Source organism: Callionymus lyra, chromosome 10, assembly GCF_982586985.1.
Source record: "Callionymus lyra chromosome 10, fCalLyr1.hap1.1, whole genome shotgun sequence".
NCBI classification, from domain to species: domain Eukaryota; kingdom Metazoa; phylum Chordata; class Actinopteri; order Syngnathiformes; family Callionymidae; genus Callionymus; species Callionymus lyra.
The window spans coordinates 16,464,974-16,753,331 of NC_141827.1; the positions used below are offsets into that span (position 1 = coordinate 16,464,974).

A 288,358-nucleotide genomic window follows, 5' to 3' on the forward strand; every position below is an offset into this window, starting at 1 on the left:
GAACCACTATATTCAAGTTATATAAAGCATATACAGAGTGATACCCTTCTAGCTTGTTTACAGACAGATGGTAGGTCTCAAAGTTAGTTGTTAACCACTGTTCTCGACACGATCTTGTCCGTAGAAGATATGATTTTGCATGAAATTCTAAAACCTTATAAAACTTATATTTAATTGTATTATGTTTTTAAGCAAGAATCGAAAGACAAACAATATCTTTAACAGTAGAGATTTCTTTTATCGAGTCATTTCTCTTCCATGAGGTTTCTCAGAAGAAGAAAAGAAACTCCAAGCGTCAATTTGGGTGGTTAATAAAGTATATGAAAAGGTGATTCTATCACCTCAACCATCCATCAGGGGTCGCGCTTAACTTCCTCCCCTAGATAATGGATTCTTTATATTTGCTTTTGGTGGCGGACAAGGCGGACTTCTTTGCTCCGGTCGTCTTGTTAACATCTCTGTGCAGGGAGGCCTTCAAAGCTCAGGGAGTACAGTTCCCAGGAGGTTGAGGAGCAAGAGTTGTGTACAGACGGCCGAGGCAGCTGTCAACAGAGACGAGCCGCTTGCCCTGACATATGACCGGTTTACTTCCGGGTCGCGCCACGAAAGGGTTACTGAGAGTGCCAGTGGTGTTTCACATGACCTCTAACACGTCACATTCCGGGACAACTAATATCATGAACCGACGTCCTGCGTTACTCACACACACACACACACACACACACACACACACACACACACACACACACACACACACACACACACACACACACACACACACACTCACACACGACGGCCACAGCGGACACGTCCGACCACAGTCCTGCATGGGTGTTTGATGTGGGCGGGTGAGAAAGAGCTAGTGTGAACGTCTGAGTCAGCAGAGGTTAATGAGGATGAGAGGGAGAGCCGGGGGTCTTGATGCTGCACACCCCGACCACGCATGGCTGAGGATCATAACCGTTAGGGTCCAAAAATTCACTTATGAGCTCATGATGATGGAAGCCTGTGCTTTCATACGAGCTGCTCAGACATATTAAAAGTCAATGTCTGGCAGGGACATGCTATTTCTCGTAAATGTCTTCCTAATTTTCAAGCATTTTAACCGATATTAGGGATATTTATTTTACTGAAATTGCATTGAGACAATTTCAAATTGACTAGAGCTGATTGTATAAATGACAATTGCACACGATATAAGAAGACTTTTAAAACGTTTAAAAAACACCATTAGTCTAGTATGCCTGGGAACCCCCTTTGGAAGACACACTCAATTCTAAATCTATAAAGAAAACATCAATTGTTGGAGTATTTTTCTTCCCTTTTATTCACGTTTAAATATATAGTATTTGTTAAGCATAGGAAATTAATAACAGCTTTGTTTTCAGTACTGTATATTCCCATTGTAAAACTTTTCAACTGTCAATAAATATAATTGATCCTGGCCTCAGATAGGAACTAGAACAGAGGTGGATCTTTAACAAAACATTTATATGAATATTATCTTAATTGCATTACAATAATAATTTAAATGTTTAGGATGTTTTTTAAATAGTTTTTTCTAATGCAATGACACCTGATGAATGTTCAGTTGTGCTGTAAATATTTGTTTTCTATTCCTAAAATATGGGTTATCACTAATCTGGACTGCAAATTAAGTGAAACTATCAGTTTCACAGTAATATCTCATTTATGAAGGAATGTATGAGCAGAACCCTGTTGTGAGTCACATAACTGATGTATCTAGTTGTATTTAATAAGTCAAATCTCATTCTTAGACTGTAAACCCTGATATTTGTATACTCTTGACAGCAAATCCCAACATTCATTTAACAGCCAGGATGTTCTCTGTCACCTTCTTTTCTCATATATTTAAGTTCAAAAGTTAATTTTAGACCAAAAATGTAAAAATAAAATACTTGACGGAGAAAAGCTAAACAGTACACTTTGTCGAAGCATAGTAAACAACCACGATTCATCTTCCTCTCTCTCTGTGTTTGATGATCTACTGACTCCTTCAAGAAACATCTTTAAGACATTTTTATTTGTTCAGGCTTTTCCTTGATTTTCTGGAACACCTGTGTTTGTCTTATGTGTCTTGATCTTTTAAAGCATGTCTTTTAACTGTGTATTGTTTTTGATTGTTAAAGCGCTTTGTGACCCTGGTCTAGAAAGTAGCTTTACAAATAACCTTTACTTTCTTCCTTACATAACCCTTTTTTAAAAACCATGTCAATTGGTCCTGACAGTACTTTCACTTATCAAAGGTGCCAGATTAATTTATATTCTGGCAATTTCAATTCCATTAGTGATCTTGGCATTCGTAGCAAAGACAGAGAATGGAACAAAAAACTCAATGTGGAAAAAAAAAGTTTGCACGTTGGCGATGCTGTCTGGTGTCGACATGAAGCAGGAGGTTGTGTTGCTTCCAGCTCTTCAACAGAGACGTACGTTATCTTTCTGGAGAGTTTATGGGATTGGTCCACTGGCCTCTGGTATAATGAAATTCCTTTGACTGATGGAGTAAGTGTGTCTGTGAAGTTTTGAGGAAAAGTGACTGAAAGGAGGAAGTTCATATTCAATAGAAAGTTATTTTGGCCATTTTTGCCTCATGTCTGACAGCTCTCTGTTGTCCTGTCCTGCAGGTACAAAAGCCCGCGAGAAGAGGACACAAGCAATCAGGCACAATTGTTCAAGTGTGCTTGAGAGACAGCCAAAAGAGACACCGGCACTGAAACTGGGCCAGAACCGAGCCGGGCTGACTGGCGTTTGCATGAGGCGGATGTATGGGAAGATGTCAACATTATTCTTGGAACCGTCTGCTTCTGCGTGATTCCCATTCCTGGTGAGCGACACAGAAAGGAAAGATGCTCGTACAAAAAGGGGGGATGACGAGAGAACAAAGCTGGTCTGAAGGGTCACTTAGCTACACTTTCTTAAATCATGAGTTTTTGGAAACATCATGTTAGAGCTCTGCTTTGTTTGACGTGACAGAGGACTATATAGTTCTGACTCCTGTCCTCACAGAAGTTTGACTGGAGTTAGTGGAAATATGTCCCGGAATAAAGCGGCTCATTCCGACATCTGGTTCTCCCGACCGGCCCATTAAAAGTGTCTTGAAACAGCCCTGATTTGATTGCACGGATGGTGGACGATGAAAGAGGGCTGCGATATCCGAGAACTTGTTTTCAGTTGGATGGATAGGAGGTTAGAAGCAAACCCATAAGAAAATATACAATAAATAAAACCATGAAGAATTAGATTTGTTCAAAAACGTAATTTTCACACATTTTTTTTTCAGCAGGAAAATATGCATGTGTTGGAGATTTAAAATAAAAATAAAAACTTGAATAAAAAGACACTTAACATTTAAAAAAAAAAAAGCCCTTTAAAGTATATACTTTATTGAATATTGTTTTGATTGTTTAAGCGCTTTGTGATCCTAGTCTGGAAAAGCGCTATAAAAATAAAAATTACTTACTTACTTACTTCACCTTAACCCTTGTACCTGTTGTTAACTCTGTGTCAAGATGACCCCGAAGGGCCGAAAACAAATGTGTTTGTAGTATTCCTTGTCGTGCGTCCTTGACCCAGAAGCAACACAAGGGATACTACAAACATATTTGTTTTCAGGTCATCCGGTCACCTTGACCATAAAAAAACAAACAGACAAAATACACCTTTTCGGTTGCCATAATATTGTTAAATTACTTAATATACACCTGAAATGACTGATTAGCCAAAAGAATAAATACAAATTACTACTATATTACTATCACTTGTAATAAGTGTCCTAAAAAAAAGATGGGAAACAAGTTATTGTCAATAAAAAACATCACAAAACCTATATCCAAAAATGATAATGATGCAAAAAAAGCTGAGAACGCGAATGAAAAAAACCCAAACATTGATTTATAGACGTTGAAAACGTTGAGCTAAACTTAATTTAAAGAATGTTCACCAAGTGTCAGAACCAGAAATATCCCTATCTATCTGCGGCGGGATCAGCGCCGACACGAGTACAATGCCTCCCAAACAAAGGTCCGACTGTGCGTCGATGCGACTTGTCGTGACGACAAGATGTCGCACAACAAGCGCACTGTTCTGGTCGCTAATCAGTCAGACGCTAACTAGCCGAACGCCAGATTAGCGAGGGCAACACGCAGCTGGCAGAGGTGCAGGTGGAAAGGAGTGATCCTGAGAGCGAGGAAGCGTGCGAGCGGGAAGATGGATGATGGATGGTGTTGATACAGGAGGCAGCAGCTCCGTGTTATCTGAGCAGCACAAGCCAGAGCTGCCAGGGTGATGGGTGAGCTGTCAGACCTTTGTTTATAGACCACCACACATCTCCCATCTCCAATATGCTCCCCGACGCTTCTATCATTCAAAACGCCTTCAGAGTTGTTGTCTCTTCATCGCCGACTCCTCTTTATTTTCAGACTTATATTCTCGCAAGTTTGCGTCAAGGCATACAGTGAAGGACTCTGGGAGGTTTGTTCGAACACAGACGGGTTGTGAAACGAGCAGAACGGGGAGCAGAGTCGGAGGGAACCTAATCCAAACATATCCCCATGAGTTGCACACTTCCAATTAATGACGGCCGGGTTTATCAGTCTCCGGCGGGTGATTGCTGTTTTTAATCATTTTCTTTCTCTACATGGATTCTTCCCTCTATCAGTTTGTGCCGCTCTTATCATCTAACCCCCTCCTCTCTTCCCGCCCGACGCTTCCCATGTTTCATCACGGCGCCTCAATCCACGGCGTCCTCGACGTGTGCGGAGAACACTCGCTGATGTCTGGTGTAAAAGCCGACTTGACGGTTTCTCTTTCATCTCGGTTTTATTATTTAAATCACAGGTTTGATTTACACAACATGTTTAAGGCGTCGATTCTATTTTTGATTCTTCATCAAGTCACCACAGCAAGTCCCCTCCGTCCACCTTAAAACTAAACGAAAGTTTATCAAAGTGACAAGCAGGTCAGCCTTTTATTCTGAAATGTTTTATTAACATTTACCATCCAAGGCTTCATAAACTTCTCATTCTTAAGTATGTTTATTATTTACATGTTAATTAATTCAATTTTTATGCCAATAATCTTTCAAAACATTCTATAAATATGGATCCTGATCTACTTTTAGGTTTTTAACTAAATGCAACGTTAAATTCTAAGTCCAAAGATACATATATACATTTCATGCACTAGTGAGCCACATTATATTTACCCTCCTGACCTTGAGTTCATCTCACCCCCCCCCCCCCCCCCCCATGCCCTGATTCCTTTGTGAAACTAATTATCGTCCTCATTTTCATCATCTCTAACATTGTTAGTCTTTATCTCTTCTCTAGTCCAAATCCTCCGTTCACCAGGATCTTTTCTCCAAACTTCTCCACTGAGCAGTTCCTGAACTCATTTCTGGTGTCGTCACTCTTGTGACCAGCTACCAATATTAAAAACACATGCACAGAATGGTTAAAAAAAGAGTTAAGGTTTTATATTTTCCTTTTGATTAAGTTCCGTAAATTGCATCATAAGGGGCGAGGTTGGTTTGACTGACAAGAGAGTGTATATGAGCTGCTGTAGCATCAACTAAATGGTTATGGTTTCATCGTCCAATAATAATTTAATAAAGTTAATGTATTAAAGTCAATATTGAATTTCCAACATGGCCTTCACCGCACATTGGCTTTCAAACCGTGATTCATTAACAGACGGGTCACATATACTTTGTCGGTTCATACTGTTGAAATCACAAAGAATTCCAATATCTTCAGAGATAGATACTTTATTGATCCCCGGAGGAGAAATTCTGTACACATATTCAATCTTTTTTATTTACAAAGTACTCTGCAAAGATGGAGTTGTTTCACATCACACTACTAACAAAGTGTTGCTAGATTTTATGTGGTGAAGTAATGTACTTACTGACCAAATAAGAAGAAAAGTAGAGAAGAAGATCTATGTAAGCGCCTACTATCATAAAGCCAATTATGCAAAAAACAAATAAAATAAAATAAAATAAATAAAGTTGTAGTGTGGCAAAGACATTATATAGCTGGGTTGAGGCCTGGTACAGATCTGTGAGACAGTTGTTATCTGGCTGCACAGAAATTAAAAATATATATATTATTATAAATATTTATGTTGGTTTAATTTCTGAGGTCTGCAGCCTGTTTTATTTAACTTTCTTTACAGGTTTCCTTCACATAATCTCCATTTTAAAAAATGTTAATATCCAGAGATGAAAACAATTAATTTGTATTATAACATTAGCCTGTGACTCCTGCGACATCAATATAATTGTTCCAGTCAAGTTTACTAAAACAATCCAGCTGTAATCGAGTGAAAAGACTAAGTTAAAAACTCTATATTCCAGGGCTCCCTCTGATTCTGCATTACAGCGAGAAGTATTTGTGCAAATACTTTCTGTCGCTGTTTGATTTTGGCTGTTTTCGTCTGAAGGCCGGCACATTAAGTACGGCAACACTAGATCAGTGCTAAACTAAAGGTGTGGAACCCTTGATTTAAAGTGTCTTATGCGGCCTGTGTTTGTTGAGCTGTGTAAGGTTAGGAAAGTTGTAAGTATCATTTAGTAAAACTTGTAATGGAGAAACTAAAGAAAAGCAAGAAGTCAGTTTGAGTTTCAGACAAGTATGTGAAACCGGAATCTATCCATTATGGGATGGGTTTCCAAAAAATGACTCTAGTGATGTTGTTAACACATAACTATGAAGGTATGTAACGAGCAAAACAGATTTGATGTCACAGAGTAAGATGTCCGTGTATTTGAGTATCTGTAACTATGAATTTAAAGTCACGATAAAGCGAGTATGTTTGTTAATCGCCAATCGGAAGCGGGCAATGCATCTTGACCACGCCCCCTTCTTCGCTTCCTAACAATGGCTTCCTGCACGTTCTGAGTGAGAGACAGAAGAAACTAAGAGTCTGATGCACAAAAGAACAACAAAGAAATCATATCTACCACAGGGTCATAAGACTTGCTAATAACCAAGTTTTGAGTAAGCTCCCAGTTTGAATTTTTTTGTGATTCGTTCCAGTAAAAGACGCCCTTAATTATAATTCTTGGCTACTAACGCTATGTTAACAGCGAATACTATGCATTTTTATTATGTGAACGGAAGTACAGTAGTTTAAAAAAGAATACTAATTTGATGCTGGCAGTGCTCTTCTCTAGAGCGCTGTGAGGCTGACGTAGGGCGAGGACTCTGATTGGTTTAAGTGGCTCTCAATTTCCAACAGGCCCTCGCAAAATATATCTTTGAGAACCTGTGCCTTTTATTTTTTAATTTTCAGGGAAAGAAATCGCAGTTTTCGAGTATGTAAAGTAAAATTCTTCAAGTACTCAAATCTTTAAAACATTTTTTTTATCATGACTTCAAATTCATAGTTACACATACTCAAATACATGGACATCTTCCTCTGTGACATCAGATCTGTTTTGCGCCTCATATACCTTCATACACGACAGAGTTAATCTGAGGCCAAACATTTGATATGATGGCAGGTGCATTTAACACATACATGTCATAGTGCGACTTTTCTCTATGCTACTTGAATTTGGGAGTAACTGTTTTGGGGGATTTATTAAAAATTAAATTATTAATAAGATACTGATTTGATGTGATGGACGATTTACACACTTTGTTTACATTAATATCCATCAACTTTTATTCATGTTATTTCTTTACTCTTGAGACATAGAATTAAAGCAGAATTCCTATCGGTCGACTTTTCTAAAGTAACAAACAAAACTCCGGCTAGAAAATAATTGATCATCGTCGCAGAAATTCCCAATGATCTCATCACAGTGTCCTTCACCCTCACAGAGTACAGAATGAATAGAAAATAAATAGAAGAAAAAACAATAGTTATCAAACAGTAACCATCTCCTCTTAACCTGCGTTCGTTCGAGTGATGGATCCCGCGCCGCTGAAATGTACTCGTCACCGTGATGGATCCCGGAGTTTGTCCTTCCACCTGCCACGGCGCCAACAAATGAGCGGCAAGACGACGCGGCGCTCGTGGCGTATTTCATTTACTTGATGTCTCATCGTGACAAAGACTCATAACAGGATGACGTGCCGCTTTAACGGCGGCGCTCACTCACTCTTATCTTGAGGCAGATTTTTTGTTGGGAAACAGCTGATTAGATCCTGGCTTTCCTCTCACTGGTCAAGGTGTCATTGTGTGTGTTGACCTTTATCTGTGAGGTCAACACGGGCTTCTAAAGGGGGAGAAAACTTGTGCACGTTGGTTTGTAAGCCACCTTCGCCTTTGGTGGGCTATAACTCATCTACAGATGGGTGTAGGGTCTTATCTTTGTCCCCTTCCCACAGGCCTGATCCCTTGCCGCTCGTCTATGAGGGGAAAAAAAATCTAGTGCCACGGCGTGTGAATTATCGCGGGGGTTAAGGTGACTGAATGAGCCTGTCGGGTCGGTTCCTCTGAGTGGATTAATGTCGGCGTGGCCCAGAGGAATGTGGAAAAGCTTGTCTGCGCTTTCCAACAACCAAACAAATCTCTCGCGCCGAGATCTCATTTAGCAAAGTCAAGCGGCGCACAGGTGAGAGACGCTCGGTATGTTATTCCATCAGGCGAAGGCGTCGCAACAACAACAACAGGATTTCCACGATGACTTATTGAGCTTTGATTCAACAACCGGCCGATTGTTACCCTAAATGAATCAGGGGCTCATGCACATCCATACACAGGCTCGTCTAGAAAAGTATCCCCTCCACACCGCCTCTCTCTGTCATCCCGGCCCATCAATCAAAAATGTATTAAGTCCAGAGTCGGGGCCGATCAAAGGCAGAATTCCTGTGAGGAGTGCAGATAAGGACTATCTCATTAATAAGTGCTTTACCATGGTCGGGGCATGCGTGCATTCGCCACACCCTGCCTGCCTCTCTTTGATATCTAATTAGCCATCCATTTTTTCTGTCACCGAGCGAGTGCAGGGACGACACACACGCCGTCATGGCTCGCACATTCTTGCTCGTATTTCAGGTTCGCAGGGAAAAGCTGCGGGAAAAGCTTCAGGTGAATTAAAAAGGTTCTGGCTTCAGCAACAGAAGGAGGCTCGTCATGACTCACACTATTTTACTAACTGCTCATTTCTTCACATCGTCACAATGTCAACGTATTTTCACAAAGACAATCAAAATAAATATAAAATGTAAATGATCTATTATGATTTTAAACATAAGGCCATGGGACACATTTCATGAAACTAATGTGTTGATTTAAGTTTGTCCTGTACTGTTGTGTTGTCAAATGTTTCTTTAATTAATAAAACCTTTAAAAAAAATACCTTAAAAAAGTACAGTATTTAGGCCTTGACACAAGGATTTGTGGGCGCTTGAAACCACACATGGAACAATTACTTTAACAAAAAGTTGTTGTTTTTTCACCTTACATTAGTATCAACTACTCAATAAAAAAAATGCACCACATGTTTTCATTAATATAGAACATTTTAATTTAATTTAAATCAGTGATTAGATGAAACATAGTCCGGAGTGATCGTTCCATCGTACGAATATAGAGAATGTTGATAGTTTTAAAGACTTGAAACCGCACTAGTAACTAGTCGTGATGATTATCTATCTTTCGAACCGTCATTCAACTGAAATGACCGTGGTCACGTAAATACACAAAGCATCTTAAGACTAGGAAGTGAAAGAACGTATCAGATCTTGTTAAGTTGTAGAATTTGTCCTCAAATCCTTCGCCTTAAGGTTACATGAACTTTTAAAACTTCAATCTTAGCTTCATGTCAGTAGACTTTAACCTACAGTATATCTATATTTGTCAACTTGTCCTTTACATTGTTTTTGTTCAGCTTTTTTCGTATTTTTGGTCTTTCGGACTGTTGTTGTTTTCCTCTTTACTTTCTCTGCTTTGCACCCCTTTTGTGAGAGTTCAGCTACAGCACATCCTGTACAGACTGTTTTATTTGTTCTTTGTTTTGACATCTTTCTTTTCAGGACGGTTTAGTGACTTGACTCTATGGGCGGAACAATGCAAGTCACCCAGGATTCAATACTGTGACGTTACTAGGCCCACAGTATGATCAATATTTGCGATATTCCATATACTGCAAGACATTTCTTTACGATATACAGTGCAGAAAAAAACATTTGACACACCTTCTCATTTCTCTTTACTTAGCTGATTGGTTCTTTCCATAAAATGACTCACACAGTTGTCTAATAGAGCTGTTTCGACCTGAATTCTGTACATCTAATGGTCTCAAACCCATTAATAAATCTTTTTACATTAATTCCCAAACTTTGTTCAATGTACACATAAATAAACACTGTACAAGAAGGCAAATTATAGTGCATGAACCAGGACAGTTATTTATGTTGCTGAAAATTGTCACATAAAAGTGCCTGACATTATTTAAATGTATGTAAAACAGCAACACTAGTAATAACATTTTGTGTAAACCAAGGTCCATTTCTCTTATTTCTAAAAAATAGGAAAAAGAAAATGTAAACCGAGCACATTTCAGACAGTGTGCATTCATAAATGCTTTCTGTCTGAATGGGTTAGGGTAAAAATTATTTAATCTGTTTTTCTCCTATTCTTCTTCGTCTGTTGTAAAATTGGGATTAGCGCCCCCACAAACAGGACAGGAGGGATTAAGTACTGACGGTGACAACGGGGTAAATCCATGACGTGTGTTGAAATAAAATATGGATATTTGTTGTTGTCAGTGTATTGATTATATATTGAGAGAGAGATTAATTTCCCTGACCACTACTGCATGGATCTGTATTATGAATTCTTGGAACTTAATATTTCCGCATTTCAATTTTAATGCTAGCATTTATGTTTACAATCATGACAACAATCATTATTCATAAAATGAATGTGTCATTGACATTGGTATGATGAGCTGGAAAATCAGGAGTACACGGCATATTCCGTGTCACTGTACTCCGAGTCTGGGAAGAGAGCAGAATCACTTATGCGCTCGCTAACAGCCGACTGCTGGCGAGCGCCTTACAAATCTACCTTTTAACAGTCAATTGGTGCGATGAGTCCTTATAGCAATCCGAGCGAGTGACGGCCGATAAGATAGCGGCGGGCGCGGGAGGGAACAAGATATTAAAACATCAGGATAAGTTACTGAGGAAGAAGGACAATGAAAGAGGTGTAGGGGTTAAGAGGATTTATAAGAAATGCTGGCTGGAGATGGATGGACAAAGGCACCGGGGAAAAAAGAAGGAAAGGAGGGCAGACAGGAGAAATGAGAGAATGGGAAATGGAAGGGCGAGAAAGAGTGGGGCATTCTTCCTCCTTCTCTCCTTGGTTTTCTGTAAGAGTAGCTCGGTAAGATAAGGCTAAAAGGTCCGTCAGTCTGTTGCGGAACAATCCGTTCTGTGTCTCTCCCCTTCTTCCCTCTCTCTCTCTTAAGATACAGCCTTTCTCCTCGTCTAATGGCACAACTCGGATTTCTAGCGATGCCTCGCGTGATACTGCTCATCTCTGGTGGCGTGGTTTCCTGACATCACATGTCCCGGTCTAATGTCAGCGCCAGAAAAAAAACAACAACTTTGTAACACCTTCTTAAAAAAAAGAAAGACAATTAAGAAAAGTGTCATCGACTCACAGGCGCTCCGGCAGTCAAAGAGGAACGTCTTCATTTGAGCTGGAAAACCAGGCCCTTTAATCGCTCAAAGCAAAGCAGAGACAAACGCGAACGGAGGATTTAGAAGAACAAAACCAACACAAAACAACCGGGAACAAAAGACTCCAAAGTCCACCGGGTTCCGGGTCTGAAGGAAAACCTTCATCTCTCAGCGTTATGAGCCTTTCTTCAATGCAGAGAAGGCTGCGAGTCAAAGATGTGGGTCACAGTGTTTACAAGGACAGCTTTTTTAATCCAATCACAGCGTCCCTTTTTGCTTTTATTCCCTGTTTCATGGGATTAAAATTAAATCATCACAGAAAAAATGAAATTAATTAGTCAAAAATATTTTCTGTTTGGAATGGACTGTTAAAAGAGAATCAAAGGAAATAATTACAGCGTAAGAGCAAATTAGTTTTCTTAATTTTGGGGGTTTCATGTCGCAAATCGTTTCAGAACCCCGAGTCTTTAACCGAAAGTTTCCGTCTCATTTAAACCGCGGTGCGCCGACTCTGCGCTCAAAACAAGTCTCCTTACGAGGAATGAAGGTGCCTCGGGTCGCTGAGGGAATGTCTGGTGCCAGGAAACTCTCCCCGAGGCTGAGAGGTCAGAAGAAGACTAGGCCCGAGCGTGTTTGAGTGAAGAACAGAGGTGATGATGCGGAGCAGAGGAGGTGGGTTACGAATCACACAACCTCTATTGTACTCACCAGTGTGTGTCTGTTAGAACAAAACTCACCTCACCTGAGACTCTTTTCAATGAGCGAATGTCCCGCCAAGAGGAACAGGCACTCACTGTCATACCAGGCCATGGACACTGGAAAAAACAAACAGAAATAAACTCTCTTATTTAATGATAAGTTAATAAGTTATTTTGTTTTTCTCTCTTGACAAGAGATTTGGCATTTCACCAGCTTGGTTAACACCTTGGTAATTTACCGTGGTTGTGGACGACTCCGGAATTGGCAACAAAAATTAAAATAGGGATAAACAATATGTACAAAATGTACAATAGAGTTGTGGTCAAGTGTCTCTGAAACTACATGGTGTTGAGGATGTTTAGTGTTTGTCATTTCTACATAACTGTCTGTGGTTATAAGCTGCATCTACTGATAAGTTCATGTTTTATTTTATTTTATTTCATTTTATTTTTATGTTATTCTATTTTATTTAGTTAATAGTGTTAAATGTCTAATATTGTAAATAATCTGTATATTTTTAAGATCGCTTTATTTTTATTTTTTTTTATTATCTCTTTTATTATTTCTTTATTCCTTGCACTTTATTTTTTTCAACTGTGCTGTTGTAAAAGTGTGTTTCCCCTCTGGGGATGAATAAACATTTTCTATTCTATTCTATTCTATATTTGTAATCTGGTTTCAAAATGCTGAGTGTGTTTGAATAGTGATTTTAAGTTAGCAAAAAAGGCAGTTGAGCAATTTTAAGTTTGAATATCACTCAATATGACGCAACCTTAGTCTCAGTTTTAGTTTAGGAACAAGTCCTACCACACCTGCTAAAAAAAACACCTGGACATTGACATGTCTACTATCAAAATAATGAATACATTTGTTAATTTTTTATAGAAAAATTTAAGTTGAGTTATTACCATTATATGTATCATGATACAGGTGATTTTATATATAATGACACTGTAGGAACAATGATAAATATGTAGTATTGTCCAGTACTTGACTCTGGTGTTGCAATATTTACAGACCACATGACTCTCGACCAAGTTGTAGCTGCTTTTTGTTTTGAAACCAAAATATGTTTAAACATCATCTTTAAAACATGCTGCACTGTATCAGTCATCGGCAGGATTTCGCTGGATTTGATTCTTGAGGACGTAATGACTGCGAAATCAAATTGCAACACAAAAATGACCCTGATTAATATTTGCACGTGAATTGTAAATTTAAAAAAGTCTAATACACTTATTTTTATACACTTGATTGAAATATAAACCATAAAAAAAACTTTGATCATAATAAAAATGTGATTTGAAGGCAATTTGTATGTACAGTATGTTAAAATCGATACAAACTTGAATATCCAAAGAGTATTGTCGATCATTTTTTACACCCATACTTAAAATAAACACGATAAAAAACATCACACTTATGTTGAATAACAGCCAGATATTTAAATTGTCCTTTTTCGTTAAAGCCACAAAGGAAAAGCAAATCCAGACTTGCATAGAAGCTTTTTATTTATAGTCTAAAATCAAATTATTCAGACAATTAGACAGCATGCATCCTCATGACTGGTCCTGCACACACATCAAGAGTTCAGTCCTCTGAGCAAGAGAAGAAGATCGGGTCGACCTGGGTGGCACCACAGACGAGCTGGTCTGGTTGTGATTTGCCTCAAAATGCTAAGACACAGCAGACTCTTCCCAGAATGCATTGTCTTACGTGGCCTAGGAGGGTCACCCGTGGGTCAGAGGGGCTCCAGTCGACTTTGCCCCGAAGGGGATTTCTGGGGAGGGAGCTGGGAGAGGAGGTGGGGGTGTCCCTGAAGACTGTGTCCCCTCCCCAAACAAAAACAAACAAACAGAGCAGTCCTCTGATCTAATCTGGCTCAACTAAGGCCCTTAAACAATGCGCCCCGAGCACCTTGTTGTTGGACAGCAGATCGTCTTTAGCCTCAATATGGAAGTTTCCACTGCTGAGCCGGACTTTAACTAGTCATCATCGACCAGCCTGGAACAAGATTGTGTTAATAACGTGAAGCAGAAGAGTAACTTGCATTTATGTTAGTTAAGGTATGTTGTTCATGGTGACCAGAGGTGGGCAATTATGGAGCCACATGGAATGCTGTGAGTCTCTGCGGTGATATACTTAAATAACAAGGAAAACTTAAAAAAATATTTTTTTTAAAAATGTTGTGAGGGTATATTGTAAACAAAAAAAAAGGAAAAAAGGCGATTAAAAAGGTAGTTTTCATATGATTTAGTAGATAGTTTCCTTTCATATACTTTTTTAAATTTCATTATATATATAAAACATTTTTTTTAAAGGGCAACTAATCTGTTGATTTAAGTGTGTCTTAAGTAGATCTTGGACATCTATTGTACTCATCAGTATGTGTTTGTACAAAACTCTCTTTTCATGTGTCTCTTTCAAATGTGCTTAAGCCTCGTCCACTCAAAACACTTGTTTCTGGATCTAGGATCTTGTTTACCATAACCACACCCACTCTGCTGTGATTGGTCAAACATCAAGGTTTGTCACCGCGCGCCACCAATCCCGGTGTTCTCCCCCTCCAAGGGTCTTGTTGTATAAACAGAGCGGGGCATGATTACAGCTAGCTTGAGGAGTGAAGCAATTATTACGTCATAATGGACTCCGCTCTTGTAACCTCTCGTTCGCTGAGATTTCAGATTGGGAGAACTTTATAAAGTAATCATTTCAAAACATCATCATGATGAGGGACTTACTGCATCTTGGAGAGACAGACTTCAACATTAACAACATGTGAGGAGAGTTGGGTTTACAAGTTAGATGCTCTTTAACTGTAACTAAATCTGATCGTAACCAGTTCCGATGACAATTTAAATTAGAACGGTTATCTAGGAACAGGACAGGAACATTTTAACAAGATTGGTTTTGACTCCTGACCTACTATTTTCATGTCTTAACAAGAAGGAGCTGTCTCGCCTGCAGTTCATACAAAACTTTGAGCCACTCTAGTAGAAGAACTCACATCTCTCAATCCTTAAAACTCTTCTTCTTCTTTCAGGATCCATTTTAAAATTCTGGTTGTTACTTTCATGGTCAGACTCCTCCTTACATCAGTGATCTGATCCAGCCTTACACCACAGCTCGGGCTCTTAGGTCTGTGGATCAGAATCTACTGATGGTTCCTGAACACGCTTCTGGACCAGAGGAGAGAAATCCTTCCAGACTATTGCTCCTAAGCTTTGGAACGATCTTCCTCTCTCTCTGTGTTTGATGATCTACTGACTCCTTCAAGAAACTCTTAAGACATTTTTATTTGTGCAGGTTTTCCCCTGATTTTCTGGGACTCCTGTGTTTGTCTTATGTTGTCTTGGCCTTTTAAAGTAAGTAAATAAGTCTAGATTATATTTTCTTGTTTGTAGCAGAAGTTCCCAGTGTCTCAGGGTAAATGTTTGAATTATTGTTGAACTATCCCTTGAGGGAGTGAAGAGGTGGTATGTTGAGGACATACTGGCGAGAGGATGTCTCTCAGATCACCTGAGTGAGAAGTTGGAGAAGGTTTCTGGAGGGAATTATGGGCCTCATTCTTTCAACTGCTGCCACTGCATGCAGACTGTTGATCAGTGGCTGAAAATTGAAATACTGACTACATTCATACTAGGAAATAAGTCACTCAGTCTCAAATTAAAATTCATCGAAACAAGTGATGTAAACTGTAAAAACCCCTCCACTGTTCTATTGGCCGACTAGAGTTTCAGTCGCCAGGCTGTGATTGGCTGCTGCCTTAACGAGCCAAAATGTTAGCTTTGTAAATCCTGCGCCGAAACATTCCTTCTGTTTGTAACGGTGTTGAGCAGCTCAGTCCGCCTCAGACATCAGACCGAACCCCTCACTGGCCGAACATCACCTCAACACTACCCCAAAACACATTCCTTCTCCTGGGCAGAGCCGCGGCCAATCGCCGAGCGGCATTCCGTCACTCGACCAGTGAGAAGATGAGGATGAGATTAGAGCGAGCGAAGGTCAGACGGAGGTTATCATAACTGCTCCAAAACCGAAACAGATGGAGAAAGTATTGCACAGCTCTTGCCGTCAATATGAGGCTCGTACTCCAGTTTTTCTCCCGCTTCAGTGGACTGGAAGAAAAGTTGAGATTTTGCACTCGTGTTGTTGCCTGAACAAGTCGGTCCATTACAAACAAACAAATCAAGATGTTGTGTTTAGAGCGAGATAAAGAGAAGCACTTTGTAAATGATCTCATGAAATAAAACTGCTGTATTTAGTTCTCAATCTATTAATACATGGAGTAATCTTGCATATAAGCATGAGTGAAGACCATAGCCAAATAATTGGGGTTCAAATATGCACTGTTTTTCTAGGGGGGAATTAAAACAACAACTTTCCTTTACAGGTCATTTAAAATTCAAACATTACTGCATTACTTTTAATCGAAAATATTAAATTAAATACAAAATACCTCAATTTCAGATACAATTTTTAAGCCAATGAATAATACAAATAAATCACTTCAGCAGCAACAGTTTCGCAATACTTGCGATATTATTTGCAAACATTAAAATTGGATTAGATTAGACTTTATTAATCCCTCTGAAGATCTCCTTCCGGAAATTGGGTAAAGATTTAGCGCCCAACGTAGGAAGATATATGGGTGAAAATTGTCACAAAAAAGTGGGTTACTGTATCTCTCAACTGTGATTGTTGCTATTATGTTTATTATTAAGACAATTTATACCATGATGAGGCAGTATTTTCCGTTTGTATGTGACCATAAACTATTTTTATAAAATATTTTATCCATATTTCCAGGCTAAAAACATGTATATATAATGAGAGAAGATGCTAACCATTAGCATCAATGGTCGCGCGAAACACTATCAGTAAAAATGAAGATGACTGTTAGCATTCCTATGATTTAAATGTCTTAAATATCCTGATAAATAAACTAAGAATTAAGTCAGAAACACTGATACAAGGACAAACAGACAAAACATAAGGATCTCAGATCTTCTCATATTTGTAGAAGACACTTAAAACCAACAAGGCAGCTCTTAACTTTACACAAAAAAAATGACTTTCTAATTTTTGATCCTGGGTTTTGTTAATTGTTTGCTTCTGTTCTTGTCTCTCCATCTGGACTCGTGACGTGATCAACGCTCTCTCACTAGACGAGATGCAATCGTGATCTCCAGCACCCTGACGAGAACACACTGGAGCCTCCATCATGACGGAAAAACAAACAAACTACGCGAGATAAAATGATGGAAATATGTTCTGCGTCTTATCAGAGATGCAAATTGTTTCCGCGTGTGTGCGTTTTGTGTGTGTGCGTGTGTGTGTGTGTGTGTGTGTGTTCAGGGCGGATGGCGGCACATGTGAGGCAGAGAGAACGAGAGGAACTTGAGAATATCCTTCGTGTGCCGTTGGCCTGCATCTGACTTCGCAGCTAAGCCCTGTCTCAAGAGAGGGTCGACACCAGGTTCAACTTTTCACCTCTGCTGTCTGAGGATTACACACCTGGCGGCACATTTTCACGATGACTTGAATACGATCTCCTCGACAAAACACACAACTTCGCAACTCCTTCCTCCGATGACCCCGCCATGACCCCTGACCCAATTTCTCCAAAATGACCAACCTATTAAAAATCGACTGCATGACCTCCATCATCTCATCGTGGATTTACACTAGAAAGGTGCTAAACTGAGACTCGCTCGCACAACACGCACAGTGGGATTAACAAAGAAACAGTCCGGCAAATGCTTCAGCTCACTACGACTTATCCTTCAAACGATAATGGACCCAGATGGTTATTTCGCAAAATATATGTTCATTATTCGAATTTTAGCATTTGAAAAACATCGGATTTATTGTGAAAATCACCTACATTTTTCGTAGCAAGGACTCAAAACATGAGTGTGTCTGGTGTGTAGACGCGGGAGGTGAAAGCGAGAATGTGTGTGTTCATGTCGGCGGCGGTCAGGTGTGACGGAACAGATAATCAGCGGGCTGGCTGGCGTCGGCGGCCACACGCCTGTCACGACAACCACACACGGAGAACGTAGCATACCGCTGCGCCCACATGCTGCACACAACAATGGGCGCTCAGTGTCCTGCGTCACGCACCGCTGCCGGCAGAAATGCCAAGCATGCGCTTCGGGGACAGAAGGTAGCGGCGGCGGCGGCGTGAGCAAGGAGGGCGGAAGGACCTTGGAAATCATCTTGGATGATAAGGAGAGCTCCACAAAACCGTGGACCAGTCTGTAGACTGAAGCTTCCCAAAACTGGAGCCACTCATATATCTGGGCCTCTTTACTTTTACTGCTGACCTCCGCAACCTCATCACATGCCCGTTGAAAATACCATAACTCTGTGTTCAATAGTTACTCGTTTCTCCGAGGAAAACTGGCCCCATGAAGTATTTATATAATATTAATACACTGGGCTGCAACTCTTATCCATCTCATGGCAGGTCACACAACTGTGGAGTCAGACACAGGCCAGATTTATGCTCTGTAGTGTTTGGTTTGGTTGCTGTGAATTGTTAGAGATTTATAAATAAAGCACATAATTAGAAGACTTGACCTTTTGGGGTTTTTTTTTGTTGTTTTTTATTCGTTAAATCCACTTTTTTTTACCTTGTAAATTGGGTAAATAAATATGTATGTCGACAGTTATATACTAAGTTATATAAGAAAGTAAGTAAGCCATTTTTATTTGTATAACGCTTTTCCAGACCAGGGTCACAAAGCGCTTAAACAATCAAAACAATATTCAATAAAGTATATACTTTAAAGATCAAGATAATACTGATAACACAACAGGAGTTCCAGAAAATCAAGGAAAAGCCTATGTCATATATTATATATGAAACAGTATATTATATAGTACAGTACATTATATATAAAAGTAAATAATATAGTAAAAAGTGTATTATTATTTTTGTATTATTATTATTTTATATAACTATTTTACTTTTTTTAATTATGTCATTATATTATTATTATAACAGGGTTCATACATCTTAAGGGCAGATGAATTCAAGAGTTTTTAAAATAACATTTAAAATGAAATTCAAGACCAACTCAGAAATCCACCAAATTGAAAAAAAATAAAAAACATAAATTACTTTGAGTTAATTTTGGTTAAACTTTTGGTTTAATTGGGATTATGTTTAGCAATATAATTATATTAACATTAAATAAACATGACTTTTAAGTTTACTGTATAATTTCCCGTGCTAATTTTAAAAAGGAAAAAAACTCATGTGCCGTGTTATAATAACAAGACATTTGGTTTTTATTCCACTTTTCGTCATATGTGACCTCAAAGTGCTACTTAAGTTACACATTGGCTACTTTCAGCGATGAACAAAATGTTGATTTTACAACCAGTTCTCAGTTTACACTTTGTTTCTAAATATAATCAAATTTTAAACCAACAAGAAAATATTCCTTCTGACAATTTGATTTATTTTAACACAATAAATGAAAAATAATAATAATTATTATTAATAATAAAATAAATAAATGCTTTTAAGACTGTTTAATCCTGTAGTAAAATGATGATCAATAAAAAAAGTTTAATCTTTTCTATATTTCAGTTTATACCGTAAACTTGCCATGGGACGAATAAAGGAGTATCTTATGTTATATAAATGTAAATTTAACAAAGTTATATGTTGGAGACACTTGAGTGTTGCCCCTTGAATCTCATCTGAAAATCATTGCAATTTAATTTTTACTGTGTTTTTATTGACTGTCTGACTAGACTATGTTGTGTAGGTCCAGCTTATACTGAACTTGGACATAGAACATTATTCTGGCCAAGGGTCAGAGTTCAAGAGCCCTGCATGAAAATTAACTTCATTTCATTCAACGTTCCACAGGCAGTTTTTTTGGTCCATCTTAGGGTCGAAATAAATTTGTTCTGAAGCAACACAACTGTTTGTGTCACGATACTGCGGCTCTCTAGCGCTCTCTGCAGGACCTACCCCAGACCTGCACCCTTCACCTGACCTCTCCTCACAGGAACATCCTTCTGCCCGGACTGACCTGATGTTCCTAAACCTGCGGGGATCTGAGGGATGAACAGCCACGCCGTTAATGCCGGCCATGTGTGAAGAAGTCGCTCCGGCGTTCGTGGCGACCAGGGGTTTGGACGAAACACAGTGAGGCCCTCTGAAGCCCGTCGCCGACACCCTGAGCCCACACATCTGGTGCTGATCAGCCGGGCTTACACAAACACACACTCGCAGGAGACAGACACACACAGGCAAACACTCCAAAGATCCCCTTAAGAAAATCCCTCTCAACTTCTGAACTTCCGACATGACTGGGGTCAACGCACTTGCCCCGACTCGATTAGTACACACACAGACACACACACACACACACATATATATATACACACACCCCATAGTGGTTTACCATGTTGTTACAGTAGAAGTGAGTCTCGAGCTAAAACTAATATGCAGGAGCAACTGCGACACACATTCCAAAAAACATGTCTCTGATTTTATTCATGTAAAACTAAACCAACAAACATTATGAAAATATATTAAACTATAAGTTTTTTCGATGCTTTGAAAAACATATTAGATTAGATACAGAAGATGCATTCAAGTTTCAAGACTAGAACTATACAGGAAGTGATTCATGCAGTAAAGTGAAGTTTACTGTCAACATCATATATATATGGCCCTCGTGAGGTCAAAGGTCGTTGTAGAAACTGCTTTTTTACGCGTTTATTTTGATGATTTATTACTACCGGTAGTCTAACTCTAAATATGATTATAGGGTTTTTGTCATTTTCTTGAGTTTGTATTTCCTCCCAAAAAGATTAATAAATCATTGGAAGAAAATGAAAAAAATACAAATAAAGATTATTATTGTTATTATTATAGTATTGCCGTTATAAACAGTATCAAATAATGAAGTTACATTTCAAATTGTAAAATAAATAAAAAATACGTCTTTAAGAAACGTTGTCATGAGTCAAATAAAAGGCCACAAAAAGAAAGTGTCATTAATAAATCCCTAAATAGTGAATACATTTTGGTTCAAATGGCCGTAGATACGGTTCCTTTTGTTTTGATAATCTGTTGATATGTCATAGTTCACTTTTAGGACCTGTTTTTTTAACTTAATCAAATGTGGCCCTCTTTGAAAAACGTTTGGACCCTTCATTTACGTCCTGCAACAGGTGCGACGCACTGCTGCCCCCGTGTGTTCATCCTATATTACTACATCCATTCAACTCCATAAAGCAAAAAAACGTGTCGTAGAAAAATGGTCAATTATTACTAAACATGGCGCTTTACCTAATATTGAAACCCTCCAGAACAAAATTATAAAGTGTGAGGTCTTCACGGACACATTCTCTGGTCGTTGCTACCATAGACGCCGCATCGACTGCTGCCGCCCACTCGAGCGGTGTGTATACAGGGCGGCCATCTTGGTACAGTGTCACTCGCTTCTACAGTGCATTACTTCTAGAGGAATGATGTGTTTACACTATAAAAGTGATCATGATAATCGCTCATTTGTCAAGCTTTTCACGGGGTTTGTTTTTTAAAACCTCAGACCAGATAGACAGACATAAGGAATATTTTTCTAGAAAATCTCTATATAATAAAACATTTTGAAAAAGGTCGATTTGATAGATGAAACAAATACGGACCAAACCGTTTGAAAATCGGTCCAGAATTCAGCGAATAATTGTAGTTTAAGATTGAGAAGTACCTCCTTCCCTGTAGTTGTTAACGCGCCACTGCCTCTGATGACACTGTACCAAGATGGAGGCGCTTTATACACATCCGTCTACAATCAATGCGGTGTCTATGTATATAGGTCTATGGTTGCTACACCCCGTTTTCATGGGTGACGAAGTCTCACCTCGACAGCTGTTGCTAAGCCATTCAACGAAGTGCATTTGTCTGAATCACTTAAAACAGTTTAATAAATTTGACCAAACCTGAAGTGAAATATGTGTTGCTTTTCTGGAGTACTATTACGTCAGAGCTCTTGTGATAAATTACATTTTTTTATTTTTTTATTTTACCCAATACCTGTGTTAACTAACTTAATGCAGCAATGTTGAGCTTTTAAGAAAATACTAGACACGGCAGAGACAATAGCAGAAACTTTATGTTGGAGTAAAGAACATTTTTAATCGATTTGAGAAACAAATTTATTTAGCAGCATCACTGGATGAGCTTGAGGTATTTCTAAATTCTTCTGCCACACCAAAAGTCATTAATCCAGACATCGGACCTGCACCAGCGCAATGATCTCCAGCACCGACAAATACTGTTCTGCTGTCAGTCCCAGCACGAGACCACATGGCTCCCTCTGTTGACGAAGGCACACTTAATGGTGCAATTTTGGCTGCAGGAAAAGAAAGAAAAGATATTTTAGGCGACCTTTAACCTACTACATTCATATATCCAGGGGATTTTGTAAGTCTTCAGGTCACGGTGCGACACAAATAGAATCACAGAATAAAGTCAGCGAGTCAGTTGGACAAATAAAGCGGAACAATAGCATATTCATCAAGTGCACTTATAAAATGTATCTTACTTTATCCAGATATACATTTAATCTCTAAAACATGAGAATACATTCTAGATCACTGATGTAAGGAGGAGTCTGACCATGAATAGATCTGAAAGTAAGAACCAGAATTTTTTTTAAATGGTCCTGAAAGAAACTGTTAGCCAGTGAAGAGTTTTAAGGATCAGGGAAATGTGAGTTCTTCTACTAGAGCACAGAACTTTCGCTGCAGGGTTCTGTATTAACTGCAGGCGAGACAGATCCTTCTTGTTTAGACACAAAAATAAACTGTTACAAATTACAATAGTCGAGAAGACACAAGCGCATGGATTACAAGCTCCAGATCGTCAAGGGATTTTTTTCAGTTGAAGGAAAAAGTTTCTGGTCAGCTTTTTTCAGTGTTGTACTAGAGACATGTCTTTGTCAAATGCAACACCCAGGTTTCTCAGGCTCAGTGGATTACGGGTCTCTGATTCCAAAAATGACAATCTCATTTTGAAGTTGTATTGTATACATTTAAAAACAGTTGTTTTGATTAAACAATGAAAATTGAATGAACTAGACATTTATTCGATGCTTTTTTTTCATCTTGAGCCTCCTTAAAACATATTATTGTACGAACACTTGTCGAGGAGTGGCAGCAGACATCATGTAGAAGTCGAAATAAGACTACTTAACAGGTACAATTACTCACCAGTACAGGTAAATGTATAACGTTATTGCCTAAAAGGCATTACAATTACATCTTTGAAATGATAGAAAAGACAGAGAGCAAATCTATCTTTTTTAGTGACATACGCTTAAGGCATATCTGTTTTATGGATCCATCTTCTGTGTTGCTGTGTGTGGAAAAATATTTTTTTTAATAAAGTTCATCCATCTATAAACTATCCAACTATCTGATAAAGGATCGCTTTAGTTCATCTTTAGGTTTCTTCTTGCCAAAAATTATAATCAATTAAAGAAAAAAACAAACATGTTAAAAGTGGACTTTGTTCCTAGAATTATTATACACACTTTTCCCTGATGTTACAACAATCCTGCCTTGATGGGGAAAAACAATTTGAAATAATTCATTCGAGTACCAGAGGTGTGAGATAATAAATGTTCATTGTGTCAAGATAATTCAAATGGAGTTTGAAAAACAAATCCCAAGCCTTCAGTAATTTAAACAACCACTCAACTCACCTTTTGGGTACTCATTTTCTTCTCTGCACCCCCAGCCAGCCCCGCGTTCTTACTCTCCTTCCAGGGGTAGAAGTTGGGGCGAGGAGAGGATGAAGCCAACATGGAGGAGGAAGGTGGCCGTTGAGTGGGAGGTTTATGGGAGGGGGAATGCTCCTCCACGCCGGCCCCTTTGCGCTTTTTTACCAAACCCTGATGCTCCGAGGTCCTTCCAGTGCACTGTCCGTGTACCCCAGAATCCCCCCCCACCACCCCTCGACTGTGGGAGTTGTTCGTGGAGGAGTCCTGGGAAGAAGAATGAGTTCGTTTGTAGGTCCAGAGTCCCTTAGCAGCGGGTGAGTGGGGTTCTGAGGGAGCCGGCTGGGGACGGGGTTTGCCGCTGGGGGAATGTGTGCCATTGGTCTGTCCGTGTGGGAGGAGAGAATGGATGGGGGAGGACGACTGGACGGAGTGGGGACGACCTCGGTCTTGAAGGAGAATGCAGTTCCTCTCCGGGCCGGAATGTTCGGCTTCCTGCGATGGAGCTTTGCGTTTACGGAAAGCGGCGGCGCCGACGGCCTCCTCCCGCCTTCCCGGCTGCTTCTTGTGTCGCGGACCCCCCGGGCAGTTGACATCGGGCTTGCCTTGTGAATTTTGATGTATTGCTCCTAAAGACGCGCCGCTCCCCCAAAAGTTCTCAGATTGGTTGGCCGTCATGGGTCTGCCGGGTCCACGGCTTGACGGAGAACCGTCCTGTGAGCTTTTTAGAGAGGAGCCCGATAGACTTCCTGTATGGACTTTGGAGTACAAAGGGGTCATGGCAGCCATCGAGGAAGAGGATAAGGGAGTCCTGACTGGAGGATGGGACTTGAGATCTGTTGCCTGAGGTATTTTCCTGAAGGGTAGAAAAGGAAAAAAAAAACATTAAGATTACAGAGCCTTAATGTGAAGTGACAGTCACTAAAGATGTTATGGCAATATTTAAAAAAAAAGGAGAAGATTAGTTGTTTTTTTGTATCATATTGGTATTCCTGCACCTTGATGACAACCCCAAGAGTATACGAAGGAGCTTTTGAAACAAGATCTGGGTCTTACTTCCAGAGGTGGGAGCTGATGTGTTGCTCCAACATGCTGCTGAGAGCCGACCTCAGGTGGTGCAGCCTTCTGTCGAACGTGTAGATGCCCTGCCCTAGTGTGTGACTGCCAAACGAACACACCTGAGGAAGATACAAAGAGGAGGAACATGACTCATCTTACATTGCTGTGAACATGACACCACAGACACGGTCTACTTCGTTGTGCATCTAAATGAACCATCCTTTAGGACTATCCAAATGAGAGTACAGAGTAAACTAAAAAACGGGTGTAAGAAAATATCCATACATTTAAATATAACCAACAATCTACTCACTTCAAGTGGTCTTGGATGTGTTGAAGTAGAAAAGAACTCGGCGTGCTCCTCCGGCGCTTCTGTGCCACTTTCGTCGCTGGAAATGTGTCCGAGGACGATCGGCGAGGAGGCCCTGGTTTGTCTATCGTCCTGCTGGATCTGCGGTGGCTTCTCCTCCTCTTCCTCTGCTGGACGTTCTGATGTTCCTGAAGAACGACTTCAGAAGGACACTTCACAGTTACCTTCTCTATTCACATCAACACCACAAAGAGTTTATTCCAAAACTATTAAAAGGAAAAAGTACTTTACAGCACCAATATATTTCTACTCCTTATTGGACCCTGCTTTAGTTCTATAATACAAGACAACTAAACAACAAAGACAGTTTACAAAAGTATTTCAAAGTCAATTCTATACAAAAAGGATGTTGATACGAGGTAAGAGCCGAACGGATATACATGAGGTTACAGTATACACTCGACACGTGCAGTTATACGCGTGTACATGAACTAGAAGCTCACCAGAAAGCCGGAAGGCTGGCCAAAGGTTTCCTGCATAGCGGCGCCTCAGCCTCTCTGTGAGCCTCTGGACAAGGGAATTGTCCAGGACCAGAAGCGTAGACGGACTGGGCCCCTTTCTCCCGAACCTTTGTCTTGAGTTCGACCACCAGTTGGTCAAAATTCTTGCTGCGGCCGACCACCTTCCGCCGCTGGTGGATAGAGTGAATCTGTACGTGCATGAACATCCACAATCAGTTCTAGTTATTCATTCATTCGCTCAATTACTTTTGCCAATTAATTTATCTACATTTAGTTTAAAGTTCTCTTTGTACTTGTTGTATGTGAAATTGTTGAATCACGAAAAGAGTCAATAAGAATTGGAATAATGCCCAAACACAGTTTGCATCAAGCCTTTTCTAAGCTCAATGTGCATTCATATGAGCATTCTTTGACTTACATTGCACGTGAGGAGGCGAGTGCAGACCTTCTTCTTCTCTGGGTCAAGAACTCCACAGTGTTTATCCAAGTCACATTCCCTTTCTGAGAACAAACATGAACTTCATTACTCACAGTCTGTGTACTTGCATTTTAAATGCCAAAAAGATCCATTTTCCATTGGTTGAATAGTTCATATTTTAAAATGAACTCCCATTCACCCTCAGACTCCATTGAGATTGGATCGATCAATACATACAGAGATTAACCAGTTCTTACTAGAACTACAATGTTAAAAACCCCATGAACTAAGCATGATAGGACCCATTTGAAATACCATCTATTTCTTAAAAACAGGTTAAAATAGTTACTTTCTCAGGTAAGAAACCAGATTAGAGTGACAGCATATGCCCTCTCACTCACTTGGTGCCACTTTGTTGGAGTGTCGTGGGATACGCTGACTGCAAACAGGCGACGTCAGGGGCGAGTCCTTCCTCTGCGAGGGGGAATGCTCCGTCAGCGACGGCCTTCCAGGTGGGGTGCCTTCATGAGGCCACGGGGGATCTCTGAGCGACGGGGGTGGAGAGCTAATGGGAGGCTCCTGAGGTGGTGGTTGTTTGAAGACCAGCGACTCCGTGTGGCTGCTGTGAGAACTCTTGTCCAAAGGCGAGTGTCTAGGGAGAGATTTAGGTAGTGGAGAATTCAAAGTTAAAATGTATCTTTCAGAAATGACATTTAGAGAGACGTTCATTTAAAGTAGAGTAGGGTGCGGAAGTATATCGGTGTATATAAAAAGAATATTGAATGGTTAAATATAACATTTAAATGTTGATCTTTGACATTTTTCTAAAATAGTTAACAATATTTTTTTTAATGATTTAATTCAATAATTTCTCTATTGAAATGTTGAATTTGTTTTTATTGAAAAATAAAACATGTATATTAAAAGGTTGAATTTGTTTTGTTCTTTTTTTATAATTGAATAAGAAAATAATAAATCCAATAACTCAAAATACATATATACATACTTCTTTTTTTTAAACTCAAAGCCTCTTAATTTTAATAAAATAATGTTGGTATAATAGTGTCACCAGTCAATACAAAAATACTACTGAGCTAGCTCCTGGATTAAACTTTCACTAAATGATGCAACATACATAAGATCTTGACGACGTAAGCTCTGGTACATCAATTCATCATGGAGAATTTCAAAGCAACAACATTGTTAAGTGGCGCCATTATCTTTATATTGAATTTATAAGCCTATGAACTTAAAAATGTTGAATTTTGAAAATATCATTTGAATCATTACAATCAACTGCTATGTTCTTCCATAGAGGGTTTTTTACGAAAGCGCGAAATATGAATAACATGGTTCAAGTTTATGTGATTTCTAATCCTAGCTAAACAAAAAAAAAAAAAAAAATCAGCCGAGAAAAAATCTTCAGAGAAAGAACCATTTTCAAAAAAAGCAATGGAGCACTTCAAGAAACCCTACACATCCTCCCTTTCCCCATCACTCCTCTTCATATAATCCATATCAACAAACAAACTTCACTGGCTGTCCCCCAGTTTCTCCTTCTTCTTTTTACCTTAGCTCGAAGACACCTAGTTACTACTGGTCAGGTAACCCAACACTACCAAAGCCAGGTTATGGTTAAGGACCATTATTTCTATCGAAATTTCCAACATTATTAATTCCAAAATTCAGTTTTATTGTTCAAATCTCACCTTATTCCATCCTTGGGGTTCTTGGCGTGCCTGTTCTGAGGTGGAGTGGTGGGAGAAGACGGGGCCAACCACGGGGTCCGAACGCCTTGTCCCCGACCTTCCCATGCGGGTGCAGAGGCAGTGTTGGAGGGAGAATGATTGTGATGAGACCGAGGCTGAGGTTGGGCGGCCTGGGCGGGAGAGCGGATGCGTGGGTAAAGCTTGGCCAAAGGGCCATGTCTGCGCTCACAGTGCTTTTCAAACGCCTGTGGCTTTACAACTTGGCCACAATGGCAACACACAACAAGGTAGAAGTCATCGTGACCAGGATAGAGGCCGAAAATGGACATATCTGTGAAGGAAGCAGAGAGGAAGTGAGCATCAGCTTCAGTTAGATGGTCCTTAAAACTTGATCAACAGTTACGCTTGCATGCAGTTTCTCATGCACATCTGACTGCATACATTTTGTTGGTACAAACATTCCAAGATATTACACCAATTTTCCATTCATATTTATAAACGTAACTTTTAAATATTTCCTGATAATCCTCACATTTCCAGTACAAAACATACCATCTTTGCTGAGCGACATAGCCTCTGCCGTCTTTTTGCCATTCTTGCTACAGTCATCGATATCTGGACCTGAAACACAACATTATTCATTGATTGATACTTTATTGGCAGATGGAGAGAAACTCCTTGTATGTCTCTGGACCTTAAGATACATTTGGAAAAACATTGCATACCTCCATCATCACATTTAATACATGTAACCTAATGTCAGAGTCCAGAGTGCTTCACTTTACCTACATTTTGGATTGAGCTGCAAGTTAATTTTTAATAATGCTTGTTGCACAGAGGAGTGTATGTTAAGTTTAAAGATTTATAGAATCAGTGCAATACCATTTATAATATTCTAAATGGCATCACAAACTCAAATGACACTATCTTTTATCTTTCCAAAGTTGCATTTTTTCATAGAACTCCTGTTCGCCGTTAATAATAATAATAATAATAATGAATAGGAATTTTATGTAAGAGTGCCTCTCACAAGGAAGATTTACACATAATAAAATTAGACCAGGGCTGTTTATCAGGGGCCACAGTATATACTGGCTGGTTTGGGGGGGGGGGGGGGGGGGCATCAAGCCAAAGGAGGGGAGCAAATATATATAAAATAAACTTCACTAACATATTTATAATGCAATCATTAAAAATAAAAAAAGACTAAATATGATCTTTATGTACTCCAATTATGAAGGGCAAGAGATATTCAACAAAAGGACAAACTAAAAAGGGGAACACAGTCCTAAAGAAAGAAATAACAGTTCACCCAAAATTCAAATTTCACTTATTTTCTTAGGTCGCAATAGGGGGTCACTTTTCTCCGTCCAAAAAGACACACCAAGAAACATTCAAATACCTCCATACTTCTACATATATAGGTTGTTTGTAGCAGACGCTTGTTCGTATGGACATGGATTCCTGCCCGTAAATAGAAAAAAATACATTGATTAAAAAGAGTAGAAAATTATTGAAATTCAAATTGTGGGTGAACAATCCGTTTAAGGAAGTTGTATTCAGAGTTACAACTATAATAAATACATGACATAAAACACTAGTCCTAGTTGATGAATAATATTGCAATTTTTGGACCAAGTAAACGCACATCTTAGGCAAGTAAAATGTCCATTGGAATCCCTATAATAAGATTAGTTATACATTTATCTGCAAGTATGCCAAATATATTTTTTAATTTATCAATTCACATCTTAAGAAATTTTTATTTGTTCAGGCTTTTCCTTGATTTTCTGGAACTCCTGTTGTGTTTTATCTTGCCCTTGAAAGTATATACTTTATTGAATATTGTTTTGATTGTTCAAGCGCTTTGTGACCCTGGTCTGGAAAAGCGCTATACAAATAAAAAATAAAATAAAAAAAATCTTTTTTTTTTGGACCTGCCGTTTGCCTGGTCAAGCCTCGTTTCCCCATCATTTGATTTTAATCAATTAAAGTGTGCAATAGGTTTCCATTTCTTTTATATCTAAACAATGTATGGTGTCTTCTTTTTTTTTTAAACCCTGGCTATGAATTTGCTTTATCCATTAATATTTTGAGAAAAAGAAAATTCCAATTGATTCATTAATTGATAATAAAAAAAATACATCATTATTAAATATTACAACCTCTATTTATTTATCTTCCCAGTGCTGCCAACCTTTTTTTTTGGATACATTTTAAGGAGGTTATGAGATATAGATAGATATATATTCTGACTTTTAAAACCTCACAACCTCCTTAACATTTACCTGATGTAAAAAAAAAAAGAGGTATATAGTTTCATATAATATAGTATACAGCGTGACAGCAGGACAACAAATGTCTCTCCTCTCAGACTCAACTACTGGTGGTTGTTGGCATTTTTGAGGTACGAGTTGTAACCCCAAAATCTGACGTCACCGAGGGCCGAGCTCTTAATACATCATAAGTTCCAGCATGTAGAGAAGTGCGGCAGATAGAAGGGGGTCTGTCACGGTGGAGCAGCATCACCCTCAGTACCAGGAGGATGGAAGGATGGACTTCCATTGCTAGCTAAACTAGGTTAGCTTGTGAGGTAAAGAAGTTGCTGCTCAGACCATCCACACTATTAGCCTCCTTCCGCGCTCCTGCCACAACCTCTCGTCTCCTGCCCTCCCGTGGGTGTCAAACAAGCACCGAATAATAATAATAACACAAGTAAAAATGTAGGTATCGAGGGGTTTCATTTGAATGACATTAAGGGGAAATAAATAGGTGAACGAGGAGGAGCAACTCCTGAACCTCCCAGCACTAGGACCCGGCAGGGTCTTTGTTTGGATGCCACGGTTAGCCGAGTCTGGCGTTTTTACGGAAATAAAGCCGAGTGTTGGACTAAAACGCTTCCATGGCGGCGGGTGGACATGGAGGCGGTTGTCCTTACCGTCCGTTGCGGTTACATCGGCCCACTCGACCCAGGCGGTCCAGCTTTGACCCACAAACTCGTCGAGGCTAGGTACCCGCCGATCCAGTGCAGCCATTACTTTCACTGCGCGTTCACGCACCGCCATCATCACCGCGCGGCAAGTCGCTTACGTCGTCTCCCGCGTTCACGGCAGATTTGGAGGCCGTTACGTGCGCGCACCCCCGAACCACAGAGTGCGCTCGAGATCCTAGAAATAAGCAGGGGCTGCGCCGATCTGCACGCAATGCATTGTGGTTAGCCGGGCTGTTTGCAACTATTATTATTATTTTTTTTATTATTGTCATTATTATTATTATTATTATTATTATTATTATTATTGTTATTATTATTATTATTATTATTATTATTATTATTATTATTATTATTAATATAGACATTTATTATTAATATATATATATATATATTAGTATTATTATTATTATTAGTAGTAGTAGTAGTAGTAGTAGTGGTAGTAGTAGTAGTAGTTGTAGTATTAGTATTATTAATATATATTTATTTATATATATATATAATTATTGTTATTATTATTATTGTTATTATTATTATTATCATTGTTATTATTATTAGTAGTAGTGGTAGTAGTGGTAGTAGTAGTAGTAGTGGTAGTAAGTAAGTAAGTAAGTAATTTTTATTTATATAGTGCTTTTCCAGACCAGGGTCACAAAGCGATTAAACAATCAAAACAATATTCAATAAAGTATATACTTTAAAGATAAAGATAAAACTGATAACACAACAGGAGTTCCAGAAAATCAAGGAAAAGCCTGAACAAATAAAAACGTCTTAAGATGTGCAATCATTGTTATTATTATAGTAGTAGTAGTTTATTTTTCAATTAAGAGTAAAAAGATGAATTTGTTCTACGTCTTTATTAGGGATCTGAAAATAAAAAGGTAAAATATGAAACAAGTCAAATTTAGACTTGACCACTCTTGCACTTGTGAACAAAACATGTACAGAGGATGCGAATAACCATGAAATCTTACTATGTGTTCTCTCAAATGTTGATGCATTTCGGAAAAAAAGGTTAAAAGTCATGTCCACCATAGTGCTGCAGAAACACTACAACGAAAAAAATAAATGAGCATCATTCTCACATTCCTCACAAAACACAGAATTCCTCACATTTGTAACAATCCCAATAGGTTGAAAAATAAATTTATTTGAAGGATAAATAACACTTTAAATATTCGAATACACCTCTTCCTCTTTTCGAGTTATGGATTACTTTTTTCCTGACCTTTATGCAGTTACGGAAAGACATCAGAGGGTGCGAGATCACACTAAACATTTATTTTTTTTAATTACTCCCTCATCTTGTACAGTTGGTGTTTGACCCGAGTCAGAGCATGATATAATAAAGCTGCACAATCAATTCTGCGCAAGTGAGTCAGATACTCTGTTACGTCACTACAGTAAGTAAGTAAGTAAGTAATATTTATTTATATAGCGCTTTTCGAGACCAGGGTCACAAAGCGCTTTAACAATCAAAACAATACTCAAAACAGTACATACTTCAAAGTGAATGGTTACAGTGAAGCCACAAGGACAAAACACAGGCTCTGCTACACTGACTGAGTTCTAGCAATATTTGCAATCATATTTAAAAGAAAGGTAGGAATTTGAATTGATTTTAATCAACATACATGTAAAAGAAATGGTCCTTTTGGATATGAATTTAAATTATGTGCAGAGATAATGAAGACTGTGTGTTTACAAGAATGAAAATTGGTAGTAAAAAAAGCCTGAAACTCTAGAACTGGAACAAGTGGAACCGTATACACTTCTAGGATTATCATTACTATTATTTATGATGGCTGTATGAGTAGATATTTACATAGGTGGTTCATAGTTTAAGAAACATCTTAAGACGTGTTTATTTGTTCAGGCTTTTCCTTGATTTTCTGGAACTCCTGTTGTGTTATCAGTTTTATCTTGATCTTTAAAGTATATACTTTATTGAATATTGTTTTGATTGTTTAAGCGCTTTGTGACCATGGTCTGGAAAAGCGCTATATAAATAAAAATTACTTCCTTATAGTTATTAATGAAGCAACTAGAACTATGGATTTCACAGCTAGCTCTGCTGAGCTGATTTCAAACGACACAACAAAGACCATCCAACACGATGAAAGAGACAAAAGCAAGAATATTGGACAAAGCAAATAATCTATCTTACAAAAAGATATAACTTGACTGTAGTTAAATATATACAGATTCACAAAAATAACAACTGAAATAAGTAAGTACGCATTTAATTTCTAATTTAGAATGCAAAGAATTAGCGATAAACCTTCTGTATGTCTATGTCAAATAATGGCGATAGCAGTCCAGTCAGGAAGTCAATCATACTATATGATCAGACTCTAGCTCATCACTGTTTAGTTTAATATTCATATTTTTATTTAAGATAATGCAGCATCTTCATGAACTACTGGTTAACTGCAAGTTATTATAGACCATTTTGATCCTGATATTATATGTTACAATAAAATTAAGGGTCAGCTGACCTTGTCAAAATAAAAAGACAGTTTGGACTTAAGATCTACACCTGAAATCTCAACTTAACTTGGAAGACTGAATCTCAAAGACACGCAGGGCAACATAGCAACTAAATACTAAATCAAATAAACAATAACATGTTTGTTGTCGTGTTGTATTTCTGTGGTTCCGAAACTAATTTCTCACCATCCCTTATGAATAGAAGGATGATAACAATCCTTGAATCCTTGTTTATGGACGGTCAGCAGAAAGACATTACACAGTATCTTGCTTCTGGATCAGAATCAGAAATTTGTATTACCTGTGTTGTAAACATGCCATATGATCTCTTTTGTGGTGTCAGTACAGAATAAAAGAATAAAATAAGAAAAACACAGAAAATGAGCAACGGACAAAAAAAAAACAGAGCCATTCTGCTGTGCCTTTAATCCTCAAATTAATCATTCTTCAAAAGTTACTAAAGGGGCAATAAGAAAGAAACACAAAATCAAACATAAGATGGTTATTATATGAAAAAAATAAAGTCCAATGGGCTTTTTATTTAGTATCTCTCAACTACTGGGGCATGTTTTTAATTTAAATTACCAATTTGAGCATTACAATTTTAAATTTTCTTTTTTTTTTTGAAACCTGGCTAGTAAATAAGTAAGTAAGTAAGTCATTTTTATTTATATAGCGCTTTTCCAGACCAGGGTCACAGAGCGCTTAAATAACCAAAACAATATTCAATAAAGTATATACTTTAAAGATCAAGATAAAACTGATAACACAACAGGAGTTCCAGAAAATCAAGGAAAAGCCTGAACAAATAAAAACGTCTTAAGATTGACCTTAGAGGAATTAACCGGCTGACATATTTGCCAAGTAGGGAACATGGAGAAATCTTATCGATATTCAAAATGTATTTATTAAGATACAAATGAGACTTAAACTAACAGAAGAAGACATTTGATACAAAGAAAGAAAAGGCAGATGGCGCTACAGAAATAATTTATTAAAGAGACCAGAAAAAATAGAATGTGAAGACAAGAAGCTATTATTATAATCAGAGAAGGAAATAGTTTTATTGCGATTGTTGCTGGGGTTTTTTGTGGTGGAAACATAAAATGACATATACATAACGAATCAAAAATGAATAAAAACAAATTGCATTCATGTTTAAATTCTGGGAATGGTATGCGATAATAATGGATTCAAATTTTTTTTTAACCAGAAGTTCAAGTAAAAAATCAACAAAATATATTAAAAAAAAGGAACGATACAAGAGAATATACTCCACACCAGCCGGTGGCGCTAATGTACCGTAACGTTGTTGGCCACCTGCCATAAATTCGACGAGGAATATATTTGACATACATACGTTGGTGTGAGTAAAAGTTGTCGTAAGGTCTGACCGCGGCGAAAGTTAACCACCTCGTTGCTGCCTTAGCTATTTTTTTATTTTTACTGACAATTTAGTAAAAGCCGTGAAACTGTTCGGTCCACGCCCGAGCAAGGAACCAATTAAACAAAGACGTCGTTAACGTGGGGAGTGACACCATGGACTTTGTTCGGGTAGGCGTGTTAGCTTGTTTGACAGCAGTTAGCAAGAGGCTAGTTTGAACTCGGATCACAGGTTGCGTGTGAAGTCAACACTTTGGTCACACGTATTACAACGAGATCTTTATCCACTTAAAGTTTCCCCTCTTGTTCCGTTTGACATTTTTTCAGAACATGGTTGCGGGGTGTGCGTTGGACCTGGGACCTCTGAAAGAACCACTGGGGTTCATTCGCATCTTAGAATGGGTGAGTAGAAAGTTTTATGTTCCGCCTGTCGTGCTGTTGTCTCCCCTCACATCCGGATCCTTGTCACCTTAACGGATTCCACATTTCCATACTCGGCCTTGTACAAACATTGAACGATAAAAAAAACAGAATATCTGGTTTTGTTCTCGCGCTTTTCTCCTTTAGCTTGTATTTTAAGGAATGTTTAAAAACAAATCCAAAATATTAGGATGATTGGCTGTGTTAAAATGGTTATAAAGTTGTTCCTTGTGGTAACTAACACCTGTCAAAAGGCCTGACTGCTTTTATAGATGCTAAGCAAATCTATAGCCAAATGGAATTGAATGAAAGCCCTGTTGTTGAATGACGGAGTATTTAACATGGCAGTACAAGACCAGATAAATATAGAAGAGGATCAGATTTGTAAGCACCTCCATGATGTTGTTGTTAGTCCCAGCAGCTGTTTGACAGTCACATATCATGCATCTACAGTTTGTTCCACTTGTTTCCTCAAATTTCTCAAATTGATCTTTAGATATAATGGTATGCATTCTGAATATTGAATATTATATCATCTTATAGGTAAATTGTTGTCCAGTTATGGCCTTTATTTCATCACATTGTGTCAAGATAGGGTCAACCTTGTGGCCAAGAAGTGTGTCACGATAACTTCCAATGGGCAACTGCTAAGTCCATTCCCACTTTCCTTGCTTCAATAATGACATGTGTCAAGCTGCTGAAATGTTTCTTTTGTGTATGTAATCCGCGTGACTGACTATCTGCAAATATATTTATTCATAGAATTAATGTTTAATAAAATGCATATACCTGTGATGTGGTGTGAATCAGCTGGAATCCATAATGCCTATAAATATGTTTCTACCAACCGCTCTGTCTTTACTAGAGGTGTCCAAACTTTTGAAAAGGGTGTGGACAACTGCTTTACCTGACATTGTTTAAAGATAACTGATGAGAGTTTAAGTAAACGCATGAACAGGAAAGACAGTCCAACATGTATGGCAGATTGAAAGTGATGACAATAATAAATCATAATAGTAATAAATAATAATAATAAGTGTTAAAATGCAAATGTTTAGAAAATTAAAATAAGTAATATTTAAAAAGAAATGGTATAAGTAATAAAGGGAACGCATTTCTTAATAATAACAATCAAACGCATTGTATAATATAAAGTTATAGAAAATGATTATGGATCATTAGCTACACAGACAAAAAACTAAATCAAACACTGCAATCCAGAGCCATAAAATTAACCAATAGGGTGTGTAAAGTACATGTTATTAATGTGGTTTGTAAGCATACTGGAAAATGTAGATATAAATATTAATAATAAAAATATAATTTATAGCTTTATTGATTTTGTTTTATTTTTTCATTATTCCCATTCAATTCCTGACCAAGAGACATTTGGAGGTTGAGACCAGGAAAGGGAACAGAATAAGGCACCGTTCTTTTCATTTGATGCAAGCTCTCGTGTTAGATTGTTAGTTTTGCTTTTGGCGTTTTATAACGTTAGGCGAATATGAACTCTGAGACAGAGCACTTCTCGTGTCCGAGCTCTCGTGAGATAAGTTTGTCTTGCTAATCAAGTTGTATATGGATTATACATTCTCTAGTAGTTGGCTAAACTAAGACGGGAGTAAGTATAGAGAATAACTGTCTCCAATTCCAACATATCTTAACCCTAGCATGCAATCGGGTCATAACTGGTTCACTCTCCCTGCTGTATTGAGGAGTGATGTAAACCATTTCAGCAGACACCATTATTCACCTAATTTACTGTAATTTTGTGGAACTTGTAAATATTTTTTTTTAAGTTTAATGAAGTAAATAAATTAAAGATGTGCATATTTCAAAGGAACCATTTAATGTCAAAGGCAATGGGATACATAATCATGACTGCTCCCATTTAGCATCTATTTGTAAGCAGCTATACATTTGCTAGATTATAGAAAACAGAATTTTGCTAAAAGCAAGGTTTTTGTTTTGGATGTGAGATAAGGCATCACTTTTTAATTTCTCTACCTCTACATGTGTATATATAAATAGCCAGGGACAGTTTCATTTCTCATACCCCTCTACTGTGGCGGAAATTTCTTGAACACAAAATTGGATTAAACATTAACTTGTGGTTTATTGTTTCAAGGAAATGGCCTCTTTTGTGAGTGCCACTGTTTTTTCTAGACAAGGTTGGAAGAGAAAAGGTCAATGTAAATGTCAAATGTTGCTGACAGTTAATGACCGAATAATGTCAAAATGTAACATGACTTTTTTTTCTCTGCAATGATTGGCGAGTTAAAAACATTACTCGTGTAATAGAACTCTCCAGTTATCTTTACAATGCTCTTCACTACGGAAATGTGTCTGGACGACCCATCCGGAGAATCTCACATGGGTTGTCAGTGTCACATGACCACCTAAGAGCTTTTAGAGCCAGTGCTTTCATATGAAGTACTGACAGACTTTTTGAAATGACGAGGAAGATAAACATGAACAACACTGAAAGCCATCTTGGAGCATATTCAGGAAAAATCAATGTTAACTACTTTTGCTTATTTTCTTCAGATTTTTACCATCTTTGCATTTGCTACCACTGGAGGTTACTCTGGAGTTAGCGAGCTTCTAGTCGAATGTGACCCGGCCGAAAAGTCTCTTACAGTGAACCCCAAATTTGGATACCCCTTCAGGTAAAACCTTTATATAAATACAAATGTTCATCTTTTATAGTTTTCCACACTCGAGTATGAGGAAGGAATTATTAGTACTGAATTTGTAGATAGAATGTCTTGCTTTTGAGATGTCCTTAATAAATGAATACTGTATGGTGGTATAACAAAAATACATTTTATTCTATTATTTCTCCTCATTTGTACATTGTAGTTTACCGGGAAAAATGCATTCATATTGCAGGGAAATGTAGGTTTTGAAGACTGTCCAGTAAAGGTCATATCTGCTTGAAAACTATTATAACCCTGACTATTAGTCATGAGTTTCGATTGCAGCAGCGTTTGTCGTTATTCCTCTTTACCCAATCAACACTCCTATATGTATATATTAAATATAGATGCTCCTGTACCAAAAAGTATAGGTACTCACTTTCTATCACTTAGGTTAACAGTCAAATCAACAGCAACAACCTTTTTTTTCAACACTTATTTGATTGCATTATTTTAAAATCAAGTTTACTGTTTGTTTTTTTTGCAAGTTCTCGACAGAGATGACTTAAAAGTTCTTTCCTCAAAAATTCTGTTTAAAGACGAAGGAAGAGTGAATAATGGAAATGACCCCTCTGTTAAAGCTTCCTTTTTTAGAGTCGAATACTTCCTGTTCGTTAATATTGTAACATAAATAATTCCTTACTTGCTGCATGTCAAGTGTCAAGTATAAAATAATGAATCTATAGGGAATAATGGTGAAAAGAAATCTTGACTATTAAATTAAAGTTTAGGGGATTTTGCAAAGTCTTCATGTTTTCAAAGATGTTTGTTCTTTGCTCTTGCGTCACAGAATATGAGGAAGCAAGGTGAGGACTTCCTTTCTCGTACCTCCTCAAGCAGCATAACTTTCAAAAGTTTAACTGCTTCTTTCCTCCTTTCAGGATGCCGGCATACGGCCCGTATCAGATTACTTACTGTAATGGCACCACGTCCAACAATACGTACCTGCAGGGAGACTACTCCTCTTCTGCTGAATTCTTTGTGTCTGTGGGTGTGTTTGGGTTTCTTTATTGCACCGCCACTCTGGTTCTCTATCTGGGCTACCAGCATGTCTACAGGCAGAACACCCGTGGCCCACTAGTGGTGAGTGCTTGACTCAACGTATGTACATCAGGTCTACATGTCCAAGCTCTTTAAGCACCTTCCTCTCCGCCTCTTCTAGGACCTCGCAATCACAGCGACCTTCACCTTCCTGTGGCTCGTCTCTTCCTCGGCCTGGGCCAAAGGTCTGACTGATGTGAAATGGGCCACCAACCCAGCCCACCTGGTAAAGTCAACATGTCCAGGATGTAAAGCAGGAGCGTTTCCTTCATTTGGTCGCCTCAACGCCTCGGTGGTGAGTCTGGTCTTGAAGACGTGTGGTCATCCTTGTCTAGATGTGCTTTTCTTCAAAGCTTCAGATGAGATGTTTAGAAAATCTGTACTGACTTGATATTGATGAAAAGATGCTGATCAAAGAAAAAGTGTATTTTAGGCTGCGGAAATACGCACAGACACACGCACACGCACACACACAAAGAGAGAGGCGTGCACACACACACGCACACACACAGAGAGAGAGGCGTGCATGATTGATGTATGACCTTGACTAACCACGACTGTGTAAGCTGACCAGCCCTGATACTGCAGACAAAACAACAGCAAGGCCAATAATAGCTGCATGTTTTCTCCAGATTTTCGGGTACTTGAACCTTATCCTGTGGGGTGGCAACTGCTGGTTCATCTACAAGGAGACTTCGTTTCACAAAGATCCAAGCCCACCTGGTGAGATCGACGATGGAGGTGTCCAAGGACCCTAATCGCATTGTCAAGGCTTCTACAAAGATCAGTCAATCTGCAGATGCACTGCAATAAATGACCCTCGTGCCTGACGTGAGAGTTCTGCTTGTGGCCTTCCACCTCTAACTTAATGTTTATTTCTTAATGCAAGACACAAGGGCGGTGATCTGAAGTTGTTGCCCCTGAACCAAAACATGAATCGATTATCACTGCCTTATGGTTTCACTTAAGAAACCACTATCTACGAGATAAAGAACCAAAGACTACATTATTAGAAAATATCTTGAGGGACTGAAATTAGTTACAGCAATTTACCATGAAGAACAGAAGCCACTATTTGAATTCACACTCCAACCAAATCTAATGCTTTTATACAATTGTTTATCCACAATTTACTGATATTTCTATAAAAGATGAAGCAACACAACACTAATATTGTTTTGAAGTTACTTGATTTTTGTCTGTTGATTCAAATATGTCACTCAAATACGGCCCAGATTATAGAACAAGACACAAGAATATTCTAAAAGTAATCTGCTGGTTTTGCGTCTAAAACATTTCTATCAATCATTCATTAAAGAAATGGTCAGCATACCTCCTTGACAGGAATATTATATTGATAACCGCTTCTTTTATTAATTTTAAATCACAATTCAAAAAGGTTTTGTTTTAAGTTAACCTGTTTTGTGTGTGTGTGCTGGGAAAAAATGTTTTCTTAAACTCTTTATGGTGGAGTTTACTACAAGTGGTAAGTTAGCATTTTTACTTCCACACCGTGGCTTTAACGTGTCATTGTCTACCATAGCGCACACACGCACACTTACACACACACTGTGCTTGTATACACTCAGGTGCTGATATTTGCATGAAAGTAAAACTGCTGTATGACTGACGTCGAAGCCACTGCTGAGGCTCGCAATTCTTTTTCAACTTACTTTGATCGCAATGGAGGCAATATTGTGGTATAGTTTAAGTTGGAGCTTAAAAAATATGTTCCATTTCTGCTGAAGGCATTTTGTATCAATGGACGAATGCTGCATCTGCTGTTTGATTTTGAATTTAACTGCTGAATCTATTTGCTAATGAAGTTGCATATGCAGAAATATAAATCTGATTTAAAAAAAAATTGAATGTGTGTCTTCATTTATTTATTGGCCCTGCTGTGATTGTGATGTATCAAGAGGGTTGATGCTGAACTACATATTTTTCTGGAACAGGCCTCACTTTTATATATACGATATGATAGAATGCAAACACTATTTGCGACTGACGCTTTTTCTGTGTCTCATGAAGGAAATCCAAGCGTACAAGCGGAAGCGCTTCAAATATTCTGTTAATTCTATACATATACAGTAGATGTTGGTTGGTTTATCACACTGAGACCATTCTAAAACACAACCTTTGATAAATTTCTCTAATTAAACTTTCTCAAAGACAGCCAGGGGTTCCACGGTATTTGGTGCTCAGAAGTTCATAGAGGGTATAATTTTCAGTCCCCGTTTAAAGTAAGTAAAGGTTATCTGTAAAGCGCCTCTCTAGACCAAGGTCACAAACGCTTTAACGATCAAAAACGATACACAGTTAAAATGTATAGTTTAAAAGGCAAAATCGGGGAGAAGCCTGCACAAATAAAAGTGTTAAGATGTTTCTTGAAGGAGTCAGTAGATCCATTAAACGCAGAGGGAGAAGAAAATATCCAAAGCTTAGGAGCAACATCCTGGAAGGATTTCTCTCCTCTGGTCCAGAAGTGTGTTCAGGAACCATCAGTAGATTCTGATCCACAGACCTCAGAGCCCGAGCTGGGGTGTAAGGCTGGATCAGATCAGTGATGTAAGGAGGAGCCTGACCATGAATAAAGGTAAAGGTAAAACTTTATTGATCCCTCTGAAAGTAAGAAACTGGCAGCCAGTGAAGAGTTTTAAGGATCTGGGAAATGCGAGTTCTTCTACTAGAGCAGGTTAGAATTCTTGCTGCTTTGATAAAGACTAAAAGTTGGTCATTATTACAGTATAATAGTACCTGTAATTCAAATTGGACCTGGGTGGTTTGACTTCAATTATCACAATTGGATAAAAACATACCTTAACTTCTTTACTGTGTCTTCGAGATGCCAAAAGAAATGACTGAACCAACCAAACAGCCAAACAGCCATGTACCAAATTTCAAAATCTATGTACAATATTTCAAATGGGCCAACAAATTTATGACTGGAGTAGACATGTTAAGGATTGCTAGTCTTAACAGTTTGCTAGGAACATGCTGGAACAACACCTTTTTTATATGAAAAAGCTGTATTTACTGTGGCTAATTGGAAAAAAACAATTTCAATCAATAAAGTTCTACCTGACCTGACCTGACCTGACCTGACACTCTTGGTGGCAGGCTATTGCATCTAATCTCATAACAAAATGAGTTCTCTTTTGAGCATCTAATTCCAAAGTATGTTCTCCAACTCCGAAAGGCAAAACTAGAGGGTATGTTTCCTACAACAAATTCAAAGAGCTCATGAGGTTCTGTCAAACCCACATACAAACTGTTTCTCAGCCACATGGCTGACATGCTCTTAGCCAATGTTGACTTCTATGCTATTTTTTCCACATCAGCGAATGCAATGGAACTTTAGGAAGTTGAAACCAGAGCAGGCTCCAATCAATCTAGTGACAGCACTTCCACACAGATATGGGGAGCGTAAATGTGGAGTGCTATCAGAGTACCCCACCTGTTAGACACCGACACCACAGTGAGGGGGGAAATGTTATTTGTGCCAGTACATTCATCTGCCTTTACCATTTAAATAAACAAATATGATTTCCTTTTAGAAATCACCAGTTTAACAGATAACAATGAAGAATAATAGATGGTTATTATGCTCCTTGTTCAGTTTGTAATTGCAAACACATTTAATCATACAGAAAAGACTAAAGATAAACTATTATGCTAATGAAAGGATATCAAAAACACCTTATACCCACTCATCACAAATACACTAAAAGACAGTGCAAAGAAAAATTAAATAACATTTATTTTCCGAATGCAAGTTCAAAAAATGGTGCGCCAACGAACGTCCCATGCGCGACAGGATATGACGACACAAACCACGATTAAAAAACGGATCGTGGTTAAATCAATGCAAAAAAGTATAACACACATACATAATCGTCACTGTTAATGATTGTTTTAACATAAATACAAAATAATAATTGTAAAAAAAAAAGCATTAAAAAAAAGAAAACGAAAAACACGGTCAATATTCTTCCTGTCCTCTGGATGGCAGACTTTTTCACCCTGCTATACAGATTTTTTGTCACCTGAAGGAACGTGGACTGAACGTTTTTTATCAACGATCCTCGCCCCAAGATATTTGTCATCAACAATTTGTTATCTTATGATACCTGAAATATCATTAATGGTTGAACCTATTACTTACTTATTTACCTATTAGAACCTTAAAAAAGGAACAAACACAGTAATGAATATATAAAAGTATCTCCAATTTGCAATATATTGTAGTTGTTAAAATCTACGACCCTTTGATATTTCTGTAGTTATGTCATAATAAATCAATAAACAAATTCAATAAACAAGCGGTGAAAAAAAACCGAGCTCTTCGCGGAAATGACGTCATAGCTAACTAGCCACGCCCCGACGGATATTTTTGAGCTGTCGCCATTTTGCCTCAGTGTTGTTCGTGGAGGATCGTGACGGAGACTACGACACTGTTTAAGGTTTTTAAACACATTTATACTGGTAATTAAGTCATTCAATTTCATGTAAGCGCGCTTTTGTTACATTGTTTAGTTAAAGTTAGTCTTTAAATGTTTGCAACTTACGTACTTAATTCAACTATCCTGAAACGTTGCTTTGAGGCCCTTGAAACGTTACAGAAATGTCGTTAAAACGGTCTTATCTCTACGACTAGTATTAATAATAATCCAACAGGTGTGGTATTGACATTACATTTAACACGACATTTAATTGCTCAATGGCCTGTTGGATCTTCCGTAGCCCGTTTTAACTTCTACTGGGCTTCTTAGCATGTTTGTTTGTTTTCGATCTATACCGGTACGTTTCTGTTACGTTTCGATCCATATTTGCATTTAGTAACTAGTTAATAGCATTCAATGTGTTGAATTTTGTTGTTTATCTGATAACATGGTAAATACGTGTTTTTCTTAGCCATGATATTGTGAGTTCCTTAGTCAAGGATTTTTAATATAATTTCATTTAAAAAAAAATAATGAATCGAAATTAGTTTCTGAGGTCTGGGATTGACAATGCAACAATACATTTAATGTCTAATGATCTTGTCTGAATCTTATGCTGAAGAGTCTTCTAAGATTAGTTAAGATCAGCTCAGCTATTGTATGAGAAATTATAACCAAATAGTCTCTAATCGATGTTATTGCTGTTATTTGTCAATCCAGGATCTCAAAAAGCCGCTGCAATGCTGTATCGTCACCCTTTTAGTATTTGTGAAATTTCATTTTATTTAAGTTTTTTTTTAAAGCTCTGTCAAAGCAGGGATTATATAGATAGATGGATAGATAGATAGATAGATAGATACAACTTTATTGATTCCTCTGGAGGTCTTCTTGGGGAAATGTTTTTCCAATTAGCACACAGCAACACATATGATAGATTCATAAAAAAAAGAGGAACGAAAACCAAGTTTCTATAAAAAAAAGTGCAAGGTTACATCAATCTAAGTCTAAAGATAAACAACATAGATCAAAGACGAAGGATCAAAGAGTCATACTTTCACTCCACTTCTGCCCCAGAACTTAGAATTGTACAATCTAATAGCACGAGGAATGAATTAGTCCCCGAGTCTGTTAGTGTTGCATCTGTGAAGGAGCATTCGTGCACTCCATCTGCTTCTCTGCTCACTGATGACAGTGTTCAGAAGATGACTGTCATCATCCATGATGGTAGCTTCTCCTGATCAGCCTGTCCAACCTGTGACTTTCCTGCAGATATAAGTATTAGTCAAGTATTGGTCTACATAAGGAAGACTGTGTTCTAAATTAAATATGCAGCAATATATGTGTATCTCACCTATGGATTTATTTTATTTTGTAATGTTTCACCTGTTGTGTTTTCCCATGTATGTCTTAATAACAGTTTCAGCTCCTCCAGTGTTTTGTAGGTTTATTCCTGCTCTCTTGGCCATTTTTGGTGATCCTGGATGATTGGCTAAATACAAAGTATATGGCCAGAAGATTTTTTTTTTTTCACCTTTCAGCATTGGTAATCCAAAGCTGCATAGAAACCGGCACACATTTTTCAACTGCAGTCAATCCTTTCCTGAAGAAACCCAAAGGATTTTTTCCCCACATCCCTCAATTTGAAGATGCTCCAACCCTGACCAGCATCAATAGTTTTTTTTCCTCTTTTTTTTTGGAATACCCTTTTCAACGTTGAAAAAAAAAAAAAAATCCAAAAGACTTTATTGGCCCAAGCAGAATACGTATTTAGCAGTTTGAGGAAAATAAAGGTGTCTCAGAGAAGGGATGTCTAGGAATGTCAGAGCCCCTGGACGACCCACCCTTCTTTTCTGATTGTCTCACGGATCAAGTGTTCCTTCAGGATTCAGTACTTCTAAGGAGATCAACCACCTGCAGCCTGCTGCACAAGGGAGTGCTGAGATCTACCACAGGTATACGTTTGCCTGTTGAAGGTTTATATTTCCACAATCGAGAGAATCCTAACATGGACGTTGTTCCAGCCCGGCTATAATCATATCGTTTTTTAATAAACTTTTTTAATTGCATTAACCACAGACGCCAACCGGAGGACCAGCTACCTGGTGTAGAATCACCCTTGAACCTTTAGTGGTCCCAGCCTAACCATGACCAACAATGGAGATGACTGCTACTTCTACTATTACTCTACCTGCGCTAAAGTAAGAGACTCAATTTTTGCAAAGATTCTTGTTACACAGTTTGGTAATATTGATTATTGTGCATTATTTATGTCTATTATTTCAACTTTCAAATAATAAATACAAAAACAAATCTAAAAGCAACATTAAGATGCTCTATTATTTTGTAAAGCTGTATTGCATTTCAGCCAGTAGTGGTAGATATGGTTGTAATTACTTCGTTTTAGTTGCAGGTTGACTTTAATAACATGTTTATACGTGGGTGAGAAAAGGCTTGTAGCTGTGGCTTAATGCGACTATCACAGACTGCTGTTGTGTTCTAGCCACATCTAATAACAAAATAAGAGACATTAATGTGATATATCACAAATGATGAATGATAATTCTACTTTTCCGATGTTTAGAACTCATTGTTATGTACTTCCTCCCTTTACAGGGTGACAAGTGTCCCTTCAGACACTGTGAGGCGGCCATGGGCAACGAGGTGGTCTGCAACCTCTGGGAGGAAGGACGGTGCTTCCGTGACGTCTGCAAGTATCGCCACATGGAAATCACTGTAAGCAATCCCGTTACATTAATTTCTAGTTTAAACTATCTACATGTGTATTTAACTGGGCACATGTTAACAATCATCTTTTCCCTTTGCAAAATAGAAAAAACGCAAAGCAATCCAGTGTTACTGGGAGACGCATCCATCAGGCTGCCAGAAACCACATTGCGCCTTTTATCATGAAAGACCTCGTTTTATTGAAGGCGCACTTGTTCCACCTGACAAACGTAGGTTCCATTTTTGCTTATTCAACAATGATGCACACATTCAGTATAATCAACGCTTTTTTCAAATTGTTGTAGTTACGGTTGAAGAGGAGCCACTCGAGGAGCCACCCGCACCACTACAAGCAACTCCTCTGCCAGCTGCAGTGAATCCTCAGCTGAGGGGGGTCAAGACAGAACCTCAGGAACCAGTACCAAGCCCCACACACCCACCAGTGGTCATTAACCCAGTTGATGACGATGAGGATGAAGATGGTTAGTTTAAGATTATTCAACTGTGATCACTTTGTATGATTGAAACAGTTTTTTAACTTTCTTTTTTTTAAAGATCAATACTCCGAAGGAGAGGATTCCAAGTTCGGTCCTTCCCCAAGGAAGATGCATAAATTAGGTGAGGTCTCCGTTTGCTTTTATATTTAACAGAACTCTATATTTCTAACCAATTATATGATATTGTGTGTTGTAATAGACGGTGCTCTCAACTTTGGAGTTAGCACTCTGGAAGAAATCAAGCTACGGAAGGCCCTGAAGTCCAACATGATGGGAGACTTTTCTGGCGAGTGGACCGTGAACACAGTCAATGGTAAGATAGAAAAGAGTTGGCTCCTATTGCGAGCATAGTCGAAGGAAAGAAAGATGGTTAGTTGTCATCATTTTGGAATATTTAATTTAGACGGCAAAATAAATCAACACATTTAAAAATGAAGAATCTGGCGACATGATGCCTATCATGATACGATCTATTGTGATACTAAGACACTCCTTGCTGGACACTTTCTTTGAGCAAGCGCAGCATCCAGAGACCCTCTACAAATATACATTTGACAAATACAAAAACAATTTCCTGAAGGAGACCTCATGAGGGATCAATAAAGTTCTACCTAACCTAAATATTGCAAACATTAAAATAATTGTGGAACATGTACTCATGTACTCAAGTACAATCAAATTTATCAAATGGTGCGATTTACTTGAGACTATACAATGTTTTTTTTTTATGTTTTTCAACAGTTTATGTAATTTACTCATTTATGAATGTCATATATCCAGTGAATAACGTTTCTGCTTCTCACTACTTTTGAAGGAAAAGGGGCATCAACAAGAGGAAGTGTGATTGACCGACTTGGAAAAAAGTTGCCCACAAGTAAATATAAACACTTGTTTTTATGTTTGATAATTCAGTAACTAACACAGGTTCCTTCTATTTCCATGATAATAGATGTTAAAACTGAAGAGCAGATGAGAAGGAGTCTGGCGGAGCGCTTGGGAAAAGTCATGTCTCATAATGAGGCTCCCTCATCTCCCCAACCTGGTGGGTACCTGCCTTGCTTTCTTCTTGGTCTTGTGGGTCTAAATGTATAATCTGTTTGCATTACTGTTCTGGGCGGTTTTATTTTGTCGATAATGAAGGCAAGTTGATCACTGTATATTCTATCCTATCTTGGGTTACTAACAAGCACAATGACATGTAGGTTAATGAGCAGTTTGTATTTGTTCACCTTTTGCAGGTTCTCCCAGACAAGGAGAAAAAAAGGTTGAGGAAATCCGCATCAAAACTCTCGATGAAATAAAAAAAGAAAAGGCGGCAAAGAATCAAGACCAAAACACCTTGGAGTCACTCCCTGTCAGGGGTGTGAAAAGAGCCATTTCTGTGAAGGAGCAATCCATTGAAAAGGTGAAAAGGTTCTCCGAAATCATCCAAACCAAGAAGAGGAGAAAGGAGGAAAAGGAACTGGAACGGGGCCAAAGCCCCACACAGAGCCCGAAAGAAGCCGAGAACACCACAAGTAAAACGCACGAGAGGCTAGACATGGCCTCTAAAGAGCCTGTGGCTAACAAAGGAGAGCTGCGAGTCAAAACCTTGGAGGAGATCCGCAGGGAGAAAGCAGCCAGGATTCAGGCCCAGCTGTGTCTCGACTCTGACTCCCAGAAGGCTGCTCCTCAAGAACAGAGTAATGTGAAGAAGCCACGTCTGCTTAGCACCAAGAAGACTTCACTCAAAAGTAATAATGTTTCCTGATTTTACAGCTGTTTACCCACTTTTGCACAATCTAATCTGACTTGTTGTTTTCAATCAGATGGCGTCACGACAGAAAAGAGTGTTGAGGATGCAGCGCCACCGAAAGCCTCTGTTAAATCTGAGGTACATACTGACTGTAGATGCTCAGTCCTTTGAAAGTTTGATGCCATTTTGTTGTTTATAGGTTGATCCAGCCCCGAGCAAGGAAGTCAAAGTCAAGACTTTTGAGGAGATCATGCGGGAGAAGAGTCTCCGTCGACAGGAGCTGGCAGGGCAGTCCAGCCCCAGCAACGGCACCGCAGGATCCGCTGAAACGAGATCCAAACCGCTTACAGGGGGAAAGAAAAATATCCCCGATAACAGCCAATCACCCCCAACCAAGAGCAATGCTCGCAATATGCCTACATCCAAAATGGTCTCCCCTCCCATCAACTCTGTGCCTGCACGGGCAGTGTCTCCGGCCGACCTTGAAGTGCGACCTTCTTCACCGGCCGAACGGGGCCCAGTTTCTCTTTTGGCCTCAAAAAGTCCCCTTGATAACAATCGGAGAAATTCTCCTGAACTCAAGCAGGGCATCAAAGGTACGACATGCTCTGTGTTAGTCGACAATTGTTTTATCGTCAGTATTTACTCATACGTCTTCTTTTCCAGTCCGGCCGAAGCTGAACGTCAAGCCGTCTGTGGTGAAGCCTGCGCTCCACGTGAGACCAGGTTCCAAGAGGAAGGCAGTGGAGCACTCTGCTGTCGCCGCGATCAAACCCCTCAGCAGCAGCCCCACGATGGAGGAGGAGACCACCCCGAGCCGGAGAGATGTAAGCCCACTGTACCATTTCTCCTCCATGTGGAGTCGAAGCTTAACAAAGACATTCTGTTGTAGGCAAAGCCATCGTCAGGCACAGGAACCATGCCAGTCACTGCGGCTCCCCTCGTGGAGAAGGCTGACTCGCTTCCCGTCAGTCTGGAACACAACATCAAGTTGTCATCAGACGCCTCCAGAGACACGTCCAGGTATTTAAGCCACTTTTTCAAAAATCAAAATCCACCTTCTCATTTCCTCTCATCTTCCCTGTGCTTCTAGCTCTTCACTCAAGTCTCCAACGCAGAGCAAGACCCGGAGGCAAAGCATGTCTTCCTCCCAGGCAGGCGCCGCCGCCTTCTCAGCCACGGATGACTTTGAAGATCTCCTCAATGAGTTCGCCGACAGTGAATATGAGGAGGACGCGGATCCCGGTATCGGAGAAGACGACCTCCTACAGGAACTATCGGACATGATTGACAGCTGAGGGTGTGCGATCGCCCTGTAGGAACTGTTTCTATTACTTACCGAGCGCTTTTAAATGTTCATATCAGATTTTAATCTTTAAGCATTCTTCCCTCCTGACTCCAGACCTTCTCTCCACTGTATGCTAAGGATGTCTATTTTTTCATTTTGTTGCATTTTGTCAGGAATTCAAATACACGCTTTTCAGAAATGATTGTTACTTCATGGATGTGCTGTTCGGAGGTGAAGCTTTATAGTGTGTATGTGTAAGAAAGGAAGAAGGTCCGATGGCTCAGCATCCTTTGTCATTGTCCTCTTGTGTTTTTACTACACGGTAATATTTTATTCACGATAATCAGAGGCAATGTGTGTAGGTGTTCTCAGGGACTGTAAATGATGCAAAGAAATGCCAGTTTAAACGTGTCGTTTAGCTATGTTGGCATCCTGCTGTCACCTGATGGCTTTCAAATGGGGTTATTTTCTTAAATTGTTTTCATCCTTTTACTCTGTAAATATGTTGACGCCATGTCTGTGTTTGGTCCTTAAATATTAAGTCAGCCACACGACTACTAAAGAAACTTTAACCAATAACTTATGGCGCTTGATGTTTTTTTTTTGTTTTTGCCTACGTTCAAGTCTCTTGAGCCTTTCGGGTCTGAATGCAGAAGAGGGTTAGTTTTACCAAGAACCTTTTAATCATGTGGTAAACCTATAAAATGCATTTTTATCAATGACAAAAATGTAATGTCTTCAGAAGAATTGCACCCTTTAAAGTAAAATAAAGCAGAAAGTATTTCATTATTGCATAATCCAAATGAAAAGAGGCTTCTGACGAGTTCCTACAGTGTGACCGCGATGCAAATATGAGCAATGTTGCTGAGTTTTGGAAATTCTAAATGGGGTTTTCCTGTTGAGTCAGGAAACGGGTCGGGCTGCCGCACGATCAGTTGGCACAAGGTCTGCACTTTGCGACACTTTTACAATAAAGATACAATGGAGAATATTTGTTTATTTTTCTGATATCATTTTGCTAAATATTGAAGTACACCCAATCCGCTACTTGGTGTCTTCCATGAATGCAGCAAATATAACCTATCTTTGTGATATTCTGACCAAGTGTTCAATCTGCTATTCACTAAATGGAAAGCAGGGATCATTATTTTTGATTGAGTCCATCGCAGGGATGGATAATTCCATTTCCTCTTGGGCCACATAATATACTGGGCCAAAAATATAAAGCTAGACAATACCAAAACCAGTCGAAAGGTTCAGCCAAAGAGAGCATGACTCGCATGTTTAATTCAATCTTCAATATGCAAATAAATCTTTAATTTTATTTAAAGTCTGATATCATAAAGTTGTCTCAAGACACTTTACAGTTTAAATAAGAAAAAGCAATGTTTTAACAAGCAAAAACGTTGAGCAGATCCAGACTCTGTGAGACTATAGTGGTGTAGTAGTGTCCATGGAGGATCATGATGACAAATCTGGTCGTACTCTGGAAAAACCTCGGGCTCCAAGAGGGATTGAGGAGAAAAGTGTATCCTCTCATCCTCAGTCATCGCCCGGGATCCTGCACGATTTCATCGTTTCTTTAGGTGAGGAGCATGTAATGACTGCTGCCATCTAGTGGCATCAGCTAAATTAGAACACAAAAATAAAATAAAAATACTCTGAATATTTACATGTTAAAATCTAATAATGATGAAAAAATAAAACATGATTTGAAAACTAGTCAAGTCAAAAGTCAATGCAGTGCTGTTAATATTGATATAGTGTATATATCATATATATATGATGCGATATATCATATATATTGCATCATATCTCGTAATCGTATCATATAAACAGATCGTTTATATGCAATATATCATCACTTGTCACTGTATATATCATCTTGAATTAATACTATATCTTAATATAGTATTCTGTGTATCTCACAGAACTAAGGTTGCACATTTTCTTGTGTACGGTTTACTCCGGTTTCCTCCCAGAGTCCAAAAACAATAACAACATTTTCTATTCTGCGAGTGTGCCCTGCAACAAAACTGGGAATAACAGGTAAAAGTTGTCATTTTATATTTTACAATAACACATATTTATATTATTATTTTAACCTTTTTTAGCAGCTCTTTCTCTCTCTTTTGAATGACATCAGGATTCACAATTATTTTCCAATCTCACTCTACAATACGACAGTAAAACTCAATGCAGACAACTTGACCCCAGTCCAGTCGAGTTCAGGTGGGCGTATTCCTGCCGTGTTCCATCCCCGCGCGTGCACGCCGCCGCCGCTACAGCGCGCTCCCGCGGCTCTCTGGATGACACGCTTAGGTGAGAGAGTGACGGTGAGAAGCTGTCGGAGCTGCTCCGGCGAGGCCCAGATCCCGGAAGAAAAAGTCGCCGGTGCGTGCGAGAGCAGCGCAGGTAAGAAAGTCCTTTTCTCTGCATGGCCGTCTGCGGCTGCCGGTCCAGCCCCAGTGGCTCGGCTGCATCACCGGGGAGTTGCCGCAGTTGCGCTAAACTGGCCTGTTTGTTCATCCTCTGGATGATGCTGCGGTTTCTGTGACCTTGTTTTCCAAAGCCTGCTCGGGATTTGAACGAAACGCCCCAACGAGTTTTTTAAAGTAGGCCCTGCCCCTGGCCCTGTCCTGCGGTGTCCGGAGAGAGACACCCCAGAGAGGGCGTCATGTGAGTGACTTTGAGTCCGGGACCACGACTGTTCGTTCTGGAGGTGGACAGTGTATGGGGGTCGGACATGTGGGGTCCTCGAGGAAAAACGCACATTTTTTTTGCTGACCTTGTGTGATGTCAGCAAGTGAAGTTGGAAGTCTGCATCTGTTTCAAACCAGCTGCAGTCATACGTCACAACTCCCGAGTGTTCACCAGGAGCTCCTCCATCACTTCATGATAAGATGTTAGAAGGATCAGCAGCATCAGCACCTGAGAATGGTCAACATCAAGTTTATCCTGGTTTTATCTCACTGTAATCCACATTACATTAACATATTCCAATACAAACTCTTTACATTGGACCACGAAAGATACCAACTTTATTCATGGGTCTAATGGAAGAGCAGAAAAACACTTTTTGTTCTACTTTCAGTTGCATTTCAGTTACAGTATAGTACTTTTACTTCTATCTAGTATCAGTACATCTGCACCCCATACAATCTTTCTTCAAAAAAACCTTCTGCACTAAAAATATTATTTTTACTAAAAAAAAAATCCAAAATTTTCTCATAAACGACTTTTAAATGACGATTTTAACAATAAATAAATTACAATATAAATACAAATTACTTACTTACAATACCATCATTAAATGATGCATTCCAGTCAAACACGAACCCTCTCTAAATCCATTTGGTCCGACTAGTTTCCTCTGCTGGGGTTTCATTATTTTGATTTTTCTGATAATCCACAGGATTAGGTCTAACAGGCTATGACGTCATCACAAGCATATTATTATTATTTGTTGCTTAGAAGCTCTTGTCGTCGAGTTGTGGTTGTGACTCCTCACTGTTACAGTCATGACTTGCAAATATTGCTTTTCCTTTGTTCCCCACTTGTTCTGTGGTCGATGACACTCAATGATGGCTCTAATGTTTTGTCATGTACTTTCAGTTGTTCTTCCGCTTTTTAACAAGTGTGTCTTATTCATTTTCAAAAAACCTATTAATTCCAGGCAAAATACGGTGTGTCATGTGCACATGTCAGTCAACATTTGTTTTATCAACATTATTATACATCGTTGTTTTGGATCTTTTCATATATTGCTTCCCACTGGGGTATGAAGAAACCCTAAACCCTCCTGGACCATCCTACAGTCTAAAACATTATTTTCTGTAAACCTTACTATTTAATATGCTATAATTACTGTAGCTAATAATACATCAACACTTTTCTTCTCTTTTCTTCTTTCTTTTTACTTTTTCGCTGGTGTGTTCCAGCTTTTGAAGGATTTAGAGTACTATATAGAGTACTTTAGAACCAATGCTACTTTCCAAAACATTTGCATCAGCATATGATTCTTTAATAGAATGCACTTTGGTGTCTGCTGTGACGCCGGTGCAACAAACCATTTTTGTCTGAAGTTTGCATTTTGTGTTGTAAAAAAAGAAAGTAAAGCCTAGGGATTGAACAGTTTAACCTACGTTTACCATCACAATGCTATTGTTTGATCCGTGAAAAATGAACCACATTTATGGAATTCTTGCTTTACTAAGAATTATACAAGGTCCAAACATTTACCATTAAGCATCTCTGTTTTTCACTACCAACTTTGACTAGAAAACTTTGTTGAAATACAGTGGATACCCTTTCGATTTTCACGCTTTGTTTCATTGCAGCCGTTCGCTAAAATCATTTAAGTTCATTTTATTTCCTCATTAATGTTCACTCAGCACCACATCTTAACAGAAAAAAACACAAATGTAGAAAACTGAAACATCAAATGGTCATTAGTACCTAGTTTTCTCCACACATACCCTTAGAATTGAGGCCAACGAGTTCAATCTTATCTTATTTCTCATAGTCTGGGAGTCCTTCATGTGTTTTTTGCCAACTCTCTGCAGGCTTTCATGCAATATAAAAATACTCAGACAGTGCTGGCTGGGCACTTCTGACTTTTGTTTGTCGTGTCTAAAGCCATTATTTTGTCACTGATTCGGACAGATGTCGGCCACAGCTGGGACACCTCAGACAGGGGCAGTAGGCAATTACCTACCTCGACGACTGTGTTGCAGCGGACATGTCTGCTGGTGATGGTCACGACTAGAATAGAGCAGGATTCTGTTCATCTGTTCATTGGATGACCCACTCTACCACCTGAGTCACTGCTGCCCCAGAAACGTTCATTTTTAAACAAGAGAAGCCGAACTGCCTTAAACCTTTAAGGTTTTTGGAGATAGTTGACAACTCTCAGTACCTCGGTATGTGGCTGGACAGTAAACTGGACTGGACTTGCAACACAGACCATTTATATAAGAAAGTTCAGAGTAGACTGTACTTTCTGAGGAGGCTTCGATCATTTAACATCTTCAGGAAGCTCCTCTGCATGTTCTACCAGTCTGTGGTGGCCAGTGTCCTGTTCTATGCTGTGGTGGGATGGGTTGGGAATGTGTCCAAGAGGAGTGTCAACAGGTTGGACAGGTTGATCAGAAAGGCTGGTTCTGTGGTTGAAACTGGACTCACTGGTGACAGTTGCTGAGAGAAGATCACTGGACAAACTACTGTCCATCATGGATGATGACAGTCATCCTCTGAACACTGTCATCAGTGAGCAGAGAAGCAGATGGAGTGAACGAATGCTCCTCCCATGATGCAACACTAATAGACTCAGGGACATTCCTAGTGCTATTAGATTGTTTAATTCTGAGTTTGGGGACAGGAGTGGAGTGAAAATGTTGATGTTATTATGTTATTCTATGTTAATCTTTTTATCCTTTTATTTTTTCTTTCATCTATTTTCTTTAGACTTAGATCTCTGTCATTTGTCTGTTTGCCCTTTATTGCACTTTGTTCTTGGTCTTCTTCAATGAATCTATCGTCTGTGTTGTTGGAACAACAATTTCCCAAAGGAGATCTCCACAGGGATCAATACATTTGATCTATCTTTTTATCTATCTATTTAACACGTGGCAGGAAGTTAAAGATATAAAAATACCATGGGACTGAATTTTGGCTAATTTAAGGTGAAAAATATCTGTTCACCAGTTCAGATCATTTCAATTGTTCAAGTCATCTTGAAACAATATGTAATTTCTAGATGAGGCATGGAAGAGAAGACCAGTGTAAAATTCACAAATCAAGCACTTGATAAGATGATCAAAATTAAAGCTTTTAAAAGCAAACAAATCTTTTTTCCTGGAATACATTGAATTTACCATGATATGATATTAATCATGGAAAAAAGCTTGAAAAGTCTTACTCAGAAAAAGACATTAAACATCTTGAAATGGGTCCTTTATCCCCAAAACTAGTTCATTTAATTGTAATCAATATTTCTTAACGCTCATGGTGGTCTAGTTTGTTCTGGACTCTAAATTCTAAATGAACTGGATTATGAGTCTATATGACTCTATACAGGTATATACAACTATATGAATGTAAAGAATAAGTCAGACAGATTTTGACCAGGGTTTGACACATGTTTATTAGAACAATAATTGTAATGTTGAGGTCTTGGCCTTTGTAAACATGCCGTTTTTCTAGTATTAATAATTTTCCAACCGTCCCTCAGATTCCTTATGGTGCCTCAAAAATGCATTTCTATAGATGCAGATGCTCAGGATGATTTTTTTAGTGGATAAACATTTTAATATTAAGTTTTGAAGTTAGATTTAAAATTAAGTTAAGGAACAGAATATGTTTCGGGAATAATATATGTTTCCCTAGGAACTAGGAACTGTAATTCCAAGACGTCCAGGATATGAGTTTTCTTGACAAACCTGTTGTGTTATCAGTTTTATCTTGCCCTTTAAAGTATACACTTTATTGAATATTGTTTTGATTGTTTAAGCGCTTTGTGACCCTGGTCTGGAAAAGAGCTATACAAATAAAAATGACTTACTTACTTACTTACTTATCAAGCTATAAAACTAGAGAGGACTAACTCGAACGTCCAGCGATCTCAACTTCTATACTCCATGTCTGTGTTTCTGTGAAAGTTAGGGTCTAAAAACAGTATTCAGGGAGTGCCTTGTAATTCTCCAGTTTGGCCACTTGACGGAGACACAATACAGTTATTGACCTCTCCCGTGTCTCTACAGATGCTGACAACTTTCACCTTAGATAGCGAGATAGATACTTTATTCATCTCCTTAGAGAAATTCACGGTTCAGCAGCTCCAGAATATGTTACAAAGAGATAGAACACAGGGGCATGCAGGTTATGTACAGTCTAAAATATACTGAAACATATGTATAAAAAGGAAAAAAAAATAAAAATAAAAAATCCTATCATCACCATGTTGGAACATAAAATAGTAGGTTTGATCCTGTTGAAGTTCCACTGCTGTCATGAACCCTCAACCGTTTTGATCACCAGGAGGAGTCCGGGGCTTGTCGACAGCTGGAGACTTGAGACTTTTAATCTTTTGAGTAGCAGACTGACAGTTCCAGAGACCCCCTGTGACTGAGTGGGATTTGAGTAGATGAGAGTCTCTGCGTTTGGATTCAATCGTAAAGAAGAGCAGGCTTTATGGATATTTCTGTTCGACACGTGTACTGGAATTAAGTTCATGTAAATAATTGAGCAGAGATACTATTTGTAGTCCCATCTAAGAAGGCATCCTGCATCTTTGTCTACGTCTGAAGAATCTACTGTCACAGAAATGGCTTATTTTTCAATACTAACTGATGACAAGTAAGCAACTAAGTAAGTAAAGGTTATTTGTAAAGCGTCTTTCTAGACCAGACTCACAAAGCGTTTTAACAATCAAAAATAATACACAGTTAAAATATATACTTTAAAAGGTCAAGACACATAAGACCAAAACAGGAGTCCAAGAAAATCAGGGAAAAGTCTGAACAAATAAAAATGTCTTAAGACATTTATTGTTTGGACACAAAACTAAACTGTCACAAGATAACATTATTTCCCCTGTGAACCTTTAGGTCTCATGTTTAATACTCCTGCTGACCAAACCAAACGATGGTTACAAAAGGGAGATTCAACAAAAACAACACACAGACGAATGAAAAGACTTATAATACAAAAATATAGCGTAACAATAATTTTTGCCTTGTCATGGAGGTTAGTTAATTGTCTATGTTCTGCCAAAATTATATTAGATTGGTTGCCACAGCGTTATTATTATTATTATTATTGGTAGTATAATAATGACAATAATAACAGCAACAACAATAATAATAATAATAATTATTGCTTCTGTTTTGTTTTTCTCTTATATCACTGTCTGGGTCTCATGAAAAAAAAGCCTGACACATCCTTGAATCAAAACAAAAAATAAACATTATTATAGATTTAAAAAAAATCGAATTTTGTCATTACAATCATTTCTTTCCATAATAAAAAGGGCCTTTTACATAAAAACATTGTTTAAACTAAAAGTCTTAAAAACATCACTCTGTGTTTTAAAGGGATAAAGATAAGTAAGTAAAAAAAAGCTAAGTTAAGTTAAAATCTATAAATTTTGTTCTCTAATTATTTGAAATGGTCGTGATTTAAGTCATAAAACATGACAGTTACATCATTACACATTATCAACTTTAAATAATCAACGGGTTCAATCATCGGGGTTCACTGCTTCTGAACAAACACGCACACGCGCACACACTTATTGAACACAACTTTCCACACCTTGGCAGATGGGCAGTAGTGATCTCCATCTCTAGTTTATTAGTGCTCGAGCGGGGAGTGTCATTTTATCACTTGTAATTGTCCTGCAGTCCCCTCCCATCACCCCGGGGGCTAACTCCTCATTGTCTCCATTGTTTGCCCTGAAAGTGGGTTAAGAAAGACAGCAGCGGCGGACAGCGGGGACAAAGGGCTGGGAAAGATGGGGGCATGGACGAAAAGGCTCGGAGGGACGCAGAAACAGAGGATAAAAGGACGGATCAACGTGGGGTGGTGCGGCTCGTGTGAATGGACGGCATGATGACAAATAAGCAGGGAGATGTGTTAAATTGGACCTCATCAGGCATTGATACTCCGGGGAGTTCAGAACCACGGAGGTGGACACTCCGTCCATAACATAATAAAATGACTGACGATGAAGGAGTAGAAACTGGTGCAAGAAGTAGGATGGATGGATGAAAATGACATTACAAAAACAGACTGCTCCTGAAAGTTCTGAAGTGGATGCTTTCATGTTTAAGTTCTGAGAGCCGATGAATAATTAACAGGAGCCAAAAACATGACAAGGACCCCCCAAAACGGATTTAGGATTAATTAATATTTTTAATCTCTCCAGACGTCTTATTGTTCATGAAGAGTCTTCCTCTAGCTATTTAGTCGACCACGAGTGGTTTGAATTGGTTTAATCTAATGACACATCCGTTACCCGTGTCCATCAGAGACACCCCCCCGCCCCCCGCCCGCCCCCCTACTATTATGCGAGCAGAGATGAGATGTACGAGCTTCAAGAGTGACAGATGCTCAGTGGCCCCGGGGCATTGATTTGTCGTGACAAAGCTCTTAACACTCTTCCACGAGAGTTGGAAATCCCAGGATCGAATATATTGGTTTTCTCTTGAGCACATTAAAAATGGTAAAAACAATTGTTTTAATTAATTTGTCAACACACACACACACATACAAACACACACACCCATACACACACGCGCTCACACACACATACAGAGACACCCATGCACGCATGAACGCACACATACATACACACGTGTCACTACATGTTCAAAAAAGAAAAACAACACAACGGCTCATCCCCCCTTCCTTCCTTTTCTTTTCCAATCAGGATAGGCTTCCATCCATCATTTTACTCATGGATGGCTCCAAAAGATAGTAAAAGTACGTGTATCTCTGTTTTCTTTTTCCCTATTTTTGTGAGCTTTTATAGACTCATGCACTTCAATATACTTTTTTTTTTACACCTAAAGCCAAAAACTTCTGCTTAGTTTTACAAAAAATCCAGAAAATCCTTTTTTTTAACACCTTGTAACAGACAAGGTATAAACATTAACCTGAATTTATATATATATATATGTTATTAAAAAGGTCAAGGTCAAAGATTTTATTGATTTTGTGCTTTGAGAAGGAGAAATATTGAATTTATATCTATGGATTATTTTTTATCTATGTGGCCAATTATCTTTCAGTTGCTGGGGTATAAACTGTGATAAAATACATATTAATTTTATGTCACTTCTTGGTATTTATTTCGCTGCTCAGTGTGTAGTTAAGATGTCCGTCAATGAAGCGGAAAAAGGACATATCTAATGCCAAGGTTGGAATAAAAAAAAAAAACAATTGGCCTCCCATACACAAGCCTGACATGATGAGTGCTGACTGGGTAATAGGGGGGTGGGAGATGGAGGTCAGCGTTAATAGAGTGATCTTTCAACAAATGCCACTGTGAAGAAATTGGATTTTATTTGGCACCGAGCATTAATCAAACCGTATTTCAGTGTTAGAATTAAACCAGTGACATTAAACCAAGTACATCATCTCCAGCTCTCACTGGATAATCTTAAATAAAACGGTGCAATTCATCCGTTTATAGCTTTAAACGTTACATGGCAACACTTTGTCATGTTAGCAAAGTGACCAACCATAACAATGGCCATCACCAGGCAGGCCACCCTTTTATGAGCTGCACACCGTAGGTTGATCCTTATAAATGAATCGTCCAGAAATACTTGGGGTGATAGAAAATAGCCATATGCCGATACAGCCCAACATTCCTTTCCTCGATACTGTATTGATATTCAACAGCAATATATCGATTATTAAAAAAACATTTCCAAGTGTTACCATCTTTTATGGTTTATAGTTCAATAATGTGTGTGAAAAATAAAATGCTCTTGGTTTTTAAATTCAAAATTAACATTAAAAACGGTGTTTTCAATTACACTCCCAGCCAATAGATGGCAGCGGTCATTATGTTCTCCGCAGCTTAATGAACATTAAAATCGTGCAAGCTCTTTTGAGCAAGGATGGGCCGGAAAGATGTAGAAGACCACAGAATCATCGGTATAAGTTGGTTCTTTATTGAAGAGATCAGCAGTCTAGAAGTCACGGTATCATTAGTTTATGATAGGTGTTACTTCCCCGAAGTTACATGATTTCTCGACAAACGACCGCTATCTTTATTTGCGTCACCGGCCCCGAACATGGACCAAAACAGGATGTTCTGGCTTTTTCCTTGACCGTTGTGTGACTGTGTGACATCTTCTGGAACATTCCTAGTCAACAACACCCTTTTTGACTAATTAGATCTCTGTCATTTGACCCTGGGTACATACTTTTCTTGGGGCATTAATCAGCTGAATTCCCTTTAGATCCCAGAGATGACTGAGGACAAGAGGATACAGTAAGCTCCAGCAGCTTATAAAGCTGGTATTTAGAATATTTTGGTTTCAAAACAATATGCAGTAGTTCAGGCTTTGTCATGTCAAGAGTCATGTGGTCTGTAAATTCTGCAACACCAGAGTCAGGTACTCGAGCAATACTACAAATATATAGTTGATCCTACAGCATCACAATATATTGTATTGTTTTCCCTGTATCGTAATACAAATAGAATTGTCAGATTTTTGCCAATACACACCCCTAGTAAATATCATGAGTTTCCATACAACAACTGAAAACAACACAGTACACATACTAATGGTAGTGCTTAGGAATTGGGAAGATGTGGCACTTATAAAACACTTAAAAACTTGTCTGTGGTTTGCTTAGTGGGAGCAGCTGTGTTCTGAGAAAAGGAACTTGCTTGCTATGATTTAATCGTCTCCATTATGGATCAATAGCAAGCAAAGACAGGACCTGAGTGGGTTTTAGATTAGATCTAGCTGAGACAGTGACCAGGGATAAATCATACAGTGTTTTTTCAGTGAACTATTGTCACTTTGATGATGCTTGGAAAGTATTTAATAAAGTGATTATCTTGTGTTATATAGAAATGTCAGTTCTTTGATCGCCTTTTTGAGCAAATGTTTAGCAGGTGACTTTTGCACGTTCACAATATGGCCATAATTGAGCACCTATTTGAAGTGGGTCTAAAAGAACAAACGCCTTTCGTCTGATAACTACTAGATGGGCCTTGCTGTAATGGGATTAGGAGTGGTTTGAATTGAGACAGATAGCTTGAGTTCTGTAGCAGAACTGCATGTTACGCTGCGATTACAAGCCTTGACTACATGTGTAGAAATACAACATACATGTTGGCATTCCTAGAAGGTACTGAACATGGGGGTCTGTTGCTGGGGACCAGAAAAGTTACAAAGCAAGAAAAGGATAAACGGTTCCGCGGATGAGGAAGTAAGCTCAGAATTGTAAAAAAGTACGTTGGTCTGTCATTGATTTATTACAGTTAAGACGTAAATGATGAAGCAGTTGTCTTTCGCGTAAACCGGGCTTTTAGCGGAAACAAGCGGATGTGGTGCTGCTGGTGAGTCAGTGATTAATGCCGAGAGGATGGAATTGATCCCAGATTGCTGGAGTAGACTTTGGCAAAATGCCTTTTGACTTTTTTCACATCAATACTTTTTCTATTTTGATTGTGTCAGATATGCCAAACTACATTAAAGTACATGTGTAAGTATCAACTTTGTATAATTAGTTGTAAAAAGGCTGTGAAATAGTTTTGTAACGTCAAACTTACACAGCTACACAAAATTGTGTTGAGAGAATCTGAGAGACTTTGAGTTCAGTTTGAGCTCATTGAACTCCCCACCCAGGTGGGTGCAGCATGGCCAACCCTGTGAAGGGCACTGATCAGAGAGCGCTGCTGAGTTCACTCCTGATGACTCTGTTTTCAAGATGATGATGATTTTTTTTCCCGATACATTTAAATAGACGGCATCACCAGGGAAATTCAACCAGGTAAAAAAAAACACTTTGGGCTTTCCAAGGCAACTCCACATCCAGGTGTCTGTTTTAAACTAGCTGTCGATCAAAAGGCTCTGGATAATGTATCCTCGGCGTCCACACCCTCTGTCATAAGACTCCGGAGAAGTCGACGTACAAGGGCGTGATGAATCCGCAGCGTTCAGGAAGTGAGCATCTGGTTTCTTCTGCAGTGAAACACAGACCTATAGAGTCACCGACGTGCTCAGTGCCCGAGGCTGAGGAGCGTGAACAGGTTTCAATGGACAGATGAGAAGAAAATAGCATCATCTGTCTATGTTGCTGGTTTAACCGAAACTCTAGTTGAACACGAGTCATTCTTTTTTTAAAAGAGTTTAAAGAGCAACTGATGTGTTGATTTAAGTGTCTCTTAAATTGATTTTGGACCTCTATTGTACTCATCAGTATGTGTCTGTTTATACAAAACTCTCTTTTCATTGAAATATTTACATTAGAAAATTTACTTAAGCCCCGCCCACTGAAAGCTGCTATGTTTATCCGGAGATAAAATTGTATTTACCATAACCACGCCCACTCTGCTGATTCTGTGATTGAATTCTGTAATTTGGTCAAACAAAAAGGTTTGTCAACGCTTTTCATCAGTTCCTGATGTCTCTACCTCAAAGGGATTCGATGTATAAACAAAGTGGAGCGTGATTATAGCTAGCACATTGTTACATCATAATGGAGTTGGCTCTTGCAACCTCTTGTTCGCCGAGATTTCAGACATGGGAGAACTTTATAGAGTAAAAACTAACAAATGTCATCATTACATTTTGAAGTCAAACCCCTTATTTAAGTATTCTACTTGTTGTGATATTTGAAAACCTTAATTTCTCAAGGCATAGCTCATGTTTACAGAACACTTAAACTGCTGTTTTAAGATGACACGGTTGACAGCGATGACAACTGATAAATTAACATGATTAAAATGTAGAATCACTAAAAATATATATTTAAAAATAATAATAAACAATAAATGCAGGGAAGGATTTCACTGAATGATCAAAATCAAATTAAAACCAAACCATTTTAAACATGGACACTCATTGGTTCAACCGATAAAGGGAAGGAGTAGGACATCAAGTGTGAAAACTAAAATCACTCATTTCTGTTTCTAACTATATTTCATTGAAGGAACTCAATCATTAACTCATTAATATGTTTGAATATATGTAGTGGTTCCATGGTAATAACATACTATACTGTAGTTTTAGTTGTAGTTGTACATTATTAATAGATTTATCTTCTGTGAAAAACCAGAAGGAAATCCTGACCTTAAATACTCTATTAAAAAAACATTGTAAAAATCCTCCGTTGCCCCTTTTGGTTCAGTTCACATGTTTGATCGCCCAAAAATAACTATAGCCCGGAGGTCTCACACACCGCACTGACACATATAGGTCATTCAACCACCTACACACTCCAATATTCCAGCATCTCACATGATCCAGGAGTCAGCATCAACCAATCCTCTTTGACCACTGTTTGAGTGTAAATGCCTCAGAAATCATGACAGAACCCTCACTTAATAATCGTTAACAATTATGGTGTTGGATTAAGAACTGCTTAAGGGGTTGAAGCAGCTAAATTCATGATTTATTCATTTTCTTGTTCCCTTACATTTTGTCTGTTGAATGATGAGCACTAAATATTTATTATTCAACGCTGTGATTACTAATCTCTAATTGTTATAAGGTGTAGAGTGAATATGACTAACTGGAGAAAAGCATGAACGATAAGAGATCAAAACTAGTGAGTATTCTTAAAACAACATCTGTAACCTGTACAGTCATGAATCTGATAAATCACCTACAATGCAGTTAGCGCCTGTGTATGATCGTTGATCGCTGTATATGTTACACATGGCTCCAACCCCACAGATGGTCAGTTAGGTTTCTTGTTCGTCCGTCATCTTGGCACGTCATTATACATGCAGCCACTTGGACACGTTACACTCTGTGACTCTGTGTTAACGTGTCTTTTTCAGCTTCTGCTGACCAGCTGCCACCACCGCTATTGTTTCTCCAGCAGTGAATGTGTGTGTGTGTGTGTGTGTGTGAGCGAGTGTGTATTTGTTTTCAGTGTATGAACATGTGTGTCTTGCACTCTTAACATTAAATCATTAAATTAAAACTGGTGATCGAAAAAAGTTTGTAATCATAGTTGTTAAAGTCTTTTGATGGAAATATTATCAGATAATACACAAGGATTTATAGACGGAAACAGACAAAAACAAACAGGAATCTCTGTGTTTTTCAGGATAAATGAGGCAGCCTATTAACTAAGAAGGTTTTTGGATGTATTTGTGATGATCTTTCACATGAATAGCTGGAATGCCAACTGTTACTGAATTAACAAGTCTTTTTTATTGTTTATTTCTGTATAAAACAACTAATATCAAGTGTTGTGCTTCAGAGCTTCTCCTCAATGATCATCAAAAGAAAGCAAAACCACCGAAAACATCCACCAAATCACAAACCCAGATTCAGTTTTTTGCATCAAACCTTTATATATGTTTATTTATAATGGTGAAGGTCTGAGTGAAATAAAGCTTGACCCCAAAAGTCTGGGGGGTCTCCTTCAAAAGAGACTTAATCCTTTGCAGAAATCACCAAAATGTTGTTTGGTCCACTTGGTTAAAGCCACCTTGAAATTCAAAGCCATCAACAAGTCCAACATAAGTTGCAGATCATATGTATAGGGACCAAAACGCTTCAAAGACAATTGTCCCTGTGGGTGACTGGCAAAAACACCAACACCAGACCCAGCAATTGCCGTGGTGAACAGAGTGAATTTTGACACTTTGATAAAAAATAAACCCACTGGAGTAAGCAGGGCCTTCCCAATTTAAAATGGTCCATCGGGACATCTTGAGGAAATCAGTGAGCTATGGAGCTCTCTTGGACTCCCAAGAGCACTGATCTCACTCTAAAGTAGAGTGGGAAAATAAGTCTGAATGAGAAAGGGATGACCCATTGCACCCACTCCCCACCACAAGGTATCTTCAAAATAATGTGCCATTGCTGGAGCCTTCCAATGCAAAGAGCCTAAGGGTGACCAGAAGGGATCCTGCTCTTGTATGTTTTTGCCAAACCTCTATTTCCAGTCAAAGTATAGGCTCCTCCAGGAGCTCCAACTATATCCTGAGTCAATTGTCACACTCACATAGTCGGTTTATCGGTTAGTCCTGACATCAGCAAACTCTTCGATGTGTTGACTACATAGGCCAGAGATGTCCAACACCAGCTGTGTATGAAAAAAGCCTCCAAGCTCTGAACCGGCAAGGGTTAACCATTCATCGTAATAAGTGAGAATTCTCACTTCCTCATCCACAGCGGAGAGAACAGCAGACATCTGTGGGGGGGGGTTGAAGGGAGCCAAGAGAATGAACCCTCTTGACACTAGCACTAAAGCAGCCAGCATCTCTGATACTCTTTGCAGAAGGTCAAATGTGGTCTCTTCCGGCCGACCACAGTGCTCCTCTGGGGCAGCAACCCACCGACTGAGGCTGCTTTGACCTGCGTGCTATCCTTGGTACATGAAGTTACACTTAAGTTTGTCTAAAGCAGTCAGCCTCCCCCAACCAGAAATGGACTTCTCACATTGATAGTTGTTAAACCCCAAGGCTTGCAATCCACCCTTTTGATTGTAGACTGAGGAGGTTCTACCCTCCAGAACTGCAGGGTCTAACTCTGCTCGAGCTTGAATATCCAGCGGATCTTTGTCAGTTTTACTCAAGAGCTGTTCCTGATCCTACTCCATACACCACTTGTTGTCCCGCTTCCGTGTCAACCCCAGTTGGAAGACGACACGTCTGGCATTATTGAAGACGCCTCCTGCTGAGCCTGACTTTCTGGGACCAGGGGGAGCACGCTGACCCGTCTTTCAAGTGTGGCTTCCGCCCCAGCAGACAAACGTTTGTCATGTAGATGGGCAGCTGACGTCCCCCCGCCGCATCCCCAACAGGTGCGGGATGATGTCCAGATTATTCTTCCTTCTAGGTTCAGTTAGGACGCACTGAGCATGATAAACAGACAAGACTGATAACGAACATTGTATAGTTCTTGAATGACATGGCATATTAGTAGTAGTGTTAAATCATAATTAAAAAAACATCAAACTGTTGTGAACGTGTAAATGTAGGTCAGCGCTTCACTTGGTGGTTAAACCAGCAGGGAACGCATTGCACACCCTGAGAGAGAGTGTGTGTGTGTGTGTGTGTGTGCGCGTGGTTCTTGGGGAACGTCTTAAGAAAATCTAAAGGGGGGGGTTGAAGTAATCCTTTTGTTGTTAGGGCATATGGTTTAATAATATGCATGGGTCATTTGCATGTAACAGCTTCAGGATTTTTGAATGTTGGGGAGATTTAAGACGAGGGGAGCCAGAGATGCTAACAGAGGTCAACAGGTCGAGGCAGAATATCAATGTGGTTGTGTGTTTATACAGTTTCTGAGTCTCTGAACCCTCCTCAAGTAAATCTCTTTGTGTACTTTTACTTGAAAAACGCATGATGAAAGGTATTTGTACTTTTACTCTGCAGTTTATTTCCATTTAAATGTTTTTGATTATCTTTAAAAAAATAAAACTTTATAATTTTGACACATATCTTTTGAAAGATAGATGTGTTGTTCACTGGTGAAGGCTCATCCAATCAAATCTTAATTATTCACTTTCAAATGTAATATCTCTCAAACTATACAAGTTTAGCACAAAATTATAGCTCAAGCTGTTGATGTATCGGTTTTTAACATGTTTGTAAAAAATAGTTTGTTTTAAAGCAGGACTATGTAACATTTTGAAATTATTTTTTATTATAATAAGTTGTTGTGAACAACTCTCTAGCAATTATTTTAACGATGCTCGTCACTACGTAACTTTGACTGGAGGACCTTAGAGAGTCTGAGTGTCACATGACCACCAAACTTCTTTACTGCTCCAGGTCAGACAGTGTTTTCAGTACTGGAAAATCTACGACATTGCAGTTACACAATGCCAACTCTAGGGTTGTGTCAAAAACTACATTTGTGGCCAACCACTATAGTTACTAATCCTTACTTGCGTTCTTTCTTTCGTTATGATGCCATGTTGGAGAACATCCATGAAGCAACATCATTAACCCATGTGTTGCCTCAGGGTCAAGGTGACCCAAAGCCCCGAAAACAAATGTGTATTTATGGAAGCCTCCCTGGCTTGATTGTGATTGGTGTTTATTTCCTATATATGCTTTAAATGATCAAAAAGGAGTTTAAAATAATTCACAAAGTTAATGCCAAACTTCAAATATTTAGTAGCTTTTAAAACTATGTGTGTTTCTGTTGGTGCTAGGAACTGGAACTTTATCCCCACAACAAAAAAAGCAATTAAAAAAAATCATATTATTAAGGATAAAAACTGGTAAAATAATCAATAGCACTTGTAAAAATATGGACGTTGACCGAGTGGTTGTCATGAATCCTAAATCGTGGTCCAAAGGGACAGAATCAGTCCAGATATGCCCAGAAGGTCTTAAGAAGACATGGACAATAACTGAGATGCAGCTTAGCATCAGACACATTTACATTTTCCCCTTCAAAAAACACACCAGGGCAGGTCATGGTCGACGTGTTTTCAGCAAGCAACGATAGATTCTGCCCTCACAAGAGTGAAAATAAACGGTGTTGGCTGCTCGATAGAGGGCAACCCGAAGTGTCTGCATAAAAAGCCCCCTGGTGCAAATCTTTTTTCTTTTTATGAATACTAGAGTGGAGGGGGTAGCGGCTCTGCCAGAGCGACTCTTGATACGGCTAAGTGTGTGAGAGGATTATATGAATCTGCTGCTTCTCAGTCTCTGGCCCACAGAAACAGCTTTAAGACAAACAACAGGATATGTGAGGAATAAGCTTGTGTATACATATGAGAGCAAATCTTTATTATTTGGATCTGGAGATATCCATATCTTGAGATCTTCATAACTTAATATATTCATATTTCATGATATTCCGGTCTCGCGGTATTTCAACGCACCGGTTAACTATTAAGCTTAGTAGTGATGGCGAAACAGTTCATTTTCATGACAAGGTTCAGTACAGTACGAAGTACAGTACAACGTTCTGTCTTTTTTGAAGCCACATAATTCATGTTCATAACTGTAGTTCTTTAGTTTACCACTAGCCTTCACTAGGATTAAGTCCCTGTTTGAGTATGTTCGCGTTGCCATGGAGACGGTATCGAGCTAGTTGTTCCACTTGTGTTAAAGCCATATCTAAACCCATAGGAAATGAACGGCGAATACTTAATAAAATGCTGTCCTTGATATTGGCGTTCTGAGTCAGGTGGTACTCTGAGGACGCACATGATCATTATATACAAACTATACTATAAGAAAAACACTCTTGTCATCTAGGGCTCCGTATTTAACCATATCCATGAAGCTAAAACATCAAACCAATTTGTGTAGCATAAGTAGTAAACCAAAAATTCAAAGCAGCTCTTATCTGCTTTTGTTGAAGTAAATTATATATGATTAATTATTATATAATTATGCCTTTATTTTAACCAAAATATACAATCCTCTGGAAATATTTTAAATACCGGTACATTCAAATTGTGATAAAATGGCTTTAGAGGAAAATGTATTTAAAACTTTGTTTTTAAGGTAAATTACAAATGTAAACAATATTATGATAATATATATTGAAAAAAACACACATTTATTTTTAGACATCATATAATGAAACTATTTGAGGTTAGTAAAAAAGAATCCACTTGGCACTTGTTTATAATGACCTTGACTGTAAGAGACTTTACTGTACAAATGTAAAATATTTTATCATTCTTGTATCGTCATGATATGTCAAAATATCAATATAAATATATAAAAATAAACTTAATAGGTTAGTATACATTTCCAATTGACTAAGAGAGATTTAACTGTTGAAATCTGAATTAAATGATAAATATAAATATACCTTTTTTTGGAATGAACCTGCATTTTTTAACTTTCCTGCTCCATTGTAAACAACCAACACAACCCTCTTTTTTTTAATATGATCAAATGATTTGAAGCTTCTTATCTGAACGCAGTCTTTCTCTGGAGACCGACACACAAAAGAAACATGTCCACGCAGACATTAGAAGAAGCAGGACCCGAGCAGACGTCCAACATATCTCGCCTTTTTTTTCTTCTTCTTCTTCTTGAAAATGGGCTTCGACCCCGGAGACTCTTATGAATGCCTCATTACTGTTCGTGTTTGCTCGTGTGCTCGTGTCCGTGTGTGTGTGTGTGTGTGTGTGTGTATCATTAACAATGCATGCAGTGGGAGGGGAGTGAGGGGGAGAAAGAGGGGGAGCGAGGCGGTGACAGACGGAGAAAGAGAATGTGTGTCGGGACTGGGCTCAGACGGAGAAAGGAAGTGGAAGAGTGAAGACTCCTGTTAAAAGGAAGCAAAGACATTGATGTCATTTGGATGATTCTTTGGCTCGTGTCATCGTGGATGTGGATCAGGATCTGACTTTTTGTGTGTCTCTGGATGATCCTGAAGAACTGGTGGAGGATGGACATCCAGCAGCCGGAGCCGATAACCCCCTAGATCTCAGGCAGGTACAGTCATGGAATAGATGATACAAAAATAACATTTTTTGTTCAGTTTATGACATGTTTTGTTATTGTTGAGTTCACGTAAAGATGCTGGTCATCTAGCACGCTTCTTTATGTGACGTCACGGTCTGTTATTACACCAGTGAAACTGATCCTTGGTCTTTGAAAAAAAAAAAGAAAATACAAATAATTCATTTACGTGTGTTTTGATAACCAGAGGCTACAGACTAATGTCGTTCCGACAGCAGATGGTTTGCTTTTTAGTCTGGAGGATGCTGCGAGGGCGCGTGTCTGTGCGCGTGTGAGATGAGAGAACTGATAATAACACACATGTGTGTGCGTGTGTCACTTGTTGTTATAGGTTATAATGGTTGATACACTCTTAATGGTCCTCATTCAAGAAAATAAGAGTGGTTTACAAGTAATTAAACATACACACACATTACATTGAGACATATTTGATCTTTAAAATATATACTTTATTGAATATTGTTTTGATTGTTTAAGCGCTTTGTGACCCTGGTCTGGAAAAGCGCTTTACAAATAAAAATTACTTACTTACTTACTTACAGTACACGTATTAAAACTAACAATCAATTATCCAACATATGAAAATTAAACTAAAAGCCAATGATAAAAACAAATACAATCATAGTGAAAATAAAACAAAATTTTAAATAAAATCAGCACAATGATGAATAAATACGTCAGCAAACAGAATTCACAAGTTACTAAAGGATCTGATATATTTCATTTTATTAAACAGTCTGACTGCTGTGGGCAGGAAGGAACAGCAGATGCTCTCCTCTCTACTGTGACCAAACATTAGGCTGGTTCTGAATTGAGCTGCCACACCATCGCAACCTGCCGTCAGATTGTATCGGCATCAGTTTACTTAATAACTTGATTTTCAGACTGCAAGTTTTTTATTAAAAGAGAGTGTTCAGTTCAGTTTGCACACTTTCATCATTCAAGTCCAATGGCAGAGAGTTCGACTCTCTCATTGGAGCTCGGTTGTGATGTCATGCTTTGAGGAGTCACACTGTGATTTGACCTCTGGTCTTTTGTCGATGACCCTGACCTTTTGACCTGTAGAAATAACCTTTTCATAAGATCGTACGTAAGTGAGTCTTTTTTTAAAAATGACTTACATTGCATTTTTTTGTGGGGCATGTTCAGGTGCTTAAAAGAGAAGCTGCAGTCTCTGCATTTGAACTCAAGTGACCTTGGCTGCTATGTAATGTGAAGTCAGTTTCATAGAGATACACACACACACACACACACACACACACACACACACACACACACACACACACACAAACACACACAATTACCTACTTTTAAGCATAGATATTTTCTAAAAAACGTTTTTAATTCTTTGGCGAATACTTAGTTGTCCTACAGAAGATTTTAAAAGGTAGAAACTCAAAGCTACATTAAATTATCGTATAAATAAAAACGATGTAAACACCTCATTGCTCACCATAGTAAAGTATGTTAAAGCAAATTTAAAAAGATTCTTGAGGAGATCATGGATTAAAAATCACTTATTCTTGAAAATGTTCAATGATCCATATATTTCTTATTTAATTTGAAATAATTTGTTACAAACTCGTTAATACAAGAAACTAATCATCAATGACGATGATATCAAATACGGTGAGTTATCTTGTTTTATCATCTAATCCAAGCATCTTTTTACACATGAGTTTTCAGTACTTGGTTGAGGTTGGTAGTAAACATGTGACTCATTTAACACACTGGCACACAATCGTGCCATAACAAACCATACACACTCATGCACGAACACACACACAAACACTGGTCCGCTGCCTCCGTCTGCCGTGATATCTCAGACAGAAGACCATCTCTCTACGGCATGTCAAAAAAATCCAAACAAAGAATCGTTCTTCTTGTATCACGTCATCACGTCTGATGCTTGCGTGCACTCTGACCACATGCAAATCTGAAAATCAATGCAGTCACTTTAGAAACTTGTGTAGATGTTGTCATAAACAGGAATATATCTATTAGATATTCTCATTTTTGAGCCATGTGTGAAGGGATTGTATCCCTTGAAGAATCAGGTCTAGAGACAGTTTTAATGAATGTAAACACAGGGAAAAAAATTATATTTAAAATTACTATTAAAATATCTAATGATAATCTTGTTAAAATGGGAAGAAAATAGTATCAATCCATTATTTAGTTATACAAAACCGAACCAGGTTCAATTTTGTATTACACGGTAAAGATGAAATGTCATGGTTTTATCTCTAACTACAACTAAACATGTGGTCGCAGGAGTCAAATATGTTTATTTGCATGTGAGACACAAAGAAAAAAAGTCATACTCTAGGAAAATATATTTATTTAATTTTTTATCAATAGTTAATACTCATTAACACACATTAGCCAGGAGAGTCGGCGGTGAACCTGCAGATATCACTGATAAATGATCACACGTTATGACTTAAGGAAACCACAGGAACTAACAGCCCCATCTGCTTTTAACTCTTAATGGATGCTCCACATGTGTCATGCGCAGGCAGGTGGGAGGACAGAGTCGGAGGAGGGGAGGATCACCATTTTCTCTGGACACAAAGGGTCCATCATGTTAATGGGGGAAAAAAAGCGACGTCCACTCCCTCAGTAGCGTAGAAGATCCTAAAATGAACGGAAATTTGGGAATTTCTCTCTTTGATTGAAAGTCCACACTCACAACGTGTACACACACACATGCTTGAAACAGCAAGTGATGGAAATATATGTTTTGCAGTGATGAGCTTCATCATTTCATTGTGTATAGATAGAACCTTTTTTCAAGGAGATCTGCTTCTTGAGCGTTTCCAGGTCCACAGCTGCGTTGGACCCATGTCTCCTCTCTCATATATTTACATAACGCTGGAGATTTAGCTCCAGATGACTCCACTTACGCGTTAATCTGCGTCTGAATGGGGTCGTGTGTGCGTGGGTGAGCACACATATACGTGTTGCCAGATATGACCGTGTAAGCTCCGAACAGAATATTCAAATAAAAAAAAAACATGTCATGCGGAAGATCAACCTTTGTGTGTCTATTCTGAGCAGAGATGAGGATATGTTGTCACCTGGCTTGAAAGCTAAGTGTGTGTCTGTGGGCTGTATGTCTTACTGCTGATTGTTAATAATGGATGTGATCTACATATGTACATATATTTGCGTGTGTTACCATATATGACATAATTAATGTGGCGTTGCATTTAAAATGTATGACAAGTCTTACATAACTAAAGTTTAATGCAGAGAGTCAAAATGGTGATATATAGACGCCAACAAAACAAAAAATAATAATGGACGGATAATTTAATTCTTTAATGCAGGTCTGTGTGTATGTGTAATTGCCCATGTATGGCTGCAGTAATTGGATAGAAAAAAAGGACATAAGAACTAACATAAGAAATGCTTAAAACACTTTATATTTAGTTTTCATAGGCAGAGAAGATTCATACTGACATAGCACTGGAATATTTGGACAATGTTTAACAAAGAATAGACAGTAAGGAGGAAAAGACGTTTTTGTATCACTATTTTTCTTTTTTTAAATGAGTGTAAAGCTGTATGGTTGGACTGAATAGATGTGCAAAAAGCTTGGTCAAAGCGATGGAGGTGAGAAAGTAGTTGGCTATTCCAATATTCCCACTGAGGGATGGGAGGTGAGAAAGCGGTGAGCTTTCTTTCAAGATAGATCAATGCGATCTCTGCTGAGATGTCTGACGGGTGGAGGGGAGCTGTTCTGGCGCCGATACTGAAGAACAAAGGGATAACCTTAGCGACTACAGAGGGATCGAGTTGATGAGTAGCACTATGAAGATGTGGGAAAGGTCTGTCGAGGTCGGGCTAAGATGCGAGGTCATCACCAGTGAGAACCATTCATGCATGTATCCATAATGTTAATTAGAAGAAAAAAAAAGGAAGGCCAGGAAGTGTCCGAGAAGCTTGTGAGGGTTGTGCAGGATATGTATGTGGACGGTGAGACGGCGGCGAGGTGTGAGGTAGGAGTGACAGCAGGTGAGAGTTGGATCACATCAGGGCTCAGCTGTCAGCCGGGGCTCTGTTTACAGTCTTACGGAAGAGGTGAGAGTCTCCGTGGACCATGATGTTTGTTGATGATAATGAGATTTGTAGTTCGAGCCAAGATGAGCCGTGAAGGTGAAGGTTTGACCAGAAAGAAAAGGCAATAAAGATCAGTAGAAGAGAGAAATAATACAAGTGTGTAAAGGAGGATGGAGGGCTGGAAGTGAAAACAGATGATTCAACTATTGGGGATCAGGCTAAAGACAAGATGTAATGGGTGGCAGGTCTGGCCGAGGATATCTGTGTAATAGAATACCATGCGCTGGGTCTCATTTACTACTCGTTTGAACATTCGTCTGTTTACTTTTGAGAAATTACCTCGTCGACAAATTCAATTTCCAACCAATGTTTCCTTCTCCATCCTTCCATCTGGTGGCTTGTTTTTCCGTGTCACATCATCAGAATCCCCCCCATGGGGACCTCGACAAAAGACCTTTGCCTGATAATCCTTTTTAAAATTAATTTACCAAAATGAATTCCCACCCTGTCCTTCAATACGCAGAACCTAAATGAATCCTGTCCCAGATTCTGATGGCTACAGACTGTTCAGATCATGGATGTTTATTCCATGTTTGTGTCAGTCATCAAGTGGTTGATACTAATAATAATAAATAATTTAGTGGAGAGGAAATAAGAATGTTTGTACTCGGTAAACAAAGAGAGTTGAAAAAAGTTAAAGTTTCATTAAAGTGTTTAAATGCAGGATGTGCACAAAATACAAATTTAAAAAAAATGTTTCGTAAAAATGGTTTTGGTTGGTCTGATGTGCTCAAGAAAAAACGAACAAATCCAAATCAAGCTCTGTGTTTAAATCAGCGTGACACACTCCCCTATATAAAGCTTACTGTGTAGGCGGCGAAGTCCACACGATGTTACACAAGTATGTCCGCCATGACAGACCCACAACAGCCTCAGCCTTAAGCCACATCCCGTTTGTTTGCCAGTTTTTCAACAGAATCACATCCACTTTTAGTATTCACTATTTTTGGTTTCACCTCAACATGTCCAATGAAATCACTGAAACAAATACATTTTCATGTAATGATGGGAAAAGTGTTGGTGTTGTATGGCTCATTCGTAAGTGAAGACAAAAGGAAAAGGGCCAGGCTCTCCGGTGGCCTGTGGTTAGAACTATACACGTGTGTTTGAGTGTAGAAGCATTTGAAAAACTTTGCATACCAAATGCAATAACTACCATTTGCAAATGACAAGGTGTGGCCACTCTCGACAAAACAATTTCCCTAGAGTATGTAGCTGATGGGAGGCGTCATAGTTGGCCTAGATATACAAGAGTAACCAAAGTAATATATGAATGATATACTTCTACATATAAATGGAATTAGTTTATACCTAACTCATCAATAGGCATTTACCTTCTGCCATATTCAATTAAGATAAATAATGTCCATCTTTATTCAAGAGATAAATATCAAATCAATCTTTTCTATAGCTAAGGGCTAAATGTAGGTATATTATTACTGAATCTAAGTAAGTAAGTAAGTAAGTAATTTTTATTTGTATAGCGCTTTTCCAGACCAGGGTCACAAAGAGCTTAAACAATCAAAAAAATATTCAATAAAGTATATACTTTAAATGAAAACACTTTTAATCTCAAGGCTAGTGAGCAATTTGAGATTACATGAACACCATATTTTGGTTAATTATGATTTTATATTCAGTTATTTGGTTATTCACTATATATCCAAATTGATGTCTGTCAGAAAAATATGAGTAAAGAAGCTTCATGGACTCAGAAAGGCAAAATGGTACAATACATACAATTGAAAAAAAAAATCTGGATTTAACTAGCCATTACATTAGCATTTATTTTTCTCAATTACACTTTTTTTTAAATAATGCAATACATTAATACGATTCTCTACTAGATGGACGTTAATAATTCATATTTACGTTGTTCATACTTAAAACTGTAAAATATTTGCACCAATAAGTTAAAAAAAGAAGTAATAATAATCTGTAGGCCAATGCATTAGCGTTGACACATGCTAATGTAAATGCTAATTGACGCTCACAATGACGGCAAAAAATATTAAGATTATTAAAATACATTTATTTATAATGATAAGCAACCATTATTGATAAAAAACATTCAAACATACTACTGAAAGTATAAAAGACAAGTTGGGAAACACACTCGACAGAGAAGCTTATCGCAAACACATGGTCCTCGTAGCCCAGTTAGCACTTCCTGCTAATTACGATGAAGACGGTGTAAATGTTCAGCGGTGCTCGGCTGAGGTTCTATTCCCCGGAGTGTTCGACCACAGCTGCTGCTGCCGTCGTACTGGGGTGGTGAGGCAGGTCACAGGTAGTCATAGTAACTATGTTTGCATCACTGGGTAGACAGACTTTCAATCTTATATCTCAAAAACACACAGTAATTTAAGTAATTTACAATTAATGTAACATCCTCATCGGTTATTCACCTCGTTCAATGACCTCATCATTCACTTCCTGATGACAGATTCTGCATCTCGGAACGAACGCTGACGTGATCCTTGTCTCCATGCTCTGTGATGTATTATATTTGCACATGAGTTCTACCAATCTGGTCTTACAATTATTATCAATTCAGAAGGTTTTTGGATGATTTTGACTAATTCAGTCCAGATTTTCAACAAGATTGTTTGTAACACTCACCCCAACAATCCTGTGATGTTAATATAAGTCTAAATAAATCTCTTGTATCCCTCCTAATCTCAAGATCTGATTAAAACTAGACCATGTGAATGTGGTTGGAGCAAAACACTTAAAAAATCTTCAGACCCACGACACCACGGAAAATGAATCTGTTCAAGCGGTTAACTCAGACATCCACAAAGACCTGAGGGCGGTTGCTGCGTCTAGTTACACACACGCATGAGTTTTTTTCTTTTACTGTAGATTCATGTTTGAGATCTTCTTGAAGATTAAACACTTGATGTGTTGACTTCTAAAACACAGGCGAAGATAATCTGGTCCAATTTGAACTGAGCTACTATTAGGTTTCATGCCAGCCCATTGATATATTAGCTTGATTATTGTCAAGCTATTTCATCTCTTCTAAGAGAAATAAAAAAAAAATCCCTCCAACAGACCAACTAAGGTGTTAATGTGGTTAAAAAAGTCAGACCTGAGCCTGAGTCTACATCACAAAAACAACAACCACTATAAAGAGCAGCAGCTCATGCCTTCTTTGTTGATCGTGAGTCATCGACATGTGTGCACATTGTTTTGTGAGGAGGATAGAAGTGCACATTATGTTGTTAACTTGCACGTGCTAATGTGCTTTGACATCCTCATGACACGTTTTTGATCACTTTATATTGCGTAAACCATATAAAAAAACTCCAATTCTATTGGATTATTGTAGGGCAGGATTAGATAAAGCCTAAAACCATTCATCGGTTAAGTAACGCTGTGAGAATTGAATCAATAACATTGGATTAAACGACAAGTGTTTTTTTTTAATTGAGAGTATTTATTGTGTTTCGCAAGCTTAAGCAGCGTTTGTGAATAGATTTGGGGGGCGGCCAGATCCTGAGGGTAGCATGGCAGGGTGAGGTTTCTGCCTTGGGCGACCACTAAACGTTCTCTTTGTTTGTCATGAATGTTTAATGTGGGGAGAAGGTGAATGGGGGACATCTGTAGAATGATTTCAAAGTCAGCAGGAGGTTGTCAATATTTTAAGACGTATATTTCAATCGTAACCATTTGCATTTAGTTTCTGATGGCATTTATGTTCACGCACAATTAAAATAATATGCAGCAATGCTTCACATATTAAAGAGAGATGAAAGGAATAATGATGTGTCTTTTTGTTTTTATTTTTGGTAGATACACGTTCGAGACATTTTAAGAAACTACGGCTCATTCAAACATGTTATAAAACTATGGAATATTCAGTTTCGTAGCACAAACAAAAATCACAGAACGACAAATGCTACTAAATTACCAAAATAAATTAAGATAGAACAGTAAGTTTATTGAAACATCAAGACGTTAAGGTATTTACTATACATCAACATACACTGTATATATTTTTTAAAGAAATCAATATATTTGTAAAGGAGTTATACGTTTTGAGGTCATGCAGGAAACCTTTAACTGTTTCCTGTGAAGCCTTTCTTTTCTCGATTCATGTTTATATCACTAATAATAATGTGTATTCCATCACAGTCCACTCACGTCTTATTATGAAAACTTGGTACCACATCAAGGATGTTTCCCTTTAACACTTGCCATCCGACACATGGATTATAGTTTCCTTCTTCTTCCTTCAAGTGTTTTTCCTACTTATCGTCCTGCTTTCTTTTAGCAGCCTTATTGTCTGATTATTTGGATTATTGATCCTACAACTAATGGTATAGTGTTTTCCAGATTGGTATCACTCACAAATGCTTTATGTATTATTACTTATTTGGTTTGACATGTCATTATTTGTCTTGTCTTCCTCATCAATTATTTTGTACTTGTACAGGTCGGGGTTTTATTTGTTGTATTTTTTTTTTGGATTTAAAGTCTTTGTTGAAGATTCCAGACACATTTGGTCACTTTTAGTGCATTCTCTTTCAAGTGGACGGTTTCTGGATAGAGCTGTTTTTTGCAGATGAATGTTATATCTAACATCATATCCAAGATTCTTTTATTATTTTAGTCATGTTTTCATAGTGTTCTCAACCTTCCCTAGATTGTTATTTCTCTGTAGCATAGATTTAAATAAGTAATGTATGACAATGTCAATGAAATGGCTTTTAAACATATTCCACTACTACTGCTACTGCTACTACTACTATATCTAATATGTACCACCGCTTTGCACTTTGCTTGAACTCTAAGCAAGGTGACCCCGAGATTTTTTTTTATATAGTAATGTTTAGTCATCCACGAGAACACGCAGGTGTAGCAGGGATTTGTCCTAATTTATTATAAATAGAATCTCGCCCCGAGAGGTGAGCAGGACCACGGCCGGCGAGTCGTTCATGTGGTGATCTAGAGCCGCTCTTCTCGGAGCGAGCTGTTGTAAAGGGGACGAGAGGGGAGCGAGGAAAACGGGAATGGGGTCAATGGCACAGTTATATGGTCTGTGAAGGGGGAAGAAAAGGGCACGATCCGGGTTAAATATCTCTGGGACAAACATAACCAGACCAGAGGAGAGACGAGGAAGATGACGAGTGATGAGAAGATAGAAATGATGAGCATGTCTAGTGACTGTGGACAGCGAGGCGGGGGTTACAGTTAATAACAGCAAGGGAACGAGTGAGAAATGGATCAAAGTCTGTGTCGATAAAATAATGGTCAGCACTAGTGTTGATGAGTTAGTCGACCAGTGTGTTAGGGAAATAAAACGGTTCACGGGAGAGTGCGAGTGAAAGGTTGAGGACGAGATCCCTGGTTCCATGATGGAAGAGAAATGTGGCCCATCTGACCATAAAGAGATGAACACTGATCACACTCCTCTGGGCCAACTGGGTCTTCCCTTTGTGCATGGGCTCAACCAGGGCGTAGGAGGAGGAGGAGGATCAGACATGAGGAGGAACAAACAAACCATGAGATGGTTATGACTGTCGTTTACGTTCTTAAATCTAGTTCACGTTTAGAAAACGAATGAGCTTTTCAACGAACATCATTTCTATACAGTATCCTAATAAAATTCTGGGTCTTCATTACGAGTGTCGCTTATCTTGCTAGCTTTAGAAACAGTTGCACCTCAGATGAAATATATATATATATATATATATATATATATATATATATATATATATATATATATTATAAATCCGGAATAGACGATGTATCTTAAAGTGTTTGATGTTGTATTTCATCACTGCAGGTCACAGACATCAATTATTGAAGCCAGCATCAAATAGTCTGAACAGAGAGGAAGTGCTTAAGTTCATATCCCAGCCTGGATTGTGATTCATGTAGGATGGAGCGGCAGTGAACATATCCTTAGGCAAAAAGGCGCTCTCACATACCTTATCTTACCACAGTCTGTGCATCCATGCACACTTGCGCTATTAGTTCTTCCGCCGTCTCGCTCGGAAAAAAAAAAAAAAAAGTAGGTCAGCCAGGATGTTGGAGCTGCAGCTTCTTCCAAGCATGACCTCCACAAAGACACATGTTGTGTTTTCTGACATCCATGTTCCTGTGTTCTTACACTCCCTCCACCTTGTGGAGGTTTTGAAACCTGACCCAGCTTTGTTTTTGTCTCTTCAATACATCCGGGAGAGGGGGAGGGGGCTCGGAATATAAAAAGGAATGTCTAAATTTCTCTTATATATATATATATAATGTCGACGAATTAATGCAATGCATGTTAACTTGCTTTGATGAGACATCAGTAAATATGTTTACCAAGTGTTAGCTGGTACTACTACACCTGGTACTACTACACCTGCTCTGTTGGAGGAGGAGAGCCACTTGTAGACGTTTGTAGCTTTTGTTTCAGAATTGTATCCACCCGTTTACCACTTATACATCAGCTTTTGGATATATTTTTTAAATCTAGAAATAATTAATTAAGCAGCTACCTTTTTTAATATACATTATAACAAATTTAATAGATATTAATAGATCTGTTAATGCATTTAAATAGATTTTTATGATAAATTTAAAATGAACCTAAATGCACACATAGGGATCTACAATTGCAATAATGTATCTGCATTATTCATATTTTATTCGCTCTGTTTCTTAACAAGCTTCTAATGTGCAGTAAGAGTGTTTGAATGAGTACTTAAAGGGTCCATGTTTCTGCGGATCCAATCACATGTAGGCTTTTATCTCAGGGGATCTAAACACGAACACATCTTCTGCTGTCACCTAACAAGGAACTTAAGGTACAACTAATATGTGGATTTAAGTGTCTCTTAAGTAGATATTGGACCTCTATTATACTCATCCGTATGTGTTTGTTTGTACAAAACTCTCTTTTCATTGAAATCTTGTTTACCTCCAAGGGACTCGTTGTGTAAACAAAGCAGGCGTGATTACAGCTGGCTGGAGGACGAGTGAAGCCCATTATTACGTCATAATGGACTCTGGTCTCGTAACCTCTCGTTTTGCTGAGATTTCAGACGGGGGAGAACTTTATAAAGTAGTAACTTCAAAACAAGGTCTTGAGGGACTTACTGCGTCTTGGAGAGGAAGTATGTGATTGACCCTTGTGTTATCTCTGGGTCAAGGTGACCCAAGGGTCGGAAGTTTAGCTTTCACATTAGTTTCCGTCCAACTCTTCTCCCCTACAAGGTAATTATTTGCTAAACTGATGATTTATCCATAGAAGATTAACTCCTCAATCAAGGCTTGATATGATTGTTTTGCCCTTCTCTTGCTAAAAAGTCAAACATCCTACTTTAAGCTTAGAACCTTATATTAATGAAACACCAGAACTTTAAAGTTCAGAACATCTCATTAGTCCATGTAATACACCAAAAAATGTACAGGTTTAATCAACATTTTTCTTTGACCTGAGTAGAAATGCTCAATCCTGTTGGTAATTATAAGTTAGTCTGAGTTTAGTCTGTTGTTCAAACCACTGAGCAGACATATCTGCTCATGGTGGCCTGGACAGGTTTGACAAAGGGATGATGATCCAACAAGATGTTCCCTTCCTCTGAGTCTCAGCTGGATCACTGAGCTTCTCTACCTATTTCTTTAAAAAGCCTCATTGAACATGCTGAAAACAAGCAGGAATATAGTTGTTTTTCTGCTCTCAGTTCTGGCATTTTACTGAATATGTATGTTGAAATGTAGCTCATCTTATTCAAGTGGCCCCAAACCCTCACACGGATAATACTCATGTGGTTGCAACCACTTTGCAGTCTAATGCATCGTAATTTACTGTGATGCATTAAAAGCCTTGGTTCATACGGTTCATCTTGAAATGGGAGTACAAAAAAAAATGCAGGGAAGAGTTCAGTTCATTCCTTCCTTTGCTGCAGGAAAATCAATGAGAGCAAACCTTCTTTTTTTAACAACGGACATATAGATTCAATACGACTTCACTTTTGTGTAAAACACTGCAACACTGCAACACTGCTGCTTAAAGTATTAGCCTTTTACTCTCTAAGTGGTCTCGTTTTCTGTTATTCTGCTTTGAGCTGCACCTAATGTGCTGCTTTTTTCTCATACATTCCTCTTATGTGTAATTTGGTGTTGTTTAGTGACTCTCATTCACTGCCCTTTAATGTGCAAGCTCTCTGGTACATACATGTCATGTGCTTTATGTATTAAATCATGTTTTTGTCTCCTCAGGTCTGCTGAGTGGTGACACATTCTCCAGCACATCAGTGAAGGTGAGTCAGAGCTGTTTTTATCATTTTAATTAGAAATTACGACCATGCTTTGGGGAACCTGTTTAAGCTTTAAAAATAACTTGAGTATTGGACTTTAATTTGACTAAGCTTTAATTTATTAAAAAGACATTTACATTGTTTTGGAAACGAGGACAGGAATTGGTAAATGCTTGATTAAAACATTAGGATATCACAGAACTTTCGGATATTTCAACTCGTCAGGAATATTTGGAAACAAAAAATAACATAATCACAAAACTCTACAGACTCAATCAGACTAAATTACGCCTGAATACAAGCATCACCAACTTAATGTCAAAAGACAAAATCATTTTTACAACTGTAGGTGCAGTTGTAAATGTCTGTATATAAGAAACAGATAAGATAGAAATTTACCCAGAAACTAAGTACATGGAACATTTTGGTTTAAAATTTCAACCACTTATTCACAGGGCTTGTATCACAGCAGTAAAACAGCTACATAAAAAGAGTAATTTGAGATCTGTTATGGTTGAGTTTGGGCCATCTGCTTCTATTACCTCTGAAAGCTGTTGATGTCTTTACCCACTGGGTTAGTTCTTTACGAGGCCTACTGTAGGCCCATAAAAAAGGACGGAGTGGCCACATCACTGTATAAGCCCATGGGATCAAAGTGCATGATAAACGTAGTGAATAATAGTCCGAACATAACAGTACTTAATTAAAGAGGTGCTTTGACAAACAATACCCATAGGTCAACAATTGTGTCGATTGTGGGCAGAAACCTTCCTGACTGGGAGTTAAACTAGCACATTTGTTATACAACGTAGCACGGCCAGAATGCCCCAAGAGTCGTGCATTTCCTCAGCTTCTTTTGGAAAGTTACCAGAATGGATCATGGATTTTCTATCCTGGGCTGAAGGCTCTGTTGTTCTACTTTCGAGGGAGAAAGTGGTTAAAAATATTCATGGTTAGAGCATGTTTGCTGTATATCTTTTAATCATTACTATGATAATACAGAGTTGTCATGGCTTCATGGGGAAGATGAAACTGCTGTACAATAATTCCGAAATCATTTCTATTTCATTTACCAAATAAAGTGAATCCCCTGCAGGAAGTAAAAGTAGGTTAATTTTTCATCCCCATCCCCACTGAGCATCCAATTCATCGAGGGTGACTAGACAGTGCTCCATTTACACAGGAATTGCACAAAATCAAACGGAGTAATTTGGAGATGTCCTGCAGCAGTCGCTGACTGCAGACCGTGGTTATTAATGTCAGTGTGCTTGTAACCTTTCCTTTATAATTGATATTCAAACCACAAATGATCAACAGGTCTCAATGATTCATAGGTCTCACCAGATTAATTTCCTTATCCTTGTTTTTCAATAATTCCACCAGCTCAATGCTTTTTTTGATTGAGGTTTGATGTTCATTTATTTTATTTGTGACTTGTTGAAGTGCATAGTTTAAAAACCTTAATCAAAACCAAAATTAAAAACCATCTGTTTGCCCCTTTTATTTATAAAACACATTTTAGACAACAATTTAGACACGTTTTATGAACTAATCAATCAACTCTTGACCTAGTTTAATTTAGTTTAATACAGCCGAGGGTAACCTACCAAACGTCCGGCTTTTCCACTCAAAGTAATCCTTACCATTATAACTTAGTAGTTATCTGTATGTACGTCTTAATTAATGAATGTCTTGGAGGCAGAAAAAAGATACACATATACAGGCCACGTGTCTGAATATAGATTCCCAAGTCCAGCTTTTTTAATTTCACATCTGCTTTCAACGACATCCTCACAAACACCATGGTACAGAAACATCACACTTTTGGCCTGATGGCTTCTTGCTGGGTTCAGTAACAGATGATAAACTGTCAGGATTCACAACAACTCATTTGGCAGTGTGCTGAGCCCCCCCCTGTTTACCTTGATGATGTTTGACTGCTGGAGCAGTCACGAAGTATAAGCTCTGCATGATTGTGAAGAAAATACAGGATGATTAATCAATGTTTCTCATTGAATTATAACAGTATAATGCTTCAGTGTATTGTTTTGACCTGCCCTGGTGGAGATCCTATCCTACTACATCGACACAAGTGTGCAATTCTTATGTCTGACTCACTGTGTGTCTTCTTATCACCAGGCGTTTCAACAATCAGAGGAGTCGTGAAGAAGAGAAGAGATGTTTGTTCAGGGTGGACAGAGAGCCTTGACTCTGATGTCATCACTGCTACTGCTATGGCAGGAAGTGTTGCCTATTAAAGTGCCGCTAGACCGTAAGTCGGAAAACTGTCTTGCCACTTTACCATTGTCTTTTATTGTTTTAGATGAGGACATTTTGATACCTTAAACGTTTTTCCTTCATGGAAATGAAAAACAAAAACAACAAAATAATAGCCATTGTATTATTTTAAAAAAAGAGTTTATTTTGGTGTAGGTTGAGGTTTAACAACTTACAAAAAAAATAATTAATTAATAGGTTCTAATCCTGTCAAAGTATATAAAATACGACTGGTGACAAAACAAGTGTTGACATCCAATAAGGAATAGTCGATACAGTTTGTATGATACATGGTTCAGCCATTGTAGAATATCTCAACTACTACGTAGTAGAGAAATGTTTGAGAAAGATTGAACAAATATTACCATATACCATTCTTAATTCTGCATTAATGTAATATAATTGCATATACTGTACATATAGAATCCCTCACCGTCCAATCATGTAGACCTTTGAAGGTCAAATCAGAGTAACAATAGCTTGAAGGTGGATATTAATATTAGAATACTAAATCACATACTTTTAGCTCTAGATTGAGGATTCTTGCTACAGTTAATATAATTTGTGATCTTCTTGTACGTCTTCTAACCACGATCCTGCATTTTAGATCATATAATCTTAGTAGCTAACCTGCAATTATCTTCTTCTTAAATAGTGTTCTGTATCCACATCCTTGTTAATCAACCTCTTTTGTTTATTAGGAGACATAATATAACACTGTGACTGATGTATAATACGTTAACAAATTAACATTATTCTCTCTGTTAATATTTTCCTGATTTTCATTCATTCTGTGAATAAAGTTACTTTATTACTATTCTTTGCTTTTATACATAATGCATTTAAACCACACACATATATACACTATATAGTAACTAACTGTTTTCAAATTGCTAATGAGACTAACTACTCTTCTGTTACCTGCTGTCCTGCTGGACTTTTCTTTGGACTAACAGCAAAGATCCTCCCTGACCGTAAGTGCTTCTTCTCTCATCTTAATATCAATCATTTTGACGAGCTGTTCAATACATATTTCTGTTTTAAAATGTATACTGTGTGACTGAAGCTGCTCTGTCTGTCAATAGTTAAATCTGGAAATAGTCAGGAAAAGAGATATGAGGTTGTCGTGTATAAGTCTTCTTTAAATGTTCGAGTTCTTTTATGAGTCTCTTTAAACACAAATAATTCCAAACGGTCGATGCAGCGAAACTCCAGAACAAAAAATGTCAGGAAAACCAAAAGCAAGGGGAACAAAGGAGGAGTCCCGACTGCAGGCAATCTACAAAAACCAAAAGTCAGCGACTAGGAAGGTTGTAACAAAAAGCGCTGGCGACGTCCAAGTAATACTATAAATTTTGAGGTAGTGACCGAACGATCCTACGATCTACAAACTTTACCATGTGTCGAGAAGCGATGTTCTGGTGATGTGTTCACGGACCGTCAGACCTTTCATCATCGCTCCTTGATTGCCCAACCGCCTGCAGCCGGTGATTCCTCCTTTGAAACAAAAAGCTAAAGAACATACTACAGGAAAACATAGAACTATGACAAGGGTATTAAAAAAAGAAAAATAATACAGAGCTAGATAGATAGATGGATGGATGGATGGATGGATGGATGGATGGATGGATGGATGGATGGATGGATGGATGGATGGATGGATGGATGGGTGGATGGATGCATGGGTGGATGGATGGATGCGTGGGTGGATGGATGGATGGATGGATGGATGACAGATGTGCTTCCAGTCCATCGTTGCATGGTCATTAATCTGACTGATACAATTGTGACTGAGACGTGTGTGTGTTTCTCTCTCCCTTCCTTTGCTTTTAAATAATTTTACTGTTGATATTATGTAGAGGTGGTTTTACATGGTTGAAAAATCATGGGGAATTGAAATTGTTTTTTGAGAGATTTCAGGCAAATCTGGTTAACAGTTTTATCCGCACAACCAAAGTGTCTATGGTTCACGGTTACAATGGACCAAGTGTTCCTGTTGGGTATTGTTCAGATTTGATCCAATACCGGTGCCAAACAGGTACATTTTAAAGACTGCTTAGAGAATATAAAGCACACAGTTTGACCTTAAAGTTGCATTTCTAAATAAGTACATTTTCATGTAACAGTTGGTCTGAGACATGTTCCTTCAGGTTTATTTTTGGGGCTAAAGTAGGAGTTGGTGTGCATGAAAGTCTTTGTTAGACATTTATCTAACGTTGCTTCAACCAAAACATAAATTAATTACTCTAATGTGTCGCTTATGTCACTCATCTGTGTTGTTCCTCAGGTATGTTGTGCTTACGTCTTACGTTTATTTGTGTGTGGGGCACAAAATTGTTGATTTCTATTCAGATATTTCAATCTGTAAGTGTAACCTTCTTGTCTCTTCCCACAGTTAAACAACCCCCAACCATCATCAAGCAGTCAGCAAAAGACTACATTGTTGACCCCAGAGATAACATTATCATCGAATGTGAAGCCAAGGGCAACCCACCGCCAACGTAAGCATTACACAGACTCACACACACATGCCCCCACACACACACACACACCGCATAGAGGCGGAGCTAAAGAAACTGCACACAGACAAAGGTGTGATGACTGAGAAGTGCTTTTAAAAAAACATTCACAGTTGAGTCCACCAATCCAGAATTATAGGCAAAGACAACCTTTTATCAAGTTAACAAAACACTGGACAGTGGACAATTGAAAACGTGGAGAAAAAAAATGGAATAAACCGAGATCACTCATGTGTCGATGTGTGCAGTAAGCAGTAAGAGATGCCTCTGCTGAGAGTCATATTGCAGATCAATGTATTTGTTCCATAGCTTGTGAGGATGTCTTGCTAAAGGGTAAAACTGTATGGAGGAAAATGCGTCTTTTATTTCCGCTGAGAATAACTGATTCGTTCAAGATTATAGAGAGAAACTCGAAAGAACTAGCTGAGTATAGAGAATACACAATACTCTGAACGGGCAAAATCGTCAAAGCATATGAGCCTCAGAATAAAAATGCACACAAATTGTACAATACATGCCTGGTAGACTTTTGGTATAAACAACATTAAATCATTCTGTTTCGTCACCTTGTTGAAGGTGGTGTTGCAATGTTCTCTAAGCACAGCTGGGCCCCTTTTCATAACTGAGTCATGGCCTGCATGTCAATAACGGCCACAGCGATACAAGAAACTCATGATACAATTCAATACGATATATATATATATATTAATACAACTTGCATAATTCTCTAAAAAATATTTCATGAAAATTCTACTCTCTTTTGGTTAAATTGTAAAAATATGACCAAATGTAAGCTTTGAAAGATGCTGGAGTCGACTGTATCCTCTTGTCCTCAGCCATCGTCTGGATCTCTCAGGATTTCATTGTATCAATGGCACAAAGGATGTAATGACTGCTGCCATCTGATGGCCAGAAATGTATTGAACAAATATGAACAAACGTTGTGAATAGTGTTGTCAAAAAAAAAGAAAATCTATACAAAGCTGATGAATATCGCAATTTTTAACTGTATCGATATTTTTGAGTTTCAGTTCAGTTAAAACTTTGTCCCTAACAAAGTGAGCGATGATAACAGGAGGTATCATTGGTTGACTTTGAATGATTCTCCAATCAAACATTTTTACACATTAATCGGTCTATTTCTGACAAGTTTTTTTAAAGTGTTAAATAAGACACATTCTGAACATTGCATTCTACCTCATCGACATGATCTACATATCCATTATGAAAATGAACAACAGCAATAATGATGATACAGTGATGAAATTAAACCTTCATTAATGGTAGGCAAGCACATGTCATGAATCCATCAGGGCCGGCGATGAGCAGCAGGGTACAGTAGCACATTGTCCGGCCGATGAAGGAGTGGCTTCAGGAAGATAGATTCTTACGTGCCACTCACCCGTGGTGACATGCTGGCATTGTGTTCCCCACAAAGCTTTTGTGTTCTCATATTCCCCTGATGTGAATATCCTCGCTAATGAAGCAAAAAACAGATTCCACAGAACCAACTTGACCTCATCACCGCAGTGCAGCTCATTCTGCTTGATCCACTAAGACAAAGTCGTCTCTTTATATCTAAGGAATATTCATCATTATAAAGATAAAGACTTTAATTTTAGAGTCATGACAAGACACTCCATTCATCTTCTCAATCTGTTGGGTTTTTTTTCAGATTCACTTGGAGGAAAAATGGGAAGTTTTACAACTTCGGCAAAGATCATCGGGTGAATATGCGAAGACGCTCAGGAACCCTGGAAATAGAGTTTCGAAGTGGAGGACGCCCAGAAGATTACGAAGGGGAATACCAGTGTTTTGCAACCAATGAGCACGGAGTCGCTTTGTCCAACATCATCCTGCTGCGGGTCTCCAGTAAGAACTCACGTGTTCACACACACACACACACACACACACACACACACACACACACACACACACACACACACACACACACACACACACACACACATACACACACACACACACACACACATACATACAGTTATCCTTATTACTTAATACATTTTACAAATTAAAATTAAAAAGTAAAGTGTTAAATTTTTTCCTGATTCTACGCCACTATGCAATAAATGTAAGTTCACATTCCTAGTTTTTTGTACTAGCCTATAGAGGTTTTGGTTCTTTTTGAGTGCTGGACACTACTACCTCTAAACCTTGCTGCAAGAGTAAATTCTGTTAAAATGAACATTTTACCCAAATTCTCATATCTCTTTCAATCCATACCAGTATTTCTCCCACAGGCTTTTTTTTTCGAAAAATAGACACATCAATTTTGGAATAAAAAGAACCCAAGGATATGTAAACAACTTCTGAATAGGTCAAAGTCACATGGAGGGTTGGCTTTACCCAATCTAAAACATTCTTTTTGGGCCACAAATTTCAAAATGTCTTTGGTTTTGGTTCCACCATCAGAACAGAGTCTATGTTGAACTACTTGAAAGGTTTACCCAAAGAATCCATCAAATGACATCATAGAAAACAAAGTCTTTTTTTCCCCACAGAAAAAAGCTTTTTCAACTATCAAGTTGTTGAAAGATAAGCTTGTTAGACAAGCTAAGAAATAAATGTATTATATAAAAGATATTCAATATCATTTCAATATTTTATTTATTAATTTTTTAAGCTGTTATTATAGAAACAACAACGAAGATTCAAAATGCATTTCCGTCATTATAACATATTTGAAACTTATTAATATAAAGAGAAATAAATGTGCAAACCAGATAATCAGTCAAAATATTTCAGATTTAATTCTTTAATTCAGTCAAACTGCACATCAGCCGTTGAGAGATTTTGAAAGCATGTTTTTAATCAATGATCTTCTGTCTCGTCTGTCAGAGGCGCCGCTGTGGCCGAAGGAGATGCTGGAGCCGGTGGTGGTGAGTGAAGGCTCCTCACTAGTCCTGGACTGCAACCCCCCACCAGGCCTGCCTCCCCCCATCACGTTCTGGATGAACAGCGGTAAGAAAATTATTATTTTGTCATGAATCTATTTTTTCTGAGCTAAATATGTTATAATAAAGTAATAAATTACATTTTTAAAGTAAAGATATACATTTCAGACAAGGTACAGGAAGTTTCAAGTCATTTTTTAAATATATTTGTACAATACTTTATGTACTAAGGTCATTGTAGCTTGTACGCATATGATTGATACTTCAATCAATATAAATAATTTGTTTTAGATGTCTACTTGTGTTCTCAACTCTTTAGTAAGAAAATATTGTTTCATCGCTTAATTATGTCACGAATCTGATCAAATGTTTGTTGACAAACTAACAAAACAAATTTATAACAAATCAGAACTGAAAGAAATCTTAAGAAAATGTAAAAAAAAGGGACAATTAATAGATGATTGTGTTGTCTCTGGGTCAAGGTGACCCAAAGGCTCCAAAACAAATGTGTTTGTGGTATACCTTGTGTTGTCTCTGGGGCAAGGTGAACAACTTGCTTCCAGAAATTGTGGAAGAAAGAGTTGACCGGATGTTTTGTGGAATACCTATTGTTATTGGACCAAAAGAGAACAGGTTCATGTAGAATATTTAGCTGGGTCATTCCAACCTAGTGTCACAAGGATTATTTTACACCAAAAGAGAAAAGTTATACAACAGACCAGAGGCAAGAAGAGGACATAAATAGTCAATGCCCACTGTTAAATACCTATAAATTGTCTTGATCCAAAAGATCGTCGATGATGCCAGGGCGTTCAGTAAACAATCCTGTGTCTTTCACTCCATCTGTCTTGTGATCGTCACTGTGGCCCCTCTTTCCACAACAAAATATATATGCATTGTTCAATATTATTGGTTAATTTTACTCTTTTTATTTGATATTTTTTCTTTCTTTCTTGCACAATAATTATTTTAATATGTTATCTAGGTTTTATAAACATTCCTCATCCCATGTTTTTACTGATACATTTGTTTTTTTTGCTTTTTTATATTTAATTCAATCTCTTCCCTGCTCTTTCAGCAATGAGTCCCATCCCTCAGGACAACCGAGTTTTCAAGGGTTTGAACGGGAACTTGTACTTTTCTAACGTGCTGCCGCAGGATGCTGAAACGGACTACAGCTGCAACGCACGCTTTCTCTTCACGCACACTATTCAGCAGAAGAACCCCTTCTCGCTCAAGGTTCTGACCAGTAAGTGTTGACACTCACACACACACTTTTAAATGTATTATCCTCATTGGTAGTGTTCTGTGTATCACCTGTCATAATGTGTCAATTTTAAATGATGTTTTCCCCTTGGATTAGTTTCTTTATCATGTCGTCATGGCAACAAGACTTCTTTGACGCCCCTATAGCTTGTTTCTTTGCCCAAACCCAGTTGGAAAGTTTAACCCGGAGCAAAAAAAACAAATGGTCACAATGATCATTTTGACATCTAATTCAACTGGCAAGAGCAGCCTCCTGTGACCATTACTGGACCGCTCACTGGCCATTTGGGGCAGGCTAACGTCCTGTTAAGCGAGATGACATCTGCGACGTAACACAGCCACCAGGAAGCGGCCGGACTAATAGGGTTAAATTGGTGTGGCAGGTCTGGCTAACAGATTTAGGCCGGGGTATCCGTTGAATCAGAGATGACTGGATTCATTGTGGCTGAAGAAAACCGTGTTCCGTCTGTTCTGTCCGCAGGCCGTAAAGTAGCAGTGTCCACTCCAACCTTCCTCTCGCCATCTGGGACCGAGAGCTCTAAAATGGTGCTGCGAGACGAGCAGCTGCTGTTGGAGTGTATTGCTGCTGGACTGTAAGTAAACATGCACTGTGTTTAACAACATTAGTTTTGGGTCAACTTACAACTAATATGTGTTTGTTTTGTTTATAAAATAACAGTGCATTCATCTAGAAATTGTAAAATATATCTTAAATAGAACTGAACAATTTTCAACTTGAAACATATGTTCATGAAGGATTTGTAAATAAAGAAAAATGTCAAGCTTTGGAACAGTTAAAACCACAGATTCTTTGAATCCATTAGTTAATGGAGCCCACATAAATTTATTCTTGTGGACTCATTCAGCTGTTTTTTTGGGGGGGGTAAATAAAACGTATGTTTTGTTTATTTCTTAATGTGGTTTCCCTGCGATCAACGCTCTCATTTGTTTTATTGCAGCTGTTCCATCTTAACTACTATTCAAAGCTATATAAATATAACACTTGATGTGATGATCTTCATCTTTAACCAATTCATTTCTCCAATGTGGGAAGATTAAAGGTCAGCAGGTCAGCGTCGACCACCTTTTTTATTTTTTTGAAGGATGGTTTGGTTCCTTCATTGTGCCGTTGGAAATTGTTGTACTGTGGAAAAATATACTTTCCAGGCCTCCTGAATCCATTTACACGACTTGTGTACTTGTGACACAGTATTGAAAAGCTCAAAATAAGACGGATCCAGTGGAGACACATCTTGAAGTGTCGTTTTTCTAGGTCTGGTCATTTCTTCTGATTCCTTTTCTCCATGTTTTCTTCAAAACAACATTTCAAACTCAATCACACAAGAGTCCACAAAAGGGATTTGCCATTTCTAAACTTTGCAGAATGACCCTTACTAAAAAAAAGAACTGAATGTCCGAAACCACTTCTGTGTCGCAGACCGACGCCCTCCATCATGTGGTTTAAAAAAGGAGGTGACCTGCCCAGTCAGAAGGTCAAGTACGAGAACTACAACAATACCCTGAAGTTGATCAACATATCCGAGGAGGATGCTGGAGAGTACATCTGCATGGCAAACAATGAGCATGGCAGCATTCGCCACTCCATTTTTGTTCAGGTCAAAGGTGAGCTTTGGTTTTCCCCTTGAACACATCCATGGATTCCTCCATCCGTGGGTGACCGAACTCTCTTCCTGTGTGTCACAGCCGCCCCCTACTGGCTGGACAAGCCGACAAATCTGGTTCTGGCACCAGATGAGAATGGACGCCTGGTGTGTCGGGCCAACGGGAACCCCAAACCCAACATCCAGTGGCTGGTCAACGGGCAGCCAATAGAAAGTAAGACTACATCTGTGCACACATTTGTGCAGATATACCAAGAAACATTTTGTACATTTGATTTGTTGATTTCACGTTTCTTCATTTTCCTCCTACTAGACTCCCTACCCAACCCAAGTCGTGAGATCATGGGCGACACCATCCTTTTTCGTTTGGTGCAGATGGGGAGCAGTGCAGTCTATCAGTGTAATGCTTCCAACCAGCATGGATACCTGATGGCCAACGCTTTTCTCAGCGTTCTGGGTGAGAAATGCTCTGCAGTTTCTATGGTGAAGTCAAAAATGATGTGATAGTCCGAAATGAGTGATCTGTTGCTTTTCCAGTTCTGATCACTAGCTTTATAAATATTGCATCCAAAAAGAAAATGGACTCCTTGTACATGTGTGCTTTAGGCATCATTCCACATTATCCAATCTCTTGATGTAGGTGTTTATTAACTACATGTCACATGCTAGTCTTGTTGTCAAGACACCACCATAGCGAAGAGCGAAGCAAGATCAAGACTATAGAGTTTCGGAACCATGAGAAGACAATACAAAGAGACAAAGAAGAGGCTTTTTCAAGATCAAGACCAAGAACAAAAAAAAAAGCTCAAATTATACACATAATAACCGTCTGTATTTGCCTCATATAAGGTCGTATTTGGACGACATTCTGCAAAATATCATCATTAAAGAAGTGGCGTGACCTAGATCAGTCTTGACACCAAAACACACAATTGCGCCTACATATGTCATGAGAGTGCACTTTTAATATAAGAAAAGAAAATGACAGTAAACATAAACGTATATAATGTTTATTTCTTATCCCATACATTCACAATTTTGTTTTAAAATCTGCCTTAATAAACGAGATGTTTGCGTAGCCATACTGCAGTTCATTACGTGACCTTGAATACACGTCTACTCTTTCCAGATATGGCCCCCAGGATGTTGGGTCCTAAAAACCAAATCATTAAGGTGGTGGAGAGCAACCAGACTTTCTTGGACTGTCCTTTCTTCGGTTCACCACATCCAGAGTTACGATGGTGAGTCTATTATGATCTTTTTTTCTATTATTATTATTTGCTCTCATCGTCCGACTCCGCCCATGTAGGTTCAAGAACGGTCAAGGGAGTGGTCTGGACGGTGGTCAGTATCGGGTTTACATCAATGGCACCCTGGCGATCAAACGGGCTCGAGTTGAGGATGAGGGCACCTACACATGTGTGGCCAGCAACATGCTGGGAAAGTCAGAAAACCAGGTTCGCCTGGAGGTCAAAGGTGAGGGTTTATTCTTTAAAAATACAATAGGAAATACCTGTTTTTTGCTAAAATGTTTCAGAGTTTGTAAACTCACGATCGATCCAGAGGGATAGAACATGATCTTTTATTTTCATGTCTTGTCAATCAGAGCCAACACGCATTGTTCGAATCCCAGAGCATCAGTCCGTCACCAGGGGATCCACAGTTCGCTTCCACTGTAAGGTGAAGTCAGATCCCAGTTTGTCCGTCACGGTTACCTGGAGCAAGGACGACAAGCCTCTGCACTTAGGATGGAGGTGAGCTGAAACCGTTTGAGTCGCTCTTGTACTGATGCAGGGGTGAAACAAAGGGGTCTGACGTTCGTGAGTCTCAGGTTCAGGAAGGAGGAGGAGTCGTTGACCATCTCTAATGTCAACGAGGGGGACGAGGGAACCTACAGCTGCACCGTTAACTCTGAAATCGATCAGGACTCTGCCTCAGGTCGTCTCACGGTGTTAGGTGAGGATTTTCATTTTACTGACTAAAAACAATATGTTCGTTCATTACTAAGATCCCTGTTGTTGTTTACTAAATAGCATTCACAGCCTAGAACTAGGCAACTCTTTCTGTAAATCACTTCTGTGTTGTTGAAACTGTGGCTTATTCCCCTTTACTAATCTATAACCTATAACCCATGCCCCCTTGACCCCGGACTCTGCAGAGGAAGCCTCCCTAAACCCCCCAGTTGATAGTACATTGCCTCAAGGTAACACTCTTTTCTTTACTTTTCTCTCATTCTTCTTCTTTTCATTGCTTTGTTTTTACTTTTCTGTCGTTTGATAAATGACCAACTAATATACCTAAACCTCGTTTTTTCAATCCACTCATTTATGATTTTTTCAAAAATCTTTTAAAGACCGCCCAGACCCTCCCATGGACCTCGACGTGTCGGATCCTGAAGCTCGCAGTGTTCGCCTCACCTGGATCCCTGGAAACGAGCACCGCAGCCCAGTCACACGTATGTACACACACTCCAATGCAAACCTGGGCAAACTGTAGCCCATTAAAAACAATTTGTTTGTATTTTATTTGATTAATTACTAGTCTTTTTGTTGTAAAAATGTAAAAGTGTAAATAATAACGTTTTTATTTTAAAAAAAAATCAATATGTTGCAGGATTTGCTGGATTTTATTACTTTATATAATACTTTTCATTCCTTTATTTTGAATTGGTGGCCCCTCACAACAGCCGCTGTATAAAATGTGGCCCCTAAGGAAAATGAATTGCCTACCATTGATCAAATGTATTTATTTGATCATATTTGACAGATTTCTTCTTTACACAAAAGCACAAAATCACTTTTAATTGTGATTTGAGAAACCACATTTTTTGAAGATTAAATTATTATTATTTTTCCTCGCCATAGCTCACTGCACAGTGTTTCACTTCTTGCTCATTGTTGAATTGCTTGGATCTGTTTCTCCTTAATCAACTATAGTCTTACTTCAACTGTAAAGTGTCTTGAGATAACTTTGTTATGATAAGACACTTTAAATACAATTGAATTGAATTGGAATTTTTGTCAAACGTATTAAAGGTACTCACGAGTGTGTGTGTGTTTGTAGAGTTTCTCGTCCAGTTTGAGGAGGACCACTGGGATCCTGGCCAGTGGCAGAACCTGTCCAGCTACCCTGGAGACCTCAACTCAGTCATCCTGCAGCTGTCTCCGTTTGTCAACTATCAGTTCAGGGTGATAGCCATCAACGCTGTCGGCCAGAGTGAACCCAGTTTGCCTTCACCGCGCTACAAGACCAGTGGAGCCGGTAATGATTGATTTACTCAGTAAACTTGGACTAGGCCGAGACCGAAATCAGGCCATTTTTACCTACTGTATATCACGAGCTGATAAAAAGAAGGAAATCTTATTCGACTGTTCTTTGTCTCAGCTCCGGATACGATTCCCAAAGGTCTGAGTGGATGGGGCACCAAGAAAAACAACATGATGATCAGCTGGGAGGTGAGCCGACAGTTCTGTTGTTTTAATTTGGTAAATGATTAATGATTGTCAATGTAAGAAATTACTGTTAAAACCCACTGGTTGGTTTTGGTTGGAGAAATAAATAGCATGTAGTATTAAAAGATAATCTTTACGTATATTCGGGAAAGCAAGTATATGAGGTCAAAACATAATGTTAGAAGAAAACTTTGCAAGTTCCACAGAAAAAAATGAATATAAACAAAGAAAGATTTTCTTGTAACTTTGATTCAAGACGATCATCTGTTGAGTCCCTAACCCAGAGGGAAGCGTCATGTTAGACGTAGCTTAAATTGAACTTTCAGTAGCATGAGTGAAATACTTTTTTTTTATCATCCTGCTCTACTGATGAAGTTCATTTGACATTTTAGAGGTTCATTAAGTGTTAAAAGCTTTTGAGTCAAATCTAGACGCCTGACTTGACAGTGCCTTTATAGGTATGATTTGATTCAACATTTATTTTGGTTTATGAGTAACACATCTTACAACATAGTTTGTTTGTTTGTCACATTATTTTTTCACCAGAATTGTTTCAGGTTTAATTATATTGTGTGAGTATAATATTCCAAAAACATTATAACCAGCTTCCTGCAGGGAGAAGCTCTGTCCGTGGTGCTGAAGTTTAATACTAAATCGGTTAATTTAGAGCAGTGGCCTTTGACTTTTTCACACTTTAATCTCTCAAGAAAATTAACAGATTACCTTAGAAACCATAAATACTGAGGCCATACTAAATGTTATTATTAAAGATTAATCCTATGAATCAACTATTTGTTTTGCTGCAGAATCAAATTTGTGTCAATGGTTTGCTATAAGTTGGGCTTGTACTGCTCATACACTCAATTACCTTCTTTTAACTTTGATATTCCCTGAGCTTGTTTAAAAACTAAAATCCACAAACTGTGACATGTTCACAGTGACACCACGGTAGCTACAAGGCCTAATTTGACAATTAATCAATCAATTGGTAATCACTGATCTAAAGTTACTGTCATACAAATGTTGTAAATCATTGCAAGAACAAGAGTGTGTGCGCAAAAGAATTTGACTTCTATTAGAAAAAAAACCCACAACAGGACCTTAATGCTCCAGCTATTTCAATTGATTTACAAAGACCAATAATTCTATATAACATTTGTATTATTTGATAATAAAATTAGTAATTTATTGCTTCATTATTAATTTAAAATGTTTTTTTATAGTTCTAATTAAATGTCCTTATATTAGTGTAAAAAAGCAAACAATAGGAACATTTTGGTATTTACCAATACATGACTTACCCATGTTAACGCTAATGGAGGAATAAATTTAACATTTGTTTGTTAAAATAAAAAGATGATAGACGTCGGTCGACTGAGGATACCAAGAAATCAGTAAACAAAGTCGTTATTTGTTTCAGCCTTTGCAGGTTCTTGAGAAAAATGGCCCAAACCTGCACTACAGTGTTAGGTGGAGACGGAAAGGTTCTGAGCAGGAGTGGAACAACGTGACCACTGACAAAAACAGATATCTGGTGGAGAACACTGAGACGTATGTTCCTTACGACCTCAAGATCCAAGCCGGGAATGATTTTGGATCAGGGCCGGTATCAAACGCAGTCACTGGCTACTCGGGAGAGGACCGTGAGTAGATTTGATTTTTAATTAAATTAAATGTTCTAGGCCACAACTGAGATGATGATGATATTTCTCAGGACCCACTGACCCGCCTACTAAACTGAGGGTGTCGAAAGCAGAGAGCACTGAAGCTAACATTCACTGGAAGGCCGTGAACATGAGCTCAGTCCGAGGAGAGTTTAAGGAGTACAAGGCAAGTCTGCTACTTCTTAAATTAAAATGGTCATCCACCTTGTTTTTGACTTGAATAGACCTCCTTCATGATCTCTTCCATGTCTACTCTCCAGACACTGACTCTTCTTCTCTCTCCACCTGCAGCTTTACTACTGGCGTGACTCCAGCTTGGTTCCAGGTCTTGTCGTGGTTAAGAATAACCAGACAAAAGGATACTACAGCACAGTTGCCGAACCTTCCGCCATCCTCAGTGATCTGGTGCCTTACTCAAGTTACAAGATGCTCATGGTGGTGTCCAACGTCGGATTTGAAGGTCCGGCCAGTAACATGGTGGAGTTTAACACCAAGGAGGGAGGTGAGTCTCCATTTGAGATGTTCACGGTCAGACAAGTGAAGGCTTTCTGATCTCTAGCAGGTCGCTGGTGCAGGTTGTAGTCAAATTTAATATTTGATGAGCAGAAGTTTATCTTGAGTTTTATTGGGGTTTTGGTTTGTTTTTTGTTTAGAGACAAGTAGTATTTACAGTCTTGATATATGATAATGACCAGTCCTTTGTGTCAAACCCAAGGCTAGATAAATGTTCATGTTGATTTAGGAAGATTCATGAAGTATTCATGAATTTTCTCTCTGTTGGTCCGACACCAAAATTTCAGTTTTCTGTTTCTAGTTGAAATCTGCTTCTAATCTCAACCCATGCATTATCTCAGGGTCAACCTGACCTAAATGCCCGAAAACAAATATAACTGTTTCATGGAAGCCATGGAGGTCGTTCTTGATACAGAGACAACACAAGAAATACCACAAATACATTTGTTTTCTGGCCTCTTGGTCACCTTGACCCTGAGATAACACAAGGGTTGAGATTCAAAGAGATTCAAATGAATCAAATAAATTTGATGATTTTGGTTCAACACAGAGAAAATTCAGGAATGAAGACTAGTACTTCCTGTTAGTAAATAGATATATTAATCTTTCTGCGACTAAGTCTGTAGAAAGATTTAGGACCCTCGTGTCATTGAGTGTAACACCCCCATAGTAACCCAATCTCTGTGTGCTTCAACAGTTCCGGACGTGCCCCAGGTATTCAGGATCAATCGAAGGAACTTTGATACTCTCCACCTTCAGTGGGAAAAGCCGCTGGAGCCCAATGGAATTCTTATTGGTTACCAGCTCAAGTACCAACTTGGTAAGTGGATTTCAAAGTCAACTTGTATTTACGAAACAAACAAAGCTAAAGTCTGTCATGGTCTGTCTCTAGTCAACGGTTCTAGGAATGGTCATCCAAAACTGGAGACTTTCCTCCCTAATGTGACTGAGTTCAGCCTTCATCTGCCCGACCGATCGACGCGCTACAAGTTCTTCCTCTCAGCACTGACCCAGAAGGGAGCAGGCGTGGTGTTTGCTCAGGACTCTCCTCCGTTCACCAATGAAGGTACGTCGAGTCTCGTGCTCCTAACACAACAAAAAATGTCTGAACTGAAGTCGACTGTTGTTTGTGTGAGACATTTGGATTCTATAACCTGTGCAAGCAGAATCATCTTCTCTGACGGATATTGAAAAACAAGGAATTTGACTCCAGTTACAGTATTTATCTGGGTGACGAGATAACATAATGTGACTCTACAAATTGATAATAAAGTTTTAATAGCACTTTTTAAATGGATCTTTGAGGTAGTTTTTGAGCGGTGATGAGTGGGGAGAAGCAGCTGTCATATTGGCGTCTATATTAGAGAAGACGTTTATTGAGGTGACTCTTGTCCTCAGGGCCTGGACACAAGACCTACACTCTAGTGTCTCTGTTCACTTTCAATGGCAGCATTAAAGTGCTCTAGCCTCCGCTTTTGAACTGTTAGTCTGACAAAATGAGTCTCTAATGTGTGATAGAACACAGAGTAAGTGATGAAAAACATCCATTGTAGGATAAATGATAACATTGGGTTTTCAAAAACACTTTATTTTCATATGGAGGTGATGGTTTAAGTTGGAACCAATAAGGCACCAGAGCCAAGGGGGTCTGAGGTCAAGTTTGTTTTCTTACTGAGTTGTTTCTATTTGAAGAATGTTGTTCAGAATAATTTGCATTATGTGTCTGAAATATGATTGGCCGGATCACCAACATGTGCACACACACACACACACACACACACACACACACACACACACACACACACACACACACACACACACACACACACACACACACACACAATGATTGCTGTAGCTGATCCAGATTTCTGTCTCACACTCCAACATGTGAACACTTATTCAAAATAGACCAAATATCCTCTCTTTGTTTTCCTGGTTGAGCTCATCAAGCTATTAGTCTGAGATGTTGTGATGGTTTTGTTTGGCGAGCAGCTTTGTGGTGAAATACACGTGACATTAAAACATCGTCTCTCATGTTATATACCAGCTTATTCACTGACTTTCTGTCTTCAACCGCTGTGTGGTCCAGACTGGTTGTTCTTTCCTTTGACTAATTATCTACATTTCATCAATGTATTACAGAATCTTTGCTTCCGTAGGTCAACCACAGATGACGTATTTGGTCTTTAGGCTGATTTAATATGCTTTTAATATGAGTGTCAGTAACTACTTTACTGTTTGTCCATCAGATTATTACATTTGCTGTGTTCAATTATTCAGGGACAAGAACTTGTTCATCAGTGCATTAAACAATTACGTGAGTCTGAAAAGTTTGAAATGCAGAATATTACCCTTTAAATAACTGATTAAACAAAGATTAACCACCATTCCCAGAAAACACTGCAGTTTAGGAAATAAATGGTTTTAAGATTTCCCCCTCAACGGGACAGAACACCAGTTTGGTGAAGACGACTGTTGGTGAGAAAAACTGGTTGACTGATGCTGAATCCTAACATGTTTTGTTGTCTTTGTCCTAAGCAGAGAACTTAATTGATGAACCACTTCTAGGTAACGACTTAACAGCATTTCTGCTTGACGCCCCACATCCCAAAGCCCCCTTTTTTTCACGTCCATCTGCAGGAGCAGCAGTGCAGTCCAGTAGATCCTCAAACCCAAAACTCCCTGACCGGGGGCTAGATAGAGTACTCAGATCAGCAATACTCATTAAAGAGTGACTGATGGGAGAAGAATCCTGCTAAGAACTAGTTTGTTTGGAGGAGGGATGGATTGAACTGCTGTTACTGTTTCCTCTTAGTTCATTTCTCTGCTCCATGACTTCATTTCCCAACCCGTCCTGGGAAATGACCATGAATATTGTCCCAATCGCGACACATCGGCCAGACCTTCTTACAACTGTAGAGCTCACAACTTAGCATGTATTTGCATGGGTTCAACTCTTGGATGCAGGCAACCCTGAAACTCAAAATACGTTTCATCCAGAAGTCACTGAATTCCTCATAATAAATTGATAATTAAGAAGAAAAATGCTAATGGTATCAAACTGAACAACAAAAGTAAAAAAGAAACACACAACTGTATGAAACTAGAACAGTACTTATTTCTTACCCAACATTAAAGTTCTGTTATTCTATACTTATTTCTATATTATAACATAGCATTGAAATGATTTTCGTGAGACAGCAGGTGACAGAAGCTATCCAAAGCTCGCTTTCACGACCCAGACTAAATTTGGAAAGTCGGTCAAGCTTGAGCGGTGGCAGAGTTTACAAGATCCAGATGGTGATCCGGAGCGCCGCCAGAGTCCTTGTCCCAAACATCAACGTTTTTAGACAGATTAACTTGCAGGAAAACAAACTCATTTTAAAACTAGACTCTGACTCTGTATTTTCAGGACAGTTTCGACAATTTGAAAATTGTGCTCGCATTTAATTGTCTATGGGGTCATCTATCGACTAGTTTAAACTAGCCTGGTTTGTAGCATTGTAGCATTGTAGTGTGATAATATTAAATACTTTAAGCTATTCTTAAAAACGAAACAGTCCAGGTGTTTGGCCACTAAGGACACAAAACACCGGCTGCAGTTGGTTCTAAGATGCGTTCGAGTGTTTGAGTTTCAAGGCATCATTTCCAGCACACAGTCACTCACCTGGCTGAACTCGGCTTCTCCCGGCTGTTCCACTGCATTATTGTTGAGCTCCCTTTCCCTCAGCGGTCGGCCTGAACCTTCCAACGTTTCCATTGTTTCTCCTCTACATCGCTTACATGCTCTCACTGCACCGATGCAATACGCTGCTTCTGTAAGTTGAACGATGTTGTCGGGGTTTTCTTCAGCAGTGAAAACTTCCCTGAATAGGGAACATTTGAGCATCAAGGTACAGTTCGGACATACTGTAAAAGCAGGGGTCACCAAACTTTTTACAACTGAGAACTGCTCCGAGGACTTCAATTCGATTTTTAATCACTCAATGTATAATTATGGATGATGAATTATATTCCTCTCATACACTGATCACGTTATTGATTCTTTAATAATTACCAATATGGCAACACGAAAGGAAACACAATCAATAATAAGATGTTTATTGAATGAAAAAGGTATTTTTATATCAGGCCCATAGGCCACTGCTTCCCCGTTGGTGACCCCTGCTGTAAATACTCACAAACACGCCCATAGATGTTTTATTCTCTCAGGAGTGTGCAATTTTCACTGAGCAACAACCATGAGGTGTATTATTTTTAATTTAGCCTTTTCTAAAAAATATCTGCAGGAGCTCAATTTCCTTAAACTTTGTTACTGCATTGAAAAATGGCAAGAAAAGTGTGTTTTCTTTTACTCTGGGAGCAAAACACACTTTAATCTTGATCAAAGATTCTCCATCTAATCAACCTGTGCTCGGACTTTGATTTGAATCAAATAAGGATTACAAAGAACAAATACAAATGTGGGTTTCTTTAAATGGAAAATCATATTTTTATGCAGAACAGAAGATATTAGTAATTTAAATTCAATTTTAATTACATTAATCACACTCAACTAAACTATTACAGTTATAATGTAATATTGATTTAATTTAAAAACTTTGTGTTTGCTAAGTGTAGATTATGAGTGGAAGTTAAAAGACAGGAGGAAAATATAAGTTTTCAAGATAAGTCTATCTATAGCAGGGGTCGCCAAACTTTTTGGCTCCGGTTAATTCAATGAAAATTACCAAAATGCTGAGTCAGCAGGAGATCTTTGTTGGTTTTTCTGTAGCAAGATGGTCCCATAAATACTTTGTCATTTTTACAAGTTTACAGGCTTTGTTTTAAATGTATTATTGACCACAACAATGGTCTTAGTGTTTCAGAAGTCACAAGCTAACGTTTCATATAAGAAACTCTTGTCTATTTGTCCCTTAATAAAACACCTTTCAGACAGTAATGATCAGTAAAGCAGAAGATAAAACGATTTCCTTCTGTGTCTCATGGCCTCGATGTCGGGAACCGCTTCTCTACAGCTTCACATTGAGCAATATTATGTGTGTCTGTGTCAGTGTTTGCGAGTTGTAGCTGCTGTCTTGTCTTTAACTCTTGTGCTCTTTCCCTCCTCCTCGCCTGCAGTGGAGGCCACCGATGTGTCTTTGGCTCTCGCTCCAACTGCTCCTCCTCTGGCTCCTCTGTCTCCTACTACAGTCGATCGCTCAGCTCTTAGCTCTGCACCTTCAGCCTTTCCTTCTCTGGCTCCGGCTTCCACCGCTGTCTCTCTTCCTCCCTCGCCTTCTCCTACTGTGGCTCGACCAGAACCTCCTAGCTCAGAACCTACTGTCCCTCCCCCCTCTGCCCCCCCCACGACCACTCCTCCGACTACTACTACTACGACTAGTACTACCACTGCTCCCACGACCACTGCTCCCACGACCCCTGAGACCCCGACCCCTGAGACCCCGACCCCTGAGACCACCCCTGGCACCACCAAGCCCGTACCAGTCACCACCATGCGTGTGGATGAGAATGTTTTGGGTACAGGACGTTGTTCTCTTGGACATGTTTTATTTAAACAACACTTGAAGGTTTCTCATGTACATTGACGTGCTTATGGAAAAATATGAATAAGAAAGAAAGTAGTTTATTAAAGTAAAAAGTATAAGATATAAAACAATCACATAAACCATTTACTTTGTATAAACACTCTTTCTAACACACACATTTATTCACTCCATTTTTAAACACTCTCTCACTCACTTACACATGTTTACTTTTATTTTCTCAAAAAGCCTCTCACGCACACCTTGGCTCACACTCTTTCTTTCTCACATACACTAAAACTCTCATGCTCTCACTCATTCTTTCACTCACTCACCCTCTGAAATCACTCCCTCAATCTCTACCTTATTCACTCACTCACTATCACTCTTACACACTCACACTCACTCACTTAATCACTCTCTCTCACGCACACCTTGACTCACTCTCTTTCTTTCTCACACACACTAAAACTCTCATGCACATCTTGACGCACTCTTTCACTCACTCACCCTCTGAAATCACTCACTCTCTACCTTATTCTCTCACTCACTATCACTCTTACACACTCGCTCACTTAATCACTCTCTCTCACACACACTAAAACTCTCACGCACACCTTGACTCACTCTCTTTCTTTCTCACACACACTAAAACTCTCATGCTCTCACTCATTCTTTCACTCACTCACCCTCTGAAATCACTCCCTCAATCTCTACTTTATTCTCTCACTCACTCATACACACACACTCACTCACTTAATCACTCTCTCTCACACACACTAAAACCCTCACGCACACCTTGACTCACACTCTTTCTTTCTCACACACACTAAAACTCTCATGCTCTCACTCATTCTTTCACTCACTCACCCTCTAAAATCACTCACGCTCTACCTTATTCTCTCACTCACTATCACTCTTACACACACACACTCACTCACTTAATCACTCTCTCACACACACACACACACACACTAACTTTGTCTCTCACACACTATCACTCTTACGTGCAACCTCTCACTTAATCACTCTTTCACTATTTTCCCTTCTCTCACACACACTATTTCTCTCACACACTATCATACTAACGCACAATATGTCACTCACTCCTACCCACTCACTTTCACTCACACACTCTCTCACTCACTAACTTACAGACACACTCACACATACACTCTCTCCCTCACACACACACACACACACTCACACATACACTCTCTCCTTCACACACACAAACACACACACACTCAAATTGAGTAGCACTTTAGTACTGCAGATCTTGTTGGCCGTGCTCAGGTCATTGTTTTGTTTGAGTTTCATAAATGTTTGATAGAAATCGAGGTGTAACTGATGGGATCCTATCCTGATTATTTCTGCGCCTTTTAAAGTGATCCTGGAAGCCAGTGGAGCCATGTTGCGCAATAATAAAAGCTGGTTTCATTAAGTAGAACTTGGAACGTAAGTGTGTGAAAACTGAGTTCTCAGTAAAAGTAACAGTAAAAGTACAATTACTTTTTTTTTAAATAAGTCAGAAAAGTTGGAAATGCAGGATAGGACCCCTTTTACTACCGACTTGTTGATGTTGTCATATTCACCCTAACATCAGCCTTTACCCCTGACTTCCTGCTTCTAGCGCCCCCTGGGTGGGAGATCAGCAATCTGACAGTGGAGGCTAACAGTAACTACGCTAATGTCAGCTGGAAACACACCTTCCCGATCGCCAGCAGCAAATTTATGATCGAATTCATAATGGACAGTAAGGAACCAGAACCAGAACCACTGACCAAACCATAAAAACTTAAAGTAAAGTTACAATTGTTTATTTGAGAATAACTAAAGACAAGAAGAATAAATTCAACATCTGTTTCCAAGATGTTCCTCAGATTTTGCTTGTTAGATGATGGTTAGCATTTATGAATCCTGCAGTAACATTGCATGGAGAAATTAACGTCATACAAATATTATAATATTTATATATATTATTTAAACCTATTTATTCACTCATGAAAGACTTATAACTTCTATAAGTATTTACTCTGTTACTCCTGCTAATATTTAAGTTTAAAAAAAATAGAGCAAATAAAATGCAATTTTTTTCCACTAATGTTTGTTAGCAAATTGTAGAATTTACTTAATTAAATCTAAATAACAACTGGATAGAATAATTAGCAAATTCCATTGAATTTATATAAGGAAGAATTACATGATTTATATTCAAGATTTTTCTAAAGCAAATTTAAATAACTTGCTTTTTAAATAACTTTGATCTTAGGTAATATTATATGTCCATCATCAACACAAGTACAATATTTTAACTATCATTTAAGAGGCTCTGCATCCAGTAAAAGGTCAATGCATGCACTTTCATCGTAGCCTCACGACATCAGTCTGAATGCAGAGCCCACATGACCCCCGCCGTGGAGTGTGATTGGCCCTTTTCTTGTTTCTCTAAGGAGACCAGAGTGTGAGAAATATCCTCGTGAAACAGCAGCCCCCATTCACGGTGCTGGATTTGATTGCTGGCGCCAAGTACCAAGTGAGAGTTTACTCCCAAGAGTTTGAGAGCATCACCAGCAATTCTGTCGCCTTTAAGACCAAATCAGGTGAGCGTGCACCAGGTCCGGCAGAGTGCTGGCTACTCTTGGTACTGCTCTGATAGTGTCTGCTCTACCTGCATGGTCGGTTGCCACGTCAAGTTTGTCAAACTCGAGTTTTCTCAAAGGCCGCATGGTGGCAAACTGGTTGATGCTCCAGCCTTAAATATTTATGGCTGCAGTTCGAGTGATTCCGAAACACCTTTGTGTGGATTTGGTCTGCTCTCCAAAGGTTTGCCAGAGTTATTTGAGGGAACTCCAGTTTCCCCCAAAATTGACTCTTGTCTGAATTTGTGATTTGCTGCATCGCTGTGACACAGTTAAGGGAAAATAGACCGATCCAGAATCAAGAGTTCCAAAAATGGATGTTTTGCTGCTCTGAAAAAAGGGACAATGTACTGTATATACAGCTAATCTAAGATACAACAGTGGTTGTCCAGCTTTTATATTTAAACCATCCATCGCAATTCTAGCATCAACTTTCCTTGAAGACATTCAACCTTCTTGGTCCTAAACCGATCCAAATATACATCATTACATTTAAAACTGCATTTAAAAGCATCAATTTCAACTTTCTGTCTTTGTTTTTTGTTGCATTGGTTTGATTTTTTGTTTTACAATCATGACACATGTAGTAGAACTCTCTAGCTTTAAATATTATAATATTTTCTGGAACTCCTGTTGTGTTATCAGTTTTATCTTGATCTTTAAAGTATATACTTTATTGAATATTGTTTTGATTGTTTAAGTGCTTTGTGACCCTGGTTTGGAATGGCGCTATATAAATAAAAATTACTTACTTACTTACTTACTTACAATTGATGACGTGCACAATATTGACACAGGCCAAATACTTGCAGAAACATGGAAAAACCTTCTAATGATAGTAATTGTTAAATTTGTTAAATAGACAAGTTTTCATAAAGATTTTCATTCAAAGTCCCCTCTTTCCGTTCAATCATTTTTGGTTTCGTTCCATGTGTCTGTTGAGCCACCAGGGGCGCCCAGATACATATTTGTGGTATTTAACGTTGATAAAACTTGCTTGTTTTCACCTCAAAATGTCGGCTGCACAGATGCTTTCAAGAACTGTAGGTTGTCCTCATGTTATCATCTGAACTCTTTTCTGCTTCAACACAGCCCAGAAATGTCTACTCAGGTTTGTGACTCTCCGTCTTACCGATGAGAGAAACTCAATGTGATGTTATGTTAAGATGCTGCTTTCAATCGAAGGGAAAAAACAACTAACCCTGGAACTGTGTCTTCTCTTCTGTGTGCAGCTTATATAGATCAGGTGGACATCGCGACCCAAGGCTGGTTCATCGGCCTGATGTGTGCAATCGCCTTAATCATCTTAATCCTTCTCATAGTTTGCTTCATCAAGAGGAGTCGAGGAGGCAAATATCCAGGTGAGACCTCGACGCCACGTGACACTACAAACACATTATGATAGATTTGTTTGGATGATGGGCTTTGAAAAGTTCTGGTCTTTAAGTGGCTCAAACAGTTTCTGGAGGACCTTTTTGTGTGTGAGAACTTGTAGACCAGACCAGCTTCTGCATTCCCTGCAGAGAAACTGTGAGAGTGAATAAACATCTTGTCATCACAAGAACAGTTTTTCCAAACCTGAGAACCTGAGTACTTTAAAGAGGAGAGAAGGAGGAAAGGGTGGAAGTTAGGAATAGCTAGGAAAGTGGAAAGCCCGATTGTGCAAATGTGAAGATGTAGCAGATGTAGATGTGATGAGATACACATATGGAGGATGGAGAAGAGGAATAACTGGGGATTTCTAAATAATTGTGTCTTGATAAAGTGAGATTGGAAGTAAGAATATACTTGTGGATAAGTCATCTGGATGTTTGTTTTCATCTCAATCCGAGTAGGAACTGCTGTATAGTTCCTTTTGAATAATTATTTTCGATGTTGAACATATGCAGTAAGAGGCAAAGTGGGGGGGAAAATGTGTTTGGAATCATAAAGAAGAACAATCCCAGCATTGAGTTCAAGCAACTGTAACCATCGGCTCTTTTCTTTGCCAGTGCGTGAAAAGAAAGATCTCCCGTTGGACCCTGTGGATCATAAAGACCAGGATGGATCATTCGATTACCAGTAAGTCTTATAAAACATGGCTGATGGGAGGTTTGCTTATGAAGGACTTCTGTATTATTAAACAGTTTTGTACATACTTTCATACACATTTGTGTTCATAATCCAGTGTCTATCATTACTCAGTTGTCTTGGCTCAGTCTTGTTTTTTTTTTCTTCCTCTCCAGGTTGACCTGACGCTCCAGTTTTCTTCTCTCTATTAAAACCTCTAACATGTGACCTACTGATATCGATAATCGCCACAACCTGTTTAACTCGAATAATTCAGATTACCATGTGAATGTGAATAATTGCTTAGATCGACTAATATTGTGTAACGCTGAGACCGATGACAAGTCTCGCCCGTGTTTGTTGGACAATAATGAGTTCTAACACACTTCCTTCTCCCTCCAGCCAAGATAAGTGCACGACTCATTTCCCAGTGGCACTGTGGCTTCAGAATCAGTATACTTGTGTGTGTGTGTGTGTTTGTGTGTGTGTGTGTGTGTCTGTCAATCCTCATACGTGTCATCCTTCTTCCCCGCCACCTCCCTCTGTCTCCCTGTGTGTCGTCCGTCCTTCTCCCCACGCTGAAATGAGCCATCTGTCCCTGAGAATGAGAACGAGAACAGGTACCCGAGTTTGAGAACAACATCTCTCTTGGCCTGAGCATGTCCGAGGGATGCGGTGGGATGCACCAGTGCCTGATAAGTGCATCTCCAGCCGACTGATAGTGCTTACTGCTATAGAAGATTCCTCTATACAGTGAGACCAGAAATAGCTGCTGCTGCTAAGGCAGGTGTGGGCTTATTCAAGAACTGCACCAAGGTTTTATTTCTGAAACCTTACAATGTTTGACATTTGCAGAGGTTACCGTATTTTTGTTTGCTCGACTCTATTTACAACGTTGATGTTGAGTTTTAGATTTAGCTAAGAGGATGGGTAGATAAGAAAAAACAAACGTAGGATTCATGTTTTCTCTATACCCAGTCAAGTCAGGGTCTCGGCTTCGTGGAGCCAATAGTAAAAATGAACAATAGAGCCAAATAAAAATGAAAATGAGTTCCATGACTCCAGCCAACGTATCACTGCCGAAGTCTCACTAAGTGTATGAGAAGAAAAGTTGAGCTCTGATTTTATTTTTACCTGTTATTTTGTGGCACCGACCAAAATGGTGCCAAGTTTTGGTACCAAGGCATGATCAAAACTTGATAAGATGAGGACTTTTCTTAAGTAAATCTGATAAATGACAAACACAGTTAACATTATATTGATTTGTGACTTGTTGGCAAGTGTTTTTTTGCACTGGAAATTATTTGTGATTTATTTTTTCTGAAAAAAAATGCTTGAAGTGAAAACGTAGCGAAGTGAAGTATCAAAAACAGTCCCGTTTTTATTGGAAACAATCCTACTTGACCGCGTCTGTGGTGTTGTGTTGAGAGCTGGTGGAAAGACAGCTCATCACTGCGATACTTAGCTTGGTTTTCAGTCTCTGTTTATCTAAACTACCTGGTTGGAGATGATTTGCAACGTTAGGTGGAAAGTTTTATTATCTGAAAGGTCAGCCCAGAAATGGTCAGTAGGTGGCGCCATCAGTTTAAAAATGATGTGATGTTTCATTAGAACAGTTGTTCAAAACAAAGTAAAGTAGTGCAGAGGCCGCCATCTAGTGGACTCTGAAAATAATGACACTGCTTCATGAAGCTTTGGACCATCACGATCTAAAACACGTCTGTCGTTATCTGCCAATACTTTCATATTTTACATGCTGACTCGAGGAGAAACTGACTTCAGGAAAAATTCAATTACTTATTTTCAATGCATACTCTGCCGAATAAGCAAGACCTCCTAATAGAACTCGCTGCCTTTGAGAAGGAACTCCCGGCGTCCGCGGGTGAAACACGGGACTCGCTGACGGAGGTGAAAGCAGAGATCACACCTATGACGGTCGCCAATGTCTGCTTCCTTCACAAAGACTGGAGAGAGAACTTTGTCTGAAGGAACATCTTTGTTTCTGGTCACAATCTCTCCTGCTTTGTCATCAATTCTCTACATCCACTTCTCTTTTAACTTCTCTTTATATCTCTGTTTTCCCACCATCTCTCCATATTTTGATCTGTTTCCGTCTCTGCTTTGACTTTTCCTTTCTGTAATCTTTCTAGTTATTATTCTTCCACTACATTTCCTCTTCTTTTCTTTCTTTCTTCTGGTCTATCTTTTCTGGTCATAGTCTCTACTGTCCTTTTTTTCTTTTCTTCTCGTCTTCTCTCCTCTCTGTGGATGTCACGGTGCATGGTTCCTCTAAATGCATGACAGGAGTAAATAAAGGTTTATTGCCCAGAGTTGCAGCACTTTTGCAATCACTTCCTCGAGCATGTTCTTTCCCTAAAGAGACAGTTTCTTTTACGAAAAGGTCCAGGATGAAATAGTTCAAGCCGGTTCTGACATGATTCCTGATCCTGCATTTGCTACTTTAACTTTGGGGGTCAAGGTTCCGCTCCGTTTCCCCGAACGTGCGATCATCGGTTTGACCCTCGACCTTCTCTCTGCAGCAGCGACGAGGACAACAAGCCGCTGCAAGGAAGCCAAACATCCCTGGAAGGCAACGTGAAGGAGAGCGACGACAGTCTGGTGGACTACGGCGAAGGAGGCGACGGCCAGTTCAACGAGGACGGCTCTTTCATCGGCCAGTACACGGTCAAGAAGGACAAAGACGAGACGGAAGGCAACGAGAGCTCAGAGGCCACGTCACCCGTCAACGCCATCTACTCACTGGCGTAGTGTCCTTGAGACAGAAGGACTGCTCATTGGCTCACTGACGTGCAAACCCTCTCTGCACACACACCAACACACACCCATGTAGAGAATCCACAACAGCAGGTCTGGAGGTTTTCTTTTTTGGTGCGGTGACGAAGGAAAAGCGAAACCAAACTTTATTGTTCCAGACAAGGAAAGGAATTGGACTCGGATGTTCGGACGAATGTTTCCTCATCCGTCGTCCTGTCCTTCTTCACACAGACTTGATGTGTGCCTTCCAGATAGCTGATGGAGTTTCAAGATACCAACAAGAAAAAAAAGTTGTTTTGTTTCTGCTCCTATACATATCTGCTTACTAACACCCACACAAAGCATATCAGTCATCCCACTCCTCCGGATGCTGGCCAATATGTCTATCATATTGATAATCACACAGAGGTTTCAGTTTCTCCGCAGCCGTTAGATGATTTCATCCAAATAGACACTGAGTTAAGTCTTTGCACTCAAGTAAGTGCCCTGCAAAACTATGCACCTCTTTTCATTGACTTCTTTTTTCTTTGTTTGGAATGATCCGTAACAATATACTTTGAATATTTATGGTCCCGTCGAGACGGTCGATACCTTCACTTTGTCTTTGAATCGAGGTGCTTGTGAGTGAAGTGAAAGCGGATCATTGAAGCGCTGCTTGAGATCACATGCTAATGCTGTATTGACTTGATATTTATTTATCTTTTTTTTTTTATTGTGTTGTTTGACAACCCAATTCCCTTGTGTTGTTGTTTTTTGGTTATCTAGTATTGGGTTGAAAAAAACAAAACACACATTTGGTCAAACTGTGTTTCCTTATATTTGAGCAAGACGGCGCAGATTTACTTTTTAAACTTGTGAAAACCTCTTTCGGCACTGAAACCTCCCAAGCTTGCGAGACAGCATGCAGTAGTTGGCGAGTATATTTGCTGCAATTAACTCTTAATTTAAGGGGTCACTGTCTGATTTATCAAGGCTTTTCCACGAAAGAAAGTGTGTCTTTATTTAGCGCATTCTAAAACACTGTTGTCAAGACGGCATCATGGCTTAAATGAAGAGGAATTGCATCGATGAAAGAAGACTTAAACAACACAATTGTAATACTTGTTTGGAAAATATTTGATTCCTTACATTGACAAGAAAAACAGGTGGATTCACACGAGAACTAGGCCCAGACTAAGATTCCACCTGTCGCATGAGAGTCAAACGAGCGCACGCCTTGTACTAATGTACAAACAGAGATGTCAGTAAATCTGCCCGTATGTTAACAAAAAAAAAAAAAAAAAAAAGGAATCGGGGTCACAGTTTGTTTTCTTTTATTTTTTGCAATATAGAGATTGACACCACTGTTATGTAAATAATGACGATTAATGACTTTTCACAATTTAAAAATCACAAATATTTATTAACTAACTTGCCAAAATTTTGTCCCGGGGCGACTATGACTTGTGAGTGCAGTTAGCAAAACTACAAATAGCATCGTTAAATAAACAATAAATCTAGTTTTCATTGGAAAATATATTTTTTAATTTTAAACCCACATTTTTGTATTTGCGAAACAGACAAAGGTCGGTTTGCTTCGATGGACTGAAGAGCCCGTTCCAGTGTAACTGTCGATGTTGTGGCACCAGCATTCTCCCCCCTGCTGCCTTATCTTCTCTCGGCTTGGTTGAACTCAAGAAACCGCTAGAAATATTTTGGAGCAAAAAGAAAAAGTGCGAAAAAAAAGAACAGGAAAGAAAGGAAAATGTAGCACTAACAGAATTTATTTTTTAGGAGTAGGTCATGCTCCACGTTGTTCATTTCGATTTTTAAAAGTATTTATTTATTTATTTATTTATTTTGACGCGTGACAGTACTGTAGCTACTAAGTGCACTCTTAACCCTTCCAGTGCTGAAATCAGACAACTACAGTTCACTCATAACTCATAGGTTCATTTTGCATTCAATAGTTCACCTTTTTTTTTTGTTGGAAAGCCATCATTTAAAAAAAAATAACAAAAAAAACTGTTCAACATGTGTAAGTAGCAGCTGGAATTTTCACAAGTAAAGTTTGTGTTTGTTGGTCTTACTTGTGCTGCTCCTCATATTGCATTGTATTTATTGTTGAGATTTATGTCATATTATTATGAGTGTTCTTACTGTATTTATTTGTCAAATATATTTGGTACATCCTGACACATCATATATCTTGTACATATTTGATCAGCCCTCTTAAATGCTATTTATCAATTCAGAAAAATTTTGAGAATCTGTAGTTTGACATTTTGTTTGTCAAACATTTGCACTCCCCAGAAACTTGCTTGCGGTTTGCTTCAGTCTGACGACACATCTTGAGGGATCATGGATTATATCGAAGTCTTTGCGCTGTAAATGAGACTCAAACATTCCTCCGAGTCAGAGAGTAAAAACCGATTTCCTTCTGATGGTTTGATGCCTGCTGTGTTCTAGTTCAGGGTGAGTCCTGTCAGACAAAAGCTGTCAGAGATTAACAATTAAAACGTTTCCCCCATTGTCAATTTAATATTTCTATAATTCAATATACAGGGATATGTCCAGAATGAGGTGGAGAAAAAACAATAATAAATTAAATTTCACCTAAATTATGTTTGGATCCCAAGTATTTTGAAAAGTCTGAATCAATTAAGAAATGTTATAACCAAAGATTTAAATATAATTGATCTCATAATTATTTTAGAAAAAGGATGTTGAGATACATATCTAAATCACATTATAAATGTATCCATATACTAACGCCCCAGCTGGAGTGAATGGTAACAGATTTAGGAATATCAAAGGAAGCATCAATTTGAAGAAGGTTAGCCATGAAAAGTTCAACAAAGGCAATAAGATAAAATTGTAAATAACAGACTTTGTTGTGATATGGAGTGTTGAGCGCAGCCATCTGCATCTTAAACTGATCATTGAAGTCAATAGTTTTTTAAAATGAATGAAATATAAAGCAAATTGCTTCACACATATTTATCCATCGATGATATTGAATGAGTCCAAGAGAAGATGCCGTGGCACACCCTGAAATAGATCACTGCAACAAGAAAGATATCTTTATTTAATTAGTTTTAAATGCTTTTACACGACCCTTGAACTAACCTGTTGTAGCCATTACACGTGTCCACGCGGGGAGTCGCTGCGTATTTGCCGGCCCGGGGTTATTGATGTACAAAAGTGTCAGTGTCTTTTTTCATGTCTCTATTTTCTCTCGTTCTCGAACACCACAAACACACAAGCTGGATGCATCTTTAAAAATAGCTGCAACATTCATTTTTCCTCACTCAGGCGTATCTCAAATCCATGCTTATCTGAGCATCTAAATGTTTTTTCTCATATCTATCAGAGCAGGTCGTCTTGCTTCTACATGCAGCTTTTGTAGGTCCATGGACTTAACTGACAAGGCAGAAATATATTCACCATGTATGCTCGTATGAAGACATGTTGCAACTTCAGCTTTCTTTATTAAAAAGCTCTTTTCTCAACTTCTTGTCTGCTGGTCTTTTGTGATGGAGATGCTCCTCATGAGCTCAAGTCTATAGAAGACACGTTTGTTGTGAACAACTACAGATCAATCACACCTCTGGGACATCAACCTTCTGGATAAAATTTAAAATTGCTTGTCAATGAATTTCAACTGGGGTCATAGTCATACAGTACATGGGTTAATGGTTTTAAATGAATCATTTGAATCTTGTATGATTTTGTCACCATCCAGGAATTTTTTTTTATTTCTTCAGTGCATATTTAAAGTCAAAATTGCTTCCATCAATGAACTAGTATTAAACTCATTTTTAAACTGCTTTAAAATAAGACGATTTACTTTTGCGCAGTAGAGGTCTGACAACGCTCAGGGGCGCTTTGGCGCCATCTACTGGCCGGTTTAACAAACTCTTAAGTAAATTAGTCTGGTAAAAGAAAAACATTACACACTGCAGAAAATATGTATTTTTGTCGATGTATTTAAAGAGTTTGTAAATGTGTTCAAAAATGTGTAAAAAGAAGAAAATGACTTATAGATTTTGTAAGTATATAAATTAATACAATTCCGAATTTGAAGATGTTTTTTTTTTAATTTAAATGTTTTTTTGTTAATTTTTTATCGATTTGGAAATGTTGTTCAATAATTAGTAAATTTATTTTCAGAGTTTTTAGAACTGTTAAATTTAGAAATTAAGTTCAAGACATTTACACGTTTGTTTTGCATTTCCCATTCCCCGATGGTCCATTTCACAAGTATGAATGTTGAATATAAAATGATATGATAAAATACCAAAGGTGGTTATGTTGAACACGAAATACTTCACGTATTTCGTGTTCAACATAACCAACAAAACTAATCAGAAGTCAATTAAAAAATAAAAGAAGCAAGTTCAGATAACATGGAACCAACAACCACTAATGGAGTTTTTCTTTAGCAGTTTCCCTGCTTTGAAGGAATCTTTTCACTTGACATTTGCAATAATGCATTCATTTATTAAACATTAACCAACAGCTCAGGGAAATGTCAACTAGAGGACTTATAAACATTTAGGTAGCAGTGGGTTTTTTCAAAGTCCACTAGATGGCACATCTATTGCTTTGAACACCTTGATCATTGAAACATTTTTAAACTGAGGGCGCCACCTACTGACCTCTAAAGAATCATTCACTGCTTCATTAATAAACACTAACAACTACAGGATATGAATCTACCCAAACCCTCCAAAAAATATCATAATACCGTCAAGTTGTAAAAAGGATATTAACTTTATTGTGGTCTTGACCAATATGTTGACAAGAGAACTTTTTGAAGTTACCGAGAAACTGGAAATCAGAAATTGACCAAGAGCCTTTATCTTGTTTAGTAGACAAATGAAAACACAAACAGTGTCTGACTGAGAATCGATGGTGTTGCAGTTCCAACATTCTAACACTAGGGAGAAATGGAAAACATGTTTCAAAATCAACCGCTAGGGCTTCTTAGATTTATGTCGGACAGTAGATATTGTTTTGACACATTTGAACAAAGACATAAATATTTGGTTTTGGTGAAAATAACCTCTCCTCCCTTTTACACTTGAACCGTTAACGATTGAACTAATATCATCAATGTACTGAAGGTTAACTGAGGTCGACTGACAAGGTCAAGTTAAAATAAATAAATAAATCTGCTGTTTTCAGTCACTTGAACCTCCACCTTCATGATATTGAGCACTAAACGTCGGCTGCAACAACACAAACAGCAGCAACGACACAACGAGAGAATAATACTTTCAAAAGAAAAGGCAGTTAAAAAGAAGTTTAATATTTGGAGATTTACTTTTGAATGAATCCCCAGCACACACTCATATTTTTGACATTTTTTGGAGAGCATTAAACCACGCAGGCCTGTCTATTTTTATACACTTTTTTTTACATATTGAGTCGTATTGTTATATTGTGTGGTTACAAAAAAGTTTAACAAGGGCTCACTTTATTATTAATATTGTCACATTCTAAGATGTGTTACAAGGCTGAATAGGTCTTTCTACCTTCCATGAGTTCAGACGCAGCACTCGCCTGGACTTTCAAGAACCTCTCAAGTTTCTTAGCCGGATTTGAACCTGCTTTCCATCAGCAGCATCGATTGTGCTGCACTGTACACTAGATGGACACTGTCTCCAGGGAAAACTAAGTGCATATTGCATTACTCTTTTGATGGATATAAACTACTGAAAAATGTAGATAAACTTCAAAATGTGTTTTTAAAGCAAAAATTATATAAACTGTATTAAATATGTAAAAAAAAAACATGTGGAAATCTGTTTTTATCTTTCCATGTTCTGGACACTGCTCTGCTTTTATGAAAAATAATGAATAATTTAGTTTACTTTTGAGTCTGGCTCAATAGTTGCACTGATGTAGGTCACAGGTTTCTGGGGTGTCAGATTCAGGGTCCTTGCAGTTTAGCCGCAACAACTGACATCACATACCGAAAGTTAACTCCTGGAATATGTCATCGTGCATGATTCTCCTGAACCATGTGAACTTGAGGACCTACTATTTTTTACGGTAACATTCCTATTGTTCACAAGTTAAACCCACTTCAGCTGTAATCATGCCCTGCTTTGTTTACACAACGAGTCCTCTGGAGGTGGAGAATTCCAGGATGGATGAAGCGCATGACAAACCTTGATTTTTGACTAGTCTCGGTAGAGTAGGTGTGGTTGCAGTAAACAAGATCTCATCTCCAGAAAACCGATGCGTTTGTTCAGTGGGCGGGGCTTAAGCACATTTTCTAATGTAAATATTTCAATGAAAAGAGAGTTTTGCACAAACAGACACATACTGATGAGTACAATAGAGGTCCAAGATCAAATAAAGGGACATTGGATGCCCTTTAATAAAATGTATACAATTGTTACACTTACTTTTTCATTAACTAAAAAACAACTTGCTGTTGCGTTTTTTGAGTTTGTTACAAGAGCTGTTTCAGGAACTGGCTGTCTCAGAGATGATGTCTTTACCTGATCTTGCACAAAAGTCTTAGATTCAGAGAGATCAATACAAATGAAAAAGGATAAGAAAGAACAACGTCATCTCCAACTCTAATTTTGGAAAATAAGCATGTATGTATTTCATAAATTGACTCAATAGAAAGGTGCACGTTTTTGCAGCATATTTCATGTGTTTAAATCTCCATTGAGATGCAGTGTTGAGGGGTCTGTGGTCCCCAGGGCGCCCGGGTCTGTGGAGGAGGGGCGCGGACAGCAGCATCTGCTGTGTTGTGCTCCTCGTCCATTTGCGTGCTCAACAAAAGACATCAACCTGAGCGCAGCAGACTGCGTCAAGTTAGATCTGCGAAAATCCATTTCCGGAAAGTTAAAATAAAATATACCCGAAAGCCACGAAGGGAAATCTCGACTTACCAACTTATAGGTGTATTGAATTGTAATAGTTGTCCTGTCACGATTTGATTTTTGAACTCGAGTTATTCACGTTGCATATGGTGTTGATGAGACTCGCGCTATATGTATTGTATTAATGCGCCAACGTCTCTTATTTTGACATGCCCGTCACCGGAAGCCGCGTCGTTGTTTCAGGGGAAGGGGCGCTAAGACGTGAGCTGATGAAAGGAGACGCTGCTGGAGGAGAGAGGAGACGTGACGTCGTTCATGTTTATCTCGACCCCAAAACCACATCCCGGGAGCCGGAAGAAAGACAGAGAATAGTGCGGGAAACAAACGTGTTAAATGTGAATAACTGAGAGATTTTTTTTTTTTCTGAAGACCGTCTGTTTTGGATCCTGCGCATCTTGACGCAATGCTGCCGCCCCGGCGCATCCCTGCTCGCGTCACGTTGAGGTGAGAAGAATCTTTACACCTGTGTTCACCTTTTTTTTTGCATGCCTTTAACATGTCTGAACCATGTAGCAGGAGGACTTAGATCCATGTCTGGTGCGGCTGCAGGTGCACCTGGGACAGTGAACGCACCTCAAGCAGATGTAGTTGATATTGAGAACAAAAACAAAGTGATGCACAAACATCATGATGCTGCGGCACCAGAAGCTCACATAGGAGAACTTACATCCGTTCACACGATGATTCTTGACTCTCCACCAGCACTGCGGTGCTCCAGATGGACCTCTCGACACCTATGAAAACACTTGACAGACCATCATTTCATCCTCAGTGTTTGCTTCAGAACACCAGGTTAGAGAGTCTTAAAATAGAAGCTTAGAGCTGTAAATATAATGATATTAACCCTTTTATCTGTTTGGGTTAAGCTGTATATTAGCTGTAATTAATATATTATATGATATATTAGTTGAATTAATGGATGCTAAATCACTATTGTGTAGAGAATAATACACATATACAAATATATAACCACATTAGAGAAAAGGAAAGACCTGACTTAGCTGAATTAACTTATATCAGAGATAAAAGTGACAGTATGATATAATGAGTTAAATAGATTTCGACAACAGGAGCACCCGGTGAACCCAAATGTTGAGGCGCACAGAACATCAAGAAATGAATGGAATATTGACCCCAACAAAAACGCCCATCAGCCACAATAACAGGCTCCAACGACCTTTTGGTGCGGGATAATAATAATAATTATAATAGTAATAGTAATAATAACAATAATAATAATGTGTCATTGTTCTATTATATTTTATCTATTTGATTTTTTCTTTTTAATTTAATGCATTACTATAACGTCGGACACATTTTACTGCAATCTTAGGGAGTGGAATGACAACAAAAAACTTTCTTCAAATGTATCCAATATTAACAACATTTCAATCTCTAATTATTTTTCATTTTACTGGCCATGTACTGTTTGATTTAACTCTCTAATATTTATCTTAATTAAATATTTGAATTCATTTTTTTTGCAATGTATGATGATGCTTTAGTGTTCCTGTCTCAATTATTGGTTTTATTATTAATCAGTATTTTTATTTGGCCAAACCGAATTGTTGTGCAAAGGAAAAGTCAAGTAATTAAACTTATGGAACTTCATGTCGAAAGGAAATGTATGTCCAGGTGTCCCAAGCTCTCAATGTGACTAATGGAATGAATAATCAAAACAGAATAGTAGAATATTTATTTGTGCTCTTTCTATTGTTTCATTCAGACAAGCTGTGGCTTCCAGGATAACTGGCCAGAGGACAGAAATGTTTCTATATTTTCTTCTAAGCACTCTGGCTCTAGATAGAGTTTCAGGTAAGTTCAATTTCTCACACACACAATTTGCCTTCAGTTTTCACTGACATTAAAACGTTTATTAAGTTACATTCACTTTTCTTATAGCAACATGAATTTGTTTTTAAAAACTTTTTTCTATTTAGAAAAAAAAGAGTTCCAGATATAACTCCATAAAAGCATAAATACATTATTTTTTTAACAACATTTTTGCTGAGTTTTTCTGGAACTATAACATAAAACACAGGAGAACAAGTTCAAACAACAGATACAGATATTTTGTTAACACTTTCTCAGTGGATGTGCCTAAAATAGTGACTTCAGTCAAGTCTATTTCTTAGAAAGATTTATCTTTCACAAATAATATCGCAGCTTAAAAACCTCATGACCTCTTAAAAAGCTGGAGATCTGGAAACAAGACATTTCTTTCACCTGAAAGGTTCATGATGCATCGTCTAAAAAAACGCTCCTTTAACTCGCTTGAGCCTTTTTTTGAACTTGTTTTTTCTTGAAATAATCTGACATAATCTGCTCCGATACTGTGTTAAATGTATTACATTGAACGTAAAGTAAAAGCAATTTTGTCCTTAAACTTGCTCAGATTTATCACGTTCAAATTGTGCAGAAAAAGTTTGTTTTATCACCTGGAGAATCTACCTGTCAAATGTCGAGCATGGGAGAAGTTTATAAACAGCTATATAAATATGTTTATCTAATTGACTTGTCCATGAGAAAATAAATAAACACACTTTGATGCATCTCGATCTAATAGGTGACACTTTTCTTACAAAGGTGTGCAATACATTCATTATAAAATATAAACTTTGCACAAGAGACCTTTTTTTATAACAAAGTTATATTTGTAAACAGTAACCTCAATCATCTATATTAACATTTATTTTTCCTTTATCTAGATGAACGTGGAACCAAAGAAAGCTTCTTCTTTTTAAATGAATTAATGTATTTTGTTTGTTCAGGTGGAGACGTGTGCGTGGCTGGTCATGACAGTGGACCAGTGTTCGAGGAACAGCCCAGCAGTGTGATTTACCCGGACGGTTTCATCGAAGGGAAAGTCGTCCTGAGCTGTCAGGCCAGAGCCAATCCTGCTGCGTCATACAGGTTTATAGGAGTTTTTACTTTGAATGATAACAAATGTCATTATTTGTACTTACAAAAGACAGAATTACAAATAGAAATAAAGCCAAATAAAAAGAAAACGTAACACTGTCGTTGTACAAGTTGATGGGAAAGATAAAAAACAAACTTTATTAAATAGTTCAAAATGCCACATATTTCTAGACAGTTATACACTTACAAATAAATAAATAAAAAACATCATACTACTTTGTTGTGACAGCGAGACACACTGGGACTTCGTTCCACATGTCGTTTGATTCTTAAAAAAATGTAAAGAGTGTTAGCAGATAAGAATGATGACAAGCCAATCATGAAAAACAAAGAATGATTGATTTTTTTTTTACTTATTAAAAAAAAAAGTCAATTCAATTGAACCATAAAAATCTTGTAATCTTCCAGATTTTCCATCTTAAAAAAGCATCCGTGTAAGTGTAGAGTTGAGGGGTCTCTTTTATTAGATACACCTTATTCAAATATGAGAAATAAAGGTTTTCTTAGGCTTTTCAAACTGAAAGTATAAAAGTTACTACACAACACTTTGTTCACCATTAAATTGGCAGCTACACGGAGGATCATGATGAGTCAGCTTTTTACAGAAGGCTGTCTGCAGGGGAGTCGGGCACATTTCTCGAGCGCCCACAGTATCGCTTTCGTGGTGTAAACGAGTTGGTCTTGATGTGGTTTAAAAGCAGAGACAAGCAGTTATTATTCCATCGGTTGATGCATTTCCCGACTCAAAGCCCTACTTTACATCCAGGCACCCACTTTGAACTCAACACTGACGTCAGACACACAAAATAAACCTGACAGTAGAACGTTTGCTACGATAGAACACGTCTAATTCCACGTTGTATTTGGGGCGAATCCTTGAGATGAGTTCCCTGAGATGAGTCCGAACATTTCTCTGCTAACACAGGTGGCTGGTGAACGGCACTGAAGTCCCGCTCGGCTTGGACTCTCGCTACATCCCTGTGGCCGGCAACCTGGTGATCAGCCGCCCGGAGCTCCAGAGAGACACCGGCTCGTACCAGTGCTTGGCCATCAACCGCTGCGGCACCATCATCAGCCGCGCTGCCAACCTCAAATTTGGTTGTGAGTGAACTCTTAGAGGCGGAGATGAGAGAGAAATACATATGGAGTACATATGAAGTTTCCCATTATCTGTTCTTTTCTTTCTTTTCAAGACCTCGATGACTTTCCTCCGGAGAACAAAAGTCCTCAGACAGCATATGAAGGCCAAGGAACCTTCCTGGCCTGCCAACCCCCGTCTCATTACCCAGGTATCCCTTTTCCTTGAGTCTTTCTGGAAATGTATGAGGCCCTAAATTACTGACGCTTTCATCCATTTTATCCTCAATAATGTTGTCTTTTATTAAATCAGTAGTACTCAAGGTACTCTTTCCATCTCCACTCTCTCAAATTCACAACCAACCAATCAACTGCTTTTACTTCACCAATGACAAAGTCAACCGTCTCTTCCTCAGCTCTGACCTACCGCTGGATAATAAACGAGTTTCCCAACTTCATCAAGGCCGACAGCGGACGCTGGTTCGTTTCCCAGGTCACGGGGAATCTGTACTTGGCCAAAGCCGAGCCTAAAGATAGCGGAAATTATTTCTGTTTCCCGACGATTAACATGGACATCACGACCAAGAGCATCTTCAGCCGGCCGACCCAGCTCACCGTGCAACCTGATGGTAAAGAAGGATTGTTGAGGATGTTACGTGGAAAATATCCATCAAAATAATAATAACATTAATAATATATCTAGTCTTTAATTTATACATTTCTGTTTATACATATGTGTGTATCTACAGGAAATCACTTTAAATGATAATATGTGTTTGTGTTTTCCCATCCACAGTCAATGCAAGGAAGTCAGTACCAAGCATAAAAATTCGCTTTCCAGCCGAGACTTATGCCCTGGCAGGACACGCCGCACAGTTGGAATGCTTCGCCTATGGAAAGTAAGTAGCTTCATTCACATTTTTATTATAAAGCCAAATTACTTTTTAACCTCCCTGTTGTTGAGTATTAAATAAAAAAAACACCTTTTGTTTCTGCCCACCTTCTGCTGAGTCTGAACTATAAACCACATGCTATTTTTTATGTTGTTTTATACATAAAACACTAGACTATAACAATAGCGTCACTAAAGATCGAAATAATTGTTGTACTTTTAACACGTGACTTTTTGCTATCATGCTCATATCGCTAGAGGCAAGTTTTGAAAAGCCTTTAATGTAGTTACTTGTTTAAACCACTAGATGACGCCAGTTAACATTCCATTTGAAGGGTTGTCTCAGTTTGCGGCTCATAAATACTGCTGATGATCTAATTCATTTCACGATTTTTCCACTTAAAATAATAATGTTTTGGGAAATTTTCTTACACCTAACTGTCATTTTAAAAACAAGTAAAATGAAATCATTTAAAAAAAAAAGAAAAAAGAAAAGCTTGTTCTTTACAGTCCTTTTCAAGTAATCTCAAGGACAGTTTAGTGCAGGTATGTTCTTTATCTTGGTTTGTAGAGTTGCTGCATTTAGCCATTTGTTTTGAAATTCGCTATCAGCATGGCGGCTTAAAATTATCTTTAGATTTCATTATAGATAGAACCGTGGCATGTTCAGTTATTTCTTTAGTAAAACTTGCTGCGTAAAAAAGTTCTGAGCTTTCTAAATAAATTGCTTTTGAACAAAGATAAGTTGAGATCCATCACTAAAGAAACCGTAGAGTAAATAACCAATAGATTCTTCAATGAATATCCATAACATGGATTGACCACTTATGACTGTGAATCCCTGTATTATACAACAAGAAAGACCATTTATTTAGGAGTTCTTCCATTCATCTTCCCTAGTCCAGTTCCGAAGCTGCAGTGGAGAAGGGTGGACGGACTGGTCCCTCTCAAAGCGGGATCCAGCGCCAACAGTCCAATCCTCGTTCTGCCGGATCTGACCCTGGACGACGAAGGTGTTTACGAGTGTGAAGCCTACAACACGGAGGGAAGTGACACATATCGAGGCCGCATCAATGTTCAAGGTTCGCTCATGTTCCCATTATTTGTTGATGTAAGTCACAGTTTCCTACTCAACCAAAATTGTTGTTTTCCAGCTCAACCAGAGTGGCTGGAGGTCATGCTGGACTCGGAGGTGGAGATCAGCTCGACGTTGCAGTGGAGTTGTGTGGCAGCAGGGAAACCCCGACCGTCTGTGCGCTGGCTACGCAATGGGAATCCTCTGGTTTCACAGGTAACACGCGCAAGTGCTGTTTTCCACACTGGTCTGCGTAGACATTCACGCCTCTAATGTCTAGATAAAACCTTCATTTATATTTGTATTCTTGATTTTGATCCTACAAAGGTTGTGTTACTGATCACGCCACTGGACTTGAATGCAGTTACCGAACATATATTCATATTGAAAATATATTGGTTGAAATGCTTTAATTTTCTCTTATTTATTTATCTTTTTTTTTTATTAATTAATTATGTTTATTTATTTATTTTATTCTAAATTCTCTAATATTTTGTATTGATTTTTTTGCTGCCAGTGGAGTAGAGACAAAAAAACTAAATCTTTGTACAGCACTGTCCGAAAAATATTTTACAATTAAGAAACTCATCCGATTTGAAGTCCAGTTTAGTATTCAGTGTAAAAGTGACGAGTCTGGGGTGTTATTCCATGGTGGTGTTGTGGAGGGATAGAGCCCAAACCTCCAGCCTGATTCATAAAAGCAAAACAGGAACCGACAATGTATGATACATGCTAAACCCTTAACATTAAATGTTGAATACAATAGACACTCAACACAATGAGGATCTCACCTACAATTTTTCTTCTGTTTCCGTAGGATCGAGTCGAGGTGAATGGATTTAGCCTGAGAATCAATAATCTAGCCCTGGAGGATTCTGGGATGTATCAGTGTGTGGCTGAGAACAAGCATGGCACCATTTACTCCTCCGCTGAACTCCGAGTCCAAGGTTTGAGAAAAACAATCAATCTTCTCTAAATGAACTCCTTTTTTTTAAGCTCCTCACACATGTTTTCTGTCTTTCAGTTCAGGCCCCTGAGTTCAGGACCAACCCTGTTCGGAAACTCATCCCTGCAGCGAGAGGTGGGCAGGTCAGGATAGCATGTCGCCCTCGGGCAGCACCAAAGCCCAGTTTGTTCTGGAGTCGTGGAACTGAGCTTCTCACTAACAGCAGCAGGTATGTTTTTTTTAATATGATAATGTAAAGTACTACTATCCTTTTTTACTTCATAAAGTTCTCCCCCGTCTGAAATCTCAGCGGACGAGAGGTTACGAGAGCGGAGTTCATTATGACGTAATAATATTCTTCACTCCTCTGTAATCACGCCCGCTTTGATTATACAATGAGTCCTTTAGAGGTGAAGACTTCTGGGATTGACGACGCGCGATGACAATTATCGATGTTTGACCAATCAAAAAGAGTGGGCGTGGCTATTTTAAACAAGATTTAAGCTCCAGAAAAACAAAATGTTTTGAGTGGGCGGGGCTTAAGTATATTTTCTAATGTAAATATTTCACAATATTATACAAACAGACACATACCAATGATAAAATGAAGGTCAACATCTATTTAAGAGACACTTCAATCAAAACATTAGTTGCCCTTTAAAACAAAACAGTAAAAACAAACAGCAATGATGTTTTGTATTTTTCTTTGCACAGTGTCACTGTTTTTCTTTCTTATTTCTTCTACTTCATGGTAATGTTTCCACAGAGTCACAGTTACACCCGATGGTGTTTTATGGATCCATAACATCAGCAGAGCAGACGAAGGGAAATACACTTGCTTTGCTGAAAACTACCTCGGCAAAGCCAACAGCACAGGACACCTGTCTGTCAGAGGTGTGTTCACACAGGCCTGGCACAAACATTTACAGCTTTAAAATTGAATGAGTACTAAAGAAGAATTTTTAAAAATGTTCTTATTGCAAGCAAACAAACACTGAAATAATATGAACCGTTTAAATCACATATAAAAAATTAAAAAAAATCTGATTTACTGATGGATTGTATTCACTAAAGCATCAGTTTGTGCATTATAACAAAAAATAAAACATTTGATGTGTCACACAGATGCAACAAAGATCACTCTGGCTCCTGCTAATGCTGACATCAACCAGGGTGAGAACATGACTCTGCAGTGTCATGCCTCCCACGACCCCAGCATGGATCTGACCTTCACCTGGGCGCTCAATGGAGTTCCCCTGGACCTTGAAGACTCTGCGGGACCTTACCACAGGGTGGAGCGGGTGAGTTTGAGAAAGTGTCGGCTAGCTGATCACAGAAATGATTCGGTCGACTCCACGAATTGCGGGTGTCAGAAGGGTGTCAGGGTGTTTTTTGTACCAGGAACAATAGCAGGACAAAGCATTGATACATATTTACGACTGGGATTAATAATTTATCTCTGTCATTTTGCTGTAGTATAAAAGGGCTAAAATGTCCCCCACAATCTTTATGAAAAAAACATTATTTCATTATTCAGTTTTGTACAGAAAACTGACCAGAAATGTTTTCTTTAACTGAGAATAATCTCTTAATTTAGGAAAATGATGTCACAACACGATCTGGATCTTATAATCCATGTGTTTGTGTCTTCTCGTTTAGACTATTGTAACAGTTTATTTTTGTGTCTAAACAAGAAGGAGCTGTCTTGTCTGCAGTTAATACAAAACTCTGCAGCGAGAATTCTGACCCGCTCTAGTAGAAGAACTCACATTTCCCCGATCCTCCTCAGTTCATTTACTAAAAGAACAATGAATAGAAACGATGTGTTACATTTTTGCAGTGAAACTAAATATAAGATACACACTAATAAAACTATAAATTCATCATAAAAAACCTTTGTAATCAGTAACATGAAGAACTTAGTTCTAAGTCTCTTTCATTTTGTTCATGAATGTCATCATCTCTCTCTCTATCTTGCTTCTTCAGCGGGAAAACATCGGTGACCTCCTCCTGGTTAATGCTCAGCTGAACCAGGCCGGCGCGTACACCTGCACGGCTCAGACGGTCGTGGACAGCGCCTCGGCTTCTGCCAAGCTGGTGGTCAGAGGTCAGTAATACGCCTATCAAACGTCTATTGATTTTAGTGAATGATAACAGGTCTGTGTCGGCTTCTACATGCGACTAACGATATGAAAACTAATAGCATATCTGAGATCAGAATGTGAGACTTGCTGGGCTTTAACTGAGGGACCAGTTGTTCGGTGGCTGTGGTCTATAAATACCTTTTCTAAATGTACAGGTAATGTTAACTCCGAACATAAAAGCTACAGTTTTTGTGTTTGTGTTAACTGTTTTATAATTCATATTCATAAGAAATATTAAGATAGTTGTTCTTGTGTTTTTTAAAACAACCAGTGGTGAAATGTGTCATTTTTAATAAGCATTTATTTCTTTCCCCAAGACTTTACAAGGTAAAATATATCACATGTGGTCATCCAGCAAAAAATAGTTTGATTTTGTTTCAATTAAAAACTTTGTGAAAACATGACATATACCTTGAAGGTGTCTGATGTACATTTGTAGTCAATGTTAAGGAAAAAATGCAAAAATTATTTCCCCTAACAATACTGCATCGATAATCAATAGCACTCTTTCAATTTTGTGTTTTCATATCACATTTTATTATATATCACTGTTCTTTTATTGTATATATTTATTTATAAGCATGTAGTTGCAATTCAGATAACATCAGTTGCAGCTAAAGGAACAATGAAATCCTCCACTACCTTTACTTTTAGAAGGTTTTGTCCCCTTGACCCCAACTGAGTCACGACCTTGATTTAATGTCATAGGCCTCAGAAAGGTTATCCTTCAAGGAACAGTTCAGACATGCTGAGTATCATGCACTGGTAACAATTGTGTATTGTGCAGGCCCCCCCGGACCCCCAGGAGGTCTGCTGGTGAGAAACATTGCTGAGTTCTCAGTAGACCTGTGCTGGAGTCGTGGCTATGACAACCACAGTCCGATCGGCAAATACGAGATCTTTGGACGCTCACCTCCCGCGACTCAGTGGAAGCAGATGAGGACAGGTGTGTGAAGTTTTCTATCATCAGATGTCAATCAATCAATTTTCAATGACAGATGTTAAAATGATCCATTAAGTTTATTAATAAAAGGGAAAAATGTCACATTTCTATTTTGTAGTACCTCCTCATGCTGTGATTACGTCACACTTTCACTGTCTCATTGTCTTAATAAGATTCTGAGATGTCACAAGATGTCACAAGATTGTCCCACCATGCATTTGTGCACCGTGATTAAAGACTGCGAAAAGACCTATTCAGCATGTCTAGCAAGTAGATCTTAATGAATCCTGGCATTTTGTCAACTTGTTAAGTGTAAATAAAGTTCAATCCAAGTGGCAACTTTTCATGGCAAAGCTGTGTATTCTTTGTTTTTTTGCATCATGTTACTGCCAGACCCCCACAACATTGAAGGGAATGCAGAGGTGGCCCACGTGAAGGGACTGGTGCCCTGGATGGATTATGAGTTCCAGGTGGTTGCCAGCAACATCCTGGGAAGCGGAGAACCCAGCCTGCCCTCACGAACCATCCGCACCCATCAAGCCGGTGAGTATGACTGAGTACTATTACTATGAGTACGATTGATCTATGTTCTTTGTCTTTATCTTTAGACTTAGATTGTGTCATCTTGTTCTTTCTCTTTATGTTCTTCTTCTTATTTTATTTTGATTTATTTTTTTTGAAAATTGCTGTATTTTCTGTGGCTATTGGAAAAAAACAATTTCCCAAAGGAGACCTCCTAAGGGATCAATAAAGTTTTACCTTACCTTACCTTACCTTACCTTACCTTACCTTACCTTATCTTAACCTGTAAACACTATTACGCCCAAGAACAGACACAAAAAAGATCAATTCAGCTAAACTTCCTTTCGTCATTTGTATAAACGATAATGAAAATGAGAATTCATTGGGTATTAAAGATCAAAATTTGCAGTTAAGAAGTTAAAAAGTTGTGGCTTAGTGACCTCTGGATCTGGTCACTGCTTTTTTCTGCAGATGATGTGTTTCTTCTGGGAATCGTTACAGCTAAAAGTATAACAGTAGAGATGAAAATCATCTCCTGTAAATAAGAGGCCATGGTGCTCATACAGAAAAGGTATGTCCGAGATTGTAGAAAAGATCCTTCCCTGGTTGGAAGAGTTCATGCATCTTGGGGTCGTGCTAACTTGATTTTACAGAGCTGAGCCAAAAGGCAAAGCTAACGATAAATAAACCCAATATATTCCTTTAATAATAATACAGTTGCTTTGAGGATTTCGAAGCTTTCAAAGTCCATCTTGGGCTATTTACTCCTGATTTTGATGTGAGCTGATTCAAGCACATTCAAGTCCACGTGTGCGGTTTCTGTGTTTGTTGTTTTACAGTGTGTGAACTTTACGTAACCTGTTGTAAACACAACATGTGTTTTGATTCTCAGCTCCCACAGTGGCTCCCAGCGGGCTGGGCGGTGGAGGAGGAGACCGGAGTGAGCTCATTGTTACCTGGACTGTGAGTAAGAATGCACTGAAGTCTGTGCTCGACCTCTTTATAAAAAAAACATGATGAATCTGTTCTGTATCTGATCTGCAAGTGACTTATATTCCGTCTGTACCTCCTCGTCACCCTGACAGCCGATGGCCCGAGAGTACCAGAATGGCAACGGCTTTGGCTACGTCCTGGAATTTAAAAAGGAGGAGGACTCATCGTGGATGTCGGTGCGAGTACCACATGTGGAGTCCTCCCGCTATGTGTACCACAACAACACCCTGACACCCTACACCCCCTTCGAGGTGAAGATCAAAGCCTATAACAACCGAGGGGACGGACCCTTCAGCCAGATCGCAGTGGTTCACTCTGCCGAGGACGGTGAGCAGCGAGTCATGTCCTCTTATCTTAATGGAACGGACTTTGTCTTAAGCAGTGAAATTTGACTGATAGCAGAAAAACTGAAAGTTTTAGATCCCATTAATGAGAAACAAAGTCGTATCGTCTGAAAACAATACAATTCAAAACTAAACCCGACAGTATCATCACAATTTTACAGCAGTTTTTAGGACTGTGCTGATATAAGTGACCTAGCTGAAGCTTCATGAAACAGTGTCATGTTGTTTAAAGGTCAGTAGGTGGCGCCATCAGTTTAAAAATGATGTGATGTTTCTTTAGAACAGTTGTTCAAAAAAGAGGAAAATAGTGCAGAGACCGCCATCTAGTGGACTCTGAAAATAATGACACTGCTTCATGAAGCTTCATCAGACCATCACTACTAGCTAGTTCTTAGAGGTCAGTAGGGGGCGCCTGTTAAAATGATGTAAGTTTGAAATAGTCGTGTTGTGTCTGGTAAATATTAAAAAGAAATTTCAGAGGCATGTACTCTGTTTACACAGCTTCGGTCACGTTATCGACTTCATTCAAGAACTGCAAAAATCTTGCATGCAAACTTCTGCTGCCATTTATTTAACCTAAATAAATTAACCTTTAACCTCTTGAGTCTTTATCATCTGTAATGTGTGCGTGTGTACGCAGAAGTGGCTCGTGCGTGTAAGAAAATATCTGGATTTTAAGCTTTTTATATTAGTAAAACCTAAGTACTGTTGGTTCTGGCTCAAAAAAGAAAATATTTTTGTAATCTGACAACCGTATGAACCTATAACTGTTGTTTAGAACATATGCTAAGGTGTGATTCATAAATAGGCAGTACTTTTTGAAAATGTCATTTTCAAATTTTTTTTGGGGGGAATTTCCTAATTGAACTACTTATTATCTAACAATACCTTCACTGTCTTTGTCATGTCCACCTGGTTTACACAGAGCCCACTGTGGGGCCCACCTACGTCAATGCAACGGCACTGTCAGCCTTCCAGATCCAGGTGACCTGGGAATCCGTCCAGGATCTCAGCACCAGCGGCATTCTGAAGGGATATGAGGTAAGTGGGGCACATTAGTAGGAAACTCTTGTTCAGCTTCGTCACATATTAAAGAACCATTGTTCAGGTTGGCACATGATTAGGGTTTCGGATGGGTACCGATACTTCGTCCCAGAATGGATCCTGTCGTGACATAAACTGTAGTAACCAGACCAAAAAAGCCGATTTGTGGGCCTTGTAACAGTTTTGGTGTCTTTTTTCACTATAATTAGTTTTGTCTAAGATACAAAATCTTAACATGTATTTTTTTTGCTAAACACAGTTTAGCCCCAAAACAATATTAATGTCATAATATTAACTTGTAATATAACTAGTGAGAAAATGAAGCCTCAAAACAATACCGACAGACAAAATGTATTAATTGTAATTTTTTTTTTGCAATATAACTTTTATTGAGTTTTGCAATCGTTCTTCAGGGACTGCTCAGGGTACCGTCCAAGCACAGGCACCATTTTAAAAGATTCCCACCTTTATTTAAGATGTGTCAGCATGCTTGATTTTTATACTTTTGCATTAACATGATTATGTTACAAGTACGTCAATAAGTAATAGTTACCAAATGACACCTAAATCCAAATCTATTATCTCTTAACTCGACTATAAGACCAGAGATCCTAACTTTAAGGATCTCTTGGTTTTACTATCAAACAAAGTCATATATATTATGGAAATTGGAGATTTATTAATCTATCATGAACGAACATTGATCATACTTTAATAATAATATCTGGAAGGATTGTTGAACTAAAGAGCAGCTGTCACGACACCGTTATTTCTTTAATAACTTCTGACTAAATGAGTCCTGATACCACCAACCTGAACGTGATCCAGAGAATCGCTCTCCTCCGTCCACAGATCCGCTACTGGCGTCAGCATGAACGAGAAGCAGCCGCTGACCGAGTACGAACGGCAGATTTGGAATCGACAGCCAGAGTCACCGGACTCCGACCCAGCACCAGATACCACATCGCGGTTCTCGCCTACAATAGCGCTGGAACTGGACCCATGTCTCCGCGCACCTCCGTCACCACCAGGAAGCCACGTACGTTTTGCAATTTTTCACATGTTGTTTAATGAAGTGGAACAACAAGGTCGCATCTCATAGTTCTAATCATCGTTCCATTCCATGGCAACATAGGCCTTTTTTTTTGTTAAGTCCATGAGTCTCTTAAGACCCTCCCAATAAGCCCAGATCTTACCTTGATGCCCGGTTCCTGCACTGCCTTTTTTCGAAATAGTACCAGTCGTCGCTCTACTACTTTCCATTATAGCAGACTTCTGTGCAAGAGTCTGATTTTTGCCTGTAAAACCAAAAAGTCGGCCGACAACTGAGGATTGTTCCCACAATTTAGGTGCTTTGTTGAAAGTATAGTAATGTCTCCTCTGGCTCAGGATTGGTTTCTGAATGCCTCAGTAAGAGCAGAAGTCACAATACTGGGCCAGCAACTTGGACTGTTTAAGAGCCATGATTGGCTTTTGAACAGATCATGTGATAAGTGACATGTTATTACAACCTAATTAAGTTTTTTTCAGATTCTTTTGGAATATCTTGAATCGTTTTTTTGCGCATAATTTGATCCATTTTTTCTTTTTTTTAAACAATTTATTGTTTTTTACTGCATGTTAAATATATTTTTGTAAAACTAAAGTAAGCAAGTAAGTAAGTAATTTTTATTTGTATAGCGCTTTTCCAGACCAGGGTCACAAAGCGCTTAAACAAACAAAACAAAATTCAATAAAGTATGTACTTTAAAGGTCAAGGTAATACTGAGAACCACACAGTAGTTCCAGAAAATGAAGGAAAAGCCTGAACAAATAAAAACGTCTTAAGATGTTTCTTGATCCTAAAACTCTATTGCAGCTCCAAATAGGCCTCCAGGGAACCTGTCGTGGAAGCCTGTAAGTCCATGGGTCAACGTGAGGTGGGACCAGGTGCAGGCTATGCAGAACGAGTCGACTGTTCTTGGCTACAAAGTAAGTTTCCTGCACTTCCACGACTGGCGGAAACACTGAGGTGAAACTCTTTTTCACTTGATGTTAACCCCTTGAAACCTGGACTACAATATAAAGAGAATATTTTTCATATGTTTCAAGAGGTTCACCTGAGCAGATCATTTCTTCTGAAGAATATCCTTCAAGTGGTCATAATGCTATGAATGAGTGAAGTAATGATTGACACATGTGTGCAGGTCCTGTACAAGCATGAGGGCGAGACTGCGCTGAAGGTGTTGGATAAGTCGCAGACATCCGTCAATCTGCCGCAGCCCAAGGACAACGATTACGTGATGTTGGAGGTTTGGTCCTGGGGTGAAGGTGGGGACGGACCAGTGCAGGAGATCATCGTGTCCAACGACAAAGGTGGGTGAATCTCAGCAGCCGCTTGAGTTTGTATTCCAGCCTTTTAGCTGCAGTGAAATGTCACAAAAGATATATTGAGTAACTATGAATAATCATTTAATTGAAATGTTGTAATTTAAGTATTTGTCCTGCAGGTAGAAACAGTTAACTACTAAACTAATTACTACTTATATATGTATTTGTTTGACCATCCATTCATCGATCTACTTTTTTCCACTAACACAATTTTAACTCAAACCTACCAAAAACTGTTTCCTTCAACTGATAAAATCTCTGAACTTGGGATAATTATGTCCCAACACGATCTGGAGCTAATAATCCATGTGTTTGTGTCTTCGCGTTTACAGTATTGTAACAGTTTATTACAATACACCCCAGCTCGGGTTCTTAGGTCAGTGGATCAGAATCTAATGATGGTTCTGCTCACACACTTCTGGAGTCTACTGACTCCTTCAAGAAACATCTTAAGACATTTTTATTTGTGCAGGTTTTTCCTGATTTTCTGAGACTCCTGTGTTTGTCTTATGTGTCTTGATCTTTTAGAGTTTTTATTTTTGTATGTATTGTTAACTCTGTATTGCTTACTTTTACTTACTTACTTACTCACTTACCTACTTACCTACTTACTTACTCACTTACTCACGTACTTACTTATTTACTTACTTACTTACTTACTCACTTACTTACTTACTTACTTACTTACTCACTTACTCACTTACTTACTCACGTACTTACTTACTTACTTACTTACTTACTCACTTACTTACTCACTTACCTACTTACTTACTCACTTATTTACTTACTTACTTACTTACTTACTCACGTACTTACTTACCTACTTACCTACTTACTTACTCACTTACTTACTCACGTACTTACTTACTTACTTACTTACTTACTTACTTACTTACTTACTCACTTACTTACTTATTCACTTACTTACTTACTTACTTACTTACTCACTTACTTACTTACTTACTTACTCACTTACTTACTTACTTACTTACTCACTTACCTACTTACTTACTTACGTACTTACTTACTTACTTACTTACTTACTTACTCACTTACTTACTTACTTACTTACTTACTTACTCACGTACTTACGTACTTACTTACTTACTCACTTACTTACTTACTAACCTAATTACTTACTTACTCACTTACTTACTTACTAACCTAATTACTTACTTACTTACTTACTCACTTACTCACTTACTTACTCACGTACTTACTTACTTACTTACTTACTTACTTACTCACTTACTTACTCACTTACCTACTTACTTACTCACTTATTTACTTACTTACTTACTTACTTACGTACTTACTTACTTACTTACTTACTTACTTACTCACTTACTTACTTACTTACTTACTTACTTACTCACGTACTTACTTACTTACTTACTTACTCACTTACTTACTTACTAACCTAATTACTTACTTACTCACTTACTTACTTACTAACCTAATTACTTACTTACTTACTTACTTACTTACTCACATACTTACTTACTTACTTACTTACTCACTTACTTACTTACTAACCTAATTACTTACTTACTTAGTTACTTACTTAGTTCAACAGAAAAAGCATCAAAGAGATCCTGTGGTCAACAGACCAAACCATGTTCTGACTGTACTGAAACTGCAAACAGAACCGGTGATAAGAGCTCCAACTCTACCAAGAAGTGTAGACCAGGAGTTCCACTGGTACTGGTTAGCTGCCACGGAAGTTCTTCCATGTCCCAATCTCTTCTGCACCCAAGCTTAGATCCTTTAAGAACCGTCTTGTGGAGCCTTGTTTGTTGGATTTTTTCAGCAAAATAATTGTGTCTCTGCTGTTTCACAGGCACCAGTATGATGATTCAAAACCACGCTTCAGCTTCGCCATCCTGTCGTCTCCTGCTGGTTCCCTGTTTGTCGCTGCTACTTCTGCTGCACCTGGGCTCAAGGGCAGCTGGACTGTAGCCTCCGCAGAAGACAAGAACTTCAGTTTATTTTGTTTCAAGAAGAGACAGATGGACTTTTTATAGCGAACATATGAGAGGTATCACTAGAAACGTCTTATTTGGCCTTCATCACCAAGGCCTTCATCTGGAGTCTGACATGTTTACACTGACTGTTTACCAGAGACGGAAGGTTTACTATTTTTGATCTCCAGCACAGATTGTAGAAGAACTGATCGTTCTTTCTTTTTCTATATAATGAAAAAATAAGAAAATATCCAAATGAATGTTTTAAGTTTACATTTTTAGCTGCCTATGTTTTGTTTATCACCAACAGTGTTTTATTTATATATTTATTTATTTATTTAACATTTATCTTAATTAATAATTGTTCCATTTTTTTTTGTATGTGTTTGATAAAATGATGTTGCTAATTTATTCAATGCCGCTGTTGCTGGTTTTGGTGTTTTGACCAACGTGTGTAAACTTTACATTGAACTTCTCGTGATGAGCCAAAAGGTAGCCGTCTATGTGCGCCATCATTCACAACATGAACACATCATGTTATTATTTCATTTAAGATACTTTAAGATGCTAACACATAACAATCTAACATCAACGTTCACACATCTCTACTGAAATGGATGTGAATATTTACAATGAATAATTCTCCTGTAGATCTGTTACATTGAAGTTGTTGTACCAGGAAGAGATTAAATAATGACATTTTTACAAATTCAGAGTACTTTAAACTTACTCATTTGGTGTCAGGAAGACTTATGCGCCTGTATTCATAAAGATTCTTAGTCCAAAGAGTTGCTCCTAGTGGCCAAATTCTAATAAAATTCTTAGCTCCCAAACAAAATGGTGGATATATATCTTCCTGCCACTGACTAAGAGTAATTTAATTAAATGTCAAAGATTGGATCTTGCAGAAATTAATTTAATGAATTGATTTGAAGGTCTAGCATCAACCAAACACAGCTTAGGTAAAGTTCTCAGCGTTTTTAGGAATACTGGCCCCTTGTTTTTTGGTTTGTATTAAACAAGCTATTTCATAAAAAGGATCCATGTTGAAGAAGGTTTTGTTCAAGGTTTGTGTTGAATTCGAGAGGACTCTTGTTTTTTTTCACATTATTGTCAGTGTTACTATTAAACAGAAGAACTGAGCATTACTTGGTACATCATGTGTGCGTTAAACCTCACAACAGTTGATCTGAATGATGATTTATGACTGCACTGATATCAAATACACAACTGTGTACATGTAGACACCTTTCACCCAACATTAATAATAAACACAGTTTGACATGTGCTTACAACTACTTTGACTCGGCTTTGCTGTCTCTGGGTTTGATTTTGAAAGTAGGAATAATTTGATTGAACAAATTCTACTTTCACAGATGATGTTTATCTTGATTTATGTCATATTAATGTAAGATAATTTGTCATTTTTATTTGTAAAGCGCCTTTGGCGTCATGAGTGAACACAACGACTGCTGGATATCATTAGTATATATAGCTATAGTTATTATTTATGACTTTACAATATTGGCAACATTTTAGAATAAAGTTAAATACATTTTGATATAAAGCTGCTGTTTTATAGAAGGTCGATCCCATGGAGAAAGAACCAGGAACAGATTAATAATATAAAGAAATAATATAGGTGTGATGTCGTCCAGTAAATAAAAACAATAAAAAGGAAATCCTCTGACAAAGAGTCCAATGTCTAAAAACTGGCCTGTGCAGGTCACTTAAAGGGCAGACTTAGAACACCAAACTAAAAGAGCACACACAGCACAATACTGTGCAGTACACAGACTCCCACCAATTATATTCAAACTCTATATCTGGTGTTGATAGAACAGCGGACTTAATATGTAACTTTGATCTTTAGTAGATGGAGATATCTATCGTTTAGTTGCTTTTCTAAGCAACAATCTGCACTGCTACCAGATGCATTGTTGTGCGTATTTACAAGACCGTCCCTGTTTGATTACACTGAAATTAATATATAGTCAACAGTCCTGATCAATGTTTTACTTCATACATGCTTCGCCCTCTGGCAGAGCTTTGCTACTGGTGCATTACCGAGAAAAGGTGCAATTCCAGAAGATAGGAATTGTGTACAAACACAAGAGATAATATAAATTCATGTTGGGCAATAGTTGAAAAGGATAATGATGGCAGTCCAGTTTATAATGTCGCGAGAGAAGGAAGTGGGTTTTCCTTCATATTTACCACTTTATTCCATAGTAAAATGTGTCAAATGCATGATTTAACCAAAGCAGGAATAGCAAGTGATTGAACCAACAGAGCTGGAGCTAACCAGTGGTGGATGAATGGATCCAGCAGGAGGTGAAGAATCAAGACAAGAGAATGAGCAGCACTAGGAGTTGTGACACTCATGCACTCACACAAACAAGAACACTGTCAGTGGAAGACCTGGAGACAAGGCTTGACTTCACTACATCAGTCTCAAAGTGAAGAAAACCATATGAAAGTTTTGTTGATATTCATTTTTAATATAGAAAAAAGGAAGAACCAGGTACATTATATTTGCTTTTTAAATTACTAAAATGAACTTAACCTCTTTCACCGAAAACATTCTTAGGCACATTTAGACTTCTATTGACGGTTTGTTAGCGCAAAGAAGTAAAGAAATTGTTCAATATCAGTGATTGATTTTGCTATTTAATGATTTTATGTGCACATCTTAGTGCTGTGTGACAGGTTGATAGAACCTTGGCTTTGTTTACTAAAATATTAGGATGTGACTCTTGTTTCAGAATTAACTCAAGTTCACTCAAAGAAATGAACCAGTAAACTAGTAAATATGAGTGAAATACAAACTCCATATGATTTGTTTTTCATCTGAAGGTCGGACTGTTTATATAAGCTCAACCATCAGGAGCAATCAGGGTGAAGGCTCTTGCTCAGGGACACAAGGCCACAATGATGCCAATAGTACAATACAGTACAATACATTTTTTTGAAACCATTTATTATTGAGAATAAAACCAATATTAATAATCATGGATATTAAATGTTAAAATTTAGAAACTGTTATTTCAATGTTTTTCTGATGAGTCAGCAGATCATGTTCATGAGCTCTGACTTTAATCGAAATCAAATTCATCCTTTAAATTGTGTCTTTACATGATCAATGCTATTAGTCTTCACAATTATATTTTTTCTGAATTAGTTATGAATAATAAAGTGTTGACCTATTTATTGTTTTTCAGTCAAACTTTCCTAATCAGCAAACCCTGTTAGATAAGACTCGCTCATTCCCTGCTTCTGTGACTCTGATAAGAAAGGCTCACAAAAGAACTTTGTCGTATGTTTGCTTAACAACTGATAAAACAACCACTTTAATCTCTCATTAATTATTCTCAAATGTGCTATCAGCTGTTTCACAATTACCGCCTAATAAATGTTCAAAAAAACTTTCCTCACTTTCTACATCACAGAAGAGATTAACTTGCCAGCGGACTTCAAACTACAGATTATATGATTATTGGAAGCAAAACAGTTAAAATGACATTTGAAACTAATGATTCACAATTAATTTAAGAAATTAACTGAAGAGGATTTCTCCTAAATCCTATGCTTAAGCCATGTACTGAACCAAGTCTTGAGCGGTTCCGATGCAAAGACTTTGCAGGTTTGGTTGCTGCAGGAACACGAGTGATCAGTCAAATGCTCGTCACTACTAAGAAACCTGGACATTCTTTATTTTGTTAACTCATGCACATTTATTATTTTTTCATAAAAACATCTGCAATGTATTTTTATCTGTATTTGTTATCTATTGTGACTTCATAGAATAAAATGAATCACAAATAGAAGTGGAGGTTTATGTTATTTTTGTCTTAAAAATTTACAAAAGAATGAAGGCGACTTTTGTTCTTTATATTGGTGGCAGGCAAAATAATATATAATAATAATAATAATAATAATCTCTATTTATATAGCGTTGTGATCTTAAAAAGTAAGTTAGTAAGTAAAGGTTATTTGTAAAGCGCCTTTCTAGACCAGGGTCACAAAGTGCTTTAACAATCAAAAACATTTCACAGTTTAAATATATTATTCAAAAGGCAAACGCACATAGGATGAACACAGAAGTCCAAGAAAATCAAGGAAAAGTCTGCAAGAATAAAAACGTCTTGAGATGTTTCTTGAAGGAGTCAGTAGATCCATCAAGCGCAAAGAGAGAGGAAGATCGTTCCAAAGCTTAGGAGCAACAGCCTGGAAGGATTTCTATCCTCCAGAACCGTGTGCGTGGAACCATCAGTAGATTCTGATCCACAGACCTCAGAGCCCGAGCTGGGGTGTAAGGCTGGATCAGATCACTGATGTAAGGAGGAGCCTGACCATGAATAGATCTGAAAGTAAGAACCAGAATTTTAAAGTTGATCCTGAAAGAAACTGGAAGTCAGTGAAGAGTTTTAAGGATCAGAGAAATGTGAGTTCTTCTACTAGAGCGGGTCAGAATTCTCGCTGCAGAGTTTTGTAATTAACTGCAGGCGAGGCAGCTCCTCTTGTTTAGACACAAAAATAAACTGTTACAATAGTCTAAACGAAACGAGAAGACACAAACGCACGGATTATAAGCTCCAGATCATGTTGTGACATCATTGTCCTTTAGAGATTTTTTTCAGCAAAAAATAAAAATCATGGAGATCCAATCCAATGCTGCTTTGAAAACCCTAGATGCAATTAAGACAAATGACCTGATCCTGCATAGTAAAAATGGGATTTCCAAATTACACTTTACTTTTTTTTTCAACAACTAACTGCTAACTAACAACTAACTAAAACATCAAGAATACTACAAAATCTACTAAGGCAGTGATTTAATGGATCACAAGTGTTCTCTGAGAGATCATCCAGCGTGCCGTTGAATGGTTTTCATATTTCACCTGATTGGTACTTCAAGACTCATTTTGCATGGCGACCATTTCAACTGTATCTGGTACTTTTTCATGTTCCCCAGATGAAACCAGCACCAACTGAAACCAAACTTTTGATACTGTCTGCACCAACGTTGCATGGCATTAATAAACGATGCGTCAATAACAAAAAAAATCCGACTGCATCTGTGATTCATGTTCTGAACAACAGCCTTTAATCTATTTCTTGTAAAAAATGTGCCATGACTGACAGAATGTTTCTTTAATTGAAAATGTTAATACTATAATTACCAACAATGAAGACATCAACAGGCGAGTATTGACAATGTCTTGTTGGACAGACGATATCGCTGGAGATTCCAGGGACATAACAACCGACGTTGTGAGTCTCCTGACAACGTCCAAACACACGATCACAACAGCCGCTCTATTTGTGCTGACTGACTGATAAATGTCATATATTATATTACATCACTCAGTCGGTTCTATCTAATCTTCGTATCAGTCCAGGTTCCATAATAATACGACCCAACTTGTAAGTGACCTTTTCTCGTTTACGCTTGGACTGATCCCACCCCTGCCTTCAGGTTTGTGTATAAAAGACGTCGTGAAACTCTACCAATTCGGTCTCTTACCCAGGTCCCAAGGTGAGTGGGAAGTCGTACCTGACTTTACACACACTGTGTTCAGTCCTTCTAACGCACAACTACATTGTGTTTAGTTATTTATTCATTTGTTTTCATGTGGATCTTCTGACCTCATTAATCTCCTTTGTTTCAGTGTGTTGTGAAAGAAAAGACTTTGAAATCAAGATGACCAAGTTCACTCTTCTAGCAGGTATTTACTAGATCTTTCCTCCTCTGACTGACAGAAAGTGACTTTTCGTTTCTCTCTCTTCAGGCCTTTGCCTGGTCATGTGCAATATGGGTAAAACAATCTCACATCCTTTTACTTTATATCGTCATCATCAAGCTCAAAATTTTCATTCTTGAAATATTTCGTCTCCAGCCACGGCGTCAGACATGGTGTGTTACTTCACCAACTGGTCCCAGTACAGACCCGGGCTCGGCAAATACATGCCCCACAACGTGGACCCCCACCTGTGCACCCACCTGATCTATGCCTTCTCCATCATCAACTCCAACAACGAGCTAGTCACCTACGAGTGGAACGACGAGACCCTGTACAAAACCTTCAACGGCCTGAAGAGCAAGTGAGTCTTGTCTGACGTCGACGAATGAAGCAGAATCTTCACCTCTATCCTGTCTTTTAAGGAACCCGAGCCTGAAGACTTTGCTGGCAGTGGGAGGCTGGAACTTCGGCTCAACTCAGTGAGTCTGTCAATAATATCGTGGATAAACAATGCAATATGAACATATGATCAAAAAGAAAAGAAATATTCAAGTTATTGTTCAGTCTCAATAGAGCAGGCGTGTCACACTCAATGACACAATTGGTCTGCATAATTGTTGACATTGATAATCTCTGTTCCTAATTTGTGTGTTCAGATAAAAGTGAGGCACACACACAGTTTAACACACATGTAGATTCTCAAATGAAAACAGGTATTTGATGACAAAACTGAATTCTGAAAAATGTCCCCAGGTTCTCCATCATGGTCTCTACTCCTGCTAACCGTCAAAAGTTCATCCAGTCGTCCATCAGATTCCTGAGGACTCATGGATTTGATGGTCTGGATCTGGACTGGGAATACCCCGGATCCCGTGGAAGCCCCCCCATCGACAAGCAGAGGTTCACTCTGCTCTGCAAGGTGTGACACTCTCTCTCACACACTCTTAGAGTGGGACCGGGACACATCATTGACAACGTATTTGACTTGAAAAAACAGGAACTGGTTGAGGCCTACGCTGCTGAGGGCAAGTCCAAGGGCGTCGCTCCACTCATGCTGACCGCTGCAGTGTCTGCTGGAAAGGGAACCATTGATGCCGGATATGAAATTGCAGAAATTGCAAAGTAAAGGCCATTTTTATTTGACTTGTTTCATTTCATAATGATTGACAGCACCTGGGTCTGACCACAACGCTTGATTGCAGGTATTTGGACTTCATCAACGTGATGACCTACGACTTCCACGGAACATGGGAGAGGTTTACTGGACACAACAGCCCACTGTACCGAGGCTCACAGGACACCGGAGACCTCATCTACTTCAATACCGTGAGTGTTGACAACACTTTCATGCTAGTGTTTACCAAAATCAGTGATATGTAGGACCAGAATTTCAATAATTAAAGTTCACCATTTCGTTATCAGGACTACGCCATGAAGTACTGGAGAGACCAGGGCACACCAGTGGAGAAGCTGAGGATGGGTTTCGCGACCTATGGTCGTACCTTCCGTCTGTCTTCATCCAACACAGGTGTTGGCGCCCCGGCCAGTGGAGCTGCTGCAGCTGGACCTTTCACCCGTGAGGCCGGGTTCTGGTCCTACTATGAGGTGAAGCTGGTTTCGAACTGTAATAGTAGGACCGTCTGATAAGAAGCAAAAATTTATTTTTTTCATTTTTGTCTCTGGACAGATCTGTACCTTCCTGAAAGGTGCATCTCTGGATTGGATCGACGACCAGCAGGTTCCATATGCCAGCAAGAACAGCGAGTGGGTTGGATATGACGACAGGAGGAGCTATCAGAACAAGGTGAGCAGATGGTGAATGTGAAAGCAGATCAGAAATTGAAGTCCCTTTGTTTTTTCGGATGTCAGGTCAAGTACATGAAGGACAACAACTTTGGCGGTGTGTTTGTGTGGGCTTTGGACCTGGATGACTTCAACGGAGACTTCTGCGGAGAGGGAAATCACCCTCTGCTGGGCCACCTGAGGGACCTTGTCTCGTCTGGTACGTTTCTCCGTCGGACTGCGATGAATATGTAGAGTTCTGTGAGAACGATACTTGGTTTGGTGAGAAATACTTCTAATGACTGCTACTCTCACTGCCTTTAGATCGTCCTATTCCACCAGTCACCACACCAAAACCAAGCGGCACGACCACAAAGAGACCAGGCACAACGAGCAACAAGCCCGTTGCTACCACCAAGCCTCCCATTCCAGGACAAGGGTTCTGCGCCGACAAGGCCGATGGCCTGTACCCTCACCCAGAGGACAAGACCGCCTTCTACCAATGTGTAAATGGCAGGACCTACCTGAAAAACTGTGGAAATGGCACAGTTTTCAACGACGGCTGCAAGTGCTGTGTTTGGCCATAAATGTGAGCCACCGCACTGAAGAACTCTGTCTGCTTCTTCTACACAATAAAAGCAACTGCAAACATTTCATGTCTTTGTGTGAGTGGGTCGTGTCGATGATATCGCTTTTTCAAATAATGGCAACACACAAGGAAAACATTCACATACCTTAGGAACTTAAAGTCAAGTACACAGTTTAAACATCCGTGACACTATTAGAACTCTTTGACCATTTGACAGCAGATTTTCTTCCGTCATACCAAAGGTCAAGAGACTTTCAGTGACACTTGAACTCAAGTTACCCTACTAGTGTAATTATATGGTCACCATGGAGACGTTTCTGAATTGGGGTGAATTTAACCTGTTTTATCCTTCACACTCTTTCTTGAAAGAACAAAGTACAACAATTAAGTATTTTTTTCTGCCAAGGGGTCACTGAGTTTCATCCTTTCAAATATTACAATTGATTTTTCTGTAGCTCCCTGTTTTAAAGATTATACAGAAGGCTTATCAAAACCCATAATTATTAATTGACGTCATGGTGGATTTCCCTGAGACTCACAATTCCTCTTCTCGTTGGAGTGAGATTTCAGAACCAGATTGTAATTGTCACAACACAAGAGACTGTCCCGTCGTTCCCCAGACTTGTCCCGCTGAAGAGAAGTAAGCGACCATGAACAAGTCCACAATATCCCAGTGTTTGGTGAGCCTCTCAAAGTTGGCTGATGACATGTCGAGGCTGAGTTTCTTGCTCTGGAAATTGATGCTTTATAAAGACAAAGCTTTGACTAGAACAAGGCATAAGCATCCAGACATTTTTATTCTTAATCCCTCCAAGATGCTGGGTGGCTTTTTCACCTGGTACAGTAAGGGCTTCTGTCTGCTTTATGGCGTACAGTTGATGAGGGGATTTCGACTGCACAAACTAGCTGTTCATCCTCTACAGTAACACTCACCAAGGTGAGGCTTTTCCACCCATTTTTACTTTGCCTCTAAAGACAGCTCCTTGGCCAACTTACATGTCCACTTGTGGTTTCGACTCTATGGCTCTCTACTGGGGTTCCAACTGATGTGACCGCTCCACCGCTTTTAGATCTTCAACCCTGTAGAAGCTTTAATGGGTTTTCAAGGGCCAGGTCTTATGTCCCAAGCCAGGCATTGACCCGTTTCACCACAAGAGTTTATCTTTTAATCTTGAAGGATACTTAAACATGGTGATAATTTAGGGTTGGACTGTTAATTTAAGATGAGCTTAAAACAGTTTGACCAGGATGGCTGTAAGGTCCTCCTGGTCAGCTCCAGACAAAGAAACCTACACCCTGAACTGTGTCTGAGGTGGGCCAGATCTACTCAGAGCAGGAGGCAGTAACAGTCTTGATACTCTAGTCGCCAGTCCACTACAGGGAACCCAGCCAAAGAAACAACATTGTTGCACTCTTGCGCTCACGGGCGAGAGTTGATATTTTACCCCAGTGTGTTTTTAGACTGTGAGTGGAATTGCCTCAAGCTGAAATCAAACCCACATCCTTTTTGTTTGCAGGACTGAACCTGCTACCCTGGTATGACATTACATAAAACACATATAGTTTAATCCCGGGAATGATATTCCTTTTGTACACGTTTACAACTGGTTTTTGCTTTTAGGTGTGCGCCATTGACAGCTCAGTTGTGTCCTCAGGTGCACCTGAGATTGAAAAGCGATAGCGGATCCTTGTGTTCTCAGGTTTTTTTCCTCGAGGCCCTTCCACCCTCTTCGCCCTAGTGGCTAAAACATAGCACTTCGGCGTGACACCACCTTTGTCTCGAGAGCCCGGATCTGCTTCACACCTGATCAACGAAATATCAGCATTACAGTGTTGGATATTTGCAGATTCCGGGCGGGTGTCATTTAAAAAGGGGCCCCAGGTAGAAAAGTGGGACACTTTGGAAGCTGCATAAGGATGATCCGCGTCAACAATACCGACCGTGTGACATTTGCTCAAGGCAAAGAGGTTTTTTTTTCTTCACACACCAAACTCTGCCATCCCTTGGATCTCACTTGCTCTATCACTTTACACCAGGCGTGTTCGAGGCTATATTCAAATCACATATTCATGAAAGGTTTCGTGACGCAAAGTAACACGAGTCCAAGCTGTGGAGGCATAAATTGATGGAGTTATTTTCTCGCCGCGTCATTCACTGGGCGGTGGCCGACCTACGATGGAGATGAACGCTGGGATCACAAGTGCAGTTGGTGAGACTTTTTTTTTCTTGTTGTGTGTGTTTAGCTCTTCTCAATTGAAATTGGAATGTCGTCCTGTTCCCACAGCTTTGCAACTATTCCTACGAATAGGTGAGCTGCAAGATTTCAGGAGACAATTTTTTTTTAGACTGAACTGATCCTTGTTTTTGTAAAGCAGCAACCACAACAAAGCTGGTGTGTTATTTTACCAACTGGTCACAATACAGAAGTGGGTTTGGAAGGTTCCTGCCTGAGAACACGGACCCATCGCTCTGTACACACCTGGTGTATTCTTTCGCTGTCATCGACCACAGCAATAAGCTCACGCACAACGTATGGAATGGGAACGGCCTGTACTCGTCCTTCACGGAGCTCAAGACGAGGTGATTTTTGTCTTGTGAAGTTTTAAATGCACAGTTGTTTAAAAGTGGCGTCCTATTAAAACAGATCAAATTAAGAAAAAAAAATTAAATTAAATTAAAAAAGCATATTATATCCAATTACCTTTACACGTCTTCAAGACAAATATATAGATACAATTCATTCCAAATATCTAAACACTGAAATACTGCATTCTGTAATGTTGACAATGGATTAGTTTACTTAGTCCACATATTCAAGAATATTTTAGGGAAAATGTGTTGCCATCCAACAAGCAAATTATAGTCATCTCATTTTTTTGTTTGTATTGAAGTTGGTGGGTTGATCTGCTATACCCTGATGCTGTTGTTCATATGTGTCAGGATAAATAATATTTATGTCCATGTCTTTGCACTAATGTTTGTTTTGGACAATCTTGAATCATGTAGTAGAAATCGCTAGGTATTATTTGATCAATATTTTTTACTACATATCTTTGTCTGGACAACCCGAGTCTTTACATCAGTGGGTCAGAGATAGGTGACCCTGAAGGTCCGAAAACAAATGTGTTTGTGGTATCTCTTGCATTGTCTCTGGATCAAGGTGAACAACCTCCTATTCGGGTCACTTTGACCCAGAGATAACAAGGGTTAAATTACCACGAAGATAAAACAAGACACACTAACACAACAAAAAAAAAAAGTTCTCATTTTTCTTAACAAATGCACATGCTTTATTTGGCAATGGCGCAACTCAGAATTTACATGATTCCAGTTACACATTTCTAAGACTAGGGGAAAAGTTAGAGCGGTTAATAGCTTGCTCGAGTTATAGGATATCTTCTTTGAGAGTGGTGAGATCAGAAGCAGGCAACATTTCTATTTTATACATAATTCATATATTTTAATCTTTTTAAACGGGAAAGCTTAACGTGTTAACATGTATCTCAAGTAAATTACATGTGGCCAGATTTAAAGAAATGTTTTCCAGCTTCACCGATGTGTAAATATACTCACTCATATATAAACAGGTTTTCGTTTAAATGTGTTTTACCAACATACTTTCAATTGTGTTTGGTTCAAATTGTGTTTTGATAAGCAGGTCAAGAGTGAAGATGCTTTTGTCCGTGAGAGAAGACGACGCTTCATCTCAGTGAGTACGTCGCCAACTTATTTTTCTGATCCAGTGACATGTATTTTTTACACCTTTTTTTGGAAAATACTTAATGTAACTTCTCTGGAGGTTTTGAGGACAGTTTAGTTCACCCAACATTCAAATTTGACTCATTTTCTACTCTCATGTCGACCAAGTGTTGGAATTGTTTCAAAGGTAATCTGTTAAAGGCAGAAATGTTTGTCTATTTGATGATCACGAATGGGTCTTTATTTTCTTCATCCAAAGCGACATGTTTAAAAACATCCAAATACCTCCAAAAACCAGGTTGAGTCGAGTGAGGCTGAAGCGAGCTAGTGGGAAAGGGCTATTACAGTGGCGAGGTGGAGCCTCAGAGAGGCAAACCAATGGTAACAACTAATGAGGCTTAGCTTTTATAGTGTAGAATAAAATGACTTTCAAATTTATGTTTTGTCAAAACTCCTAAAATACTAAATGACGCCTGACCATCAAGGTTCTCCAAAATGGTTTCCACTCCAGCCAACAGACAGACGTTCATCCAGTCAAGCGTTGCATTTTTACGGACTCATGGTTTGGATGGTTTGGATCTGGACTGGGAAAGGCTGGGAGTTGACAGTTCAATGGAGGACAAACAAAGGTTCACTCTGCTGTGCAAGGTGCGGTATTTGTTTACAGTATTTGTAAAATTAGTGTTTGTTCAGTTTTCTTTAATCAGTTCCAAACCACAGTATTTGATCAGTGAGTTCTACCTGTGTTTTTGCGGGTTTTCTCCGGATACTCACCCTTTCTCCCAAAGTTAAAAATATACATAGCCTGATGTATATCTTGAAATAATATGTAGCTTAAAATATAAAATAAGGTATGGTAAGGTAAGGTAAGGTAGAACTTTATTGATCCCTCAGGAGGTCTCCTTTGGGAAATTGTTTTTTTCCAATAGCCAAAGCAAATACAGCAATTTTTCATAAAAAATAAATAAAAAATAAATTAAGAACAAGAACAAAGAGAAATAGAGAGAAATAACAAGATGATACAATCTAAGTCTAAAGATAAAGATAAAGAACATAATAAAAGTAATAAAAATAAAAAATATAACAATAACAATAATATGTTCTATGTAATCTTGCCTCATGTTAATATGTTTGATTCAGTGCACAGCTATTTGGCCTTTTAATCATTGTTGATATAAGTACATTTCAAACATTGTTATCAGGCCGATATGATGCTGATATTATATGTTTAAAGTCCAACGCCCTTTCTTCAGACTCCCCCCATATGCCACATCTCAAGAGCTGAACAGCTTTTGTGGCTTATTCAAAATAAATAGTAGACAACAGGATCTCCTCTAATCTGGACAGTTTTTCATCATGTATTTACTTCAATAATGTGAAACTTTTGTATTGTTGCATATTCACAACACAAATTCTGTCACACACAAACACACAACTTTCTGCTCTTTGTAAAAAGACACAAACAACATTGTGTTGGTAACTCGCTTTATATGCGTTGTTGTGTTTCAGGAGCTTCTTCAAGCTTTTGAAGAGGAGAATTCCGGAGAAAAGAGACTAATCATCTCAGCAGCAGTGCCAGCAAGAGCCTCAGTTGCTGCCGGAGGATATGAAATCTCAGAGATCTCAAAGTGAGAGCATCACTTGTGCTCGCATTGTAACACAGATCAAACCAATGTGTTCGATGTTCCAGGTACCTGGACTTCATGAGTGTGAAGACCATTGACCTTCACCGTGGTCACGATGGAGTCTCAGCCCACCACAGCCCTCTCTACACAGACAACGAGGACAACGTTGTAAACAAAGTTTTATTTAAGCTTCAGCAACACATGGGATGGACATTAGAAGCTTATGTCAGGGTCGACATACATTCTTAACAGTATCTCATTAGTAAATATACAAAAAATGACACCTATAAATATACATAAGTATACATAACATGCCATCTATAAATATACATAACATGACACCTATAAATATACATAAATATACAAAACAGGACACCTACAAATATGCATAAGTATACATAACATGACAGCTATAAATCTACATAACATGCCATCTATAAACATACATAACACGACACCTATAAATATACATAAATATACAAAACATGACGCCTATAAATACACATAAGTATACATAACATGACACCTATAAATATACATAAATATACAAAACATGACACCTATAAATACAAATAACATGACACCTATAAATATACATAAGTATACATAACATGACATCTATAAATCTACATAAGTATACATAACATGCCATCTATAAACATACATAACACGACACCTATAAATATACATAAATATACAAAACATAACACCTATAAAAATACATAAGTATACATAATATAACATCTATAAATATACATAACATGACACCTATAAATATACATAAATATACATAACATGACACCTTTAAAAATACATAACATGACTCCTATAAATATACATAAATATACAAAAAATTACACCTATAAATATGCATAAGTATACATAACATGACATCTATAAATCTACATAACATGCCATCTATAAACATACATAACACGACACCTATAAATATACATACATATACAAAACATGACACCTATAAAAATACACAAGTATACATAATAGAACATCTATAAATATACATAACATGACACCTATAAATATACATAAATATACATAACATGACACCTTTAAAAATACATAACATGACTCCTATAAATATACATAAGTATACAAAAAATGACACCTATAAATATGCATAAGTATACATAACATGACATCTATAAATCTACATAACATGCCATCTATAAACATACATAACACGACACCTATAAATATACATAAATATACAAAACATGACACCTATAAAAATACATAAGTATACATAATATAACATCTATAAATATACATAACATGACACCTATAAATATACATAAGTATACATAACATGACACCTTTAAAAATACATAACATGACTCCTATAAATATACATAAGTATACATAACATGCCATCTATAAATATACATAAGTATACACAACATGCCATCTATAAATATACATAAACATACATAACACGACACCTATAAATATACATAAATATACAAAACATGACACCTATAAAAATACATAAGTATACATAATATAACATCTATAAATATACATAACATGACACCTATAAATATACATAAGTATACATAACATGACACCTTTAAAAATACATAACATGACTCCTATAAATATACATAAGTATGCATAACATGCCATCTATAAATATACATAAGTATACATAACATGCCATCTATAAATATACATAAGTATACATAACACGACATCTATAAATATACATAACATGACACCTTTAAATATACATAAATATACATAACATGCCATCTATAAATATACATAACATGCCATCTAAAAATATACATAACATGACGCCTATAAATATTCATAACATGACACCTATAATATACATAAGTATACATAACTTGACATCTATAAATGTACATAAGTATACATAACATGACACCTATACATATAAATAAATATACATAACATGTAACCTATAAATATACATAAGTATACATAACATGATACCTATAAATATAACTAAATATACATAATATGAAAACTATAAATATACATAAGTATACTTTACATGACATACATGATCATGTGACACATGATGTGATCACATACAAAATGATCCCATAAACAGTGAAAGACAGCATTAAGTTCTCTAGAATGTTATATCTGTTTTGTATTCCAGTAGTTGTTCATCTGCACACAAAGAAGATACTTCTGTGACAATAATGTTCTTCTCAACATTCTTCTCTCTTCGACAAGGATTCTGTGATGCACTTCTGGAGAGACCAAGGTGCTCCTGCAGTCAAGTTGCTGGTTGGTTTCCCCCTTTACGGTCGATCGTTCACTCTTTCTTCAAACGCATCCGGACTAGGCTCTCCAGTCAGGGGCCCCGCCACCCCGGGTCCCTACACTCAGGAAATCGGTCTCTGGTCTTACTATGAGGTATAAAAACACACTTTAAGTCTTCTTTTAAATAGAGAAGTAGTGGGACAGACAATGTACATTCATCATCTAAAGAACCAGAGAAAAGTTCAATACTATTAATAGACGAAAGGTCTAAACACTGGTGGAGAAAACAGCTTCCACAGGTTGAGAATCATGTTTCTTTGCCTCGGGTCTTGTTGATCCTATTCCGTCTGATGATGTCATCGGCCTCTATATCATGACAGCGTCGCAAGTTGGATTCTCTTCTGACTCCAGGCCTTAAAACACTTTGTGTGGAGCACAAAACAACTAACCATGTTTGTGTAACAATTGTCAGACCTGCCTGTTCCTGAGAGACACCACGGCTCAGTGGTCCGAGACACAGCAGATCCCTTTTGCCACCAAAGGCCATCAGTGGGTCGGTTTTGACGACCACAAGAGTATCAATGCCAAGGTAAAAGTTTGGTCGAGGAACATCAGCAGCGAAGACACTGACGAGAATGTGTCGCCCAGGTGGATCATCTCAAGAGGATGCAGCTAGGGGGCGCTGCTGTGTGGACTTTGGACATGGATGATTTCTCTGGAAGATTCTGTGGTCAAGGAAAGTTTCCACTAGTTTCTCATCTGAGGCATAAAATGAACCAAGGTAAGAGCGCCCCCAACAGGCCTGTGTCGACTTAACCCTTGTGTAGTCTCTGGGTCAAGGTGAAACAAAAGGTGTTTTTTTTATCCCTTGTGTTGCTTCTGGTTAAAAGACCTCCTTGGATTCCGGATATAAATATGTAGTGTAACACGTTTGTTTTATACTTTTTGGTTTGTTTTCCGGCCTACGGGTCAACTTGACCCAAACATAACACAAGGGTTAAGCCTGGAAAGCTGAATAAAGACTGCAAAGCTAATTTTACCAACATTCTTTCAATTCTGTTTGGTTCAAAACGGGATGAGCCACAAGCTATTTAGACATCACTAATGTTTGTTGAAAACTGAACTTGTATCATGTATTGTATTTTTGGTACTTTTGTTCAACCTCAGATAGTTAAGAAATATAGATCATAACGTCATATGTTATCTTTTATTTAGCCAAAATATTATAGTTAAGATTTAACAGATTTTTTTAACTTAAAATAACACTTACAAGCTCAGTCAATTGGAATGTTTAATGTTTGGATATCGCGTTTCAAATGGTCAAACTGTATGTTATTTTAATGTATCTTTTTGAATCATTTCTATATTGAAAGGGTCAATTTATTTTTATTTAATAATTTAATTCAATCATTTTTATGTTGAAAGGTTTTTTGTTTTGTTTTTACTATGTACTACATGTACTATAATTGAATTTAAAAAACGAAACATGATTTATTTTTACATGTAGAGTTTGATGTTTTGAAACCAATAATTAGACATTAGTCTGTTTAATTTTGCACAATTTAAAATAATGCAAATTACACATAATTGAAGAAGGAGATAATTGAAAAAAACAAATATGAAGCCTCCACCTTATAATAATGTAAGATTAATCAATAGAAGCACAAGATGAAAAAGGAATACAAATAATAGTAAACATACAGCAATAATTGGAAACATTATTTATTATTTTTATAATGTAAAAATTCAGTATAAAAATGTTGGTATAATAGTAACATCCGACAAAACCAAAAGAGTGGATCGGTACTCTTTTTTATATTTAATTAAAAATGTTGAATTCAAAGATTCAATATTCTGATGCCACTGATATACTTTCACAACCTCTTAACAAGTCTTCGCAGTAGACAGGAAAGCAAAAAAATATTTTCGTTTTCTAAAACTAAATGTTTCTTTTCTCCAGGCTCAACTCAACACACCACGACTGTTACGTCTCCTGCAGTGTCGTCCTCCATCATGCACGAGATGACTCCTTTCACTCAAGAGGCCTTCAGCGTCAGCAAGATCCAACCCGGCGGCTACTGTCTGCAGAACATCACCGTGGTTTATCCCGTCAGTCGCTTCTGCGCCGGCAGGTCCGACGGTCTGTACGTGTGGTCGCAGGAGCCCAGGCTGCTTTACAGCTGCGTCCAGAGGAAGACGTATTTGACCAGGTGTCACGGCGAGGGGTCGCGTCCCAGCAGAGGGGAGTCCAGCACGTCTTCAAACCTGTGTCTGACCGTGTCGGCCTTACTCACCTGCCTGCTGACCACTGCGAGCTTCAGGCGGAGTACATGCTGGACGGGCTAGGACTGGACCAAATCTTATGGTCGTCTCAAATCAAAGTAGTTTAATGATCATGTCCTCTGAAGAGGCCTTGGTTTAAGATAATATAAGGAACAGGGATTAAGGATGTGAGCATTTGTACAGAGACTTACAATAAGAAACCTATGTTGAAGGTAAGGAATAAAAGGAAAACATGTCTACACTAAAGATTATTTCTAATCCTAAATTGTGCAAACGTCAGCATCTGTCAGAGGGAATGTCATCTGGTGAGTCAGTTGTATTTCTTGTGGCTCTGATGATGGTTTGGTTGAAGAGCTGCAAAAGACTCGACACTGTTTCGGTCGTCTGGTCTTCATGTATGTCTGCGTTGAACAGCGCTGAAGATGTTTGGATTTTTCCTCCCACAGACTTCAGGTGGTCTATTCAGCAGGTTGACGAAAGTTTTTCTTGTTTGTTTACTTTTACATCAGCATCAATGAACTGGGAGGAGAGTAAGCTGTGCAAACAAAACAGACAAAAGAAGATTGATTCTTGCAAACTCGAACAAAATATGACAAAAAACTCCTATTGAATTGAAAATAAAGATTTTTTATTTTATACATATGAGGTTCAAGTTCGCATCTAAAGTGATAACTATAAAAAAATAAACTAAAGTGAAATTTTAGGTATTTAAAAGAAGGAGGTTTTTTGACGTGACGAAGAAAGAAAAAATGCTTATTATGGAACTATTAATTCTTCCTCAGCAGTTTTCATTTATTTTTCATATATTACAAATGTAGCCTCTGAAATTGTTTTCTTGAAGCCACTTTATAGTGAAACTGAGTTTCCTCTCTCTAAAGTTCTAAACATAGATACCATTTGCATGTTGCATCATTTTCTGTTTGAACATCACTTTTACAAAATGTGCAAGAAAATTATATAATACTAGAATATTATATAAGCGACATGATCTAATATGATCTATTATAAGAATGTATCGGTCTGTTAGAGTTTTTGTTTGCTCAACTTTTAGATGTGATTGTTGCTTGGACAATTAAAGGGACATGATGTACAACCAAGAAATCATTAAACAGAATGATTGTTTTTATTCTGTTGATCATGACCCATATTGTGCAGGAAACCATGATGATCACAAACGGTCAGAAGCCTCCAAAACACTAAATGTTGATATATGAATCTAAGCTCTGATCTAAGGTTTGAATCGATAAAAATGACAACTTAACTAAACTTGCTTCACCTGCAGTTTGTGATCTTTTGGGTTTTAGGTTTATTCACATTAGTAATGGGAACTCCCAACTGCTACTAACTACTACTAACGACTGATATATGAACTGTTTTTTTTACATTGGCGTGAATCTACTGACAGGAAAGTATTCTTATAGTGTCTCACCCTAGCTTTGTGAAACACCAAACAAAACTTTCATTGTTTTTCACTTAATAAAAGTACCGTTTCGATACTTGAAAGTTGAGGAATGAGGAACAAGTGTAAGGGCCATAGCTTCCTCAGTTCTAAGATTCTTCTGGACCTCCCTTGGCAGTAGGTGGAATCCCAGAATGCTTTTCACATGAATCATCTGAAATAATGGCCAAATTCAAGAAGTTTGTTTGTTGATAGAGATGTAAAAAAAATACAATAAACACACCTTATGTCATTTTATGGATCACATGCCTCATAGTAGCTTGAAATATAATTTTTATATTAATTATCTTTCACCGAATGCAGAAAGATTAACATTTTTCCTCTGAGTTAAAGTCATTTTTTTATGAAGATACAGCCTATGTACACAGACATTAATATAAAATAAACTAACTGTGTCGTCGCCCATATTACTAGAGGCTAATGGCCATGTTGTTAGTAGTGATGATTTGATGAAGCTTCATGAAGCAATGTCATTATTTTCAGAGTCCACTAGATGGCGGTCTCTGCCCTATTTTCCTTTGTTTTAAACAAATGTTCTAATGAAACATCACATGCTTTTCAAACTAATGGCGCCACCTACTGACCTCCAAACATGAAAAATTTCATGAAGCTTCATCAGACCATCACTAGTTTTTAGGTGACTTACGCTGAATATGTCTGTAGTGTGTGTTTAATTGGTTGTGTGTCCCTATGTGCTGTGTGGCCTGAAGAAGTTGGAAAATAAATTTAAAAAAAAGAATAACAAATACGATACGACAGTTCATGTCTGTTTTAAATGAGTAACCAGGTGATTTTATAGAGTGAATGTTCCTCTAATTTCAAATGATTCAGCAAAGCAGTCTTAAAAAAAACAACAACAATGAATGAAGAAATAAACCCTTTTTTTTTTTAATAGAAGATTTTTATTTCGCCAACATCTACAGTCGTCCATCTCTGTTTTAACAGGACAAATCACTAGAGATATTAAAGATCACTATTTACAAGCGTTTTAATCTTAAAATTAGAAACATCTTTAAAAACTGCTCCATGCAGAGCCTGCTCTACAAAACATTATATTCCATCAAAGCTACATCTGGCACATGTGCAGGTTTTTAAACGTCTGAGGTCTTCAAAATCCCAATTATACCTTAAAAGTTGCATCTCTAGCTCAAAACTGCAATTTTAACATCAAGTGAACAAAATATTCATACGTTTTTTATAAAAGTTCTGGTCAAACGTAGTCGAAAGTTAATCAGCATAAAAAGACATAAAGTACAGCAGCACAACACAAATGAAGGCAATAGTTCTGTGGACTATTAACAATAAAGTAAACATATTAAGACAGCAGTCAAATGTTAGTCGTGATGAAAGTACCAGCGATCGTTTAAAAACACTCGGAGAAGTAACAAATAAACAGGGGTGCAAGTCGTCCATCTGTGGGGGTGTCGTGAGCAGCACTTTAAGGTTTTAAAATAAGGGAAAATCCAGGGGCGTCATGGAGGACCAACCGTTCATGAGAAGCACACGAAGGAGGACGATGACAATGGCAAACTAATGTAGTTTAAAACACAGTAAAACAATGATTTATTCACAGAATCAGAACGATAGCTGCAGAGAATGCCCTAAATTTGTAACCATAGATTTGACTTGTCATGTAACCTGGAAGTCCACGCGCAGGAGCGAGACCTGAATCACAAGTCGGTCACTTTGTTCTCGACGGACGCGGCGATCTGTTGAAGCCTGTAGCCGAGCTGCATCTTCTGGGCCGTCGGGTCCTCCTCGAGCGCCGTGATGATCTGAAGAAGGGATGACGGACAAGTTTAGAGTTAGAAACGAATCGCAGGCTTTATGATAAGACACAGCTTAAAAATATAACTTCAACCATAGTACTTGTTAAACAAAACAACATTTCAAATGGCATTTCTTTTCACCCATTAAATCCTGTTGAGACATTCTTCCCTCAGAACACACTCAAGGTCGAATCTATGCTCGAAAAAGATCTTCACTTTGACTTATTTGGCTGTCCTACACAAATATTGTTCTTCAAAGAAACTTGCAGTAGAACCTAAAGTTGTGAAGAACACAATCTAACTTTTGAAAAGAGTTTTTTTAAGTACCGTAAACTCACGACCACGACTTCTGCAACAGTTAAAGTGAATTTGATGCCATTTAAATAAGGCTCATCTCTATGGCGTTTCCTTTTTAAACTAATAAATAGAGTCAGATTTGGAGCTGTAAAAACATATGAGCCAGATGTTCAACATGACATTTTTAACGGTTCAATGCTATTTATCTTTTAAATAACTAAGATACGAGTTATTATCTCTGTTTCTCCGTTAGCAGTGGCCATCATGAAGCAGTAAATAAATAAACTAAAATTCCAGGAAGCAGAACATTGGTCTCTGGAAACAAATTAAATGTTTAATTTTAAGTTTGAAAGATGATGATTGATCATTAAAGAGCAACTAATGTGTTGATTTAAGTGTGTCTTATATACATGTTTTATAAATAATACATTTATGTGTCTGTTTGTACTAAATTCTCCTTTCATTTAAATATTTACATTAGAAAAATGAGTTAAGCCCCGCCCACTGAAAACACTGTTTTGCTGAAGATTAAATCTTAATTAAGTCATAATGGGCTCCACTCTTGTAGCCTCTCGTTCGCCAAGATTTCACACGGGGGAAATTTTTTTAAAGTAATAACTTCAAAACAGTCACGATGAGGGACTTACTGCATCTTGGAGAGATAGATTAGAATAGGAAGACTTCAAAGACTCATTCTTACTGCAGCTCAGTTCAAGATTAAATCTTGAGTAAAATAAGAAACATTATTTTGTGTATCTTTTTTAACTTTTAAATATTAATGAAGCATCTTCAGATGTACAGCCACTGATAAAGTTTCCCAGTGATTTAAATGATTCTTCTAGAGTCTGGAGCCACAGCTAAAATCATTCTTTATCAGGTTGTTTCTTTTCTCAAAGACAGATCCACATACCTGGTCGTAGTATTTGTTGATGTACTTGTACAGCTCATGCAGTGCAACTAGGTAGTTCAGATCTCCAGAGTAGTTCTGAAACAGATAGGAAGACGTGTCAAAGGTCATGCTCGGACACAGACGGTGGCACGACCCGGACAACACGAACCCGCGACAGCTCGGCCAGAGAAGAATTCATCTCCTGGTCGCTGGCTGAGATGGTTTGTCGGATGTCAGCGTAGTACCTGGAAAAAAAAATGAAAACGGTCATCTTTCCCTGGAGAACAAACCATCTGCTCTTTGGTCACACAAAGAAGGTTTGTTGCTAACATTTGCTAAAAGGCTAACTTGACCAGACTCACTTTTCCACCATCTGCCGGTAGCGAGGAATGTCTCTGGCGTACAGCAGCTTGTTGATGGGTGAGTCCTGCAGACAACATACGTCTATGAAGACACTTGTAGTTCCATTCCTGGACTTATTTTCAATGATTTTTGTTACATGGCCGCACTTCTGTCTTTTGTTCATCCGAGCCCACTTCGACTCAAGTCACCGACGGTCAACTTACCCTCCCCAGCTTGTGCTCAGCGATGGTGCAGGAATCCATGAAGGTCTGAGCGATGACGGACAGCACGGCGTCGACGTGGTCCAGTATTTGGACGTCAAAGATGAACTGAGGGTTTTTCACCACGTTGATCCAAAACCGCAGCGGGAGGCTGGCGAGACACGCAGACATGTATACGCCGAGCACGGAGGAGGACGACTGGAGCTGCGGTCGAGGACGTACCTGTTGGTTTTCCAGATGTGAATGGTCTCTGGATCAGAGATGCCGTGGTGAGCCGCCTGATCGTCCAGCAGGTCGAAAAAGTACTTGACTGCGAGTGGAACGGGACGACTGGTGCTGAGAATGACCGTGAAAAGGTCATCCACAAACTTCTGCAGGGTTCCCTGCAAACAATCGACAACTTACTCCTTTGTTTTTGATTAATCTTCTTCATTTGAAAACCCTACCAACAAAAAAATATGCCTTTTAATTCTTATAAAGGAAATATGATCCTGTTGGGTGTTAATTAGCAAGAATAGGGCGATACAATACATAAAAATTCTTTATTTAACCTTTATTTTTACAGCTAGTCTCATTCTCAAGAGAGACCTGTACATATAACGATATATTTTGATACAGCAGGAACAAACATATGTGTAGTATTGACCAAGTACTTGACTGAGTAGCAGAACTTACAGACCACATGATTCATGCTGAATTTGTAACTGAATTAATTGGTTTTAAAACAAAGATATGTCCAAACATTAGCTTTAAAAGCAGCTGGAGTCAACTGTATCCTCTCATCCTCGGTCATTGCCGGGATCTTGTGAGAGTCCATTGCTTTTTTAGCTGCAGAGGCTGTAATGTCTGCTGCCATCTAGCGGCCGGAAGCTTAATGACAAAATATTTGTATTTAAAGATTAAAAAGCAAAAATAATAAAATATTCAATAATGTGCAATATTTCCTTATGCCTCTAATCCCTGGTGTTCAGATAATTAGTGCTGGGCGGTGACTAAATGCTCTTTACATGGTTTCCATGGAGTCAAAGTGTGCAGCAGGGGTTTTACCTTCATAGAGAGCAGGCGTGTCAAGTAAATCTCAGGTATGGCCTTCGCACGCTCGCGCTCCCTCAGGCTTCCTCTGCGATGCTTCGGCAGCTCCGGTTCTTCGCTGGCCTTCACTAGATGCCAGAGCCTCACCCCTCCTTCGTCGGCGTCCTCCAGCATCGGCGTCTCTGTAGAGATCCACAGTATCACTTCCTGCTCTGCTTTGAGAGGCGCTTTCAGAGTAAATACAGATCCTCTCATAAGAACATACACATGACTAAAAAAAAGAAGTTGTAAATAATAGTTTTAGTTCAAAAAAGTCCTAGGGGTGACGCAAATAATGGGTATTACTACAAAGTTATGGAGTATATTGGCAAGAATCTGGTGACACATATCACGATACATTGCGATAGTGTAGTAACAAAGATATATTTGTAGTATTTTCCAAGTACTTGACTCCGGTGTTTCAGAATTTACAGACCACATGACTTTTGACTCTTTTTATTGAACATTAACTGTCTCCCTTACTGCTGTAGCACTTGGATGTATGACGAAAAGTGCAATATAAATAAAGTAATATTATTATTTTGACGAAGTCGTAACTACTTTAATCAGCTTTAAAAGCAGCATAAGTCAACTGTATCCTCTTGTCCTCAGTCATCGCAGAATTTTAGCGGGATTTCATTAAAAACACAAAAAACTACATAAACTAAATACAGTATTGCAATATTAAGTGTATTTTCTTGCAAATAATTATTGTTTGAGGTGTGTTTGTGCTGACATCAGCGGAGAGGAACTCACTTTCTCCTGCAGCATAGTCGTGGTTGTCATGGTGAATATGTTTGGAGTGACGGGGGACCAAGGCTACCGTGGCACCGTCTGGCACCTGGTGGACAATACAGCAGTTTTGTGGTGACTGCAGGATATATAGCGAGTCAAACAAAGGAGGTTTAGAATGTCAACTCACCTTGTAGTGCTGGAGAGTGTTCAGACGCTTCCAGTTGCCCTGGACGACCGACGTCAAGTCCTCGTCTGAGAGAATCAGATGTCCGGCGACCCCCGACCTCCACTCTGTGCACCAGAGAAAAAAACCGTCAAGATCAATTATGAAGCATTAGAGAAGGTGGTTCACAGGAGGAAGAAGCTTCTCACCGAGGTCCAGTGACTCGGCATGTGGTCTGTTCGAGAAGGAGATGCTTTTGTACACCTGGTCCAGCAGTTTCTCCTTCACCTGCGTTATGGTGTCACAGTCCAGAACCTTGGCGGGCAGCGGGTGAGACTCGTTGACAGGTCCTCCCTGGATCAACACGTTCAGATTCTGCAAAGAGAAAACTAGGATCACAGGTTCTGTGGATGTGAACGGTTCAAAGTCGCGTGAGCTCACCAGGGTCTTGTAGTCCACGTCCTCTCTCAGCAGGCGGTTATCATTAAGAGTGTACTTTGCTTTTCCTGTCACAGCGTCCACTGGACCTTTATCCACCTGATGCTTAATAGCCCTGAACAGCATGAAGAGAGGCTCGCCAGCAGAGTCCTGAGCAGAGAACATTCAAGTAAGTCATTTATATTTGTGCCTGTGTAGGTGTGTGAGTGTGTGTGTGAGTGTGAGTGTGTGTGTGTGAGGATATAGGACAGCAATACAGAGCAACAACCAAAGGGTTATTAATGAAAGTTAAAGTGTAGCAATTGTGTTAAACTCAACCACCCAAATGATTTCACTTAATTCATCCTCCTTCATCAAAGACTCACAAGTAAATTCATGTATTTGTTCCTTATCTTATATTAAACATCTTGGTGGGTCAGACTGGGTTTGACAAAGGTGCTTTGATATTTCAACTAGTATTTGTTTTAACTTGTTTAAAGAAAAACATTATCATTATAATGGGTTTTTTTTCTGGACCTTAGATTTGTAGCAGTAGTAATATCGTCACCCTTCACTGAGACAGCCATGTTAACAAACTTTGACTATTTTCAATTTCATTTATAGATGTGCCATAGGTTTGTGTGATTGGAACGTTTTTTGTTCTCACACAGAAGCTCCCTTTAAGAGTAGAGCACGACAGGTTACTTTAACTACACTTCTTAAGAAGACAAGAATCTCAAAAGGAAGATTAACAGACAGAATAGAAATTTGGATCGTCTAAAGTTTATCCCTGATGTTTCCTAAATCATATCTTACAGCCAACAAACAAACAAATCAATCTTTTTTGGACCAAAACTCATAATAATCAATTAATAAATAGCATTATCAATCACTTAAAAGATAAATTGATGCGCCATTGAGAGTAACATTAGGTGAATGATTGTGAAAGAACAAGATCTGATCTCTTAAACTCTTTACAAAAATGTAATTCTGCTTTGGAATGTTTAAAAACTGACCCTGAGGAAGGTATAAAGGGAAATGGACATCCAGTTGGTCAGCAGCTTCTCCACGACAGTCTCCGTTCTGAGGCACAAAAGCACAAATATAATTGAAGATGTGATGCAAAAAAGGACATTTTTTGTCCAAGTTTTCTCCTCCTGTTCTTACCGTCGTAGCATTAGTTTGGGGTTTTTGGCCACGTACTGCTCCACCAGGTCACTTAGGAGGGTTTTCAGGATGTCTGTGAAATATTCCAGTTTCCCATGCAGAGCCACAGTCAGCAGGGACGCCACATATGCTCTGTCTCTGGGCGAGAAGGTCCTCTGGCTCTCCAGAGTGTGAATGAACTGAGAGTGAATACAAGAACCAGGGAATTATTAATAATTCTACCATGATCGACAGGAGGTTTTTCGCTCTCCTACCTTTATGAGGAAGAGTTTACTGTTGAGCAGGTTCGACAGCTGCACCAGTCCTTGTTCAACCGTCTGTCTGCGACACTCCTGGACATCAAGGCCACGTCTCAGGGGTGACACCCGGTGGCCAGGGAAGAAAATGCGCTCGGCATACATCCGATAATCCAGGAAGGGTATCCCGGAACCGACCAGGTCACTGGACATGTCCATCATTTCCGTCATTAGATCTGTTCAAGTGGATTAAAATCATCGATCAAAGTCATTGTCTGTGAAACAATTTCAGTGTAGAGCCAAGGGAGTGAAGGACTTCCTGCCATATCAGTGAGAGGACACATGTGGAATGTGGCTCTGAAAAATACTTTTCAAAAACACAAAACTGACTGTCTTGGCAAATGGAAAAATGAAGAACCCTTTTGCTTTTTGGAACATTTCTTGTAAATCTATACCAGACTTATCGGTACAAACAGATGTACCAGATGACTTTTTCCCCTAACCTTGTCAAAGAGTATGTAAAACTGTCAGGAAGTTAAAAAAAAAAAGGGGAGTTTACTAGAGATTCTTATGAATCTCTTATGAAGACTTTTTTTTGGTTTAATTTATTCATACTTTATTACAAACAATGATCACAACGATTTTTTTTAAAGAGTTAATACTAAATAAAGAATTTAGGATTTTAATTTTAAAGCATTTTTTATCGTTTTCCTTCTTTTCCTTAACTTAAGAGCTAAAGTTTATCTTTACAAGCATATTTTATCTTTCTTTACTGATTGAGTTCTGCATTAATTCTCTATTACATGAACAACATGATCCGTCACCCGACCTGTGAACTCCTTCTTGCATCGATCACGGACACTGGTTTCCAAGTTTTCCAGCTGGATCTGGACCTTCTTGTAGTCCCTCAGGGCCCGTTTGCTTTTCCTCCTAGTGGACATTTATATGCAGATATTGACAGGTTACATAAACGAAACACAAGGTGAACATTTGTGTGAACTGAGAGTAAAAAGTAAAAGCTTCTGAATATCTCAAACATGTGACTGACTGACCTGTATATCAGCACGATGATGAGGACGATGAGGGCGACAATGGAAGCTCCGACCACAAGTCCAATTTGGGCCTCAATGGGGAACGTTGACAAGCTTAAATTATCGTACTGGACTTTGCCCAGTGTGAAGTTCAGGTTGCCCATTTGTACCTAGGTTTTAATAAAACAAATTAATTGGGTCTCTTCCTGTCACGTGTTCAGATCTGGAAACTCACAGTAAACTCCGGCAGGTTGTCCAGTCCTTCACGCTTCTTGCTACTAAGCTTTGCCGCTGGCTGCGCTGCTGGAGGCTCACAGTACAGGTGGTTTCTTGTCAGGGTCTTTACAGAACACACACCGTGGCCAACAAGTACAACCATCTCCTCCTTTGTGATGGCAAGATCCAAGTTTTCTCCCTGAGAACAGATGAAAACATGAATGACTCCCGTCGATCAACAAACACAAGACGAGTGTTGCCGACTTCTGAACATCTTCTCTGACCTCCAACTGAATGAAGCTGCCGGGGTTGTATCGATACGGCTTCAGCAGATTCTGCTGGTTGAGGGGGTGCAGCACGGGGTTGGGCTCATAGCTGAAAGTGTGAGGATTCACCGAGTTGAAATCGAAGCGGAGATTATCGAGCAGGAACTCCACTTTGACTTCAGAACCCCAGACGGAAGTGTCGACCATGGGCGACGGACACAAGATTAAGGAGGAGGAGTTGACGTCACATTGCTCCACAAACTGTTGAGCGCGAACAAAGACGGGTTTAGCATGAAGACACTAAATCATGTTTACACCTGGAGACAAACCGATTTCAGAGAGCAGGCCGGGTCACCAGGACACACGGAGTGAGGAACCACCTTAAGATCCGGCTGTTTGACATTTCTCTTCTTCCTGTTCCGGCTCACCGTCACAGACATTTGTGGATTCTGTACCACATCCAGATTGATCCCAGACACATGAATGATTCGACCTCCACTGCAGAGACAAAACATTTGTTGACATGAGTTGTAAATTAACAAGAGATCACTGAAGATACTGGTCCTACCTAAGGAAGCTCCTGTGGGGCCGTGCATGGGTTATGTTAGGATTGTGGGTGTAGTAGTAGTTTGGAGAATGCAGGTGGCGTTGTGTGCCTCCATAGTGGAGTGTGACTTTGTGGTTCCCCGTCTTGTTACTGCTGGTCGTCGAACATTGAACACTGGAGCTGAGAACCTCCGACACACTGGGGAAGAACATAAAGAAATGTTGACAAAAAATGAGACGACAATATTTGTAAGTAGAAAGAACTAGAAAAGAAAAGTTAAGGCAGAGAAGAGCCGTCAATTATTTTGGCATGTGGTCCTGAATCAGAACATCAGAATCTCAATGCGTCTTACATGATGCAGGGTAATCCTCCGACAGTGATGCTGAGGTCAGACAGACGTCCGGTCAACAGGTTCCGTCCACTGATGGTGAGACAGGTTCCTCCTGCTTTAGGACCCCTTTCAGGTGTTAGTCCCACAACAAATGGATCCTATGATGGAATCACAAAAAAATATCCTGGATGTTACATTTGAAACACTTACAGTAATCGTAGGTCCAGGAAGTCAAACGTTAGACACATTCACATCTTCATAAGCTGTCAATCACAGTGTCAGAGGATCTAGATTCCTCTACGTGGCCCTCTTTTCTTTTTTTTTCCTCACCACTCTCACTCGTTGGGATTCACCATGACCGTTTTTTTATTAGAATAGACACACAAGATGGTAGCCATTCTGGTGGAGCAAAAACCTTTCTAGTCCTAAAATATTATTTGTCCTTATGAGAAAAATTAATTTTATTTGTATTTTTTTTAACCATCCCATCTTTTTTTTTTTACCACTTTGCTCTTCTTTATATATAGAACTCATTGATTGTTCAGATGTTAATCAACACATTTTAATCTATCATTAAAGTTGGTAAAGTTTTCATTTCTCTTGATCGTATTCTACTGAGTCTCTCTGTTATTTTTGCATTTCATAATGTTGCCTGTCATTGACCCTTACATTATCTATAACAAGTATTTAATCAATCTTAGTATAAATAGTTCATTTGCATTGTTTTGTTGTAATTTAAGGGACACTTTTCATCACAACATGTAATCTTCAGAGAAGATTTTGATTAAAATGATTTTTGCAAAGTTACATCTTTCATTCAATCACATTCATATATTAATTCAATTAGTAACCTAAAAAAGTCTTGTCCAGCCATATTTGAACTAATGCTAATGAATAAAAACAAATGTAAGTAAATGAAATAAAACAACAACAAAAATATTCCCTTGTGATCAAACTCCTCCATGTACCTGGTAGCTGAAGGTCTGAGTGGACAAACCAAGCTCTCCACCGCTCACTGTGACGGACACTTGGCCAACCTTCTCTCCACCACTGGCTCTGGTCAAGCATACGATCCTGGAAAATATCACACAGAATTGAATAAACTATATCAGAAAAAAAGCTATTAATAAGTTTTATTCATCTTCACAGGTAGCATTGCTGGAGTTCTGTTGATGTTATAACTTCCATGATGTTTAAGGCATTATTTTAAGTCATTTTAAGTGTTTTTTTATTTCTAATATGTTAGAAGTTAAACAAATGGAGACGATCTGGTGTTATAAAAATGTCAAAAAAGTCATGTTCATATATATTCTGTTTCTTTATTGTAAAGAAAAATAATTACCTGGAGGAGACTTCATAAAGACTGCTGATGACGACACACGGCACACCAGCCACGGTCACAGAGTTGACGATGTCCTCAACCTTCTGACCCAAGTTGGACCCCGAAATGGTAACTTCAGTTCCCCCTTCTAACAGTCCCGAGAGGGGCTCAATCTGGTGAGAATGGTTTCTTTATCGTCAGAGACTTCTTAAAATCGGACTCCACAATTGAGACACAATTACATACATTTCTGGTCTATAAAAACTTGTGGACGTTGCACAGATTATCAACAACATTCTCTAGATGATTCCACAGATGCAGACTTGTCTAAAAAATATAAAATATGGATTTTTTTGGGGAAAACAAATGGGTTTTCAAAGGGAAAACAACAATATTTTAACTTGGCTTGAATGGGAACTTACAGAGAGGATGACTGGAGGAGGACAGGTCTGCTCGACTGGTCTTTTGCACGAGTCTGAATACAAACAGCTGGCTTTCACTCCACCGCACCACACGCAGCTGTATTTGGGGTCTGCTGTGTAGCAGCGACTACAGTCTGAGCGCTTCACTGAACAGTCATACAGGGTCACTGAGGGCAGAAGAGGAACACCAGCATCAACACATGGTTTCTGATGACCCGATCGAATAGGAAATGTGCAGAAGAAAAACGAAGCAGAACAGTCACCATAAAGATCTGCAGAACTGTCCACATGAAAGGTGTCTCTTCTCTTCACATACACCGTAGCGTAGTATTCCTCCACCGGAGTAGTGTAGGAGTACTGTAGAATAAACATAAACATATTTACCATTCAAGAATTAGGTCAAAGGTAAAATCAATCATTAATAAACAGGTACAAACATATGATTACAATCTTGTTAATAACTGATCAAACCTGATGTAATTGACATGTGATGTCAAATATGGAAGAACTCAGATCCACCGTCTCCACGTAGGCGTCCACCACCACGGTCTGACCTTCTATGACCAGCACACACACGTAGTCCAGTTCTTTGTCCTAGAAAGTGCAACTTGGTTATAGCATGAAAAGAATAAACGACTCCAACCTTCATTTTTTTATGTTTTTTTCTTGTACAAGTGTGTGTTAGGAATATTCACCTGATACAGGTGTAGGTTCCGAGCCTGTAAAGTGATCTTCCTTTCTACTCCGACTGGAATGAGCGACGATCCCTGGACCTTTTCAACACAAGGACAAGCGGCCGCTCCCCAGCTGACATCATCCACCTGACAGTACAAAGTATTCATCTTGAGAAACCATGTGCAGACACACAAACCGCACACATGCTTGTGAGGAAAAACATGACACACTAGAAGTTTTGTTACTTGAAATTTTATAAAGCAAACACTAATTTGATGTCTGCTCAACTTTAAATAGACCAGGCATGTCAACAGTCCGGCCTTGTGTTTCCCTTGAGCAGATTCAAAACCCCCTCTTATATATACTGTAGGGAATATATATATATATATATATATATATATATATTCTGAGTTAAACAATATCACATTTTAGAATTTACATGAACTTTTAATGACAAGATGATGCGTTTTATATACTCACCACAAGGTTAATTTGTTAAGATTTCTAGTCATTTTCCTTCTGAAGAAGATAACTATTCATTTGAAATCACTCTGGAGATTTTGGCCCTGGCCTCATTTTCACTTCACCGTATATGGCCCTCTTTGAAAAAAAGCCGAGTCCTGACATAGACTCTCAGGACATCGTCGATATTGTTTCTAATAACGCCTTACACCGAGTCAGCCATCCACCCAATGATGGGAGTAGGCTGCAACGCAGCTCACCAGCTCCCCATCAGGAGCAAGTTTAGGGACACAATCATGTTCGGATTGAACCTGGGATTTAAACCGCAACTTCTTAGCCTCAATTGCATCGTCTAAACTACACCTTGATGGGCGGATAAAGCTTCACGAAGCAGAGTTTTAATTTTTCAGAGCTCAGTAGGTGGCGCCCTCGGCTTCATTAATACAGCCGTTAAATATTATAAAGCAGAGAAGTCGGAGAAGGTTAACTCCTGGACCAGATGGCAGCTGGTGAGTATGCCAAAGTGAAACATAACAGAAAACAATTAAATTGATTAGGGCTACAGAACATGGAATCACTTTTACCCTATGTAAAGTAATTTAGACATAAATTATGTGAAATAGAAGTACATTAAAAACGCATTTTTAAGCTGTGGAATCAACTAGTCTGTCCAAGCAAAAGCACATAAGCACACATAGATTTGTTACCCACACAACAAACCTTAACTATAATTAACAAATATTTAACTGCTGGAAACATTGTCCATGAAATGGAAAGAAGGGTACAAGGATAAAGGAAATGTACAGTCAAGGTAAAAGGAATATTGATTGTTTATGGAATTATTGATAAGTAGAGTAGGCAGGCGTGCAGAGAAGGATGAACTCACCGAGACAAACGCATCAGCTTGATCATCTTGGTAGTCCAGATCAATATTCAGGATTTGAGGATAATCCGTAGGAGAGTTCTGAACCTGATCATCACCGGAAATCACGATGGGCTCTAAGGAAGTAATTTCCTCACTCAATGGAGGATCCATGTCAGTAAGACTGTCTTCTTCCACTTTGGACAAATGTTGTATGGACCCATCGGTCCAGTGCTCGTAAGACTGGGTCTGGGGGGTTTGTTGGGAGGACGAGGCTTGGTCCAAGGGCTCGGAGTCTACCAGCTCACTCACTGTAAACGGTGACGGGAGTGAAAAACCTGAAGATGTTGGGCTGAAAGGATCCGACACCATGAAGGGCTCCTCAGTTTCATGGGTTTCGGTGGAGGTTTTTTCCACCATCAGTTCTTGCCGATCGAAGTCGGGGTTGGCGGGCGGCACGAATGTTGGAAGGTCTGAAGGACTGAAATCTTTGTCAGGGTTACCGGCAGCAGTGACCAACAGCCACTCTGTGGTTTGTGTCGGTGAAAATGTAGCAGACTCTTGCTCACTTGTGGTGACAGAAACCGTGTCTTCGGCCTCCTGTTCTTGACTGGTGACATCTGGAGGCGGGAAAGTAACGGACACTACAGTGCTCTCCGTCCGCAGAATAGCGGGTGTTGCTGAGGTGGTGTCGGGCGTTTGAGTGGTCGGTGGACGAGGAGTTGTCGGCTCTTGAGTAGTTAACAGGATGAGTGGAACTTCAGTTGTCATCACTGGGGCCAATGTTGTTGGAATAGACAGAGTCGTCAACGCGGCAGAGGTAGGTGTGGTGGTCGCGGGTGAAGAAGTCGTATAAACTTCAGGTTTGGTTGTAGGATCAGCAGACGTTGGGAGTTTAAACTGAGGAGACACGATGAAGGGATGAAGGAACATGAGCGACAAATAAATGAAAGCATTCACAAACAATAAATAGTTTTTCAACAGAATGTTTTTATAAACCAAGTGTCGTCACTTACATGTTGGTTGTAAATGATAACGCCGTCCTCACATGTGGGCTTATGGGTACACGAGTGCTGGTGTACACACCAGTTACAGCCCCATCGACTTAAAACACAACCCCGGCATCTACAGTCAGACAAAAACAACAAATTAAACACTTCATGGATGAAGCGATGGCCGCACACACGATCAACAACAAAGTGCTGGACGTCCAGCAATGGGTAGCAATTGACATACTTTTAATCATATGTTAAGAGAGTTAAGCAAATTTCTCACAGAGTTACCATAGTAACCCCCGATGACAAAATGCTCAAAAAAGAAGAAGCTAACATTTTAATATATATGAGAGTGCGACTCAATTAACATGTACAACAATATTTCGAAGCTCAAACAACAACAGACGAGAAATATAAAACAGTTTTACTCACGGCATACTGCCAGACAGCTGCTTGACAGCATTACAGTCGTAGAATATGAAATCCTTTGCCGTCACCAGGACATCCCCAAATCGAAGAGACAAGGTAACGGTTACAAAATCTGCAAGAATAAAAAATACAATTGGGTGACTTTTTTTGTAAACTAAATTATTCTTTCTCAGTGTTTTAAAGGGTAAATAAAAGTAAAATTACTTGGTGTAATTAGATTTTTAAGATTATAAAAATTAATTCTTAATCTATCTTTTTTTTTTATACGCTTTAGTTGTCATAGAAACATATTGGGTCATGTTTAAATGTCTTTTAGGGAGTCAATGCAGATAATTCTGCAAAGAGGGAAAAAAAATTGGTTCAGCCAATCAGGTCGTGTAGCTCCTGGTCTCGAGTCAGATCACAATCTCAAACAATATTTACTTGCATGCTGAAGCAGGTCAGAATAACCACCCACATACACAAAACATTTGTATAATATTGGGTCTTAAATAAGTTACCTTGTCCTGACGGCACCATAGGTAACTGACTGGTGTCTGGAGAATAGCATTTGACGCCGTTAGCAGTGATGGTGGCAGGACTGTGAGTGTCGTGGAAAAAGCAGGAATAGAAATTGCTTGTATTTATTTCAGGGAGACCAGGCACCGTCAGAGAGATCTGTGGACAAAAGATAATGGTTATGTACTTCCATCAGAGTATCAAAATACACCATTTGTTACTGCATGTAGGAGAGAGAGAGACAGTCCAATCCCACAATCTAAAAGGGCCAAGTAATGATCCAGAAACTGAAAAAACCGAGGTTGACGCTAAGTTGCTCACAAATTGTGCTTATTTTAACAATTATTAATACATTTGTAACAAAATGTTACATTTTGATAAAATAAAAAACAGTTTTGAAAATGAATACAAGGTCATGTACTTCTATAACTACAATTCTTGCCACACTCTTCAAACATTCACTACAACCACCTTTGCCTCCCAATACTTGGAAACAAATATATAATAAATAAACACATTAAATTACAACAAAATACAAAAAGTCAGAAAATGTATTAAATACGTAAATAGCACTGGGCTCTATATTCAGCAGGTCAATAGTGTCAACCACAAACAAGAACATTCTCCATAGAATCTCAAAGTTTCCAACTGAACCTTTGAGTGAGAACGTCAACTTCTCCAGCTGCAGAGTACAGAACCTCTTTGATCCGGTGAACATGGGGGGAGGGAGAAAATATTTCCACTTTTAAAGGAAAAGGTGTCGAGCTAAGAAAGAAGCCATTCTAGGCAGCGGCAGAATTTTGTTGGGAGAGTTGCTGATGTGGACACCTCAAAAAAAAAAGATTAAGATTGTGGAAAGACCAGAACAGTTTATGATTTGCCTAATATGTTTGGTTTTGTCTTTTTTTTCAACCTTATACCAGTCTTGAACTGTGGTTTCTAACCTTATCCAACTCAGGGCCATCATTTAAGTCTCAAGAATTTTAATGGCCCACCTCTGACCCCATAAATACTGAGGCCATGTCTGTGTCCAACAACACTCAACAGGTTTGTGTTCTAGTCATCATACACTTGATCACGTTCTCTTTATGTTGATATTCACTGTTTTTTGAGTGTGATTGGAATTATAGCATCTGTCATAGTTTTTGAACTAGTGGTAAATCTGGACACTGCTGTGGCTCTGACCTGCTGAGTCAAGAGTTTGCTAACCATGTCCTCTAATTTGAAAAGTCCTAAATAAAATTAGTCCAGTTTTATTCCTGGTGATTTGCTTAGAGCTTTGTTAGTAGCTTTTATAATACTTCATAGTATACTTCAAGTAAAATGTTGTTTAAGTAGCATATTTTTCACCAATTTTCTATTCATGGTTATACAGTAACATCTACGTGTTATAATCAAATTTTGAAGTAGTGGTTTTCGAAGAAAAAACAAGTACAAAAAACAAATACATGACAACAAGTTTGGTGGATTTGGGTCACGGTCAGATGGGAACTTCTGCCAAGGACACCAAACACAGACCAGGTTTTCTTTGCACTCAAGTCAAGAGTTACACTGGATTTACATTCCAATGACCACTGAAGAATTTGGGGCAATAAATAGTGCACATCAATAAGTTCAAGCTAAGGAGCCGACCACACTAGCCAACAACACCTGGACGTTTACTCTTATCAATGATAAAACTGAACTGAACTATCAGAAATAAATTCAGTTTGAGGTCCATATTATGACTCAAATAAACCAAAAAGAACTGGAAAGAAAGAAGGAAAGGATCAAACAATAAGAAAATAAAGAAGTCAGTGCTTGAACAATTAAGTCAACCACCCTTAAAGGTGAGTCATGCCCACAGCACCCCTCAGATGAAGACATTCTGAGAAGCTCGTTTTCACTGCAGTTAAAAAATAAACAAACAATACCATCTCCCGCCACAGAGGGGCAGTACCAACCAGAAAAAAAACCTTTTTTGAGCCTCTGTCGGACAAACACCACTGTGTCGAATAATTTTTTTTAAAAACAACTCCCCCATATAAACCCCTTAAACTACAATAACACACTGAGACAACAGTGGCTCAGATGGCAGACCGGGTTGTCCAATAATCTGTGGGTCCGCAGCTCTAATCCCACACTCTCCCAGTGGCTGTTATTGTGTTCTTGTGGTCAGAGGGCCTGTTCGGTGCAGATTGGCAGCCAAATTCTACATACGGTGTGAATCCACCGAATTCAAAACATTGAAAAGGGATAAGAAGTGGCTTTAGAAAAATAAAGAAAACACAGCACACTCACTGTTTTGCGTTCCTCTCTGCTGATATTGGAAGGACTGAGGTCGTGGATAGTTAAACACTGCTGTTCCATGTCAAAGCTCCAAAGCCACTGGCCATGCTGGTTCCCACGGGAGCAGGCAGACTGGGAAACACACCTAAAGAGAAACAAGCACACATGAACGAAATGTTAGCAGAACACTTGCATGTCTTGTAAATGGCCCAGCTTTGTCGACAGCTAAAGTATGAGACCGAATTCTAATGAAGAGATGAATGTATTCATTCATAATAATTGCAGGGAGAAATCAGAGACTAAAAAAAGCAGCAGGTCAGTGTGCTCCTCACCTTCCATCCAGGACACACCAGCCACAGTAAGGGTCGTGACTAAGCAAACACGAGTGGCAGTCGAGGTGCTGCTTGCATTCAGCAACTGGTATTTTCTGTAACTACATGCAGAGAAGAAACACACGAAAACATTTGGTCCACTTTTCTGATTAATGCTGAATGAATAAATGCCAACTGGAGAATGTTGATGACGGCAGAAACAGAAGCCCTTTAGGGGATCTTTCTACCAATAATGTCATGACAGAGGTTGTTGTTATTCAAGGGGTGACAGTTACTGTTGTGCTTGTTTACCATGGTGGGAGTCATGATGAAGAGATGCTCCTCCTCCTTGTCCAGAATCAGGTCAGAACTAATGACTGCATTCTGTTGAATGGGCATCACAGAGTACTCCTCCACCTCTCCGTTTGGACCGAGAAACACCTGGGAATTGCAGTAGGCACAGGCACACTTTAAAGCCATGAACATCCAAGCAGAAATCTCCACGGAAACATGACTAAACGACTGAATTCCAAATATTGCTGTTGATGTTGGTGTTTACTTTATCAATGCTGGATGCAGAGACTTCCGTTTCCCATGGAGACTGTTAAATAGTGGAATTAATTATACTAAAGTGGCCCATCTATATACCGAGATAGTTCACTACTATTCTGCCTATTGCAAAAGAACATCCCTCCTAAGCGTTTAGAAGTATTTGAAATGATCTTGTAAAATTGGATCAGTATACAACTCCTTATTTTTGAGGATTTTAATTAACCCTTCTCACAACCTGTGCAACTTTACACAGCAAGCCATCTATGGTGGGAACCATCACCAAAAACATGAGTCATACTACAGGGACGACACTGCATTCATGCAATCTGAGCTACCGCTTCCTGTTGGTTTCAAAACAAAAGACCATCAACTTTCGACCTGTTGTCTCTGCTTGGAACCTCTTTAGTTGTTATTATTTTGTGCAACAGAGGTGTATTAGAAAATAGGAAGATCAAATAGTTGGTTCTGTAGTGATGGTCTGATGAAGCTTCATGAAGCAGTATCATCTATTTTAGAGCCCACTAGACAGCAATCTCCGCACTATTTTTGAATGAAACATCACCGTTAAACTAATGGCCACCGGCTGACCTCATAACAACATGACACTGCTTCATGAAGCTTCATCAGCCCATCACTAGTTCTGATCGCAATAACTACTTTACGTGGTAGTCCACAATCGATGTAGTTTAATTTTCTCATGTTTGTGTTTTTTTTGTTCCAACACACACAGTATATTTTTAACAGGTTTCAGTGATTTGTGTAAAAAGAGTTTTTCCTGAAAATATTCAATTATTTTCTGTGGCCAATTCCCTGGGGGTCGTGAGCCTATCCCGGCTACTTCGGGAGAGAGTCGGGGGAAATATAGCATCAGAAAAGGTGCATAGGAAAGAGGATTATTTCATATAATATGAGGAAATGACGAGTGATTATCTTTAAAACCATCTGGAATACAAACGTAGTTTACAAGGCTGTGGCAGCGCTGTAATCCGATTATGTCGAGTTTCAAGGCATTGATCAAGCCTTGCCATATTTAACCATTCATATAGTTTAGATTTTAAGAGTTTCAAGAAATGTTAATGTCATTCCACTCAATATGAATGAAGATAAATGATGGGTGATGATAATTTGCAAAGCTTTACATCCCATTCGGAGGTTTGCATTTTCTAGCACAGCAACAAGTTTAAACAATCATTTCCAAATCCGAAAATGTTGGTTGCGGATTCACTTCCAGCTTAAAACTTGACAGATTTATGACCTTTTCAGCATGTCATGGGCCTCTCGCCCTAAGCAGTCATTTGTGACGCCCATCTTACCTTGTGCAAGTTTCCCTTGGAGTCGCCCAAAAAAGCAATGGTGTGTCGTGCTCTCACACTCACAGCCACAGCCGTCAAGCGGGCAGATGGACTGTCGAGCAAAGTTTCTGCTTCGACAGGGATTCGACTGGCGATGGGACTCGGTGTGTGATCAGAGCCGCAGGGGTAAGTATCAAGAGTGTTCTACGAAGTGAGAAAACAAGAGCGTAAAAGACTAACACATCCATCATGCAAGTCTTAACATTGTACAGTTTAAAGTACGGCAGAAAGTGCCCTCATCTGTCATAGGTCTGGAAGTGTTCCAATACACTAAAGAAGGACTTATTTAAATAATTGTATCAAACAACTTTTTACTTGTGTTACTTCAAAAATGCATAATGATAAATACATTTTCTGACCTGGTTTTGTTGTGTATTTTTGGAATGCTTTTAAGAGTTCTAGGGTTTAATATTTATGTTCCAAAATTCTCCGACAAGTCGAGGTGGCAAGACTTTTAGACCCTCTACCCCTATATACCCAAGTAATTTACCTGATTTTCAAAAATATATTAAGGTCTCTATAGTAAAATTGCCTGCCGAACTTACCTCTGGAAGGTTAGCGCAGTTGGATTTCACTTCATATTCAATGTAAGCTGCCTCCTCTCCAGAATCTCTTCCCATTTTTGTGTAGCACTGGTCCCGAGTAGAGTTAATTCTTTGGTCCACATCCTCGAGGTGAAACATGCAAAGAGCAGAATCCTCACTTGGTCGACTAGATGATCCCAATTGGGTGGAAAAGACCCCAAGAATGATCTCAGAGCCCCGACTGTCTTTTGATATCCCCAGCTGGACGGCTTGCAGGAGATTATAGGTTTTACCCGCCATTGAATGACAAGTCATAGGTACTTCTACGTAAGAGTAGTAGGCTTGGTCATCCAAACATACTCTTGAGATATACGAACGGTACTCGCGTGACTGTGACTTGAGGTCCCGTCTATAAAAGAGGAAGTATACATGCTGACGGTAGGAAAAAGTGGCAACAAAATGGTGGTCATATTCGGATAGTCGGCCGGCTACGGCCAACTTTGCGGTCTCTTCGTACGAAAAGATTGGTTCCTGGGCCAGGTTGCGTGTCGATATGGGTGGATGACTGCTGGTGTAGCCTCGTCCAACAAACAGCACTGGCTGCCTATCGGGGTGGGATCGAACCACGAGCCCAACGGTACTGATGTTTGGATGATTAGCTGCCACGTATTGGGTATCAACAGGCTTTTCAGCGGAAAACAGGATTTTATCCAAAGAATCCAGGCTACGCTTTTGGCACAACCCTTGATTGACACTCCCACAGGTAATGAGTTCCAACGAGTATGGGTCTACCACTAAAAGTTTGTTGTGATTGCTGGTGATTCGAGCCTGAGGACAATTTGCTTCCGTTACAGGAGGCAGACACTCTCGACTGTCGGTAACAGGCCCGACCACATCCTGGATCTCAACCTGGAGGAATCGATCCAACTGAAACAGATGATCTCGGGCACCAACGTAGATCCGACCAACGGCGGGGTCCGGGTGTAAGACCAAGTGCTCAAACGAAGTATTTTTCCGTGAGAAGGTAGGATAAAGGGGTCGAGCGTCTGTGCCTTGGACAGCAGTGTTGGATCGTAGGCTGGGAGGTAAACTGGATGCTAGCAGCAGGACAGAGAGCATGGACTGGACCATCAACAGAGGGATATGACACACCACCCCTGGATGCATGGTAGCAGTGCTGGAAGAAAGAAAACAAGATCATTATCTAGAAGTAAAGATTTAGATTTTAAGTCATTCTAAAAATAATTTCTTTGAACAAAATCTTTTCTTACCATTTGTTCTGTTGCGGGGTATTGCAGAGGTAAGTCACCTCTAAACCTCATGTAGCAAAAACCTATGGACCATCTATAGAGATGGAGAAACACACAAAATGTACGCATCAGTTCTCAGACACCATAATTAAAAGTATTAGCCTCAATATAGCAAAAACATTCTCTCTCTCCCCAACATGTCATTTGACCTGAAGAGATCAACAATTAAATAAGATTAGTGAGTCAGTTCAGTCATACATTACTAGGATCTTAACTAGACTTGGGTGCTATAGAGTGGTCCGGACAAGATTGTGTCATTGCGTCACTTAAGGAAGACCTAACATTAATCGCTTCCGATGGGAAGCTGGCGCGCTGCGTCGCAGTCGACTTCCATCAGTTTAAGATTGCATGCTTGAATGGGTGAATGCAGAAAAAGCAGCTGTAAAGTATTTTTAATTCAGACCTGCTGACAGACTCAAACATTAAATCCATGTTTGTGCATGAACACTAACATATATATAATTTTAAATGTTAAAAAAATGTCTTCTTCAAAGCAGATTTAAATTACAAATAACAGAAGCATGAAAATGTGACTGTTTCACTTAAGATTTTCAAGATGTTTCTATATACCAGGAAAATGTTGCTTTTTCTATGATTTCAATAAGATCTGATGCGATATTTTGACTTAAAATATGAGATTAATCTTCTAGGATTCTGTGAAATCCAATGGAAACTTTGTCTGGAATGTTGTCAGTGTTGGTGGCAGGATCACTGCAACATTTAATACTGGTGGGCAACCGCACTTACTGCCATGGAGTCTTTGAACTTTAACATGAAATTGACCACAGTTACATGAAAACCAATTTTTGCCTTTGTCAGCCTCATTTCAGTCTCATCTATCAGTGTTATACTGAGGATCCCCCTGGTATTTTAGGGTGGGCAGCAATTCTATAATGCATTCAGGAGCCAGACAGAGAAAAGACTTTTCAATAATATGAATGTATTATAATGTCTAAAGTATGAATCAGGTTTTCTGGGAAAGAGTGCAAGAGCATGAGTCAGATATAAGATAATGTTTTTTACTAAACAGTTTTGTATTATTTTCCATAATGGGGATTGAATGAAAGTGACAACAAGATTCTGGGCTATGTGCTTTTTGAAAGGGAACCAATGCTGTTCCATGTAAAGCTCGATGCATTTTATTAGGAGAAGACTAGAATACTGTGTTAGACTGGTTTATTTAAAGGATGTTTTCCACATCCAACTGGTGACATCATAACAAGGACTTACAAGCGCGTAATGTGTCGTCATCTCAGTATAACATACTCCAGCCAACATTTTTTAAGCATATATGTGTAAATGGAAACAATGAAGCACTTTGAGGAGAAGATGGAGGCTCAGTCTGTCCAGGCAGGACTGTTACAGCTCATTCACAACCAATACAAAAGAGAACAAGCTGCCATTGATACTAAGGGGTTCCATAAGTCTCAGGATCTAGGGTTGTGTTCACTATTGAACAGAGATCATCTGTACTTTTCAACACTCTCATGCTTGTAATGTATTTGGTCTGTTCATATTGATAACGCCAAAATAATATTTCACCCATTGATTGAAAATGTGTTGCACATTTACTAGGCTATCTGATGGTCATACATTCAGTCAAATAATTTACTCGGCCTAAGACTGGACTAAACTTAATTCGCAGGCGTCGGCATTAGGATGGAACGAAAACATTCAGTCCGAAAGTAGGACAGGGAACAACAATCACAGACGGGGTGTGTGAGTATCCCACAGATTAGGCAGATTGTGGCACACTACACAAACAAGTACTTACAAACCTCAGCAGTCCGGGAGCAAAATCATGTGCATTATTAAATTGGTCTCATGCCAATTTGTGCTGTAGTCAAATATTTTTAATCCGTCACATCGAGGAACCAAATGGTGTTTGTTTTTTTTCTCACTTTCTCTGGCATGTAAATCAAATTATTGTATTCATGGTTATGTTTTTTTTTGTTTTTTTTTAATGGTTATTTGATTTTTCATTTGATTTCATTATTTTATTCTGCCACCACAAAAAAAAAAAAAACGATTTTGTTTTTACAACACTGGGAATAAAAGTTTCTAATTTTACATGTCCCCAGTTTTGACAGTGGAAATATGCATCACTGACAGGCAGTTCCTTCACACAGTTGATGATAAAAGATGCTTGCACTAATTTTGGCAATTGCAATATTGCTCTAAAATCAACATAACTATATAGACCTGCACGATATGAGCAAAATGTGCAATATCACTTTTCAATATTGCCATTACGATACCAATTTTAAAGTTTGTATACAGTTCCTGTCTCTCGGGTTCTATATTGATCCATTTTAGACAATAACAGTGTTAATCTAGTTTTTGCTTTTATGAAACAAATACCCACATCAATTAAGAAATAAAATGTGTTTCCTTTGCTGTAAACTAAAATAATAAAACCAAAGAATCTCAGGGAAGATAAATTAAGCAACTGGTTTGGATGGATGAGAGTCAATGGAGAGGGTCTTTTAGACGCTGCTCTCTTGAGGCGGTAAGTTACGATTTTTATTTATTATTTTCCTGGCATAGTTTGAGGTTAGCTATAATGCTAAAATGTGCATTATGTAGATACTGTGGTGATTAGAATAGTTTCCATTTCACATTTGAAAAAAAAAAAAAAAGGTTTATAACCAGTGAAACTTTGCAGGAAGATGTGGGCGAGTTTTTCTCATGATAAAAATCTGCACTACATCTTCACCATGAAATTCATGTTTATTCAAACTCTTGGTCACACATTTTAATGTGCTTATGACAAGATTTTGACCTCACATTATTTTGCAATTTAACATGACAAATATATGCATACGTGTCGTGTTAAGTCAAAAAGGCCTGTTTTCATGTGAAAATCCAAAATTGAAAAGAGGGATTGAGGCTCGTGGCTGGAAAAAAAAAACCTCTAACCATGTTGATGTCACACACGGATCAGATTTCAGCCGTGCTACCATTCACGCATGATACGCACTGTTGCCGTCGATTCAAGTCACACACACAATGACATCTCTTCTTTGCAGTGACATGCTCCATTCAGATGCATGTCAACTTGGAGGTCTGTCGATTGAATCGTTTCCACCTCTTTCTTTCAAGAATTTCACTCAAAATCCTCTTGGTTCCACTTTTAGACATGAAATCATTTTAGCAACGGAGGAAAAAGGGATTCAAACTTCCTGTATTCATTAACAACATCGGCCCATGTATGTTGACCGTTCCAGGATTGTGACGGTGTTGAATCATGGGATGATAGTGTCTTTATGAAAACATATCCATCGCTGAGGACATTAGCTGCTGAGTCACACAAATGTCTCACACCGCCTCTGGTCACAAACTGTCCTCACACTGCTGCTTCACGACAGTTCCACCCTAGAAGCACTCGCAAAGTCCTACATCATCGTAGAGGCAGCGTTACTCAATAGTTTAATTAATTTTAAGCTTCATTTAACCAAAAACAACCAACGGCAGTCAGACTTCAGGGTTTATTCGAGCTATTAGCCCCGACTATTCAGTGTGTTGGAAACTTAGTCACCGTCATTTTATCCTGGGCCAGTCCAGTCAAGCAAGACTAGTTCCAGGGCTGGAACTGTGTTGAGGTGCGTCCAACTATATCATATCAGTATTTCTAAGCCTCGCACAACAGCTCAGGGGTTCTTTCACGCTGACCTGTTTTGCTCAAAAAACTCCAATGCGAAACAAAAAGTGAACCATGCTCTGGCTGGGAAAAGAGAGAGAGATGGATTTTCTGGCAGAATCCCTGCAGGGGTGTGATATTTTGCCTGAGGCAACTTGGACAGAGGTGCAGCGAACGCCTCATCAAAACCGATGGGTGCCTTCACTTCAGGGTCTAGGCCCGGGCCAAAGTCAAAAAAATGTGTATACACAATACAAAGGCGTGCAGTGCCTCAAGAAAACGTATGTACTTGTAAAAATTGATTATATCTTGTCAATGGTTCAGTGTCACTTGATGCATTTCTGCATCCCTGTGATTCCCTCACATCCTCTAATATACACATTTAAACGTCAGTGTCATTGTGATCGATGTTGTGAATAAAGGCAGATGTTCAACAGAGACATTCACAATGACTCGAGGACCGATGCAGTGTATGGTTAACATAGAAAAAAAACTCCTAGTGTATATTGTGTTTTAGATCCTCTTCACAATTCAGTGTCGACATCCAATCTTAATAGAGTTAACAGGTTAGTCGGCGGCATAATTGAGCTTTAAAATGGATTATCGAGGCAAATTAGTGAGAGAACCTGAGGGGGGAACCCAAGACACCCCAACCCAGGATATTTGTTGGTGAATAATCGTATTAGGTAGTTCATTTTAAATATCCTTTAACCTCTTTTTTCAATTAATAGCAACACTGAACAGGTAAATGGCAAATTCACAGATCACCTGATTTAAAAAAAAGGTTTTAGTCTATGGGCTGAACTGAAGTTTCTCTGTGTGGGAGACACTGCTATTTAAGTGGGAGTTTGTGTGTTCCAGCGTTTGCAGCCTGGAGAGTTTAGAGTGACGCAAATACAAAATGAAATTGAGCTTATGGAATTATGGGCTCTGGTAAATAAACAGAAATTATAAAAAAAATGTTCCAGTCAGCTGGTCAAACAGCACTAAGGACCATAGAAGGAAATCACTTTTGTAAAACAGTGTTGAGAAATACACAAAATAATCTTCAAGTCAGCTTTAGAGACCGGACACAGAGCACCGAAGCAAATCTAGGGTCAAGTGTGGGTGACAGTGAGGACAGAGTCACAGTGTAGATAAGAGAAGAACACATGAATACTTAAGTTTTTACTTAGTCTGAATAATATAGCACAGGTTTAATTTTAGATATCACTTTAACTGGATGGAAATGGAACGGATTGGTTTTCTTATTCAACCACAGTAACGCTTTAGTGCTCTGCAAATGCCCGACTCCATGGTCGCCAGTTTCAAGTTAATGATAAAACCGAGGGGCCAAAGCACTTGAAGGTGTAAAAGTCAAACTTATTTACTTGAGGATTGTAGCAAGGTTTCAGTTAACACTTCAGTGTGCTCAACACTGACTTGCGTTCAAATAAGAAGAATGTTTGCAGTGAGAGTGTCGCAGGGATTGGATGAACAACAGTTTTATTGCCAACAAACGATTTGAATTCATCGGTTAAATATTTTGTATGGACCCGTCCAAATCATTTATGTGTGCTAGGACATTCAATGAAATAATAGCAATAGGGAAGTTTAGAAGATCTTACATTGCATGTACTGGCTTCCTATGGCTAAGTGCAAGTTTCAAGACTTTTAAATACTTTTTTGATACCATTTGAAATTCAATTTAACCCTTGTTAAATGTGTTAACAAGGGTAAAGACCAGCTTGAAGATAAAAACAAAATTAAAACTGTACATGTTGTCTTGGTACCATATTCAGCCATAAACACAAATGTTTATTTGACAGTCAATTCTAATTGAATACAAATCTTCCCATTCTGCAGCCTGCTTTTTAAAAAATGTTTTTTTTTAATTAAACGACAATTGTATTTTCATATTTTAATCAGAATACTATTTATTGCCATTAGTTGAGTTTAATTACCTAATGTTAATGTTAAAGCTATACTTAAGCACTGCAATATTTTAGACATTGAAAGACTAAAGGATCTGTGGGATGATTTGATAAATGCTTGCACAATTCTGAAATACACAAACCTGAATAAATACCAAGATGTTTGCTATATCAAGAGCCATTAAGGTCCATTACTCAACCTGGAGGTATGAAGACATACTGAACAAAGTCCTTCACCATTGGAATCATGATCAGTTGGAGAATTATTGTAATAAGAGGCCAGACAAGTGGACCACAACTCAAATGATACTTTTTTTTCTACCAAATCTAAATAGTCTTATAAATGCATAATTTCGTTTTATTAACGAGTTTGATAAACAATATACATAAAGACCGTCATAGACAGTGTTAGCGAAGCAGCGACTTCAGTATCAGCAGAACAAGTTGCCATATATAAAAACTATGTAAAGGTGTGGCGTTAGAAATTTACAAGATCGTGGTAAGATTGTGGAAGAAGTTCTCGTATCCAACCGGCCACAAGATTTTAGAGCTACCTCATCCGAAATAAACCGTTGTAGCAGATGTTTTTCCACACTGTCATCAACTTTGCATCAACCTCTATGGTTAGCTTATGTGATCAAGGTTATTATGAGGAACAACTCCCAATTAACTCGAGAATGGTAAGAAATCAGGGTATGAAATAAACTTGGCAACAAAGCTGAAGAAGTAAGAATAAAAAAAAAACGTTCAGCGAGGGTGGAGTAATTGCAGACTCTGACACTTTATATAGCAAGCACACTGGGATGTGGTTTTTTGGGAAGTATTTGACAGAGCTGCGCTAGTAAAAAAAAAAAAAAAATCCCCAGAGCCATTATGCCTTCAGATATTGATCACATGCAGAAAGTGTTGTGAGTCTATTTGTACAGTAGTACACAGAGTATTTGGTAAGAAAGAGTTTGAGTTTGAGTCACTTGCATGCAAACATTTCTCACCTTCACTCTTCCAGACCAGCTCGTCCACAGGCCCGTCGATCTCCAGTCTTACCAGGAGCTCCCTAAACAAACAACAGAGACACAACAGGATTTGTCAGAATGAATACAGCAACCATTAGCTCCTAAATTATCCTTTTTGTAAAGCTTTTTCATGTGTCCCAAAAAGGCCCAAATAGGATGTTTATTATCATTATTATAACACAGAAAGTCACAATACAAAACCCCTTGCTGTGTCTACTTTCTTATTTGGTTGAATGTGTGAAATCAACTTACGAGGGCAAGACCACTTATAATAAAGTCAAACTTCAAATGTTCAGATTTCAGAAAGATGGTGAAGATGTTCTGGTTGACCATGGATCTTTTAAACAGGCTCCTTTGATCCGTAACTCATGACAGTTTACATTGTGTTGAATGAGATCTTTAGCTTAGCCAATCTTCTTTCCTCAGACAACTTTTTTGACATTCTTCTTACTGATTTTTGATCCCTTTGGCAGTCAATAAAACTGTTTTGGAACCTTCAGAAAAACCTGGAAGAATAATAATCTACTTTTTGACTTTCTACACTTGATCCACAGCTCAGAACCCAGATTAACAATAATAATAATACATTTTATTTAGAGGCGCCTTTTCTCTGCACTCAAAAACACAGATTAAATACTAAAGCAAATTTGTGGAAATCGATGTAATACAACTTACAGTTGAAGTTTTTAAAGTCTAGTTTCAATCAAACTATTTCTGTCTTCACTTTCAGCTCCAGAATCGGACTTATGAATGCTTCTTTAATCTTCACGCTTGTTTTCACCTGGTCCCCATCTGCTCTCGCCGATCGTCCAGGCAGCGCTCCAACGCACCCAATTTTTACATCTCCACTCAGGAGACGAGGAAGTGACACGTTCTGTCAAATATTGAAATGTGGTTCCAATCCAAGTTGCATTGATGCATGCTTTTTAAATCCTCACACACATGCTTTTGCCATTTTTGTAAACCACAATTTTGTCAAAATAATATACAAACAGAAGGAAAAAACCTTTAAAAAATAAGAGAAAGAGCAAGAGTAGAGTACTAAAGTCTCTCTCCTCATTTGTCCATCAATGAGAGCCAAAAGTGACCCCAAACATGATACTTTAATAACGGTAGATGGTCTTTAATCTCTTCTTCCCGGATTCTGGAAATAGTTTTGTTTCAAAATGACATTTGAATGCATGTATTCGCATGTGTGTGCGAACGTGTGTTTGTTGTGTGCGGTGAGAAAAGAGTGACCGCAGTAGATGAGACAGAAATTAAAAATAAAAGTTATCTCAGCTAGTTACACATGAGCAAGGTTTGTGCAGTTTTCCTAACATACTCCAGGACACAGCAGCAGTTTCCCTCTCTGGTGTTCATATATGGGTCACAGTCTGTTCCTTTAATATGTTGCAGGGATTTAAAGATCTGGATCTTTTTTTCCTCTTCTCCCAGTACAGCTGTTAACTGAACAGAGTAGGGGTTCTGAAACACAGTCCCAGAAATCAGCTCGATCACCTCAGGGTGCTCTGCCGTTTGAAAGCCCATCATTGTTCTATACGGTCACATGTAATTGTGCACACGTTGAGAAAATGAAAAAAAAAAGACACTTTGGGGGTCGATCGAATTGTGTTGGGAAGAAAAAAAAGTTTGACACCAAAACTATTTGGTTTTATTGACGGATGTATCGGTGTACTTCATCAGGGATGGTAAGTATAAACTTAGTTACTCACTGACCGTGTCAAATTTAACCATCTACTAAAATGCTATACATCTAAAGACATTTTGAAGACAGGACATTCATAGAGAAGGGGGAAAGTAACTGAATCTTTTGAAGTGCCGAAAAGAAAAGATTACCATTGTGTAGAAATGACAGGAATAGGAAGTGCTCTCCTTCCTAACACCATTCAGCTCTTAACCAATACAAACAAATAAGAAACCAGAAATAGACAGTTATTTTCTAAATATAAAATGCACCTTTTTTTCTCACATGCGTCAAACCATGCGGCTTATACAATAACGCTGCTTATACACTTTTAAACGTTTCTACAGGGAGCGCTGTCAGAAGTAGCAAAAGTGGGACAAAAAAGGTAATAAAAAGGTTTGAACTTGATTTGAACAGTCAATTTATGTATCATACACACACACACACTTATGATAGTAAACACAAAGAAATGCATACAATGTACCAAATGTGATCAATCTGGTTGTTGAAGAAGGAAATGAAGATGCATAATATTTTAGAGGAACTTAAAGCATCCTTCCTTGTTAATATGTCATTTTACAACGTCACTGTTGTCAACACATTACATTATATAACATATGTCGCTGTTCATCCAAGAGAACAAACAAACTCAACTCACTATTTTCCCTTAACCAACTCAGCCAATCGGCCAGTTTCATGAAACCTTCACGGACCTGTGTAAAATCCTTACTAGAGTTTATAAACAGGAGGAAAATTATGTTACAGGCAGCGCGATCAGAGGAGCTGGAATATATTCCACAGGGTGAGTAATCATTAAGAATTTCATGTTGTTAAAATGATGTAGGTTTTTAAGAGTGTATTAAATGGGTGAGTATGTGGAAAATGTGGAAATTGGAGTTTAGGAAAGGTTTATAAAAAGTTAAAAAAAAAAGGTTTTATGAGGCCTCAACATGTACTTGAGTAGTGAAAAATGAAGGCAACCCCTGGAATAAACGAGGGACCACAGTATTTTTAAATTGTGTTGGTAGTGCACTATGAAGCCTGGAAATTACAGCAAGCCATTTCAATGCATATATATATATATATATATATTTTTTATTATTGTTATGTCTCTACAACAAAATGTACTTCATATATGTATACTTTTGAATGCAATAAAGCCTCAACATCGTCATTGCTTAATTCAAATATCTTTGCATATACAATTAAGAAAGAAAATGTCATAAAAGGTGCACATAAGTAAATACACTTCGAATTGAAAAGTAGGTTTCCATTATTTAAACACTACATTAAACAAAAGCGATATTTATTTCAAATGAATGTGGTTTCCAAATTCTAATAAAATAAACCTTTCCGGTGTAGGATCGAATCATGGGCCAGTCTGGGCAGCAAACCTCTAGTTGTGTCTCGAGGGTATATGTTATTGCACCCCCGTTTGTTGTCAAGGCAGCCACCTTGACTATAAAGCGCTGCAGGAAACCATTCACTGGCTCTAATAGTACCATGAACCCGGCTGGTGCACATGATGTCCATTTTTTTTCTTCTAAATAAAACACATTATCTTAACTGGTAATTGACATATAGCTAATATCCATAATGTGGTTGGATTGATTTTTTTCAACTAGACATCTGCTCAGCCAGATTTACTGTCAATGTAATAGAACATTCTCGACTCTCAACAGATGAGACTCAAAAATAGCTTAAAGCTTGAAGATCAGAGTGAAACTGTGACTCAATAACTGTGTCAGTATCTGATATTCTGAGGTTAGGCTGTGGCAGGATATTAGTAGTTTGAGTCATTTAGGAGACAAAATGTTACGGGGCATTTCTAAATGGATGACTATATTTATAATGTACGTCTCACTTGAATCACGATAATGATAATAATCGCTTGCTTTTTGCGTACTCTGATGTGTGTGTGTGTGTGTGTGTGTGTGTGTGTGTGTGTGTGTGTGTGTGTGTGTGTGTGTGTGCGCCAAGTCTTGTGCCACTGTGTTGTGTGCATGTGGATGAGTTTAACTTATTAGAGGAGAATAATGTGAAAGAAATGAAGTGTAAAAATTTCTGTCAGTAGTCAAGTGTTCATGGAACGTTAAATATAATAACATTTATTTATCACGGCTCCATTTCTCACGGTGGTGCTGGACTTATGAGCCTCGATATCTGAAAAGACGTTTGAAATCTTTTAGAGAAAATATTCATTTGTGCTGTGCGTAATTTAAGATTTTAGGAAAAGTTAAAATAAACGTATTATTATGCTGCCTCGTGGGATCAAAGGTCAACTTCAAAGTACCTGAACAAATACAATGGGACCTTGCGCTTCAACTAAGCTAGCCTTTCATAATCGCATCCAGTATTTAGAAATTTCCTTTGAAAAAATATGTAACCAGGTCAGGAGTCAGTTTGTTCCCTAAGGCCTAAAATATGCATCAGCCGTTGCCGAGGGGAATCAATGATGATGTTCGCCTCTGACACTGTGCTAACCCAATGAAGCATGCTACGATTAGTCCAGCTGTTCTAAAAAGGCCAAAGCGCTTCAACAAAATCAGGTTAATTCAATTGAGCAACATTTGGAAAGTGGAACACACAGCAAATTCATTAAAAACCCCGTTCAAAATAAATCTACATTATTATCAACCAGTGAGTGCCTCAGCGGAGGTTTCTTTTTTTATGAATAATATATTTATGAAATTGTGGAAAAGTGCATATAAATGAAGAGTAGTCACATAAATCTGTGAGCATGAGAGGAAGGGGAAAAAGAAAATCGATAAAGCAAAATATGTTGTGCTCTCAGTCTCAATATATAATCAATACATTGAAGCAATATCTATATTTTATTACAACACACAATATGGATTTACCAGATTGTCACCGTTAGTACTTATTCTGTCCTGTCCTGTTCATGGGGGCGCTAATCCACTTAATGAGGGTAAAGTAAACAGCGGCCGGTGATGACGAACCATAGGAAAAGAACAAGAATGACGGAAAATAAGAACCAACGAATAACAAATAAAAGACCCACCCACTATTCCACTCTAAAGAGTGGACACACTTTGGCTTTTACAAGACAAGGTGACGGTAGGAAATATAGCAGCAACACTAAAAATCTGCAATTATGCTGAATGCATGTCTTGTAATGTGATCACATTTATTTTATTTAGCTCAGTTTTATTATATTTCGTATGGATTGAATATACATTGATGTATGCAGGTTGACCCAAAGCACTTAAACGTTCCCATAATGTTTAACTTAATTATTATTCCTTTTGTAACTTGTTTAGGTATTGTTAAACTAAAACTGGTCCAAGTTGAATCTTAACTAGTTGCTTCACACCGTTTTTTTTAGTAGTAAACCGTACGAAGTTTTGGAATTAAATTGAAAAATACTTTTTCCTTTTTTATGATTTTGCCACATATATATTGATACATCGTAAATTAATGTAATTTTTGCAATATATAGGATATCACAGATATCGCGTATCGTGATATTATCATTATCGTGGGCCAACTACAATCACACTATCGAATCGTGAGTTTTATCATCCCAGCCCTAGTCAGCATTATCACAAACCCCTTATGTGAGGTCATAGAACGTACTGGAGTTAAGCCTCAAAGTTCCTGAATAAGCAAGTAAGTAAGCAGGCCTACTGCAATCTTACAACACAACATCACAGCCACATGGACCTAGTTTAATCGAGTTGATCGTTTGCCTTGCTTAAAAAAGTTCTGTTGTCCATTTCTTTTACAGATTTTCTTGAACACAGCAATTAATTCGCAGACTCTTCAAAGGATTCCTGGTTCCAATGTGAATCCAGCTTCTCCTCGGCATATTCTCTACATTTCCTGAAAATTTCATTGAAAGTTGTTGCTAAAGACGGACAGAAGGCTGCTTCACACATGGCCACTTCCATTCATGTTTTACCTTCAGATTGGGGCCGGGAGATAAAACAACAACCAATAAAATTAGGTAAAAAATAGTTTGAAGTAGAAGACTGTCAGTTAACATATTCATCGGATAAAAACATTTGTTCTGTTTTCGAAGAACTGCGAGCCATCTCTATACTTTTAAATATAAATATATCAATAACATACAGTAGAAACAATTTGGGTCACAGTACTGAGCCTTATGGTACTACACAATTCAATTTCCCTCTGATTGGATTTCAGATTATCTACTTCCACATACTGTTGTTCCCAGCTTACGTGACCTTTGATCAAACCTTGTGTTGGCACACTAATCCTATAACTTTGTATAATTGAGAACAGAATTTGACTATCAATTGGGTCAAATGGAAAAACCTTTTTTTTTATGAATTGCTGCAGTTTTATCCATTAATAAACTTATTAAGGCCATAACAGTCAATCTACATTTCTATGCCGCTTATTCTCTTCTAGAAATTAATCTGAATCTGATACAAAATATTTCTAGCACCTTGGAAAATTATGTTTTCACACCTAAATAGTTAGATCACATGGGGGTTTTCTGTAAATTGACTCATCTCTTATAGAGGTCTGTATTGGTCTGATACAGCACCACGATATGGTGTATGGCAATCTATTGCGATACTGTAGAAACAAGGATATACAAGTAGTATTGCCCGAGTACTTGAGTCTGGAGTTGCAGAATGGACAGGGCTCTTGACAAAGTCGTAACTGCTTTAATGTTTTCAAAAACATGTTCAAACATCAGCCTTAAGGCCGCTGGAGTCGACCATATCCGCTCGTCCTCAGTCATTGCCAGGATCACAAAGCATTTCACTGCTCCTTTAGCGGTTAAGGTGTAATGAGTGCTGCCATCTAGTGGCCAGAGCTTGACTCCCAACACAAAAATTAACGCTGTGAATATTTACACGTTAATTTTATATTTAAAAATGTATACAGTGCCATTGAATATCGATACGCTAGTTTGAAGAATATATATGTTATGTTTAGGTGTAAGAATATTTTTTTAACACCACTTATCTCTTATCAGCCAGAACTGCATGAGTCATGTTTACTGGGCCACTCTCGCACATCACAAGTTCAGATCAAAAGAGGAATGATTTAGGAAGTAACATTATCATCTACCAAAACTAGCCCTGGAGGATGTTGAGGCGACGGGTTATCAGCACCTCAGTCAATTTTTTTTATTATCATTCCACTCAGTAAGAAGGATGTGAAACTAGTCAAGGCTTGTCAATGGCGTTTTGTCAGACTCAGATAAGAAGAGAGGAATACACCGTCAGGCTACAAGAGGGTTTGGGAAACCATCTGTATCTGTCAAGCGTAAGATGTAGCGGCAACTGATGTTATTTTACTGAGTCACTGTAGCTTCTCTGTACGGTAAATTATGGTTTAGCATTTTCAAATAGTATGCTACTCGTGGATTTATTCAAGTAAGAACTGCTTCAATTAGTTGGTCTGGGCGTTCAGCCAAGCCTCTCAGTGGTGTTGTTCCTGGTTTTATGAACGGGCTTCAGAAGTTTACTTTATCACACGTTTTGTGCAGGTATTCACAATGACCATTTTATTAAGCGGGTATATCTAGGAATGTGACAAAGCATTTAAACGTGCAGGAAAAGAATCGACACCATATTGGGTTGACAAGATAAGACAATTTTTTTTACATTTTTTTTAAGCTCGACGTATTTTACTGAATTAAAAAAACTAAATAGAAAAAATATACATTGAAAAAATATATATATTTTTCATTTAACAGAGGAAAAGCAGCGGAGCAGTATTTTTAAAATGTTTGCTAGTATTCTTTGTCTCCTTTGACTCAGAGAAGGCATCTCATCTGATATCACTGCGAGCCATCTAAACACTGGCGATGTTCTTGATTTAATCTTAACCAGGATCTGCAAAAACTACCAACCTCAAAGTTCTTGGCTTCTTGTCTCCGATCACTAACTACCTTACCTACTGCCGCCTCCTCTCAAAAAAAACAGTGGCCATTAGTCCGTCGCAACCCCTCACCCAAAGCTACTGGATCATATGATCTCATCTGTCCACTCCTTCATGCTTAAGCAGACTCTCCCTACTGTGCCCCAACGATGCAGCCATTCCTTTTATGTCCATCTTATCTTCATCTCTTTAAGCCTTTGTACCATCCCTTCCTAACCAGTTTACTCTACCTCTGTGGCTGACAGGGCTGTGGGCACAGACCCTGCGATTGTTTAAAAATCAAAAACATTGAGATGACGATCTGGACACCAACAAGTCTCTACTAGCCTACCTCTTACTCAGTTGTCAAACTTAAAATGCCTCTAGGGGTCAACCAACCTTCAAAATGGCACCCGCTGAGAAACCCTGGATAGGATACACACGGATTTGTGACGATTTGTGAATATTTTTTAATGGTATTATAACTTGTTTGGATGTGTCATTGACATTAACATAGTGTCTTCTGCCTAGGGCTGCACGATATTGGAAATTTGTACGATATTCGACATTGGTGTGAAGAATTGCGATATCGCTATTAATGTGATATTTTTTTCCTTTACCCAAAAAAGTAATGAGTCTTAAAAAAAAAGTCAAACTAAACACAAACAACAAATACACAAATCAATGTGAATACTTTCAAACGTACTGTAGAAAAGGTCCAAATATTAACATGTCTTGTCTAAACGTTGCAATTATTCTACAAAGAAAATTACTCTAGATTTTCAAATATTTAATTTATTTTTGTCACTTAAAGTTCAAAAGCAATTCTGCCTTTACATTACAGTCTTTAAAAAGCCATCATTACAATTGACTGAAAGAGTGCATTTTGCGATATATTGCGATTAATTTATAATAATTTTTGATGTTGCCTTTCGCTTTCCCATCTTTACCAGAGTCTTCTGTGCAGTTGTTGTTGTTGATATGATTTGATAAGGTCCTTGTGGTGGTTCCTAAGGTGGCTGTGTAGATTTGTAGGCAGAAAACATGTTTTTTGGGTTTCGTCATCCTAATTGAAACTGAAATAATTCCAATTCCCTGTGCTACCGTATCGTCTCGGTATAAGTTGCTCACAGCTTTCGTCGGCGTTTCGCTCCTTGTCTTCCACCATGCTTGTTTACTACACACACCTGTGCTGGTTCTGGCCAATAGTGAAGCAGCATCTTAGGACCATGCGCATTTAAGGTCGCGCCCGATTGCTCGAAGTGCGCATTCAAGAAATACTTGATTTATACAATAAATAATTATAAATTATCGCACATGTTTTCGATATGCTTATCGCACGTTCCAATATCACGATTATCGATATTTTTACGATATAACGTGCAGCCCTACTTCTGCCTGTTGTGTTTATTTACATAACAGTTAAATCAAACTATTGAGTATTGACAGAGCCTAGACGACAGGTTGCAGTGTGACTTCTAGAGCACTTAAAAGAATAGGGTTGTCACAAGGACCGATACTTTGTTACCAACACGCAAAAAATAAAATGATGGATTTTGTTTAGGTATAATTATATCATTACCGAATACACAAGTTCTTGGCGCAACCAAGAGGGGCAGTATACATGGGTGCCATGACCACAGAAGAAGAACAATCATGCACAAATAAGAGCCACCTTCTAAACAATGACTTCTGCCATTTTTAATTAAAAAGAACTACACCTAGTTTTGTTGATAAACTTGACAGTCAGAGTCACATTTGTAAATGAATGAATGTGGAGTAAAAATAGATAAATGTGACAATACCATTATGTGGTGCAACGTTATGAGATGCGAGATCCTAAGGGTTGGTCGGCTCATGTTAATTCGACATCCCACCACAAGCAAGAGAGTCACAGACTGCCTTTCAAAAACTTCTATGACCCTTCGCTGCAAATAATTTTTTTATTCTTTTTTTTTTTTTTTAATAATAGTTACCAGTTTTGTTATTCATTGGCACATTTGTAAGACAAGTGTTTCAGTTTATCGTTCCACTTAAAGGCTGCTCAACCCACTCAATGTATATTTATAATAGTTGTGAGTTTTGCACATTTACAAGAAAACAATTGTTACCATCTCCACTCTTTACATGTAAAATGATGGATTGATGGTTTTGTTATTGAATAAAGGTGTGTACTTAAAAGTACAGAGTCCTTTTTAACATGGTATTGAAAGGTATCAGAAGTATTTCAAAAAAAAAGTTCTGTAATTGGTATTGGGACAACCCTATTGTCAGTGTTTTAAAGTAAATAAGAATTGTTTTTGTGGTGGCGTAACACAATAGATTAATGAAATAAGATAACACAAAATAAGAAATAGAAAGAAATATACACCCTAAAGTTTTGACATGCATGTCTGACCTTTGCCGTTACCTCTTCATAGACACCAACTTTTCCCACAAACACAATGTCCCCTCCCCCAATGTGTTTGAAGGGAATTAAGAGGGGGGTAAGGATTTAGTGAGAGCAGCCCAGAGAAAAGGGCGTTTCTGGGGCAACTGAGAGCCAATTGTTCTTCACGATTTTTTAACAGTTGCTACTTGGCAACAAGCACCATTTCAAAATGCTGCTTTATATGCATTTGAACCAACAAGCTTCGAGCGTCTGTTAATAAACCAAAACAAAAATGCACGCAGAAATCAAATTAGACTAGAACTAGAAGCTCGCACTCCAGTGTGACCAGGACTTTCACATGCCTAAAACAAACTACCGTCGCTCTCTACCCTCCCTGCTTTTTGCCGTCTGCTTCAATGAACCAGTGACTGACTGAGATCTGGTGAAATGAGATGGGAGATGCATTGCCTTCACACAACTGCCATGCTTGATACAGCAAAAATCAGATTGCAACCACCTCCATGTGTGTGTGTAAGAGCGTGTGTTTGTGTGTATGGTTGGGTGGGTTTAAAAGGGTGTATTCACAGATTTGTCAATGCGTTTTTGAAGAATGTGCACACAAAGACACCCTCAAACTCACTACTAGTACCTCCTATTGGCGGAGCTTTACTTAGTTCCCATCATTCTGTCTGGTGGATTTTGTGTCTTCAAAGAAATGAACAAAAGATGTAGAGCTACAATGCATCCTACTGTGCTGTATTGTAAAAATGAAAGGATAAAAAAAATAAAATTAAACAAATGTACAGACAGTTCTTTAGAAGGGTTGAATTGATGAACTCTCTTTGAACCATTGTATCGAGGAACGGACAAAAAAAAAATCCATTTCCAATTATTTATTAGTTTATAGTTTATAGGTTTTCATGTAGCTACTAGAACAATTTTTTAAAAGCAGAACAAAAACACTTAACAACTTTAAAAGATGTAAGGAGAAATTAAATATTAATAAAGACACACATAAAATGCTATTACTTATTACTATAATTATTTTTATTTACATACTTAATAATACTTAAGTGTTCCAAAACAAATATTATACCCCACTTTTAATGAACTAACTAAGAGCAATTGAAAACCAACATCGTGATTGACTAACTACACGTTTAACAGCATTACACAGAAGACTAGGCAGTAGTCGGAGCACATTGCCGTGATTTTCAAATTAAATTAACAATTACTTGGCAGAAAATCGAGTAAACAAATAGCCTGAGGGATGGTTTCAGCCCTAATCTTTAACTTGAATGAAACTCTCTCTATAGCCATTATAATGAAAAATAAACATGAAAGCAAATTCTCAATTTTGTTAAAAAAATATATATATATACATCTAATTTATGAGCTTTTGTGGCCCTTTATTCAGAATATTAATTCTGTTCTCTACCAATACTTCCATGTAGTTGTATAGAAATCATAATCAAAACAAATTGTCTGTTCATGTATGTGTATCTGAAATAGCTTTTATAGTTTCAGAAAGCTCTGTTTTTTTTAGATGTTCATGAACATTAACACTTATAATGTCTGATAACATTTTATTTTTTGTGAGCGATGTTGGCAAATTGTCAGCTTTGCTTGAGAAGGTGTTCTGCATAGAAGCTCTGTGACACGTATGACATGGATTCCAAGCATCCAGTGTCAAAAATAGAACAGCTGCATATTTTATTTGGAGAAGAGTTTCGCCATGCCTCTTCCGTGGAAGCAGATAGCTCGCTGGGCTCCTGGTCGAACCACTCACCAGTCATTGACTGGAGTTCAAGACATCGCTTGTGACTGAAAGATCAACAGTCAACCTTCAACCTTCAAGAGATCAAAACATCTCGAGATAAGGCGTTCCATTTCTACGTACCAAAACTTACCTTGACTTTTACTTCTATTTCCTTCCCAAACGGTTTAATGTATTCCCCAATAAAAGCTAACGAACATGGAAAAGGGGTTTAATAAATGTGAAAGAACATGTGTTTTCAGTTAATTTCATGAACAACAGGAGCATAAGTAATTGACATACTATTTCCTTTAGACCCGCAGAAGAACAGTTCAACATTATTTAAGAAGATATTTGGCAGTAAAAATAAAAGGCTAAAGCATTTAACCAACCTTCAATAGTTGGCAATATTCATTAGGCTGTAATAAGCACTCCCTGCACGGCTGGAAAATGCATGACATCAGGGGACAAAACTCTTTTTAAAAACCCAGTACACCATTAGTTCAGAGTTGCCAACTCAAGCCAGTGAAGCAGACAGTATTGTGAAGTGGAAACATTTTCTGGGCCGGTCTCCCGACTACCCGTCTTGAACGCACGGTCATGCGCAGGCAAACAGCATTTGTATGTTCCACACTTCCTGTGTGTCAGGGCTTTAAACAAAAAGTACAAGCCAGTCCTTCCATCCAACTGCTACCACCACCACCACAAAATTGGACTTGCAGGAGCAGCAGGCAGGCCTAAGAGGCCCAGACGCCCCTCTCCCAAGAACCCCCCCTTCTGCCCTTTTGGGTGAATACAGGGCAGAGAAAAATCCTGTCAAAGAGGCTTCTTAATTATTCACTTAACAAGTGACTGAACGGTGGGTTTGCGCTGAGTTGAAATGTATATTCTCCCACCCAGACGTGACATTCCGATTCACCAGTAGCATAATCTAGGGAATCTGGGGATTGAACCCCCATCTCCTCGACTGGTTTTAAATCTTCGCTGCAGCCACCTGTATGACGCCCCTCTCGTGGCTTGGTACTTAGGTGAAATGGATACAAGGTTTTGTAATGAATACCAAGAACAATAAGAGTACAATGTTATCCTCAGATCTCAAAAAAAGGCATGCCATGACTTCCAACATCATCTGAGAACTAGAATCATTTTAAAAATCACATCCTTACTTCCCCCTTTCTATAGTCATCTGTCCATGAACTTCTCTCTCCACATTCATCTACATCATTTAAGCCAAATCTACCACCATCAGCCCCTCGGCATTTCTGTTCTGGATTACATGCCTGCCCAACACTTCCTCATCTACCCTGTTCCCCCCCCCCTCTAGATGGCTGTTAAAAGTTTCCTCCATTCACTATTCATTTGCTCAGAAAATGCTCTGTATTACCTCATTTAGTTTGCTCCAGAGAGCGGCTTTCACAATCCCTTCACACATAGAAGCATAAGCTTCTCCACCAGCTCAAAAGACTGACAACATCTTGGAAAATTTAGGGGTGGTACAATACATAAGGATTTTTTTACGATATGCAATTTGTCAGAAAATATAGTCTCTTGTGGCTTAAACATGTGAAATGCCCTGCTGCGTCATTAAGACTTCCCTCTGAGAAGACCCCCACAGTGATAATGGTATCTTGGGGATTCCATGTATCAGGAGCTATCTAAGTCTCTTATCTGTAAAAAAGAAGAAGGTTTGGACTGCTACCATGTATTCCCAATCTCTGTGCCTCCCTAGGATCATGAGGAATCATCGGAAAAGCAGAACCAATCCAATAGGATTACTGTCTCTATTCTCTGTGACATAATTACATTGAGTTTTTAATCTGACTATAGGACAACAGGAGACCAACAGCCCAGCGAAGCGAGCAGGGAGTCCTTGAATTAAGCTTTTTAATCTTTTTGGTGAACATTTTAAACAGTTCACAGCATGATTTACATTTTATCGTTATGAGACCCTGTCATTTTATTTAGCGATGAAATCATAACATTACACAAGCAATTCACTCGCCATAGATAAAGTTACATGGCAGCTCAGAAAAGCTTTTAAAAATGCAGAGGAACACCTTAGTCCCATCTAAGTCGGACTAAGCTACCTAGATAATGCGGTTAATCGATTTATCTCGCCCGTAATAAGGGAATAAGTTGATAATTTCTTCCTTAAACTGTCACTGTTAAATCTAGTGTTTGCTTCTTTGCGTCCATTTTTTGACAATTTCTTATTGGACTGATCCCCTTGCAGTAAATTAATGCTCCGTGACGGTCATAGGTTCCCTAGCAGACATTCAATCATTTTACAGTTGTTCCAAATACCCGTCTGCAGTCCGCATTGTGCAGATCGATTTTCAACGTTGCGGAAGAAAAATTAAACAACCTGCAATTTTGCAGAAGTCTAAAAGTCGTATCGGGTACGGTGAAAAAGCTGCGATCCACGCATCCGTTCCAAGCAGTTTAATAACTATATTTGCGCTGATGCTGGTGAAGCAGCCGGTTAAGCTGACAGCAACTGCTGCAGGGAAGATGCGAGTGGATGTTAGGAGAGGAAAAATCGCTTCACAAGATTAAAAACCACTAACTTTATTAAGCATCTAGAGAAGCTTCATTACAAAAAAGTATTAACAGATTGGAGAAACAATTTAACTGTTAACTTTGCTGTACTGTTCCGAGATAAACTTTCAGTCAACTGCATGAAAAATAACAAACGTTCTTGTTTTCTTCATCATTGGAATCTGCCTTGAGCCTCGTAATAGAGAGTTTGTGTTTAATACTGGTTGAATAAAAGGCTGACAGCGCAGAGTTCCGTGTGTGTGACGTCAGCGCTAAATATAAATTCCACAAACTTCAGGACGATCAATGATGACAGAAAAATACTTCCAAGTTTAGTTCAGTCCTTACACAGTTAAACACTTTACTAATTTACTTTTAAATGTGAGTGTTTTTTGTATTAAAATTGTGTTTTAAAACTGTGATCATGAACAAAAGTCATCCAGACCTCTGTGCTCCGAAGGCCCTTCTACGCATTTTGTGAATGAGATTCAGACTAGTATATTGGATTTGTTTACATAATATGAATTTTTGTTACAAAAGTGTTATTTTTATTTAGTTATGAATTTTTTGTGATCAATTATTAATCATGACATTCGCAGGGTTGTTCACTTTGTTCCACATTATCACCCCTTGTTTCACCAACTTGTCAACTTCACAGACCTTCAGACTAGGGCTGAAGAATTATTGAAAAAAATATATAATTGCGATTATTTTCTGAAATATCGCGACTGCGATTAATTATGCAATCATTTTTTCAATGTACTCTTTTTTTTTAAAATAAATTCCTTTTAATCTAATACAATAAATTATTAACTTTCCATTAAAATGTATTTCTCAGATTCTCAAGATAAAGTTTTTTAGTCATTTTTATGATAAACACAGACATGTGCGCAGACACATGTCTCGATACAAGTGTAAGAACGATGTAAAATTGTAAAAATTGTTGAAAACACCGTAGTTCGTTTCTTACTGCTGCTCTTTAGCTTCTCTAGACGTCACGCCACGTCATTTTGACGACTCGAAAATTAAATGAACATTAAATAAAATCACAACCTCTGCGATATAATAATCGCATTTCTGAATACCACGATCATATCGCAAATGCGAGTAATCGTTTAGTCCTACGTCAGACACTAAAATGTAAAATTTAATGCAACTGAAATAAATATGTACTACCTATTTATACAGTGTCTAGTCAACTGCTGTGTTAAGCATACCCAAATAATAGATGACAATATTCTATTGCAACTGCTTTTCAGTGGTTGAACTGTATTACCTAGTTAAACTACTCTGTACGGTTGCATCAGCAACCCACAACCAGTCGAACCTAAAGTCCCGATGAGAGCGGTAGACCAAGCACCCATTGATGATACATGAGGGTCTTCCTTAAGAGCTAAATCAAGACTGAGCCAAACCCCGAGTAAAACAAGTGACCCCAGCATGAAGGGCTAATTTGAGCAACATGTGGAAATGTTTACATGAGCTACTGGCCTGATGATGTAGTAGAAGAATATACCCTGGACTTGGATGCTCACAATTGACCACAGTTCCCAAATTGGGCACTCTTTTTGAAGTTAATGCGACCTAAGAAGAAATAATGCAACTGAGAAACCCCCTCTTGACACCTGGTGGCCTTTTTCACCATTTTCTGCAGTTGCATAAAACCTACAAAGAAGTACGAGGCGAGGTCTAGAATCAAATGGACATACTAGTTTCAGTGCCTTCTACAGGCATTTCATTAAAGCCAGCAATCAAAGTTTAAACTTTAAAAGTTTATTTGAATGAATACAAGTACATGGCACCATTTGGGACCCATGCATAAATATGAAGACGGCTTCTGAAAATGACGGCCATACTTGTGGTTTTCAAGCGAAAGCAAATAGCTCAAGAAAATGTAAACATAACGGCAGCGCTGGGAAAAAATAAGTCCATTAAATTGTGTGTACTTGAATAAATAAAACAATTCACAGTGTTTAGTCATGCCTCAAAACAAAAGATGTATTTCTGTATTTTTTTTCATTGATTTCCATTTCTTTACCCTGTATACCAACATGTTTCATTCATTAATGTTTTGTGTTTCGCGGCTGATGTCCATCTCTATCACACAAGGGTCACTTTTTAAACATTATGATGAAATAAAAATAGGGGCTGCACTTTTCCGTACGTGATCATCTAAATTTTTCCCGTCCTTTCTCAAAAAGTATCCATAAATAACTCAAGATTCTGCGGATATCACCCACAACTTCCTCTGCTCCACTGTACTGTATTCAACTGTGGTTCCGCTCATTACATTAAAAAAACAACACCACCAGGGTTGACCTAATACCCCAATTGTCTACAGTAAATGGTGATGTAATTTATGCAAATATATGGAAACATTGTTACACACTCAATTAAAACAGCAATTTATTAAGTATTCCAGGAATAAAAACCCTCTACAATCCTTTCATATTATAATCCTAACACTATCATCCTTTTCTTAACTAAATAATAATTTAAATATATGTTTTTAATAATCTGTAAAAAAAAAAACGAAACTTTAAATCCAAGTTCTAACTTGTAATCTAATCTTTCTTGGATAAGTATACATAAGTATGTTTCAGTGACCAAGTTATATCCACACCCACTCGTGCATGTCATTAGTCGCCTACATTTTTTCTCTTCTGAAATCTGAGGCTGCCAGAAGCCGGCCAATGTTCCCGAGGGAATGGTATCTGTAAGCAGCTTTTTCTTGGCCATAAAATCCCAAGTTGAATCTCACCGCTCCCCTGTAGTGCGAACGCTGGCTTTCACTTAATGATTTCCCAGATTACGTTTTTTTCCTGATTCCCACACAAACAAACAGATTCGGTCAAATTTTCATCAAAACAATGGACATTTGATCCTATGTTAGATACGAACAGAATACTTTGATAAATAAAAACTACTCACTCGCCAACTCGCAGCTGACGGGTCTTTGACTGCTGAGTCAAGAGTCAGAAATAATAATAGGTCCTCCCTTGTGAACCTAATTATTTTGGCATATATCCAACCGTGAAGTCCGGTTGCACCATCCAAACAATGTTGTGGGGAGTTCTTTAAAATAACTGTTTACGTTTTTTGACATAGTACTTATACCTTGTTTTTGTATTTGGGTAAAGTTTATGCGTGATGGGCAAACTACACCATTTGTACTTTATTTCAATACGTTATTTTGGGTAACTTTTACTCCAGTATATACCCTTACTTTGATCAGGTACATTTGTTTTATTTTACTTTTACTCCAGAAACTCAGTGTACAGTACTGTCTCTACCCTTGTGTTTCATAAATATTTTGGCAAAAGCAACTGAATGGATAGTAAACAGTCATCACCATTCCGTGTTCATTTAATCAAATTCCCAGGCTTAAACTAAGCCAACAATTAAGTTATGGGGCAACTGGAACAGATGGCTGGAGCTAAGAGGACTGAGCGAGAAACAACAGCCAGAGTCCAGTCCAGCAACACACACAGGTGTGAGGCTTTATCCTTGAACATGTTTCAATACAACACACAAGAATGATTTTTAAAAAGAATGGAAAAAAGAATTAGGGGAGATAGATGAGAACTTTGGGAAATTGTCTGTAGGTATGAGAGCATATGTGAATGGCGTCCTGTCCAGGGTGTCCCCTGCCTCTCGCCCTATGATACTGGGATAGGCTCCAGTCTCCCCGGGATAAAGCGGTAGACGATGAATGAATGAAGAACTTCCCTATAGCTACACTCCGTCATGTCTTAGATCAGGGATGGGCAATCCTCAGTGTTCAGTCATCAGTGACCAGAGAAGCAGATGCAACACTAATAGACTCAGGGACTCATTCATTCCTCGTGCTATTAGACTATTTAATTCTGAGTTTGGGGGCAGAAGTGGAGTGAAAAGATGATTCTACTCCATGTTAATCTTTGTATCCTTTTTCTTAGATCCATGTTATTTATCTTTAGATTTAGAGTATGTCATCTTGCACTTTCTTTTTATTGCACTTTGTTCTTGTTTTATGAATCTATCGTCTGTGTTGCTGTTTGCTGGAAAAACTATTTCCCGAAGGAGACCTCCAGAGGAATCAATAAAGTTTATCTATCCATCCATCTATCCTCAGGGGCCACATTTTATTATTTGCCTGTTGTGAGGGGGAACAAAATAATATAATTAAATGAAGTAAGAACAAACAGTCAACATGAAATTTAAACCTAAATAATGCCAATGAATTATTTATAAATCTTTTATTTAAAAAACAACTGTATAAAATGTTTTATTTTCTAAATAAAAAAGTTTGTAAAAAAGTTCAAAACAAATAACTTATATTTAGAATTAAAGGGATACTTCACACAAAAATTTAGAAATCTATGTACATTATGACAGTCGCCACCGTGTAAGTTGTAGGCCGGACCAAAATGGTACTTACACCGGCAAAGCTGTGAACTAAGACACTGGGCGGCGCAGAAGATTTACCCTGAGACACTGGGAATTTCCTCTAAAAACAAGCCCAAAATATTGACTCATTTCAACTTTTTCAGAAAGATTTCTTTTTAGGCGACATTACAGTAAGTAAGTAAGTAAGTAATTTTTATTTGTATAGCGCTTTTCCAGACCAGGGTCACAAAGCGCTTAAACATTCAAAACAATACTCAATAAAGTATATACGTTAAAGGGCAAGATAAAACTGATAACACAACAGGACAATACAGGCAAGCAGTATGGGGAGCAGTAGATCTCCTTCGGGAATTAGGTTTTTTATTTGTTTTTTGTTTTTTGGGAGGGTGTGTTGGGTGAAGAAAGGTGAACACTGGTCGCGACCATACGTTTCTGCCTGTAACTCGAAAAAAAACGCAGATTACTCAGAAAAATCTTTTACTTCAATATTATTAATAAATTACATTTTTATTTTCTACAGGTTATACTTGGATCGGTTCTACTCTCGCCTAATGAAAGTCAAGGGGCCCGAATCTGTTCCCTGGCCCATATATGCCCATGTCTGTTTCACATTAAATTTACAACGGACAATTATTATTATTATTTTAATAAAGGTTTTTTGTATGAACAATAGCAGACAAACCATATTAATATCCAATTAAAGTTGTAAGTAAGTAAGTAATTTTTATTTGTATAGCGCTTTTCCAGACCAGGGTCACAAAGCGCTTAAACAATCAAAACAATATTCATTAAAGTATATATTTTAAAGATCAAGATAAAACTGATAACACAACAGGAGTTCCAGAAAATCAAGGAAAAGCCTTCAATCTAACATAAATCTATTTTTTGATACAAACATGTTGTATCTAATAATGCCAACTCTTGCCAACATGTACTTTGATTGATTTATTTTGACTATTGCAAAAAACATTTTGTCACCCCCGTTACAATCGTCAAGTGTGTAACAGGTCAATGGTTAATTCAAGGCTCACCGGGGGTCACTGGAATCTCAGTTCAGAAAGGAGGAGCCAGACTTGTTTAATGTAAACACTTGTAACATTGTGGGGTTTTTTTTCTGTCGTGGCACAGGAGGTGGGGTCCAGCCCAGGTGGGTGAAGGGTGTCGTGTGTGTTCAGTGGTCTTGATGAATTGAACTCTCTGTTAGAAACTTTACACGCACGTTCAGCAAACCATTGGGTAGAAAAGTTGTCTAAAACAAACGCTGCTACAGATGGAGATACAAGCCGCAAAAAAAAACTCACCTCTTGTCTGGTCTTGTTCAGACCTGGACACCCGGGGCTGGATCCTGAAGAGTCGGTTCAACTCGAATACAAATCCGTGTCGCGAGGGTTTCTTTCTTCGTGGATATTTATCGCAGTTTGGCGGCGAGTTTTGGTGAACTAAAGCTAAAATGCATAGACTTTTGAACGCGTCCTACCTCGGCGTCAAACTTCCATCTCGCGCGCACGCGTGAGTGAAATGAAGTCGGTGCGGGTTCTTCAAAAAGGGAAAAGTCCAGCTTTGCTCAGTCGCTCATGCCGCTGAGAGTTCAGGGCAGAGAGGGGGGGGGAGAGGGGGAGTCCTCTGGGATGCGTTCACGTGTGCCTCGTTTTTTTACAGCTTCGCCCACAGCTACTATTTTTTTACAAGTTCGACTGTGCTGTTCGTTTCTAATACTAGTGCCTCTTATCTTCAGAATTATGAATATTTCACAGATTAAAAAAACAAAATTCATAATTTGGATATTTAATAATTAGAATAAATTCTGACAACAAAAAAATTGTAGTCAATACGTATTAAAATGTAAAATATATTATAGCTTAAGTATTTCAATTTCACTTATAAAGGAGTTGTAGTGGCTTTAGAGGAGCTAAGTGGCTAAAAAAAGTAGTTGCAAAAACAATCAAGACAAGATTTTACTTTATTAGTCCCACAAGGGACTAATAAAATAAAATAATAAAATAAATTGGTTTATTTTTTATGAAAAATTTCTGTATTTGCTGTGGCTATTGGAAAAAAAAACAATTTCAATAAATCAATAAAGTTCTACCTTACCTTAAGAGGGGGAATATTTGTTAAAGCAGGATCAGGTGGAAAAAAAGAGCATACAAAAAAAAATACTTAAATAAGAATAGAATATAAATAGAATTCTAAATTTGAAAAAAAACAAAAACAGTATATACAAAAATACAAAGATTGACAATATTTTCAAACGTCCCTGTTCGTTTTTATCCAGCGCAAAATCAAAGTAAGTAAACATAACCTAAACATACTTATTAGGAATGTGATCATCTTTCAACGTATCATATTAGTATAAGTTTAGTATAAGCGTCCGAAAGTGCCCGTTACAAACGATAATGTGTATATACAATTGAAGGTCCGTGAACGCAACATGGACCTGCTGGAAAGACAGAGAGATGGCGCCCTCTACTGGCGCCCTCTTCTGTCTGTGTAACGCCAAAAGTCACGGACACATGTACAGCCATATTCATGCGGTGGCTCGAAAAATAAAGATCCATGGACGACTCATTGTTACAAATGACATATCTCTGAAATAATACACAACCGTGTGTTGTCTTATTTAGTCTTTTATTCTGTACTGACACCACCCAAAAAAATCCAATGTTGTGTTTACAATTTACAATACATGACTCTGATTTGATAAATTAATATAAACAATCTCAATTAAAAAAAACAACAAAAGCCTTAAAAAAGTATTTGTAGCAGACTACTATGGAATAGCTACAATGTGAGTAAGATTTGACAATGAACAGTAAAAAAAAAACCTCTACATCACTGAGTTTAAACTGTAGTACATCACCTTTTCTCTGTGATTGTATGGTAATTAAACATGGACAAGTTCAAGATTCAAAGCGTTTATTGTCATAGGTACTACGTACCATGAAATTCTTCCTTTGTACCCCCAACAAAAGTGCACAGTATAAACATATATCTATATATACGTATATACATACATATACAGTATAAATAAATATATATACATTTGAAAGAATAAAATCTAAAAACAGAGCTATAAAAGTACAAGTAGTGCATGAGGTACACAAGTGGTTACTCAGTGTGGAATCAATAAGTAATTATATTAAAATGTGAATGTTCAACGCTCCATAATATATATTATATTCTGGTATTGGGTGTTTTCGAGAACAGCTCGTTGGACACAGTAGCGATCTGTACGGATCAGGTTGCAATGACTGTGGTAAACATGGTTGGCAGGAATTGCGTGGCTCGGCTCATACGTCATCGCCGATACTGACATCCAAATCTCGAGAGAGCTTCGATGGCTAGGCGGAAATGACGTCATATTTACTTGCCGCCTGAAGAGTTCAAGCCTCGTCTGTAGGCAATTTGTAGTTTCCTAATGTTTTAAGATTAAGACGCTGAAATAAATCTGATGACGTGAAGCAGAATATTCTGAAGCTAAAACTAAAAATAGGATTTGGTTTAATCTTAAGCTTTAACAGCTAATAATATTATTAATTATGTATTAATGTATTGTCGCACGTTTTATATTAATTCCTGCGAGGTGTATATTGAAGTTCCGGAGTTCATTCACATATATTTGAGAACATAAAGAATATATGACTTTGATAAAGGGGGGAAATCCCGCTTCGGGTTCGCCTTAAAAACAAACATTATCTTCTTCTCCGCTCCAACTGTATCGCTCGTTGTATGTAAACCCACAGCGCCATCTTCAGGTCACATTCCGTTGTTCAACAGTGCCAACGGATTGTATTTTTTATATATATATATATTTTTAACCTACATGGTATCTCAGTTTTTTAATAACCACCAAGACTCAATCAAGGTCTCAATTCACAAAACGCCTTCTGCATGTTTCACCATTTCATATGTTGTTTATTCATCATGTCGTTGCACTCAGAGTTCTATTATTATCAAAACCATGTTATTCAGTTAGTCTAATGTGACCATGCTTAGTGCTGTAAACATTTATGACTTAGTTGGGTTTGTTCATAGTCAGCAAACAATACATTCTTTTAAAGATTAAACCATTTTTATTTTCTGTACAGCAATGCAGCCTTCGCAGTCTTTGATGCTTTTTGGAATAAACTCCATTCTCTTCTTCTCCTTCTACATTGCCTGTTCTTAATTACTCGGTGATGTATAATTGGCTGAGACTAGGATAAACATTTGGGGTTTGTATTATCCGTCAAAAGATATCACACATTAGAGACAACAATGGCAACATTGTAAAGGAGATGCATGTGGTTGACAAAGGTAAGCCATGATGTATGAGGTAAAAATCTGTTCAAATTGGTTTATTGGTTCACTGGTTTATATTGTATAAAATATTATATAAAAGTACTAAACTGCAGGTTAAATGATGCTTTATAAGAGAAGAGAAAAACAGGTCGCAGCTAAATGTACTGCTCACCAGTTCAACTTGAGCCTGCACCTGGCTGTGCTCCGATGTATGGCCTCCTATCAATATAAATTCTTCAAGTGAATTATTGTACAGTTTACCTATTGAAGTGGGTAATAATGCTCTCGTCTAATTGCTGCATCGCTGCCCTGGTATACCTGGAGACCACTGGGACGTACGAGCCAGACTGTGTCAGACATGATAGTCTGCAGCAGGGGGGGCCCGCCAAGGGACAGTGCTCTCACTGTTTCTCTTCAGCCTTTTTATCTTGCATTCCTCCCGCATTTCCCGCCTTTGTCACCAGCAGAAATTCTCAGATGACAATGCCGATATTGGCTGAGTATAGGCTGAGCGATCTAGCAGTACACGCGGGTCATCGCCACCTGATGAGGATACAGAGGTCATTTAGCAGGGGCACAGGTGTGTTCAAGACTTTTCTTGACAGGAGAATAATTATTACTTTTGATATAGGCCTCATATGTCCAGTCTGAAACTGTATCTCTGATCATGTACAATTCTCTAAACAAGTCTCATAATTTAATTGTTCAGTTTGTGTTTAAGAGATAATAATATATTTGTTTTTATTCTGACATTCAACAGTATGCCACGCTGGATCTTTAGTTGTATAATAAAGTATAAGAGCACACTTCCTTTAAACTCAATAAAGTTTTGACTTGACCGCAACTCAACTCGTGTTATAGAAAAAGGCTTACAGTTGTTTATTTAATTATGATTTTGTCTGTAGATTTGTATTGAATATGATCAAAATTCCCTATTTAAAAAAATCAACATATGGGCATAGCTACTAAACTGTAATGTTTTTTTCAGAACTGGATATTTTCTGTAAAGGTAAATGATCATTCAGATATTCAATCAAAAAAAGAAGTCTATATTTAGAGTAAATATTGGTCAATGGGATTTCTACACAGTTTTCTAAAAAACATATATGCAGTTGTAGTTAAGAGTTAACAATGTTGTTTTGGTTTTTATTTTATTTTAGGTCCTCTAAGAGGTTACCGTTCTCTCCTACTGCACACAAAAATACATTTAAATGTATGTGATGTTTGTTTTCATGTTTATACCTGTCTGGTACTGGGCAGTATGTCCTCAGGTCACAATGCATAGTAAGATTAATGCTGAAATGTCATAATATTTTTAAACTTCACTATGTAACTCTACCACAAAGGAGACTGGGAACTTGCTTAAAATGTCTCATGTCCGGGCTTCAATGCAACAGGGACATTACAGACAATGTATTTGGACGTTTTTTGGTGTGATAATGGAAAATATGGAGATGCATTTCTGTCTGTATCTCCAAAAAGACACGGATTACTCTGAAAATTCATCCAACCCTTATGTGACATAAGTAGAAAATGAATAAATGTAATACATTTAATTTGAATTCTGGTTGAACTATCCCTTTAAAGGCGACTTTTACTATTAGTTAGGTAACATTTTAAAGGCACTATCCTCCACCAGGATAGTTCATTACACACGGTATAATAAGGTTATCTTTATTATAATAATAGTATAATAATAATTATTATTATTAGTGGTTCTTCGTTCCTTCTGTCTTTTGGCTTGGATGGAGCTTCACAAAAATCCTACCATACCATGTCGGACGACCCATCCCTTTCCCCTGAGTATCTATCGAGTGCATGCGATAATATCGAGTGAGCGTGACGTCATCCAATCATCGATAAGTCCCGATTCGCAAAAGCAAGGCCGCCCAAGGAGAAAGCCCCTGCGATGTGGCGCGGGAAACCCCATGGCGTGGTTGTGTGTCAGTTTCGCTGGGCCCAGCGGTCGATGCCGGCTAGCTTGGAGGGGGGATGGGCGCCTCGTCAATTCCAAGGATCTGATACAGAAGCAGCGCCAGCCGCATAAATACCCAAATATAAATTGCGACAATACATGTTATAACGATAACATTGCTCGCGCAATTTGTCATCCAATGTAGACGGTCAATGGAAGTATCGGACGTTCAAACGACCAGGGAATTAACTTTCATCGTTCCTGCGGAAGACGTGGAGAAGTTTGTTTGCCACCGCTGGAGGAGGACCCGCGTCTGAGGGCCGACGAAACTAGGAGAGTCCGAGGCTGTGCGCGCAGGCCCATGGGTCTGACCGGATTTTACTTTTGGGTACTCGAAGGATTTTCTTCTTTGGATGGACGCTCTTCGTTTGTAATGTCTCTTTAGGTGAGAAGACGTTTTTTTCTTTTTTTCAGTGGGACTTGCTGTTCAGTGTGAACAAATAGGAGCGACACTACATAACCTGGTTTCCATGTTTTCAGGGCAATCTTTCCCCAAGCTAATCCTGCTAGCATCCAAGTAGCCACTGCGTTCTATCTCTTCGACAACTTGCATTTATTCATAAACTAATGGCTTTTTCCTCTTTTTGGTTTTACTCAAACCACTTAATTTCCCATCACCTCTTGCTTGTATATATATGTGAAGGTCGGTGCAGTGTTTTTACAACAAGCACACAGAGCTATTTCAAGCAATAAATTCACAGCAGCACCCATAACAACATGGAGACGGCGAGAGCAACACCATATGGTTCGTTGTGCATATTCAGTATTGCAATACTTCAGCGATCACATGGGAGAAACTTAATGTTTATGTGGAAGTTTATGTTCCGCGGTATCACGTACGCCCATTACCACAACAGGTTTAAGCACAGCAACTCTATTTTTGGCGTTTGCCAAAACGTTTTATTGTTTAAATCTGCAGCCATATACCGTTGAGATTACTCTCACAAATGTGCTTTATGATACCATAACTATTATAACGAGAGAATTCTTCTATTATAATCAAAAGTTGACAGCTAACTTGTAGCAGCTGCTAAGGTGGGTTAGCATAAAAAGCTAGTGACAACAAACGTTCCGTGGATCCCTTAGATAACCAATTCTGTCGATCATTTCAAACTAATCTTTTTTTTATTATCATTTATATCTTCTTGGAATCATAGAAATCCGACGATGCCATGTTGGGTGTTGTGCAAACTGCTTTTGCAGTATTTTGGAACCACATTACATCACGCCGTGAGAATAGGAATCGCCATGTTTATTCCTTTCCCCTGTTTCTTTCAAGTGTGTTGTGTTTTTTGTTTTTTTAAGTGTGAGGTCCAGCGGTAAAGGAAATAGATTCAGCGGTGACTTTGTTTTTCTCCTCCCCCACACACCAACCCCCAGCCTCGGCGGCGGTCGAGAGAATGGGTGGTATTTGTGAGGGTAGCTCTTTTCCTTTTCACCTTTTCTTTTTTTTATTCAGCGACATCTGCAGGATACCACTAAAGTTAGGCTTTCACAAACAACTTTGGCTGTACAGTTGATCAGCCCAAAAACAAACAAACACCTATTGACTATTTTAGAATGAATGATTCGACTTAGTGTTTGCAATTCATGGCATATGGTCACACGAAGGTTGCTGCTGTCACTGGTGAACTGCTCCACAAATGCAAACAGAGAGTAGGGCCCTTCTGGATCCGTCGCCCTTTAAGATTCATATTCATGTACAACGAGGAAGCCCAATTCCAAAAGAGTGTCGGTGAATTGGATTAAGGAATCAAATTTCCGAGGCGTAATTACATTCTTCTGTTTACAACTGACATGTCAGTAACTGTGCAATGTCGCTTAAAATGCAAGTCATGCACAACATGTAATAATTTCACAGGAACTGTATGTATAGCGTAATGATCTTATGTAATATTAGAGAACTAGTTTGTGGCAAATGTTAAAGTCACTTTTCAAAGCTAAGTTGTTAAAGTAAATGCAAATGTTTACCTTAAATGTAATCTAATAACAGGGGGAAAACGACTAATATCATTTCGTCATCTGCTGCAGGGAAATATTCTATACCAACACTGGCAGTCAATTTCTTTTGGTTAATGAAAATAAATAAGACGTATAAAAGCCAAGCTCCACTTTATTAGAGATCCACATAATGTGAAAGACTTAAGTAACTAACATAACTAGGAGTATATTTACAATAAATCTTGTTCTCAGTGCTGGAGCTGACCCAACTGTGTGATGGGTTTAAAAACAACTTGATCTAATTGGACCAACAAAGAATCGGATTCTCGGATCATTATTTAGAGACCTGTATTAAAAAAACGTGTTATAACTAGCAAGTCATCGTAAAAGATTAGAGGCTTGATAAAGCCAGTGTGTGTGGAGCATAAGGCTGAAGAGACCAGCAGCTATCTCACATCTCAGTTTCAGACTTCATTGTCTGCAGAGGCAGAAGCTGTGAAAGGGGGTATTTTGAAGACCCCGAGCTATAACAGACTTGACGGACACACTTCTAATGCTTTTATATAATTCATTGATAATTGATAGGCTTTAAAAAATTATTATATAAATAACTGTATTCACACTTCAGGCTTTTCTTATGATTTCTCTAATTTTCAATGCTGTGCAGCAGTTCAAGACCAACCGGGTGTACACAGTTGGGCTTAAATCACCATAGTGGTGTACCGACTGCATCATGTATACACACACACACACCACTGCCTAAGTACAACAAGGTTTGGTGCTGGAGTCGTATCCATGTAACTATAATAGATTAAGCTGCTGTTGGAGACACAGACTCTCTGTCATCCAGACGTTCCTAATCCTAATGTTTATTCTCTTAACTGAATGCTGTGACTTTAAAATATTTGTACTTAAATTATACATGGTCTAATGCACAAGTTTCAAACTCAAGGACCAGATGCCAAGTAATTTTATTTAGCTTGCCAGATATTATGCTTGAAATGTTCACTCACAGTATTGTATTTTTCGTGTCCATTCTATCCATGTTGAAATCAGACGTATCTAAAGATGCTAAGAACATAGATTGTGGGTGTTATCAATATCACGGAGGCTTCTGATAACATTAAAACTCAGCTTGAAGGAAAGGAATTTTATGAAAACGGTTTAACGGTTTTTAAAAATATTTGTAAAAATTCTTATCACCAAGAGTGCATAAGGATTTTGGCCTTTTTATATTCAGATTTCTTAGTGATTCAATTTAACGACTTTGTAAAATTATCTGGCCACAATTGCATAGAAACATTCTTGGAAAATTAATTAAAAGTAAATACCTTTAGTGTTTATTTAGAGAATATTAAAAAACGAGGAGGAAAAAGGCAAACTCATTCAACCTGTTTCATTTTTGTGCAATAGTGTTGCGGCAAGGGTATTAAGCAATCGAAAGTGTTCTAGGTGAAAATATCCTGCCATTAATGAGCTAACTTGACAGAAGGAATGTGTGATTACCTAATGTACATGATTTGCTGCTTAAGAAGAAGTTAAACTACACCATCTTTTATTAAAAACAATTCATATTTTGTGTAGTATTTCACATCGGTATTTCCAGACAAGCTGCAAGTGTGTGCGTATTTATTCTGTTTTTGTACCTGCATAACATGACAGACAAATGACCATAATATAAAGTATTTCAACATTTGGTATTTTATTTATTTTGACGTTTCCCTGCCAGTATGCAAATTGTTTAGGCTGGCCGAAGCGATGATTGGTTATGGCGATTTCTTTGGATTAACCATTACTGGCTTGACTAGCATTATATTATTGTTATAGGTTATTTTTGATAATGCTGTGAATATGCATCGGTATAACGTGCCATTGCTAATAATTAACCATCATTAGTGATGGCCATTAGCTTTAAATAACAAGCATGTCTGCGGAGGTTAAGACGTCAGTGGCTGGAAAATGTAACAGTGCACACAGTCATGTACTGTACTGTACTGATTTACTACAGTATCGATTAAGCAACATAATGGAGTATCTATTGCTTTTCTTTTTTACAAAACAGATGTATACATGTTCAGGCCAGAGTGCATGTCATTAAAAATAAGTTAAAGCTCTGCTTTTACAGACTTCACATGTGTTATAAACCTCTTATTATTTTTTGGAAAAAGTGTTTGCTCTGCCACATACTGTATCTCCTGTGTAACTCTCTCACATGCTCCAAAAAAAATCTCTTTACAAACCCGATCCATTGAGTGGGCATTTCGCCTAAAATCGTGCATTGGCTGCCGTTGAAGTGTTGTGAGTGAAAGATGCGAAACAATAGTTGGTGCTTGGTTGTTTGCCTTTCACTTGCCTGACTTTACCAGAGTGCTGTTGTGCTTTTTGCAGCATACGGTTCCTTGTGATTGTGACAAAGGTTGCTTGGGAGAGTTGTTGTGTTGCCCTTGTGTAGATGTAGAAACTGTTTGTGTGATTTGTCCTCTGCATCTCTGGAATTTGGAACTACTTCGATTTCAGAACAGTGTCTTTTAGGAACAAGTTGCATCTGCATTTGTGTCTTTGTCCCCTGGAGCGGCATCTAGGGACCATATACATTTAAAGTCGTGCCTGGTTGGTCAACGTGCACATTTCTGAATAACAGGAATTACCTATTTCTGTAATTCAGAAAAGGAAAGACATTATATTAACGGTCTGATTTAAGGCAGTGTGTGTCATTGGCTGTGTTGAGCGGTGAGGTCAAATACTACTGTGGATTATTTCATAAACTCCAACTTTTATGGTAATGATACCGATATCTTGGCTTTTAATCAGCCTAAACTAGTACCTGTTCAGTCTACCAATTCCAGCCTTTAGAAAAGAAAAATATATATATAAATATACCAAGAAAACAGATTTTAATTCATTTTAAACTTCCTGAATCGCGACAGAAACTCTATTTGTTATTCAGAAACGGTGTTTAAATCGTGCAGTAGAAGTAGTGGGGCTCGGGTGGTATGGCCAAAGTATCACATTGCAGTTTATTATATCCTTTTTTTTTCGGTATTTGAAAGTTTTTTCTTTCATGCAAAAGTTGTGTTTACATTTTATTTTAAATTAATATGATAACTGCAGTCGTTTTTCTTTTAATAGCCCATTTTACGATTATGTTTTGCCGCATGCAGTGGTACATGAATAAGAGTTGCATTTGTTTTGCATTTCAACTCAAAACATAAAAAAACCTGGGTCCTGTTGAAAAAGATCCCGCATTACACTTTACTGAAGTTGTATGCAGTCTGTAGCAGTATAATAAAAATGTATGTTACTATGAAAATTTAAACCGTTATTACGGTTTTCTCAATCCAGCAAAGTTGCACAAGGTTTTAGAATAGAAGTAATCCTTTTAGAAGTCTATCGACTTCCCGGAAGTGCTGTAGGACATTGTTCTGGCAAGCTGGCATGTTGTTTAACCAGGTTTTTGTTTGTTTGTTGGGAGTGCCGCCATGTGCAAGTAGGGCTTTGAATTGTTCAGGCTATCATACCTCCGTATTTCTTAAGCCCATGCAATGTTCCCCTAAATAAAGCCAACATGTTCAGTACTCTGGTAATCTTTTTCTCTTTTTTTTTTTGCAGAAATATTCTTGAAATATTGGTAAAGCCTACCAGCATGTAAAGTTAGTTCTAAAAAGTAGCTTTGAAGGCCAGAAAGATAAATATTATGTTCCCTAGGGATGCACTGATTCAACTTTTATGGAACCGAACCATTGTGAAATAAAACTGCTGATGATTTGCTAAAAAGCAAAACATACCTAATATGGAATTACTAAGTTGGTATTTATTCAAATAAAGTGTTTAATGTTTACCAGCATTTTGTGAACAAAATAAAAAAAAGGAGAAAAAGAAAGTTAAATTGTAATCTTTGTTTCCCTTATAACCTAAAAAAAACAAAACATTGAATGTATGTGAATTCGACAAGTTTGTTCTACATTTTCAATCTCCACCAGGTGCAAACAACCCCGCAAGTGTCACGGTTATTAAGTAAACACAAAAAGACTAGAACTAAATAACACTTTTGTAGAAAAAAACAGTCAAATAAAAGCACTTTTGAGTCTTCCCTCCTTCAAAATTAATTGGGTTTTGCAAATTATTCTGAATAAACATAAGAATGTGAGACCACATAGCAGGTCTGGAGTATTTACATTATTGATTGCAGTTTTAAATACAATTTCTGTTGTGATCCTCAAACCTGGACCATCAATTGATCTGTGATTAACACTATTTAAAGTAAGTTAGTAAAGCGGTGCTATGACTAAACTAAAGTTGTTAAATGTATGTTCCTGTCATCGTTGATCGTCTCTACAGGGCTGCAAAGTTAACTACTTAGTTTTGTTCCGTCTTTCTTGTTTCTGCCATCGTTTTTTTTTATCATCAATTTCAGTTTACTTTAAAGTTGCCCCCTTTCTGTGCGTGTGTGTAAATGTTAGACTTTATTTTATTGTGACCCTAGTCTGTTCCAAGTGCTTTACAATTAAAGTATACTTACATATTACTTATTAGTTTGTTGTAATTTAAACCTTATTTTGGAAAAAGTGGTTTTCAACAGGACTAAATATTTCTGATAATGCTCAAATTTCTAAATCGTTGTTGTATGATAAGCTTGTTTCCTTCCTATTGATGTTTTTTCTCTTAGATGTAGATCCCAGCTGCTTATTTTCCCTTATATTCAGCTGCTTCAATCTACTGATATCTACCGTCCTCATTCCTCTCTTGAATATAGTTTATGTTGATGCATGGATTTAAAAACGTTGACATTGGTTATTTTTTGCATTTCAACTTGCATATAATTATGGCAGACCATACAATAGCTTTGTATCTAGATTGAAAAATATCTAGATTTCTGTTAATATTGCAATAATATATGCTGAAAATTTAGCGAAAACCAAAACTGAACAAAAATGTCTCTCCTGCTACTGCTACCCAAGAGCTTGCTTTTCTTTTATCTAGAGCTGACACGTGGTTCATTACTAGTAACTTTTTTCTATGTTAATGTATACTCAATATTTCTAATGCAGTAGTTTTCTACATCACACAGATTACAAGCCTAAGTAGTATGTATCGATTTACTGTATATAATCTTATTTACAGGTTAATCTAAATGTTTGTTGATGAAAATTGTTAAAGTCGAAAATTGAATTTGTAAGATGTATGGAAAGGATGTATGTTATGAAGTGTAAAATTGTGTATAAATCATGGATAATACTGTCAACCAATGTATATTGACAAGATGATTTTGAAATAAACAATGAATACACAAGGAACTCATTATGTCCATATTATACTTTTCATTATACTTTATATATGATCGTCTTATTGAACGATTGTTTAAATCTTAGTGCGTTTTTAAACCTAACGCATATTGTCTTAATAAAGATGGCAGATTGTGGCTGATAAATTATGATTTGAATTCAATTTAATGTGGTCTGTTTATAGTTGTAATAATTTACCGTATAGTGGAACATTCTGACAAACCTAACTTGACTGAACAGCCAGGCAACGACACTAGAGCTGGTTAGTAGGTTCTGGCGATCCTCACCTCTATTGTACACAGTTTTCATATAATCATACTGTACCTGATACTTATGCAGCATCTTGGGTGTTAAAATAATCAACTCTCTCCACATTTCAAGCGCTCTGCTGCAGCAGGAATGTTGACGTCTGCCCCTCACCTCTCTTACAAACACCGTTACTCCTGTAGCTTTCTGAAAGCTGCAGATTTCCTTAATGTACTCCCCTGTGTATGAGTGGTGTCAGAATCAGAGCAATTGATGAAAAAAAAAAGAAAATACCAGACTGACCATCATTGCAACACTTATCTTTAAAAATACAGTGATGTTGTCATCGGTCACACACAGAGAATTCAATCACTTTCTTATCTGTTTTGCACTTTTCTATTAATAATAAATGACTGGAAAATATGTTCTATTGAGCCACTGTTTTTTAAGCTAATTTCTTAATTATAGTACGATAGTATGATATCTTGAATAATGATAGTTGAGACTGCCTGTTTTTCAGATCTACTAATACATGAACCTTTTGAGAATGTACACCAAGGCCTCCTTTAACTATATGAATAACCTCTGGAGATCTCCTTTGGGAAATTAGATTTCCAGTACACAGCAGACAATGGACGATACAGAGGTTTCATTTTAAGAAAGGACAATAACAAAGTGCAAATATAAAAAGCATAGATGAAAGGAAATAACACAAATACCTAAAATGATACAAACATAGAATCATGTTATCCCTTCACTCCACTCCTGCCCCCAAGCGTAAGAGTTATAAAGTCTTATAGCACAAGGAATTAATGAGTCCCTGAGTCCATTAGTGTCGCATCTGTTCATTGATGACAGTGATCAGAGGATGAATGTCATCTTGTGAACTGGAAAATAAAAAGGGCATTGCTCTTTTCCCAGGATTCCATGTACTTTTATGCTTATTTATTAACATGGGTAAAACACATGGCCTGGAGGCCAAATATATGTTGTTGGCCCACCATATGGTTGGCTGAAATAAAAAACAAATTAATAATTATGTTGCTAAAGTGCTCTTCATAGATTAAGATTTATTTGCCTGGGAATTTTGACTGATCGGTAATTGTGTAACCTTTTGTGATTGAGTCTGAAAACTCTGCTTTAGAGTACCAGATTGAAAGGTTGGAAATAATACGTCTAGGTCAAGCTGCCAGAACAAATCTACAGTTTAATGATTCATGAATGCAAAACATGAAAGTATCCCCAAAGGTAGTCCCTTCAAAAATCCAACATTAACCTTACATGAACTGAACTACAAGTGCTGAACTACTCTGACTCTCGTCAAACCGGGCACAACTATCCACAATTATAAAAGCATAGATGTTTCCTATATTCCTACGTCCACCTGTTTAATGGGCAACTAATGTGAAACTCCAATTCTACTAACTCACTCACGTTTTAATGTTGAAGTCTTCCTCTCCAAGATGCAGTAAGTCCCTCATCATGATGATGTTTTAAAGTTATTACTTCATAAAGTTCTCCCCAGCGAGGGGTTATGAGAATGGAGTCCATTATTTCGTAATAATGGTCTTCACTCAGCGAAGAACCCCCTGCTTTTTTTCTTTATACATCGAGTCCCTTGGCGGTGGAGACTTCCAGGATTGATGACGTGTTTTGATAAATCCACATGGTTGAACCATCACAGCTGAGTTAGTGTGGTAATGGTAGACAAGATTTAATCTCCAGAAAAAAATGTTTTCAGTGGGTGCGGCTAAATCACATATTCCAATGAAAAGAGTTTTGTACAAACAGACGCATACTGATGAGTACAATAGAGGTCCAAGATCTATTTAAGACTCACTTGAATCAACACATTAGTTGCCCTTTAAAATCCCACAAGAAACGACACCTCTTGACTATAACTTCAGTCTCCGAAAAATTAAGATTAACCTCCGACTGCAAAGTTTGTAATAAAGCTGATGTGTTTACTTTGTTAGCGCTGAAGCAACCGGATGTAGGTAGTGTCACATGGTGTTAACATTTGCAGTGACAAAAATCAGCCCAGACAGAAGGAGACTATTAAATGTTAACATGGATGCCGATTATTTGTATGAAAGCACAAAGTTGGATCGTTTTTACTGTAATCATTTTCTACGGAGCATTTTCATTCAGATCAGATACTCCCATTAGGATGGTCCACGTTAATACAGCTATAGTATTTTTGAGGTGGTTTATTTGCACATCTGTGTTCACCCCAGTTGGATGAAATATTCTTTCGGAATATGAATGATGAGCCTTTCTATTTTGCAAATTAAACACAAAAATTAAATCAATAACTGAATAATGCAATAAAATGAAATGTACAACAGTCTTTTGTTTTATGTCTATTTAATATGAATGCATTAAGTATAGCGACGTATAAGTCATGCAAAATGACCCAGGATCAATCTTGGGACTAACGGCATGTAAATGCTGTTCATCAAGACTGTATAAGTGACATTGTACTGGATTTCCATATAAAAAAAAAATGATACGTTTCCTCATTTCCTGCTTGACTAGCTTGTTGAGTGTAGTTGCTGTTGTAATTGTATAGAACTGATCGGCTCTTCTCTTATTTTCTAGGGTTCTATTGAGTGTGAGCCGTGAGTCACGGCTCGGCAACATCCTCTGTTGTATCTGGAACCCTCTGATACTTCCCATCCCTCGGCCCAATCCTGCCCTTTCCCCTCCCCTCCTCCTCCTCCTCCCTCTTACCCAACTCCCATGCATTGCTGTGCAGGACGTCATGAGCATAGTAATCGCGCTGGGAGTCACTACACCTGAAACGTCTTACTCAGATATGGCTGCGGGATCAGAGTGAGTATTCTTACTGAATATTATTGCAATTAGAAGAGATGCAATAAAATGTGCTAATGTATGAGTTGTGTTTTTTTAAATGCCAAATGAGGCCTTAGGACTGGATGCTAACCCTAGTTGTGTTGGTCACCCGGACCTCTCACCGTTACAATTTCTAATTGTAGTTGATTCATGTACCCCTCAGCCCTGAGTCAGTTGAAGCAAGCCCTGCCGTGAGCGAGAAAAACTACGCTAATCAAAGTTGTGGTAGCGCTCAGAGTCACGGCTATCAAGGATTACCATATGCTGTAAGTTCCAACCTTTCATCTCTACCCTTTGTATTCCTTAGAAGAAGCATGAATACTTCTATCTATGAGTTCACAATACATTGTTGACTGTTAGTATTATCACATGTTAATTCAATGATAATTGATATTTACAATAAATACAATATATACACAATTGTGGATTTTAGTCATCAATTTACCTGTTATTAACTGCTGTACTGTGTTTTTCATGACGTGTGTTTTGCCCTCATTTTCATTTGTCTCCATTTTCCGTTTCCTTTTTTGCCTGAACACCCGTTGTTTGAAGATGCAACAGTCTCCCGTTGTATGTTGTCAGGATCACAACTATGGCGCACCCCCTCCTCCCACCCCTCCCGCCTCCCCACTTTCCCAAACCATCATTCCCTGCATGGACCTCAGTGGTGTGGTATGCAGCACTCGCTATCACGAAACCACAGGGGAGAACTCGGCTGACACGGACAGTTCCTCCTCCGAGGAGGACCGAGACTTGTCCGACTGGTGTCACTGCAGCCGTATGCCGGACGGTCTGCTTATTAAATGTGATAAATGCAGGTAAATTTCTTCTTTTGCAACGTATATAGATGTTCATTCATCATTAAATGAAATCCACCTTAAAAGCAAACTGCTTATTGGCGGCAACATCAAATAATGTATTATGTTAAGTATATACTTTATTAAATATTGTTTAAGCGCTTTGTGACCCTGGTCTGGAAAAGCGATATACAAATAAAAAATCCTTACTTACTTACCATGTGCCATTACAAACGTGTTTCTGTAGCAAGATACAAATTATTTTATTTTCAAAGTTTTTATATTAACAAGTAATAATGAACCACCCTTGTTTAAGAAGCCATTTCTACGGCCCTTTCACAAAATTAATAAACGGAGGCACATGCTTCAGTCTCAGAATAACTGATGACACCTAAAAAATGAACAACGTTGTGAGGGATACAGACAAACATAATAACACTTGTTTCCTTTTGTTGCAGGGGACTCGACAGGAGGAAACGGATAGATGATTTTCACAGAAAAACCGAGAACGTTTCGGGTTCGTCTATTTCTAATGTGTTCTTTGGTACACCTGTCATGAAGAAATCACCTGTTTATTGATTATTGCACTTGTACCTTTATAGCTGGTGAAAGTAGCGGCACAGAGAGTGGCGATGATGAAGTGTCACCTTCCACCATCTCCTACACTGCCACCCAGCATACACCCACCAGTATTAAGCTAACGGTTAACAGAGTTAAACGAAGTAAATCCAAAAAGAGAAAGAAGAACACGGAGAAGGTCCGTGGATCCGCAAAAGGCAAAAAAGTCAAGGTGAGTCTCTTAAGGATGTATGTTCCTGGTTAGGGGAGAATAAAGACAAGAACAGTGTAAAAGTAGATCTGTTCTTCAAATATTAAGTTGTATTCCCACTCGCAGTTTAATGTTACCACAAACGTTTTGTATTCATGCAACATGTTTACACGCAGAGTAGTTGGATTAAGGCAATGAAGTAATGAGTAAAAAACAAACGGGGGATGAATAAGTTCACAAAGAAGAATTCTGCTTGTGACATTGTTGGGGAATGAGAAAAATATTTGCATATTTGCAAAAGCAAAGTATGTGCACACCGTCACTTCAATTTGGCCAGAGGCACGTACATTTCCATGCTCATTTTATTCTTTGTGCTTTGCCGTGGAAACGAGCATACACTATATACCCTCATAGTTAACACAATAGCATTTTTAAACGTGCCTCATATTTTTATACAGATGATTATAAAATATCTTGTATTTTTAAATATTAATATAGAAAATAAAGAATACGTATTCATTATGTTTTTTTAATACTGTTTTTATTTTTGACAAATTTTCTCAATTGTTTTTCATTGGAAAAGCTTTAGCTTTAAAATATCTTTAATTCATTTTAGAAAGCAATAACATAAATAATGTTTAAAAAGTGAAGCCCTGTGACTTGTTTAGAGGGACAACAATAAAACAAATTTTACAAGTAAGATATACTATACATATACATGTTACATATTACTTTACAACCTCTATTAAAAGGTTTTTATAACCTTAGTTTTAACTAAAACTTTGTTTGCCTCTCAGGCCTTCCGTGAAGGATCAAGAAAATCAATGAGGATGAAGGCAAGGGAAAAAAAAGATGATTCCAGTGTGTATTTGTGCGCATTACTAACTAAACTTTTATACATCCCAGAACTCAACAACGGATGCCAATGTGCTGGATGAAAACACTGCTGAAGGTTGGGAAGGCAGGATTCGCCAGTGGACTGACCAATATGAGGAAGCGTTGTCCAACCAGTACAGCGCCGACCTGCAGACTCTACTTCAGCTCCAACTCACAACCTGTACCACACTGGCCAAGCCTGAGACCCAACCCATTCTTCCAGCCATTACAAACATTGAAGCTTCTTTTGTTGCTATGGAAACCGGCAACCGGAATGAGCTGTCCTGTAACAACACAGTGCTGGGGTCACAGATGCAGGTCAGCTTCTAAATGTGGCTATTTATCTTCTCGTATTTCTGCTCTATAAAAGTTCACACGCTAGTGTTTCACTGGTAATTTTGTCAAATTGTGCTTCAAAATTGTCGACCCAGACATGCCGCATACAAGACATGCAAGACAACCAATAATCTCCTCAAAGCAGAAATAGTAACGCAGGAAAACAAGTCCCCCAAAAATAGTGTGTGGCACAAAAAAACATATCCTTAGTCCTTAACACTTACAGAAGAGTAGAAGATGCAGTGCAAACTCTAGATGTCCTTCTGTAATAAAATGCCAAACCACATCAAAGTGTTCACTCTGTGGAAGTTCAAATAACCTTTAGATTGTGATTTATAGGGGGTAAGGTGGTCGGTCGTGATTATCATTTATAAACGCCTTTAGATTGAGTTATTGGCAAATCAACGTTGACACAGAATGGTGTAGAAAAGGGAAACATGTATTTCTAAAGTAGAATAAAATAAGTCCAAACTTATTTGATTTTGACACTGCATATTGTTTTATACCTTTTAACTGGTTTATTGTTCTTCACACGCACGCACACTAATGATTGCTTGTGAATTTGTAGCTCCAGTTGGGAAGAGTAACTCGTGTGCAAAAGCACAGGAAAATCCTCCGAGCAGCAAAGAACCTGGATCCTGACACCTTGATCATTGAGTACCGTGGAAAAGTCATGCTCAAACAACAGTTTGAGGCCAACTGGCATTTCTTCAAAAAGTGAGGCCACAGTGATCAACAGTTGGTGTTTTTACATTGATGTTGAAATCAAACGTTAAAGATTATGCAACTTATTTTATTTATTCCCAGGCCCTTCCCTTTCGTACTGTTCTACTCCAAGTTCCCAAATGTGGAGATGTGTGTGGATGCGAGGACATTTGGTAATGATGCCCGTTTCATCAGAAGGTCCTGTAAGCCCAACGCCGAGGTCAGTCTAAACCATTTTAGCCTTTGTTGTGTCTTTTGATTGAGCTCGCCTTAAGGCTTATTTTCTTTTTTAAAAAAGACATTATGTAAAGTATTCCATCTTCTAAACTGTTACTTGAAATCAGATCTAAACTATGACTCTGATGCTGTCATGTTTGAAGAGTATTTTATCTCTATTAATTCTGGAGCAAAAAGATGATGATATTCTATGTTAATCTTTGTATCCTTTGTCTTCATTCTTTTCTTTGATCTATGTTCTTTAACTTTAGACTTGGATTATGTCATTTTGCACTTTCTTTTTATAGAAACTTTGTTGCCCTTGTTCTTGTTCTGTATTGCTGTGTTCTGGCTGGAAAAACAAATTTCCCAAAGGGAAAACATTTTTTTTATCCATCTATTATGAAATGATAATTGTATAAAAAAAAAACCTTTATTTCTTTTCATGGTATGTAAGAAGTGTACCTAAATTGTTATTTATAACCTTTCATTTTCTTTCAGGTGCGCCATGTGATTATTGAGAGCATAATCCATCTATGCATCTATGCTACCAGTCACATACCAAAAGATGCTGAGGTCACTATTGGATTTGACTACGAGTTCAACAGCTGGTCAGTTTGTTTTTCTTTATAAACTCAATTTTTAAATCATTATCTAATGTGTTGATTGAAGTGTCTCTTAAATAGATCTTGGACCTCTATTGTACTCATCAGTATGTGTCTCTTAAGTACAAAACTATTTTAATAGAAATATATATACATTAAAAATTGTGCTTAAGCCCCGCCCACTGAAGATTTATAAACCATTGTCATAAGGTAAGGTAAGGTAAAACACTATTGATCCCTCAGGAGGTCATAAGGAGGGACAAACTGTATCTCAGAGATGAAGACTTTAACATTTGAAACAGTTTGGTTTTCACATTATTGGCCATTTAAAAAAAACTAGTTACACTTGTTTATTTGTGACCAATAAGTAAAAAATAGTATGAAAAGCAAAACAATTGTTGTCCTACTGGGTTTAAAGTTGAATTTGGTTACGTACCATGAGTGCCATAAAGTTGCCTGATAATGCATTGGTTTTATTATTAATAAAACCATTTAAAGATGAATTATAAAAATTATGACAACACACAAAAACCTGCTGCGAATTAGATCAGACGGACTTTATTAATCCCTCTGTAGATCTCCTTCAGGAAATTAGATTTCCAGTACAAAGCAGACAATGGAAGGCACAGCAAGTTTCATTAAAGCAAGAACAAAACGCAAATAAAAAGAACAAGTGCAAAGATAAAGAGCATAGATCAAAGGAGATACAAACTCAGAATTGAACAATCTAATAGCACAAGGAATGAATGAGTCCCTGAGTCTTATTAGTGTTGCATTGGGGAAGGAGCATTCGTGCTCCATCTGCTTCTCTGTGGGTTCGTGAGCTGGTTTTAAAATGATCAAGATTGCTACATACATGTAAGTACATACTTTACTCCGATGACTTGCACTGAATAAACAGATAAGTTATGATGGAAGGATGTGTGGATTTAATCATCTTTATTGAAAAAATGCTTAATTTCATAAATGGGTAGTGTTGGATATTGCAGTCAAGAGAGTACCATAATTCCTTATGTTTGGATACTTTTCCTCTGAGTAATACCGGCTATTATAGATGGATAAATATATACATAAAACTTCATTGATCACTCTGGAGGTCTCCTTTAGGCACATAGAGTCAAAATCGCATCCTCCACTACAGGGAAGTTCAGGAGCCTCGTGTGCTAAAAATTGCATTAGTTTCCTAACAGAATGGCGTACACTCTAACCCAGAAAAGGGTGCACAAAAAGATGTTCGAATTAGTTTGTGAAATAATTTCATGCACGTGTCCTTTGTTCATCAAAATCAATGTAGAATTCAGAAGGGGTTATCCCTTTGACCCGCCTCAATTTTAACATTACACGTTAATCATATTTCGTCCTTCGGGAGGTCCCAAAGGAGACCTCCTGAGGGATCAATACATTTTTACCTTACCTTACCTTACCTTATATTTAAACGAACCAGCACTTCGAAAACAAATGAAAACATGGAATTTAAACCGGATCAACAGTTTGTATTCGTTCATTTTAAACATTTCTGACATGGATCACACCATTGTAAATGAGTTCAGACGAGTTCTGGTGTAAATGTTTATATGTTATATACAGAGTTATTATCTAAATTAATGTTTATCTACTGCTGACCAATATATACATCTTATTCATTCAACAGCAATTACAAAGTGGACTGTGCTTGTCACAAGGGCAACCAGACATGCCCGGTACAGAAGCATAACACTTCACCCAGTGAAGGCTCCATTTCTCAACCGGTTGGTGCTGAGACGAGAAGAAGAAAAGCCTGGAGAAAAGAACTGCAAGGCTGTGTCAATGGAGATGACAAGCAGGCTGCCGAGCAACCCATGGAGCTGAAAGATCCACATAAGAATAGTGAGACGGAGGTGTGTTACGGTTCTGGTTGGAATGATCCACACAACACATTTTTCGTGAGGCATTTTTGAAGATCATATTTAACTGAAATTTTAAGTGTTCTTTGGCTTATCATTTTCCTGAAAGATCTTCTGCAACCATTTATAAGACTATGTTTTAGGAGAGTATTTAAAGAGAGTTGGAACTTTTGTCTTTAAAATGAAATCAATGAGGATAGAATAGAAGCAATGTACAAACATTAAATAAATACCTTTTTTTCTTTTGCATGTGCAGGAGAGGCTAATGGATGGATTGAAGGAGGAAGAAGCAGAGGGCGAAGATGTTGATGAAAATAGTACAACAAATACCTGTAAAAAAGTAAGTTATTTATTTGTAATTACTTTAGTTTCTCTTCCAAAGTCCATATATAACATCCCTGTTCTTTCGTTAGACATTGAATTCCCTGGAGAGACGGAGAAGGAGAATTGCAGGAACGGATACTAAAGATGAAGGTGTTGAATTTCAAGATGAGGCTGGGAGTCTTGTTGGAAACACTCCCCACAGTACCGGAGTAGGGATCAGTACCCGCCGCGCGACTTATGTCACGGTACAAGATTATTTTTGGTCCTCTTGCAATCGGAACCTCTTGGTCAGATCCTGCAGTCTAAACATGTGTTTCTCCTTACAGGATACAACATTTGTCAAGGAGAAGACCCCAGTACCCAACCTTTCTGTTCCCGCTCCTCCTGCTCCCGTTACCACCCCTAAACCCCCACGGTCCACCAAACCTCGCCCCAAAAGCAGAATCTCTCGTTACCGGTCCAGCTCGTCTCAGCGTGCCCGGAGGCAACGTCAAGCACTAGCCCAGCAAGCTGCGTCGGCGAACACGGCACTGACGCCGACCTCCGTTCATCAGGGTGCCAATCATGAAGAGGAAGCCTCACAGGGTCCATATGGGGTAGAAGTGGGCCTTGGGGACAATGGCTTGGTACCATATAATCCCCCTGATGATAGTTTAAACTGTATATATAAAGGGAATATGCGTTACCCTAAAACCAAGAAGGTAAGATGGTCATAAAAAGGTGGATCATTGAGCCAGAGCATGATGTCTGATGGTTTGTATTTTTGCCCTTTTTCAGTACCTTGTAACAGAGTGGTTGAATGAAAAGATGCCTGGTGGTGATAAACTGAGCCAAGAGGTGCCCGCAGAGCGCCCCCTCAGGATAACCACTGACCCTACGGTGCTGGCCACCACCCTCAACATGCTGCCAGGCCTTTCACACTCGTCGTTTATTTGCACCACCCCGAGACACTATGTGCGCTTTGGGTCCCCTTTCAACCCTGAGAGAAGTAGGCCACGCCCACTACAAATGGATGGCACCTATGGCTGCTTTAAAAAGGTCCGTTTCCTGGATTATGAATGCACTTCTCAACGTTTGTAGTGACATTGCATAGTTTAATTGTTGTTGTTTTTTGTTTGTAATATTAATATATATGGTTTAATCATTCAATGGATAAAAACTATTTGTGGACTGTTTTTATTCTGCACTGATTTTTAACACTGAATTTTCCATCCAGCCATGTCCACCATTTCTTATACGGTTCTCAGTTTGTGTTATAATTGTCTATATCGACATTTCACTTGAATAAACACTATTCAAGATAAATATAAAACATATTTTTGTTTAAATACTGTTAATACAGGAACTGTGTTTGTATAGCTTGACGTAAATAATTTGTCATAAAAGCAACTTTATATGGTCAGTCTTTTGTTAAAAAACAAATATCTGAATTGTCCATACTTTTTAAATAACAATAGCTTGTTCTGTAGGCACTCAGAAATGTGTTTTATTTTTTATTTGGTTTTCCTTCCTTGCAGAGATGGATCCAGCAGGTGGAGAATGAATGTTGTTCAGCCAGTGTGGAGAACTGCTCCGAGTCCTCTCAGCAAAGCACCAGCAGTAGATCTACCCCAAACCCCCAGTCCAGCAGTACGTTGAACCACTCTTCTTCTTCTATCTATGATGGAAAGTACTTTTGAACTCTGCTACAGGGAGAGACGCAAAACTGTAATCTCTCCTTATACATGTTTATTTTGTATTGATTTGTCTTCTGTAAAATGTCAACTCAGTGAAGATGACGGATCTAAAACCGAAAGGTTCCTGTTAATGTTGCCAAAACTAAAAAGGCGTAAACAACGTGAAACCTGTTAAATGTCCCTTTATTGCGTTGAATGATTTATAGTCTTTCCTCATTCTCTTTTTCAATAGACCTGAATGCACCTTTTAAGAAGCGAAGAGCCAAGTACATGACCGAGGCAACACCAGCACCGGCGGACCATCTTCTTTGCCCTCTTTCCCCAGTCACGCCCCCTCCCACAGAGGTTTCTGTCATACCAAAGCTTCAACACACATATGGGTCTTTACTGCCCAATGGCCTTGTGTTTTCCCCCATGCCCTCCCGGCCGACAAGCAGCTGCAACACACCCCTTCAATTTGAAGTAAGATTACACTTAAATCAAATGGATTTATGCATGTTTTTTGATTATTCTTTCCTTCTTGGTTGGTCTATTCTTCTTCTTTTGATTTGAGTGAAGTGACCAAAAATAGATAATGAAACTGGTGTAAAATAAACCCAGAAAAATAGTTATAAAAACCTTCGCACCTACACAGATTCTAACTTTCCTTTGTTTACGTCCCTATAGATCAGGGGTGGGCAATTAAATTTCTTCAAGGGCCACATTAAATTCTGTGAATGTTGTAAGGGGCCGTCGAGAAAAAGAAAGACGAGAAAATCACTAAAAAAAAGTACAAGCGTCATTAGGCTGTGACATTTATTAAGCTAAATAAGCTGCAATTTTATTCTTGTATGTTGTTTTTTCAAAACATTTCTTCAACTAACTTTAAATATTTTGAGGGATTAATATATACTCAAAAAAGTATACACAAAAAGGAGGAAAAAGGTAAATAAGTGTTGTAAATGAATAATAAATTAAAAATAAACTTTTTAATGCATTAGAACCATTTATACATGATCTTACTTTGACATTACAAGGGCCGCATAAATACAGTCAAAGGGCCGCATGTGGCCCCCGGGCCGCACTTTGGCTAGCTCTGCTATAGATGTTGAATTTAGCATAGATGTTGGTGTGAATAATCCCTTCCCCTCCATGCCTCCATTAAAATAAGCAATTCATATTGACCAGTTCAGGATTAACTGTCACAGGTCGATTAATCAGCAGCAAAACATTTGGTATATAATTCCTGCAAACATGTTTTTTCTAAATTCCCTGACATGTCTGATAGAAAACAACTATAGGGTCATAATCAACAGGTAGAATGGGAAAAAATGCATACAGTTCTTTTCAGTGTGTACATGCGCTTTGTTCATGAGGTCCACAGTAACCTTATTACCTAAACACATGGATTAAGATTTATGACAGGGAAGCCTTTTTTAAATTAACTTTTGAAATTGTATTCCAATTTCCATCTGCACAGGTGTTGTGTTAAGACAAGAGCACCTTCACCAAGTTAAACTTTTTTTATATTCGACAGAACATATCATCCCCAGAGGCATCTCCTGCTCACCAACCAGAGTCAATTTCCTCCGAGGTAAACATCATCTCCTTAAACTCCTTGTTTTTTTTTAAATCATTGTGTTCTTTGTAAGTGTGGACATTGAGCCTAATTGTCGTCTTTGTCTTTCAGCCGTGTCCCCAGACAGACTTTGACATTCCTCGTCCTCAGTTCCCGGATGTGTCGCTGTCTTCCAGTTTGGAGAGCCCTTTGGCCATGACCTCGGACGACTTTTCCCTCTCTGGTGGCCCTTCGGGCTATGACTCCAAGAACGCATCATCGCTAGGATTCAGTACTTTGAACCAGGTTCCCTGCCCGAACACAGACCAAAACATTCAAAGCAGGGAACTGGCTTTTAGGACTGAGTTTAACCTCATATACGCTTGCTCGCCCCTCAACGCAAACGTGGCCACGCCCTCAGCTTCTGATCGACAACCCTCTCAGTCGAAAGGGTGTTTCTCACCTGCAGAATCATTTTCCAGCTCTATGAGTTACGACGGCCTGCAAGGGTCCCATAATGATCTTCTTTATGGGGGAAGCTATCCAGAAAGTGGCACAACTTTATCCTATACTGGCAACCCGACGCAAAGAAAGAAGGCAAGTAAACATGCTATAATCATTCCTTCACTGTTTTTCACACAATGTATTGGGAGTGAAAACAACTTTTTCAGGTGGATGACCAAACAGAAATCCAAAGTCCTTGAATATTTTTAAGTTTATATGTGTGTTGTTTGTTAAAGTAACTAAGCAACAAATACAAAAAGACATGGAAGTTAAGAAATATTAAAGTGCAGGTCATTACCGCTAATACTACAAGAAAAATGGATACGGACCATTTCAGAGATCTCTATTTGAGTGTGTATTAATATTAAAAACAAAAAAACGACAAATAATTATAAAAAGAGTATAACTTGAATTAATGAATAATGTAAAAACTTAACTCGTAAAATGTTTATGGCATTTCTTGCCAAGAATTAAAGATTGACCTCATCAGAAAGCCAGTATTCTTAAATTTGACCTAGAAAAATTTCACTAAACATATACAGTACATGTTCATTTCCCTTTAATACTTTTTTTTTTACATTTTACAGTATTGGGTACAAACTGGCATACACATTTTTCATAATGATTAAATATAATGTAAGATATGAATGTGACTCTAAAGAATTGGTCCTTATAAAAATAAATAAAATGACCATGTAAACCCTTATTTTTTCCACCTCCGTATTTATTAGTAGCATTTCATATATTAAAAATAACAGGCAGCTGAAATGTACACCTATTGGATTGAAACTGACATGCAAAGGGTTCAATTCTAAGAAGTATTGATTTCTTAGTATTTAGGATCAGAACTGAGGTGGAATTTATTTATTTTAAAACTATTCATAGGACCATAAGTAAGGGGACAGAATTCAGAGGTTTTTTGGTCTTTTTCAATCCCCAACACTAAATGATTCCAAATATAATGGAATGGAAAATCCAGTCCATGCCAAATTACAGGATAAAAAAGGGGAAAAAAGTTCAGGAATTGAATGAAAAAGGTTGGCAGTGTGTTCTTTGGCTGCTGGTCTTTTGCGTTTGACCACACAACCTATCCTTTTCTGCCCATGTGTGATATGTGAGTATTTGTATATAAGTATCTATGATTTCTTTCGGTCTTCCTTCTTTTTTTAATTCCAAAACTGGCCAGCAGCATTCGAACACGTTTCTTCAAAGTCACCAAATTTCTTTAGTCGATGCATTCTCCCGGCCCTCTAGCCATCATCAAGTGTGTCCATTGAAACCTGAGCCAAATACTAATGTCCTGTATGTGCTCCTCCCTGCTGCTTGACAGTTTTGCAAAGTCTCTCTCCTACTTTTTTCCAAGGTAGAAGTCCTACCAGCATACCATTAGTCTGCTGACAGGGAAGCCAGGTTACCAGGCTATAGCAGTAAGCAGTGAATACAAGGCGGTACAAAATATGGTGAATATTCTCCCAACTCCGTCTTGAGAAATATGCATGCATATATTGTCAGTATATTTTGTTGATATACATTTCCCACCACATATTCAACCTCGCCCATCATCGTATACATTTATCAGCCACTTCAACAATACCGCTGCATAAATTCAACATTTCAGAATTTGATAATTCATAATGGCTTTTCTGTGCATCAGGAAAGGCACATTACTGACGTCACAGCAGAATGAAACGACGCTGGTTTGTGTTGCAACTAAGCGTCATAGAGGTTTACCAAGTTGATGCAAATCCTGGTTTTTATGGAAATTGTCTTTCATTGTAATGAAAAATGCTGTTGCTGACATGTTTACCTGGGAAATTTTTCATGTTTTCGTTTATTAAACTGTTTCATGTTTATTCACAGAACTTGAATAGTAGGCACAATTTGTATAAATTAAAAGGGTAGATGGGGTTGTTTAGTTTAACATATTGAATTGTAGCATTTCTATTTTGTTTGATGTTTCTTTCCCATCTTCTCTGGTCATCGTTCGATTCCTTCCTTCACATCGGACACCCTATTTTATGTGCTATAGACTTCTTCTTAGTTTTAACAACTACATGTCCTGTTATTCTTGATCTTTTAAGTATTTATTTTATTGGGTATTGTTTTGATTGTTTAAGCGCTTTGTGACCCTGGTCTGGAAATATAAATGACTTACATACTTCTAAAATATAGTTAGCACCACAGTTAAAAACTGCTCCAACTACCCTTGATGTTGATGCACGTTTCAATCCGACAAATGCATCTAATGATATAAATCTGCTTATGATTAAAACTGGAATATGTGATGGACCTCCTTCATTAGTCTAATAGAACTACTAGACCAAGCCTCTGCTCACCCACCCTCTGATAAACTTGCCCACATGCAGATTTCAACTTTTTCTTTTAACCTGCTTTTTTCAATGGATTAAATCCATGGGTATTAAATAAAAGCCTTTTAGGGCTGTTGATACAAAATCAAACCCTCCTCTCTCACTTTTGCACACTTCCATGTCCCTGTGACTTGGATTGTTCTCTGCTTGTGTCGTCGCAGCCACACTGCTGAAATTAAAATTGTGGAATTCTATAAGGGGGATTTCAGTCCTTGCTTTTGGTGCATTTGTTAATGAGAAGTTAAATCAACCCTCTTAAGTTTTGAATGTACATGACGATGCTACTTGGGCTTTTTTCAAGCCAGTTTCTTCTTTGCATACTCGCCAACCTCATCTGATGGGGTCACCTCATGGATCATGATTTGCCACTAAAGAAAAAGTATTTGGTGGAACTGGAAGCACGAAAGCTCTAGATTTCCTGGGCGAGCACTGTTTTATTTGTTTGAGAAGACTTCTGGTTTTGTGTGATGTGATTCAACTGCCTTGAATCTTTGGGCTCTCCTTAATACCACGGCTTTATAGGCTTCTCTTCAATCCTTGGCCTTATTATTGATATAGAACCTCTCATTTGCGAGTTAGTTCTTTAAACTTGTGCCCATCTGTTGTTGACTTGGGAGTTTGTTTTGACGTACTTCAGTCTTTGAGCCATGATTCTGAGAAGAATCTTTACTTCCCCATTCATGAAATGAATCCGGTGAAATTGGTGGATGGTTAAAGAATTGGAAAATATTCCTCCTTACCGTGGGCCTTGGATTTGATATTTTTCTTCCCTTTTTCCCGCGACACTTTGCTTCCAAAGATACCTCCGTTAACCTTCCATGAATTCCAATTCTCTAGCATGAATTTCATACATTGGCATCTCATAGTCTTTATTCATCACTTGGGGTTATCGTATTAAAAGCGGATCTTTCATAAATACTTCATATTCAGCAAAGAGTCTCCATCAGTTCACCTTCTTTATTTTTCCAACTAAGAAGAGTTTAAAAAGTCTGTGTTGAAGGGCCGCTCTCATCCAAAAGTCATTAGCTCATGAATCTTGCCAAACAAATGTCCATCCTGATGTGTGTACTTTTGTGCGTGTGCATGTGTTTGTGTACGTGTGGGTGCATATGTACATGAGTATAACTTAATAATTTTGGGGCTTTAATGTTTGAACAGTGTTTCTTTTTACAGAATACATTGCCCCAAAAAGATGAGTTACTCCACAGCTCTATCAGTCCAGGTCACATCTTATTAACATCCTAAATGTTCCTCTTCTAGGTTTCTTTGCTGGAATATCGTAAGAGGAAGCGGATAGGCAACCACGAATCTCCATCAGCCAGCTGTAGCCCCACACATGGAGGCCCCAAGACTCAGCGCGGGACCCATCACAACCTCGACACTCATTTGCATTACCAACCACGTCGTTCCATCTCCCCCCACAGTTCCTCAATGCCCCAGATGGAGAAAGTTAGTGCTCCAAACCATCTGTCCAGATGCAGGAATCAAACCAACCAATGGTGAGTGAGCGTCACTTGCATGTTGAGACTTAAAACAGTGGTCAGTTTTTAAAATGATGTATTGTGTTGGTGCTAGGATGGTTCCCACCAGGGTGGAAAGTCTAAGGGAAGGCACAAGACCTGAGATGTTCTTCAAGAAGGGCAATACATCTGACAAAGACATTGGTAAAGTTCTGACAAACAATTAAGCACTTGACTGCGTTCATGTTTTTCTCTGATGTTTGACATAAGGGTGTCTGTTGTTGGTATTGGGCCAGAGTTCTTAACTTTAGGATAAGCATAATGTCTAATACAATCTAATCTAAATTCCATTTGATTGAGTAATTATTAATACTTTTTTATATCTCCTTCAACAACATGTAAAGATGTTTTTCTGTTTCCATATTTTAATATAAGTTTTCTCCATTAAGCATGTTGGTCATGTGACTTGAATGTAAACATATTATTTTAGCTCTTAAATGAATGTAATTTATGGTTGATGTGATTTATGTTGCAGATGCTGAGTGCTTTGAAATGCGGGATACTTTTTCAACGTCTCCCCCGAAGAGTCCTCCTCAGTGCAGTCAGTCTGTGTTCTTACTATTGGTACGTACCGACATTAGGCTCAAACTACTTATGTCTGCCGGTTGTCGAGTGTTCTTCATGTGGACCAGAGAAGTAAAATCCACCCAAACACTTCACAAGCTTGTAAGACATAAATGTGGCCTCTTTTTGCTCACAGCCAAAGAAACACTTCCTCATATTTCAGGGAAAATATAAAAATGCAGTAGAGAAGTATTTCCATGAAGTGTGCCAGCACAGTGATTAATGCATCGTCCAACCCATGACATATTATTGTTAGTCATTCATTATTTCCCCTTATTTTGATGGATGGACTTTATTAATCTCTCTGGAGATCTCTTTATGGAAATTGGTGTTCTAGCTCACAGAAAAACACAGACGATAGATTCATTAGAACAAGAACAGAGTTCAAGGTGACAACATCTAAGTATAAAGAACATGTTTAAAGGAAAATAAAACAAAGGAAAGGATACAAAGATTAACATAGAATCCTCTTTTGACTCCTATCTAATAGCATGTGGAATGAATGAGTCCCTGAGTCTATTAGTGTTGCATCATGGGAGGAGCATTCGTACACTCCATAAACCAAATTGGGGTGTGTCCCTGCTGATTAGGGTGAGAGGCAGATTAAAGAAAAACTGAATTAGATTTGGAAAAGTAGGGGTGCATTTAAATATACTGTAGACATACTTTCATGTGGTTGCAGGTGTCAGATACTTGTTGAGTAGAAAATTCCTGATGTGATGTTGAGTTTATTCATTGTCTATGATTTGATCTATGACCATTCAATAAATAAAGAATAGGCTTTTAGTCTGAGTTAGTTGCATTCAGAAAGTTGGACGTTGTGAACGATTCCTTCTCTGTACCTTGATCCTTATGACAATAACTTGTAGTTTTTATTATCAACTTAAACTCACTGGTGTTTCTCTTTGACTTCCAGTCCTCCGACGGCCACCAACAGAGTGACGACCCATCCGGCCACCAGCAAGACTCTCACTCTCCATTCCGATCGTGCTTCAGTCCAGCATCGGAACAGAGCTACTACCCCTGCCTCGCCGACCCTCACCCGGGCGCACCCCCCCAAGACCACGCCTCTGCATCTTCTTCGGACTGTCGGAAAGAAGCCGGCCCCGCTCCCCTCGGTGGCTCCGGTTTCATGGAGGGGCGCAAGATCAAACCAAACCTGTGCAATAGCGTCGGACTCCTCGCAGGACACCCCAACTCGAACATGCTCGACCCAGCGCCCCACAAACTCGACTTGAGCTATCAGATATCTGGTCAGATCCCGCAACAGACAGTGGATGGCCCGGGCCAGGCGCCGCCACAGCTGCAGGCCAGCTCTAGGCTCCTGTCAGCCTCTGGACCACCAAACCACCCTCAGCTGGGCCTGGGCCAGTACCAGCATCCTAATACATTGAAGGGATCTGGGGTCCGGACACAATCGGGTAGCTTTTAATATATATATCTATATATATATATATTATTTTTTTCAAAAGTCTGTGATTGGGAGAACGTATGATACTGGCTGCCTCCTCTCCTTCAGTACTATCACCGCCGAGACTCTCTGGACTAGAAGGACCATCACCCTGGACTTGTTTTCCGGACCGCGGCAAACACTCTTCAACATTGCACAGACTTTGGCATTGATTGTGACCCTCTCTTGAGTTGAAGGTGGGGGAGGGGGTTGATTAGGAAAATGCACTAAAAAAAATCAACTTTTGAACAGTAACAGCAGAAATCAAACAGATAATGGACCTCACAGCGTCTGAAGCCGACCCCCCCTTGCCATGGCAGCCCTAAAACAAAAGCTGATCATACCGTTCCTTTTATAATATGATTTTAGCCGACGTTACTTGGAGAAGTAGTATTGGGTATCAATCATCAGTTCTACATATGCAGTAGAATAAGTAGGGGTCTGAAAAATGATCATTCCATGTGATAACCAGCAAGATCTGCTTCACTTTGCTGTAAGTTCTTCTACCAGATTCCCGGTCAGTGCTTCACTGCTGTTGTACTCAACATGTGCAGGTCTGATAATACATGGTGCTGCGATTTTGTTTTCATGTTTATTTTTGTTGAAAATGTTTTTCAAATAAATCTGAATTTCACCTCCAATGCATCTCACATGGCTGCATTATTAGTCTGAGCAACAATCACCGTTTCTTGTGGAGGAATGTGTATGTAATGGTTCTCATCTCTGAAGGGCAATGTTTGCAATGTAACCGGGGGGGCCGACACTTCCTGTGAGGACCTCGCCAGCAGCTGGCTGCAGCATCTTGGATTGATGGATGTCCAATGTTGCTTATTCATTTGGCATTAACCATGTTCCCTCTGCCTCCCCCTGACCTTATCTCCAAACGTCTGCACAGGAGCTGTACCTCTGCCACATCTGTCTCAAAGACGGTATTAAAAATTAACAAACCAGTCACCACAACATGTCTCGCTATATTTCATTCCCTTTCCCTTCTAACTTCTCTTCATCTCCCTTGATTTCTTTCCAATACTCTGAATTTGTGCTTGATCATTAATTATTATGACCTTTTTATTAATCCTTCGGTTGATGAAAGGTTGAACTGAATGAATGAATAAGACGAGTCTTATGAACGTAAGTTGAATGTTCATAAGGTTTAATGTTTGGTGCATGAATGTACTTCTTAACCCTTGTTATCTCAGGGTCAAGCTGACCCACAGGACCAAAACAAATGCTTTTGTGTTATCCCCTGTGTCGTCTCTGGGTCAAAGTGAAACGTTTTTTTAGGCTGCAAGATAACATAAGGTTTAAAACAAATATCAGTGCATTCATTTTTAAACACTAAGGAAGACCAAATGGTTGATCCATTAAATGAACTTTTGTAACAGAAACATAATTTAAATAAAAAACCTACACCACCAGCACACAGACGAGTCAAGTGTCCCCAGATCCAGGTTGAACAGTTTTAACAGTCCAGATCAGTCCGGAGGGTTTGGGGTTCAAGCTGTCCAACCAGGCAGAAAACGGGGCCCAAGATCACAAACAAGATGAATCTATTCTTGTATCTGATTCTGCTGTCTTCTGTTTCCTGCCAAATATCACATAGTTTGTCTTATCTATCCATCTATCTAGTGATATTTTTAGACCCCATTTTCAAGCCCATGATTGCTAATGTCCCATCCTCTTTTCCATACTCCACCATCATCAGCAAACTGACGAAGCATTTTTCTCTTGCTCTGACTTTATATTATCCATTGGTGTGAGTGTGTTTGAATGGTTGTATATCTCTGTGCCTGGTGTCAGAGTGGCAACCTTTTCAGGGTGTCCCCGGCTTCTGCCTCGAAAATAGATAGGTTCCAGCCCCCAATGACCGGACTATTTACTGGATTATATAAGAGGGCAAAGACAAACCAGGAGCAAATAACATAACAAACTTTTCTAGAAATTCTAGAAAGGGTCTGCCCTGCATTTTTTTTGTCTTTGCTCAAAGTGTTTTGTCGTATATCTTAATTGTTAAAATGCTTTATTAATATCTTTCACTGCCATGTTACATCCTGCATCCCATATTTTTCTTTAATTTTTATTCATTTTTGTAAAATAGCTTGTTTAACAGCTTTCTTACCAAATAGCCAAATGACTCATTCTATTTAAATTTTCCTAGTTTTCTTCCTTTTCCATTTCTTGATTTTTTTTTTAAGTTATCTTGTATTTGTTTTTGTTTTTTGTTGCAGTATAGCTTACCGAGATATTAGTCGGGTTACTTTTTTATGTACTTCTTAAGATGTTTTTTTAGCTTTTGTTTTTTAAATAGGACACTTTTTTAAGTAAGCCAATTTGCAGTAACATATATACAATTTAATACAATGCATTAAGTATGTGTCATTATTGACATGATAATGTAACATTAAATCATTTTATACTTCAACAGTGAAGTCTCACCAGTCTAATGGTCATAGTATTTATGGTGGTTGTGGCTCTGCGGGCTCTGTGGTTGGCATGAAGCTGGACCTCGTGGAGACAGTTGCTGAGAGGAGATCACTGAACAAACTACTGTCCATCATGAGCAGAGAAGCAGATGAATGTTCCTCCCATGATGCAACACTAATAGACTCAGGGACTCATTCATTCCTCGTGCTATTAGACACTTTACCCTGATTGCTCCTGATGGCAGACTTGGCGCAGGTGTGCAGCCTACTCCCATCAGTATGTGTGAATGGCTGTCAAAGCGCTTTGTGACCCTGGTCTAGAAAGGCGCTATATAAATAGAGATTATTATTATTATTATTATTATAACTCTGAGTTTGGGGGCAAGAGCGTGATGTTATTCCACGTTTGTATCCATTTAGGTGTTTGTGTTATTTCCTTGTTTGCACTTTGTTATCTATTTGAACTTTGTTCTTGCTGTTATTGAACTTCGGTACCTTCTATTGTCTGCTGTGAACTGGAAATCTAATTTATCGAAGGAGTTCTCCAGAGGGATTAATAAAGTCAATCTAATCTAATCTATTCAAAGTCATCATAAATAAAGATACATTATTCCGTTTTTGTATGATTTTATATTGTATTTATTTTTAAAATATGTGTCGTTGTAGTTTTACTATGGATATTTAAGTTTACATTGACGGATCTAAATGTAAAGTAAAGTAAATGTAAGTAAGTAAGTAATTTTTATTTATATAGCACTTTTCCAGACCAGGGACACAAAGCGCTTAAACAATCAAAACAATATTCAAAAAAGTATACCCTTTAAAGGTCAAGATAAAACTGATAACACAACAGGAGTTCCAGAAAATCAAGCCTGAACAAATAGAAAATGTATTGTGTTGTTAATTTAATATACGTAATGACGATAATCGAATACATTTATATTAAAGAAATAAAATCACACTACGTACAGTACATTAATTCCACATTTCTCTGTGAAATATGACGTGTTTAAGTGACACCTGCCAAAATATCGTGAAAGAAAAAAAACAGCTGCTACCAGTGACGTCGCACTTGTTTTTGCGCGCACTGATGACGTAGGCTACGAGGAAAAGGGGGAGGGTGCGTCATGTGATCATGTCATCTTCCTGTTTGTGTGCTTGTTGTGTTCGTCCTGGACGTTGCGACACCGCTGCCCGTATCTCTCTCTCTTGGCCAGAAGAACGTTTTCCACCGTCCACCGTGTCCAGAGGAGTCCACCGGAGAGTTTCCCCGGGAGCTGTGCTCGAGTGTGCTCGACCTGCGAGCAGCTGCGGCGGCTCTGGAGCGACATATTGACGGACTTGTGGCGCCTCGACGACAACAAATATGCTCATTCAAAACTTACTCTGAGGGACGAGACGTTCTGTGCCACCGTCGAGCCACAGTCGAGCTGTTCTTCGAGACCGTTCCCTGAAGACCAGGTGGAGGGAGATGGCCTGGTCGGTCTCACTCCTCGGGACGACTTTGGCTGTTTGAAAGTGATCGGAAAAAGAAGCGACTAAGAGCTGACATTATGGCGGCGTCCAGGTCCGACGTACACCATGGACTCCCCGTCAATAAGAACGAGGAAATAGCCAATCTGATCGATCTGTTTTCTAAGAATCAATACAGAGCGAAAGAAGCGACTCCACAGGTGAGAGAGGACATGTTTCATGGTGTGTGTGAAGGTCCAGGGGCTTGTACTGGGTCCGTTTTGTTTCTGGGCCTCACAGAAAGAAAAAACGGTTTCTGTAACGTCTGTCATATAACTGTCTTAAGGTTTTTAATTTGAAAAAAAAGACCAGATTACCAATTAAATCTAGGCTGTAAATTCTGACAGAACAACACACGTGTTTAAGTCAAGTTAAATCAGAAAAATAAACCTGTTTTTCACTTGTTTTAACTCGATAACAAACTCTTAAAAATGCTAAAACAAAAACTCACTTACACATTGGCACAAAGCTAGGAGACACAGTCATACAGAACACCATCATCAGCATACAAGCAAATATACAAAGATGCAAATACACAAACATCTGCTATTTGAGAAGTATTTTTCATCAGAATCAGATACTTTTATTGCCGTTGTTGTTGCTGTGTGGTGTTGGTACAAAAAAAAAAGAAGAAGTAAGATAAGTAAGTAAAGTAAGTAATTTTTATTTGTATAGCGCTTTTCCAGACCAGGGTCACAAAGCGCTTAAACAATCGAAACTAAATTCAATAATGTATATACTTTAAAGGGCAAGATAAAACTGATAACACAACAGAAACACACAAATAAAGCAATAGACGCACAAACGCAGCCATTCATGCATTTAATTTTGTTTTCTTGCAGTTATGCAATTTTAGTTTCCTTTTTTTGTTTCATCTTAATGTTGGTGTGTGAGTTTAATGCAGACATTTAACCAGTTCACGTTACATTGGGGACCCCCTTGTGTGAAGTACAATTCAAGTTCACGCTACTGTTAACAAGTGCTGGATGTTTGTGAATGTGTGTATGTCAACCATCATTGAATCTAACATTTTTATTTCTAGATGGATTTAGTAGAAAGGCGTTGTTTGGATTTGTTCGCTAGGGACTACAAGTTCAGCATCATCCACAACGCCAACGGAGAAGTGTGTGGCCACTACCCTCGCCAGATCGTCTTCCTGGAGTACGAGTCCCCGGAGGGAGAAAGAGATCGGTAAATGTTCCCCAAGATCACACCATGGTGCCTTTGAGCAACACTTTTTCTCGCCTTCAGCATCTTCAGGGCAACAGGTCGAGCCTGATTCTTTGACCTTGGCTATATACAGAATCCAAACTACAACATTTATTCTCTATAGTTTTGTAATTAATTTGCTACAAAAATATCTGTTGTGTCCAGATATGACAACAAAATTGGGACACATTATTTTTAATTTCTGTTTCTCTTTTGACCGAGGTTATCTGGAAACTGCAGTCTGTAAATATTATGCAAGGATAATGTTGCATTAAAACTGATGAAAAGATTCAGTTCTAAACAGGAACTCAAAAATGTACTTGTCATGATCCAAACGTGATTAAGGTTTCATGGTCACGGCAACATTAATTTCATGTCTTTATGCCTCGTCTTTCTCCATCTCTGTTTCATAAAATATCATTATTATAGTATAAACTTGGGGGAAAAAACAGACCTTGAATTAATGTGTTATTAAATGAAAATGAATAATTCTCACGTTAATATACTGGGGGACAGAAGGTCAAAGATGCACAATGAAAACAAACAGATTTGGATTTAAAAAAAAAAAAGTAAAATCTGAATAACGTCTTTAATGCACCTGATCAATACATTACCTTGTTTTCTATGGATAGGTATGAAAGTGCTATGGAGATTGGAAAACTGCAGGACCTGGTGAACAGGAGTAAACTGGCACGCTGTCGTGGGAGATTTGTGTGTCCTGTCATCCTGTACAATGGAAAGGTGGGTGTCAAAGGTCAACTAATGTGAAACCCCAAGTCTCCTGACTCACTCACATGTTTCAAATGTTGAAGTCTCCCTCTCCAAGATATGCATTAAGTCCCTCATCATGACCCTGTTTTGACGTTATTACTTAGTTTTCCCCCCACCTGAAATCTCAGCGAACAAGTGGTTACAAGAGCAGAGTCCATTATGACGTAATAATGGTCTTCACTCCTCCTCCAGCCAGGCGTGATCACGCCCATGTCTTCCTGCTCAGGCACTGAGTTATCTTGTATTCTACAATAATACAATAGTAATTACTGTTAATCTGCCTCTACATATTATCAAGACAAAAGGCCAGTGCATATTTTTTATTGAAAATAAAGTCGGTCTCTGCAGTAGCATAGGTCTTTTGGAACCTTTGCTGACCAGTCATTCCCACAGATGGAACCGAAACCGAGTCAACCTTTTCCTGATGTTATGTTGCAACCTTTAACAGTTGAGTTTTGTGCAAACGAAACCGACTGACCACATGATGACAGAAGCACCTTATCTGAGGTCGGCTTGCAGAGGTAGCAGCCTTAACAAAGAAGCCCAGGCTTTTCTCAGTCTCCTGCGTTTACATAGCTGTTGCAAGCATCCTGCTTGAGCTTTAGACGCACAGAATGAGAGTCTACTCCAGCTGCAGGTGAAATCTGTCACAAAAGTTGGATCAAGTTCAAGGGCAACACACATGAAAATCTCTACTGATGCGATCACAAAAGAGGTGGTGGGATCAGCCTCATCGCAATGCTGGTCGTCCTTTTTATATTCATGCCACACATTCTCAGCAGGCGTCCTCTGTTTACCTGCAGCAAACCTCCGCTGTCAAGGGCGTCTTGCAGGCAACACAATCATGAGAGTGAGGAACACACAAGACGCACAAAACGACGTTTGTGTTGGTCCCAAGCCAACGGGAACACTCCACAAACAAGGAACACATCATCTCCATGATTATCTCAAATAGCAGTTCAACCTTATGAAGATTAGTATTAAGACACTTCCTGGTTAGTGAGCACATTCGTCCTGCTCAGCTCTGACACATGGGATTGGTATAATTCTTAATTTTTTCAGGTCAAAACAATTGAAATGCAATCAACATTTCCATGTGTTTAACACTCCTCATCAAAATTAACAAAATGTTGAAAAGAGTTTTTCCATGTCTTCTGTTGCAGCACATTTGTCGTTCCTCAACACTGGCCGGCTGGGGGGAGCTGTACGGACGCACAGGCTACAACTACATCTTCTCAGGTACACTTTCAGCTTCATCTCAAGATAGCCTGAGACATTTCCTAATTTGCACGACTGACCAATGTAACGGAAATAACTACGGTCATTTTCAGAATAGACAACAATACTGTTGTGACAGATGACTTCTCACAACCTCATTCGTTTATCACACATGCTCATTGTGCACATTAACATTGACTTGAAGACTTTTATGAGATCATTTAAAGCCCATCTTGAGCCACGCCCTGAATAGTATACCAATGCCACCACTTGCAGCCGGGACACCTTCAGGATCTGGGCTGACGTCTATATTAAAACCCTATTAAAAGGACTTTTAAATTGCCAACATTCTTCTGCTGTCTCTTATATTCCAGTCTATTCCAGTTCAATTCATTTGAGTCTCGTTTGATATGATATGTGTATATATATATATATGTATGTACAATTACAAATGAAAAGAAAATCCAGATAACGATCAATAAATTACAAACTAACATAGAAACTTGTGTTCCTCCTTTTGAGACAACATGAACATCAAAACCTGTGCATTTAATATGCGACAGGCTTCTGTACTCTAGTACTTATTCTGATACTCTCTGGGGTCATGTCCTTCTTTGGTCCATTCAGGCTCCCTTTCTAAACCAGTTTGAAAGAACCCTCTTCTTTAATTGCTTTTTGCTTTTCTTGCCGAGTGCCGGTTTGATGGAAGTTACAAATGACCTGCTTGATCTGCATCAAAGTCAGCTCTACAACCAACTGTTAAAACCTCATTGACAATGTGAGAAGAATGTTACATCTCTGACGGAAAAGTGTACATGAGGGTGTGGAAGAAGAACATCCAGAGCATCCTCATGGCCACTCATACAATTTACAGTGAAAGGTTCTACGTGGTTATTAGTAACCTCTGATTTAAGGGGTTAATCCAGGCATGTAATGGTAACATTAGAGTTTAAATATAAGACTAAGAACTTCAATAGAGCGTTTGTCTTGGTTTGTCTTTCAGGAAGAAGTGATCAGACGATGGCAGAGTCTCAAGAGGTTCTGGAGGAGGACGGCCCAGTCAGGTAGGCTGACCTTCAACCAAGATTTATGTTCTGTTAAAACAACAAATCCACAGTGTCTGTGTGCGTTCACACTCTGGTCTTCATTTTCTGATCTGCTAAATATAAATTGGCCAAAACTGCATTGAGTGATACTGATACAGTTATTCTTCGTCCAGGAATGGCGACTCGCAGCTGTTCGACAAAGTCCGAGGCCATGATATTAAGCTCCTTCGTTACCTGTCTGTCAGCCACATCTGTGACCTCATGGTGGAGAACAAAAAGGTCAAATTTGGCCTGAAGTAAGTAGTCACACATATGTATTATTTTGTGAATAATAATGCTATTGTAAGACTAAATGAAACCTAGTCTATACAAAAAAAGATAATGCACCACAAATATGAATTCATGATAATATAATTGACCTTATTCAAGACACTACTCCGTCGAATGGTTTCTGATAGGAAATGCAAACAACCAATCCTAAATTGTCAGGATGCACAACTGGAGTCTAAGAGTACTGCTGTAGTGTGTTTCTGAATTTGCTGATGTTTGCTAAAGGGGCGACAACTGATGCGTCCTTACAGATAAAAGGGGACATTAAGATAAGGAATGCGATAAGAATGATGAAATATTTCCTTTCAGCATGTCGATGAAGCTGCCCACCAACATTCAGCTTCAGACCACCTTTTATATCTGCAGAGACAAGAGTGAATGGAAAATGTGTCTTCAGGCAAAAATGATCAATGATGTTATTACAATAGGTTTCATTACATTGGTATTACCACGTGAGTAGCCTCGGGAGCCAGTTACATTATCTCAATGTGCAACACTTGAGACATTTATGACAATACTCCCCTCCCCTGTGTCATCTTCATCTTCATCATCATCATCATCATCATGTCTTACAAGATACTTTCCTAATGTCCCACTTGACATGTGTGTTGGCTTATATTCCCAACATATACCCAAGAGTCTTGATCATAGATGGAATCAAGTTCTCTTCTCAACTTCACTGAACCAGTACAGCATGCTCGCTGTAGGGATGTTCGGACTGGAATGATGCACATCCCTGGTTCTAAGGGTAGCCGGTTATCTGGGAGCCTGGAGAGAGAATTAAACATCTGTCACCAGCCACGTCTCGTCGGACATAACCTCCTGCCTGCCACATGACTATAACCAAAGGCCAGGTTACGAGGCATCTGGAGAGACTTCCCAGACATACGGCTGTGGACACTGATGGCATCACCCCCCCCCAGAGTCCTGCTGGACAGCTGTCGACAGCGTCGACCTACATGCTCAACCTGCATCAGTGTCTGAAGAAGATGCTGCTCGTGTGCAAAGTAGTTGACTTCCTGTCTGACATGCAAGGTGCAAGATGACACAATCTAAATCTAAAGATAAATAACATGTACCAAAGAAAATCTTTTCTCTCCACTCCTGCCCCCAAACTCAGAATTGAACAAACGAATAGCACAAGGAATGAATGAGTGCCTGAGTCTATTAGTTTTGCATCTGGGGAGGAGCATTTGTGCTCCATCTGCTCACTGATGACAGTGTTCAGAGGATGAACAGTTTTCAGTGTTACAGTAGAGGATCCAGACATCCACTTTCTGCAAAGAGCTCACACACATGATCAACGGACCACTTGTATACGGTGTTGACAGAAACACTTTCACTATGGCTGTTCAGCATCATCTACCAATGGGTAGGAGACGTTTTCGACGGCATAAATCACTTTATTTGGTACGCCAAATGTGGTTCATATTGACCGGCTCACGCAGTTTCTGAAGATTCATTCACTGCAATCTGCAGGCCAGTCAAATACAAATGATCCCAGAAAATTTGATATGTCTCATAGGGACAGGTTTGCTGTAGGGATGTGGATTTTAATTATTCACATATACATTCCACTTTTTGGGGGGGAAATAAAAAAATTGGCTGCAAAAAACATTGTTCTTCTTTTAAATATTCATGATAGTTTTATTTGTAGCAATACTTTATTTTATTTAAAATGAAATTAATTTTCGTTTAAGACATTTTGATTCCAACAACAACAACAAACACAACTTTATAGATAATATCCTTTTCTATTTATCCATTGGAAATGGTTGCAGAAAGTGTTACTTAAACATCTGAGAGGAGAAATGCAACAGAAAAGATAAACGGTATTGATCAATGACTGGTTTGCCTCAATGTAATCTGATGCTTTTTCTGTAGTGTGACTTCTTCTGAAAAGGCAGACAAAGCACAACGCTATGCAGACTTCACTCTTCTGTCAGTGCCTTACCCAGGTAAAAAAAACACCTGCTTTTCTACAGATATCGTCTTTTTAAGGGTTTGAAGCCATTATTATTACTGTTGCAGTTGAGCTTCTTTTAATTTCAAATTCATTTACGTGTTATTTTAAGCTGAAATTAACAGTTTGAGTTAAAATATCTTCTCTCATCTTTGATACTAATATACATTCTTTAATTATATTATCTTTTTTAATTGTATTTATTGAATATGCTGTTGTGCCTTGCAAAGTTATGATAAAAAAATGTATGTAATGATAAACATCTATGCGGAGTATTATAGGTGTGTTGACATTGTAACTACAGTATGTTTAGAAAACTATTCTTTAACTTAAAATACCATTTTCATTTTATCTGTGTGTTAGGTTGTGAGTTTTTTAGGGACTACAAAGACCAGGACTACACAGCAGAAGGACTTGTGTTCAACTGGAATCAGGTGCAAAGAGTCCCAGTTTTTTCAGTTCAAAGTTCGATGAATTTCCGACGACAATTTCTTTCAATTTTCCTTCCAGGACTACGTTGATGCCCCTTTAACAATCCCTGATCACTTGAGTCGGAATATGAACATCGATTGGTCTCAATATCAGGTTTGCTTGTCTTTTCATCACCTTCGATTCAAATAGCATGAATAATAAGACCATTTTGACAAGACATGTTTTTAGTTCCTTTTTAAATAATAACTTGATCTTTTAAGATTCGGCTTCTATTTGATGGTTATTTAAGCATATTTGTGATCAATAGTTATTACTTATTCAAAAGAAGGTTATGATTTTGATAACATGTACCTTATCTCGAATTCAGGATTTTTGACAATGGGACAAAGAACAGATTATTTTTTTATTTGTGGATTTTTATCTTGGCATCATTTTGTCATTTTATGTTAAATCTAAGGCCAGCATTAAAGACCCCGTACGTCAAATGGCAACAACTATGTCACACAAGGTTGTCCATGGAAGGCAGACCTCTGCCAAGCAGCTATTTCCTCCCACTCATTGTTTTCTAAGTTATTCGATTTTTATTATTATTATTTTGCAAATTGTCGTGAATGCAGCCTGTCACTCTGCTGTACCCTTCAAAGGACTCTAGTATCCAGATGGTATTCCAGCACACCCATAAAATCTGTTCCTGAAAATCTCATTGAAATACATTTGTAATTTTTTGAGATATTCTATATAAATAGAGCGTTTTCGGCCTCTATTATACATGATCGCTTTAATACATCGTTTTCCATAGGATTTTTTTTATTTGACAAAATGCAAGAAAAATAAGTGTGTCCTCTCACTGCTAAATGTTTTGATATTCAAACTTAAAAACACAGGCAAAGTGGTCGATATTAGATAAGAGAGACTTTATTATTAATAATAAGATGCATTTTGTTTAAGTTTGTGTAAAGGGGGTCATAGTCTTCTAATTGATTCTAATTAATCTAGTTTTCACAATGACTACTTGTCTGTGTCTTGGTGTTTAACCTCTGACCTCAACATGTGTTCTAGGCCTGGGACCTGATAGAGCAGACCCAGAACTACCTGAAGCTGCTGTTGCATATTGTAAACTTTGATGGTAGGTCTTTATTTTGATCTGGTCTGTGTCTGATATTTTTGGGGTAAATTATCTTTTTGACTGCAGTGAACGAGTAATGAGTGAAGCAATGAAAGATACTGAAATTAAAATACACCAATATTAATATATATAATATTTTCCCCAAGAGCAAAAAGGTGAGGTAACCTGACCTGCTATTATAGTACCTGAGTCAAGAACCAGACATTATGCTGATTTATGAATGGAGTGAAAATAAAAACTCAAAACATTTTTAAATGAACAACAACATCTTTTTGAATTGAATTGAATTATTCATTTAATTGTAGGATTTATTTTATATTATTATAGACACTGTTTAAAAATACACTTTTACATCTTACGTCTTACCTCAGGGCCAAGGTCAGAAAACAAATATGTTTGTTGCATCCTTTGTGTTGTCTTTGGGTCAACGACTGAAATGACACAAGGGTTAACTGTTTAGAATTTACCTAGCAATATTGAATTACTACAGAGTAGATGGGTCTTTTTTAGTATCGTCAGTACTTGGGCCAGTCTGTCAAACTGAGCCTGAGTGAGCCTGAAACCTGGGTGTTGTATTTGACAAAGACATGTCTCTAGTACAACACTGCAGAAAACTGACCAGAACTGCAGCAAGAATTCTGACCCGTTCTAGTAGAAGAACTCGCTACACTGGCTGCCAGTTTCTTTCAGGATCAATTTTCAACTTACTTTCAGATCTATTCATGGTCAGGCTCCTCCTTCCATCACTGGTCTGATCCAGCCTTACACCCCAGCTCGGGCTCTGAGGTCTGTGGATCAGAATCTACTGATGGTTCCTGAACACGCTTCAGGACCAGAGGAGAGAAATCCTTCCAGGCTGTTGCTCCTAAGCTTTGGAACGATCTTCCTCTCCCTCTGTGTTTGATGATCTACTGACTCCTTCAAGAAACATCTTAAGACATTCTTATTTGTTCAGGCTTTTCCTTGATTTTCTGGAACTCCTGTGTTTGTCTTATGTGGCTTGAACTTTTAAAATATATATTTTAACTGTATATTGTTTTTGATTGTTAGAGCGCTTTGTAACCCTGGTCTAGAAAGACACTTTTCAAATAACTCTTACTTACTTACTTACTTATTATTATTATGTTTCATAAGGGCCACTTGTAGCCAAGGTTCATTAAGTCACCCACACATCTTTTTCCAAGAAAGGAATGTTAAGAAGCTGGAATCAAATTTTTATCCATTTTTATTTTAATTTTTATATTTAAATTCTATTTTCCATCCCCGAATTGTGACCAGTAACTCTTGTTGCAGATGAAAATGGCCTCCTGGTTCATTGTATATCAGGCTGGGATCGGACTCCCCTGTTTGTGTCACTCATCAGGCTTTCTCTCTGGGCCGTAAGTTGTTTTTGCTACATCTAGCAAAAATAAAGTACTATCTATTCCTAATATAATCAAGAAAATTGATTTTGATTAAATTATAACATTTTATCAACAGTTCAACATGTATACATCACATGATGATTTAAGAATTTTAGGCTATTGACGTTTGCAGTAAAGTGAGGTTTGACAACGTTATCCATAAATTGATGATTATATGAGAACTTTCTACAGGATGGAACAGTTCACGCCAACCTCCAGCCGGCAGAGATCCTCTATCTAACCATTGCTTATGATTGGTTCCTTTTTGGGTAAGAACTTGACTGGTGAAAGAATATTAAACTGTTAATATTTACATTTTAATTTGGGGTTTAAAGTGCTTGTGACGGTTGAAAGTTTAGTTTCTTTAGTTTAAGATGCGAGTATCTGGAGTCGGATGATCATGAACTTCTGTAAAAGTTCCTCAAACCAAGTTTGTAAAATACCTTTGATCGTAACAACTGCTGGAGCTCAACCTTCTGCTTGGTAATAGCTGCAGCTGAAGGTCACCACAAAATAAATATTCTTGATCACTTTGATGCCATGTCAATGACTTTAATTGAACTTTTGCAATCATCAAACAAAACGATACACACTGTTGCTGCTGATTAAACAAGCATTTGAACAAGATCCTGTTGTTTCTCCTTTTTTAACATTTTATTGCGGCACGCTGGTATCATCTGGTCAGATCTGTGAGGGTTAGAACACGCATCAAGACCACTTTAAGTACATTATTGAATTATCTTTGTAAGAAAGCTTTTTGTTAACTGTATTATGCAATTTTCTGTTCCGTCTAAATCAATCTATCTGGACTAAATGACATGTTTCTGTATTTATTTGCAGTCATATGCTACCAGATCGTCTTTCTAAGGGAGAAGAGGTATTTGTTTTTCACTTCTGGTTTGTTCTTTTCAATAATGAGCATACACTGGATATACATGTTTGATAAGTGAGGCTTTATTCTTCTTATAGAAACAGAAAGTTTGCAAATAAGTCCCTGTGATAGTTGTTGTAATTATGTTCAAAAAATTAATTTTTTCTTTGATCTCCCACAGATTTTCTTCTTTTGCTTCAATTTTCTGAAGCACATCGTCTCAGAAAGGTTCTCTGCAGTCAGAAAACCGAGGTTTGTTTTTGAATATTTTAATTTTGCTCCATATACAGCATTGCTTTAACAATTGTAGTCTAATATTTTCTTTGTTTCCAGGAGAAAAAACTGTCATTATAAAGACTCTGATTTTACAATGGAGGATCTCTGTCAGCTGAGTAAGTTATTCCTTAACCTCCGAAAAGCTCTACTACACATGGGTGAAACTCATGGTCCCGGTTAGGTTATTTCTATGTGGCCCGCCCGATGGTTTGATGAAAATCAAGATAGATACATGTTCAGAAAGATGGATGGATTTGTTTGCCCCCTTACCAAGAGTGCTAAAAGATTTTGGCCTTTGTATTTAGTTTAACACCCCTGCCCCCCCAAAAATGCCTTAATTAAATATAAAACTCTTCATTTTATAACTATTCTATGATGATTCCCTAAATATATGTAATTTTTAAATGTTGTTGCAGCCACTGCTGTAAATACATGCAAGTAAGTTGAAAAGATCAACAGCTGTGTTCATTACATCATTGAAATCATGATCATACTCTGCAGGGTAAAAAAATAAATAAATAGGTGTTTCATGAAAGCCTGCAGGTGGATTTAAAAACAAATTATCACTAAATATATATTAAGTAAAGTGGGTTTTTTTTCAGACGAGTCAACAGAAATAAACAAAAGTAATGACATTTGAGACGTTTGTTTTTCAGATACAAAGGATCATGGCAGCGTGAGCAGCCTCAACAGTGACTTCTCCGTTTGTACCGAAGACGGAGTTTCCTCCAGCCTCACGAATGACTTTGTGGATCGATTCACCAGCAGCCAGTCTCAGGTCAACAACTGGTAAGACTCGTCGGGTTAGACTCATGTCTACTTTTGAAATAATGTCTTACTTGTGAAAGTTGTTTTCGGGTCAGCAACACACACCGTTTTGATAACTTGAAAATAAAGACAAAAAGTAAAACTAAGGAATAGGAAAAGTGTTTTGTTGGGAATCGGAAAGATTCTGGACCTCCATGTAAGTTAAAACTCTAAAGTAGAGATGAGGAACTAGCGACATTCAGAGATACTTTGAAGACCTCCTCAATCCCAGTGACACCTGCTTTTGATTTGAAGAATTAATTCTGTACAAGTAATGGAGTCTCGAGAAGATGACCGAGTGAATCTAAGTTTATTCTCTTGCTAACCGTTCTGATCTCATTGATCTGTGTGCACCTTGTTTGAATTGTGATCTTCTACCAGCTGCTCTGTGGTGTCTAGAGCCAAAGGAATGTTCCCACATTGTATTCATACATCTTAAAGTCATTCACAATCGATTAAAACAAACACCTTTCCAGCACTTATCGCTGGAGCTGAAGGACTGCGTTTGACTTTGGTTGTTGAAAATCCTTCTGTCTTCAGGAGGAAAGGCGTCGCTTCATCCCCTCAGATGGTGGTTTGGAACAAACTGGACAACGTGGATGAACATTCTTCCGTTTCCTTCAGCGAGGCGAAGTCTTCCAGCTCTTCCTCTTCCAACCAATCGGAACACGTCATCACGCACACTGGCAGTAGCCCATTGGCTGTCCCTGGTAGAAGGTCAATATTTCCTCGTACAGTAAAAAGGAACCACTTTAAAGCTACGATCAGGGATTGAATTGATCTATTGTGTTTTTCAGGGTGACGTCCGACACCGCCCGGTCTGGCTCCTCTCTATCTACAGAGTATGGCAGTTGGCAGATAGTCTCTGGCTGTGGGAGTATCCATGACAACCCTCACCTACCTCATCCTCTGGCTTCCTCGACGTCTTCAGCAGTCGCCACGGAGTCGCCGATGTTCCACAGCTTTCAGGAAGACCGAGCATGCAGACAAATGTAAGTCATGGTCCACCATCAGAGTTATGCAAGAATAAAACTAGTCACTTGGTAAAGATTTTAAATGTGTCGTCCTCGCCTTTTGTCTTCTCTCCAGATCTCCTCTACCCTCAAAACGTCAGACGCGTCTGGAGGCCGTGCGGGAAATCTTCCTGGCCGCCTACAGCTCCACCGTGGGGCTGAAGTCCACGATGCCGAGCCCGTCCGGCACCATCACCGGCCTGCTGGAGCACCTGGCGAGAGGTGTGGGTCTGCGAGGCACCAACGCAGTCGTTTGATCCCTCCATCTGTGCAATTTCACTTAATTATTTTGTCCAGCACTATTTCTGAAGCCAAGTCAAAAATGAAATATGGACTTTTCTTCTTTTTTTTTAATCTCTATAGTCGATAAATCGAAGTGAAGAGCAAGATCACAAAACCGTTTCAAAGTTAAAAAAATATGTTAACCTCCATTTTCTCGAGTAGTTCTGGACTGTAGTTTGAACATGATACTGTTTTTTTTTCTGAAAAGGTGAAAAAACACACCTGAGTAAAGGTTCTTCATTACATTAGAGAATACAGTTCATTTAATATTGGTTGCTGATCTCTGATGGCAGCTTCTGCCAAGAAGTTGTTAAAGTTTACTCAAATCTTACCTGAAACTTAAGACGTCGTGTGAATGATCAGATGTTCATTTTTATTTTAATAAATATATGTACAGTTAGGTACATTTTTTAAAAACATGTTTTTACGATCTGTGCAGTTTATACCAGCTGTGCTAAAAGGGTGCATTCTTGCAGACTTCCAGGTTATATTTTTACTTTTTTTTTTTTAATTGAAATGTGGATATTTTTGAAGAGAGTTAGTGCATCCTTCACCGTTCACGCACTGGAAAAGTTCCGATTTCTGTGCTTCATTTGCGTCTGCATGTATTTCTGTGGAGGTTAAGGTTTTACTTTTACAAAATCGGACAACGAAGACGTGGCGCTTTTTAAAGTTGGCTGTGATTAAACTTTCAACAACATTGTGTCGATTGCTATTGTTTATTTTGTCTAACGTTTCAATCTCAAGTGAACAACACTCTTTTCTACTTATTTGTAATCCTATTATTTTGATTAGATAGACTTTTTATAATTATTTATCCCTCTAAAGATCTTTTTCAAGAAATTGGGTTTCCATTACGCACCAGACGATAGTTTCATAAAAACAAGAACAAAGTGCAAAACGTAGTCAAAGAAAATAATGCAAAGAACATCTGCATTGAAAACTTCTGCAGTTCATGAGTTTTAAACTCAGGCAAGAGAGAGACAAATGGAAAATAATTACTGAAATATGATGTTATATTTGCTTTCTAAAAGCTGTATGGACACGATGTATTTTATTATATTTTAATATAAAAGATAAACCTGAATAGTTTACAAAGATCTGACTTTATTTTCATGTTCATTAGATCATGTACTATAAGTGAACAAAGTTTCATGTATTTTAATGTGGCAATATTGATTTATTGTCATTACAAAAAAGTACAGTTTATTAATGTTGCACAATATAGTTTAATTCATATTAAAAAACAACAACTTGGGAGCTAATAACCGATCATATACCAGGTGCAAAACAAATAGACTCAAGGACTCATTCAATTGTACAATTCTGAGTTCGGGGGCAGGAGTGGAGTAAAAGTATCATGATGTTCTGTTCTATGTTATTCTTTGTATCCTTTGTCCTTGTTATTTTTCTTTGATCTATGTTCTCTATCTTTAGACTTAGATTGTATCAAGGTAAGGTAAGGTAAAACTTTATTGAATATGAAATTGTTTTTTTTCCAATAGCCACAGAAAGTACAGCAATTTTTCATAAAAAATAAATCAAAATAAAATAAGAACAAGAACAAAGAGAAATAAAGAGAAGATGATACAAAGAACAAAGAGAAATAAAGAGAAGATGATACAAGAACAAAGAAAAATAAAGAGAAGATGAACAATCTTGTTCTTTCTCTTTATTCCCTTTGTTCTTATTTTATTTTGATTAATTTTTAGGAAAAATTGCTGTATTTGCTGTGGATAATTTGGAGAAAAAAAAAAGATTCCCGAAGGAGACCTCCTGAGGGATCAATAAAGTTCTACCTATAAACTTGATTTGAAATGTATTGCAGTTTCTCAAACCGACCGCTTGGGGTTCTCCTCTTCCTGTCTCGCTAAGGTTTATTTATTTGCACACAAAGCGACGGGACCTTGTGTAACTTATTGAAGAAGGTAACAATGTATCAAAGAATATTTATTATATATATAGAGAATAAAGAAAAACCTCGTCCAGAGACTGAAGACGACAGGCCCCGCCCTCGTCAGTTTAGTAGGCGGGGCTTATGTGCCAGCGCCGCTACAGGGACACCAACATGGAAATTCAGGGGCTTCCCGACGCCCAAAACATTCATTCCCATCATGGCGTCCTCCTCGATAGAAGCCCGTCTCACCCTCCACCCGACGCTTGGTCGACGCCGCGGCTTCTTTCGCACGAAAATGAAACGACGACGAGTCTTCGGCAACGCCTACCGTCGGGCAGTGACGCGAACAACAACAGCAGGCCGCCTCAGCCGCGCCTGCTGCTGGGAAAAGATGGCAGCGAGAGCAGCTCTTCTTGCGACGGCAGACCGTCTCACGACGACGACGTGATGTCCGGCGACCTCGGCGACCTGACGACGAGCGAGGCGGACACCGGACAGTTGTTCGGCTTGTACGAGTTCACCATGCCCGTCATGAGGAGCGACGCGGTGCTACTTCCGGTCGAGGGAGAGGCGACGAGCGGGGACAGTAAAAACTGCGACACCGCGAGTAAAACCGACCGGAACTCCGAGGGCGTGTATGTCGTTCTGAACGTCTTCAAGGAAGACTTTGACGGAACCATGAAAGAAAACGACGTTTCCGCCGCGAAAATCGACATTGTACGGCAAGTAAGCGGGGACAAATGTTGTGCGACAATGGACGCCAAAATAAACGCGGACGATTTGATTGACGTGGAGATGAGGCCCATGGACCCCATTTTTCAACCCGCCGAGCAAGCACAGGGTCACACGGTCGAGGAGGATGGCACCACCCGGATGTGCGTCATCACGAAAGACGACGCGGAGGAGGCGGGACTTCCTGAAGCCTCTCAGTTGTTGCTGCAGAACATGGAGACGCCGGACATCCAGATCCAGGACCTGGCCGGGTCGGACCCCCTCGCCGACGACTCCAGCTTCTCCGGGACCGTGACCATCAACGACCAGAGCATCACGGTGAACATCGAGAACGGGATCCTGTCCCTGGGCGCCCCTCTGGGCGTATACGTGCAGCACAAGGAGGTGCTGAAAACGGACGGCGACGTCGGTTTCGGTCACATGAGTGGAGCTAAAAAGATGTCCGTCACGAGTCCAAACCACCATCACGATGATGATGACGAGAACATTATGGATTCTTCCTTGTCGCCGCTCGGAGAGGACGAGCAAACCAAGTTCGCCTTGACGGCCTGCGACGACGCCAAAACTTTGTTCAGGTCCAAGAAAGACGCCCCGACTTCCTTCACGTGTCCGAGCTGCTCCCTGGCCTTCGACGCCCGGCAGAAGCTGAAGGTCCACCTCCTGACCCACGCCGACGACCCCCGGCCGTACCAGTGCGAGGTGGAGGGCTGCGGCTGGACCTTCACCACCTCCTACAAGCTCAAGCGTCACCTCCTGTCCCACGACAAGCAGCGTCCGCACACCTGTCAGTTCGAAGGCTGCGGCCGATGCTTCTCCACCGTCTACAACCTGAAGGCTCACTTCAAAGTGCACGTGCAGGACCACTGCTTCGTGTGCGACGTCTGCAGCGAGAAGTTCCGCAGCGCGACCCGGCTGGCCAATCACCAGAGGATCCACTTCGAACCGCAGAGGCCGTACAAGTGCGAGTTTACAGGTGCGACCTCCCGACGTTGACGCCGACCGGAGTCACGATTCATTTTTTGAACCCAACGCTGTGTCTCAAATCGTATACTAGCGTACTCAAAGTTAGTATTATTAGTGCCTAAGTGCGTCTCGATTCTTAGTACGCCAATTTAGTGCGACATGCACGCTAAATTGCGTACTAAAACGCCCACAAAACTGAGTATGGTTCGATGGACACTATCTACCCTAAACAGCTGCCATCTTAGTGACGTTATAAACGGAAGTTACGTCATATATATATATATATATATATATATATATATATGCATATACTTACATGTGCATTTTCAGCAGCAGTAAGAGGATGACACGTCTTCGGTGCCGATACCAGCATAATATCTTGCGAAGATTTCCATTCTCATATTTTTTCTTTTCTTTTTACAAACTTGCAAAACGTGCTGCCAGCAGGTGGCGATAGAGTTCAAACAGCTGGTTGCAATCGTCGTTAAATAGAAGTAGAAGAAGAAGCTGTCACCTCAATTCCGAAGTGGGAGGACTTAATTTGTACCTGTAGTGTTGTACACCGGTTAGTGCGTAGCAGCAGTGTTTGATTTGAGACGTACTATCTGTGGAGAATTTGCGTACTAGTTAGTACGTACACTAAACTGATGCATACTAACTTATAGTATACTAAGAGAAGTATGCGATTTGAGACACAGCACAAGTGTTTAATATAAGGATGAATAGTGCGGACATCGAATTGAAACTCAAATTGGAATCCTTTCGGATCTGCAGTGAAAACGTTAGCTTAGATAGCGCTAATTGAATTTCCTTGTTTTTATTGTTATTTAGTAGTATTTTTGACACGGTAAAAAAATATATTCCAGCCTAATTCTCGGAGTAGAACATGTAGAACGCGTGGCAGCTACCAATTTTATTTTGTATAAATTATGTATTAAATCTTAATACACCTCTCCTTATATACTGTGGCCCCTGGGGACATTTAATTGTTCATCTCTGCTTAGGGGCAATAGTTTGAGGTCTTAAATTTGACATTACAATTTTTTTTTGTTTAAATAGGAAATAACTATCCACTTATGAATATCTCATATGATGTTATTTTTGGAAAATATGACGTTTGGTTATGTATGATTAAAATGTATCATCAATCTCTTATTTTGTCCCTCAGGCTGTGAGAGGTCGTTCATCACCTTCAGTGCCCTTTTCTCCCACAAGAGGACGCACTTCAAAGAAATGGGAGATTTCACCTGCACATATCCAGGATGCAGCAAAACTTACGACAAAGCCTGTCGTCTCAAACTCCATCTCAGAAGTCATACTGGTGAGATGAGCGTGCAGTTTAACACACGCAAATATATGTGTAGATGGATGGTTTGATAAAACTTTCTTGATCCTCTGGAGGTCTTCTTTGGGAAATGATATCGCAACACTGATGATAGATTCATAAAAAACAAGATCAATCTAATAGAACGAGGAATGAATGAGTCCCTGAGTCTATTAGTGTTGCATCATAGGAGGAGCATTCGTGCTCCTTCTGCTTCTCTGATCACCGATGACAGTGATCAGAGGATGACTGTCATCATCCATGATGTACGATGTATTTACAGTAAATGTGTTTAACTAAGTCATTTCACCATTATGGTATGTTCGCCTCTTTACTGACATTGACTGACGATTGTTCATTTTAACTCATTAATTGTTTAATTAATGTGTTTGAGTCCTCTTAGTTAAATGTTTTTCTGTAATTAAATGTTAGTATCATGTTAGGGATAAAATACGTTAAAACAGAAATGGAACCATTTTCAAAATGTAATGCTACATATTTCCACTTCTGACCATTTATCATTCATTTCTACAAAGTTTAAATAGACTTTTTTTTTTAAAGCTGATGTTTGGACATTTTTTGGTTTCAAACCAAATGAAGGGACTCACAACTTTGTCAACAGTCATGTGGTCTGTAAATTCAACACTATTGAATGCAACACCAAATTCTTGTTCCGGGATAGTACTACAAATATATCCTTGTTACAGTATTACAATATCATATCGTATTGCCAGATTCTTGCCAATACACGCCTCTTCGACACACGCACCACAAAACTCATTTCTGTCTAACCCCTTACCTGTAAACTCATGAGGTGAGTCCTCGTTAACGTTGTATTTTCCCTCCAAAGGTGAGAGACCTTTCAAGTGTGATTCTGCTGGATGCGGCTGGTCTTTCACCAGCATGTCAAAGTTGCTACGCCACAAACGGTAAACATTCATTTTTTTTATTGAGCTATTATTTTAAATCTAACTTGTACATGGAAACTAAGTCAATGATTTCGAGACACTTTTGTATCCATCTTTGTAATTTGTAGTCTTACTGAAAACCTTAGATTCATTATAAGTGGAGAAGATGGAACTAACATCCATAACACGTGAAGTATCTGACAAAACATGAATCATGAGAAGTCACCTGCTTAAAAACAAAAGAGTTGAAAGCTCATGAGAATTTTTGAACTGTTTAAATGTGCACTTTATGAAGTGCTGTTTCAAATGTTATTAGTGATGTTCATGCCACTGTGGTAAATGTTTAATTTAATACAGTCATGACAACGTATTTGTGGTGATTTTTGGCATGAATGTTTGAATACATAAATGAAATGGTAACAGTAATGATGCATTGTAGACACACCTGGCATAATTCTATGCAAGTTTGAATTAATCAATCAGGATATTATAGAGAACAAATGCTCCTCCCCAGATGCAACACTAACAGACTCAGGGACTCATTCGTTCCTCGTGCTATTAGATTGTATAATGAGTTTGGGGGCAGGAGCAGAGTGAAAATAAAAATTCAATAACGTTTATCAATCTATCTATATTAGTAAGAGGACCCCCCACAGTTTGTGGTAACCTTTTCGTTCAAAAAGACTCGATTAAAATAAACTAAATATTTCCAACAGAAAACACAACGATGACAGGCGCTTCGTGTGCAAAGAAGAAGGATGTGGAAAGTCCTTCACTCGTGCCGAGCACCTTAAAGGGCACAGTATCACTCATCTTGGCACGAAGCCCTTCCAATGCCACACTGAAGGTGAGTGTCGCGTGTCTTCAAAGGGTTCAAGATGATACTTTATAGTGTTCATAATGTATATGTACTTTCTTGCTTGCTTTGTACTTGAGCTGAACTAGATCAGGCAGTTAAGACTATTTGATGGTGATTCCATGCTTGCATATTTGCAATACTTTTCATCCGTATATATTATATATATATATTTAAATGACATTTTGTATTACATTTTATTTAAATAAATTATAATAACAAATGTATATGCCATTGTTGATTTAATGCCCTTTATTTGTATTGTATTCATCTCATTTAATTTGTTGTTTAGTGGGAGTTGTGCCTCTAGTAAAAAAAAGTTTGTCTAGCCTTGTTTTTTTGTTTTATCCAATTAAAATTTGACCAAACCCTTAGTTTTTTATAAACCGTCCATATCCAGACTGTTAGTTTGAATCCATGAGAACCACATAAAAGCATTAAAACTAATATTTTTTTTGTGTATCCACCAGGTTGTAGTGCCAAGTTCTCAGCTCGCAGCAGCCTCTACATCCACTCCAAGAAACACAAGCAGGACGCCAGCTCCCTGAAGACCCCTTGCCCCGTGTCCAGCTGCACCAAGCACTTCTCGTCGCGCAGCAGCCTGAAGAGCCACATGCTCAAACACCACAACATGACTTCTGGTACTTTTTCTCATATTGCCTTTACATGTGTGAAAAAATACTTTACATAACTACAATCGTGCATTATTTTTCTTCTGTATACTAGTCACAAGTTAGAACAACATCACTCAGTTATTCACTATATTACAAGATGTATAGAATTGTGTAGAGGATGAAGTAGAAAATAAATCTTGTTTACATAAAGGGTCACTTCTATGTTACCCAGGTTCTATGAATAAATGCAATACCCATGCACATTTTATACAGGGGGTGTTGTCAGGGGCCATCAAGCCAAAAAAAAGGAGCAAAACGTATACAACCAATTAATTAACTCAAGCTAAATATGCCTCACTTTTCCCCAAATACATTTTTAACCTTCACTTGAATCTTTTAAGGAGCAAGAATCAAAAAACTAACCAAATTCCTAACACAAAACATTTTAATGCTTTAAAAAAAGGTGATATTAAATGAGTTTCTACATGATTTCTTACCTCATATGGGGCCACATGCAGCAGTGCATATTATCTTCCTCTCCACCAAGAAAAGAATAATGCAATGGCCCTCCTCCAGGGGGCAGTATAGCCTGACCTGACAGTAGTGTGTGATCATTTAAGCAATTACTATTCTGGTGTTTGCATCTTGAGACCTGGTTAAGTGCCTCCCAGAGGCCACATGAGGACCCTTGACTGTATTTATCTGGCCTCCATGAGGTCGATTTCATGTAGAAAGTAATAATTTTCTTTTGATTGTTCAAGCGCTTTGTGAACCTGGTCTAGAAAAGCGTTTTACAAATAATTACTGACTTACTCACCAGTCTCTTAATATGCCTTTTTTCTTTTGCCATTTTTGTGGGTCTTTGTTACCCCTCAAAAGATGTATTGTGTGTATAAAATCACGACTTTGAATATCCTGTTCCAGATGCTCTCGTCCAGATGGAGACGATGTCCACCCTGACGCCGAGCAACGAGCTCATCCCCTCCAGTCAAGCTCCTGCTTCCACTTCCTGTATTGCCAAAGCAGACCAATTCACTAACCTGGACTTGAGCTCCCTTTTCTCAAATATACCCGGGGGTACATCGGCCCCTGCTGGCATGGGGCTCGGCATCCCTGTCAACAGCAGCGCCTCAAAGAACTTCTACAAAATGGATCTTTCCATGGCGGGTTCGGGCATCATCACCATAGACCCTTCGACCGTCGGCTCGGCTCTGGGATCCGTCAACGGTTCGGGGACAAAAGCCGTGGAGTCTTTGGCTCTCAGCTCGAGCAGCAACCTGGGGGCCCACCACCGTGCTTTAGAGGGCGGCGACATCCTGCTGACCCAGGACACGCTCAACCTGGACGACGTTCAGATGATCACTAGTTTGGGGACCCTCACGGCTCTGACCATTCAGGCCAGCACTTCCTCCGCGGACTCATCCATGTCCAAACCGGGGTCTTCCAGTGCCATCTGTGTCGAAGCCCCCGGAACCCTCGCAGTGACCCCCGTCTCCGAGTTACTCACCCAGACATCAAAGGTGGTGGATATGGGATGTCAGGGAGGGTCTGGACACCTGTTGAGCAGCGTGGAGCCTCGGAGCCCTTTGCAAGGAGCAAAGATCCACATGCAGTATGTTGTCCCGACACAAGGGGGCAGCTGCAGCCTGCAGGCAGAGTCGGAGATTAAGAGCCAGTCGCCATTCCTGGTAAATTCCAGCAAATTGTTTGCTAAATGCTGTAAACCGAATTTGTGGTAAATAAGTTTCTTTTAATCAGGAAAGTGGAGGTTCTGCGAGGACTGACTACAGAGCTATTCAGCTCGCTAAGAAGAACAAGCAGAACGGAACACCAACCTCCAACGGTAACGATCCTATTATCTTGTCTTAAGTCCATAAATTGACCATGTGTGAGAATGTTGTCTTCTCTACGAGCAGGAAGAGCGAGTCAGAGAAAAGCAAAAGGAGTGAAAGCTGCTTCCTTGCGGGAGAGAGTTTCGGCGTCCAGCGTGGGACTGACTCTGAGGGAGCCGGTCTCTGGGACTCAGTTTGTTCAGATCCAGCTGCTGCAGGTGAATACGTAGAAACGCATGAAACCATTGGTCGAAAATAATCGTCATTTTTTTCTTTACCAACATTGTGATTGCTATTAAGTATGTGTTTTTTTTTTTACACCAGTTATTGTATCATTTGACCAACACATCTGTAGTGATTTATAGGCCTTATAAAAAGATTTATTTCCAGAACATCTAAGTTCTGGTAGATTTAACTTTAAAATTGCCTCTTGGTAAGATTTACCTGAAGAAAGGGGACACCACCCTTGTTTTACAGTTCAAGGGAAACTATTACATTTACGTGAATAATAATTAATTAATTGGCCTAATTAATTAACTTATGATCTCATTTAACTGAAGTTACTACTTCTGTCGTGATTATCTGTTCTTTACTGAGTAAGAGGCTCTTAAATTGACCGTTATTACACCAATAGAGACGCGAACAACGACGTGACGTTTTTATAGATTTATTTAAAAAGGGATGAATAATGAATGACAAAAATGAGTATGTTATGGTAAGTTTCGGAACCGAGAATAAAACGGGAAAAGAATCGTAAACGAAATCTTAATAGACTACCCGCATATTAAACAACCCAGACACCAATCAATTTGTTCAAGATGAAGTGATCAGCTTCTTACTTGATGGTCGATGGTGAACGGAGGTTTAGGCAGCAGCTGGAGACCAGATGAAGGTGGCAAGCGGGTGGATGACGGAGTTGGAGGATGAGGATGAAGGAGAGGATAATGATGAGGAGGACAGTCAGGAACGTTCCGATGAATCACAGTGTCGGCTTCCTGGTTGTAGACACCTCAGGTGAACGCGCTGAACGCCTGGAATGTTCACTTCGCTGAGGGAAAGTCTTTAGGTCAGGAACACTTGGTTCTTACGGGAGGTGAGGATGATTCACGGGTTGCTTGTTCTTGATGGAGATTCGCAGTCTGGGAGACGTGCTGCGAATATTGGAATAATCGGACCGGTCTGGTCAAGATTATTAAGAAACTCACAAAACTTTGCGGAGTCTGGAAGGATGCTGGAAGCGGGTCCTTCAGTGCGGTCCTCAGTTTGGACTTGCAGGAGCTCAGGTCAGGAGGTCGGAGATCGTCTTGAAGGCAAAGTTGGTGATGACCCAGTTTATCACGCGTGAGGTGATAAACTCTGATGTTACGAGGTACGCTCTGATGTTAAGAGGTACGCTCTGATGTTAAGAGGTACGCTCTGATGTTACGAGGTACGCTCTGATGTTAAGAGGTACGCTCTGATGTTACGAGGTACGCTCTGATGTTAAGAGGTACGCTCTGATGTTAAGAGGTACGCTCTGATGTTACGAGGTACGCTCTGATGTTAAGAGGTACGCTCTGATGTTACGAGGTACGCTCTGATGTTACGAGGTACGCTCTGATGTTACGAGGTACGCTCTGATGTTACGAGGTACGCTCTGATGTTAAGAGGTACGCTCTGATGTTACGAGGTACGCTCTGATGTTACGAGGTACGCTCTGATGTTACGAGGTACGCTCTGATGTTACGAGGTACGCTCTGATGTTAAGAGGTACGCTCTGATGTTACTAGGTACGCTCTGATGTTACTAGGTACGCTCTGATGTTACTAGGTACGCTCTGATGTTACTAGGTACGCTCTGATGTTACTAGGTACGCTCTGATGTTACGAGGTACGCTCTGATGTTACGAGGTACGCTCTGATGTTACGAGGTACGCTCTGATGTTACGAGGTACGCTCTGATGTTACGAGGTACGCTCTGATGTTACGAGGTACGCTCTGATGTTACGAGGTACGCTCTGATGTTAAGAGGTACGCTCTGATGTTAAGAGGTACGCTCTGATGTTAAGAGGTACGCTCTGATGTTAAGAGGTACGCTCTGATGTTAAGAGGTACGCTCTGATGTTACGAGGTACGCTCTGATGTTACGAGGTACGCTCTGATGTTACGAGGTACGCTCTGATGTTAAGAGGTACGCTCTGATGTTAAGAGGTACGCTCTGATGTTACGAGGTACACTCTGATGTTAAGAGGTACACTCTTTCTTTTGGAGGAAACGACACGAATTCTCTAAGTTGAACACAGTTCTTATGTTGAAACTTAGTGATCGTAAAAAGGGGCAAACCCTTATGATTGGTTGACGTTTCTTCGGCGGGAAAAGGGTCCTTCCAGACTGACACCCCCTCCTCCTTCTTACCTCTCCTTATGTACATTAAAAATGCTTTAAAACGATTTGTTATTTCTAGATAATTTTCCCACGGAGCGCGAACATTCAAATAACACCAAACATGACCAATGTAGAACACGTATTACAAAATGAAGGTTTTGATAATGATTCATTCAATTCTAGTATTTCATCTGTGATTACTTTCTTCATTTTGATAAAAGTTCTTATCTGATCTTGGTTGGTCAGAATCTCACCATGGAGTGTTGAACTCTTCGGTCACTGAAGGTTTAGCTTGACCGTTTGTCAAACTTCTAATCCTCCTTGCTTCGGGAAGTCGGGCTAATGGACTTTATTGCCCTGAAATATCCCTCCTCTGCTGCGATTACTCACTCGAAGTTTGTGAAATGGTCAATTCCACCTGGTGTGGGGTTTTCTTATCATCGGAAGAATGTTGACACAGATCCTGAGGAGTGGGGGAGCTTTCACAGATGTTTTCCAATGAAGATGAGTTCATTACATATTTGATAGAATCATCATAAAACACTCCTTTAGGCCAGACCTGCATATAATCAAGACATTAGATGATATTTAACTTTTGAACTGCAATAAAACAATAAATGTACAACACTTTTGAACATAATCCTAACAACTAATGCAAATTAGATTGCAAAAATCGTAATAAAAGTAGATGACTTAATGATGCTAATTGATAAATTGTAAATCTATATATCTATTTATTGATTAGTCACAGAAAATAAATTGCAAAAAAACAATAACAAATTTTGGCTAAAAATGTAATTTTTTAACATTTCTTTCACTTTTAATACAAGAAAAAACTTGAATAGTCTCTGTCAGCTTTTGTTTCTGCTGCCACCTACTGTTAAGTCGGTGTGCGTGTTTCTGTTTTGCAGCCTTTGCAATAGAAAAAAAAACATTCTATTAATTTGGAACTAAAAAATGCTCAGCCCTGCTGTAGACTGAAGTTTAAATGAAACCTGAATCTTAAGTGAGATCTTAACAGTCAAAAAAATGTGACCATGTAAAGATACTAGTTTTAGAGAGTTGGCCTCAGTATTTACCGTTATAATAAATGTGCATCTTTGTGTGTGTTGTGCAGGACGATCCGACTCCCGATGGAGACCTGGCCTTCCAGTTGACTTCTCAGCCGTCCAGCTCACACTCGCAGCTCACCACTGACCTGCCGGTTCATATTTTACAGGTAACGTTTTTTCTGTTCTTGAAATGCTTCACTATCATTTAATCATTAACTTTATATCTTTATTGTTTTCCTTCCTCTGGCATATAATAATAGGTCATTGCTAAACTCTACTACTAGAACCACCTGTAATACTAGATCTCTCTTGAGGTGACACAAGGCTCTCCTAGTTAACCTAAAACATCGAATGAACTGATGGATAGTTTGACAAAAAAAGTGGTGAAAAAAGAAATGTAATATTTCAGTTAAAATTGAGGTTGAATCTTAAAGTACAAAAGACTTGTTGCTACAAAATATAACAATGAGTTACATTGATGAGTGTTTTTTTTATGACATTGCAAGTCAGATGATTACATAATTAAGTTTTATTACAAAATCAAACAACTTTTTATTACTCGGAAGTATTTTGATCCGATATTACATAAGACAGTTCTGCAGAAATTCCCACTTTTATCTAACTTTAAAGTCTTGTTTTCCTCAGTTATTTTTCTTTATTTTGTTCCTGACTAAGATTACATTTTTTAAGTCTCCTCTTAGTATTTATTTTTTGTGTTTCATCTTTGTCCAGTCCTGCCTCTTTTAACATGTCGACATTTTATGTATGTTCACACAACTACTATTTTACTGGAGTAAAATAAAGTTTCAATACTACTCTGTGAATTTTAAGGAAGGGTGTGGATTCGAACCTTCATCTGCTACTATTACCTTTGTTCTCAGGAGCCGACAGTGATCACGGAGGAGAACAGTTTGGACAACTTGCAGTTCACAGGAAGCACAATCAATCTGCAGGACTTGGAATGATGCAAAACTTCCTTCTATACACTCTTAAGGATATTTAATTTTAATTAAAATCATAAAGAGTTTCAGATTCCCCTCATCTCTCTACACTCAAGCATCAAAGCATGGCTTCTGACCCTCGACCCCTGCACACATGTTTCAGTTGTTTGGTTGACTGTTGTAAATATTGTCCGTCTAAAGCTTGTTTAAAACAAATCATGTTTATTTATTCCCAAACTGCGGTAAAGGATACTGTGAGAAAAATAAAGTACTATTCAAATGTTTCATGGCGTCTTTAATTGTGAGTCCAGTGGTGTTTGCAGAAGCTCCTCAGTTTACCTTCATTCAGGTGTTCTTTCACGTACAGGTCCAGACTTTGCTTTGGAGTGCTGTGCTCTGCCGGGTCAACAGTCTGAGGAGAGATTAATGACGACATCATCAGGCCACTCTCTGGTCCTCCAATGAAAAGAAATCTCAATTAGATCAATTCCTATTTCTTGGTGTGAGGTAACATTTAAACTTTGACCTCTCAGGCGAAAATGATCCGCTTCCAAAAGGGATCAATAGTTGCTTCACTCACAATAACTCAAAAAAAAATTTTAAAAAAGAAAAAAGATATGAAAAGACAAGAGACAATGAAAAGATTTGGTTTATTTAAACTGTATATTAATGTGTGTATTTTGCTACTAATGAGTGGTTTTTCAAGTATCAAGTCAAAAAGTTTGAACAAATACATATTTTTTTAATGTTCATTGAAAGTTGAGTCTCTGCTAGTAGAACTTCTACGAGGTATCAGTTCCTCCCCTCCCTACATGCCTCGTCCAATCACAATCAGAGTCTCACTTCTCTTAGGTAACCGGCTGGCTTTAAGTAAAAGTGCTTAGTCACTGACATCTCTCTGGGGGGAGTTCTCAAGTACGAGGTGAGATGTTTTCTTTGTCCCGACAGAATAATGAATATAAGAATATAATTGATGCTGAAAACCTCCCAGAATGTACATTATCTTGATGGTTATTATTCCATAAATATCTGCTAAAGTGTGATATTGAATAAATATTCACCTCTAAGAATCTGGATAAAATATATATAAATGTACTGAGGACTTCTCTTGAAGGTCAACATGAAGATCGCCGTGATTGGTCAAAGCCTGTTTGGTCAAGAGGTCTACAAGGAGCTGAAGAAAGATGGACACACCATCGTCGGAGTCTTTACCGTCCCAGACAAGAACGGAAAGGCCGACCCGCTCGGTAGGAAACAAAATCCAGAGCAATTTTTTCCAACTGTTTTGGTGTCACGTGTTGACCCCTGAGGAGTGTTGACCCCTGAGTCTCCCACGCTGTCACAGCGACGGAGGCAGAGCGCGATGGAGTGGCGGTCTTCAAGTTCAAGGGCTGGCGCGTGAAGGGGAAAGCCATCCCAGAAGTGGTCGCCCAGTACAAAGCGACGGGCGCCGAGCTCAACGTCCTGCCTTACTGCTCCCAGTTCATCCCCATGGAGGTCATCGACCACCCGAAGCACGGCTCCATTATCTACCATCCCTCCATCCTGCCGCTGCACAGAGGAGCCTCTGCTATCAACTGGTGAGCAAAGTGCACTCGGTCAGAGCGGGATTTGTTTACTCTGGTGAATGTTCTACCAAAACTTCCAAATGCGCGCAGGACCTTGATCCACGGCGATAAAAGGGGCGGATTCACGGTGTTTTGGGCCGACGACGGCCTGGACACCGGACCCATCCTGCTGCAGAAGGAGTGCGACGTAGAACCCAACGACACGGTCAACACCTTGTACAAGAGGTTCCTCTTCCCAGAGGGAGTGAAGGGCATGGTCAGTGGGGTCGAGGGTCGCCGTGTCTCGCTTCACAAATGAGTCTGGGGACCTAATTTCGGCCCGCCGAGTCTTTTTTTATGTGGCCGACTCAAGTCAAAGTAGATTGATATGTTGGTCTATAAAGATGTGTTTAAGATAAGATAAGGATGATATGTTATGGATGTCAACAACTAGAGAGACTTCCAGTAGCAGTTGTTACGTTTTTTTAGACAACAACTTCATAAAAAATGTTACGAATAGAACGGTTGCATCTTAAAATATGGAAGCGTCTTTACTTCAGTACTACAGCGAGAGTTCTGACCCGCTCTAGTAGAAGAACTCACATTTCCCCGATCCTTATAAGTCTTCACTGGCTGCCAGTTTCTTTCAGGATCAGTTTTAAAATTCTGGTTCTTACTTCCAGATCTATTCATGGTCAGACTCCTTCTTACATCAGTGATCTGATCCAGCCTTACACCCCAGCTCGGGCTCTGAGGTCTGTGGATCAGAATCAGAACCGGAGGAGAGATCTTCCTCTCCCTCTGTGTTTGATGGATCTACTGACTCCTTCAAGAAACATCTTAAGACATTCTTATTTGTTCAGGTTTTTCCTTGATTTTCTGGGACTCCTGTGTTTGTCTTTTAAAGGATATATTTTAAATGTATATTGTTTTTGATTGTTAAAGCGCTTTGTGACCCTGGTCTAGAAAGGAGCTTTACTGATGACACAACAGATAGAACAATATAAACCGAGAAATAGTTCCATGAGTAATAGTGTACATTTTTACCTCCTATTATAAGTTCATTTAACTCCTCAATAGTCCTTTAAAAACCTTAAATCCTGCATCATTTCTTCTCATTGTGTTCAGCTGGAGTCAGTCCGGTTGATCTCAGCAGGAAAGGCTCCGCGGATCACTCAGCCCCTGGAGGGAGCTTCGTACGAGTGCATACAGAAGAAGGAAAACTCCAAGGTAACCTTTATCTCCCCCTTAAATCTTGCGATGATCATTCAAGTTGATGAGTTTCAGAGTCGGCAGTGATTGAATCCAGTTGTTATCACGCTCGGTGATGTGACTATTTACGAATCTTCCACTCAGTGTTGGTAGTGGAGCAAGTAGAGCACAGACCACCTGTTGAGTCACACTGAGAGCAGCTTTGCAAAGTTCACTTCTCAAATACTGCATTACTGTAATGTTTACTTAGTGAAACATACATTGGATTTCATTTTTAAGTATCATTTTTTTCCTCAGAGGAGAAAAATCTAAAGAGGAAAATATCTTCGCAAATGTTTACTTCCTGTATAGCCTGTAAATGATTCAAGGATTGTGGTAGATTTGATAAAAGTGTTACTCAGATTGAGGAAACTCTTGGAATTTGACCCACGAAAAAGTTACAGCCGGTTTTTTTTTTACAGATAAAGAACTTTGTTAAGTGCTTCAAGTAGTTTCAAAGTATTAAGAGAAACTTTTAGCAACCTTGTTAGCGAGTCTGTTGTTTGAAGTCTGTCAGTGAACCAAATATTTTTGATTTAAATTAAACCATTTTTGTCTCATTAAAATATGGCATTTAATCATTTTTTAATCTGTGTTTTCACTTTTCTTCTGAAGCATTCACTGTCATGTTGCTTGGAATTCTCGAAAAACGTTAAAAGATTTGTATATTTTATTAGGTATTTATTTGAGCTTGTTCGTCCTCTTTATCCACGTTCACACCAGTCATTCAAGTCAGAATGAAGGTTGAAATGAACAATACTACAAGACTCTGGATCTATTGTCTTACGTGTGTTGATTTAAGTGTGTCTTAAATAGATGTTGGACCTCTATTGTACTCATCAGTGTGTGTCTGTTTGTACAAAACTCAAGTTCATTTGGGTAAATTCTATTTTATTTGGTTTATTTAATATTAAAAATCAGTTTCAGTCTTTAGATTTTTGTAGAAAATCTTCAATTTTAAAACTTTTGAGTGCATAGTTCTGAGGGCCTGATATACAGTTTATAATAAATGTATTATCGGTAATATAGATATGAATATAAATGAGAAAACCTAGCATTCTTCTGAGACAGTTGTTATGACATCATCATTTTGAACCCTTCAGATCGACTGGAACCAGCCCGCAGAAGCTCTTCACAACTGGATCCGCGGGAACGACAGCGTCCCTGGTGCTTGGGCAGAAATCAACGGCGAGGTATTCATTTATTTTGGACTCATTTTAGAGATCGGTGTTTTTCATTCGCCTTTTTTTTTTCGTATTTGCATCGACACAGAGCGTGACATTCTTTGGCTCCACCTTGCTGAGGAACGCCAAGGTCAACGGTCAACCACTGGACATCCCTGGAGCCAGCCAGCCAGGAGTCGTGACCAAACAAGGCCTGGTGCTCTTTGGTAACGACGAGAAGGCAGTAAGTGATTCTTATCTATTTTCACGATATATCGTTTTTTCGGGAAACTATTTTATCATTTATGCAAACAATCTGTGTGAGATCAGCTTCAAAGTGTAAGTTCTACTACCATATGTGACTAACAAAACACATACAGTTCGGCTATAAGGTGTCCATAGTGGCCACTAATGTTATTGCGTGTGTCTCTTCTAATTATACGTCCTTCTTTCCGTTTTTGGCACTTTTCACGGCCCGCACCGTTGAGTGCATACAAACAACAAATACATCCAAATGTGTGGCTCGACCGGAGTCTCACCAGAATATAAAATATAATCCATGTGTTTGTGTCTTCTCCTTTAGACTAATGTAACTGTTTATTTGTGTGTCTAAACAAGAAGGATCTGTCTCACCTGCAGTTAATACAAAACTCTGCAGCGAGAATTCTGACCTGCTCTAGTAGAAGAACTCACATTTCCCCGATCCTTAAAACTCTTCACTGGTAGATTGATATGTTGGTCTATAAAGATGTGTTTAAGATAAGATGATATGTTATGGATGTCAACAACTAGAGAGACTTCCAGTAACAGTTGTTGAGTTTTTTTAGACAACAACTTCATAAAAAATGTTTCGAATAGAATGGTTGCATCTTAAAATATGGAAGCGTCTTTACTTCAGTAGAAGAACTCACATTTCCCCGATCCTTAAAAATCTTCACTGGCTTCCAGTTTCTTTCAGGATCAATTTTAAAATTCTGGTTCTTACTTTCAGATCTATTCATGGTCAGACTCCTCCTTACATCTGTGATCTGATCCAGCCTTATAGCCCAGCTCGGGCTCTGAGGTCTGTGGATCAGAATCTAGAAATGGTTCCTGAACTAGCTTCCATGCACAGCACACTCTTGCCTTTTCCCAGTGGTGAATTGTCTAGTTTATTTTTAGTTTGGCTGAAATATATTTTCATTAACAGGCAAACATCAAAGAAAATGTATAAATATACTAAAGAGGAAGTGAAATATATATATATATACAGTATATATAGTACTGTTTTGTACTTCTTGCATTGTTGTGAGTCCATGGGACATCTATTTACTGTTTTAAATACATTTAGATATTAGATATTTGTTTATTTATATGCTTTTTCTCTTGGATTATTACTGATCTTTTAAGAGCTCTGGATTTTAGTAAACAATAAAGATTTCTGTTCACAGAAATTAAACTTTAAACACTTTTACTGGAACATAATTTATATTTAATGTGTGTGATATTTCACACAAATACAGTACTTACTCTTTTAGGACATTCACAAACTACAAACTGTCTTTATGTGAACAAGATTTTAACTCCATCCGTCCTCAGCAGCATTTTTTAAATAAAATTTAAAGTATAAAAAGTACAGTACACTACATGAAAACTTGCAAACACGTGTTTGCACCTGGTATAAGTTGTTTCACTTTAATAATGATTATTGCACTTGTTTGTTACTGGATAAACTCTTTGTGTGTAACCAGCTCGATGTGAATCGAGTCAAAATCTGTGTTAAATTATGGTTAACACACGGTGTGTGTGTTTGCTCTGCTTCTGTGCTGCAGCTGCTGGTGAAGAATCTTCAGTATGAAAACGGTAAAATGTTTCCTGCCGCACAATATTTCAACTCTGCAACAAACACGTCGGTGGAACTGACTGAGGAGGAAACCGTCTTTGCTGAAGAGTTGAGGGTAAAAAACGCTTGTTTCCACCGACGTCAGTGGAGAGAAAGTGACGTGTTTTTTCTCACAGACGGTCTGGAGGAGCATTTTACCAAACGTGGGTCAGATCGAAGACGCCACAGACTTCTTTAAATCTGGCGCTGGATCAATGGATGTTGTCAGGTAATGAATAATAGTAATATCTCAGATTTATAACAATAACATATTTTCTAAATACTTCATACTTATCTGAAGACAAATTGTATTGTGAGATTGTCACGAACAAGAATCATCGTCCATTTTTATAGTCAAGGTCATTATTCTTAACTGGGTTGTTGGGAAATGTGACTATAATTGGAAAGTTTATCAAAATATTAGCAAATAAACACATTTATATGTACATCCATCCATCCATCCATCCATCCATCCATCCATCCATCCATCCATCCATCCATCCATCCATCCATCCATCCATCCATCCAACCACCAATCATCCATCCATCCATCCATCCATCCATCCATCCATCCATCCATCCATCCATCCATCCATCCATCCATCCATCCATCCATCCATCCATCCATCCATCCATCCATCCATCTGTCCATTCGACAACCTGTCATCCATCCATCAATCATCCCACCATCCATCCACTCATTATCCATCCGTCTATTCAACCACCTGTCCAACTGTCCATCCATCCATCCATCCATCGGACCATTCATCCATTCATAAATCCATCTGACCATCCATCCATCCATCCAACCATCCATCCATCCATCTGTCCATCCGACAACTCGTCATCCATCCATCAATCATCCCACCATCCATCCACTCATTATCCATCCGTCTATTCAACCACCTGTCCAACTGTCCATCCATCCATCCATCCATCCATCGGACCATTCATCCATTCATAAATCCATCTGACCATCCATCCATCCATCCATCCATCCATCCATCCAACCATCCATCCATCCATCTGTCCGACAACTCGTCATCCATCCACCAATCATCCCACCATCCATCCACTCATTATCCATTCATCTACTTAACCACCTGTCCAACTGTCGTTCCATCCATACATCCATCCATCCACCCATCCATCCACCCATCCACCTTTCCACCATAACATCATTCCATCCATCCATCCATCCATCCACTCATCATCTGTCCATCCATCTTTCAATTATGGTGTTTAAAGTTTATTTCTCATTTTATTTTCGTGCATATAAAAGGACTTATAAAGTGTTCTTCAGTTCAATTCAGTTCAAGCAAATAAGAAGCTGTCGAGTCGATCAACGTAATACTATTTTCAACCTGATGTTCTTCAGACTCGTGGAGCAGGTGAAGATGCGAGTCGCCGGCTGCCAGATGCAGAACGAGGACATATACATGAACACCACCTTCCAGGAGTTCATCCAGATGTGTGTGAGGAAACTACGTGGAGAGGACGAGGAGGAAGAGATGGTCATCGATTACGTGAGTCAGAACGATATGAAGCCTTTTTTGTTGCTCTTCAAACATGGATGGTCCTCCTTGTAGGTGGAGAAAGACATTAACAACAGGATCGTGAAGATGCCTCATCAGCTGTTCATCGACGGAGAGTTCGTGGACGCAGAGGGACAGAAGACATACAAGACCATCAATCCAACCGATGGCACAGTAAATATTAACACTTCCTACCTTAAAATAATTCACTTTTGTTTTCATTCATTCAGATTCATGTAATCCTGGCTTTGAACTGTAGATTTGAATTTTATTTAAAAATAATGATGATCATTCTGTAACCGGCTTCTCTCGCTCTGTTTTGCAGCCCATCTGTGACGTGTCACTCTGCCAGATCAGTGACGTTGACAGGGCCGTGGCGTCTGCGAAGGAAGCGTTCGAGAACGGCGAGTGGGGGAAGATGAATCCACGAGACCGAGGCACGTTACTGTACAGGTATGTTTAACAAGACCTGAGTTTGATCGCATGAAAGCTTTTTACTTTAGATGGAATAACTGAGTATAAATATTTGTTACATCCTCAAATGAAATCCAAACATTAGCCAATAAATTACTATAAAAGATAATTAAAATAATGACGTTTATAGCTGATCACATATTCCCTCATATTTGGATGAATGGATGGCTTTGTGTTTCTTTCTTAAATGTAATTGACAATCATGACAATATATTATCTCTTTGTTTCCTTGATCGCAAACCATCTGTAAGTAAGTAAGTAAGTAATTTTTATTTATATAGAGCTTTTCCAGACCAGGGTCACAAAGCGCTTAAACAATCAAAACAATATTCAATAAAGTATATACTTTAAAGGGCAAGTTAAACTGATAACACAACACTGTATTTGTCATAAACAAGCACTTGGTAAATCAAGACTAGTTATATATTAGATAATGATTTCCTGTATAATAATAAAAAAAACAGTTAAATTGTCAATAAAGTGCTGTAAAAGTAATTTAAATAAAAGGGTAAAATTAGTCAATTGCAGGATCAATTTGCTGCACATACATTACAGAAATGCATGGTTGTTTAACATTTAACAATTTACTATAATTCATTTTTAAAAATTATTTACTGTATTTTTACAATGTTTAATGGCATTTTCACCTGTTTTTTTTTTTTTATAAATTTAAGAAAATAATTATTTGGTCTAATGGCAGTCGCGACACTTAGCTTAACCGCTAGCATTGCTAACATTAGCAAAAGTAGTTTAATACATTCTGTATAAAACCTGATAAACATACTTTTTAAAAAATGCAGACATGCAGTCAAACACACAAGGAAATAACACTTTTACCTATATACTTGTTTTAAAAGCTTTTTAAAAAAAAAAAAAAAAAAAAGGTTTTGCAACTTTTAACTTTCAATCCAGTCAGCGACAAAAACATGTTTTACACACATATTCTTTAACTATCATAGACATGCAAACTACTAGAATATAATTCAACCTTAAGTTTTAGGTTTAAATAAATAAAACGTGATTAACTGCAATATGTATCCATTAAATCCAAATGAAAACAAATTTAAAAAACTGTCTATAGTTTCATGTTACTGTAATATAATTTTGACCCATAATGCATTGCAATATATAGCAACACATTGTACCCTTTTTTTTACGGTATAAATAACAGAATGTGTTGTCGTACGAGAGTGACCTGTGCTCCGCCCACAGGCTGGCGGACCTGATGGAGCAGCACCAGGAAGAGCTGGCCACCATCGAGTCTCTGGACTCGGGCGCCGTGTACACCCTGGCGCTCAAGACCCACGTGGGCATGTCCATACAAACCTTTCGCTACTTCGCCGGTTGGTGCGACAAAATCCAAGTAAGACTGTTTCCTTTTCCCACTTCCTGAAGGGCGGATGTAGTAAGTGTAAATATATCTGTGTCGCATCCAGGGCAGCACCATCCCCATCAACCAGGCCCGACCCAGAAGAAACCTCACGCTCACCAAGAAGGAGCCGATAGGGTGAGAGTTGAACTCGCACGTATCCACGTGTATCTGAACACGTTTTTTTTTTTTATTTCCAGTGTCTGTGCTCTTGTGATTCCCTGGAATTACCCGCTCATGATGTTGGCTTGGAAGGCGGCGGTCTGTCTGGCTGCAGGAAACACGGTCGTCATCAAACCGGCGCAGGTGCGTCCGTCGATCACCTGCGGCGTGTCACTTCCTGTTTGCGTAAAACGAGCCCGATGTCGTTATTTTCGTTCCTCAGGTGACGCCGCTGACGGCCCTCAAGTTCGCAGAGTTGGCGGCGAAAGCAGGCATTCCCAGAGGAGTCGTCAACATAGTCCCTGGATCAGGTGAGTACCCGGAGTAAACTGGGAGTAGGATCGACTTAAACATGCTTTTAAAGGTACTCTGGTGGGGCAGCGTTTATGCGATCATCCCGATGTCCGGAAACTGGGTTTTACCGGCTCCACGGAGATCGGCAAACACATCATGAAAAGGTTCTGGATTCACTCGTTTGGTATTTTTGCGTATTAAAAATGACAACAACCCCTCGCTCCTGTTCGCAGCTGTGCTCTCTCGAATGTGAAGAAGGTTTCTCTGGAGCTCGGAGGAAAGTCTCCTCTCATCATCTTCGGTGACTGTGACATGGACAGAGCCTTGCGCATGGTTGGTTCCCTCGCCGGAGATGCATTGTAGTGTCGTTTTTATGTGAGTCGTTGTCAACACTTGTGTGTTCTTCTACTTCAGGGCATGAGCTCCGTGTTCTTTAATAAAGGAGAGAACTGCATCGCAGCTGGACGACTCTTCGTGGAGGAGAACATACATGATCAGTTCGTCAAGAAAGTGGTATGTTTTTTAAATATATATATATATATATTTTTTTTTTAATTGTAATAATGTTAGTTTAGGTTAGGTATAACTTTATTGATCCCTCAGGAGGTCTCCTTCGGGAAATTGTTTGATGTAACAATTCATTTTAATGTAATTAATTAATGTAACGAATTTAATGTATTTTTGATGTTTTATTTAAATTTTCTTTGACAAAATTGTAATAGTATGTTAATAATGTAATGCTGCTTATTCAACCCATGCAATATTTCAACCTTTGATAGTCAGAGACTGCGGTCTTTAAGTCAATCCAGTGTCTATGGAAGTAAATCGATGGTGGTTAAATCTAAGAGTTCTTTTAAGTATTGCATTATTTATTGAATTCAATATTTAAAGGCCAAATTTTTTTTTTTTTAATAATTGAATACATAAAATGTTAAATATGTTCTTACACATAGAGTTTGATATTCTAATCCCAATCGTTCAAATTCTGTATTTTTCTAATCCATAGCCTTTTCAACCCTTGTGTTATCTCTGTGTAGCCCGAATACAAATGTGTTTGTGGTAACCCTTGTAGGTCAAGGTGTTTTTGGGTAACAGGTTCATCTTGACCCAGAGCTATCACAAGGTTTAAATTAGATATAAAAACCTGTCATAACTGTCTAATCCAATCGAGCGCTGGCTCCATTTCTTTAACTTCATAGCAAGTTGTAAAACTACCATCAGTTGCGTACGGTTAAAACCTTACGTGGTCACATGATCGCCTGCCCATCACATAATTGGCAAGATTATACCAACATTTATATATTGAATTTAAAAGGTTAGCAATAAAAAGCTTTCGGTGCTGGGAGGAGTAACCAGCAGAAAAAAAATATAGAATTAAATGAATACAAAGTCCAGTAAACACAATAACAAGTGTATCAAACATCAAAAAACCGAAATGGCCACCGAACAAGTAAACAGACGACAAGGAGGTCAAAACTCTCTTCACTAAAGCACTCAGACACACGGACATAAAAGGGAAAGAATTTGAAAAAGTCAAAACTTCACTGAGAATCAGACTGAAGAATACATTTTTAATGCCAGTGTTTAATAAACATGTGATTTCTTTGTGTTGTCAGTACAGAATACAAGAATGAAAAAAGATAACACACATAAATAAGCAATAGAAAAACAGAACTAAGCATCAAGGCTCAGCTGGTTGAAGAAGATTAAAGATCTTCATTGTCGATAAGTTCCATCTGTGTGTATTAGTCAAGCTCCGGGGAATGGAACAGGGATAACAGCAAGCGAAGGAACAAAATAAAACCAAAATAAAAGCGGAACATAACATTCGTCTACAATCATTTGACAACAATCAGCCTTTTTATTTTTCCCTAAATTCTGTCAAGCAAAGTATAAAGTCATGTGAGCTTTATTTGTTTAATCAGGAAGTTCTCTTTGGCAATTTAACTTAACAAGTTTGTAATCTGTGAGAATACAAAGCAGTTTGGGGTTTCTTCTTCTGGTCCTCTCTACGTACTACTACTAACAATCTTCAATCAACACATACATTCATTATTTTTCACATTTGTATTACTGTTTTTCTTTTTGAACTTTGACCTATTAGTCTCATTCAGTGCCTCATCTTGTGATATCAGACAAGCTTACAGAGTTTATTAAGAACACAATGGCTGGACTCAGAAGAAGAAGAATGGTTTGTTTGCAGTGTAACCATGTCTCTAGTCTCTCATTTTGATGTAGAATAAAAGTGGTAATAAACATGATTAAGTAAGAAACTAACATAGTATAACATATATATTTTTATTTTAATGAAAATACTAGATTCTTTGTCTTTATTGCCATCATTAAGGAGTCAGAGCCTGTCCCAGTGACTCAAAATATACGTCTTCTAAGCAAACCTTTTATTAACGGTTTCAGGTAGAGGAAGTCAAAAAGATGAAGATCGGTGATCCACTGGACCGCTTCACAGATCATGGACCACAGAACCATAAAGCTCACCTCGACAAACTAGTGGAGTTTTGTGAAAACGGTGTCAAGGAAGGAGCCAAACTCATCTACGGTGGCAAACGGGTCGACCGTCCAGGTAAAAACCTGGGGCATCCTGCCTCGGATCTAAAGTGAAAAACACTTCTTTTTGTTTCTTAAAAATGTGTATTTTTCAAATGCTTCTAGGATTCTTCTTCGAACCTACAGTTTTCACTGACGTGCAAGATGATATGTACATCGCTCAGGAAGAGTCGTTCGGACCCGTCATGATCATTTCAAAGTTCAAGTCTGGGTAAGACTATACTCTTAAATGTCGTTTTGCTTAGTACTTGGTGAATATACTGTCAAATATCTGCCTCTCAGAATGTGACAAGAAGACATGGACATACATTGGAATGTCGATTGTTTGATACATCCTAGATGAATACAATCATACAAATTTGAATTTTGATCCAATTAAATAATCACACCATCGTCAAGTAATGGATCGTACTGAGGTCTTCCATGTGGACTCACTAAAGCCACCACAGCAGAAAAGGGGTTTCAACACCTGACACCCTGATCTAGGCGACCCAGCGGGGGGTTTATCATGTGTCACCTTCTGTCCAGATCCCACCACAACTAACATTTTCACAACCAAAGCCACCATGACGTTACCTTGTTTCCCCTCAAATCCTGGTGGAACCAAGTGTAAAGAGACTTGCCTGAAACCCCCCCCCCCCCCGTGCAGCCCAGGATCTCAATAGGCTCTCATCTCAACCTTTGCCCTCTTTCTTCAGCTTATGCAAATGTGGTCTTTACAAAAAAAAAAAAAGTTTGCGACGATAATGAGTTCTGCGCGGTTTGGAATTTCACATTTTCAATCATAATAAAACAGTTTTTGTAAATCATTAGCCAGTGTGGATTTAACTTTAAGTGATGCTCTAATGTGTGCTGGAAAAGAGGGGGCGCTGTTGAGGATGACACCCGACTCTTTATCAATGTGGAGGATTAGAGTCCTGCAGAGTATGCAGTTTCAGGGGATGTGAAGGCAGAAATGAAGAGTAGGGTGTCATCAACGAACAGTTTCACAATAATGTTTTTTTGTTGCTAAACTAAATCTGTAAAACTTTATTCAAAATTGTCTTTATTACCATTCACGCCTACTTCCTGTTTCCAGGGAGGTGGACGACGTCCTGCAGAGGGCCAACGCTACAGAATACGGCCTCGCTTCAGGGGTCTTCACGCAGGACATCAGCAGAGCTCTGTACGTGAGCGAGAAGCTCGACGCTGGAACAGTCTTTATCAACACCTACAACAAGACAGATGTGGCTTCACCGTTCGGAGGCTTCAAACAGTCCGGCTTCGGGAAAGACCTGGGTACGTGTATAGGCCCATTTTTATTTACCAGTCATGTAAAACTTTTTTTTTTAAATCGATAAGCTTTCGAAACCATTTACATCTACAAAATCAAATTATAACAATTTAAAAAAGTAAAAGTTAAGCCAAGTTTTCTTATATTTTTATCATATACATGTTTGATGGATGTGCTTCACTTGAAACTCTACACTTTTCATTACATTATTATGTTATTAAGGCCAAAAGCTACAGTATTCTGGAGCCCTCAATTAAACTGTGCTACATTTGTAAAATAAACACAAATAATACATGTTTTTGTGTAAAGTTCAGATATGCTTGTGTAAAACACATGTTAATCTAATTTAATAATTAATCTTTTCATGTATTATTACTTAATTCACCTCCTTATTCATTGGCATTTATTTTTGTATAAATATATATAATATTATACAATGCAATATGTAAATCAATTCTTGTATATAATAATTGTTTATTTCTTTTTGTCTATTTTGCAGGGCAAGATGCGCTGAATGAATATCTCAAGACAAAAGTAATCACCATCGAGTATTGACATGTGGATTGATCTGCTGGCAAAGATGTATTTACACGGTCCAAAAAATAATAAAAAATATGATTTCTGGTAGACAGTGTGTGTCCATGTGTGCGTTTGGTCGTAGATATTTGTGTGTATTCGTATTATTTTAATATCTAACAGTTTAGCTCTGACGAGTCACTCATTTCTTTTCCTGAGAAAGATCCTTTTCTGCTGGATCACATTTATGAGTTGAAATAAATGCTATGGCGTCCTGTCCTCCAAAGAGTTTTTCTTGTATCAGTGTGGGCAAAGATTGACCTTCTTCAGGGGTCATGTCTTGCATGGGCTTGACTCTTTGGAGTAGTATTGATTTAAAGACTCACACACACAAGTCCGACCTTCCTCGTCTTCAGCCAAAAGCCGGATTTGTCTTTCTTTGAAAAATACGCTGATTACAGAGGAATAAATATAATGACTGTAATGAAAAGTTTGCCACTTCCCCTCATTATAAGACTCAGAACCATAATTAGTAAGTTCTACTTGTATGTGTCAGTTAAGTTTCCTGAAGGCATCGGTTGGATCAGAAACTTAAAACAAGCTATGCCACAGCAGGCTGGTGCTATTTAATGTAAATTTCATTGGGACGTGTCCTACTTTCTCTCAGAAAAACAAAAAATTCAACAGTCCCATCATCGGGCGAGAGATGGATGACACCCTGGACAAGACAGCAGTCTACACACTCATACCAGTGGACAATTTCCCCAAGTTCCCAATCAACCTCTGTTTTTTTGACTGTGGGAGGAAACCTGAGTGCCCGGAGTAAACCCACGCAAACCTGGAGAGAACATAAAAACTCCACGTTTTCATGTCTAAGCAAGAAGGAGATGTCTCGCCTGCAGTTAATACAAAACTCTGCAGCGAGAATTCTGACCCGCTCTAGTAGAAGAACTCACATTTCTACGATCCTTAAAACTCTTCACTGGCTGCCAGTTTCTTTGCTTAGAGAGCAGGCTCTGAAATAACAGACACTGCATCCTGAAGCTTCATCAACACATCACTACATATATAGTTAAGAGAAGCACCTTCTTAAAGCAATTATGGAAGTGTGTACTCCAATGATTCGTAAATTAAATGTGAATTTATTTAAACTTATTAATGGCCTTTCCCCCCCATTTTCACTAGCTGAGGTTTAACACTAGAGTGAGTGAAACTATATTTGATTGTTGCAATTCACTCCTCTCTGTCTCCTCCTCAAACTTCCACTTGTACATCGATCACATCAAACCGGTTCTACAACTTCACTGGCTCCTATCCTGTGTGGCCTCATGGAACATCAGCAACATTACCACTCAGACTGACTCAACATTTTAAACTGGCTTATTCACTTCAACACTTGTCTTATAATTCCCTTGTTGTATTCCCTTTAAAGCTGATATTATACATATTTGAGAGTTGCAGAGTTTTCACAGAAATGTACCAAAAAAATGTACCAAAAAAAACAACCTTTATTTAAACAGCTTTTTACGAACTTAGTGATGCAACATTTTCATTTAGAAAAAATGAACTTACAATATAGACAACAAAAAGCCAAAATGTAGATTCGAGAAGATTGATTTGTAAAGGATTTTTCCAACACATTTAGAAACAAACTGCAATCATGGAGCCGAACCTGGACAACATCAACAATGACAAGTATAGACGTACAGAAAAACGACAATATGATTGAAAATAAATCTCAAAGTTTACATTTTGTGTCACCACAGAGTAGACATTCACGTGAACTGTACTTCCTGATTCAACCTCAGCAGGGGAAGCCAAAGAAACAGCGGATCATTCAACGAATCGGTTTGGTGCGATTGCTTGAACACGTGTCGAACGACACAATATCATCTTCAAGTAACAGGAACCAGCATATTCCCCCCTTTTAACCCTGAATATTTTGTGCAGGAATGGACTTCCTGTCAGCAGCGTAAACATGTTCCCAGAACCATCCAGGTGTGTCACAGAGAGTCGGTCGATGATGATCCTGGACGCTGCAATGAGAAGAAGAAAAAACAAAAAACGTGAACAAAGTCTCAATGTTCTGGAACAAAATGCCGTTGATGGTCTTCAACACGAGCTTCCAATGGAACGCTCTCCGGGAAGAGCACAGGTACTGGTTGCATTAGTTTGTTATCCCTTGTGTCGTCTCTGGGTCAAGGTGAACGACCTCCCTGGCTACCAGAAATACACATGCAGTGGTGGAGGTCGTTGACCCTGAAGCAACACAACGGATTAAAAAAAGTACATTCGTTTTCAGGCCTTTGGGTCACCTTGACCTTGAGATAACGCAAGGGTTAACAGTTTACTCACCAGCCACATATTTATCAGTCGGTAAAAGAGAGCAGAAGGATTTTCATATATAAACCTCCAGGTCATAGTTTTATTCAGGAACAAGTTACAGTTGCACCAGAATTGGATTTTAAGTAAATATTTGCCCAGAAATTGTTATAATAAACCTCCAAAAAGTCAGGATCTAATCCCAGTACTATTAGAAAAAAAACACAATAATATGCAATACATGAAATAAAACTGTTCTAGTAAAAGTATCATGATGTTCTGTTCTATGTGAGTCTTTGTATCCTTTGTCTTTGATCTATGTTCTTTATCTTTATCTTTAGACTTAGATTGTATCATCTTGTTCTTTCTTTTTATTTCTCTTTGTTCTTGTTCTTATTTTATTTTGATTATTTTTTATGAAAAATGGCTTTATTTGCTGTGAATAATTTGGAAAAAAAACTATTTCCCAAAGGAGACCTCCTGAGGGATCAATAAAGTTCTACCTAACCTACCTAACCTACAACGAATATTCTTTCCAATATATTTTTACACAACACACTATATCCCTAAATATAAATATTTTTAATGTAAAACAAAATGCTCATTAGAATCCAATGTGACGGTGAAAAGAATAAAGAATGTATCAATTTAAGTTAAAAGTAAATGTAGATTTATAGCAAAGCCAACAGCAAGTTTAAATTACAGCAGATTGATAAAAAATTATATGTAAGTGAAGGAAGAAGAATCTCCATTTTGTTTCGTTGACACAAAAAAACAAAAATCGACTGAAGTATTAAAGGTGCTCAAAAACTAAAAAAAAAACTGTGTGAACAATAAAAATAAATAATTACCTTCCAGTTTCCGTGGAGTTCATGTAGTACACATGACTCGGTCCATCCTGTGGTGCAGCTCCAGGGCGTCCGGTCGATCCTGAGGGTTGACGGCGAGCATGTCCTTCAGCAGCTTCCTTATCTGGGCCGACATGCAGGAGCGGCGTTTCTGTGGGATGTCCAGCACCATCTTGGGGTTCTCCAGCAGAGCCTCGCCCACGGGCACGATGTCGGCTCCTTGTTTCACGTACGTCCCGAGCAGCTCCCGCTGGGTGTCGGCGTCCTTGAACGTGATCCTCTCCAGCATGGCCCACATGATGATGCCCAGGGCGAAGATGTCGGCCTTGGCGGTGTAGTGACCCTCCCACACCTCCGGCGCCATGTAGAAGTCGGAGCCGCAGGCGGACGACAACCAGAACCGGTTGATGTTGCCGCCCTTGCCCTTGTCCTCCGCCCCCGGTTTGCCTTGAGTCGCGTTCCCCAGTCCGGCGCACACCTTGCTCAGGCCGAAGTCGGCCACCTTGAGCACGGGGGTGCCGGACCTCACCGAGATGAGGATGTTGTCCGGTTTCAGGTCTCGATGGACGATGTTGTTTTCGTGCAGGAAGGCCACGGCGCTGGTCATCTGCAGCATGAAGCTGTTGTTGGTGTGCGGGTCGGGCCGCCGGGACAGGATGAAGTGGTTCAGGTCGCCGCCCTCGCAGAACTCCATGACGAACCACAGGAAGCAAGGATCGTCTGGAGGCCCCAAGACTCGCTCGCCTGCAGCAGATCCACAATATTACTGATCAAGTTTCCTCCAAACACGTTTTAAACCGTTGTCACAAACCATCGAGCCAAAATAAATAAGCAAAAAGTATAGAACCAAGCTAAACATGCTACTATAATGAGATGTTTAATAGATTTCTATCTAAGGACAAAAAGTCTTAAAACAAAAACTCTAATGTCATATTTAGAGACTAGTAATCAATGACGTATGGTTCGTGCCGGTTTTACAAGTGTATAAACCCTAAAGTGAAAATGATTCAATTGGTTCTGGTTATTTCATATCTCATCAGCATTCTTGACACACACATGCATGGTCTTGGTTAAAAATGTTAAAAGAACATTTCTATGATTTCATTAGACTGATGTCCTGAATGCAGTTAGAGCATAAATCTGTCATCTTTGACAATATCATACGACTAAGATAGTTTAAAAAAGTATGATTTGATTCATAGTTTCTCAACAAGTCTACTGTATATTGAATTGTTGTGATATAGGTTAGGTAGAACTTTATTTATCTTTATTTATAGGAGGTCTCCTTCAGGAAATTATTTTTTTCCAATAGCCACAGCAAATACAGCAATTTTTCATAAAAAATAAATCAAAATAAAATAAGAACAAAAACAAAGAGAAATAAAGAGAAAGAACAAGATGATACAATCTAAGTCTAAAGATAAAGAACATAGATCAAAGAAAAATAACAAAGACAAAGGATACAAAGACTAACATAGAACAGAACGTCATGATACTTTCACTCCACTCCTGCCCCCGAACTCAGAATTGTACTATTTAATAGCCCGAGGAATAAATGAGTCCCTGAGTCTATTTGTTTTGCACCTGGGAAGGAGCATTCGTGAACTCATTCTGCTTCTCTGCTCACTGATGACAGTGCTGGATATTAGTCTACATCCTCTAGATCTATGGCAACCATTGATCGTGGATAAATATTGATCTATAGCTTCATAAACCTGCCATCCTTGGTGTTGACAAGAGTCATTGCTGAAATATTATGTTTTAAATATAAATTTATTACAATCTTTAACCTGCCATATTTAATGATTGAGACCTTAAATTGGCTGAAAATCCAAATCTTAATTCGTTTTAAACATTAGAAAAAAGAATGAAGTGATAAATAATTTCCAAAAGGTATTAGTAAACGTGGATTTTAAACAGTATGGAGTACGACCGTAATAAAAAAGGATTACAAGGAAGACGCAACTGATTTAATGCTCTTAATTTGAAAGCCAAACGTTTATTTCCTCCTACTGAGGGAAAGTTACAGTTAAGTTTAGCGAGAACTCTGCAGATTTAAATTTGGCTCAAGAATCCAGAGCAATAGTTAGCTTGACAGCAGAATGTCAGCGCCGTATTTGTATTAAAATGTTAAGTTGATGACTCGATAACACGTTAACAGAGTTAACTAGTAATAAAAGGTGCACCTGCCTTACGGTGCTTCTGATTGGTTAATTTTGCGTGGTGACGTCGGTGATTTGCTAGATTTACGCAAAAAAGACCAACGTTTATTATCATGAAAAGATCAATTTTGAGTATTAAATGGGTGAATATAAGCTTGAATGTTAAAAGTTTCTCCGCCTCAAAGGAGATGTGAAGTAGTTTGTGGAGGCTCATTAGCATGTGCCTCAAACGTCGCCTTTTCACCGTGTTGTATTTCCGATCAGTGAAACTAAATAAGAACTTTACAAACATTACATTTAGTCATAAAGGTCAAAGACATCAGCCAGACTGTGGAAAACCAAGGAAAATAAACGTATCTGTGATCATTATATTGGTGACATTCAGAGCTACGGCAACCGGCGCGTCAATTGCATGTATCAACACAGTTTGTAATGGATTGCGCATTGAGAGGTGAGGCAATGCCTCACCTGCCTCCCCTGACCACACGTCCCTGCTAGTAATGAATAATGGAAATAAATCCAAAACCTCATGAGGGGCCACATAAATACAGTCAAAGGCTCTTATCCAAGTTAATCTTATTGCTAAAGAAAATATGTGAATGCTTTGCTGTATGTTCAAGCAATTACACAAAGGCTGAATTTAAGTTGTGAATCATTAGCAATGTTTGAAAATGGAATAACATATTTTCTAACTGCAAGAAGCTTCCCTCTGTGTAAACATGCAAACGTTTATACTATATTTTAATCCATCGTCGGACAATAAGCCTGCAGTATTTGAACTTATTTCAAAACAAACACAAATGACAAATACCAGGACCAAGTGAATCTTGATTAAAAACTATTTTTAAATTCAGAATTTTTATTGTAATCTTCCAAAAACTGAATATAAAATATAAATTAATATAAATTAATAAATAAAGATTCAGTAGTTTTAAAATGAACCAACAAGGCATCAAACCAAAGTAATTTAGAACCAGCCATTTCTTACCCTGAAAAGTTTATTTACGTTTCGATCCCATAACCAATGGTTTCAGCTCGATAGTCGTGCTGCATATTCTGTGTCGTAGAAGTGAGCAGGAAGTCAGGAGTAACAAGAGCTTCTCATTCTAGTTCATCTTAAACTCATGCAAATCCAGGCTGGTTCGATAAAAGGACGGGATGAAGATAAAGAGTCTGAGAAAGTCGTCTAAACAGGGGTTCTCAACCATTTTTTCCACCGGTGAAATGTCAGGATTACAGTCGCAGGCAGACGTTCGGATAGAAAAAGCAAAAGTAAAATAGCGTGACCTGTAAAAACACTATAATTAAGTGCATAACGCTGAGTCAGCAAGAACTCTGGACTGAATACAAGATGTTGTTTGTGTGTTTTTGCATCTACGTACGTTTCTTCGTATGCCGACGATGGTGTTCTCTATGTGTGCGTCTCCTAGAGTCAAGAGACTTTGTGCCAATGTGTGAGTTTGTGTTTGACATCGTTACTTAAAAATATTATTGTGTTTATCCAATATTTGCAGGGGGTGGTCGTCGGCCTAGTCCTAGGGTCAGGGGGGTCCTCGAACTCAACAGGCCAGGGGTCACCAGAGGTCAGCTCTTGTGGAGGCTGAAGGCTGGGGGGTCTTACAGCAGTTTTTTTTAATTTCTAAAGGTCTTCAACAAATTTGATTTATATTACATTGTTTTATAGTTTTATAGTTTTCTGTGTGGCTTTTTACTGTGAATTTGGGTCGTGTCCGTCTACGTATTGCATTTTAGAAATATCTGAACTGAACAAAAATAGAGCCCTTTTCTCTGTCTGCACCTAAAAAACCTAAACAGAATACCATGTCAAGGGCCACAAGTTATGACCTTCTGATTTTAATGTTCTGGTGTTTGTAAGTAAGTAAGTAAGTAATTTTTATTTATATAGCGCTTTTCCAGACCAGGGTCACAAAGCGCTTAAACAATCAAAACAATACTCAATAAAGTATATACTTTAAAGGTCAAGATAAAACTGATAACACAGCAGGAGTTCCAGAAAAATCAAGAAAAGCCTGAACAAATAAAAATGTCTGGCGTTTAGTACCATGTACGTGACATTTCACAATCTTGATTTGATACAATAAAACTTAACACTGTCATAAATCCAAAAAAAACTTTGATCCATAAAAAATGAAGGTTTTATTTGGGCTGGACTGTAGGTGAAGGTGTACTGGGGAAAATAAAGGTGTCAAACCAGTACTGGTTAAAGTTAAGCAGTAGTTAGTACTGGTAGAAGAAGTAGAACCATGGCCACCCATCCCCCCCTCCTCAGTCTTTTGTCATGTCCCATCAAGTTCTAACCGGTGACCACTAGACTGGACCATGACTTGAAACCATGTCATAAAAACTTGATAGAAACCACATGATAGATCCCTGACACTTAAAGGGAAACATTAACTTTTTTTTTCTCACACTGACAGCAACATGTGCATTGGACGAGGGTCACGTGGTTCTTCTTACCTTTCAGCGAGGTCTCCACCAGCCGCAGGTACTGTTTGGACCTCTTGTTCCCGTGACTCATCTTCTGGGCCAGACCGTTCTTCTGCAGCACGCACTCCTCCAGGTGGACCACGTTCTGGTGTCGCTTCTCTAGGCTGGCCAGGGCCCAGAACTCGCGCAGGGCCATCTCCACGTTCTCCGGCGCGTCGCAGCGGAGCTTCTTGATGGCGACTGTGGCCCCGGAGCCGCGGGCCACCGCCTCGTACACGACGCCGTAGGTGCCGCGACCCGCCTCCCGCAGCAGGCTGTAGCGGGGGGCCGTGACTCGCCGCTCCAAGTCTCTGGTGTCCTGCTCCATGTCATGGTCCTCAGGACCCCCCAAAGCGAGTGTCAACAGCTGAGCGGCAACGGCTCCTCAGTCACGTCCGTGTGTCTCGAACTTTAACGTTTGACTGACATGTTTGAACCGCGATTTCCGGTCTTCAAATTAAAAGGTTAAAGTTGAGTTTCAAAGGCAGCGCAGTTTTTTTTTTTTTTTGGTTTATAAAGCACCGAGTACTTTATTATAAAATGTAAGGGCGAAAAAAAGATTAAAATATGCTTTTATTTTATTTTATTTATTTTACAATTCAATGTTTTATTACTTTCGATTTCACTTTGAAGAGTGGGCGGGGCGTTTTCATTCATTTGCAATTCGTTTTTAAATTAATTTAAAATTAATCAAAAATACGATGTTGGTTTCATGGAAAGATATACAATATTAATAGTAGAAATATTATTATTTTTTAAAATGTAATCAAAAAAAGACTCACAAATGGTGGACAATACATTTTATTTATTTTATTTCACTATCCTTTTGTTACAGTGACTACAGTGACTACAGAATTTCTTAAAAAAAAATTTAAAAAAAAATAGACTCAAGGATTCATTCATTCCTCGGGCTATTAAATTGTACAATTCTGAGTTCGGGGGCAGGAGTGGAGTGAAAGTATCTGGATGTTCTGTTCTATGTTAGTCTTTGTCTTTGTTGTTTTTCTTTGATTTATGTTCTTTGTCTTTATCTTTAGACTTAGATTGTATCATCTTGTTCTTTCTCTTTATTTCTCTTTGTTCTTGTTCTTATTTTATTTTGATATATTTTATGAAAAATTTCTGTATTTGCTGTGGCTATTGGAAAAAAAACAATTTCCTGAAGGAGACCTCCCGAGGGATCATTAAAGTTCTACCTTACCTTACCTTATATATACATATATATATACATATACACAATATACATATATATATTAAACAAGGTTATCAGGAAAAAAACTCAATAAAGTATATTTTTTATGACTTTTTAGATATACGTTTTACCTCCAAAATATTTTTTATTTACTTAAATATTTGACAAAGGCAGAGGACAAACGTTAAGGACAAACAAAGATCTTATAGTCGTATTTAAAGGCTAGTGATTAATAAAAAAAAAAAAGTCGTTAGCTTCTACATGATCTTTGACCCCATGAAGGCCACACAAATACATTCAAAGGCTGCACTTTGCCCAGGTCAGCTCAACACGACCACCTTTGCTATCTTTAAACACCTTAACATTCATTTCATTATCTTATATCACTCAAAACTATCTTTATTTCAATGTCAGTTTGTTTACATACAATGGTGTTTACAAAAACATAAGACATA

The 288,358-nt window shown here is 38.6% G+C and overlaps 13 protein-coding genes across 26 annotated transcripts; 10 read left to right on the forward strand and 3 right to left on the reverse strand.

Moving 5' to 3' along the window:
- Positions 1 to 22,519: 22,519 nt before the first annotated feature.
- Positions 22,520 to 31,229, reverse strand: atxn7l2a (ataxin 7 like 2a). Its single transcript, XM_087800459.1, has 10 exons — positions 31,071 to 31,229; positions 28,685 to 28,753; positions 28,133 to 28,463; positions 26,825 to 27,075; positions 26,424 to 26,506; positions 25,988 to 26,193; positions 25,488 to 25,683; positions 25,172 to 25,293; positions 24,101 to 24,971; positions 22,520 to 22,747 (listed from the first exon to the last, which is right to left on the reverse strand). Exons 1-10 carry the CDS (start codon positions 31,198 to 31,200, stop codon positions 22,730 to 22,732), a joined length of 2,277 nt encoding a protein of 758 aa, XP_087656585.1. The 5' UTR covers positions 31,201 to 31,229; the 3' UTR covers positions 22,520 to 22,729.
- Positions 31,230 to 32,642: 1,413 nt separating this feature from the next.
- On the forward strand, positions 32,643 to 39,987 carry LOC148070560 (synaptophysin-like protein 1). Of its 2 annotated transcripts, none has more exons than XM_087800461.1 (6): positions 32,643 to 32,726; positions 35,325 to 35,399; positions 37,965 to 38,086; positions 38,998 to 39,199; positions 39,279 to 39,452; positions 39,790 to 39,987. In XM_087800461.1, the coding sequence occupies exons 2-6, from the start codon at positions 35,328 to 35,330 to the stop codon at positions 39,913 to 39,915; spliced, it is 696 nt and encodes a 231-aa protein (XP_087656587.1). In that variant the 5' UTR covers positions 32,643 to 32,726; positions 35,325 to 35,327; the 3' UTR covers positions 39,916 to 39,987. The 2 variants fall into 2 exon arrangements, with proteins under 2 accessions (XP_087656587.1, XP_087656586.1); XM_087800460.1 differs by lacking the exon at positions 32,643 to 32,726 and adding an exon at positions 34,960 to 35,168.
- A 3,567-nt stretch (positions 39,988 to 43,554) lies between these two features.
- zc3h11a (zinc finger CCCH-type containing 11A) lies at positions 43,555 to 50,422 on the forward strand. 5 transcript variants are annotated; one of them, XM_087800881.1, is made up of 15 exons: positions 43,555 to 43,642; positions 45,482 to 45,551; positions 45,676 to 45,797; positions 46,213 to 46,332; positions 46,430 to 46,805; positions 46,879 to 46,941; positions 47,020 to 47,133; positions 47,635 to 47,694; positions 47,770 to 47,862; positions 48,059 to 48,553; positions 48,629 to 48,693; positions 48,755 to 49,151; positions 49,222 to 49,382; positions 49,448 to 49,578; positions 49,649 to 50,422. In XM_087800881.1, exons 3-15 carry the CDS (start codon positions 45,744 to 45,746, stop codon positions 49,851 to 49,853), a joined length of 2,334 nt encoding a protein of 777 aa, XP_087657007.1. In that variant the 5' UTR covers positions 43,555 to 43,642; positions 45,482 to 45,551; positions 45,676 to 45,743; the 3' UTR covers positions 49,854 to 50,422. The 5 variants fall into 5 exon arrangements, with proteins under 5 accessions (XP_087657007.1, XP_087657009.1, XP_087657005.1 ...); XM_087800883.1 differs by having other exon boundaries at positions 43,563 to 45,551; positions 46,430 to 46,553; positions 46,629 to 46,805; XM_087800879.1 differs by having other exon boundaries at positions 43,565 to 43,642; positions 45,017 to 45,551.
- A 1,758-nt stretch (positions 50,423 to 52,180) lies between these two features.
- On the forward strand, positions 52,181 to 115,088 carry nfasca (neurofascin homolog (chicken) a). Of its 7 annotated transcripts, none has more exons than XM_087800222.1 (32): positions 52,181 to 52,258; positions 82,341 to 82,381; positions 84,518 to 84,650; positions 85,612 to 85,629; positions 87,051 to 87,156; positions 88,850 to 89,046; positions 90,034 to 90,156; positions 91,168 to 91,338; positions 91,837 to 91,948; positions 92,794 to 92,978; positions 93,060 to 93,191; positions 93,291 to 93,434; positions 94,107 to 94,218; positions 94,287 to 94,453; positions 94,584 to 94,731; positions 94,809 to 94,933; positions 95,136 to 95,180; positions 95,331 to 95,432; positions 96,041 to 96,238; positions 96,362 to 96,432; positions 97,850 to 98,072; positions 98,144 to 98,259; positions 98,385 to 98,595; positions 99,304 to 99,426; positions 99,499 to 99,672; positions 101,145 to 101,174; positions 103,728 to 104,126; positions 105,765 to 105,887; positions 106,585 to 106,734; positions 108,006 to 108,134; positions 108,765 to 108,834; positions 111,363 to 115,088. In XM_087800222.1, exons 3-32 carry the CDS (start codon positions 84,557 to 84,559, stop codon positions 111,589 to 111,591), a joined length of 4,227 nt encoding a protein of 1,408 aa, XP_087656348.1. In that variant the 5' UTR covers positions 52,181 to 52,258; positions 82,341 to 82,381; positions 84,518 to 84,556; the 3' UTR covers positions 111,592 to 115,088. The 7 variants fall into 7 exon arrangements, with proteins under 7 accessions (XP_087656348.1, XP_087656349.1, XP_087656351.1 ...); XM_087800223.1 differs by having other exon boundaries at positions 101,148 to 101,174; XM_087800225.1 differs by lacking the exon at positions 95,136 to 95,180.
- A 3,639-nt stretch (positions 115,089 to 118,727) lies between these two features.
- cntn2 (contactin 2) lies at positions 118,728 to 136,987 on the forward strand. Its single transcript, XM_087801881.1, has 23 exons — positions 118,728 to 118,928; positions 120,211 to 120,299; positions 121,256 to 121,397; positions 122,332 to 122,507; positions 122,600 to 122,695; positions 122,900 to 123,112; positions 123,280 to 123,382; positions 124,276 to 124,457; positions 124,530 to 124,666; positions 125,268 to 125,397; positions 125,475 to 125,625; positions 126,163 to 126,290; positions 126,522 to 126,697; positions 127,383 to 127,503; positions 128,328 to 128,486; positions 128,877 to 129,026; positions 129,898 to 129,968; positions 130,091 to 130,325; positions 131,268 to 131,383; positions 132,239 to 132,425; positions 133,245 to 133,357; positions 133,573 to 133,741; positions 135,597 to 136,987. Exons 1-23 carry the CDS (start codon positions 118,888 to 118,890, stop codon positions 135,713 to 135,715), a joined length of 3,204 nt encoding a protein of 1,067 aa, XP_087658007.1. The 5' UTR covers positions 118,728 to 118,887; the 3' UTR covers positions 135,716 to 136,987.
- A 4,433-nt stretch (positions 136,988 to 141,420) lies between these two features.
- Positions 141,421 to 143,897, forward strand: LOC148070564 (acidic mammalian chitinase-like). Its single transcript, XM_087801882.1, has 11 exons — positions 141,421 to 141,449; positions 141,513 to 141,539; positions 141,621 to 141,825; positions 141,887 to 141,943; positions 142,218 to 142,383; positions 142,462 to 142,586; positions 142,667 to 142,790; positions 142,887 to 143,069; positions 143,152 to 143,268; positions 143,334 to 143,466; positions 143,571 to 143,897. Exons 1-11 carry the CDS (start codon positions 141,425 to 141,427, stop codon positions 143,831 to 143,833), a joined length of 1,425 nt encoding a protein of 474 aa, XP_087658008.1. The 5' UTR covers positions 141,421 to 141,424; the 3' UTR covers positions 143,834 to 143,897.
- Positions 143,898 to 146,011: 2,114 nt separating this feature from the next.
- LOC148070565 (chitinase-3-like protein 1) lies at positions 146,012 to 153,762 on the forward strand. Its single transcript, XM_087801093.1, has 11 exons — positions 146,012 to 146,045; positions 146,121 to 146,144; positions 146,203 to 146,416; positions 147,492 to 147,545; positions 148,021 to 148,183; positions 149,045 to 149,163; positions 149,226 to 149,328; positions 151,387 to 151,569; positions 151,889 to 152,005; positions 152,065 to 152,197; positions 153,416 to 153,762. Exons 1-11 carry the CDS (start codon positions 146,012 to 146,014, stop codon positions 153,760 to 153,762), a joined length of 1,491 nt encoding a protein of 496 aa, XP_087657219.1.
- Positions 153,763 to 156,037: 2,275 nt separating this feature from the next.
- On the reverse strand, positions 156,038 to 203,565 carry plxnb1b (plexin b1b). Its single transcript, XM_087800175.1, has 39 exons — positions 203,308 to 203,565; positions 183,383 to 183,444; positions 176,799 to 176,871; positions 175,549 to 176,704; positions 174,965 to 175,147; positions 173,412 to 173,540; positions 173,121 to 173,221; positions 172,801 to 172,933; positions 170,523 to 170,679; positions 170,026 to 170,134; positions 169,615 to 169,723; positions 168,623 to 169,498; positions 167,295 to 167,420; positions 167,071 to 167,193; positions 166,863 to 166,956; positions 166,600 to 166,766; positions 166,199 to 166,350; positions 165,825 to 165,930; positions 164,878 to 165,014; positions 164,547 to 164,723; positions 164,308 to 164,476; positions 163,997 to 164,239; positions 163,732 to 163,911; positions 163,518 to 163,666; positions 163,295 to 163,395; positions 162,484 to 162,701; positions 162,230 to 162,408; positions 162,079 to 162,145; positions 161,087 to 161,233; positions 160,855 to 161,020; positions 160,670 to 160,773; positions 160,504 to 160,588; positions 159,724 to 159,890; positions 158,899 to 159,059; positions 158,680 to 158,827; positions 158,476 to 158,540; positions 158,283 to 158,358; positions 158,135 to 158,209; positions 156,038 to 156,933 (listed from the first exon to the last, which is right to left on the reverse strand). Exons 4-39 carry the CDS (start codon positions 176,692 to 176,694, stop codon positions 156,829 to 156,831), a joined length of 6,630 nt encoding a protein of 2,209 aa, XP_087656301.1. The 5' UTR covers positions 176,695 to 176,704; positions 176,799 to 176,871; positions 183,383 to 183,444; positions 203,308 to 203,565; the 3' UTR covers positions 156,038 to 156,828.
- A 4,657-nt stretch (positions 203,566 to 208,222) lies between these two features.
- Positions 208,223 to 235,359, forward strand: setd5 (SET domain containing 5). Of its 3 annotated transcripts, none has more exons than XM_087800249.1 (25): positions 208,223 to 208,647; positions 218,333 to 218,566; positions 218,751 to 218,853; positions 219,170 to 219,405; positions 219,843 to 219,901; positions 219,987 to 220,174; positions 220,951 to 220,989; positions 221,060 to 221,347; positions 221,934 to 222,082; positions 222,173 to 222,290; positions 222,788 to 222,897; positions 224,543 to 224,768; positions 225,031 to 225,114; positions 225,188 to 225,343; positions 225,425 to 225,799; positions 225,876 to 226,136; positions 226,616 to 226,727; positions 227,007 to 227,236; positions 228,291 to 228,347; positions 228,444 to 228,908; positions 230,183 to 230,275; positions 232,445 to 232,683; positions 232,760 to 232,848; positions 233,180 to 233,268; positions 234,185 to 235,359. In XM_087800249.1, the coding sequence occupies exons 2-25, from the start codon at positions 218,496 to 218,498 to the stop codon at positions 234,698 to 234,700; spliced, it is 4,353 nt and encodes a 1,450-aa protein (XP_087656375.1). In that variant the 5' UTR covers positions 208,223 to 208,647; positions 218,333 to 218,495; the 3' UTR covers positions 234,701 to 235,359. The 3 variants fall into 3 exon arrangements, with proteins under 3 accessions (XP_087656375.1, XP_087656374.1, XP_087656376.1); XM_087800248.1 differs by having other exon boundaries at positions 208,224 to 208,647; positions 219,140 to 219,405; XM_087800250.1 differs by lacking the exon at positions 230,183 to 230,275 and having other exon boundaries at positions 208,225 to 208,647; positions 219,140 to 219,405.
- A 2,941-nt stretch (positions 235,360 to 238,300) lies between these two features.
- On the forward strand, positions 238,301 to 252,100 carry mtmr14 (myotubularin related protein 14). Its single transcript, XM_087800965.1, has 19 exons — positions 238,301 to 238,814; positions 239,696 to 239,844; positions 240,495 to 240,603; positions 241,797 to 241,872; positions 242,855 to 242,915; positions 243,071 to 243,193; positions 245,112 to 245,185; positions 245,554 to 245,624; positions 245,701 to 245,775; positions 246,682 to 246,748; positions 248,042 to 248,127; positions 248,344 to 248,420; positions 248,992 to 249,028; positions 249,204 to 249,274; positions 249,356 to 249,414; positions 249,955 to 250,087; positions 250,646 to 250,822; positions 250,903 to 251,097; positions 251,195 to 252,100. Exons 1-19 carry the CDS (start codon positions 238,695 to 238,697, stop codon positions 251,373 to 251,375), a joined length of 1,941 nt encoding a protein of 646 aa, XP_087657091.1. The 5' UTR covers positions 238,301 to 238,694; the 3' UTR covers positions 251,376 to 252,100.
- Positions 252,101 to 253,437: 1,337 nt separating this feature from the next.
- On the forward strand, positions 253,438 to 265,166 carry LOC148070569 (zinc finger protein ZXDC). Its single transcript, XM_087801244.1, has 10 exons — positions 253,438 to 255,002; positions 256,161 to 256,313; positions 257,167 to 257,245; positions 257,941 to 258,071; positions 258,551 to 258,721; positions 259,619 to 260,382; positions 260,453 to 260,537; positions 260,611 to 260,744; positions 264,007 to 264,108; positions 264,823 to 265,166. The coding sequence occupies exons 1-10, from the start codon at positions 253,439 to 253,441 to the stop codon at positions 264,904 to 264,906; spliced, it is 3,267 nt and encodes a 1,088-aa protein (XP_087657370.1). The 5' UTR covers position 253,438; the 3' UTR covers positions 264,907 to 265,166.
- An 824-nt stretch (positions 265,167 to 265,990) lies between these two features.
- Positions 265,991 to 279,003, forward strand: aldh1l1 (aldehyde dehydrogenase 1 family, member L1). The gene is made up of 22 exons (XM_087800488.1): positions 265,991 to 266,129; positions 266,228 to 266,462; positions 266,541 to 266,706; positions 267,558 to 267,659; positions 268,784 to 268,873; positions 268,953 to 269,087; positions 270,655 to 270,780; positions 270,842 to 270,933; positions 272,083 to 272,230; positions 272,294 to 272,413; positions 272,565 to 272,692; positions 273,926 to 274,076; positions 274,150 to 274,220; positions 274,283 to 274,388; positions 274,468 to 274,555; positions 274,609 to 274,702; positions 274,772 to 274,871; positions 274,953 to 275,051; positions 276,954 to 277,119; positions 277,209 to 277,314; positions 278,182 to 278,381; positions 278,876 to 279,003. The coding sequence occupies exons 1-22, from the start codon at positions 266,003 to 266,005 to the stop codon at positions 278,929 to 278,931; spliced, it is 2,706 nt and encodes a 901-aa protein (XP_087656614.1). The 5' UTR covers positions 265,991 to 266,002; the 3' UTR covers positions 278,932 to 279,003.
- Positions 279,004 to 280,377: 1,374 nt separating this feature from the next.
- LOC148070571 (serine/threonine-protein kinase 35-like) lies at positions 280,378 to 287,147 on the reverse strand. The gene is made up of 3 exons (XM_087800449.1): positions 286,703 to 287,147; positions 282,066 to 282,806; positions 280,378 to 280,928 (listed from the first exon to the last, which is right to left on the reverse strand). The coding sequence occupies exons 1-2, from the start codon at positions 287,037 to 287,039 to the stop codon at positions 282,085 to 282,087; spliced, it is 1,059 nt and encodes a 352-aa protein (XP_087656575.1). The 5' UTR covers positions 287,040 to 287,147; the 3' UTR covers positions 280,378 to 280,928; positions 282,066 to 282,084.
- Positions 287,148 to 288,358: the final 1,211 nt, after the last annotated feature.

Excerpts from the sequence above, each read along its gene's own strand:
- setd5 (XM_087800248.1), top strand. The coding sequence starts at position 218,496 with ATGAGCATAGTAATCGCGCTGGGAGTCACTACACCTGAAACGTCTTAC. Across the intron at positions 225,115-225,187 it reads CAACAAATACCTGTAAAAAA|ACATTGAATTCCCTGGAGAG; the intron begins GTAAGTTATTTA and ends TTCTTTCGTTAG. Across the intron at positions 228,348-228,443 it reads CAGAGTCAATTTCCTCCGAG|CCGTGTCCCCAGACAGACTT; the intron begins GTAAACATCATC and ends TTTGTCTTTCAG.
- LOC148070560 (XM_087800460.1), top strand. Across the intron at positions 35,400-37,964 it reads TCATTCGCATCTTAGAATGG|ATTTTTACCATCTTTGCATT; the intron begins GTGAGTAGAAAG and ends TATTTTCTTCAG. Across the intron at positions 39,200-39,278 it reads ACACCCGTGGCCCACTAGTG|GACCTCGCAATCACAGCGAC; the intron begins GTGAGTGCTTGA and ends CGCCTCTTCTAG.
- LOC148070564 (XM_087801882.1), top strand. The coding sequence starts at position 141,425 with ATGACCAAGTTCACTCTTCTAGCAG. Across the intron at positions 141,540-141,620 it reads CCTGGTCATGTGCAATATGG|CCACGGCGTCAGACATGGTG; the intron begins GTAAAACAATCT and ends TTTCGTCTCCAG. Across the intron at positions 143,070-143,151 it reads GGTTCTGGTCCTACTATGAG|ATCTGTACCTTCCTGAAAGG; the intron begins GTGAAGCTGGTT and ends GTCTCTGGACAG.
- plxnb1b (XM_087800175.1), bottom strand. The coding sequence starts at position 176,694 with ATGCATCCAGGGGTGGTGTGTCATATCCCTCTGTTGATGGTCCAGTCC. Across the intron at positions 164,724-164,877 it reads GGAGGATTACCCTGCATCAT|TGTGTCGGAGGTTCTCAGCT; the intron begins GTAAGACGCATT and ends GTTCTTCCCCAG. Across the intron at positions 158,210-158,282 it reads CTCTGGCCGAGCTGTCGCGG|AACTACTCTGGAGATCTGAA; the intron begins GTTCGTGTTGTC and ends TATCTGTTTCAG.
- mtmr14 (XM_087800965.1), top strand. The coding sequence starts at position 238,695 with ATGGCGGCGTCCAGGTCCGACGTACACCATGGACTCCCCGTCAATAAG. Across the intron at positions 239,845-240,494 it reads CCGGAGGGAGAAAGAGATCG|GTATGAAAGTGCTATGGAGA; the intron begins GTAAATGTTCCC and ends TTCTATGGATAG. Across the intron at positions 242,916-243,070 it reads GAGGAGGACGGCCCAGTCAG|GAATGGCGACTCGCAGCTGT; the intron begins GTAGGCTGACCT and ends TTCTTCGTCCAG.
- zc3h11a (XM_087800881.1), top strand. The coding sequence starts at position 45,744 with ATGACCAACAATGGAGATGACTGCTACTTCTACTATTACTCTACCTGC. Across the intron at positions 47,134-47,634 it reads GACCGTGAACACAGTCAATG|GAAAAGGGGCATCAACAAGA; the intron begins GTAAGATAGAAA and ends CTACTTTTGAAG. Across the intron at positions 49,383-49,447 it reads CCACCCCGAGCCGGAGAGAT|GCAAAGCCATCGTCAGGCAC; the intron begins GTAAGCCCACTG and ends ATTCTGTTGTAG.
- LOC148070571 (XM_087800449.1), bottom strand. The coding sequence starts at position 287,039 with ATGGAGCAGGACACCAGAGACTTGGAGCGGCGAGTCACGGCCCCCCGC. Across the intron at positions 282,807-286,702 it reads GGTGGAGACCTCGCTGAAAG|GCGAGCGAGTCTTGGGGCCT; the intron begins GTAAGAAGAACC and ends GATCTGCTGCAG.
- cntn2 (XM_087801881.1), top strand. The coding sequence starts at position 118,888 with ATGCTGCCGCCCCGGCGCATCCCTGCTCGCGTCACGTTGAG. Across the intron at positions 123,383-124,275 it reads GAATGCTTCGCCTATGGAAA|TCCAGTTCCGAAGCTGCAGT; the intron begins GTAAGTAGCTTC and ends CATCTTCCCTAG. Across the intron at positions 129,027-129,897 it reads CATCCGCACCCATCAAGCCG|CTCCCACAGTGGCTCCCAGC; the intron begins GTGAGTATGACT and ends TTTGATTCTCAG.
- LOC148070565 (XM_087801093.1), top strand. The coding sequence starts at position 146,012 with ATGGAGATGAACGCTGGGATCACAAGTGCAGTTG. Across the intron at positions 146,417-147,491 it reads TTCACGGAGCTCAAGACGAG|CAGGTCAAGAGTGAAGATGC; the intron begins GTGATTTTTGTC and ends TGTTTTGATAAG. Across the intron at positions 152,198-153,415 it reads GAGGCATAAAATGAACCAAG|TGTCGTCCTCCATCATGCAC; the intron begins GTAAGAGCGCCC and ends CGTCTCCTGCAG.
- nfasca (XM_087800222.1), top strand. The coding sequence starts at position 84,557 with ATGTTTGTTCAGGGTGGACAGAGAGCCTTGACTCTGATGTCATCACTG. Across the intron at positions 95,181-95,330 it reads TGATAGTACATTGCCTCAAG|ACCGCCCAGACCCTCCCATG; the intron begins GTAACACTCTTT and ends AATCTTTTAAAG. Across the intron at positions 101,175-103,727 it reads AATTGATGAACCACTTCTAG|TGGAGGCCACCGATGTGTCT; the intron begins GTAACGACTTAA and ends CCTCGCCTGCAG.
- atxn7l2a (XM_087800459.1), bottom strand. The coding sequence starts at position 31,200 with ATGATGGCGGTGCGTGAACGCGCAGTGAAAGTAATGGCTGCACTGGAT. Across the intron at positions 28,754-31,070 it reads CGATGTAACCGCAACGGACG|GTCCAGATATCGATGACTGT; the intron begins GTAAGGACAACC and ends GTTGTGTTTCAG. Across the intron at positions 25,294-25,487 it reads CACATCCAAGACCACTTGAA|GTGTGTTCGTTTGGCAGTCA; the intron begins GTGAGTAGATTG and ends TATCTTCCTCAG.
- LOC148070569 (XM_087801244.1), top strand. The coding sequence starts at position 253,439 with ATGTGCCAGCGCCGCTACAGGGACACCAACATGGAAATTCAGGGGCTT. Across the intron at positions 258,722-259,618 it reads ACACCACAACATGACTTCTG|ATGCTCTCGTCCAGATGGAG; the intron begins GTACTTTTTCTC and ends ATCCTGTTCCAG. Across the intron at positions 260,383-260,452 it reads AGAGCCAGTCGCCATTCCTG|GAAAGTGGAGGTTCTGCGAG; the intron begins GTAAATTCCAGC and ends TCTTTTAATCAG.
- aldh1l1 (XM_087800488.1), top strand. The coding sequence starts at position 266,003 with ATGAAGATCGCCGTGATTGGTCAAAGCCTGTTTGGTCAAGAGGTCTAC. Across the intron at positions 272,231-272,293 it reads AAGAGATGGTCATCGATTAC|GTGGAGAAAGACATTAACAA; the intron begins GTGAGTCAGAAC and ends TCCTCCTTGTAG. Across the intron at positions 274,556-274,608 it reads CAACATAGTCCCTGGATCAG|GTACTCTGGTGGGGCAGCGT; the intron begins GTGAGTACCCGG and ends ATGCTTTTAAAG.